This window comes from Urocitellus parryii, chromosome 6 (assembly GCF_045843805.1).
Source record: "Urocitellus parryii isolate mUroPar1 chromosome 6, mUroPar1.hap1, whole genome shotgun sequence".
NCBI lineage: Eukaryota > Metazoa > Chordata > Mammalia > Rodentia > Sciuridae > Urocitellus > Urocitellus parryii.
Window position 1 is genome coordinate 184,848,601 of NC_135536.1, and position 287,290 is coordinate 185,135,890.

At 45.7% G+C, this 287,290-nt stretch overlaps 5 protein-coding genes across 13 annotated transcripts; 3 read left to right on the plus strand and 2 right to left on the minus strand.

Annotated features, from left to right (window-relative positions):
• Positions 1–30,214: 30,214 nt before the first annotated feature.
• Hnf4a (hepatocyte nuclear factor 4 alpha) lies at positions 30,215–55,330 on the plus strand. Its single transcript, XM_026383310.2, has 10 exons — positions 30,215–30,352; positions 34,259–34,433; positions 35,379–35,473; positions 40,029–40,135; positions 40,747–40,902; positions 44,460–44,547; positions 45,628–45,783; positions 48,263–48,499; positions 51,263–51,385; positions 52,357–55,330. The coding sequence occupies exons 1-10, from the start codon at positions 30,238–30,240 to the stop codon at positions 52,497–52,499; spliced, it is 1,395 nt and encodes a 464-aa protein (XP_026239095.1). The 5' UTR covers positions 30,215–30,237; the 3' UTR covers positions 52,500–55,330.
• Positions 55,331–82,838: 27,508 nt separating this feature from the next.
• Positions 82,839–97,379, plus strand: Ttpal (alpha tocopherol transfer protein like). The gene is made up of 5 exons (XM_026383351.2): positions 82,839–82,927; positions 86,706–87,165; positions 90,372–90,565; positions 92,268–92,378; positions 94,251–97,379. Exons 2-5 carry the CDS (start codon positions 86,721–86,723, stop codon positions 94,527–94,529), a joined length of 1,029 nt encoding a protein of 342 aa, XP_026239136.1. The 5' UTR covers positions 82,839–82,927; positions 86,706–86,720; the 3' UTR covers positions 94,530–97,379.
• Positions 97,380–99,780: 2,401 nt separating this feature from the next.
• Serinc3 (serine incorporator 3) lies at positions 99,781–122,640 on the minus strand. The gene is made up of 10 exons (XM_026383172.2): positions 122,486–122,640; positions 115,803–115,964; positions 114,826–115,019; positions 113,501–113,580; positions 112,729–112,866; positions 109,542–109,711; positions 108,171–108,261; positions 107,128–107,308; positions 103,069–103,296; positions 99,781–102,421 (listed from the first exon to the last, which is right to left on the minus strand). Exons 1-10 carry the CDS (start codon positions 122,522–122,524, stop codon positions 102,283–102,285), a joined length of 1,422 nt encoding a protein of 473 aa, XP_026238957.2. The 5' UTR covers positions 122,525–122,640; the 3' UTR covers positions 99,781–102,282.
• Positions 122,641–130,275: 7,635 nt separating this feature from the next.
• Pkig (cAMP-dependent protein kinase inhibitor gamma) lies at positions 130,276–219,344 on the plus strand. Of its 7 annotated transcripts, XM_026383230.2 has the most exons (5): positions 130,294–130,371; positions 181,601–181,722; positions 191,027–191,096; positions 214,126–214,299; positions 218,593–219,344. In XM_026383230.2, the coding sequence occupies exons 4-5, from the start codon at positions 214,149–214,151 to the stop codon at positions 218,670–218,672; spliced, it is 231 nt and encodes a 76-aa protein (XP_026239015.1). In that variant the 5' UTR covers positions 130,294–130,371; positions 181,601–181,722; positions 191,027–191,096; positions 214,126–214,148; the 3' UTR covers positions 218,673–219,344. The 7 variants fall into 7 exon arrangements, with proteins under 7 accessions (XP_077655908.1, XP_077655907.1, XP_026239014.1 ...); XM_077799782.1 differs by lacking the exon at positions 181,601–181,722 and having other exon boundaries at positions 130,276–130,371; positions 218,596–219,344; XM_077799781.1 differs by lacking the exon at positions 181,601–181,722 and having other exon boundaries at positions 130,277–130,371; positions 214,065–214,299.
• Positions 219,345–219,778: 434 nt separating this feature from the next.
• LOC113178976 (adenosine deaminase) lies at positions 219,779–242,708 on the minus strand. Of its 3 annotated transcripts, none has more exons than XM_077799748.1 (12): positions 242,575–242,708; positions 232,571–232,632; positions 229,491–229,613; positions 225,986–226,129; positions 225,245–225,360; positions 223,934–224,061; positions 223,307–223,378; positions 223,119–223,220; positions 222,622–222,686; positions 221,129–221,258; positions 220,472–220,571; positions 219,779–220,049 (listed from the first exon to the last, which is right to left on the minus strand). In XM_077799748.1, the coding sequence occupies exons 1-12, from the start codon at positions 242,605–242,607 to the stop codon at positions 220,036–220,038; spliced, it is 1,089 nt and encodes a 362-aa protein (XP_077655874.1). In that variant the 5' UTR covers positions 242,608–242,708; the 3' UTR covers positions 219,779–220,035. The 3 variants fall into 3 exon arrangements, with proteins under 3 accessions (XP_077655874.1, XP_077655873.1, XP_077655872.1); XM_077799747.1 differs by having other exon boundaries at positions 219,779–220,052; XM_077799746.1 differs by having other exon boundaries at positions 219,779–220,571.
• Between the last annotated feature and the right edge of the window lie 44,582 nt (positions 242,709–287,290).

Sequence of the window (287,290 nt, forward strand, 5' to 3'; positions counted from 1 at the left end):
GGGAGCCCAAGGGTTGTCTCCTAGCAATTCTCTGCACCCGCCCTGAGACACCAAGAGCACCTTCTCAGGCTCAACTCCTCATCTCCATGTCTAGTGAGGCAGGGCAGGGCCTGTGTGCAGCCCCCAGCACCCAGCAAGACACATTAAACTCAGCGCTTCCCTCTTCTCTCCTCTCCCTCAGCCTCCCCCTCTCCTGCATCACGCCACGCCCACAGTTTGGAGCCATAAAACTCCACCCAATCTGGACTCTCACCTCAGGGCCCTCTTGCCCAGTTCCTTCCCTCAAGTTGAGGACTGACCCCCTTACTTCTGGCCCCAGGAGCTCCTACCCCCAGAGTGCAGGTCTGGGGCCTGAGTGGACCTCAGGTCTGGCCAGGTCGCCGTTGCCATGGTGATAGCGACAGTCCCCAGCCACAGGTTCCCTAAGTGACTGGTTACTCTTTAACGTATCCACCCACCTTGGGTGATTAGAAGAATCAATAAGATAACCGGGTGGTAGCAGCTGGCTGTGCTCACTGCCTTCCTGGTGGACGGGCGCCTGGTGACCGCGCTGCTGCTGCCGTGTGGGGGTATCCCCGCTCCTCCATGCCCCCCGAGTATCCAGCTGGCTGCACTAGGTCATGGTCAGTGTGAATACGCCCCTCGGGGCTCCCGTGGACAGCACTTATGGTGAGTGGGGCCAGTGGCTGGGGCTGGGGAGGACTGGACAGGGTGGGACTGTGATAAGGTTTTGAAGGCCGTAGATCAGCCTCCGATGTGTTTCTGACAAAGTGAAGGTCCTCCTAGGGCTCTTCTAGAGTGGCAGGAGCCACGGAGTTGGCGCGTGGCTTGCTTCCCTAGGGTCTCCAACAGGGGCATGGCCTGTGTGCGGTGGGAAGAGCTCGGTGGGGCGGCTGGAGCTCTGGGCTTGGGTTTGGTTCATGCTGCCTAGGAATACATCGAGGGGGCCCAAGACGCCACAGAATGACCCAGACCAATAACACTAGCTCACAGAGAACTGTGGCTGGGCCCAGCTCAAGTTGCCACGCGTGGTCTCGAGTGGCAATGATCCCAAGGGAGGGTCAGCTTGGTTCCTCCCTATCTCTGTTGGTGCTGGAGAGAACCCAAGGGAAAGAGACATCAAGCCCTGCCCAACGTGGGGTGTCAGGAGCTGAGGATGTTCTCGTGCCTCAAGGAGTGTCACTGTGTTGCAACCAACAGTGGGATCTAGACTAGAGGTGCCCGAATGTCCTCAGTAGACGGAGTAGAGGTTCGTCTAAGATGGAATGCCATCCCATCCTTGAAGGAAAAAGAGCAGATCTGTGTGCAGATGGGGAAGGACCTCCAAATTCCAATAAGTGGAAAGAGCCAGCTGAAGACCGGGGTGTCATTTCTGATTACAAAGCGCATATTGATGTATATGTGTGCACATGTGTTTGTATTTGCACAGAAAATTCCATGGGAAGACACACAAAAACTAGTGACAATTTTATTTATTTATTTATTTATTTTTTGAAAGAGAGAGAGAGAGAGAGAGAGAGAGAGAGAGAGAGAGAATTTTAATGTTTATTTATTTTTATTTTTCGGCGGACACAACATCTTTGTTGGTATGTGGTGCTGAGGATGGAACCCGGGCCACACGCATGCCAGGCGAGCGCGTTACCGCTTGAGCCACATCCCCAGCCCCAACAATTTTATTTCTGTGAAGGGAAATTCAAGAGAATGTTTTTCCTTTGGGGGGCATGTTTTGAAGTTTAAAAAACTAGGTGCATTTTATACACCTAGTTGTCCCCGCAACCTCATACATAGAGCTTGGCCCTTGGAATGCAAAAGAAAGCCATTCTAGTTGTATGATGGAGGTCAAATCGCTCAGCACCTCTATGCTTCCATTGATCTCTCTGGAGCGGGGACAATACTGAAGTCCTTGACTCTTTTCATCACACAGGGAGGTTGTAAAACCTGGACACCACCCTCCTTAGAAGGAATGATTTAATGTCATCATTAACTGATGACAGAGGCACTGAGGGACTAACTCAGGGGACTTGTCTCTTCACCAGCCTTGGCTGAAGGACTGAATAGCCTGCGGCCAGCCAAGACCTGCAGCAGCCATGACCTTGGGAAAGTTACTTCCCCTCTCTGAACCTATTTCCTCTTTTGTAAAATGAGATAATTCATGTATTTCATGGGAGGAGGGGGATTAGAAGAGATAGCATGGTCAGAGGGCTGGGCTTTCATTGTGAGTGGTGTGTGTGTGTGTGTGTGTGTATGTGTGTGTTGCTAAGAATCGAACCCAAGGCCTCATGCATGCTAGGCAAGTGCTGTGTCTCACAAAGCCACATTCCCAGCCTAGCTCTGCATTACTTAATACGTAAATGTCAGACTTGATGGAACCCAAGACCAGGGGAATATTCAATTTGTTACCAAAGGTAAAGGAGAGTCAGCTCCAGGAAAGGACAGTCCAGGCCATTAGCCTAGGCTAGGGGTGAATAGAGGGCCTCCAGAGTCCCTCCCAAAGGGTAATTCAATAGCATCATAACCGATAACCTCTCACTGTCTCATCTATCTACTTTGGAGGACGTCCACATGTCCTCTTATCCTGGCCCCTGTCAGTGATCACCAAAGAGGCAGAATTTAATGGACAGTTGTTGGAGTGCTTGGATGGATGGATGAATAATGATGGATGGATGATGAACGGATGGTGGATGGATAGATGGATACATAGATGGATGGATAATGGATGGATGATGGACAGATGGATGGATGATGGATGCATTGATGGATGGATGATGAATGGATGATGGATGGGTGGATGGATGGAAGATGGATGGATAGATATATGGATGAATGATGGATGGATGATGGATGGATGGGTTGATGATGGATGCATAGATGGATGCATAATGGATGGACAATGGATGATGAATGGATGGATGAACAATGATGGACCTTAGTACGCTCAGCTTGCGTCATTCTTTATTCATCCTGGGGACAGTCCTGTGCATGGTAGGTGTCAAGCATCATCCCTGTCCTTGTTCACCAGAGGCCAATCATGTCTATCCCCGTCAGTTGTGCCAACTGAAAATCTATCTAGCTGGCCAAATATTCCCCAGAACGTGTGACAGCTGGGAGTTACACAGGAGCAAGAGTAGTGGCTGTGTTGTCTGCTACCATTGAGCACCCTGGGGCTCACGTGTGGTGACTTTGCTTTGGGTGCCAGGGTCTATCCCAGAATCAGGTCTGGGGCTTCCCTGAGCAGCTGTGAGGAGAAGATGCTGGGTGGTGCTTTCTGCATACTAGCCTTATTCCTGGGCATATTATTTTCTTGCCCTTGTTTTCCTTGCTTATTTCTTTTGGTCCTTTGGTAGATTATCATTTCTGTAAGTGCCTCCAATCTCCGTGAGAACAAAATCCATAGTTGTCTTTTTGTCACAGGTTTCTATAGGTTCTGGCCTCAAGTAGCCTTTGGTGGAGGTTAACTGAGTGGATGAATGAGGAAAAGGATGGATGATGTGTTAGTCAGCTTTTCGTTGCTGTTGGCAAATACCTGAGAAAAATAACATAGAGGAGGAAAGATTTATTTTGGCTCACGGTTCCAAAGATTTCAGTTCACCATCAGCTGGCTCTGTTGCTTTGGTCCTGAGGTGAGGTGGGCTCTCATGGTGGAAAGGCATGATGAGGAAGGTTGGTCAGCTCATGGCAGCCCAGAAGCAGAGAAAGAAAGAGAAGGGAACAGGACCAAATACACCCTTCCAGGGAAGGTCCCTGTGACCTCCTTCCTCCCATGAGGCCCCTTCTTCTACAGTCTTCACCATCTCCAAGGAATCTATTTAAATTATTAATCCATCAAGTAGATTAACCTACCCATGAGGTCTGAGGCCTCATAATCTAATTATTATGAGTCCTACCTCTGACACATGAAACTCTGGGGACATCCCAGATCCAAGCCATAACTGATGAATAAATGAATAGATGCTGAGGGGGAGGGATGGGGGGTTGATGAGTGGAGTGAGGGCTGGGTGGGTAGATGGATGGGCAGAAGAGGTGGGGAGTTAGGTCGACAGGACAAAGGAATGAGTAATTGGGAAGATGAAGGGGTAGGTAGATGGGCAGGCACCTACGAGTAGTTAGGTAGGTGGGTGATTATGGACGGATGGGACAGGTGGAGAGATTTGGACACATGTGATAAGTGAAAGAATAGGTAGCTGAATAGATGGTGGTTAGGGGATGGATGATTGGCTGAATGATGTAATGAGCTGGTGGTAGGTGAAAAGAAGGATAGATGGATGGATGGATGGATGGATGGATGGATGGATGGATGATTGAGCTGAGATAGCCTGGAACAGAAGGACTATCAAGAGCTCAGGACAGGACAAGTGAGGAGACAGAATGATTTGGCCACAGGGCAATAATCCTTTGTCAAGAAAGTTCATTCTACTTTTCCTTTATCTTTCTTTCTTGTGTGTGTGCGGAGGGGAACTAGGGATTGAATCCCGGGGTGCTCTACCACTGAGCTACATCCCCAACTCTTTTATTTTATTTCAAGACAGACTCTCACTAAAGTTGCACAGCCTGGCCTCAAACTTGCAATCCTCCTGCAACAGCCTCCCAAGTTGTGGGGATTACAGGGGTGCAACACCATGCCTGGCAGGAGTTTATCTCTTTGTAAGTGCCAGAGGAGGCTGGTTTTCTGAGGTGTAAAGGCCTAGTCCCTTCGCTCTACACCATTTGACTTCAGGCCAGAGCAGAGGTTCTTGTCATAGGCCATCTGGTCAGTGACTCTCTGATTTACAGCTATGTGATGGTGGGTTCTTTGAGTCACATTTCCGTTTCCCAATTTTTTCATCTTGTTTGTTATGAGGATTCCATGAGCTAATGAGGGAGAGTGAGTATTACTACAGCCTGCTTCGTCCCTGCAAAGGGTGGTAGGCCTGGAATTGAAAAGGACCACAGGTGCTGGCCAGCTATGGGACCATATCCCATCTCAGGCCATGGATGTTCCAACCCTTCATTGCTAAAGCACCCTCTCCCCCTTCTTCCCCATGTCCCTCTCCACACATCTTCCCATCCCACCCACTCAGCCTTCAGTGGTTCACAAACCTAGTTGCTCTTGGGAAACATTCTTAAGCCAACCTATGCTGGGGGCTCCATTCAGACCTGGCGAATCAGAATTCCTGGGATTTCTAAACATCTGTAATTTTGTGTTGCATTCCACCTGTGATTTGGGGTATTCAGGTCAGCTGCAATAGGGAAATGGTTGGCTCTCTTTGTAGAGTGAGGAATGGACACCCAAAGTATATCCTGCTGCACCCAGAAGCCTCCCACGTTGATTAACTCATTATTCGCTTGTTCACTTCGTCGACTGTCCACTGGGACGGTCATCCGCAAGACGTTCTGGAAGGCACGGGGGCAGCATAGAAGAACAAAGTTTGCCTTGGAATCTGGGACTGTGCTCAATTTGGTGGGATCACAGACAAACCAGCAACCACCAAGACAGAGGACCCTGAGAGGGACAGATAGGGCACTGTGGGAACAAAGGGAACTTGAGGAGGAGAAAGGACAGAGACCTCTTGTCCCCGGAGGAGCAGACGGATCTCTAAGCTGAAATCTGAAGGTTTAGCAGGAGTCATCCAGGAAAAGAGAGGAAGGGCAAGAGTGTCCCCAGCTGGAGGAACAGCGGTTGCAAAGGCTGCCCGGCCACACTGCATGGATTTTACTGATAACTGAATGCAATTAATTCCACCATCTATGGAAAGCATTGCGGTTGTTTCATGATTGAGTTACCTTGTCCTAGAAACATCCTGAGATGCTCCAGTGCAGGAACCATGCTGCCCATTTTATCCGATGCACAGGCCCCTGGCATAAGGATGAGCTTGCAGAGAGGAGAGAAGTGTGTTTCCATGGGAACCCTTTCCATATAACACCATGATGTCAGCGAATTTAAATGCTTTGTCCATCAAGGTGGGAAGTCTTATCCCCATTATACACACAAGAAAATCGAGACTCAGAGTTGCAAAGTGAGTTTCCCTGCATCACACAGCAAAAGGCTGATTAAAATCTAGTGCGACCCAATCGTCATTCTTCCAGCTACACATCTACCCCTCATAATGGCACCCGAGGGACTGTGTGACTCAGTGCTGCACCTTAGAGCCTGGCGTCGGCTGGGTCACCTCCTACCTGTGTGGCTGTGAGTGGGTTCCTTAGTCTTCTGTGCCTTGTGCTCTTCACGTGCTGACTTGGGGGATATGGCCAACATCTCTTTCGTAGGGTACCGGCAAGGACAATATGGTTCATATCTGGGAAGTGCTGAGTGTCTGCACATAGAAAGTGCCATGAACACCAGGCATACCTGTCATCCCATAGAAAGTGCCACTCCCAACTACTTAGGAGCCAACCGGGGAATGTAGTAAGACTCTGCCTCAAAATAAAATTTAATTAGGAGCTGGGGATGTAGCTCAGTGCTTGCCTAGCTTGTGTACGACCCTGGGTTTGATTCATAGTATTGCAAGAAGAAAGTGCCATGTATATTTGAACTTCTGCATTAGTATTACCTCCACAGAGTGTGCACCTGCTGTGTGCAAGGTATTGCGTGACTATTGTATGCAAGCATCTTTCTAGGTGTTGTGGAGCAAACAGATCTGAAGGAGGGACAGGCAACTGACTCTAGGATGCAACTGTCCATCTGCAGAGTCAGGGCAAGGCCTCTCTCCAAGCCTTCAGATGCTGTGTGACATGTGCAAATTTTAGATGAAGTGCTTTAATAAAAATAGTATATAGGTAGTGACAAGGCTATAGAACACTGCCAATTGGTGAATTTAGGTGAAAGGATACATAAGTGCTCACTATACTAATCTTTCAACCTTTAGTAGGATTGCAAGTTCAAGGCCAGCCTGGGCAATGAAGTGAGACTCTGCCTCAAAATACCTTACTCTTATTCCTTTCAAAGTAAATTTGTTTTTTTTTTTTTTTTTTTTTTTTTTTGTCGCTCCAATTTTTTATTAGATAATTGCGATCTTCCCTCCACCTTAGACCATTTTTACAGCAGTTTCCAAAATAACACAAGATAAAAATAATCAAACTTCAACAGGAAAGTTTCCAGTATCAGATGCAGATCTTTAAAATGCTGTATGCATTTTGCAGTTTTGCTAGTCAGTCACTTTAGTATACTCCTCTCAAAGTGTGCCAAATAAATATGGCAAAGCTTTGCTCTTCACCTTGGTTGGATCACATTTCTGATCTTCCTGTCTGGCTGCTGGGGTCTCTACCTGGTGAAGGCGTTCTTGCACCCGTTGTCTGACAGGGTCACAGCGTGGGGGATGCTGTGGCAAGGCCGCACCATCTTTTAGGTCCCCTTTTTCCTCCGGGGAGAAGTCTTTTCTGCTGTCCTTTAATAGAGCTTCTGCTTTCCACTGGTTTCAGAAGTCTCAGTCCATGGTTGATTGGCTTTCTTACTTTTGGGCCTATGTCAAGGCAGCATATCATGGCAGTGAGCATGACGGGGAGTGGCTGTTCACCTCACTTTTGGGATTGGCCTTTTTCACTCAGTGTAATTCCATGGAGATTCAAGCCGAGTGGATCCACAGCTCATTCCTTTTTATTGCTAAGCAGCATGTTACAGATCCTCCATTGTTTTAACCTGGATACACACCAGGCTTGCAAGAGGAGGGCTCCTCCATGGCTCAGTCAGTAAATTTGTTTTGGAAGATGAAACTGTTCAAAGTTGTTAGACCTGAGTTGGTCACAGTGGTACATGCCTGTAATCCCAGCTACTCAGGAGGCTAAAGCAGGAGGTTCACAAGTTCAAGGCCAGCCTCAGCCTTTTGAGAGAAGACCCTCTCTCAAAATAAATTATTATTATTTTTTTTTTTTTAGAGAAAGGGATGCAATTCAGGGGTAAAGCACTTGCCTCACATGCAGGAAGCTCTGGGTTCCCTACTGAGCACAACAACAAACAATAAAAGGAAAAAAAAAAGACAGACATAAAAATGGAATAAAATAAGACAAAGCTAGAAGATTTAACTTAACAGTAAGGTCTTTGGATTGTAACTCTAACACAGAGGTTGGCAAACTTTCTCTAAAAGACCAGACAGTAAATATTTTAGATTTTGCCGGCCAGAGGGATCTGTGGCAAATATTCAGCTCTGAGTTGTAGCACAAAAGCAGCCACACACAATAAGTAGATGAATGAGTGTGGCTATGTGCCAATAAAACTTTATTTATAAAGCAGGCAGTGTGCCACATTTGGCCCAGAGGTTATACTTTGCTGGTTCTTGCTTTAATATATTGAATATTATTTACTGAAAGGCCCTTGAAGTACAGTTTTGTCTTTAAGTAGATATATTATTCCTAGAGTATAATTCAGCATTAGAAATTGGGGATCTGTTACCATACAGCCCTCCAAAACCTTAATATGCTGGACAAAATCATTTTGGCCTAGTTGCTGTTCACATGATTTACTGACTTGTTTTATTTCTTTAAAAAGTACCATTCTTAACCTCCAAAGCAGAAAACGTGTGTGAATCATAAATGCATATAGCTGTATGAAATTGCACAAAGGTGACAACTTTAAAAAAAAAAAAAAGATGTAAAATAAAATATATTGTGGGCATCCCATGTAGTAAAAGTAAGGTAAGAATAAGGGGTGGGTGTGTGTGTGTGTGTGTGTGTGTGTGTGTGTGTGTGTGTAAAACTTGTGTTTCATCCGTACATGTCTGTGGGTATGCATGTGCTTATGGTTGTGATAATAGCAAAAACCTGTAGACTCCCTACAGGGGCTTTATGTGAACCAATTCCTAATTTTCAGAATGACCCTGTGAGGGAAGTGCTGCGGTCTTCCCTGTTGTACAAATAAAGAAATGGAGCACAAGGAGGAGGTCCTGCAGTCAAAGTGATGTGGGCTTACCCAGGTGCCCGCACAGGCAAGTGGGTCCCAGGGACTCACTGTGCGGCCACCCTTTACCGCCACGGTATCTGAAGTCTGGGAAGCAGAGTGTGTTTCATCCTGAGGGTCATGGTCAAAAGGCTTAACAGTCACTGGACAGAATGTTCCCCAAGGTTCGTTTCAAATTTAAAAATAGCATACCCTCCAGTACGTGTACCCACAGGGTACAGGGGCTGATTCTAAGTAGTAAGTGCACAAATGCTTTTAAATCTTCACGAATTCCTTTTGTAGTATGTTAGAAAAAATTCATGACTAGCCTTTGAAGGCATTAGTATGAAATATCCTTCAAAAATTAACAAATGTCTTCAAGGAAAGAAAAATACCAAGTCAATAGTTACTGGTGAATAGAATACAGGCACAGCCTCTCTGAGCAGAATCATGATGAGGAGAGCAGAGCTAGACCCAGGGCCAGAGCCTGAAATTGGCACCCAGCTCCTGGCTCAACCATTCTCCAGCTTTTGGGGTTTGTTTGTTTAATTGTTTTGTGTACATGTGTTTTCCTCTTCCTTTCATTTCTCACTTTTTAAAAATCACTTATATAGTTCTCCAGCACTTACTCTGGCCAACCACTGTTCTCAACACCTTATAAACATTAACTCTTCCAGGCCTCACCATGGCTCATGGAAGGAGTCATCATACCATTTCTCAGGAGAGAAAACAGGCTCAGAGAGGTTAAGTAGCTTACCCCAAACCACACAGCCTACTCAAGGCAGAGCTAGATCTCAAGCCTGGGCACTGTCCTAGGAAGGGTGACACTAACTGCTTTAACAGACACACCACGAGCTGCAAGATGAACACTTCTTTCCTCCCCACAGACTACCAGGGCTCCAGCACCTTCCTGCCTAGCTAGGAGGTGGATTTTGTTTTAGGCTCCACACCACACTATGATTTTAGGTGGAATTTTCTTTACAGTTCTGGGCTCTGTTTCCTTTCTCTGAAAATGGGGTAAACCTTGCCAGTTCGGCTCACCCCTTGGGACAGCTCTGTGATGAGGGGATGGAGTTGGAGTCTTCCGCAGACCGCTAAGAGGCACACTGGACGCCAAGCCAAGCGTGGGAAGCACTCTGACTTAGACGTAGTGAGGATTAATTGAGGTGATGTGTGGGAAGACCTTGCCTCAAAGCAGATGGTGACAGCTGCCGAAAGGGTGAGGATAAGGACATGGACAGGCAATTGACGATAAGGAACGCTGATTCATCACAAATTGGGATATACTTATCCAAGATCCTTCCTAATAGCAAGCTAATGCATGCTCCCTAAAGCCAAAAACCAGGAAGCAGCCGGACAGCCATGACCTTTAGAGATGAGAGGAAGATACAGGGGAAAGAGCCCCGAGCGCTGGCCCTGGGTGACGCGGGCTCAGGAGACCGCAGGTGCGCGCTTGCTGTTAGAAGCCTGGGAGGATTCTCTTTCCCAGTTGTGACCATCCAAAGGTCAGAATGAAACTGTATTTCAAACACCTGGGACTGTACCTGGAAATAAGAGCCCGGACAGGAAGCCATGGAGGGAGGGCAGAGTTGGAGGACTTGAGGGCCTAACTGTTCCCAGCCCCTGCAGAAGACGCTTGGGCTGTGCCACACTCCAAATAAGTCCCCAGCTCTTTTCTTCCACCCAAAGGGCCCCCTGGGCTCTCTGTTGTTCTCCCTGTTATTTCCTCCCTTCAGACACCCTCACCCGCTCCCCGGCTCTTCCCAGGGATGATTTCTTCTCATCCTTTGGGTCTTAGTTCAGATGTCCCCCTCTCAGAGGCCACCCACAACCAAGCCTGCCCGCTCCAGCCCATTGTCAACAACCCCATCATCCTGCAGCTTTGAACATTTCCATTCCACCCTCTGCTCACCCTCTTGGACTCTTTCACTCTAACTCAGCAAGGGATCAGGCTGTCTTGTTCCCTGCTGCGTTCCCAGCGTGGACAACAGGCTTGGCACACAGTAGGCGCTCCATAAATATTTGTGAGGGGACAGTTGAGTCAGGCTGCTGCCCAGCTGGATGGCCAGTGGTCTGGGAAGGAAGCGACAGCAGCCTCTGCCTGGGCCCTGCCCTGGGTAAACAGGCCTCCCTCCACCCAGACAGCCTCTGTTTGACAACTGTCTGCCGTGGGACTGGCCAAGCCTGGCCACAGGGCCAAGGCCCCAGGATTCCCTGGGACAAGCAGCAGAGGCAGCCACACCTCAGGGAGGGCTTGTGAAGGCACAGGTCGCAAAGTTATCCAAACAGGCCTGAGGAAGGGTGGAGGAGGAGGTGAGACGCCAGGGAGCTGTACCCCAGCAGCTGCAGGAGGCCGTGGACCTGCTGCCTGTGGGCTCAGCCCCAGGAGCTGGGAGCCCCAGGTTTAAAGGACAGTTGTGTTGTTTTATTTTTCATTGTTTAAATCAAATTTAAATTGACTGTTAACTTCTAAAAATCCCAACTTCCAGTTTCTTTCAAAAACTGGAAGCTCTACTACACTGATTCCCCATACCCATGCGATAATGGTCTATGGAACTAATTTCAATTAGGTGTTCTCTCTCTCTCTCTCTCTCTCTCTCTCTCTCTCTCTCTCTCTCTCTCTCTCTCTCTCTCTCTTACTAGGGGTTGAATCCAGGAGTTCTTAACCCCTGAGCCATATCCCCAGCCCTTTTTATTTTTATTTTGAGACAGGAAATTCCCTCTCAGTCTCCTTATCTCTAAAGGCTAAGTTCCCAGGGCCTCACTAAGTTAGTTGCCCTGGGTGGCTTTGAACTCATGATCCTCCTGTCTCACAGCCTCCTAAACCGCTGGGATTACAGGCAGGGCCACCACACATGCCCAGTGGATGCAATCTCCTGCTTCAGGGAGCCGCTAATTTTTTTTTTTTTAATGTGACTACTAGAACATTTAAAGCTACATTTGTGGCTCTCTGTTTCTGCTGGATGGCTCTGGTCTAGTCCCTTGGATTCCAAGGCAGTGACCACTGACCTGCACTTACTTCTTCCATTCTTGAATGGACCAGTCCCAGCCAAACCCCTGGGGCCTGTGTCTCCAGCTGGGTCTCCCCTCCCCACACTTATCTCTAGCGTCCCCTCCCTTATTGCCTGACCACCTATTATCTATCCTCCGGAGGATCCAGGTCCCAGAACTCCAGGCTTGCCTTCTAGAATTCTCCACGGTAGGGAGTCTGTCCCAGCCTCCTTTGTGATCTCCTTATCGGATATTCACAAAACAATGGTCAATCTGAAACTTAATTGCACATCCATTCTGTCTCCAGCCTGCCCCAGGTCCCAGATCCAGGGACTGAGGGTGGAGTTGGGGTGGAGAGAGGATTATTTAAGGTTTTCTGTTTACAGGAAAGACCTGTCTTAGCTCCTCTGAGGAGAGGGCTTAGGAAAGAGGGAGGGGGAGGAATCTTGGGAGTGGTGGGACCACTTCCAAGGAGAAGGCCCTGGGAGGGGCTGAGAGCTTGTGCTGCAGGGTTCGGAAGAACTCGTTTAGAGAACTGCAGAGGTGACTTGACCTTTCTGACCCTCAGTCTCCTTATCTGTAAAGGCTGCTTCTCTGAATTTTTAGAATTCTTCTGTCATGAACCTGCTTTAGTTAAGTGACAAAAAAATATAGTTCTGGGGCTGCAGCTTGGTAGTAGAGCATTTGCCCAGCATGTGGGAGTCCCTAAGTTCAGTTCCTAGCAAATAACAATAATAAATAGCAAAACAGTTATTTTTTTAAATTTATGTAAGGAGGAATAAAATTAAATGGATATGGCATCTCATATTGATTATATTTGTATTGTTTTATGACTAAGCAAAGAATTCCCAGTCCCCCTCCTCCCTACCAGTGCTGGGGATCCAACCCAGGGCCACAGATGAGCTAGTCAAGTGTCTGCTATTAAGCTACCCCCCAGCCCTGGTTTATTTTTTTTGGAGGGTACTGAGTTTTGAACTCAAGGACGCTCAACTACTGGGACACATCCTCAGCCCTATTTGTATTTTATGTAGAGACAGGGTCTCACTGAGTTGCTCAGCATCTCAACTTTGTTGAGGCTGGATTTGAACTCAAGATCCTTCTGCCTCAGCCTACTAAGTCACTGGGTGTAATACCAGTAATGGAGTGCACTACCACTTAGTAATTAAAAAAAAAATATTTATTTATTTATTTTGGCACTGAGGATGGAACCAAGGGCCTCGTGGATGCTAGGCACGTTCTCTGAGCTACATCCCCAGATCCTGGACTTGGCATCTTAGTGTTGGGCTGCAACCTGGGGACTTAGAGGTGAAAACAGGTGAGGATTCTGGCGGTGTCCTCTTTGCATGCCCATTTAAACTGAGGCTCCAGGAAGAAAGGTGATCCGCAAAACCAGACCGCAAGTGGGTGGCAGAGCCAAGACTAGGAAGGTAGGTTTTTCCCAAGTGACTCGCTCAGACGGAAGGAATTCTTTTTTATTATTATTATTATTTTTAGTTTTTAGTTTTTGGTGGACACAACATCTTTATTTTATTTTTATGTGGTGCTGAGGATCAAACCCAGCACCCCGCGCATGCCAGGCAAGCGTGTTACCGCTTAAGCCACATCCTCAGCCCGACAGAAGGAATTCTATTGTGAGTTGCTTGAGTTACACAAAATGGCCAGAACCTTTCTGACACAGAACTTTTCAGAGCCCGGAACTCATGACCAGGCCTTGGTCAATGCAGGAGAGCCCCCCCCAAACCCTCCTTCCCCACAGTCCAAAGCATTAACTCCTGATAAAGCTCTTCCTGCCTCAAACGGAGAAATGTTTTCTCTTCCATATATTCCTGGTTATTTATTTTATTTTTTTTTAGGTTGTCTAGATATTTAAAATCATAGGATTACTGAATGGTATGTTGCTGGTACTCGGTTCTGTCAAATCCTCCTGGAGGGTCACACTTTCTTTGGTTTTATTTTTGTTTGTCTAAATGAGAAATGATAGGTGACACAGAATGGAACCCCTGTCCCCACTCGATCCCGTCACCCCTGCCACTCAGCTCAGAGGCGACCACTGTCAAGGTCTGGTGATTGTCATTATAACCAGACACGTTTTTGGACTTTGACTCTACATGCTGTACAACATGAGCAATAAAAGGAGCACTTTGCATGCTTGGGAAATTTATTCAAACGGTGTGTTGCAGGCAGCCTTCAGCAATGCCCTGTGATTCACCCCACATAATGGCTTTTGGATCTTCCTCTACTGATCCACATAATGCAGTCGCTCACTTAAAATGCCTTGTATGTTTATTTCATTTTGTGACAATGGGGTTGTTTCCATTTAGTCACTTTTTTTTTTCTTTTTTAAACTGAGGATTGAACCCAGGAGCTCTTACCCACTGAACCACATCTCCAGCCCTTATCTATATTTTATTTAGAGACAGGGTCTTGCTGAGTTGCTTAGGGCCTCCCTAAGTTTCTTAGGCTGGCTTTGAACTTGCCATTCTCCTCGGAGGCATGTGCCACCAGGCCCAGCCAGTTTGTCACCATCTTAAAGCCACGAACAACATTCTTATGTCTGTGAATGAGAGTTTCTCTAGGGCACCGCACAGTAGTGGGGCCTCTGAGTCTCAGGCAGCGAGCCTCTTCCTTCCCAGGAGATCTTGATACAAGGTCTCTTGTCCACCCCACACCTGTCAGCAGAGTTGGGGGTTCTCCTTGCTCCACATCCTCGAAAGCAAGCTGACAAAGGGAAAATGATGCTTCACTTTTCCATTTGCATTTCATCTATTGCTAGAGAGGGAGGGAGGGGTTCTCTCTGTCTTGGGGTTTCCTCCCCTTCCGAGATTGTCTTTATCTTTTCCTGCTTTCTTATTACATTATTTGCCTTATCAATTTGTAGGAGTTATTACTTTTATTATTTTGTCTACTGGGGATTGAACCCCAGAAGTGCTTTACCGATGAGCTACATCCCCAGTTCTTTTATTTTTTTATTACAAGATAAGATCTCACTAAGTTGCTGATGTTGGCCTCCAGCTCGCGGTCCTCCTGCCTCAGCCTCCTAAGTCACTGGGATTACAGGCCTGCGGCACCACAGTCTGGCAAGAAAGACCTTTTATACATATGTTGTTTTTTTTTTTTTTTTAATATTTATTTATTTATTTATTTTTAGTATTTGGCGGACACAACATCTTTGTTGGTATGTGGTGCTGAGGATCGAACCCAGGCCACATGCATGCCAGGCGAGCGTGCTACCGCTTGAGCCACATCCCCAGCCCTACACATATGTTTTTAAATAGCACACTACAGATAATTCAGTATGGCCGACACACCGTTCCCAGAAATAACATTGTTCTCAACGTAGTGAGAACATAGTTCTCTTTTTTTAAAAAAAATTTCGTAGTTGTAAATGGTCAACCTGCCTTTATTTTATTTATTTATTTTTACATGGTGCTGAGGATTGAATCCAGTGCCTCACACGTGCTAGGCAAGCGCTCTACCACTGAGCTACAGCCCCAGCCCTGAGTTATTCACTCTTGATACTAATCCTTTTTTAGTTATATTAATGGCAAGTACCATTGAACATCTGTAGTTAATCTTTCCACTCCATTTATTTATTCACTTATTTATTAATGTACCATACAGGATACTGAACCCAGGGGCACTTAACTCGTGAGCTATACCCCAAGTCCTTTTTTATTTATTATTTTGAGAAAGGGTCTTTCTAAATAGATGAGGTTGGACTCAAACTTGCAATCCTCCTGCCTCAGCCTCCTGAGTGACTGAGATTACAGGCGTGCAGCACTGAGCCTGGCTAGATGCTTAGAGTTTTAATGTAGTTATATTTTAGCTAATCTATAAAGTCATTAAATATAGTATTTTCCTGTATGGTTTGTGCTTTTTGTATCTTGTCCACTCACTATTCCAGTGCCCTGAGAGCAAGAAGATATTACCCTAAATATTTTCTATAGGTATGTAAACTTTCATTTTCATAATTAGGTCTTTATTCCGTAGGGATTGGGTTTTGTGTGTGGCACGAAAAGAGAATATTAGCTTACTCAATTTTCTGTTGCTATAACAAAATACCCAAGACTGAGTAATTTATAAAGCACAGAAGTTTAGTTGGCTCAGAGTCCTGTAAGCTGGGAAATCTAAGGGCATGGCCAGCATCTTTTCAGTATCTGGTGGGGGCCTCCTGGCTGTGTCACCACATGGAGGGGCAGAGCAAGTATGCTTGTGGGAGCCTCTCTTGCCCTTAGAAAGCCATGAACACCCACCTGCATGAGCTCATTTAATCCTAAAGGCCTCACATCTACATGCCCTCAGCCTGTGCATTGCTACACATGAACTCCTGAAGGATACATCCAAACCAGAGCAGAGGACATTTTTTTGTTATTTGAAAAGCCACTTGGTCCTGTACCCTTTACTGAATAGGGCATCTTAATTGCCTGGTATGCAGTACCTACCACCACTTCTGTCTTCCGTTTTCCAATATGTATAGACCTTCTGGGTTCTCCACGCTGCTCTATTTATCTATTTCCAGCAACTATATTTAAACGATTTTTAAAAGTGAGTGAATCTACAAGTACACCAAAATGAAGTTTCATTTTAAAAGAATGAAAAAACAGTTGAAATTAATTTGGGGGAGGTGGGTAGTGGATATTGAACTCAGTAGCATTCAACCACTGAGCCACATCCCCAGCTCTGTGTCTGTATTTTATTTAGAGACAGGGTCTCACTGAGTTGCTTAGTACCTTGCGGTTGCTGAGGCTGCCTTTGAACTCGTGATCCTCCTGCTCCACTTTGCGGTTGCTGAGGCTGGCTTTGAACTCATGATCCTCCTGCCTCAGCCTCCCAAGCCGCCGGGATTACAGGCCTGTGCCACCTTGCCCTGCTTATATTTTATTTTGACACAGGATTTCACTAAATTGCTCAGGGCCTCACTAAATTGCTGAGGCTGCCTTTGAACTCCTGATCTTCCTGCCCTCAGCCTCCTGAGCTGCTGGGATTACAGGCCTGGGGCAATGCGCCTGACAAGAGCTTCTAATTTTAGTCAGGTCCAACAGCTCTGTCAACGGTGCCATTGCTATATTTTAATGGCAATGCCTTGGCCCTCTCTGCTACACTGTGTCTCCCCTCTTCCCCAGGATCCAGGCCACATGGCCTTTAGCTCTCTGATTGTTTCCCCCCCTTGCCCCATCCTAGGAAAATTTTATGTGTCTAATTATAAAATCAGAACCAGGTGCAGCTGTCCCTTTCTGGTCCTTTCTGGGTAGAATGCAGGGGGCCTCAGCTCTGGTGACCCCAGCACTATGTCCTTGTCACTGACACCTGAGTCTAGGTTTGGGCAGCGGTTTCCAGGTGCAGCCTCTTACCTGCTGCTAGGGCAGCTCTCCCCGCCACACTGTCAGGTGGTTTATTTTTGACCACTGCGGAGTGTTTCTTGTGCCCCTCCATCAAGTTCAAACACTTCTCCTGAGTCACTTGGCTCTCCACGCTGCCTGCTCTCTATAGCAGTCACTGTGCCGGGCCAGTTCTGAGCCCTTCCTGTACATTAACACCTATACCACTCACACTCCCAGTCACATGCTCATTGTCACTCCTATTTTGAAAATAAGAACAAACACACGGAACTGGAGGTCTAGCTCACGGAATAGCTCACTCTGCGCGCTTAGCATGTGGGAGACTCTGGTTTCCATCCCCAGTGCCCCAGGGTCTTTCCACAGGTGGCTTCCACTGAACTGTGGTCAGTTGGTATGTCTGCTTGGAAGGGAGATGAGGCAGTGTGGGCTTGGCTGATTCAGGTTCTGTGTCTCCTTGGGAAAGTCATCCAGGGAAGGGTGGCTGGAAAGAAGAGGAAGTAAAGGCAGGATCCGTGTGGGCGGGGGCCTCCCACAGTGCCTGCTTATCAGGTTATCCGGAGGATTCTTGGCAGAGTTTTTAGAGTGGGGTCTGAGAGCATCCTGCACCAGAAGCATCTGGAAGCTCACGAAACATCTGCTACCTGGGCCCACTGTTGAGCCTAGAGCCTGAAGGTAGGACCCCAGGGATTCGGATTTTCAATAATGGCCCCAGATGATTTGTTTGGACACTGAAATTTGAGAAGCTCTGAATTACTGGGAGAAAATTTTCTTGTACATCTAAGAGGTCTAGCACCATAGTTCTCCATCAGGGGAAATTTTGACCCCCAAGGGATGTTTTTAAATATCTGGAGAATTTTTGGGGGGAGAGGTTTCACATTTTGGGGGAGGGGCAAGGTGCGACCAGCATCTAATGAATTGAGGCCAAAGATGCTGCCAAGCAGCCTGCAAGCCCAGGAGAGCTCCTCCATGCACCCATGCATGAAGCTGACAGCACCAAAGTCAGGAAACTCTGGTGGACAAGCAAGTGCTTCTCACTTCTTGAGCCCTCCTACGTGTAGAAGCATCTATGATTTCAATCCCCACCTTCCAGAACGTCTATAAGCATGAACTCCTTTCTGTTGATTGCCTACTGTTTACCAAGGACGTCAGCATATGATTAGTAGTCTCTCCTTAAAAATCTTTTTTTTTTTTTTTTTTTTTTTGAGGGCTGGGGCTGAAGCACAGTGGCAGAGCGCTTGCCTAGCATGTGTGAGACACTGGGTTGGATCCTTAGCACCATATACACATAAAATAAAGGCATTCTGTCCTGACCTGGAAATAGTTAACACACAAATAACCAAACATTTGTGCCATTTCAAATCAATATAAAGTGCTAAGGGGAAATAATAGGTACAGAGACAGAGAATAAAGAGGCGAAGGATGCAGAGACCCTGCATAAACATATAGGAAATTCCTCCCAGATACAATAAAAATTAAGTCCACATCTGAAGGATATTTTTTTCACCCAACAGGCATGCAAAGGACCCAGGAATCATATTCCAGGCAGAGGGCAAAGAATGTGCAAAGGCCCTGAGACAGGAAGGGAAAAAAAGGTGGGGGTGCAGGAGCGGGATGGAATAAGGTTGGAGAGGTAGAGAGGTTAAAAAGGAGGCTGTGCCCTGCTCTAGTCTCTGGCAGGGGTTTTATGAGCTTTATTATAAATGCAAAGGAAGTTGTAAAGGTGTAAGTAGAGGAGGATCTGATCCAATGTAGGCGTGTACAAGATCACCCCTGTCCCAGGCTGAGGAGTGGGTGGCAGGGGAGCCCGAGTGGAAAACAGATGTCCAGAGATGATGGGCGTTTCTGCCACCGCTGGTTCAGTTGGAGATGGAAAGATGATGAAAATTCTAGGTGGAAAGAACTGGGTTTTCTGATGAAGGGAGAGATAGCAGGTGAGGCGGGACACAAAGATAGTGACTCCTAGTATTTGCCCTTGAATTGTTGATGGGGAAGGGTGACAGGTATTTCGTGTAGATATTAATATTGTTCTCGTAACAGCTGAGGAAATGGAAGCAAATCTCCCTCTGCACAAAGCTTCAGTGTGTCTGACTCCAAGGTCCAGTTTTTCCACTGCCCATACCCTCCAATTTCCATAATGGAGGGGTGACATTTAATGACAGCGATGTCATTAAATATGCCTCTGAATGCAAACGTGGGCTTCCGCGAGGAGGAGCCAGCACAAAGCCTGGGACCTTCCTCCAAAGCGCCTGCGCACTGGCACCAGGTGCTGGGAACTGAGGCTTCAGGAACCCTGGAAGGGCAGCGCGGAGGCGGCCTGGGGAACCGGTTTTTACGTCTTGCGTCCTGATTGGTGCAGTAGCGACGAGCTGTCATTGGTGATTGTGTCGAGCTGGCTTCCGCGGGTTTGGAGAGATGTAGACCGACTGGTCCTGTGATTGGTGGGCCTGTGGCGCGGCTCCGCTGTGGTCGGTCGGTAAAGGCTCTGTGACAGCTACCAGCTACCTAATCCTGAGCGCCAGTTGCCGCGCGGGCCACTAGAGGGAGCCCGGGGAGTGCCAAGCGCGGCAGAGGTGCGTCGCTGTCGCCTCCTCCAGGACGCCCTCCGGCTCGGGGCTCGCAGCAGGTTCTGCTGCGCCGGGGGTGGGGCGGGCCAGGGAGGGGAAAGTGTGTCAGGGCTCCCAGCTCTGGCCAGGTGGCCACGCTTCTCTGCACAGCTCCTTTGGCCTCTTCCCCTGGCTCCCAGCCCCGTCGAGGACATTGGCTGACCCGAGGGGTGGGTCTGCGGGTTCGCGCAGGTTTGCGAAGGCCCAGGTCCAAGCTGCAGACCGCGGAGTCTTTCGAGTGAGATTCAGCAGCCCCTTTCCCCGGCTGGCACCCTCTGCCCGCCTCGGAGTCTCCCTCGTGCCCTTTAAGATCCTCAAAGGGCTTTTCCTAAGCAACACTGGGATTAAGAGTGGTGCAGGTGAAATCTTGCTGTCAGATCCAAAGACGCCCCCTACCTGTCCCTGTGTGCTGTCGCATCGTGCTGTGTCATTGTTTAACCACTATTTGAATGTACTTGGTTGTTTATTTACTTGATTTCGGTCACCACCCCGCCTTTCCACCACGACCCAGGGGAGGGGGGGGGGGAATAGAGCTTCCAGAAACAATCCACGACTCTCATTTGGGTTTGAGATAAACCACAAACTTTTAAAGTATGAGTATGCCCCCTGCATTCTTTGGGACCTACTTTAGAAAAGCATTCCGTTTTTCTGGACTTGCAGTTTGCCTGGGCAGCCTTGACCTGGCTTGCTGGTTGCAGCCCTGTGAGACAGGGCTCTTGCCCAGGATCTTCGCTGTGGGATCTCCTGGGATCGCACACGGGGCAGGTGCTGAATCAGTGGTGAACGCTGGGGCCGACGATTCCTTGGTTCTTTCGCTCTTTCATTCAACCCACCGGTTATATTAAGCGCCACCTGGGTCCTGGGAATGCAGTGGTAAGGGGACCCTGCTAGAGGAGGAGGCAGACGAGCACCACCTGATTAAACTGTGATGATGAAAAGCTCTGGGGCTGTGGGAGGATGGTTGGCAGGACTTGCCAGAGGAAAATGACCAAGATGGGACTTGGAGGAGGGACAGGGAGGCGGAGAGAGATGTGACAGCTCTCTGCCAGGGACCAGGGTAAGGCGCGGTGATTGGGGAAGGGCAGCAGGTGATTGGGGAAGGGCAGCAGAAAGAGGTGAAGACACTTACATTCACTGAGTGTCACTACCCACTACACAGACCCAAGAGTGACACCAGGGTGGCATTATGGTGCCCATCCTAAAGATGAGGAAACTGAGGCTCAGAGAAGCGAAGTGCTTGGCCCGAGGCAGTCTGAGATGGAAAAGCTGAGCATCAGATTCAGGTCTAACAGATTCCCAAAGTGGCACTCTTCGAGAAAAGCTGACTGAGGCCCAGAACCCCAAATGGAGGATAAAGAATCTGGCTCAGAAAGGTGACGCAGGCTCCCGTGAATGCGTCTCACCTGTTCAGCAAAAGAACACAGAGAGCAGGAGGGCCAGACCCAGGCCTGCAGGCCCGGTGTCTCCCACTGTTTGGGTTGGGTCTCTAGGGGCCCCTTGCAGAGGCCTGGGGCTAATTCCTTGCGTGGGTCCTGGACAGGTCTTCAGTCTCCATGGAGACCGCCTCCCACCATCCCTGAAATCTCATTGTGACCAGTATTAAGGGATTAACTCTGCCCAGCAGTCCCCACAGGGTCTTGGGTGCCAGGGTGGCAGCAGGGGCTGACTCAAGGATGAAGAGGTTGCCCACTGTGCGGGACCCCATAGCACCAGGAGGAGGATGTCGGACGGGGGCCAGGGCTTCCCCCAGGACCCACCAGGTATGGTCCTGCCTCTGCATTTGCCTGGAAGGAATATGGGGTGGCAGGAGGGAGACACCGAACTGGGGGGGAGGAGGCTGGACTTTGAAGCAGTGTGGAGACTTTTATCCCCAGCCCCCATCCAGAAAGGCCAAGGGCCCTGATAGGTGAATGATATTCTGGTAAAAACAGGATTCAGATTCCCTCAACAAGGAGAGGGAGCCCCCAAAGATGCCTTTAGGGGGGCTTCAAGGCTGCCCAAAGACCAGCTGTCTAATCTTCATTTTGCAGCCGAGGCGCAGAGAGGGAGCTTGACTTGCCCAGTCAGTGCTCTGAGCAGGTCAAGGATCCAGGGGGACCCTGAGTTCGCCTGCACAGAAAATGTGGGCTAAGCTCTCCTCACCACTTCTGTCTTGAATTCCAAATCCTGCCCTCCAGGAATGGGTCCCCCAGGGCTCTGCATTGGCCGTCCCATTGGCCAGGCTTCCCTTCCTCCCTGCCCCTCCTCCTTTGGACCTTGCTGCTGCCAGCACACTCTGAGCTTACAGGTTCTACAGTGCTGGATGGCAGGGCCACCAGGCCATGACGTCCCATCCAGGGGACACCCCCCACTGGGTCCCTATTTGGATGACTTATTCCATACTTTAGCCTGTCTTTGGGTCTTCAGGGCCCAGAAACAGGAGGGGCCCTAACAGCCCACCCCACCCCACCCCACCTTCCCGTGTCCCCGGGAAGGCCAGGTCTGTGCTGCACCAATTTATGTCTGGCTCCCAAACTCCTGAGGCCCGGATTCTTGGAAGGCCACTTCAGTTCAGGGGACAGACACGGGCTCTGGAGCCAGGGAGAGAGAGTTCAAACACGACTGACTTGGCTTCCTGGGAAAACAACGCTCCCTCCCAGAGCCTGTTTCCTCCCCGTCAAAGCTGGCTCTCAACTGCTATGGGAAAATCTGCAGGCCACCATGGTCAAGGAAACAGGCAGGAGGCAGACAGTGTGGGAGGTAGGGCTGACCACCTGTGATCTTATAGGTTCTTGTACTTCTGTGAAAGACTTTCAAGAAAGATCCATGAGAAAGTACGAAAATGAGGAAGGGTGGTAAAGAGGTGGAGAGCTCAGGCAGCAGCGGGCAGAGCGGACCGGGCTTCTCAACAGGGTACCTTTTTCACATCTGATTCTGAGCCATGTGAAGGTCATTAATGATTCAGAAATAAATGTGCAATGTCTAACAAATCAGATCATCATCATCATCATCATCACCACCACACACACTTCAATAATAGGACAGGTGTGCAGAGAAGATGGGCATCCAAGGGAAAGAGAAAGCCTGGCTCCATGTCCCTGAACTCTTGGCCTGGAAGGGCCTTTTACTTGATGCCAATATTTTATTGATAGTAACAGTAACAGCCATTGGCACCAAGAATCAGGGACCATCTCGGGATGTCATCCGATGACTCAGCATTCTGACATTGTGAGGGAGTTGTGGGTCCGTTTTACAGATGGGGAAACCGATCCTCCCTGAAGTTCTGAATAGTAAAGTTGTACTTAGTTGGAAAACTTGGACCTGTGTCAAGGTCTTTCCACTTCAAAATGTCAAGCCTTCTATGATGGGCCTGAATCATCCTGGATGATCAGAATCATCCAGGGATTTCAAAAAATACTGAAGCCCAGTCAGTGCTCTGAGCAGGTCAAGGATCTGCTACTCTAAGATTTGATCCCTGGTGTATCACCCAGCCTGGGCCTCAGTGTTTTGCTTTAGGGCTGAGAATGGAACAACATCCCCTCTGCTCTGAGCTACCACTGAGCTACCCGAGCAGCTGAGCATCTATCTATATATTTTTAAGATCCCAAGTGATTCTGTTTCACTATCTAGATTGAATCTCTGCTTTATGCTAGACACAACTTCCCAAACAGGAATCCAAGGCCAGGGAGGGATGGGGCTTTGTCCGAGGTCACACAGTGGCTGAAAACAGAGCTGGGGCAGAGCTCGCAGTAGCTTACATGGATTCTTTGTGCAAATAAGAAAAAGGCATCCCCCTCCAGGCAGGCAAAGTTCATGGGCTTTGGAGCAAGGGCTGGATTTCTACCCCCATTCAACCATCTTGGCTAGAGAACGTGTGTGTGTGTGTGGGGGGAACAGCTTGTACAACTGTACACAATGATCCTGGCCTAAGTCTCAGGACTTGCAAATCACAGTGACCTCCAGACAAATCCCTGAAGCCCCTCAGGAGGCATCCAGAGAGGCGAAGGGTGACTTTTATCCCTAAGACAAGGGCCTGGACTGAGCAGGAACTTCCCATCACCCTTCAGGCCCCATGAGGGCAGGCTAGGCCCCATCTAATTCCCCAAGGTCACCCCTGCAGATAAAGTCAGGAACATAAACAGAAGAGGTGAACATAAACAGGAGAACAGGAACGCCCCCCTGGCAGCAGGCAGGCAACCCACAGGGCGGCTCCGCCCACACAGACTGGGTCCTGGCTTTCCTCCTGATGGCTCAGCCTCTGGCCATCCTCTCTACCTCAAAGTCAGCAGCTCCCGCAATGCCCTGATCTCTGACCAGAGGGACTTCCATGCCCCTCCACTGACCAGCTTTCCTTGAGCCCTTACTACGTACATTCCTGGAAAGACAGGGTAGCTTTAGGGTTAGGAGCACAGATTCTGCAATCAGTTTGGACTTGAATCCTACAGCTGAGAGGGCTTGAGCGCATGACTCAATCATTCTGTGCCCATGCTCCATAAAATGGTGATAAAAACACTGTCTGTGTTAGGGTGGTGTAAGAATTCATGAGCTAACACACGGATGGATAGCCCCCCCCCCGCCCCAAACAGCTGCATGCACATTGGCCCTCATTATCAATGAATGCTTTTTACTCCATTCACCCTCCTGACAACCCTAGGAGTTAGGTAGGTATTGTTCCCAGTTTACAGGGAGAGAAACTGAGGTTCGGAGGGATCAAGAGTCAGGGCAGGGTTTGGCCAAGAGGAGCTGTGACAGAGTCTGGTTTGCAGCTCATGCTGCTGGTCCTGCTCCTCAGAGGACCACAGAACACACTACAGGTGAAGTCCCCTGCCATGGGATCTTCCAGGACTCTCAGGACACCTCTCTGCTTACTTCTGCCCTCTGAGGAGAGGAGGATGGCAGGGGAAGATGTGCATACAGCCACCTTGTTCCCTGATGTCCTTCAACATGTCATTCAGGCCCAGAGAGAACCTGTTATCCCTGTCTGGGCTGGAGACCCAGGATACCTGGGTGGCCTGTGTTCTTGTCTGAGGCACCCACCACTCCCCTGGCCTCTTTTCCCATCTGCACACTGAGGGGTTGAGGCTGCACCTGTGGTCTCCCTTCTCTCAATGGGAACATTAAAAAAGATCACACCTAAGAGGGCATCAATCCGTGGGCTCCTGGGAACACCAGGAGCTGCTTTGAAAAGTCAAATAAAAATAAAAAGCCCCAGCCCACATCCTCCAAAAGGTTCTCTTGGCTCTGATGCTGCAGGATTCTAGAAACCCAAGCTCAAAGCCACTGCTTCACATCCCCATTTGGAAATTTCCCCCCACCCCCATTCCGCAGTGTTTTTATCTCTCTTTGGTAACAGAGCAAATTTGCTCAGGACCCGGCAGGGGGACAGGCAGACTGTTGACTCTTGAGCAAAACTCCCCTTTGGAGGATGGCAGAGGAGGCCGCGGGATGCGCGTGGGGAGGCCAGCGGCCTCTTGCATAACCCAGGAGGCCTCCTGCCCACCCAGGCCTTTTCAGGGTTAGGGGTGAGGCAAACCGCAAACTCATGCCCAGTTAATTTTTTAAGGCAAAATCAACAGTCTCAGCAATGATTAGCAGGCAGGTAAGTTCATCTTAATCATGCTGAGGAGAGGGAGGGAGGAAAGAGGCCTGTGGAGGCCCGGGGATGGGACCCAGTTATCAGTTAACCATGTGAATAGTGTTTCCTTCCAAACCCACTGGCCTTCAGCCCCAGCTCCCTCGTCTTCCTCTCGGAAATGCTCTTAGGGCAACCTGGTGGCCATCAGTCACTGAGTGAACAGACACACGGGGCCATCCACGGTCTGTAGGAGAGGAAGCGCAGGGGACTGACCTCCTTGTTCAGTCCAAGCTTACCTGCCACCACTGAGTGGCCTGGAGCAATTCCCAAGTCCCTTCCAGCCTCTGGGGCTCAGGGAGGGGGCCCCTGGTCTCTGGCCAGCTCCACTCTTCAAACGGCAGCAGCTTCCCTTTGCCAACAGCCTCAGTGTCTCCATGTGCCAAAGGAGGGGGTCAGGGACACAGCCTGTCCAGTGCTGTGGGGTCCCTTGGGGATTCAGCCATGGCAGTGTGAGCAGGTGGTCCGTCGGGGGCTCCAGGAGGAGCCCAGAGGCCCAGACAGCCAGGGTGCCTACCTGGCATCTGCTGTTGAGACCAGCAAGCATCAGATCCCAACTCTGGGCAGGAAGCTGTCGTCTCAGGTGGGAGGTGGGGGTCCTTGGCGGACCCCAGCTGCCCTTGGCCTCCTACCCCAGATCTTGGGAGCTGTCAGGAAGCAGCCAGACCAGGCCAGCCTGGGGCCAGGTGGCGGCTAGACTGGAGTTTGGTCAGCAGTTGGGAACCTATATTGTGAGATAGTTAGGACTTTGTCCACAAACTGGAATTTGAAATTTCAAAGGGGCAAAACTGAAGGGCCCTACCCCACAGGGGAGATGGCTCTTGGCTTCTCTCCCCCACGACTTTTGTTCTTTGTCTCCATAAAATCCTGGTTTTCCCTGCCCCACGCCTTGCGTGGCGGGTGGAAAAGAAAGAGTAGGAGTTGCTGGAGTGGTGAGTCCCCAGGAGAGGACAGGCACCAGGCGGCCCTGGGGTGGCTGGGCACCTGGAGGATGCCTCTCAACCTCCATGTGTCTGGGGACCGGATTGTGACTCCTCAGGCCCTTGGGTGCCCTGGCTGTGTCTGAAACCAGCCCTGAGCTCCAGAATTCTGAAGTTCTTCTGGAGACTCCAGGAGTGGGGCAACAGGGGAGCTCTAGAGCCAGGCGGTCCAAACGGCAGCCCCTCTGCTGCACTCTGTGGCCTCGGGACAGTCATTTCACCTCTCTGAATCTCAGTTTTGCCATCTATCAGATAAAATGTTGAGTTTGGTTCTCAGCACCAGGCCTAGCACATCTCTATAAACATTAGCCATTAGTGTCATTTAAAAGAAAACTCTGCCTCCTATAGTGGTTCGCCCTTACCTGTGCATGGCCGAGGCATGTGATTCGGGCCCACGGGTGGCAGCCTCTCCTTCCCTTCTTAAACTCCTCTCCTGGACCTTCAAGCGAGCTCTGCCGTCCTGTCAGCTCCTGGGAGCTGCTGCCCTTTGGAGCTGGGTCCTGACAGCTCCAGAGGAAGGGGAAGAATCGATGGCTTCAAGTCCAGGGCTCATTCAGGGCCGGGCAGGCCACACCTGGGAGCTTTCCAGAGATAGGGTCCCAATTCCCAACGATCCTGTGGCCAGCAGCTCAAGGAGTCCAGCACCAACAACAGTGACCCCTGCTATTTTGCCCTTCAAGGGATTGGTTCCAGGACGCTCTCCAAGGCCCAAATCAGTGTTTCAAGTCCTTACTATAAATTGCTTAATATAATTTGCACACGACCTACAGACATCCTCAATCATTACGAGATACACTACCGAATACATTGTGAATGCTCTGTAAATAGTGGTTATACTGTATTGTGTAGGCAAAGAAATAATGGCAAGGAAAAATCTTCTGTGCTATAGCCAGGTGTGGTCCCAGGTCTTTGGGAAGCTAAGGCTGGAGGATCGCTGGAGGCCAGGCCTTGAGTTCAAGGCCAGCCTGGACAACATAGCGAGACCCGTCTCAAAAACAAACATCCTGCACACACGTTCAGTTGTGACACAAATTTTTCCGTCTGAGGTTGGTTAAATCCTCTGATTCAGAAACTCTGGTTCCAGAGGGCCTATATGTGGCCATTCAATGCCTACTCCATCCCCTGAAGAGGAGATCAGCCCCATTTTTCTGATGCTGAAAGTAAAGCCAAGAGAAGTCGAACCTGAGATCCCAGAGTTTGGTCAATTACAGCACCTGAATTTTGACCCACATCTGTCTGACTTTCAAGCTTTATGGTTTATGCCCCTAAAGGGAAATGGTGGGGTAGAAAAACTGCGGACCATATAGTATTTTCTCATTTAATCTTTTTTTAAAAATCCCTATAAGTTAGGCCCATTGTTTGGAAGGAGAATCCAGTGATTCAGAATAACTCACCTGAGGTGCAGAGCCAGGGGATCTCACAGGCAAAGGGTCATTTATGGGAGGAAAGTAGATGTGCAAGACACTGTTCCACGTTGGCTGAAGGTGGGGTGAATTGTGTATATGCTAGAAGATGCAATTTGTAGTTGACAAACAGGTAGATTTACTTCTGGAGTAGATCTCATGGGGTAGGACAGGGATCTGGCCTGAGCCTCGTGGGCTGCATGCCACGCCGTGGGTAAGTCACATCCACTGTGGTTGGTGCACCTCAGAGCTCCCGGTGTCCACCTGGAGTTCTTGTGTGTGGCATGGTGTGGCCTAGCTGACCCTGCTTGATCCTAGATCTTATGTCATTGCATCTCAGCCATCATCTCTGGGAAGATGCATGGTTGTTTGGTTGCCTAGTTAAACTCTGACTTGCCAATGATCGCACTCCAGTTTTGGAAATCTGGAAGTGCACCTCTTATCGTTGATGAATCACGGGACATACAGGACGAGTATCACTGGACTGTGTAAGGGGAAGTTGTGCATGGGTTGTCACAGGTGGCAGATAGGTGGCAGGGGCCTGGGTGCCCCCACTGGCCCCTCCCTGAGCAGCTGTGCATCTCTCCTGTGTTTATCCTCTAGCTGGGTCTTCCCAAGTCCAGTGTTGCCCTGAAGGCCACCGGAGCTGGCTCCAGATGTTCCGTGCTGGAGCACAGGAGGAACCCGCCGGCATCTGAATCCCAGGTGTGGGTTGGGCTAATCAGAAACAACTGGACCAGGATTGTCTTCTCATTTTACAGATGAGGAGATTGAAGCCCTGGGACAAGATGTGATGGAAACACAGCCATCCGAATAGTGACAGGGTTGGTTTCTAAACTCCGGTCTCCTGGCAGCCAATCCTGCCTCTGTTCTCCCCCTCTTCTTATGCACCTCCTCCCGCACCCCCACCTCCTCACCTCCAGGGATAGAGGGGGAAGGGGGAGAATAAAGCTAACCAGGGCAAAGGAAGGGCTTCTGGTGGTTGAAGAACATGGAGAGGGCGCACCTCCTGCCTTTGCCCCTCTTCCATTCCCCTGCCCATGCACTCACCCCTAGCTCCCTCACGCTTCACCCACCAGGGCTCCTGGGCTGGCCCTCCCCCTCTTTCCCTGGGTTTTTACCACATCCCCCCCCTCCGCCCTGGACCTCCCTTCTGACCAGCAGAGCAGGACAGGCCCAGGCCTCCTAAGTCTCTGCATTGCAATGCCATCTTCCTGGCTGGCATTGGAGCCTTTGAACGCGTCTGTAGAGAAGGCACAGAGGGTTGCAGGGCTTGAGAAGGACCAGCAGAGCCGAGAGCTGAAGACAGTCCGGGCACGCTGCAGAATTTTGAGAGCCCAGTCCCAAATGAAAGTGCAGGGTGCCTTGTTCAGACATCACAAAAGATGTCAAGAGCAACAGCACAGCACTGACCGCGCGCAGGGCCCTTCTGAAGGTGACTGCACCGCAGGTACATCCATGAAGCCCCACTGCATGGAGGAACTGTGTGCAGAGTGACAGGGAGACAGGAACGGGGGTGTTTTCTTCTGCCATCTCATTACTAAACTGCCTTTGAGGTTGATTGTACCTTTTACAGAGAAGGAAACTGAGGCTCAGCGAGGAGAATCATTTACCCAGAGTGATGATTAGGGGGCGGCAGGCGCCTGAGTGCTAACCCAGCCCTGCCGGGCTGCAAACCTTGTCCCAGCCTGTGTCTGGGAGTGGGCGGGGGCCGAGGGAAGCCAAAGATGAGTCCAGGAATCAGTGGAGCTATGTGGCTAGTGGTAGCCATCGGGGAGTCATAGAAAGCCAGGGAGGAACCTAGAGTTGAGCCCCATCCTCCCAACCCTTCCAGTCCATTCTGTTCCCATGGCAAGTGGGAAAATGGAAGGGAACTGGAAGGGAGCTCCCAGGATCCACAGGACTCCTGCTTGGGCCTGGGATTAGGTTTCCATTCATGGTCCACAGGGAGATTTATCTCTGCAGGAGCACTGAGGGGTGAAGTGAATGATTTAGGAAGTGACTGAGTTAGGGCGTCCTGGAGATAGACTGTCACTGCCTGAGCATCCAGTCTGAATGTCCCACTCAGGGTGACAGTGACTGTGGAGTGGCCGAGTCAGGGGTCTAATGAATGCCAGCACATTCAGCACCTGCCTTGCAGATAACTGAATACTGGTGAGGGCCCCGGCCTTGTAATTAGCCCCCCAGGTGTCAGTCAGAAACCCACAAACAACCAAATCCCTGGCCCCGCCCAGCCTATCCACCAGCGGGGGACGATTAACCATTAACCCCCAGCCCTCCCCGGCACAGCCTCCACCCCTTCACAGGAGCTAGGCCCAGACTCCAGGCTGAGCCTCCCAGAGGACAGTTTGAAAGGAAGGAAGGCAGAGAAGGGACCTGGGGGAGATAGGGGGAGGGTGGAGGGCAGCGGCTGGGAGTGGGCATCCTGGGTAGGGCGGGTGGCTGAGGCGTGGAGGTAGGGGAGAATGCGCCTCTCCAAAACTCTCGTCGACATGGATATGGCTGACTACAGTGCCGCCCTGGACCCGGCCTACACCACCCTGGAATTTGAGAATGTGCAGGTGTTGAGCATGGGCAATGGTAGGTGGGGCAGGTGTGCCCAGGTATGGGAGCCGATCGTGGTGCTTGGTTTCGGGGTAGGAGGAGAATTGTAGAATATGGTAGGTGGGTCCTGTGGGCTGCACAGATGTTGCCAGGTGAAGCCCAGGTACCACAGCCAGAGGCATTCTGGGTGAGGGGAGCCTGGCCAGGGCAGATTTTCAGCAAAAATGGATCCCAGTATCCCCCTATTCCAGGCCCTCCCACAGTCCCTGTGACCTCAGAGCTGTCCTGCTGGGCCTGCCGCTGGCAACGGAGATGTAAAGAGGAGCTCCTTTTCAGTGTCCAGTTCCAATAATTCAAACCAACATGCCCCCCTGGAGGCCCTTGGCCTAGGTCAGAGAGATGGAAAGGTGCCTGTCCCTGGAGACAGTAGCTGGAGGCACAGCTGCATTTCAGAGTGTCCTTGGGACTTTCCCCGGGGAGCTGGAGTGTAGAAAGGGAGCTCTCGGGCAAGATTAGCTGGCGCAGAGGCCGCCTCGGCTGTGTGCTGTGTGTGTGTTTCTGTGTGTGATTCTGTGAGTTTCTGTGTAGTGTCTGGGAGGGGCAGACGCGTACCTTTGGAAGTACATTGGCCTGTTTGTGTTTAGGCCTGTGTGTGTTCTGCATCTGTTCCTGTTGGTATTTGTTCCTCGAGTAGGTCTGTCTGTGTCCCAGGGCTGTCTGTGTGTCTTGTTTACGTAACATAAGCAGCCTGAGTGTGTGTGCAGGTCTGTGGATGTCTGTTCACAAGTGCCATGTTAGCTGGCTACATTGGTGGAGGTGGGCACACGTTTTTTGTGCCCCGTGCTTTCTGCCTGTGTGTCCTGCGAGCCGTTCTGCGGGGCACCCATGTCTGCACCTGCTGTGTGTCTGTGCATATCCCCTGTGGGGGGGGTCAGTGTGTGACCTTGCAAAGCCTTTTGTGTGATCTCTGCTGTAGCCATTCACCAAATGAGCTTCACACCAGCCTCATCTCCATCTGCCTCTCAGCAGGTATTGTCACCTGTGTGTGACTTTCCAGGTTGGTTCTTACTTCACTAATGATGCATCTGCAGGCGCTGGGCGGTTCTCCGGTTCTCTGCAGGAGGTGGGAGGAAGCAGAAGGCCTGGACGCAGGAAGACCCTGGAGGCAAAGGGCCCTAGCGGGTCCCAGGCCAGCCTCAGAGCAGAGATGGCAGCTGGTCGAGGTCAGCCTTCCGCTGCTTCCTCCCACAGCTCTGAGCCCCTTGGTGACAGGCTCTGGCGGAGGGCTGGAAAGTGCTGGTTCACGCATCTAGAAAGAGGAGGTGGCAGCTGCGTCAGTCTCATTGGTGCTCACCCACCCCTGCCATCCACCATTGTGTGACCTTGGGCATGTCACCTCCTCTCTTAGCCTCTGCATCTTCTATGAAATGGGCTTCTCCACCCCAGGAGAAACCCATCTGGCTTCTAGGAGGATCTGGAGCTCCAGGGGGAAATGCTCTGGAAACAGCAGACCTGTTTCTGTTGCACGAGACAGGGTGTCTTGTGACCTCACAGGGACAGTAGGTGCTGTCACACTCCTGGCCTCTGCACAGCTCCATCCAGAGCCCAGGATTCATGTGCTCCTGAGGCAAAGGTTGACTGGGTGTCCCTAAGACACAACACCTCCAACTCTGGAGCCCAAAGGATTGGAGCTCAAATCTGACCCCGTGGGAACCCAGCAAGCTACTTTCCTCCCTGAGCCTCAGTTTTCTTATCTATAGAACGGGGATAGTAGTATCGCCTGCCTCCCAGGGCTAACCAGAGGATAAATAAGATAAGGTTCCTGAGTGCTTAGCCCTGGCCCCAACACGGTCATCTCAAGGACCCTGGGCATCTGTAAGCAGGGTCTGACTCCTCCACTGGCGCTTGCAGTGGTCTGGGAGTTGGGGTTACGTGACATTGTCCTCTAAAGATTTGGGGGTATATCCTGAGCTGGTTGCTCAAAGGCTCCAAGGATAGACACCCATCCCCCACCCCAATTCAGAAGCAGCAGCAGGAGGGGTCCATGTTTCTTTCTTTTTTTTCTTTTTGCAGTACTAGAGATGAAGCCTAGGGGTGCTCTACCACTGAGCTATATCCTCAGCCCGTTATTTTTTAAATTTTGAGATAGGGTCTCTTTAAGTTGCTGAGCCTGGCCTCCAACTTGCAGTCCTCCTGCCTCAGCCTCCCCGGTCACTGGGATTTCCGGTGTGCGCCACCACACCAACTGGGGTCCTTGTTTCTTGAGACTCCAACAGACACCCCGGCATAGGCAGTGCGGTGGAGCAGTGCAGCACACTCACATCATAAAATGGCCTCTCTACTTAGCCTCAGTGTTATGACACTGGGCACGTCACTTGTCCCTTCTGCGCCTCGGTGTCCTCACCTGGAGAATGGGTGTGGCCAGCTGACTTCAGGGGGAAGATGATCTTCCTGATGGTACCCAGCCCATCTTACCCAGAAGGGGGGCCCCTTCCAGTCTCTGCCTGAATGTCAGGGAGTTTCGGAGTCAGCTCTCCCTGGGGGCCCAGGGAGGAGAGCTGAGGGAGAAAGGGCACCAGACGCAGCTTAACAATTATCCCTGTCTCCAGGAATAATTCACCAGGTGGAGGGGCCACACTCCTGCGCACACTCGGGAGTCCTAGGAGACGTTCAGCCAGGCGACGTCAGAGCTGAGATGTGGTCTGCTTGGCCATGCGGGCTCAGGTCATCTGCGGCAAGAGCCCCCTTCTGCAGAGACACTTTTATTTCACGGTCGCTGATACAGAGCTTTCTGTGGGCCCAGCACTCCACATGTATCAATATGGGAATCCTCAGAACGACTCCAGGGGATCTTATTATGCTCCCTGGTTTACAAGTGAGGAGACAAGGCAGCCAGCGTCACGTGACCAAGTGGGCAAATTGGGATCTGATCCTGGACCACACGGTTTCAGAGCCTATGCCCTAACTCCAGCACTACGTCCCTCTCCAGGACTTAACCCATAGTCCCTTTAGGAGTCCAAGAGCAGATTCAGAGTTTCTGTGGAAACAGTCATGCACTTCTGAGGGAGGATGGTCTTGGGTTTTATTATCTTCTCTGAAGGCTTTATTCTTGGTGGAAGATTTGCTTACAAAAAAGGGGGCTCAAGGGCTGAGATTTTTTTGAAATCTGAAAAGATCTGGACGAGTTGAACAACGCCCTTTTGTAGTTGGGGAAACTGAGGCTAGGGGAGATTAAAGCAGGAAAAGGAACTTGGCCAAGGCCAGCCTTAGCATGAGCCGTGACCCTGACACCACCTAAGCCCGAGGCTCCCTCCCCTGCAGCCTCCAACCTCCCCTGTAGCCTCCAACCTCCCCTGCAGCCTCCAACCTCCCCTGCAGCCTCCAACCTCCCCTGCTTTCAAACATGTGTGGTGCCTTTTGCCTCTGGGACAGGAAGTATTTGAGAGGTGCCTAGACCTTGCCATGACCCTCCCAGGAGGCAAAGGAGTGAATGTTTCTCTTGCTCCCCGGGGAGTCTGCAGGGCTCATGGGCACCAAGCTGAGATGCACCCAGCCCTGGTCACTGCCGAGGAAGAGGGACAGGACCTGGATCTGGGGAGAAGCTGGGAGAATACTTGTCCCTTCCACATCCCTTCTGCCCAACTAGGAGTCTCTGGGGTCAAACTCACCTCTGGAGTGGCCAGGTTTCAGGGCTTCCTGGAAAACTGGACTAGAAGCCTCCTTGAGGGGACAGCAGCCCCTACCCCCAGATGACCCTGTGAAGTCAGAAGTCAACAGATGCAAAATGAGGCCACGTGACTTGCCCGAGGTCCATGACGGGTGTTAGGGTAGAAAGAGCCTCTAGTGGGGCCTAGGCCGAAGCCCTAGAAAGATCTCCACAAGGTCCTGGGGTTCCTGGCTCTCCAGCCCTCCTGAGGCCTCACTCCTTCTCTTCTGGTGCAGACACATCCCCATCAGAAGGCACCAACCTCGCCGCGCCCAACAGCCTGGGGGTCAGTGCCCTGTGTGCCATCTGCGGAGACCGGGCCACAGGCAAACATTACGGTGCCTCGAGCTGCGACGGCTGCAAAGGCTTCTTCCGGAGGAGCGTGAGGAAGAACCACATGTATTCCTGCAGGTGAGGAGCCCCTCGGCCTCTGTGTCTCCAGCTGGGAAATGGGCACACTTGGGCTCATGCTCCCCAGGGTCTAGCTCCTTCCCAAGTGGGTCCCAGAGGCCTCTGCCCTTGAAGGCCCTCAAGACACTTCTGGTTTCTGGGGCTTTGTGGATCTAGGTGGGAGCCTCTGTTCTACCAATCCAGCTTATTAACCATAGAGAGAAGAGACCCATCCTCCAAGACGACACTGTTTCTAAGACAAATGTGAGATTGGCCCATGGCCTTTCTGCTTCCTGAGGGTTTGGAGATCTCTCCTTTGAAAACATATCTCCTTTTGGAAAACAACAATGATAGAATCACAGCCATGAGCAGATCCTGTGCCAGGCCTCATTCAGGTTTCAGCTCACTGTCCCCTGCCGACAGATACCCCTCTGAGGTGGTTACTATTATTTTTCCCATTTGATCTATGAGGAAGCTGTGGTTTGGAGGATTCAGAATTTGCCCAAGATCAGCCAGCTGGAATCAGTGATGGCACCCTGGTTGACCCTCAGGTCCTCACCCATAACTCCCGTGTGGCCTCACCCCTACCTCAGACCCTCCCCCCCAGAGATTGGACCAAGTATCGGCTGAGCCCTCACTGGGAGCCTGCTGTGGGCTCTGGGCTCTCACAAGATAGGGAGATGGCACTCAAGAGACGAACGTTCCCACTCAGCTTATCTCCAACCAGCTGGGTGACCAGGCCCCATGTTGCCCCTCTGAGCCTCGGTTTCTCCATGTTTGGCAGGATAGGTGGTACTCTCAGAAAATCCACACGATCCCTCCATGTCCTGATGGGATATCATGAGAATTCCTGGGGTGCAGAGATAGAGCAAGGCTGTTGGGGTGGCCATATGGTCGGGGTCCCCGTTCTGTCCTAAGTTGGGGAAGTCGTGCCTTTTCCATCCAACCATCCCAAGTCCTCTCCAGATTCAGCCGACAGTGTGTGGTGGACAAAGACAAGAGGAACCAATGTCGCTACTGCAGGCTCAAGAAGTGCTTCCGGGCTGGCATGAAGAAGGAAGGTGAGCCTCGGCCCTCCCCTACCCACCACCGCCCCACCTGTGCCCATGGCTCCCTGACCGTCATTTACAACTGTAGCCACACTTTATGGCTCGGTGACAGGCCCCAGGGTGACTGGCTAATGGCTGAGAGGAGGGAGGGCCTGGAAATCTGACCATAGGGAGCGGCTGGGCTTGGTCTTGAGAAAGATTCAGAGATAAGCTCCCGCTCAGAAACCTGGGCTCCCAGCAACTGCCACCCCTGCCCTCCTGTCCCACCACGAGGGAGCCGAGCTGGGTGTTCCTTCTCAGTGTCATATCTCAAACTTTACAAAAAGCATGGAGTGTAATACCATAAGCATCTAAGGACCCACCACCCAGACTAATGGGCTCACTATTCCTGGGCTTCCTGTTCAGGGGACAAGTGTCCCAATTCCCTCGGCCCTCATTCTTGGGTATCGGGTGATCTCTAAAGTTTTCCCATTCTAGACAAAGGGAGCAGGATGCCAGCCTCCTCCTGGATGGAGGAGGAGGGGAGGAACAGGGCACGGCATCCCTGATGGTCTCCCCAGGCTTCCTCACAAGCCAACACCAGTCACTAGGCTGACTTTTCCCACAATCCACAGCTCGTTCGTTCATTCTCGTGCCCACTCTGGCCCACTCTTTTCCTGAAACCAAGGTGCCCAGTGGGGAAGCACTTGTTGGAGGCCCCACAGCTGGTCAGTGATAAGCCCAGCTTTGTACCTCAGCTTTGTGCTGTTTGGACAACACCTCAATGCTGCTGCCCCTCTAGACCTCTAGGCCCAAGGGATGTTTAAAAGGGATTCCCATTTCAAAGTAACTGGAGTCATTTTCCAATCTTTTTGTTTCCTTCTTCTCCCGACTCACCTTTTGCAGCTCTGGGACTAACCTCAGGCCTTCACTTCCAGTCCTGTACAGTCCAGGTCTGGTCCCGTTCACACACACACACACACACACACACACACACACACACATCATCCAGCAGCAGAAACCTGGGACCCAGACTGCCCCAGGTCAACTAGGAAGGAGGTGAAGCTCAGCCTTGGTAGCCTCCTGTCCCCTGTCTCTGCCCCTGAGAGCCTGGCTCATCCCTACAGGGCCTTAGGATCAACTTGGAATTTCCACTGGAAAATCTGGGCCTATCGTTACTGCTCCAGACACCACGATTCTAACACTTAGTGGTTCTCCAACGCAGTAGGGGTTTTGCAAACTGCCAACATCCCCTCTTCACACCACCACCCCAGTTTTCCTGGGGAGTAAGCCCTCTGACCCTCTGTCACCTTCAAGTTGAGGAGCATCTGATGGATTGGGGATATTAGGAGTGGGGATGTGGTACATGTGTGAGTTTTGGAGATGAGACTGAACTACCGGCTGAGGGCCTCACATTCCATGGTTCCAGGGAACGGTGATTCTGTGACCCCAGAGGCCTAAGATTTGAGGCTCTATGATGGTCCAGAGGTGATATCCCAAAGACATTGTGTTTGAGAGAAGGAGTCTCATGTAGAACTATCATCTGGTGGGAGAGGGCCGTCAGCTCCCTCAGCTGAGGCCACCTGCCTAGGCTATCTGTGTCCCGGTCCTATCTATGGTCAGTCTTTATATATGTCACTTGTTAACAACCAAAGTAATTTTCACCTGTGCAACTTTAGGGACATTCCCACCTCTTCTGGGCTCCTGTTTTCCATTTATAAAGCAAAGGAGCTGAACTGTCATCCACAGAGCCAGCAACCCCATATGTCAGCTCCCGGGAGGAGAGTGGGCCCCAGGCTGTTCAGCTTTAGCTCAGGTTTGAGGATGGCTGCCTGCTTCTTGGACCAGGAAAGCAGATATTTTCCAGGAGAACAGATTTGTGGATGGCCAGTGAGGGTGGGCCAGTAAATGCGGCTGCTTATCTGCCTGCCTGGGTTATGTGGAAGACCATGGCGTGTGCTTGGTTGCTTTGAGAAGGGGACAGGGAAGCAGCTGTGGTCAAGGCCTTGGAAGTTAGGGTGTTGCTATCTCTCTCTAAGTCTTTTAGCCCATGACATCCCTTCTCAGGCTGATGAGAAATTCCCAAAGCCAAGTGGAAGTCAGTGGAAACTCAATGTCCAGGAGAGTTGGGGGCAGTTTTCTTTCTCTTGATGTCTACAGGAAGATTAGGGGACTGAAAACCAAGAGTAGTCCTGGAAGACCAACAGTAGGAGCTGGAAATGGAGGGTGTCTGGACTAGGTGGGTCTAGAAGGCATCAAATCTATCACTCTGCCCTTCATAGGTGGGGAAACTGAGGTGAGGGAGTCTGGCTTAGAACTCAGGCTCCTTGGCATGAGCAGGCACCAAGCTCCAGGGATTGAAATTATAGTGACGTGTTTGGGAGGCATGTTCTGGCCTGGACTCCGAAACTTCCTCTGGACCACAGGGAAGAGCTGGAGATCACACAGGCCTGTGAGTCTTGGTCAGAAGATAATTCCACAGTGTCTAGAAAGGGGTTCCCTGGGGGTACAAAGACTTGGACGGGGGTCTGGGGAGAAGCCTGAGGATCAGTGAGCCCCATAGCAGCAGAGAATGGGGAGCAGCCACCTGGGCAGGGGAGAGGGACCCAGACGCCTGGCTCAGGCCTCGCCCCAGCGTTCTGTAGGAAGATGGGCTCATCTCCTCGCTGCCTCTGCCCTGGCCGGTTAATATTCAATGGAAGTTACATTAGGTCCCCGACCCCTGCTAATACTGAGCAAACATTTGGAAAACATCATTCCGTGACTGAGCTCGCGCCGGGCACTGATAAGGCCAGCTTAACCTTGAGGAGCCCTGTCCGCAGCTGCTGACGGCAGCCCTTTCATTGCACCCGCCTCCCCATGGCGCCCTGTTGGGTGCCGGCTGCCAGGGGAGGGGTGAGGCGCCTGGGTGAGCACCCACAGGACAGGGATGTGGGCTAGAGGAGCTCACCTACCTCAGGATCTCTGCTGCACCCCACTGACTCCTGGGCTCGATTTAGACTGTTTGACTTTTATTCTCCACACTGTGAAATCAAGAGGAAGTGAAATAGTCTGGATTGTCCGTGTTCCATGGAGAAACAGGGTGTTAGTAAGAATGAGAGCCATCTCTCCAACACCCTCTTCCACTCACTAACAAATATTTATTGAGCACCTACTGTGTGCCAGGCGTTCCCGGTGTTGGGGAGACAACAGAGAAGAAGAAGGCTAACGTTCTGGTCTTCTGGAACTTTCCATCTACTAGGGAGGTGGATAATAAAGAAGTTGAAAAATAATTCTATAATAATTGCCTTAAAGAAAAATCAAGTAGGGTGAGAGGACAGGGCCTGAGGGAGGGGATGCCACATTGAACAGGGGATTGGAGGGGGAAGGTGATACTATTATGGAGACCTGAATGAAGCGAGGAAGTCACTAAGCCCTGGGGGAAAGGGGATTCCAGGCAGTGGGGCAGCAGTGGCGGCCCTAAGGACGAGGCTGGTGTGTCTGGGTGGCGAGGGGTGCTGCAGATTTGGTAGGAACTTGAGGGGCAAGGCCTGCACCAGCCCAGAGGGGAGATAGGGGGCCGCTGTGGACCTAGGGATTGCTGACAGCAGGGCAGGGTGAGTCAGTCTGGGGTGGTGTGAGAGAAGTTCAGGACGACTCCCAGGGTTTGGCCTGAAGGGCTGGGAGAATCCACCTGCGGCTTCCTGAGATGGGAGGACATGCAGGGGGCAGGCTGAGGGGCAGAGCTGTGGGTGGGGACAGAGAGGCCAGGAGTGGGGATGCCGTTCCTACCAGCAGAGAGTGAGAGGGATTCCAGACACGAGTCCAGGTCTTTGCAGCCTCATTTTCCCGCTTCAGCAAAGCCTCGTTATACAGGGAGGCCTCTGGGACTCCAAGGGATGTGCCTGGGACAGTGGCAGGTCAGTCTGATATCTTAGGCCAGACTGACTCGGGTGGTGGTGGGCACAGGCCTGGATCCCCGGTTCTGGAGGGCAGCCAGCATGGGCAGGAGGGAGGCAGCCTTGCCCTGCCAACTCTGAGGTCAGCCCAGGCTCAGGGGTTCCTGCTGGTGGGTGAGCCACCAGGGCAGGTGGGTCCCTGGAGGACCTGCCCAGGGCTAGGGCTTCAGCCTGGTCTTCAGGAATCCCTGGCCATCTCTGGATCACCTGGTTCAACTCGTTTTACTTGTTTTACACACTTTTCATTTGGAGAGAAAGGCTCCCTCTTCTAAACCACTTGAAAACCTGTGATCTCTAAGCTCCCCTCCTCAGTGCCCCAGGCCCATCTTCAGGCCTGGTCCAGTCTCCAGTGTCTCATATGCCCCTGGGGATGGGCCATCACTCCTGCAGCCTCCCTACTGTGTGGGGGAAGTTCTGGAAAGTTCTCCTGCAGGCTGATTTAGAACCTGCCTCCCTCATTCCCACATGCAGAGCTGGGCTGTGTCCTCTGCATGTCCCACCACCGCTGGCCCTCTCACCCCCGGCTGCGCTTCCTTCTCCCTGGGGGCAGCCCTGAGTTGAACTCTCTCCTCTTGCACCACTCCTCAGGGTCATGGGACATCCACCCCGACCCTCTCTGCCCTCTCCTCACCTCTCCTGCCTCCTCACAGCCGTCCAAAATGAGCGGGACCGGATCAGCACTCGGAGGTCCAGCTACGAGGACAGCAGCCTGCCCTCCATCAATGCGCTCCTGCAGGCCGAGGTCCTGTCCCAGCAGGTACAGGGGTGACACCTGGCGCGTCTCACACTATACAGTAGCCTTACTTCCTCCACCTCTGTCCTCCCCAGCCAGGCTCTGGAATATCAGATATCACAGACGGGAAACTGAGTCCCATGTCACATGGCCCGGTTCATAGCAAAGACAGAATTCGGTATTGACCTGATGCTGCGGGGCACTGTGTACTTCATCCCACGTTCCGTAGGCCAAGCAGAGTCTGTGCTCTCAACTGAGGGCTTGACATCAGTCCCAAGAGAACAGAGGGGCGGACCACTAGACTGAGGTGTCAAACTGGGGCTCAGGTAACCCCTTGCTGTGTGGCCTCAAGCAAATCACAGCTCTTCTCTGGGCCATGGCAGCTCCCTCTATGAGATGAGGTGATGAATTTTTCCCAACTTCTCCTCTAGGGCTGAGGGATTCCTGGGGCTCTAAGGAGCTGGAGGAGGAGCAGGCAAGCACCAGGCAAAGGTCCAGAGAGAGCCCTCTCCCTCCTCTTTTCCCCAGAGCTTCTGAGCTGGAAGGCACCCATTGGGCCAGTCCCCTCCAGGCAGGGAAGGGTTCTGGGAAGCAGGCTCTGTACAAGTGCTCAGCACTTCCTTCCTCTCCCCTAGATCACCTCTCCCGTCTCGGGGATCAACGGTGACATCCGTGCCAAAAAGATTGCCAACATTGCCGACGTCTGCGAGTCCATGAAGGAGCAGCTACTGGTGCTGGTGGAGTGGGCCAAGTACATCCCAGCTTTCTGCGAGCTCCTCCTGGATGACCAGGTGAGGGCAGAGTCCTGCGGGTCCCCCTGTGAAAGAGCCTTAAACGGATTCGATTTTTTTTTTTTTTTTTTTTTTTTTTTTTTTTTTTTTTTTTTATTTTATTTTTTTTTATTGGTCGTTCATAACACTACATGGTTCTTAATACATCATATTACACGGTTTGATTCAAGTGGATTATGAACTCCCGCTTTTACCCCATATACAGATTGCTGTATCACACCAGTTTCCCTTCCATTAATTGACATATTGCCTTTCTAGTGCCTGATGTATTCTGCTGTCTGTCCTATTCTCTACTGTTATGAAACAAAACACGTAGTGCTCAAGGGTTCAAGTCACTTTACAAAGAGTAACTCATTGAATCCCTCCAACGACTATAGGTAGGTACTGTGAGTCTTCCCACCTTCTAGGTGAGGAAAGGGGGGCACGGGAAGGTTAAGTTACTTGCTCAAGGTCACACAGATGGTCTCCTGCACAACTGGGATTAGAACCAGCCAGGGAAGCTCCAAAGTTCAGGCTCCTAACCACCACAGTACACAGCTCTTCCAGGGGGTGGTGACAGGGACTCAGTGACAGAAGTCAGGAGGTTTGGGCTTAGGACCAGTTCCCTGGGTGATCCTAGATCAATCACTTCTTTCTGACCCTCAGTTTTGTTATCTGTCAAATGGGAATTCTTCCCACCAGAGCACTGTCAAGAGGACCGAGGAGGTACTGTCTGATAGGGGCAGGATGGCCTACAGCTGGACCACAGCAGGCCTCCCCACCATCAGGTTCTTTCTTGTTTTCAACAAGATGGGTTTCCCTTAGCATTTAATTTCCCAAAGTTCCCACTTCCGAACACTGAAAATCTCCCATGGGCGAAGAGGGCCGGGGAAGGTAGTGTGTGACTGAGAACAAATGGCTTTCTAAGGTGCTGCATGTGACAGAGCCCCCCCTCCCTACCCCACCAACTGCATGGGCCTCACAGACGACTCCTAGGAGAAGGGACGTGGACTGAGCCGCCGTCACAGTGTTGGAGGAAGCATCTGGTGCCTTTGCACAAGACAAGCCTTGCAGCCAGGCTGGTCTTTCTCAAAGAAACTTCCCAAACTTCTTTGGCCCCTGGGCTCTAGGGAACCGCTGTAAGACGGCCCCATGGGTGCTCTATGAAAACCCTGATCTGGCTCTGCTGCAGCCTTTCCAGGGGCTGGACCAGAAGCCCTCTTCCCTGGATTCCTCCCACCCTTAGGAGAATCGACAGGCAGGGATCTTGTCCAAGCTGCCCCCGACTTCTCCCCTAGCCCTTGTGCTCTGGCTGCAGTCCCTCTGCAGTCTTCCAGGGTGTCCGCATTAATGTTTAATCCCCCTGTTCCTTCCCAGGGGCTTAGCAGGGCAACAAGATACCCCGAAGCTGAGCAATTGTTAACCTCAATTTCCCACCCAAACCTCTCTGGCTGGGGCTCAGAGCATTCTCAGAGGGCAGTGATGGGTGGCCAATAACACCAGACAATCATTAACCCCCCCAGCTGCCCGCCCCCCAGCACAGCTGCCACATCAGGCCTGGACCTGGGAACCCATTCATGGTGTAAAAGGAGCCCATCTCGCCCAGCACACACAGGGCCCACCTGGGAGAGTTAAGGTCATTGTACCCCAAAGGACTTGGCATTCCTATTGACATTGCCCCAGGAACCAGCTTCTGAGTGCATGTGCTTCTTGGCTTATTTTGGACATTCTTTGCTGAGACCTGGAAGTGGCTGGGGATGAATGCACAAGGAGATTGAGGACAAGAGAAAGACAGTGAGTGGCCTAAAGCCACATAGCAAGCTGACCGCAGAGCTGGGATCTGAATCCAGGTTCCCTGCCTCACAGTTTGAGAGCCACCGTCTGATTGACACAAGGCCTGCTCGGTGCCTGGCCAACGGGCGGTGCCGGGTGACCAGCATCCTTTGCTTCCTTCTTACTGGTCATGGAAAGTGGATTCTCACCTCCAAGGTGTCCCATGTTTCCTCTTTTTCAGTCTTTCTTCTGGCCACAGGGGGACAAAAGGACAGAGGATGCCCAGGAGGGGTTAGATCTGGCGAGGAAGCTGTACGCACATGCCTTCATCCCTGAACCTGTTCCTTCCTTCCTTCCTTCCTTCCTTCCTTCCTTCCTTCCTTCCTTCCTTCCTTCCTTCCTTCCTTCAAATGTCTACGGGGAGCCTCCTATGTGCCAGGGACCTTCCAGGCCTCGCAGCACCTTACCTCCTTGGAGAGGCCCCCCCACCTCATCTTTTGATGCTCTACTCACCCCCTCGCCCTGACCACACAGCGCTCAGTTTCCTTCTCTCCCTTCCTATGAAGCCCTATGGCCCTCTGTCCCATTTCCTTGTCTTCTACTTTATTATCTGGCCCTCTACAGAGAGTTAGTTCTATGATCCTAGAGATCGTACCCTTAGATCTTACTCATCATCTAAGGGAGTGTCAGACACTTAGTAGGCACTTACCACTTCATAGCTGAGAGAAAGCAATGCAGCGGATGAGTGATGATAGCACTTCACCCTCCGGCGTGGCTTGCTACAGAGCCTCCAAAGCCCCAAGCCCCACTTTGAAGGCAAGATCCTCAAGACAGCCAGCCTGCCCCTGGATTTCAAGTCCATGTTTTGTCCTCATGCAAGGCAGATGACTTTGACAGGACAGACATACCCTGTGAGCCAGCTGGGCCCTGCACCAGACTTCATCCTTCACAGGCTCTGTCCTCCCTGCAGTAAGGGGCCTGCTAGCTGCCTCTACCACACCTTTGCCTTGGGTCAACCCTCTTCTGAGAACCAACATCCATCTCCAAGTTCTTGAAAAATTTCTCAGAATCCTAGACTTTTCTGATGTCAAGTGGACAGATGCCCTGGGATCTTCCAGACCAGTGATTTCGAAACTCAGCGGGGCTTCTGGATCCTCTGGGGAGCTTGTGTCATGCAGACCCCTGAGCCTGCTCCATATATAATCAGAATCACCGGAGTCGGGATCAGAATCTGCACTTCCATATAGCACCTTTCATAATTCTTGGCAACTGGTCCATGGGTAGGAATTTGGGATCCACAATTTTAGAACATTTGGGGCAATAGACTTTTGAAAATCTGCTCAAAGGGGGATGATGGCAGTGCGGGTCATAGGGAGAGAAGGGACTTGGTCCAATATCATTTTACAGTCAAACCCATTAATTTGTATAATTAATATGTGCCAATAATAATAATTTTTAAAAGAATACACATAGAATGCTACCTCCAGTTACCCCAGACACACAAATGAGGGGTGGGGAGAGCAGCTACTTGTTCAATGACAACAGCAGTTCAAGGGCAGAGTCAAGGAGAGGTCTCTCGGCTCTAAGGACCTGTTCTTTCTTCTTCTGAGTTTCTACCAAACCCTAACCAAGCCCCTCATTGATCCATTGTAGAAGGAAAACAGCAGTTTTTGATGCCCATTTCATAGTTCAGACAAGTTGAAGGCAGAGGGAACACTAAGCTGTCTTTCCCAGGGTCACTGTGTTGGCCAGGAGCAGCCTTACTGGGGGCTCAGACGCTAAATGCCATCCCTTCTCCCTTCCAGGTGGCCCTGCTCAGAGCGCATGCCGGGGAGCACCTGCTGCTTGGAGCCACCAAGAGATCCATGGTGTTCAAAGACGTGCTGCTCCTAGGTGAGAAGCTGCCTGCCCCAGCCAGCTCTGTGCAAAGGGCACACCCAAGCAACAGAGAGCTCGGTGGTGGGGCCCTCGGGGCAGGGCAACAGATCAACATGGCCAGGTTGTCTCCCAGGCTTGTGAGAGAGGGTTCCAGGACTCGGTTCTCTGCTAGATGCCCCACTCAGACACAAGGAAGTGTGGATGCAAACAAGGAAATCTCCCAGGTCTTGAAGATGGAGTCAGTCAGGGTTATCCCTGGAATTACCCTTGAATTCTGACGTTCTTTCTGGACTAGGAACAAGAAGAGGCTAGGAATGGCACAAACCCCCATCCGTGTTTTCTGTGCCTTCCTGACATATTTATTATTTTAAATGCTTTTAAAAGCACACTACCTATGCCATGGACTACACTGACTACTTCACCAACTTTATTTGTTTACTTATTTAGATACTGGGGAGTGAACCCAGGGAAGCTTTATCACTGAGCTATTTCCCCAGGACTTTATTTTTTATTTTGAGACAGGCTGTTGCTAAGTTGCCCAGGTTGGCCTTCAACTTGCCATCCTCCTGCCTCAGCCTCCTGAGTTACTAGGATTACAGGCATGGTGGCCCACGCCCAGCACGTAACCTCTTTTAATACAATATCCCTGAGAAGCTCTATTATCTATCCCTATTTTATAGATGAGAAAACTGAGTCACAGAGAAGTTAAGTGGCTTTTCTAAACACAGCTGACCCTAAGTGGCAGAACTGCTCAGCCAGGGCAGTGCAGCTCCAGAATCTGGTCCCTTATCCATGGACATTTTTATGCCTCCAGGTGGCCCTTGAATGGACTCAGTCTTAAGTCCCACTGGCAAAGGGAGCTTGGGTGATAGGAAAGGGGTCCTAAACATCCCAGTTCCAAGCTCAGCCTACTGACTTCCGGTACCTCGACCTCTTCCCCTTGGCCTCAGATCTTGCATCTGTGAAATGGGCATGACAGTCCCTGCAGGTCCTCCTCCCGGGTACCACTTGCATTGCCACCTACAAACCCCAGCTTCAGGAGAGGGCTCGACCCGAGGTGACTGCCCCATCCTCTCTCCCTCCCAAACCACCCAGGCAATGACTATATCGTCCCTCGGCACTGCCCGGAACTGGCGGAGATGAGCCGGGTGTCCATTCGCATCCTTGATGAGCTGGTGCTGCCCTTCCAGGAGTTGCAGATCGATGACAACGAGTACGCCTGCCTCAAAGCCATCATCTTCTTCGACCCAGGTACCACCCACACTTCCTAACCCATCCTTGATGCCCCAGATACCCTGTCAGACTTCTCCTGCTGGGTTCCTGACCTGTCATGAGAATCAGGAGAGATGCTCTCCATCAGCCCCATTCAATAGATGAGGCAAGTCAAGGTTCAAAGGGATAAAGGGACTTGGCAAGGCAAACCAACTCCATAAGACTGGGTTTTTCCTTTCTCTCTCTTCCTTTCTTCCCCTCCTCCTCTTTCTCCTGATTTCCTGTCTTCCTTCTTTTCTTTGCTTCTTGAAAAAAATTTTTTTAAAAGAGAGAGAGAGAGAGAGAGAATTTTATTATTTATTTTTTTTTTAGTTTTCGGTGGACACAACATCTTTGTATGTGATGCTGAGGATCGAACCCAGGCCGCACGCATGCCAGGCGAGCGTGCTACTGCTTGAGCCACATCTCCAGCCCCCCCAAAATTTTTTGAGATAATATCTACATGTACTGAAAATGCAAATAATCTACCCCCTCAGACCTCACTTTTCCATAGCCCACTCTCCAAGAAAGGCATTTCTGATTCTTTTAACTGATCCGCGCGGCAGTCATCTCAACAGTCTAAAATAAACCATGAAGCCTTATATTTCCGATTTGGGTTTTGGTTCTTCGCAGTCCTGGGAATGGAATCCTGGTTCTTGTGCGTTCTAGGCAAGCACTCTCTCCCGAGCTACATTCCTAGCCCCATATTTCTTGCTTTATGCATTTTAGATCATAGTTCTCCTCCCATCCTGGCTAAGGATGCTGCTCTTCTCCACCGCTGTTCCCATTTTTCTCCCCCGTCTTCCCTATATATTTTTATTGCTGTGTTCCTGTGTCTATTCATTGCCTTTGGAGCTTTTGGTTGTGTCTCTCTCACCTTTATTTATTGTCCTATCAACTGTCCACAGAATCTTCTGACCCTTCACTTAGCAGGATGTGCCCACTTTGGCTCTTTACTCCTCTCTCCATTCCATCTGTTGACTTTTGCACATGCATTTTTACATCTGTGAGCAAGGCACCTTGACATTGTGAAGGTGCCTCAGCCCAGAGACTTGCTTGCATCCCTCCTCTCTTCCATGTTAGAGAATTCCTAGAGGGTGCTGGATCTATCTGCAGAGGTCACCTCTAATCATCACCGCAATGAAGGGGAAAATGACCTCCATTTATTGAATGCTTACAGAAGCACAGTTTTAAACACTTTATGCACATCATCTTATAGCACGGTGTTTGCGAGGTAGGAATTATTATTGCCCTCATTTGCAAATAAGGAAACTGAGTCACCAAGATCAAATGATTTGACCAGTCAATCATTTGATTGGTCACATAACCAGGAATTGGCTGATTTGAACTTTAGGCTATCTGTCAACCTCTGTCTCTCAAGCCCGTGTTTTTATCTTCCACATGCTATTCCCCTTTCTGGAGGGTGAGAATTTTAATTCTGGTTTTTGTCTAGGGCCTAGCCGGGGCTAGACCTAGGCTGGGCAGGTGACATTTACTGGGAAACACAACTGGGTGACTGGTGCCGAGTCAGAGTCAGCAGCCTGATTCAGAGGGCAGGAGCTGCTCCATGAAAGTTTGTCAACAGAATAAGAGAATTCACAATCTTGGGGCAGTGGAGACAGCCCACTGGAAATGTGGGCAAACTCTTTCTGCCACTTCCTTTGTTCATGAGAGAGGAAGTAAATGTATTACTTCCATGAAGGCTGAGATGAAAGTATTGATGACTTACCTCTGCTTCTAGGATAAGGATCTAGAATTTAATCAAGGATTTTTTTTCATTCATCCTTTCCTCCATCCATCCATCCCTTCATTCAGTTACCTACTCAACAAAGATTGCCTACACATGGTAGTGGCTACTGTGATGGGGGGTTAACATGGCAATGAAGACATATGCTTGCCCACCTGGAGCTCAGGGTCTAGTGGAAGAGATGGTAACATCCTATGTGGGCAGTAGTGATGGAGGAGCCACAGAACCTTGGGAACATGATGGACACACAATGTAGTCCTAGGAAACCAAGATGGAGGAGACTTCCTGGAGGAGATGAAACCTTGGCTGAGTCCCCAGGTGGCAGCAGGCAGGGAAGGGGAGACTGTCTTAATGTAGCAGGAGCAGTATGTAGCAGGGTCCAGGTGGCGGGTCTTCACCTGTGGGTCAGGAGCCCAAGTCCACATCATGGCTGGTTGCATGACCTGGGCCAAGTCCTTTCCTTGCTTGATGCCTCAGTTTCTCCATGTCAAGATGAGGAGATGGCCCAAGGTCTCCTATTGGGCCTGTTCCTGCAGTCCCATGCTCTGTCCCCTATTCCCCATTCCCACAGTTTGCTCTCTTAGGAAATGTACCCTGGTTGTAGAAAACCCCAAATCTTTGACCTAAAACTGTTACAGAGTCCCTGTGTGATGTTGGGTGGCTAAGCCCAATTTGGGCCCCACAAGTCAGGGAATGTCTGCTGCCCACCCTGACCACCCCTTTCCATTGCAGATGCCAAGGGCCTGAGCGACCCAGGCAAGATCAAGCGGCTGCGTTCCCAGGTGCAGGTGAGCCTGGAGGACTACATCAACGACCGCCAGTACGACTCACGCGGACGCTTCGGGGAGCTGCTGCTGCTGCTGCCCACGCTGCAGAGCATCACCTGGCAGATGATCGAGCAGATCCAGTTCATCAAGCTCTTTGGCATGGCCAAGATTGATAACCTGCTGCAGGAGATGCTGCTGGGAGGTCCGTGCCGGGCCCAGGAGAGGGGTACTGGGGGCACCTTTCTGGGAGACAGCCTCAGATAGACCTGAGCTCAACTCTGGGCTCCATTATTGATTCAATTGGCTTTGAGCAAGTTGCTTAAACTGCCTGGGCCTCAGTTTCCTCATCAGAAAAATGAGAAGAGACAGAGATCCATTTGTTCAGGCGCTGGGAGCCTGGCCTTTGTCAATGTTTGAAGTGCTGGAGACTCAACAAAGAGCAAGATCTCTGCCCTCCTGGAGGATGTGCGTGTGTGTGTGTGTGTGTGTGTGTGTGTGTGTGTGTGTGTGTATGTGAGAGAGAGAGCAAGAGAGCGCTCAGTGAGTGGCCATTTACTACTTGTATGCACACAGCTGTGTGTGTACAAAGGCTCAGGGGGACAGGAAATGACCAAGTATGTAATAAAGAAAGTAACTATAGATTTCGAAATCAACAGATATATGATAAAGCTTAACTGAAAAGATGCTTTGTAGATGGGTTTGGTCAAGGGTGACCTCACTGAAGTGTGATTTCTGTGATGTAAAAGCTACGGGAACATTCCAGGCAGAAGCTGCCCTTGAGGCAGAAGAGGTTTGTGTGTTTGAGAAGGAAGGGCAAGACTGTGACTGGGGAACTGTATGAGATGCAGATGGAGATATAAACCAAGTCATAAACACATGGTTGTAGACAAGTCAGAAATTTAGATTTAACTCTCCTTGCACCTATTGTAAGTAGACTGAAAATCAGACTGATGTTGAGAAACACTCTGACTATTGGGTAGAGAGTAAATTTGGTGGTGGGGGCGGTGAGGTGGAAGCAAGAGACCCCTGAGAACGTTAGTCTCTGCAGTCATGTGAGGGACAGAGGAGGCCTGGACTGTGGCAGCCACAATCCAGGGGGGGGGTGGGAGGAAACAAGGAGAGTTCCAGAATCCAAGAGAAGAGTGTCTTTTCAGGAAGGAAGACAGGATATTTAATAGTGTAAAATTCTACCCTGGGTTTGTGGGGGGAGGGAGAAAAAGGGAGGAGGGGCAGCATCCACCAGATGGCAATGTGAGGGCTCTTGACTCTTATGCTTAAAGCAATGCTAAGCATTAGTCTGAGAATGGAATCCACTTGGAGGGGTGGGTGAGGAAGTGGGCACCGGGTGGAGAGATTTTGAAAATGCTTTATTCTGAAGGGGAGCTCTGAGGGGGTTGGGGATAATTAAGAAGGAGTGATTGTAATGATGGACCATGGATCTTGGCTGGACTGGAAGAAAAATGGGGTTGTAGATACGAGACTGGGAGTCAACCAATGAATAGCCTCCGTAGGGCTGAAATGTTTCAGAGATGGTACCCCATGGAATGAACTAGAAGGATGGGAGGCCAAATCCAAATGAGAGTGCCCGCGCGGGAGGTTTGGGAGATGGTGATAACGTGCTATGGGAGAGGTTTCTCAACCTCAGCACCACCATGTTTGGAATTGGATAGTTCTATGCCATGAAAGGCTGCCCTATGCAGGGTTGAGCTGCATCTCTAGCCTCTACCCATGAGATGCCAGTGGCACTTCTCCAGTGGTGGCTACCAGAAGCATCTTTAGATATTGTCGAATGTCTCCTGAGTGGATAAAAATCATTCCAAGTTGAGAACCACTGTCAAATGGTAGCTCATTCCATTCTCACACTGATCCTGTGGGTGTGGGGTTATTATGAAGCACGGGTTACCAAGATCAGCATCAGGAGCTTGTGGTCTGTTGTGTTGGGTAAAATAATCCCTCTGGCTGCTGTTTTCTCATCTGTAGAATGGGAAGTGATGGTATCCAAACTCCAGGTTTGTTGTGAGCAATTAATTATGTAAAACATGAGAAGTGCTTTAAACTAGTACCAGGCACAGGATAGGTGCTCAATAATTATTAATTATAGATCAGATATGCCTTGAAATCCAACATCAGTCACATTAATGATTATGGCCTATTATGCCACCATACTTTATATTTTATTACTCCTCCACTCATTGTTTGAAGCAGTTACTGTGTTCCTGAAACTTCACTAGGCCCTCAGAGAAAAAAAAGTAAAGAAATATATACCTATAATTGTAATGCCCATAGACAGAAGAAGTGGTTTTTCCCAAAAGTTGAGTTATAGATAAATTACTGTGGATTTGGATTGCTCCCAAATTGAGTAGCAGATAAATTACAGTTAAGGAGAAAAAGAAGAGTGGGGAGATTCAGGAGAATCTTCCCAAAGGAGGAAATACCTGAGCTGGGGTTTGGACTTATGGAACTTGGGTGGAGAAGGCATCCCAGATGGAAGACACAATGTGAGAGAAAGCTCAGAGATAGGAAAACATGGGGGACACACAGATACTCCAAGTAGGTCAGCTTGGCTGAAGCAGAGTTGGAAGATGAGGCTGACAGGTGAGTTGGGATCAAATGGTTGAAGGACTTGCAGGACAAGGAGCTTTGAGAGCCTTTGATTAAACCCATTCTATGACTATGCAACCAACACCCTCACTATATTTAAGTGATCTCAGAGTTCCTTATATGCTCTTATATGCTCTTCTTTCAAGTCACTTTTACTCTCTTGGTATTTTGGGTCTTCTCAATCGCATATGAAGCCTGTGGACAGGAATGGTGAGCCCTGGTTTACTAACCCTGGAATACTCAATAGGTACCATCATTGTTGGATGGGCAGGTCGATTGACCACACCTGAGGAGGACGGTGTTTCGAGGCCTGTGGTTCTTATCCCAGTTTCTCCCACCTGATTGATACCCTCTCTACTTGCAGGGTCCTCCAGTGATGCACCCCATGCCCACCACCCCCTGCACCCTCACCTGATGCAGGAGCACATGGGCACCAACGTCATTGTTGCCAACACGATGCCCACTCACCTCAGCAACGGACAGATGTGTGAGTGGCCCCGACCCAGGGGACAGGCAGGTGGGCAACCTGGGCTCTACCCAAGGATGGGGCTAGAAAGGAAGCAGAAGTTTGAGTCTAGAAGGTGAAACTGGGATACAACTGTTCTCTGTGTTCCAGAGTGGAGAATGAGGGGTGAGGTTGTCCATTTATTGAAGCTGTTTAGTCAATGAGGTGATTGACAACTTCTGCCAAATGAAACTGTCCTGGGAATGAGGCAATTCATTGGATGAGGTTACCACTGGGTGAGATTTCCATAAGATAACGTTGTTCACTGAAATATGGCTGCCCAGTTGGGTAAGGCTACCATTACACAATTGGAAGAGACAGTCCATGGGTTAGGGATGTCCTCTGGGATAGACCATTATCCGAGGTGAGTTTGTCATTGGGTAAAGCTCTCCAAAAAATTAAATTATCAACAGAATGAAGTGGTTCATGGCAATTAAATGGCATTTAATTGAAATTGTTCTTTGGGAAAGTTGTCCATTGAGTAAAGCTAGCCACTTGGTCAAGTTATTCTCCAACCTGTGATGGAAATGGGGCTAATTAGTTTCTGTTACCCATCTCCTAAATACGGGTGGTAGTTTTTGAGCCATTTATCCCTGGGTCCCATTGACTGCTGCTTTCTCTAAGAAAGAGTACCCTTACCACATATCTCATTTTCCTGTCAGGACAGTCAGACCTAGTCCCCCATTTGGGAGAAGCAGCTCAACCCTCCACGTCATTTGGTGGAGGAGATGGGTGGAAGGACCTTCCAGATGTCATAGAATGTGGATTTTATAGTCTGGAATCCATAGAAGGGTTGAGTCATCAGACCTCAGGGATCATCTAGTTTCATTCTCTCATTTTATAGAAGAGGAAATTAAGCCTCGAAGTGAGGGAAGAACTTTCCCAGAGCTCTTCTCTTACTCACAAAGGACTGGAATTTTGAGCAGCTTCTGTCTGTTTCTTTGTCCCTTCAGCTACCCCTGAGACTCCACAGCCCTCACCGCCCGGTGGCTCAGGGTCTGAGCCCTACAAGCTCCTGCCAGGAGCCATCAGCACGATTGTCAAGCCCCCCTCTGCCATCCCCCAGCCTACCATCACCAAGCAAGAAGTCATCTAGCAAGCCACTGGGAGTCAGGGCTTCTGCTGGCTCACCCCAACCCCCTCAGAGAGTCCCTGGCGACCACTTGATCACAGCAATGGAAGGCGTGACAACAGGGCCAGTCCCAGAGCAGCAATGGGAAGAGCAAAGGACTGAGAATGTGGGCTGAGGGCCACACTCATTGCCACCTTTGACCCAATGCTCTGGCCCACAGAGCTTTAACCTAGAGAGACCCCAGCTGGGAAGTCCTCTGCTGACTTGGATGACATTTCTCATGCTGAAGCCAAACTTCCTTCTCCTTCATCCATATCTACCCCCAAAGAATACTGTCTGAAGACAAGATGGGACCTTGCTTAAACACAGCTCCCCTCCCCCCAGCTGGGACTTCTTCTCCCCTGGGCCTGGTCATGGCGCCCAGACATGGAGCCCTGGAAGTCCTCCTCCCTCTTCTGCTGCCCTCACCTCAAATGCCCCTCTCTGCCCTCTGCTGTCACCTTCCTTAGCTATCCCATCTTCTCCAAAGCCACTCTCCAGAGGTGGAGGGAAACTTGAAACCCCTCCCCCAGCCACTCCAGGAACATCTGGAGGCATTGACTGGGGCTAGGCAGAGGGCAGGAGACGATGGAGCAGGAAGATACCATGCTTCTCCCCTGACCCCACTGCACTTCCCTTCTCCAGAGACTGGCATGGGTGTTCGGAGCCATGGTCCCTATAGGTCTTCAACAATGAGAGGACAGTCCAAGATAAGAACTGCCACAGGAACTTGTGGGGAGGGGGCAAGTGGCCAGAGAAAGCATCCAGCAAGAGGCAGATGGGCTATGCACTCGGCCATTGCAGAAGGGCAGGGTTCTGGCTGGTAGAGCAGGGGAGACAGGATGTTCCCAGAGAGGCCCGGAGACAGGGAGGGCGGTGTGGGAGAGAGGCACCAAGGTGACGGGGCTCTCTGAGCCAAGAGGGTGCGTTGGGGAGCATGGGACCTTGAACGCCAGACTGAGGGAGTAGCCTGGAGGGATGGGAGAACTGGGCTGTCAGGAGATGAACACAGTCTCTTAGCTAGAAGGTGAGGAGGGAGCAGGGAGGTTAGACAGGAGCCCACCATGCAATCCAGGTGAGTGCTGAGGCCTCAGATGGAGAGGAAGGGGCAGGAGAAGCCTCAGGTCAGGGTCTGTGGAGGAGCAAGTACCCTCACTCAGGGCCTAACGCAGGCTCTCCTTACTCCCAGGCCCTGTCCTAAGGCATGGGACATCCATCCTCTCATGGAATCCTCCCTAGGACCTAGAGACTGTTACAGAAGACAAAATTGAGTTCTAAGAAGTTAAGGGATGTTTTTTTTTTCCCCCTGAAACTCACACAGCTAGTCAGTAACTAGGTCAAGATCCAAGTCCCTCTGGATCAGACTAGGAACCCCCTGCCTTCACTATGATCAAACCGAGAGAACCCCAAGGCTCATTCCAGAAGCTCTTCCTATTCCCAGGATTCAGGTTGATTGGAGAATGAACTGAAATCCAGCTAGGGCCCAGAATCCTGTTTGCTGATAAATATTAAGGAGAATTCATGACTCCTGACCCCTTTTTGCTCTTTGCTCCCTAAGCTGGGGGACAGACAAACCTGTCTTCGGTCTAGGGGTGGATAGTTTGGGTGAGGAAGAGGGGAGGGATAAGAAACCCCGGGTTTCAGATTTTTCTCTGAGGAACGTCATTCGAGATACATTCTGGAAACCTTAAATCCCAGGATGGAGCAACCAGCACTCTCAGAATCTTTATGGCTTTGGGAAGATTCTGGAAAATGCCATTGACTGGTGGGAATAACAGGGATGTTGTCCTGGGGCCCAAAGTGTGATTAGCTAGGAGAGCAAACTATTTGATGGAGCCCACCTTCCACCCAAGACTGACCCTTCTGAGTGGATGGGGAGGATACTCCCACACCCAGGAGTTCCACCATATGTGCTTGTTCCTGTTTGCTAGAGAACATGGAGAAGTATTGGAGCCATATGTTTAAGAGCAATCTCCACACCTCTGGGGCTGTCAGAAGCCAAGTCCAGATCAGGAGGGACCATCTCTTGCTCAGAGCTCTCATGTCTTCCTCAGTCACCCTCACTCCAGTGCCTCAGAACCCCCAGCCAGCTGGCCCCAATAGGTCTGCACAGGGCAGTGAAGCTGGGATCATTCTGGTCATCTCGGTCATTCCCACTCTGTTCCTCCCCGCCCGCCATGTTGCTTAGCTTCTATCTTGGGATAAGAAGTTCCCATGGAATGGAGTGGGGTCATGGTAGTCTTTAATGGTAGCAATTTGTGGGGAGGGGGTGGGCAGGAGACCCATCCTTGGCCCCCCCATCCACACTTTTTAAAGGAGAAATCCATTCCACATGACTAACTTTATTGCATTGCAGGAAACACAAAATAAAGACACATTTACTTATTTTAAGATGAGGACAGTACATTGGAATTCGTTTTTCTGAGTTGTGGTCCTGAAACATAAAGTCTGATGGACTCGAGAAGGGTTCATAGGGGGCAAATGTGGGCACTATAAATTCTCCTCCAAAATCTCTCTTTCAGGAGGTTCTCAGGAGCTTCTAGAATCCACACAGCTTTTCTGAGAGCAGACCCAGGAGTGGAGAGAGTTGAAATGGAGGCTCCCCAATTTCTTGCAATGACCAAGCCAGTTCTTTGCTAGATGTTCCTGTGATCTGCCCCAATTAAGATAAATTGTGAAGTTCACATCTAGCAATTCTGGAAGTGGGCTGGGTCCCATCGGAGTGATCTGCATCTTCCTGTAGGTGTGTGAATGTCCTTAGGTCCTACACTGATCCCCAAGTCCCTGTCACTGCTGCCTGATGGGGCAAAGAAGCAAAAAAAACATTTCTTACTCTTGTGTGTTTTAACAAAAGTTTATAAAACAAAATAAATGGCACATATGTTTTCTAAGCCCTTGTGTGGGCGTCTTTTTATTTTTTTCTTCTTCAGGTGTTTGAAATAAGAATAAGGACAGTCCTAGAATCCTTTACATGGACAAAATGCTTTGATATCCATTATTTTGTTTTCATATCAAGATGTAAGCACATTAGACCTTATGATGTATAAATGAGCAAACTGAAACTCAGGGAAGTACTTTTCCTTTAAGAGGCAGAGGTGGAAATCCTACCTGGGTCTCCTGAACCCAAATATTTAGTATACGGAGAATGAAAGTTGACCCCTCTCCTGAAGAGGAGAGGGATAAGAGAGAGGGTGATGGAAAGATCTGGAAAAATAACAAGAGGGTCTGACATCTGCCCTGTCATTAGGGTCCAAGATGGAGTCCTTCTCTGGGTCACCTCCATCTGCTGGCCATAGGAGATACATAGACATGGGGACATTTCATAAAAGCAAAACTTGTTTTGGAAAAATAATAAGATGAAGGAACATACCCAAGACTCTCCAGCCCTGTCCGTGACCACTTTGGTCCTTTTCCATTGGGAGATGACTTTGTGTCTTGGCCATCACAGGAAGTGCTGGAACCAGCTTATGAGAGCCAATTGTTGGCTTGTCCCTAACTCTGTGTTGACAACATGAAATCAGCCACAGCAGAAGGCTTCACACCATAACTGGCAAATGGCACAAACCAAGGCTTTTTTTTTTTTTTTCCTTAGAGGACCTGTTGTTCTGGCACAGCATAGTGGCACACAGTGATGACTGAACTGTGGGATGTCTGGCTATGGTGACACAGAGGGTAAAGTAGAGGGACCCTCCGTTCTTCCCAAAGGAAGGGGACAGCTGTTCCGGTCTGGGAATCACTGGTCAGTGTAACTTGGGCAGGTCTCTCCACTTCTCCGAGCCTCATCTGTAAAATGGGAATGAAATCTCTCTTTAGGGATGTTGCTGGACTTTGACCGAATGAGCTAACTCTAAGAGCTACTGTGATGACCAGCACACGTGAACTTCACGCAGCCATTTTCTGGTGAGAGGCTAACCATGAAGCTCCCCAGCCTCAAGAGCACCCAGAATCTGCTTGCTTGATCCCTAGGACCACTTCTGCCTTCTCTGTCCCTTCTCTCCACTCGTCAGCACCAGGAAACATTTTCCATGATGCAATGAAGGCTCTGTCTGTGCCCTGCCAGGATGGCCATGGGGGTGGGGACCAGAGGAGGCTATTTCAGTCCTAAATTGTGCTTAATAAATCCATATCAAAACCATAAACCCTGGGCTGCCATAAATTCCCCTGACCTTGGCTCTTCCACCTCATCAGCCCTTTGCCCCAGTTAATCACAAATCTTGGCGCAGGGCGTCCCATTTAGTTTCCATTTCAGTTGCTGAACGTCAGCTTTAGTGGCAAACAGAAAAATCCCCATTTTTAAAGATGATGAAATCTAGACTAGAAAGATGAGGGAACTTGTCCAAAGCCACACAGCCAGGAGACATTGGGCCAGGACTTGATCCCACGCCTCGCTACCAGCCCTCAGGGGCTAGTTGAGAATTGGGCTTCCAGGAAGGCTCCTCCTTTCAGCTCTTTTCCACAAGCTGATTCCATGCTTCTAGAAGCTTCTTCTCCCATCATCCCCAGGAGACAGCCCCAGTGCTCAGAGTGGGAGCCAAAGGTAGAGGGGATCCCAGGTGACATGTTGCTGGAAGGGTCAAAGACTGTTCCATGCAGCGTGAATGATCTGTCATCCCAAATTGGTGAGGTCTCCCTGCTTCCTCATTGGAGAAGCCAGGTCACCTTTGATCCGTAGTTCTCAAATCAGTATGTCATATGTAAATCCCAAGAGGTGATCTAAGAGATCTGAGTCCCAGGATCCCGCTCAGGTGTAGGGTCATGAAACTGAACACTGAATCATGAAGCCAAGGACTGTTTATGAAGCTCTTCCTCTTTCCCAAACACGGCTTGCCTCAATTTACACCCACAACAGCCTTCTGAGGCAGTTATTCTTGTTCTGTGTTACAAACAAGGAAACCTGCCTCAGTAGGAGGAAGGGACTTGCCCAAGGTCCTTCGCTCGTATGACAGCTGATCAGATGCTCACTGTCTGACTCCAGAGGCCACCCCAAGGGGATTGAAGAGGACCCTGATGATTCAGGCGCTGTGTGATGGGCACAGCAGCAAACACAGGGGAAAGTCCATCCTTCAAGAAAGTTGCTGGGCACAGTCCTGAGAGGAGGCGCCTGGGATTACAAAGAAGCAATACCACGAGGTGCTTATGGTTTTTACACATGAAGGGGGAAGTAGCAAGCAGTTGCACCTTAAGAACTAAGGGGGGAAGAGTGACGCCCAGCGAGCTGTCGGAAGGGAGTGGCGTGCACTTGGAAGGCACGTACATATGTACACGTGCTCTTGCTACTGAGGCCCTCTGGGCAAATTAAATCATAAATGTGAGAGGGATTCTACGTGAGGGAGAATCTCTGTCACTGGCTTTGAAGACGAAGGAGGCCTAGGCAAGAATGTGCCTATAAGCCGAGAGTGACCTGTGGCTGATAACTAGCAAGGATTTTTGAGCTTCACCCTCCAGCCATAAGAACTTGGATTCTTCCCTAGATCTTTGAGAAGGACATAGGCTGACTGACACCTGGATTTAAGACTGTGCTGAGAACCCAACCATGCTGTGTCCAAGCTTCTGACCCACAGAATTTCAAGATGACCAGTGGTTCTCCTAAACCACTGTGTATGTGGTCATTTGCAATAGACCACAATATTAGGTAGTGGTAGTAAGAAGTGCTCCCAAATGGGATACTTTAGGAGTAGAACTGCCAAGGAAGTGCTAACGAGTATAGAAAAAAGAAAAATAACCATGGGGTGAGTGGGACCAATTGTCAAGGTGGGGAAGACCCACCGGAGTGAGAACGTGAAGAGTTCTGTTTGGGATGTGTTGCTTGAGAGGCCAAGGAGATATCTGAAGAAGCCTTGGCTATGGAAAGCTGGAGCTCAGGGAAAAGTAGCTGGGGCTGGAGAGGAAAAGTCCAAGTCGTGGCAGAGATGAGAAACTCGAAAGTCAGGTGGGACCCCTGCCCGGCAACAGACAGGGGCCAACCACTGATATGAGCACCAGGGCTCTCAAGTGCTGTGTGCCGAGTGAAGAAGGCAGACTTGGAAGCTACCTCCGTATGAGAACATCCATCAGATATTTTGCGTGTACGGGGGATTGAACCCAGGGGTTCTCTACCACTGAGCCACATTCCCTAGCCCTTTTTTTTTTTTTTTTTTAAATTTTGAGACAGGGTCTCACTTAGTTGCCCGAATGGCAATCCTTCTGCCTCAACCTCCCAAGTTGCTGGGTTTATAGGCATGCGCCATGCCTGGTTATAAGTTACTCTAGAAAAGACAAAACCATAGGGATAGAGCTGCAGTTACCAGAGGTGAGGGGGCAGGGCAGGGGGGTATGAACAGGAAGGGCACCGAGGAGAGACCTTGGTGGTGATGCAAACGTCCTGTGAAATCTCCACCGTCATGTGGTTACCTGACTGTATGTACTTGCCAAAACTTGCAGAAGCACGCACTAAAAAGGGTGAATTTTAGTGTGGAGATACATAACAAAAAGAAAGAAAGAAAGAAAGAAAGAAAGAAAGAAAGAAAGAAAGAAAGAAAGAAAGAAAGAAAGGAAAGGAAGGAAGGAAGGAAGGAAGGAAGGAAGGAAGGAAGGAAGGAAGGAAGGAAGGAAGGAAGGAAGGAAGGAAGGAAGAAGGAAGGAAAAGTCATCAATTAGTTGCTTGAGGACATTTAAAGAGAGGGTGTGGAGAGCGAACTGGTTAGAGGGGAGGACTCTGCTCTGGGCCAAACCACCATCAGGGCTGGAAAGAAGGGGAGGAGCCAGCAAACAGTGAGGAGGATGAAGGAAGGTGGTGGAAAAAGAGCACCAAGCCCCTTCGATGAGGGCCTACTATGTGCTGGGTGTGCTGGCGTCCTCACAGTCAGTCACCCCAGTGAGGCTGTGGTGGGTCAAAGGAACTCTCCTTTTTTTACGCCTGGGGAAAGGGACTTGCCTTGGGTTCACAGTTCACAGGAGGCATAATGATGGCGCGGTGAGAAGGTCCACACTGGTGCGTCCCTCACACATTCCCTATTCACTGAATGAGTGAGTGTCATCAAGCTCCAGGTGCCGAGGCTTCACCTGCAGAGTCAAGCTGAGGATATGAGAACGTGGCATTTTTAGAGAAATTGGGGCCATAAAACTTGTTCCAGTCCCCAACTCGTACAACGCCCAGCACCCCCACACCCCACACCCCCCCCACCCACCCGCTGTGCTGAGATTGCTCCTGGCCTTGGGAAGGGCTCCCTCAGCTTATCTCAGGGAGAGTGAAACCATAAAATGTTTTTATGACTTTGAGATCATGTCTGGCAGGGGCAGCGTTGTCGCCATAAACCTGAGCCTGCTCTGCAACAAGGGCGATGCCCTGGCTGAAAGGAATCAGGGGACAGTTGAGTAATGTCAAGGGAGTGGCCACCACTGGGCTGGGCACTGGGGGCCTGTGGGCCCATCACAGACTTATTTTCATTTCATCCTCACATAAATCCTGAGACAGAAAAAGAGAGAGAGAGAGAGAGAAAGAGAGAGAGAGAGAGAGAGAGAGAGAGAGAGAGAGAGAGAGAGAAGTTATCATGATATTTTAAAAACTCTACCATGTGCCCTTTTCTACATCATGGTGTCTCTGAAATTAGGATGTACGTGTCTCTAAGGTCAAGGGCATCCCGCGTTCCCCGTTGGTGGGATCAGGTGGTGGCCATAACCTTGTGGATTCTGGTCATGATTCCTGGTGGCCTAACTGAACAACTTCTCTTTCTGGGTTTCATCATGAACAACTTAATGACCCTTTGAGGAAGGGGCATGAGCCCTGGTTGTTTCCTGAAACTTCCTGTTGACATCTTCTGATAAGAGCAAGAAATGAGCTGTGGAGTAGGAGGAGTGGGTTGGTAGAAAGTAGGTTGGAGATGGAGCATTCTTTCAAGAAATGCTGCAAGATGGAAAGGTTCAATGTAAGGAGGCTGATGTGGCATGAAAAATATGGACAATGAGTTGGGCCTGGTGGCCCACACCTGTAATCCCAGCTACTCAGGTGTGCTGCCGTCCTCATGGTCAGTCACCTCCGTGAGGCTGTGGTGGATCAAAGGAACTCTCCTTGTTTTACGCCTGGGGAAAGGGACTTGCCCTGGGTTTACAGTTCACAGGAGGCATAATAATGGCAGAAGTATCGAAAGTGTCAACAATTTAGCAAGACCCTCTCTCTCAAAATAGAAAATTTTAAAAAGGGCTGGGGATGTAGCTCAGTGGTAGAGTGCCCCTGGGTTCAATCCCCAATACCCCTTCCAAAATCTAAAACTATAGAGAATGAAGATTCTAAGAGGAAAAGTGATCTAGCTGGGCTGAACCTAAACAGAGAAGGAGTTTGGGGATTCTTTAATGAATTTATTTCACTTGTATTTTCCTGTTTATGCATGCACAAGAGTGATGACAAATGATTTTTAAAATCTAAAAGTAAAGCTCTGGGTTCAATCCCTACTTAAAAAAAAACCCACCTAAAGTAGTCTAAGGAATTGTTTTATCAAATATAAAACAAAAATTCTATGTGACAAGAAAGTATTAGGTCATCATGTAACTGGCAGAGTTTTCTCTTGTGTGATACGTCAATGGCTACTCTCTCCTGTGACCAAAGCTTCTTAGCTTAGGTTCCCCATTTCAGAGTTGAGAAAGCAGAGGACACAGAGGGCAAAGGATAAGCAGGTCATGGAGCTGGGGCTCCCCCTGACTGCAAAGTGTGTGTTCTTTCCAACCAGCTCTGGGACAGCTGCACTTAGGGGCCAGCAGAGATACCATCTTGCTCAGAAAAAGGAGGCCCAACTACATGAGGCATGGCCACCATCCCCATCAGACCACTCCCCTCACTGCTGAAACCTCCCAGCGGCTTCCCAGCATGCTTGGAAGGAACTCAGACCCCTCACCCGGGTTCCAAGACCCTCCATAACTGGGCCCTCATCACTTCTCCAACATGTCTCCTCACACTTGGTCATCTCCCAGTGGTCACCCACACCAGCCCGTTGGCCTCCCCGCTGTTCCGAAGCATGCTGGAGCTGAACATCCTTTCCTCGATGCTCTTCCCATGACTATTTCCTTCTAACTGTCCTGGTGTCTGCTCAGATGTGGCCTCTTGGAGAGGACTTCTCGAAAACTAGCTAAATATATGAGGTTTTGGCTAAACAGTTTCTGTTGCAACTACTTAAATCTGCCCTAACTGCATGGAAGCTCCGTATGCAGTGTATAAGGGAAAGGGCGTGGCTGAGCTTCAACTAACTTCATTTGCAAAAGCAGGCAGCAGGTGGTCTTGGTCATGATCTTAGTAGTCAACACCCTCTTAACTGATTGTCCTATTTGATTTTCTTCTTTGCACTTAAAACTTCCAAAATCATCTCTGTACTTGTTTATCCATCTATTGTCTTCCCTGCCCTTCCCTCCGCTCTGTCAGAGCGAGTACTGAGGTGTTAGTCCTGTTCAATGCTGCTATGATAGCCAGTTTGCAAGATGGTAACCAAGGATCCCCATCTCCTGGTATTCACACCACAGGAAGTCTCCCAAAACTGAATAGAGCTGTCTTGTGTGATTTCGAGAATGCTCTGGAACTGATGGTGCGTGACCTTTGGGGCTCGGTCATAAAAGGCACTGTGGCTTCCATCTTTGCTCTGGGGAATCCAGCAGCCACTTAGTAAGGACACTCAGTGGATCCATGAAGACTTGCTGAGGCTTCCTGGCAGCCTCCAGTCACTCAAATGAGTCATATCAGAAGAGGATGGTCTAGACCCAGTCAAGCCATCAGGTAACTGTGGTCCCAACTGATATTCTGACTATATCCTATGGGTGACATAAGCTAGAACCATCCAGCTGAGCCCTTCCTAAAGCCCTACCACAGGAAAAACTAGGGGATCATGTTTGTTATTTCAAACTAAGGTAATTAGTTATGCAGACACAGATAATTAACACAGTCTGATATTAATTAATATCGGTCAATATACACAATAAATATTGGTTAAAAATAACTTGTTCAGTAAATCTAAAAAACATATAATAAAACTAAAAGTTGAAAGATAAATATAACATTTATGTAAATAAATGTTAATTAAATAACATGGCAGGGTAACTGGGACCCTAACTCAGTGATAGAGCGCTTGCCTAGCCCTGGATTCAATCTCTCCTACTGCAAAAAAAGAAAGAGCCCAATGACGACTTTCCTAACCCAGTAGGAGCCCTTGGACAATGTGTCTGTACAAGAATTCTTCCAACCATGGTATCCTGAGCTTCAGGGATTCTCAGTCTCTGTGTTCCTCAGGCTAAGTCTCTGTGTGACTTGAGATTTCAGGCTTCTGTTTCACACATCTGTCATTCTACAGTTTTATGATTCTGACATCTTATGACTCATTTATCAGCACCTATCTGCCCAGCAACTCTTCTCTGCCCTGCACAGTGCTGGGAGCCAGGGATTCAGAAAAGAAAGACAATTGCAGCTTGTGTCCTCGTGTGGCTCCAGAGTGGATGGAGGCACAGGGAAATGTCCGGATGCTCTTGAGCTCCGTCCGGGGATGTGGTGCGGGCATGGAGCAGGGAGAGGCGCCAACGGAGACCAGCTGGGCAGACATGACTTCCCAGAGGAAACAGGAAAGGAGGGTGCTGTTCTAGAGAAGCAATGCTGGTGGAACCAGGTTCTGATGAAGGGAGTGGCCCAGGGGCAAGCGAGAGCTAGAGCCGCGGGCGTCCTGCTGAGCCAGAACCCACGCCGGGTAAATGGGTGGAGAGTTGCAGGAGAGTGAAGAGTGGAAAGGGACCGTGGCCCACGACAGAGGACCGGGAAAGGCCTGTCAAGGAGTTTGAACCTTATCCTGAGGGCAAAGGGGAGCCAGTGAAGGGTTTAAGGGGAAGAGCCACACGGTCTGCTGGGCAGTTTGGAAAGATGCCTCTGGCTGCAGGTTTGGAAGGAACAGAGACGAGAGGGAGGCTGGAATGGACCCAGGTAAGAGAAGAGGCCTGAGCGGATGGGAAATGGGCCCAGAGACATTTCATCCATGGCGAGGTGAACAGGTTAAGGCAGTGTCAGGGGCGGGTATGCTGGACCTGCGAGTCCAGGACCCCTGGATTTCAGGACTCTCTCTTTTTTTTTTCTTTTTTTTTTTTAATATTTATTTTTCAGTTCTCGGCGGACACAACATCTTTGTTGGTATGTGGTGCTGAGGATCGAACCCGGGCCGCACGCATGCCAGGCCAGCGCGCTACCGCTTGAGCCACATCCCCAGCCCGATTTCAGGACTCTCTGATCCTCTGTTCCATACTGCACAATTCTCTGATACAAAATACTTGTTGATATCACTTTATGTTATGACCCCCCCAACCCCACACAGCCTGTCCTCCTTCCTTTGCAAGACTTGGTTTCCCCTGTTTGCAACTGGGGATCAGCAGCACTTTTCCTGCAGAGTAGCCACAAGGGCGAGACCTGGGGTGTGGTCAGCACAGCACAGAAAGGGTCCACTGCGATGCCCGTTTGCCCTGAGTGCACAACATGTGGCCTTGCCAGAGGAGGTCCTCTGGGTCTTGAGAGACCAGAGGAGAGAAGGGAGGAAGAGCTCCATCTCTGTCCACTCTTGGTCACCAACTGCTTTGGCCTCTGGGCTTCTGCCCGGCAACTGGTGCCCAGATTTGCTTGTTTGCCTTCGCATTGGTGATTGTAGGATCGGGCTGGGGTTTTTCTGCTGTCACCTCCTCTCCTGGTCTTAACTTCCCCCCAGGGACTTCAGACACTAGCTGGGGACAGCCAGGCAGGACCTGGTCTTCCCTGGGGCAGGTCTGAGCTGAGTCAAGTCCATCAAATTGCCACCTGCAACTAGCCCGCACCCCTCCAGGCCAGGCTGCGGGGCATTCCCTCCTTAGGCAACTGGCCCTCAGCTCCACCAAGAGCTGGTCTTTGGAGACAGAAAGTCCTTAGTCTCCCCCAAACAACAACATGTCATCTTCCAAACCGCATGTTTGGTTTCCCACGTTACAACGGCTTCTTGCAGGTGATTCAGTTTTAATTCCGTTCAATCCACAAAATATCAATTGACTAACATAACTGTGGGCAAACCCGAGAGCTGGTGAGACCCTTGCAGACCTACTCATCATGGGCAGGAGACAAAGGGGAGACCAGAGGGGTGTGGAGGAGTGGAGGTAGTGGAGGAGTCGGGTCAGGGTCCAATACTGGATTCTGGACCCTTTGCCCATTTCTTGGCACACAGTGGAGGGCTCCAAAAATATCAGTAGGATCAAGTCAAATTAGGAGTTGAAGTGAGACAGGCCACATACCTATACTGGCTGGCATGTACATGGAGTTCTGAAAGGTTATGAGAGACGGGGAGAAGAAGGTCTTTGGGAAGGAAGAGTGGGCAGCCAGGTGACCAGAGGACCTACTTTCCATTTTATGCCCTTTTGGACCTTTTCTTAGTTTACCTTTCACCAAGTGCACACAGCAGAGTCAATCAATGGAACAAACAATTACAATTATTAAACTATTTAGTGAGTCAGGTTCTTTGGTAACTCCATGCCTTTGGCACGTGCTGTTCCCTCTGGTGAAATAACCTTTCCTGGTATCTAAAGTACTTTCGCTATAACAAAATACCTGCAACTGGGTGATTTGTAAAGGAAAGAGGTTTGTTTAGCTCATGGTTCTGGATGAATCCTAACACGGAGGATCACATGGCGAGACAGAACAAGTGTGCCAAAGAGAGCTTGTTCCCCTAACAAAGTCACGGCAGCAATCGCCCTGAATTAAAGTCCTCAAATGGGTCACCTCCATTCAGTCAATTCCCAAAAAGCCCACCTCTCAACACTGCTTCCAGGGGGATCAGATTCCCAACACATGAAACTTGGGAGACACATTGGCTTTCTCCCTCTGGAGAACCACGCATCCTCCAAGAGGCCCTCAGTTGTCCTGTCCCCTGGAGCCTGCCCCTGCCTCCCTGTGATGCTCTCTATTCATCCTCCACCTCTACCAGTGCACCATCTGGTCTCTACCTCGTCTGTCCCACCCTGGGCCCCAGGAGGCCTCTGTGCTGACTTCTATTTGACCAAAGTGGATCAGCAGGAGAGTAGGGCAGGGTGGGGGGAGAGGCCACATTCCTCTGTGCCTCAACTCCTATCTTGGCCTCATTTTTAGGCCTTTGGATGGCAGAAGCTACATTCCTCTGTGGCCTCAACTCCTGTTTTGGCCTCACTCCCAGGCCTCTAGCTCTGTCTGGTCCAGGGTCACTGATCTCTTTCGCACCCCCTCAGGTCTTGGAGTGCTATCAGCTCCCACTGTTGTCAGTCCTTGGGTACCCCACCATTCCTGGGCATCTCCCTCAGCTTCCCATACCCCTGGAAACACTCTCTTCCTTAAACTCACTTCATTTATGCTTGTGGCTCCCAGGCTGGGGCAACTTTACCCTACAGGGGATATTTGGCAATGTCCGGAGACTTTTTTTTTTCTGGCACTGGGGATGGAACCCAGGGTCTGCTACATGCCAAGCAAGCTCTCTGTCACTGAGCTCCATCCCTAGCCCTTGAAGACTCTCTGTTGACAGGTCAGGGGAGTGGGTGTACTGGCACTTAATGGGTGAAGGCTGGAAATGATAAACACCCTACCATGCGCAGGACAGTGCCCAAGCAGCCCCAATGTCAGCCGTGCCACGGTTGAGAAACTCTACTGAAGTTCACTGCCTGGATCCTTGCAGGTCAAGGCAAGGGCTCTGGACTCCTGTTGCCCTCTGTGCTATGACCTGCTGGTTTACACAGCTGCCATTGGGCTCCTCTTACTGGCACAGAGATGAATAGATCTACTCTGTGTCCTTGAGCCACCCACAGAGCAGCAAGGAGAGACCTTGGTGGGCGTGGTCTCCCCCCACAATTGAGTCCTTGAGGGCAGGGTCTCAGTGTCGTTCACCATGTAGCCCCTGTGGTAGGAGCTACATGCCAGCAAACATTTGCTAACTGGGCAAATTGTCTTCCAAAATATCTTTAAACAGCTGGGCATGGTGGTGCACACCTCAATCCCAGAGACTCAGGGGGCTGACCCAGAAGAAAGGCAAGTTGGAGGCCAGTGTAGGCAACTCAGTGAGAGGCTGTCTCAAAATAAAATTTAAAAGGCTGGGGATGTAGCACATGGTAGAGCACTTGTCTAGCACATTCAGTGTACTAAGCTCAATCCCCAGGACTAATAATAATAATAATAATAATAAAATTAAAAATCACGATGTGAAACTTGATATATTCACACCGTGGCACACTGTACAGCAATGAGACTGAATGAATGAATTATGGACATGAAAAAGTGGGATGGGTTCAGTTAGTGACTCCAATTTTTTTAATTCACCTGTACCATAGTATTCGAACCCTCTGATTGAAAATAAACATAAAACCGTTCATAAAAGAAAAAATTGAGATATTAAACCTTATCAAAATTAAATCCCATGCTCAGCAAAAGACTCTGGAAAAGGGATTATTTTAAAAGTTACAGAGAGAAAATATTTGCACACTACGTATATAACACAGGATGATAATCTGGAATACACAAATACATTCAAAGCTCAACCAGAAAATAACAAATTAGAAAAAACTGGTATAGCTCTAAACCATAGGTGACATGATTTATAGAAACACTGGAGATGATTAATGTGAATACAGATGATGCTACGAGATGAAAGCAATTTGAAAGTGGAAAATAAATGAAAAAGACAGAAAATAATTCTTTCATGGTGTTTTATTTGCTAGAGTGAGTTTTACATAAAAATGACTCAAACATATTTATGAAAAAATAAAATGAGGAAGAGTAGAAATTGCAAATAAAAATGTCCCACTGCATTCCAGGAAAGATAATGAATAAGAATTCAAAGATTAAGAGATTTTTTTTAAACATCTAGATACATAAAATTGGATCATTACAGTTGAAGACATGGCTGAGCTCTTTCTCAAAAGGAGTACACAATACTACAAGATAACAGAACAATTCGAACAAAGCTTGGTCATAGAGGGGGGAGAAAAGCATTGGAATGGATCTCAGAAAAGTAATCCAGGCACATAAGAACCTCTGTTATTCCATTTTTAAGTCTTTTCACATCAGACCAAATTCATCTCTGATGTTTTTAAGGCAGGATGTAGTTGCCCTGTCAAGGGGTGGGTGGTGGGGGATTAGAAGAGCAGAAGGAGGGCTTCTGGGGAGTCTATTCTCTCTTCTCCATCCAGCCCAGCACTACAGTGGCATTCTTTTTATGATAACTCATGGAGCTGTACACTTGAACTTTGAGCATTTTTTTAATGTATATTATACTTCAAAACTTATATAAAAAATCCAAAACAAACTATTACCATTTGGAAATAGTTCTCTAGATGAAACAGGACTGTGTTCAGGTGCAAAGGGGAAAAATGCTGAAATAATGGAATTCTGAGTGCAGGAAGCTGATGACTTTGTTGAGTGAATAAAAAGAATGCAATGGTCAGCTAGGCTCCCATTTAAAATTGTGGTGTGTAACAAAACAGCCCCACTTTTCTCCATAGTTGCTTTATCTAACATCAATATTAAGAATTGTGTCTGTTTTGCTCTCCTCTTTTGTTCAAACTTATAAACGATGTAACTTTCTCCATGTATTTTGTATATTAAGCTTTCATGGGTAAAGTGTTCCCTCAGCGAAGAAACAATGAGAACCTGAAGATTCTCAGTCCTGCCTACCAGAAGCAAACTGCAAATGGCCTTTGCTTGGGTGCCTCTTCTCCAATTATCTTGCTGCTTCCCATGATGCAAGTGTCCCTGACTCCCAAGAAACTGACAACATAGAGGTTGTGTTGCAAAACTGGGGACAGGGGACATAGTAGGGAAGAAGTGATTCAATCGTGTGACATTGTTCACTGCTCGAATTGTGTACCATGAGTATATTCAAATAAATTATCAATTCCACCAAAAGTGTCTCTTTGGAGAGGCCTTTTGTGATGGTTTGCATCTCAAATGTCACCCAAAGGCCCAGAGCTGAAAGCTTGGTCTCCAGCCTAGGGAGTTGGTGGGAGCTGGTGGGTCCTTTAGGAGGCGGGGCCTACTGGGAGGAAGTTAGGTCACTAGGGGCGGGTCCTTGAAGGGGGTGTTGGGATCCTGGCCCCTTTCTCTCCCTCTTTGCTTTCAGCCACCATGAAGTGAGCAACCTCCTCTGTCATGATGTACTGCTTTAGGCCCAAAATGACAGAGCCAAGTGACCAGGGTTGAAATCTCTGAAACTGTGAACCAAAATCAATCTTTTATCTTTTGTGTTTGATTTATCTCAGGTATTTTGTCACAGTGTGGGAAAGTTGACCAGCACCTTTCCCCAGTTCCTTCCTTTCTCAGTGCTGCAATTTCCCCCATGCATTGCCGTGACAGTTGGTAATAGCCTTGTTGGCTGGGTATTCCCCCTTGCTTTAGTTTATTTTCTATCTCTTCATGAGGAGAAGGACTTTGCCTGTTTTATCTACCACCGGGCACACAGTAGGTGCTCGGAAAGATTTATTAAATAAGAAAGAGAGGAGGAGGAGGAGGGAAAGAAGGGCGCCTGAGTTGGTAATTGTTGGTCAACCAGGAAATGGTGGGGTGGGAGGATTGGGCTTAGTTCCAGTCACATGAGAACTGGAAGAAGCTGATGGTCCCAGAAGACAGGAGAGCCAGGGTATAAAGCAGGCAAGATTGCCCATTTTACAGATGAGGAATCTGAGGCTCAGAGATGGCAAGGGACTTGACCAAGTCATTCAATGGGACAAGTCTGAGTTTAGAATCCAGGTCCTAACCCTAGATTCAACAGACTGTCAGCTATTGAACACCTACATGTACTAACTCATGAGGCGAGTTCTGTTATTCCTTCCTCATTGACTGATGAAAATGTTGAGGCACAGAGAGGTTGAATGATTTACCCAAGGTCACCCAGTTAGGAAGTAACCAAGCCGCGGGTCTTTCCCTGGTTCAGATGGCTATTCTCCACCTTCCAATTCTTCTGCACCCTCCCGCCTCACACCAAGCCCTAACTTTGACCACAGAGGGGACTGTGAGTTCAAACTGTGACTTCTCCAGAGCTTTGGGCAAAACCAGGAAATTCCCTGAAACCCCCCAAAGTCCGGGTTCCCCCAAGTTTAACTAAAAGAGAGCATAGTATCTCTGCTTGCAAAGTTGCTGTGAGAAAAATGTGATAAAAATAATTACATGATAAAAATAATTATAGGGTTCCTGGCAAATAGCCTGAGCCCTAGAGATACTGAGTAATGATAGCAGGAATTTATGGCCCTCTGGGCCCAGCCTTTTGGAGGCTCGGGTGATAGCAGCTGAGTTCACAAGTGGGGTCACAGAAAGAAAACTCTTTTCCTGGGGAGAGGCCTGCCTGTCTCTCCTTCATGGCCTGGGCAGTGATTTCAGGGCCAGCAGAAGGCCACGCCCCCAGCCCAGTGGGCCAACATCTGGTCAGGCATTGAGCTCTTGCCGCTTTTCTTTCTAAACACCTGAAAGCAATTAGCACTTTCCAGTGACTTGGTTCATTCATGAATCCTTGGGGCCCCAAGGGAAGGCAGGGAACAGATGCTGGCAGTAGAGGAGATGTGACAGACCCAGAGGGGACAGGATTCATTCTTCCTGTATCAGGTTGAAGTTTGCAGAGGGAACTGGGCCTGGGATGCCAGGGATTAACCTGGAATCACGGAGAGCCCTAGGCTGGGGGAAATCAGCCTTGGACCTTGGGTCCCCAACTCCAAGGATGGTAGTTAGTCTCATCACCACAAATAGAGCTGAGAGAGGCTTGTCCCTTTGGCCACCCATGCTCTCTGAGGATGCTAGACCTCCCTGCAGTGTTCACAGCTAATTTTTACACATTAGAAGTCCACCTTAGAGCCCTAGTATTGCTTTTATAAAAACGGAACCTACTTATCACAATAGTGGGTGCAATTCATACCTAAAAGAAGAGAAAGAAAACTCAAATTCGAACAACATAGAGATGCACAAAGGGGAAAGTTCAAAATGCCAAAGGTTTATTCCCTAAAGAATCACCCTTAGGGCTGGGGATGTGGCTCAAGCGGTAGCGCGCTCGCCTGGCATGCGTGTGCCCGGGTTCCATCCTCAGCACCACATACAAACAAAGATGTTGTGTCCGCCGAAAACTAAAAAATAAATATTAAAATTCTCTCTCTCTCTCTCACTCTCTCTTAAAAAAAAATAAAAAAAAATAAAAGAATCCCCCTTAGAAAAGGAGGCAGAGCTACGTGATCACAAGCACAGCCTCCCAGGCCCACACTCCTGGTCCCCAGGCCGCTTGCACCCTGGCATTCACCAAACTTGTAATTATTATAATTTTACTTGTAATAATATTTGTGAATTATCATTCCACAATTTTTTTTTTAATTTCAAAGAGCAACATACCCTAGGCATAAAATCTTTAGCTCTGATGGGATGTTTTGCAAAGCTAAAATGAGGAATAGGTTATGACACTCAACACATTTTAGGATCTCATAGTAAGGATTCCCTGAGTGGAAGCCCTTGCTGCGATCACATTATCATTATGATTATCACATCCTTATGTCTTTCTCTATTGCTGATTGGTTGGAGCGCCCCCGTGTGTCTGCACTGTGTCACAGCACCCCAGTCACTGCCCAAAGCACCCTTTATCCCAGTTTGGAGTCTCAATTCCGAAAGGCATTGTTTTTCTTATCTTTCACTTCAAGACCACATTAAAAAAAAAAGTACCCAAATCTACATCAGGCCAACGGACCCTAACTCCGATCCAAGCCTTGCCATGACGATCCTGAAGGGCATCAGAAGGAAGGCCGAAGGGAACTTGCCCTCTGCCTCACCTGGACTCCAGGGCAACTGCGAACGTGATCCGGCTTCCCAGGAAGTGCCATGATAATACTGGAGAGTGGCATGGCACAGGCTAAAAAAAAATGCTTTCACATTAGTCATCATCACGGCTAGCTCTGAGCGACCACTTCCTGCGTGCCAGGCCCCATGTTAAGACTTAGATGATCACTTTTTCCTTTAATCCTTAAATGACCTATAGGCATATGTTGTTTTCTAGCCTGTTCCTGCCCCCACCCCCGCCCCAACAGTAAGCTTTGGGCATCTTTCCATGTCAGTAAATATAGCTGGGTCGGTAAGTACTTGATTCAAAGGCTGAGAAACTTAAACAGTCAGCAGCCACTGCCCAGGTGAAGATCAATAATAGTTAACATTTATTGAGTGCTTTATTACACAGCAGGGCCTATGCTAATTGTTTAATGGGAATTATCTCTCATTTGATTCCTGAGGCAATTCCAAGGGAGCTTCTACGAACCTGTAGCTTTTAAGAGGCAGAGAAGCCCATCTAAAGTCAGGCAGCTGGTGTAAATGGATCAAACCCTCCATCAGCCAGCATATTTGAAGGACATATAGAGGAAGACACAGCGAAAGGCTTTCCAAGTGTTCTAAGAATCCACTGACTATGTCTGAAGGCAAGCAGGAGGGTTGGGGGGGTGGGTAAGATGAATTTCTGAAAAGTCATGGTCCTCCATGGAAGGGCCAGGAAGGCTTCCTGGAGGTGGTGTCATTCGGACTGATTCTTTTTCTTCTCCAGACAAGAAAGGAGGCCTTATAATTTTACCCATGTCTCCTATCTTCACCCCCACCACACCCTCTTGCTCCTGTAACCACTATTATATTTTCTACCACTGTTTTGTGTTTTTTGTTTGTTTTTTACTCTTCCACATATAAGTGAGATCATGCAGTATTTTTGTCTTTCTGGGTCTGGCTTATTGCACTTAGAGTAATGTTCTCCAGGTCCATCTATGTTGCCGCAAATGGCAGGGTCTCCTTTTTTAAGGCCGAATAATATTTCACCATGTTTATATACCACATCTACCAGTAGACACCTGAGCTGCTTCCACCCCTTGGCTTTTGTGAATGAGGCTGCAATGTAGCTTGGGGTTACAGACATCTTTACAACGTGGTGGGCCCTACAATAACTTACCAGTTCCTTAGCTGTTTCACATCAGACACACCTGGGCTCCAATCTTAATTATGGCACTCTATTTCTTTTCCCTAAATGGCATTTCTGAGATATAACTGATGTACAAGACATTACACATATTTAAATTGCAAAATTTGATAAGTCTTAATGAAGCCAAGCCCTTGTCCTGGAGTGGGGGAGCAGAGGCCCAGGTGGGCTGGAGTGCATGTGGCCAGCACAGGCCGTGGCTGCACAAAGCCCACCCTACCAGTGTGGGCCGGAGGTGGCCAGCCAGGGTCTAGGCGAGCCAGCGTGTAACCGACCTGTCACCTGGTGGCAGCCTAGCCTGTTCCTGGTGCAGATGCCCACTCTGTGCAGCACCACAGCTCTGAATCCCCTACCCCTGCATCCACCAGCCAACAACCTCAACCTCCCGCTTCCACACAAGCAGCGGGAAAATGGAATCAGGGCAGACCCAAATGGGCTGCAGGGATAACCAATAGCATTGGTATCGATGCTGATCAGAAGAAAGTTTGGACCAATAGCATTGACCCTAGTGCTCTATAAACCCCTAGACTAGCACACTCCAGTGGCAGCCCCCTAGGGGGACCCCTCTGTGAGAGTTCTGTTTCTGTTCTTAACCCTTGAGTAAATCCTCCTCCTTTCCCTCTTGCCTTCTGTTGTCCTTGAATTTCAGTCTTCAGGTCTGTGAGACAAGAACCTGGGAAGAAGCTGGCCGGAGCTGCTGGAGTCCGCTCCAACACGGGGGACATGGCCCCCATTTAGAGCCACGACATGCCACTTGCCACTCAGTGGTGATGGAGGAGAATCAGCTTTGCTGGCTGAGACCCTCAAGGCTGAAGCTGGTAGGCATCTCCTGCTGTGTAGCTGCGGACACTGAAGCAGGCTTTCAGCTTGCACAGCAGAAGCAGAGAATCCAGTTTGGTCTCAAACTCTGGTTTCGTTAACATATTTCAGCACCCCAGGAACCAGCACCACAATGAAGGTGACAGATGTTCCACTGCCCCCATAGTTTTCTCCTGCTCCTTTACGTCACCTTCCCCTCACCACCCCCAACCCCCAGGCAGCTTGGTCACTACTAATTATTTCCTTTCACTGTAGATGACTGTATTTTCTGGACATTCATAGAAATGAAATCATACAATTTGTACTCGTTTGCTGTGGCTTTCTTCAGGAATCTTGTTTTCAGGTATGTGTTGTTTGTTCCCTTTTATTGCAAAGTCGTGTCAACACATACAAATGGCTCCTGACTTAGGTTTGATTCATGATCTTTTTGGCTCTCTGACAACATCGACTTCAATATGAATCATATAAGACATTCAATGCTTTATTATAAAACAGGCTTTGTGTTATGTGACTTTTCCCACCTGCAGGCTGATGTATCCTGAGCACCTTTAAGGTAGGCTGGGCGAAGCCACCATATATAGTAGGTTCGGTTATTAAACACACTTTCAATTTAAGACATTTTCAACTTACGTCGGGTTCATCAGGACATAACCCCACAGTAACTGAGATGCATCTGCATATATGTCTCAGTTTGTGGACCCATGCCCCTGAGGATAGCCATTTCCTCCCAGCCCCCAGTTTTTGACTACTACAAATAAAGCTGCCAAGAACATTCATTGTATGTGTCTTTGACTAGACAAATAATTTCATTTAACTTGCCTGAATAACAAGGTGTGAAACTATTGGATCATATAAATATATGTTTAATTATATAAGTGTATGTTGTCTTTTTAATCACATTAGTGTATGTTTTAAAGAAAAAAAAAACACCTGTTTTTCAAAATAGTTTTACCATTCGGCATTCCTGCCAGCAGAGTGTGGGTGCCCCGTTACTGGGGCCAGTCATTAGACTATAGCGATTCTGGATGTACTCAGTGTTTCGGACATTCCAAGCCTTGGTTTTCCCATGTGTAAAATGGGGCAATCACAACAGTATTAAAAGGTAGTGAAGACAGTGAACTAGAGTGCGTGTAAGACTGTGGTATAGGACTAGCCACCTATATGGTGGCTCTTTTTTTTTTTTTTTTGAGAGAGAGAGAGAGAGAGAGAGAGAGAATTTCAATATTATTTTTCAGTTTTCGGCGGACACAACATCTTTGTTGGTATGTGGTGCTGAGGATCGAACCCGGGCCGCACGTGTGCCAAGCGAGCGCGCTACCGCTTGAGCCACATCCCCAGCCCAATGGTGGCTCTTTTATCACAACTGAACCCCAGCCATCCCCTGATCTGGTGAGTGACCCCAAGACATGGCATCCTCATCTAGAGAGTAAAGAGCTGATTCCTTTTCTTGCTAGTCTCGGGGTGCTGGGGACTGGAGAAGTAACAGTGACCCTATCGAATGTGCAGCTACTGTGCTAGGTGCTTGGGTAGATTTAACTTCTCAAAGGCTTCTGAGCTGGGTGGTTGTCTCCTTCCATGTTCCAGATGAGAAAACTGAGGGGCTTTGACCAGTGATGAGCCGAGATCACCTGCAGTTAAGTGATGGTTCTGGGGTTTGGTTCTGTGTAAGTTTGATTTGGCCCCTGAGGTCTCTCTCATGGAGCACTTGGCTCCTGTCTGGCAAAGCAGCCCAGACACAAAAGCGCAGGCCGTGTTGTCTTCCGTTTCTGAGATGCAGAGCCTGAGGCAGGGATTCAGTGCCTGTGATTTAGGAAGTGGGGAACCTGTAGGGGATGGAGGGAAGAAAAATAGGAGGGAATGAACCAGGACGTGGCCTCAGGTAAAGCCCGGCAAGAAGGCTGGCCTTTTGTTCTCCGTAACAATTGGTGTTGCTATAAGCCACCCTGTGGGTGAGGGGACAACCGGCTGGCACAGGTGGCTCCTGAGGGGACACTTCTCAGGAGAAGGGGAAATAGTAAGCCAAGGATTGAAGCTTCCAGCAGGTGGGTGTGCTGGCCCCATACAGGGCTCAAGAAGTTCTCAGAGGCACCCACACTGCTCAACTGCCTAATGAACCAAATTCTAGGACATTCTGGAACACTCATGTCCCAGGCTTGTTTTGAAGAATTCTCCCACTCGCTGAGACCAGCATGTTGAAAACCCCTGACCTCCATGACATAATCAAAGCACGTCTTTATTTTTGCCTCCCAGTGTCCCTTTCAAAATGTGCTTGGTAGAAATTACGACGTGGAGTCAAGCTACTAAGGAAACCCCAAATTTGATTTGGGTTCAAACCTTCTCTGCTCACCCAGCTGGAGCCTGCTGCAGGGAGGTGATGTGGGTGGCTGCTCCTCTGTTCCCTCCAGTCCTCCACAGTGGAGCCGGGGTCCTGATGGAGATGAGGAGAACAGAAGGGCCTTGCTTGGACTGTCACCAGCCTGACTGGCTTCAAACTCTCTGGACCCAGAGGACATTTAAAGTTACCCCTTTATCTAGTGAAACAAGAGTGTGGGCTCCCTGAGGATGGCTGTCCCCACAGGACTTCTCTCACCCCTGACCTTGGGGGATTCATCTCTCTTCCTGGGGGTCCCTTGTAACTCCTTTCTCAACACTGCCACCACCCTCCTCCCTTGTAGAAGACCCCCAGGGACAGGGCCCGAGCTGACTTCTTGTGGGTGCTCTCTGCCCTTGGCTGGTCTATGGGAAATGCTCAAGCAGCCTTTCCGTGAGATCGCTGGAGTGTGGGCTAGCCTCGGCACCTCCACATTCTGTGGCTTCTTCACCAGTGTGGCCGGGCAGCCTGAGTTCCAGTCTCTAGATGTCCCTGCCCACATCATCCAACTGCCCCTCTGCACAGGAGTCACACTTGAGCTCTCCAACCAGTGCTTCCCTCCCATGGAGAGCCCCAACTCCTGCAGTCCACCTTCCCCGAGAGATGGCCACCAAAGAAGCCTCTGCTCCCCCCTCCCCATCATGGGAGAGCTGGGAGGACATAGGGGTGATAACCAATGAGGGGGTTTTGAGTGCTTGTGGCTAAATGCTAGCAGTTGTCAGTGTTAGACTGTGCTCTAAAAATGATCACTGGTGTCTCAGCAGGGACCACCTGTCAACACGGTACAGGTCCCATCCACTCCCTGGCCTCAGTTTCCCAACATCCTTGACGGGGATGACAACAGCTACCTGCTGGGATGGTTGCGATGTAGTGAGAGACACAGTGACTTCACAGAGCATCACTGGGTCTGACGTGCTAGGGTTCCACAGTCACAGACCTGTCATTCCTCCTTTGGGTGACCATCTGTAAGTGATTTTTACTTCTTTGTGTCTGTTTCCTCATCTAGTAGTCAAAGAACTCCTACTCTGTAGCATCACTGTGGGGATAGTCAAGAGGATAGATATCAGATGCTGGCACCGTGCCAGGCCTGTGCTAGGCACCCTCTCCAGGCTGCGTGTTGTTAATATGACCAAAGGGGGGCTGAGCTCTTAGGCTGTACCAATGGAGCAGGGGCTCTGGGGTCTCCACCCCACCCCATCTCCTCACCATGTCAGTCCCTGTTTGGGGAAATCTCCAGGCTGCTGGGATCCCGAGAGGACATCCTGTCCCTCCAACTGGCCGTGCTGACTCAGGCAGGGAAATCAATGTGTGACCACAAAAACACAGCAGGGTTCTTGCCTCTTCTGGGAAATCCACACGGTCAATCCCTGGACACATCTTTACCCCAGCTCAGAGCTGGCTGGCTCTGCTGTAGGTCCTGGTTCTGGGGCTTGTAAGCCAAACCTCAGCACACTGAGAAATTGGAGCCCCTGGCACACTAAGGCACATCAGGCCTGAGGGTCACAGGTTTCACACGACCCTCGGATTGAGGTCAGGCATCAGGGATCAGGCTTGGCTCTTGCCAATCCTCTGACTTCCCCCACCCTGCCCTGGACACTTGTCCAGCCAAGACAAGCTCCAGACCACTGGTTGGGCAAGCTGTGACCTCAAATGGGTCAGACCTGCCGGGTAAGCATGTTTAAAAGTATAGGACATTTTGTACTTTAGAATCCCAAGAACCAGAGTGTGAACCCTCCCCACCTCCCAGGCAAACCCCTCCCTTGCCCCTCAGTGCCACTTATTTCGTAACTTCAGGCAAGTTCCTTCACCTCTCTGGGTTCCAGGTTTGCCATTTGTCAAATGCAGACTGACAGGTGTACCCACCTCCCGGGGTTAGAGTAAGACTCGGGTCCTCAGTGTCAAGGCATTGGCACCCACGTGGCAGACACTCAGGAGGGGGACTTATTGCTAACAGGGGCGCTGGACATCGAAGGAAAAACATGCATGAGGGCCTGGATTCAATCCCCAGCATGAAGAAAACCAAAATCTAAAACCAGGATGGGATACACACTACAGTGAATTGGAGCACAGACTGCCTGGGTTCAGATCCAAACTGCTCTACCACCTCGTGTGTGGCCACAGGGAACCTCTGTGAGTCTCAGTTTTATTCTTGTAAAATGGGAATAACCATAAGAGGGTTTCAAGCATTCAATTAGATTAGATCCATTGGGAACTGTGCCTGGCAGGTAGAAATCAGATATGATTTCACTATTCCTAATTAGTCAAACAAGTTTCTAAGGTTAGCAATGGTGCTGAAATTACACAGATAAGTTTTGTTTTGTGGTCCTAGAGACTAAACCCAGAGACTCGTCCATGAGCTAAATCTCATTCATTTTCAAAATTTTCTTTTTGAGACAGGCCTTTGCTAACTTGTGATCCTCCTGTCTTAGCCTCCCCAGTAGCTGGGACTACAGGTACAGAATTTTCCCCCCTTTTCTTCTTTTTTGTAGGGCTGGGGATTGAACCCAGGGTGTAGCACATGCAAGGCAAGCCCTCTACCAACTGAGTCATACCCCTAGCCCGTACACACAGGGCCTTTTTAAATCTATAGTTTCCCTTCCAACCGTTTCTTTTCATTGCAGTTCATCAGTTGAAGAATTCGGGCTGTTTAATCAGTAGTTTCTCAAAGTCTGCATTTTGTCTTCTGCATCCTCATAGTACAATACAAGATTTCTGGGCAGATGAGCAATTGGATGAGAGCCAGGCTCTATTCTTTTGGCATGATTAGAGGTTATGCTGTTTTTTTTCCAAGAAGCTCATACATGGTTGAGTTTGTTATTTCTTTCTTTTCTTTTCTTCTTCTTTTTTTTTTTTTAATTGCTGTTAGCTGCCAGGGTGTGCAGTGGCTAGATGTTTAGCTCACTGCAGATCTCAAATGGCAATATTGTATCACTTTGTTTTCACCTACTAGTTGTAATAATTTTATAGGACAATGCTTCACTTAATCTATTGTTTGGTTACCAACTGCTACTGTGTATCTAGGAAAGATGGAATAAATATGGGATTCTTTCTTTATATTTACTCAGTCCTCAATAATTTCTTTCTTTCTTTTTTTTTTAAGTTGTTGGTGGAACTTTATTTTATTAGTTTATCTGGGTGCTGATAATTGAACCCAGTGCCTCACAGATGCTAGGCAAAGGCCACAACCCCAGCCCCATCAGTTCTCAATAATATTTCATGCCACCTTTAGAAGGTGATCAATTAGTGTTTCTGATGACTGTCACTACAAACTCAGGGACTTAAACATATTTGATGAATTTTGATCAACTGCCATTTTTGCAATTGCAATTATCAAATATTATCAATAATAGATATATAGTAATATATCTCTAATATTTGATAATAGCGATAGCGACTGCAATTATCTTACTTGCAGATGAAATTGTCTCATCTGTGAGTTGACTTTTTTTTTTTAATGCACCCTTAGTAATAATTTCCTGTTGCCTGGTGTGACAAGATATTCCAGGATCATCTAATATATTTCCTGCTACAATTCTGGAATCTACCATTTCTTCAAGAAATTATTTTTTAGTTGAAAATCACATTTCAAAACTACTATATCTGGGTGCAAGGTATGCTTGTTGCTACTAGATTGGTCATTGTTTTCCATCCTCTTTACTAGATATTAGGTATTAGGGGTGTGTGTGTGTGTGTGTGTGTGTGTGTGTGTGTGTGTAGTGTGTTTCCATGCATATAATTTCTCTTTAAAAATAATCTCGAGTTCATACTGATACTTTCAAAGCAAATACCTCCTTACAGAACTTTTACTTTAACTTCTTCTTGTTTCATTGGTTGCTCATTTTTTCCACATTGAAGTGTTTGATTCTCATGTATATGGGGGTTAATAAAATGAAAAGATTCTATACTTACTGATTTGCTTGAGTCCATTTTACAGAAACAACAGTCTCAGAAGAATAGCAACAAAACTACTACCACTAGTCCCAGCTACTCAGGAACCTGAGGTAGGAGAGTCACTTGAGTCCAGGAGTTTGCGGCTAGCATGGTTAATGTAGCAAGACCCTGTTGCAAACTAAAACAAAAACCTGGTTAAAAGAAATTGAGCTCAGAGTCAAACGCCCTGAAAACAGACAGTTCAGACATTTCTGGCCACCTCCAGCACACACTTAATGCCATAATCTCTGTCTTCAGACACTGGATGATGCTAGGAGAGCACGATGCTCAGAGCCTTCTGAACCAAGATACAGGACAAGCTGCCCTCTGGTGATCTGTTTGCTCCGGAGTTGGGTGAACATAATCAACAGACAGTTCATGACATGATGTACCAGAACTTTACACAAGCCATTTTACTGATTGGTCCCAAGGAGTCCCTAAAGGGATACATCCCCACTTTACACATAAAGAAATGGGTCCTTTCAAGGGGTTGTTCTGAGTCTGCTACTTCAGAGTGCCCAAAGCAGAAGTTGTTCAAATCCCTGTTCAGCCATTTAACTGTCCTGTGACTATGGGGAATTTCTTGTCTGTCTCTGCACCTGTTTCCTAACCCACAGAAACACGGAGACAAGCTGCCCACGTGACCTTTACAGCAAAGCAAAACCTGGGCCTGTGGTACCAAACAAATTTCAGTTTAAATCAGGCTCTTTCACAGATCCTCTTGGGCCCTTAGACAAGCGATTTCCTCTTTTTGGATCTTAGTGTTCTCTTCAGTAAGGGAAACTCTCCCCTGGCCCTTTGTTCATGGGGGTTGTTCTAAGGCATAATTGAGATCATACAAGTACAATGCTCAGTTATTTTTTTTTAAGAGAGAGAGGAGAGAGAGAAGAGAGAGAGAGAATTTTTTAATATTTATTTTTAGTTCTCGGCGGACACAACATCTTTGTTTGTATGTGGTGCTGAGGATCGAACCCGGGCTGCACGCATGCCAGGCGAGCGCGCTACCGCTTGAGCCACATCCCCAGCCCCAATGCTCAGTTATATGATTGCTCAAAAGGCAGAAAATTTATTGTCATTTTTCTGAGACCTTTTCCAATTCTGAGACAAATTGGTTCTCTAAAATGTATTACTAAGGGGGGAGCAAGAAATAATGATCTTAAGACCAACTTTTCTTCCTGCTGTCAGCATCTAGCATGGAAGTCTGGTTCCATGAACCTCCAATAGGTCCTGAGTCTGGGTTGAGGAGGGGTGTCATCCCAAGACCTAGGACAGCATGGTTTGAACAGGGCCATCCCTTGCCTTTTGCTCTAAGAGTTTCCATTTATTAAACACCTACTGTTTGTCTAGTATAAGCAAAAAGTTTCCTCTAATGAGCCCACTTAATTACACTTTTGCCCATGAGAAACTAGAGGCTTTGGGAGTTTAAGTGACTTGGCCAAGGTTACAACTTGCGGAAGGTTATCAGATATTCTTATCCTAATTTCTAAAGTTTGTGGCTATCCTGCTTTACATGGTAAAAAGTATGCTGTAGATGTGATTAAATTAAGGATTTTGAGATTGGGAGATTATCCTGGATGATTATAATGGCAACTTTGAGATAATTTGAATTTCTTTTCTTTTTTCTTTTTTTTTTTTTTGTACCTGGGATTGAACCCAGGGGCACTCAACCACTGAGCCACATCTCCAGCCCCTCCCCCTTTTAAATATCTTATTTAGAGACAATGTCTCCCTGATTTGCTTAGGGTCTCACTAAATTGCTGGGGCTGACTTTGAACTCACAATCCTCCTGCCTCGCCTCCCAAGCCGCTGGGATTACAGGAGTGTACCACAGCACCCAGTGATAATTTCAATTTCTAATAATCATTATAAAAACATAAGCATATCCCAAATGTTGTTTAAGACATACTTAAAAAGAAATCATTTGGGGCTGGGGATGTGGCTCAAGCGGTAGCGCGCTCGCCTGGCATGCGTGCGGCCCGGGTTCGATCCTCAGCACCACATACCAACAAAGATGTTGTGTCCGCCGAGAACTAAAAAATAAATATTAAAAATTCTCTCTCTCTCTGTCTCTCTCCCCTCTCTCACTCTCTCTTAAAAAAAAAAAAAATAGAAAGGCAGAATCTTAGTGAGCAGGTCCAATGCTTTATTTAAATGCCAGGATGCTGGTTACCAAAAGCTGAGAACACTCTCAGCTGAAAAGGTCTGAGGCTATAAAAAAAAAAAAAAAAAAAAAAAAAAAGAAATCATTTATCTGAAATTCAAACTTAACTGAATGTTCTATATTTTATTTGGGAACCCTAGAAATGGTGAACGAGAGAGCAGAAAGTCAAAAGTCAAGATTCTCAGGCAGCTCCCACTCCCGCCACCTGCCATCCCCACCAACACACACACAGTCGGGCATCTGGAAGAAACATTTTCTTGGGGATCTCCTGGGTCACTTCCCTCTGGGACTTCCCTTGCCTTGAGGCAGAGAGAGGAAAAGATTATTTAAGGTCATCCCTTTGGATCTGAAGTTCTTCTGGATCACCAGAATTTCTCCCTAGAAATGGTTTATCGTCTTGACTCTGCCTGAGATTTCTCTCAAAATTGCAGTTGCACAAAACATGAATATATGCTGGGGAGGGGGGTTAATGGACTAGATGTGGTGGTAATAAATCCTTTTTCACATTACCATTATCTGGTGGGCACTTCGTGAACCCTAAAGCAAGAAAGTTAATTATCAAATCAGGATCAGATGAAGAAACCGAGGCCAATGAAGAATAGGGGCTTGTCCAAGTTCATGCTGCTAATGACGATCCAAGATTGTATGGAAGTCTCCCTCTAAGAAGCAGCCAGTCCTGATGGGAGATGCTGTGGGAGGAATTCTGGAATGCTAATCCTGAGGTCTGGGTTTTAATCTCTTTACTGCAATGGATTGCCACTTTCCTTTTCATGAAACAGGGGAATTGCACAAACTCAAGAATTTAATGAGGCATGGAGGAAGACACCAGGAACGCGGTGGTACGTTGGAGGAAAAGGGCAGTTTCTTTCCTTCCTTCTCTGCTTTGGACCCCGTTCCCCATTCACACGGAGGGCCGGACAAGTTGCTCACGATCCCACTTACTATCAGCGAGCAGAGGGCCCGCAATGCACAGTCGCGACCGCCAGGTGGAGGCAAAGCTCCGGCAACACGGAGAGAAATCGCACATGCGCACTCCCAAGCGGCGCCCCGCCTTCCCACGCCCTGTGCACGTCACTTCCGGCGAGAGGGGCCGGACCGGCCGGGCGAGGAGTGCGGGTCGTTTCTGTGCGCGTTGCCAGACGAGGCTCCCGCCGCCGATTGACCCGCGCTCCGCCCCGCAGCCGGGCCGGTGAGTGCCCGCGAGCCCATGCGTACGTCCCAGGGGCCGAGAAAAGGTGCCCCGAAAGGGAGGGATAACCGGAAGTGGGAGCCGAGGGAGCGAGAGACCCCAGGAAATGGGGACACCTGGGGAGGGGGCGACGACCGGAAGTTGGGGGCCTGGGAAGGTTGTCTAGGGGAGATGGGATCCCTGGGGCCCAAGAGAAATGGCTTCTTGGCCTCTCGCTGTCGGAGGGGTGGGGTGGCGAGGAAGGTGATGCTCCACAAAATGATGGGCCCCAGGTGGGGAAGATTCCTGCTTCATCTCAGCAGCTGGTGTTTGCATCCCATCCCTACGTCCATCCATCATTTAGCAGACTTACTGAGCCACTGTCGAGGCCCTGGAGATTAAAACCGAAGCACCCAGTGGAGGGTAGGGATGAGAGACCAGGGTGGGGCTTGACACTTCCTCCTGCCACCCTTGGGCACATCACTTAGCATCTGTCTTCCCCTGATGTTTACCGAGCTCTGACATGTACCCAGCAAAGGGGATAGCGGTGATCATGGCAGGCAGGTTCTCTGCCATCGTGGATTCTTGGGGACAGTCTGTAAAATAGGAACAGTAATAATGTACATAACAAATATTGTGAGGAGTAAATAAAAGGCTGGGGATGTAACCCAGTGATGCATACCCAGCACTGGAAAAATAAATAAATAAATTGAGAAAACAAGTGCCAAACATAGTGCTTGAAATAGGGTAAAACACAAAAGAATTTTAGTGTTTGTTGCTGTGTACCTAGCACAGTGCCTGACACATATGATAGGTAATCAGTAATTGTTTGATAATGCATAGTGAAACAGACTCAGGAATTTCATGTAAACACTTGTGACATTGGACTGCAGTGCTGTGGAAAACTCAGGATTCACCCTGAGGAAGTCAGGGAAGGCTTCACAGAGGTCTTGATGTTGCAGCTGGGCTTCAAAGGTGATGAGTTGTGATTGGGAACAGATAAGGAGAGGAAATTCCGGGGGGGGGGGGATATCAGTGCATCAAAGTGTGAAGAATTGTAGGTCAGTAGTTTGTTTTGAGTGGCAGGGAAGAGGTGGGAGGTGAGGCTGGAGAGGGCTTTGGGTCTGTAGCCTGTGAGCACTACAGTGTGCCTCTCAGGTATGCCCTGGATTGGGTTTGCAGACAATATTGGAACCCCAAGTGGGTTTTGCACAGCTGGAACTGTTCATTTCTTGCTCAGCATACCTCTGCCAAGCACATTCAACTCATTCAACAAATATTTATGGAGTGCAGACTCTCTCATACCATGTTAAGTGTTGTGTTTATAGTGATGAACAAGACAGACATGATACCAACCACAAATTGCCTACAGACAATGACAACAGAGTGAGAAGTCATTTAGTGCTGTGCCAAAGAGCTCCTGCAGGGGGCACCCAACCTGGCCTGGGGTCAGTGAAGGCTGATTGGTTAAAGCCACAATCTTCACCCAACTGGATATTTCAGTAGCCTTTCTGGTCTGTTTCTATCCTCACCCTCTACATTCTTAAAACAGTAGAGTAACCCCTTTAAACTATAAAACAGATCACAACACTCAAAGACCTCCATCCCCCCCTTCACTCAGAATGGAAGAGTTCTTACAGTTCTACAAAGCCTTGGCCCCTGGGGCCCAGTAAGCCCCTGAATTCATCTGCTAGTGTTCCTCACCTTGCTTATTTGCTGTTGCTCAAAAGAGCCAGGCAGATTCCTGCCTCCAGCTACACAGTTGTCCCCCCCTTCCCCCAGATATGCATGGCTTGCTCCTTCACCTCCTCCATCAGCTAGATGAGGCCTTCCCTGACTACCCTATTCAAAATTGCAGGTGCCCCAAGATACATGTAGCCAACTTCCCTGCTTTGTTTTCTTCACAACATTCATCACAATGTATAGACTGTATGATTGGTTATGCTCATAGTCTTCTCTATCTTCTCTAGAATCTAAGCTCAGCAGAGCAGAATTCTTTCTTCATTTACTTCTATATGCCTGTAAGAGGGTCTGGTACATCATAAATGCTTGTCATCTAATTGAGACTTAAGGGTGAATGGATGTGGGTCAGATGAGGAACCGGAGCAAGAGCATGCCAGTGCGAGGGATCAGGGTATGCACGGGCTGGAACATACCTTTGTAGAGGAGTGAAAGAAGCTGGAGAATACAAGACATGGAGTGGCATATCTCAGTTTTGGAGGGAGTGACCTGCTTGGTCACTCTGGCTGTAGTGGACTGGAGGGAGTCCAGCCAGGTACAGTCAGGACCTTAGGGGTATGTGGAGGAACCTGTGAGGTTCCCTGATTTCCTTGTCGAGCTTGCATTGGAGGATCAATGGTGGCCTATGGACAAGAGTTGAACTTTAACTGGTCAGACTTGTGTTTACCTTATTCCCATAATATTTCAGTCTGCTTTTTTTTTCTTTCATGTGATAATGTGTTAATTCAGATTTTCTGAGAAGCAGACATTAGAGTCTAGAGATGGGACATGCAGTGCATGTCCAGTTGGAAGCAAAGACTATGGCAGATAAAGGATTCCATGTGTCACTCAATCACAGTTGAGGGTGGTCTGTGGGAAGTGTGGCATCCAGTGTGGCTGATGGATCCAGAGGGACAGCACCTGGAGCCATTTGACAAGTATATTTCCCCAGCAGTAGATCTACCAGCCCATATCACAGTCTCCACAATGTGTTAAAGGAGTATATATTTTTTTTAAAAAGTAAACAGTACAGTAAACGTTCTCATCCTAATTGTCCAGTTGTCCAGATCTCTTCCCTCAAAGTAACCATTGGTAACACAATTTTTTATATCCTTCCAGAAAATTTCTGTGCATTTACAAGTGTATATGGGTATATATTTTAAAGACATAATGTGATTATTTTTTGCATACTGTTCTCAGCCTCCTTTTTCCATAATATGTCAGTTCATGAACATCTGATAATTCCTTTTCATGACTGAATAGTATTTTATTTTTTATTTAATCTAGCTCCTGATGTTCAGTAAAGATATTTACAGTCATCTGTCATTTTAATCAATACTTAAAATAGACATGTGAATGCATTATTTTACACATATATATGCATTCCAGAAATGGAATTGCTGAGCTATATGTGGTTTTAAATTTAATAGATACTAATAAACTGCCCTTTAAAGGGACTACATCAGTTTACACTCCTGCCAGTATTCCAAAGTACCTGTTGTTTATTTTTGCCAGTGTGGATCGTAATGTTTTTGCTTTACTTTTTATTTTTGGTGTATGCATGTGTGTGTGTGGGGGGTGGTACTGGGGATTGAACCCAGGGTTGTACTATCACTGAACTACATCCTGAGCCCTTTTTAGTTTTTTTAAATTATGAGATAATGTCTCACTAAGTTGCCCAAGCTGACCTCAAATTTGCCATTCTACTGCCTCAAGATGGTGAGATTACAGGTGTGCACCACTGTGCTTGGCTCCAATTTGTTTTAACTTACTTTTATGTAAGATGAGTGTGGTTCAGCACCTGTTCACACACTGACACAGAAGTCCGTGGTATGTGGGGAGGAGTGCGTGTATTCAGCCACAGCTGCCAGGGTGCCTGCGAGGAGACTCTGACTGCATGGGTCTGGGTTGGACCTAGGCCCATGATTTAGGTCAGTTTCTTTCCTCTTTGAGAACCACTGCCCCTGAGGTTATTGGGCTCTGAAAAAAAAAAAAATACTATTCCCACATCCTGCTTCCTGGGCTTCGAAATGAGCAGTGCTGAGCTTTCCTAACTTTGCTTGGGCTTCTGTGTCAGCAGGGACCTTGGTAGCTAATGTCAGAAGAAAGTGACTCTCTGAGAACCAGCCCTTCTGTGGCCTCGCTCTCTGAAAATGAACTGCCACCACCACCCGAGCCCCCCGGCTACGTGTGCTCACTGACGGAAGAATTGGTCACCAAAGCCCGGGAAGAGCTGCAGGAGAAGCCGGAGTGGAGACTTCGGGATGTGCAGGCCCTCCGGGACATGGTGCGGAAGGAATACCCCAACCTGAGCACATCCCTTGAGGATGCCTTCCTGCTGCGCTTCCTCCGAGCCCGCAAGTTTGACTACGACCGGGCCCTGCAGCTCCTGGTCAACTACCACAGCTGCCGCAGGAGCTGGCCCGAAGTCTTCAGTAACCTGAAGCCATCGGCCCTAAAAGATGTGCTCAGTTCTGGGTTTCTTACTGTGCTGCCCCACACTGACCCCAGGGGCTGCCACGTCCTCTGTATCCGTCCAGGTATTTCCCCAGACTGCCATGGGACATGGGTGTGGTTGCTGAGCTTGCCCTGCACCCTGCCTTCTCCTAGTCCCTTTTCCCCTCTGTTAGTTGAGCCTCTTTTGATTTTGATTGCAGATAATAAAAACCTACTCTAACTAAAGACAGAAGGGAGGACTTGGTCAAGGGAGTCGTGGGTCTCACCTAGATAGAGGGCATGAGGTGCATAAGCTCTCACCAGGTCCTACAGTAAGAGCCAGTCTAAGATGACCCACCTCTGCCTGCATATCCCCTGGCCACATGTTTCTGCTACCTCTGGCATATCCTCTTTACCTTTCTTTTCTGTAGACCAGCGCTTGCTGCCTTTGTGCACAAGGCTAACTGACATCTCTCAGCAATGAGGATCACCTGGCCACCCAGTTCACACCCCTCAGTGCAAATTCTAGATTTCCAGTGGGGGAGAATATGCTGGGTTGAGGGGTCTGCCTCTGGTCAGAGGATACGAGCAGAGCTGCCAGGAGCCCCTGCCACTCCTCTTTGAGTGGCCAAGGCACAGATATCATTGAGGGGTTGAGGAGCGGGCAGACTCGTGAAAAGGAGCCTTCCCCATCCCTCGTCCTCCCTCCTTTCCTCTGCTTTATGAAGCCTTGACAAGATTCACTTTATTTTTATTTTTGCAGTGATGGAGATGGAGCATAGTGCCTCATGCATGCTAGACCAGTGCTGTGCCCATGCTAGACCGCAACAAAGCCCCAAGAGTCATTTTTTTTTAAATCTTAGCACTTCATAGTAATCATCAGGGTACATTACTTTTTTAAAAGTTCATTTTCTTTGACATCGTACAAAAAAATGTATGAATAGAACCAAAAGTAGACAAACATTATCCTTTGTTGGCACTATTGTCTAGTTCTCCATATTAACTTTACTATTCAAACAGTTAGGCAGCAATTTATAGATTGGGAAAGAGAGAAAACCAAAAAACTTTTCTGTCCATTTTTATTCTTATTTCATTGGCACAGAAGTTAGCAGTTGGGGGCAGTTCCCTGCCAACTTCCTGAAGAGGGATTTGGAACATTCCGAGCTTTGGACACAGTGACTAGGGGGTGCTAGAACTCCAGCCTTCTAATCCTTAATCCTGTTCTCTCCTATGATGCCAAATGCACTGTCATGGAGGCGTGTTCCCCACCCCACCCACAGCCTCAACATTTTCCATCAGAGCACTGCTCAGAAAAAAAGGGAAAGATAGATTGCAGTGTTCTTCCCGAGTGAGCCAGGAAGTGCAAACAGACTGGCAGCCCGGTGTGTACAAACGCCTCTTCAAGGGACATCTGATGAGAGCAGCACCTCCCTGTGCTTCCTCTGCCGTTAAGCCCCACTTCTCTGTTCCCTTCATCATTTACCAAAATCTCTCTGAAACTAGATCTTTCTTTTTGGCCCTTACTATGAACCAGGCACGTGTTAATGGCTGTACCTGCACTGGTAGGCACTTTCCGAAATTAGAGGGGTTTATTTTAAAATAAGCAATGCAGTGCAGATTTCAGGGCACCAGGAGACCTAGAAACCAGCCAGTAGGCTTTTCTGCTGCTCCTCTGTGCTCAATGGGTAAGGATATTACAAAATGGCAGATATTACCACACTGGTTGCACCTTGCCACAGTGGTTCCTGCCCTTTGCTGGTGAGATGAATACCTTCCCCATGTGGGTGGAGCAGGTCTGGACCCCTCCCTACTGACCCAGCTTCTCAGGAGGTAGCAGAGACACAAAGTTCTCTTCTCAGCTGGGTTTTGGCTTTGCCTTTTTATAAGCTCTTTGGGGACATATGTGATTGAAAAGATGGCATCCGGAAATGCAGAGGCAGGTTTAATTGGCAGCAACACTAAACAGCACACTGGCACGGTTTTTATACAAAAAATTTCTTAAGAATTTTGCACATCTTACATGTCTCATTGGTGGTAAACGTGAAGTTTTATCATTCTAAGAAAGGGGCACACAGGTTTTGGTGGAATTTTCTTGAGAATAGTGGTTAATAATCACAAATACTGTCATTTTTATCTTTTTCCCGAAGGGAAGAAAGAATTGTTGAATATATGGGAAGTATTAAAGAAACATCTGCCCTGGGGAGGGGACTTGGATGCAGGGTCTTCTGCAACACAGCATCATTTCCCATCCCCACAACACCTCCTGAAGGTGGTACAGAAGTTAGGACTCACTTTTTGGGTGGCAAGTGACAGAAAGCCATCTTAGGTCAGCTAAAACAAACAAAACAAAACTCATTTTCTCAGATAACTGACATTAGGGCACAGCTGGGTCAAACAGCAGCACTGGAAATCTGTCTCCATCTCCACTGACCTCAGCGTGGACTTCATTCTCAGGCCAGCTCTGGCCTCATGGGACTCCTGCATCTTGAGCTCACAGCCAGAGTACTGTAAGAGGGAGGAAAGAGTATCCCCTTCCCAAGGGTCAAGGTGCTGGAATTGAGACTCCCCGGGATTTGTGTGACCTGGTTTTGACCACACTGTGGCCAGGAGGATCTAACGCCAGATGGCAGATCAATGCCCAGGCACTTTTTCACCTCTAGAGTCAGGGGTCACAGCAGTTCTATGCAAGTTGCATGACAAAAGTGGAAAGAGGTGTCTCCCCAAGGAAAATCAGGATGGTGTTATGAAGATAAGGGGAAATACCTGATGGTGAGAAGCATAGGTGTCCATGAAGGTGATGTCATTGTTCTCTTTTACTTGGAGAAGGCAGAGAGGCTGGGGGAAGAAGGCAGCCTGCTCGAGGCCACACAGCCGGTCAGGTTCCGATCCCCATGTGGTGAGACTTCAGAGGGCATGCTGTTAACCTTAATGCTCAACTGCATTTCCATTTCTGAATGTACCACTGGGTTTGGAGTAAGAAATATTAGCTGCTCAGTCTGACGTGGCTCGGTGGTAGAGCGCATGCCTAGCATGTGCGAGGCACTCGGTTCTAGTCTCGGCACCACATGTAAAATAAATGACTAAAATAAAGGTTCATCAATATTTAAAAGAAATATTTAAAAAAAAAGAAATATCAGCTACTGCATAAAGCCCGCTTATAACCTAAGTAGCATCATGGCCACACAAATCTCTTTCTTTCTTTCCATTTTGAGACAGCAGTTTTTTTTTATCGACAGAGATAAATCTTTTCTCATCACTTGTTCGTGTTCATTTCTATAACCTGCTGTTCCTTATTCTCTTATAACCTCAGACAGATGGATACCGAGCAACTATCCAATTACAGAAAACATCCGAGCCATATACCTGACGTTAGAAAAACTCATTCAGTCTGAAGAAACCCAGGTGAATGGAATTGTAATTCTTGCAGACTACAAAGGAGTGAGCTTATCAAAAGCATCTCATTTTGGCCCTTTTATAGCCAAAAAAGTGATTGGCATCCTCCAGGTATGGCCCATTTGCTGTGTGCCCCTTCTGTGGTTGCTTTGACTTTCCCCAGGGCCCTTCATGCAGGTCTCTTGGGATTCACAAACCCCACTTCCCACCTGCAGTGGGAAGTCACCAGCCATTTACCATGGCTTCCTCAGGGTCTCGAGTCATTTGAGGAGAAGGAAGGTACCTTCTATCTAGACAAGATCACAGTTTGGGCAAGAATCAAAAACGGGCAGCTGCTTTCTGCCTTTGTGTGTGCATACGTGCACATATGTGTGCAAATGGCAAAGAAGGAATTTTCCTAAAACATAAAATAAATTGTCCTGCCTTAGGGGCTGGAGCCTCTCCATTCCTCTGTGGAACTGGGACCTGGGGTTCTGTGGGACTGTGTTTTGATCAGAGGTCTCACACTTCAGGCTTCACATTTTGGAACCTAAATTGCTAGGGCCTGGAAGGTCCCTTCCATACATGTTTAACAGTTCACAAAGGGCTGTTACCACCCATTCAGTCCTTTGAGGAATCTTCTGTATTAGTCAAGAATTCTTTTTCCTTTTTTGATAGATGGGGAAACTGAGACCTATAGAGGATAGAGTCTGGCCAGAGGGTCACAACTGGGACAGATTTGGATTCCTTGTTCATTCTGACCCAAGTCCTGAAGTGCTGCAGATGCTGCCCCTGAGAACTGTGGGCACCAGTGGTCACAGCATCACCTCTCACCGAATTCACAAGTGTGTTTAAGACCACTTTTTGACATAATTGTAAATCTTATTTCTAGCTTTGAGCCAGTACTCTGGCTTTTCTTTGCTTCCACTCTGTTTCTATTTTTTGCTTTTGTAGTGCTTAGACAGAACCAAGGTCTTTGCACATGCCAGGCAAGCACAGAACCACAAGCCACACCCCAGCCCTCTGCTCTGTTCCCATGTCTACTACATTCAGTGTCAGAGTAGAGTGGATCAGTGTTTTCCTGGTATTTTAAACTCCTCCAGCCTGGTGTGGTGGTGCACGCCTATAATCCCAGCTACTAGGAGGCTAAGGCAGGAGGATCATGAGTTTTGAGGCCAGCCTGGGCAACTTAAGACAAAGTCAAATAAAAAGGGCTGAGGGTGTCGCTTAGTGGTAGAGTGCTTGGTCAGTTTTGCAAGGCCCTGGGTTTCATCTCCAGTACCACAAAAACAAAAATCTTCCAGAGCGGACAGAAGTCCCAGGGCTAAACAGGTTTGGTAATGTGGAATAGCACATCCCTCTCTTATGAATTTCACCACCAACATCTCTGTATTAAAGGCTGAGCAGGGAACTGTGGTCACAGAAACCTGTCTATGTCTAGTCTACTGACTTACCAGACTCACTTGCCATGGAATCCTTTTCTGTATCTAATGCTCCCTGAGAAATATGCTTAGGGCAGCTCTGACCCAGGACTCTTGATGTGTGCCAGCTCCATCTGTGTAGATGCAGATCTTTGCTGCCCACAAGAGGAGCCACTCTGCCTGTTTGTCTCTTTTCTGACCCAATCTTGGCTTCCAAGAGAGACTTTCACAAAGGCTTGTCCTTCCTATTTAGCAACCCTCTCCCCCACGCCCTTCTGTCTTTGCAGAGACCCTGAGAATGTAACCAGACTGATGTGGGCTGAACGTAGAGGTTGAATCAGGGAGTGTGGCTGTGGAAGGGACAGTTTACAGTCACTGCAGATGTTCTAACACTCTTTTCCCTCCCCCAACAGGATGGGTTTCCCATTCGGATAAAAGCAGTCCATGTAGTAAATGAACCTCGGATATTTAAAGGCATTTTTGCCATCATAAAACCATTCCTGAAGGAGAAAATAGCAAACAGAGTAAGTGACAATCCTTGTGGCTTTTGATGCCTTCATCTTTTTCCTCCCTGGATTTGCTTGTGACAGCTAGTACTTAATTCTTTTTGCTTTGGAACTAACTTGGAAAGTCTGAGAGTACGGATGAATATAAATGAACAGTCTTTTTTATAAGGGAAAGATGAAATTATAAGATGATAATATTTGCCAGAAAAGAGCAGAAGTCAGAATTTTTACCATAAGTGTCCTCTCTGCTATGTAAACCCTTAGCCTTTTGATCTCCTGTCTTAGACATGGTAAGCCAATGTTGCATTTTATACGTGAGAGGATGTGGAAAGGGAGGAGCCAAAGAGAGTAACTGGGCAGATTGAGATAGGGTCTCATTATGACCTCAGATTTGCAACCCTCCTGCCTTGTTCTCCTGAGTAAACTGAGATCGTGGTCTGGCTGGGATAAATGTTACTTGAGATGCTGAGGCAGGAGGATCACAAGTTCAAGATCAACCTGGGCAATGTAGCATGACCCTGTATTAAAATAAAAGGAACTGGGGATGCAGCTCAGTGGTTGAGCACTTGCAGAGTGTATGCAATGGCCCGAGTTTAATCCTCAATGGAACAAAAAAATAAAAGATAAACTAAAGGACGAGAGTCTTCCTTTCTGACCCTGAAGAGCCCTTTTTCTCTTCACCTTTCCCAGGACCACTGATTGAAATGGCCTGGACCTAGGAACGTGGTGGTCACTCTAGAGACTAGGTCCTCAATTTTATACTCTTTTTCAAAAAGAAAGCTTATACAGATGGAGAACCCCAGGGTTGCAAGAGACGGAATTTAAACTCCAGATCTAGCTCTTTCCCTATTTTATCAGCTCAGGGGTAAAGCCCAGGGATATGGGTTTTTAAATTTCCCTAGGTAATCCTGATGCACAGCTAGTGGAGCTACTGATTTAGTGGCCTCCTTGCATGGGCACAAACCTGTGTTGGTTCCCGAAGATTCTGTTTGTAACCTGAACCTACATAGCCTTCACACAGGTCTTTTATGTCTATGAAATGCTCTTATTTGTGGCACATGATGTTGTTTTTTCTCCCTTGTGTATTCACTTATTCATTCATTCAAAACTATTTATCAATCAACTACTCTGTGCAGAATGAACAAAATGACCCAAATCCCTTCCCCTAAGAAGCTCACACTTGAAAGAGATGCCCAGATAATGGATCACATATGTTACCCAGTGTTCGAATGGGAGAAGTGCTTCAGACAAAAGTAGACCACGGAAAGGAGGTAGTAAGTGTGAAGGGGGATCGCAGTGTCCAATAGGGTATTGGAGGTGGCCACATAGAGGAGATGGCCACATTGAGAAGTCGATGTTTGAGCAAAGACTTGACAGGTGAGGCGTCAGCCTTTCAGACAAGCAGGTGGTCAGCATAGCTGGAGGAGCAGCTTGGAGGCTGGTGTGACTGGGGCTGAGGAATTATCAGAGGAGGAGTTGGAGAAGTAATAGGCCAGGTCATGAGGGGCCTCTGACTGGTCCGAGAGGGAGTGACGGAAGGGTGTGGAGGAGTGACATGTCAGCCCACACTGAAATCCTGTGTTCTATGGGGACAAGAGTGAGAGCAGAGAGATAGGTAGGAGGCTACTGTGGGACTCCAGGGAGAGGTGCTGAAGGCCTGGAACCACTGAGGATGTAGCCAAGTGGTTGGACCCTGGATGGATCTGGAAGGCCTACCAACAGGGTGTGTGGTATACAGAGAAGAGAATTAGGGGTACTCCAGGCTTCTTGGCTGAGGAACTGAGTAAAGTTGCAATTAATCTTTCTTCATTCAACACATAGTATTTGAGCACCTACCACGAAAGGGATTGCTGCATTACTGATTGACCTTTTAATTTCATTCCCTGTTAGTTCTTCCTCCATGGGTCTGACCTGAACTCTCTTCACACAAACCTCCCAAGAAACATCCTCCCCAAGGAGTACGGGGGCACAGCCGGGGAGCTGGACACTGCCAGCTGGAGTGCCGTGCTCCTGGCCTCAGAGGACGACTTCGTGAAAGAGTTTTGCCAACCTGTCCCCACCTGCGACAGCATCCTGGGCCAGGCACTGCTGTCCGAAGGACTGGCCTCAGATATGCAGTGCGACGACTCCATGCGGGCAGTGAAGTCACAGCTGTACTCCTGCTACTAGTCAGTCCCGGGGAGTGTCGCCATGTTTAAATCTTTTCCCTTCGTCTTTAGAACTTACAGTCTGAGGCCTCAGTCTTGCTCCTTATAATGAAAGAGCAGCATGAGGAACTGTCTGGAGACCTTTGAGGGTGAGCCCAGCTTGGGGTGAGCCTTTGGTTACTTGGATTATTCCAGAGATGACAGGGAAAGTTTCCCCAGTGACCCCCACACATTCACACTTGAAGTTTTATCTAGTTCTTAGGCATCCCGGAAGTAAGAAAAAGTCACTTTGATCCCAATTCCAGGAAAGACAACAAGTGGCCAGTCAGCACTACTCTTCTGAAACAACTTGGCTGAACCTTCAAGGAGGCCATGCAAAGCTTTGGGAGTCTGCCTTTCACAAGAACTCTCGCTGTAAACCCGCCGCCAATCAGGAAACTTCCCATTCCAGGTCCAGTTCCCCAGTGGCTGTCACTGGGTTTGGAAAGCACCTTGCCTGCACCAGGGGAGCACCAGGATCTAGGCACTTCTTCCTGATCAAATTGAGAAGCCAGAGACTTCAAAGCCTCCCTGGGATTCACTGGTTGAATCTTGCAATAGAAACATCTCCCAAACCTATAAAGCCTTAGCCCTGGTTCTCAGTTGAGTCAGACCAGGTCTTAAAAGTATATGATCTTGCTCAGTGTAAAACACTGGATTCTAGGCTTGTGAAGCTAAAGAATTTTGGACTAGGAATCAAGAGACCTGGGCTCCAGGTATGTGACTGTGTGACTGTACACAAGACTCAGGCCCCCGTGGGTCTCAGCTTTCTCATTTACGAGGCTGGATGAAATCATGTCAAAGGGCCCTTTGGCACTGAGGTTCTGGTATTTGGTTTAGCTACTGGTAGGTTATCTTCCTGGAGAGATGGCTATCAGATAGTGGTGGTCACATCCTGGTTTTTATCAATACGCACAGACCTTTCCATGGAGAATTAGCGCCATCTGGTCCTGTCTTTAAAGAAGCTAGTATGTGCATTCCTAGGACTCAGTGACCCAACTTCCTTTTTGTAGTGATGGTTAAAAGGATGGCTTGTGTGAGGTGGCCTGAATGTTGTAGGAATTCCTTCCATCCTGAAATCTGGGTAGGATATTGTAAACTCAGCTACAGTGGTTTTAGTACTTGGATTTCTTAAATCTCATCCCTGAAAACATACACACATGGGCAGGTTGTTGCTGGGTCACCAATGGAGCCTCTGCCCTCCCAGGCCCACTGTAGATTGTCTTTCTGGTGTGGGAGGACCAGTTGCCCTGAATGGCAGTTCTGAATTTCAGCATTTTAGAACCTTCCTGTCAAGACTTCGGCCTAGCCCAGCCATCAAATTAGGTGGTTCATCTGATGGTTTCTGACCTGTTTCCTTTCACATGTGATCAAGATGTCAAGTAGTGATAAGTACTATTTGTTGTGCCTGTACCTTCTCTGTACATTTATTAGAATAAGCAGGCAAAGCAGACAGTTTCCTGAGGGAGAGAAACAGCCTCTGAAATTCCAAGGTCTTCTATTACTAAGCTATTCAAGTTTACAGCACTTTCAGAAATGCATAAGTTGGTGGAAATTAATTTACTTACCTCATTAATGCCAATTCCATGGAAAGTTCTTTCCACCATAGACACTAACCCTGAATCCTCTAAGGTCCTGGCTGAGCTGGAAGTGCCAAAACGTACACCACTGGCTACCAGTGGGTGAAAGCGATGTGACCAGCATTGCTGAAAGACCTAGGCTTCAGTGGAATGGCTGAAGGGCACGGTTCAGAATGCAGAGGCCCAGGTGGGAAGTTGGCTAGACTCCCTTGGGTTCCAGAGAGAAGAGAATGTGTGTGAAGTGGGGGACGCACACAGAAACAGCTAGACGGAGGGACGGATGAACACTTGCCCCTGCATCATGTTCCTGACCAGTGGCCCTTGTCTACATGACTAAACGCTGGATGGCCAGGCTCACCTGGAGAAATAGTTCAGAGGCAGGAAGGGATGTTGCCTGTTTTCCCAGCATTTCCCCTCAGGGGAGAGGCATTGACCTAGTTCTGCCTGCCTCCTGGAGCTGCTGGGCATCCTGCTGGCTCCAGAAAGATCAAATGGTCTTGGCACCTCAGGGAATGGGAAGCAAGCTGTAAATCCAGGACCTCCCTGGTGAAAAGCAAGGCAGAGCAGGCGGGCGACCAGCCGGGCACAGCAGGCCTGGCTTTGTGGTGGAGACACCTGAGGTCTGAGGCAAGAGCCTTCCTTCAGGGAACTTTGGTTCAAACACCAGGCATGAACTTTCCCCTGGTTACAGGTAGGGAGATATCAGGGAGGGACAGGGATAGAAATTAGGAGGATCGAGTTCCAGCTACATCTTGCCACGTATGTGTCCTTGAACAAGCCATTGAACACCCCTGAATCATCATGACCCAGGAGACCTCTACTCTGAATGCCAAACCTGTGTTTCTGGCATCTGGCAGGCTTCACTGCCACAGTGACAACCCGCTTTTACTGCCATCTGGGTTTTTTGGAAATTTGGGTCTGAATGTACTGATAAAGCTTCCAAAACAAATTTGTTAGCTTGGGCCAATGGGAGTTTTCTCTTCCCCCATTCCCCATTCTTCCTAGAAACAGTCTACCTTTATGGAGAGAAACAGATGAAATCTCTGGAAACAGCCAAAAATGCAACCCTGGCTTCGCACACTGGCTTTCCTGCGTGGAACTACAGAAGGGGCTATGGATCCTTCCACTTCATCCTGCTGGTGTGGTAGGAGGCATTTCCCCTGAATTCAAGTCTTATTGACTGGGCAGTGTTTATAAATGCTATTTTCAGATCAGTCATGGGTTTGTTTTTTTTTTTCATTTGGCAGCCATTGTGGCATTATTACAATACCTCATTTTAAAGATGTCAGCTTTCCAGGTTTTCCTATGAAACCTCCATTCATTCAGGAAGGGACATGTCAACTAATGTGTGGCCTTCCTGCGGCCGTGACAGCTTGGAGATGCTCAGGAAGACTGTCAACCTGTTAGCACCCCTGAGCATTGGCAGCTGTTAACTTTGAAAATCTAAATTCCTTTCTGCTCTCTTGACTCAGAAATGGTTTGCTTGAAATGCAAGAAACAAACATCATCAAATATTCCCACTTAGCAGGAGCTTGCTTCACGGGAAGGTCCGGTATGACTCGTGGATGGAGATGATTGGGATGCATTTACTGGTTTTCAGTTTAGCTTGTTTTCAAGAGAACTCTCAAGAAGGCAGCCTGTGTAGTCAGGTAGTAAGTTCTGGGCTCTTGTGGATATGCCTCTGATACCACTCTGTTGGGAGCTGGGTTAATTTCCTAACTAGGTTGGACTATCATTTTAGCCACTGGTTGCATTCTTTGCTTCAACCTGAAATTCAGTGTAGCTTTGAGTGTGGAGACACATGGTGGTGGCTTCATCTACTTCAGTGTTTGTTTTGACCAAAAGTTTATTTTTCTAGTGCATTTTTCTAAGTCAAAGTGGTATAAAAAATATGTAATTTTAGTATGCATGACTGGGTCTTAATAAAAATCCCTGTAAGGATGAGTGTGCATAGAGTTTGTTTTTTTGTTTTTTTTTTTGGTGTTGCTGGGGATTGAACCCAGGGCTTTGTGATTGCGAGACAGGCACTCTACCAACTGAGCTATATCCCCAGCCCCCGTAGAGTTTGGATAAAGATTCTTAGGTTTCCTACTCACAGGCATGGCCAAAGCCTCCCTCCTCCAGGAGAGCCTGGGAGGGGTACTGTGGCAAATGTTGAGCTGGCTGCCCCCAAAGACCAGGTGCACCTAGACTGCATCATGTACCAAGGGGAGAGGATGTAATCATACATGGTGGTCACCCTCAGCAACTTACAAAAAATAAAAAGGGCTGGGGATATAGCTCAGAGGTAGACTGCATGCTCAGCATGCAGAAGGCTCAGGGTTTGGTCCCCAAACCAAATAATGATAAAGGTGGAGAGTCAGAAGATCAGTTATGGTATCACTTTCCTTGGGGGGAAGTTTTAACCAAGTGTTCATGCTCTTACCTGACTAGGTGCTAGCAACTTAGCAATAGTGACCTAGTAAAATAGTGACTGCTGTCAGGTGGTCACTAACTTTCCTGAAAATGATGGGCAGTGTCGTGAGCCAGCTTACTCCCCTCCATTGTCTCCAAGCAGTCTCTAGTATAACCTTCTGGATCCAGACAAAGGGTGTTTTGAGAAAAGAACTTAGAAGTCAAGCCCCAGGTTTGACTCCCTGCTTCTTCACCTCTTCCTGGGCAACAGGAAGTCTGACTACTTTCCAAGCCTCAGTTTGATTTAAGGGCAGGGGGGTGTGGGGACTCAGCACCTCACAGGGGTGTACACATTATCTATTCACGGCCTGGCACATGTAGCTGTTTATGTGGTATCTATTATTATTCTTCACCTGAGGAAAGAGGCAACGTGTGGCTTGGTCACCCAGCAGTCATCAGGACATCACCGAGGAGGAGGACTGATTTGGGTGCCTGGGTAACAGGATGGATAGGTCAACACAAAGGGAGAAAGATGACCAGCAGCTCCCGTGAAGAAACATAAGCCTGGTACCTACTACTAATTTCCAGAAATCAAATGCACATCATCATCTAAATACTCACATTCAACAGGTAAAAAGAAAAATATAGTCAAGCAAAGACTTTTATGATTGACAAAAAAAGGCTGTCCTGCTCTAAATTAGACCTGAGTTATGGTTTGGTCTGGAACACCAAGTTATCCTTTTAACCAGGTCTATGGTCATTCTTTGGCAGTTATCTTTGGCTATCAAGAGAAAGTTTTATTCCCCACTGAGTTTAAGGCCAACCTAAAAGGTAAACCAACACTTAACAGTTCTCTCCCAGCTCTAATGAGGTCAAAGTAGCAGCTGCTGCTTTAATTAACTCCTAGAACATGCTACTGACCACAAAGCCAAGGCCTTGACCTAAGAGGCCGTCCCAACCTGTTCTTACTGATGAAACACCAGGTGATTCATCTAGAATGAGATGAAACCATGGGATCTGATGATTCATAACACCACCCTGCTTTGAAGCATGATCTTCGCTTACTCAAAATGTTGGTATTATTAACATTTATGTATAATTCAGCATTCACGTGTATAATTCTTGAATGTCAATGACTGAGTTTCCTATTCACAGACAGACTTCATTCATTCTTAGGGGATGACCAACAGAAGGGACATTATCCCCAAACTTTAAAAGAGAGTTTGTTATTTCAAATTAATATCAAACTATCATCATGAGAAAAAAAAATAAAAACCTTTATTGGACTTTGTTACATTATTTTACAGTTTAGTATTGCTTTTATATTGAATTACATAATGCGGAAGAGGGGGGCACTGTAATGTTTTTGAAGTTTAGAACCTATAGAATTCTTTCTGGCTCCCCTGCTATTAAGGAACGGGAATCTGCTTTACTCTGGCAAGACCAAGGGCCAAACTCATTCACCCTCAAATCCTTTGCACTTTACTTCCACATACAAGCCTGACATACACGGCTGGTTTGAAGGACAGCAGTTCCAACCATTTGTTTCAAGCTTTGCTTCCCTCTCTCCACCTCTATGTTCATCTGGTTAATTCTATAAGAATACCTCAAATCCAGCCTCTACCAGATTCTGAACATCTGTGACCCTTGAATCTCATCCAGTCTCACTTTAACCCATAATGAGATTAGCAGCTCCTATCAAGAGTGCTTTAAGTGTGTTAAGCATTCTTCAAACCATCTAAGTACATCAGTACACAGGTTCTAGGTACCAATACTGAAGTTCAGAGAGGTAAAGTCATTTGCCCTAAGTCATAAAATGTGGTATGTACTCAGTAAATATTGGGCTGACCAGTTTGGCAACTGAAAAATGGAGAAGCTGCCAAGCATGGTAGTAGCCCAGGCCTGTGATCCCAGCAACATAGGAGGCTGAGGCAAGAGGACCAGAAGTGTGAGGCCAGCCTGGGCAACTTGGACCCTGTCTTAAAATAAAAAAACACTGGGGATATAGCTCAGTGGTAACATGCTCCTGGGTTCAATCCCCAATTTGGGGATGGGGAGCAAAGTTGGGGTGCAAACCTAAAAGCTTACTCCCAAGACTGTACTCATTCTGAAGGGACCACCTCTAATTTCCAGTGTTAAAATTTACCAAGTAGCCCTCACTCTCCTTCCCCCCATGTCCCCTTCTACTACTTTATTTCAAATTTCCTATGAACTGCTTCTGGTATCATCTCTCTATATCCATCCTCTCTGTATCAGCCCAAGTGACCAAAGACACAGTTTGCGCATGTTGCTCTGAAGATGCGCTCTGTTGCCCTCAACATTACAGTCCAAACTCTCATGAGGGTCTATAAAGCACTTCAGAACTCAGTCCCCATAGTCTCTCCCCGTCCATTCCGACTTCACTGAATATTTTTTCCCATCTCCCTGCTTTTAAGTGTAGTTCTGCCCATCCTCAGCAATGTTCTCCACTATCCCATGTCTCTCTAGCTTACTCCTAACAGCACTTCTCTAGGAAGTCCATTGTGACACCCTCTACCCCAGGTACCCGTCCTCCTGATTCCTGCAATCCCAAAATCACAGCACTAACTCACATCAGAACCACCCATCAGCTCATTTTCACACTCCTCTACACTGTCCAAGAAGGAAGAGCCTGTGGTCTGTCATATTTAAAGCTGTGTTCCAGGGCCTGCTGTGGAATAGACACCCAGTAAATCTTTGCTAAAAGAACTGCTTTATTCTACCTCCTTGTATGATGCCTCTCTGAATTATATTTCTTGACAGTGCCTTAACTATTCCTCATCTACCAAAGTCTTACCCAGAGAAGATAATCGGGATAATTTTTGAATGAGTTCAAGACTCAGAAGGAACAGGGGCATCCTGATGTGATGCTAGATAAACCTGTGACTGTCCAAAAATTAATGCATGGCTATTAACTCAGAAAGCTGTTAAAGAAAGGGCCTTAAAAGTTTAATGTCTTTCTATTATAATCAAATACCTTTATAGTGCAAATATATAACTTACATGCATTTTACTTTTACATACTCATGACAAGATCATTACATAGACATTGTGGTATTTCCCCAAATGAATCTTCATTTTAATCAAACCTACAAAGCATTTATTGAAATTAACATATCTGGCAAAGCCACAGACTTGTATCAAGCTGCATCAATGCTGTAGTATTAAAAAAGTAAATAAACTCAAGCTGTAGAAGCAGCAGCCTCATCAGCAATCACGCTTCTGGAGAAGGACCCACATACATGATCCTTACCCAAGAATGATGATGCAACACATCTCCAAAGAGTTTACGCACTGAACAATGTGCTTAAATCACACAATAAAGACTTTCATGGAGGGAAATGTCATATAAATGCATTTTTTCTTTTTAAGGAGAATGCAATAGAAATATATTAATGATAGCTTCAAATATCCAATATTCTTCTATCTTATATTTTAAACGAGATTTGTAGAACCCTACATATCTTTATAAAGAACTCTCTTCACAGCACAGCTGTAGTTCTCTTTAAAAACGCAAAAATGTTCTCTTGTGCTATATCCTTACAAATAAAAATACATAAAAACGAAAAGTTCAGATTCCGCATCAAGCATTTTCAATCTTGCTTTTTGATATAAACCAGAATATAGTCAAATTTGCAAAGCGTTCACTTAATAGTTTAGTCGAAGCAAACTTAAAAGGGATATGAGTTTTCAGCAAAGGTGAGACCTTTAGGAACTTCAGCAGTGTCCTTGGCACTCAGAAGTTCAGCTGAAATCCCGACTGGTGAGGACTAATGGAGCCACAAGGGTCCAGACATAAAGGAGGAGGCACACCCAGCTGGAGGTGATCTTGACCCACACAGCAGGCCACTTGCTGGTCACATTCTGGAACTTGGCATCAGGGCTAAGAAAACAAAAAGAGTCAGGTAAAGGAACCTGGTACCAGCATCCTGCAGACCCTAGTTAAGGCAAGAAAGTCCCCTGTGAAACCTTGCTGGCATTAGTACCCCAGTACATTTCTAGGGGAAAGTTAAAGAGGAAGCTATTTTTAGTTGTTATGAGGAAATATTTGGCCTCTCAAAATAGCATTTTTCCTCCTGTCAGCATGAAAGACTTCAGCTATTCTTTGGGTAAAATGCTTCAGGACCACTTGGCTGTTCTAATTATTGGTAAAAGTCTAGGTTAAAATGGGCCTCCCTGAAACGTTCCTTCCTTAGCACATTATTACTCTGACCAAAATATTTTGATATGGCCTTCTCTATGTACAGAGAAAACTTGTCTACAAAGATGGGTTAAGCTCCTATAAAATATCGTGATTTTTCTCTCTCAAATAAATCAAGTCTAGAAAAACTCCCAAAGTATTTTCACCGCAAAGAATTCCAAAAGGGTTTTAAATGCAGAGGGGAGAAAGTCCAAAGTCTTTCAGAGAGAGCACCGAGCAGAGCTTATTACAGGAGTAAAATAAGGGGTGATACGGTCAGGACAATAGATAAAGAATCACAGGCGGTCCAAGGGGCTAAGTGGTCTTCCACCTTTTTGTCTATGCCTCACCTGTACCAGCTGGTCAGTGTCATCATGATGTACAAGGAAGCCAAGCAGAGCATCAGATGGAAAAACGAGTAGCTATACTGCACTCCCTCTTTCTCATTGTCCACAGCCCGCCGAGGCTGTCCATCTTCTTCATCGTTGGCTCCGCTGGCATTGGTATCACCAAGGATCACGCTGTCACTCCCTGAGAGGGTCAGCTTGTTTACTTGGCTGTTGCTGGAAGTTCGGATGCTGGAAAGTAAGGAAGACAAATCAGAAAGGGGCCATGAAATGAACTGATGCCTTTGGCCTGCAAACATTATATTGTAGCTGCTCCAACTTTGGAGACTAAGGTCTCTGCTTAAAATTCTGAACTGCTGCCTGTCATCATAGGGCTGACCATACTTGCATCAGTTACGACCCCATGGCCCAACTCCCAAAGCACACTATGTTCCTATTACTTCAAAGGGCCTCTTCTATGCTTGGATGTACCACCCACCAACCTTTTCCCAGCTAACTTACTCATCCCTCACTTCTCTGACTCAGTGCCATGTCCTCTGGAAAGACTTCCCTGACATCAGCCCTCACTAGGCTGAGTTAGAGGCTTCCTCCCACCTCCCAATGCTCCCTAGGGCATCCTTCTGCCTCAGCACTTTTCGTTCCTGCCTTGTTCTTTGCTTACTAGGCAAAAGAACTCCCTAACAAGATGCAGAGTCATCTATGTGTCTCTAGCACTGCAGATGCTTACTACAAGCAGGAGTTAAATGACTGAATTAAAAAATACACATGAATGAATGACAAAAACTACATGACCATTTCAACAGACAGAAAAAACATCTGACAAAACCCAATGACCTTTCAAGATAAAAATACTCAAAGTAGGAATACACAACTTTCTCCAACTGATAAAATACATCAGTGAAAACCGAACCGCAGTGCTAACAGCATACTTAATGGTGAAAAACTAAAAGGTTCCTCCTAAGATCAAGAACAAGAGAAGAATCCCACTCTTCACTTGGCTATTTAATGCTATACCAGAAGATCTGGCCAGAATAATGAAGCAAAAGAAATGAAAGGTATCCAACTAGAAAGGAAGTAAAACCAACTCTATTAGCAGATAACTTGATCTTGTATGTAGAAAATCCTATGGAATAAACACACATAAACCTTTAGAACCAATGAATGAGCTCAGCAAGTTAGCTGAATACAAGATCAACACACAAAAATGAACTACGGGGCTGGGGATGTGGCTCAAGCGGTAGCGTGCTCGCCTGACGTGTGGGCGGGGCGCTGGGTTCGATTCTCAGCACCACATAAAAAAAAATAAAGATGTTGTGTCCACTGGAAACTAAAAAATAAGTATTAAAAAATTCTCTCTCTCAAAAAATAAATCAACTATGTTTCCATACTTGAGAAATGAGCAATCCCAAAGTTGAACAACTGTATCTACAATACCCTCAAATCAAATAAAACATTTAGAAATTTACAAAATATGTTTAAGATCTGTACACTAGTTAACTATAATCCACTGAAAGAAATTAAAGAACTAAATAAGTGGTCTAAATAAAAAAGATATAAATATTTCACACTCATAGACTGAAAGCCTTAATACTGTTAAAATAATAATATCCTCCCAAACTGATCTACAGAACCAATGTAAACCCTATCAAAATCTCAACTACCTTTTCTTTCTGGTACTAAGGATTGATCCCAGGGGCACTTCACCAATAAACTATTTCCCCAGCTCTTTTTATGTTTTATTTATTTTTTTCTTTTTTTTTTTTAAGAGAGAGAGAGAAAGAGAGAGAGAGAGAGAGAGAGAGAGAGAGAATCTTAATATTTATTTTTTAGTTTTCAGCAGACACAACATCTTTGTTTGTATGTGGTGCTGAGGATCGAACCCGGGCCGCATGCATGCCAGGCAAGCCACGCTACCACTTGAGCCACATCCCCAGCCCTTTATGTTTTATTTTGAGAGGGTTTCAGTAAGACGTCCAGGGTGGTCTCAATATTTATGACCCTTATTCTTCAGGCTCCTGAGTAGCTGGGATCACAGGTACTCAGGAGCCTGGCTCTGATTATCTATTTTTACAGAAACTGACAAGCTCATCCTAAAATTCACATAAAAATACAAATGACCCAAAACAATCTTAAAAAAGAACAATTTAGAGAATTCCAACTTCCCAATTTCAAAACTTACTGCAAAGCTATAGTAATCAAAACAGTTTGGTACTGGCCTAAGGTAAAACATACAAACCAATGAAACAAAACCACAGGCCTAGAAATAAAACTATTACATTTGTGGTCAACTGATTTTTGATAAAGATGCCAAGACAATTCAATGGGAGAAAGGAGAATTTCTTCAACAAATGGTCTGGGACAACTGAATAATCACAAGGGGAAGAACTGGAACCTCTACCTCAAGCCATATATAAAAACAATAAAAAGACAACCTAATTAAAAAACAAGTAAAAGCCTTAAATAGAAAATTAAAGAAGCTCTACCAATAAGCACATGAATAAGATGCCTACCATTAGTTAGAGAAACACAAATCAAAATCACAACAAAATGCTACTCCACTCACTCTAGTATGGTTACAATTTAAAAGGTAGACAATTACAGTATAATGATTAGGATATGGTCAAATTGGAAATTTTGTTGGGGGAACATAACATGATGCAGCCACTACATGGAGAATACTTTGGCAGTTCCTTAAGAAGTTAAATTGTTACCAAATAACTGAGAAATTCCACTCCTACCTATGTTCAAGAGAGCTAAAAACATACATCCACACAAAACACTTGTACACAAACATTAACAGCTGCATTTTTCAAAACAGTCACATAAGGGAAATAACCCAAATGTCCACCAATTGATTAACAACAACTGTGTTACAGCTACACAATGGGATCCAATATTTTCTTTTTTTTTTTTAAAGAGAGAGAGAGAGGTAGAGAGAGAGAGAGAATTTTTAATATTTATTATTTAGTTATCAGCTGGTACAACATCTTTGTTTGTATGTGGTGCTGAGGATCGAACCCCGGCCGCACGCACGACAGGCAAGCGCGCTACCGCTTGAGCCACATCCCCAGCCCAAGGGATTCCAATATTTTCTATTAAAAAAAGGAATAATTACTGATATAAGTTACTACAAGGATTAACCTCAAAACTATTCAGCAAAAGCTGTCAGACCTCACATTACTGCATTTAGTCAAGTGCCATACTATGTTTCAGTTGATGACAGGACTGCACATGACAGTGGTTCTATAAGATCACAGAACCTAATGACACTGGTGCCATCTCAGTTTATGTAATAAGCACACACTACGATGTTCGAACAATTAAATCATCTAACAACGCATTTCTCAGAGTATCCTTGTATACTCAGGACTATACATGAAATCTATGTATTTTACACACGTGCACATGTGTGTATGTGTATATAAATATATAAAAGTATTTATACAGTGTGAGCCATGACTACATATGGAACGTTTGAGTAGGCAAATCTACAGACACATGAAGTAGATTAGTAGTTGCCAGAAGCAGAAAGGAGGGTGATTGGGGAGTGACTGCTAACGGGTACAGGATTTTTGTACGAATGAAAATGCTTTCCTTTTGTGTTATTTTGTTGTGGTGCTAGGAATCAAACCCAGGACCTCCACATGTCAGACAAGTATTCTACCACTGACCTACACCCCTAGCCCCAAGATTTTTTTTTCTAAAAAGATAATCCATCCAGTTTTGAAAGCCACTATTGTATTCTCATTTCTTTCTAAGACTTTGAGGAATTATCTGGTGAGATGATATTCTGGACTTTAAGAAATACAGATCCCCCCTAGGAGCTGGGGATGTCACTAGGTGGTAGAGTGCTTGCCTAGCATGCTCAAGGCTCTGGGTTCAATCCTCAGTATCAAAAAAAAGAAAGAAACACACATAGCTGGGTAACTGAGGTGCATAAAGAACTTCTCATTAAAGAGAACTGTTTTTTCCATTCCTCAAAATAGTTTTAAAAGAAAAATACCTTCTTCATTCTATTATTATCTTTCATGAGACCCTTAGACTAACCACCTTTTAACTTACCTAGAATACAAAAGACAGAAAACAAAGACTGCAAGCCCTAGAAGATTTTCTGCATCCAGAAAGTGCGCCTTCTTCGATGGTGGAGCAGAGGTAGGGACTACAACAGTGGAATTTGCAGGAGTCATGGTTGGTGAAGCGATGTGTGTAATGATGCTCAGTAGGGTGGGGTTGCAGGATCGATCTGAAAATGGGAAATTTTTATTATCCATAGTTTCAGCTCATCTTGTTCCAAGAAAGAATTAAGAGATTGCCTATATATCATTCAGTGCTGATGTGAAACATGAGAATACTTCATCCAGCTGGAAACTCAGAAGTCAGTAATGTATATGTGCTGAAATTAGTGATTTAGTTTCAGAAAACAAGAAACGACAGTATCTGTCAAATTCGTAAACATCAAGCATGATTTTCCTGGCTTTATAGTTTACCTGAAAGATCTTTTTAGTTATATAGTACCAAGGCTTTATGCACACAAGTTTATCCTAAGCTTTAACATAGTTATTTAATAAAAATTAAGTTACTGAGCTGGGGTTGTGGCTCAGTGGTAGAGTGCTTGCCTAGCATGTGTGAGGCACTGGGCTTAATTCTCAGCACTGCATATGAATAAAAAATAAAGGTATTTTGTCCATCTACAACTAAAAATTTAAAAAAATATATCATGAGAGGGGGGCTACAATAATTGTTTACCTTTATAGAGTCCACAGAATGACCTATTGAGAACAATCCTATAATAGCTGTAAAAGGAGATTTTCTTACAGCTATTTCTGCCATGTCTATGACAACAAAGTAAAATAACCTTACAAAGGACCAAAACAAGGTCACTCTTGTGAAGAGCTCTTACTAGTGTCAAAAGGTCTTCCTAGGTCTTACATATGGGGAATAAAACATAAAAGGTAAATATCTGTAAATCTACAGTGACCACTGTTCAATTACAACATTTAAAATGTTGTTGTCTGTTTCATATTTGCTCTACCTCTAGTTTTTACACCCACCAAAGAGTTACTTTCCTATTTTCATCCTATGAAAGTGTTACTGACATTCCTTACCAGGTTCATTTGTCATGGCTGACCACGTGAGGTACAGGGTGTAGAGCGTGATGACAGAGGACTGTAGGAGGCCAGAACGAGGCTGATGTTCCTAGGGAATAAAAAGGAAAACTGCCAAAGGGATTGCAAAGTCTCTCTTTCTAAAAGCCAATGTGCTTCACTGCGATTTGCTGAATTGTTAGTAGCTGAGAACCTATTGATTTTGCTTGACAGTTGAAAGTGGACAAGTAACCTGTCAATCTAAGTTTGTTTGCAAAAGAATTAAGAAATATAAAACATCTACTGACTCTCAAGGCATTCTTTGATCCTGAAAATTCCTGTACATCACACAACAGTTTTGATTGTTTAGTCCCTTGTTGTAATAGGAAGAGTCTCAGCTCAGCTCTGTTACTAATCAGTGAGGTAATCCATCGCTTCTTTCACTGAGCTATATCCCAAGCCTTTTTGTTTTTTATTTTGAGGCAGGGTCTCACTAAGTTGCCCAGGCTGGCCTTGAACTTATGATCTTCTGCCTCCCAGGTTACAGTTCTCTCACTTTTAACCCAGAAGTGAAAACTAGATGTCTTTTAATATCTAAAACCGCAATGATTTTTTTTTTTTTTTTTTTTATCATGATGCTGGGGAAGGAACTCAGGGCTCTGTGCATATGAGGCAAGCATTCTACCAACTGAGCTACATCCCCAGCACAGCACGGTCTTAATGTTTTCCCATCAGAATAAGCACAATGTCTCTACATTTAGTTATTCTAAGGTATGGCCAATCTTCACGACCACTGAGGTACATATTAACCCTGTATAATGTTTAAAAAATGACCCTCAAGAGCATAAATCTTTGTTTTTAATATTAAAGTTAACTATTTCTCCTAAAATGTTAACTAATGACTCAATGATTCCCAAGACTTACATAGTTTTAGAAGATCTAAAAATTCTCAAGTTCCTCAGCTTTTTTTTAAATGAAAGGGAAATTAATCATGACAGAGGCACTCAATAACATAATATATGCTTATTAACTTGTAACTATGAAGACTGTAACATAATATGGAAAAATATTTAAAAGGGTAACTCAGACATAAATTCACTAAAGGGTTACTAAGTTTTTGAAATTAGTGTTAATTAAAAACTGTTCACAGGGCCAGGCATGGTGAAATCCCAGCAGCTCAGGAGCTGAGACAGACAGGAGGATTTTAAGTTCAAGGCCAGCCTCAACAACTTGGAGAGACCCTATGAAACTCACTGAGACTCTGTCTCAAAATAAAAATTAAAAAAGGGATGTAGATGTGGCTCAGTGGTTAAGCCCCACTGGGTTCCATCCTTGATATACAAACACAAAAACAATCTTTTCACAGCAGGAAGAAGCAGAAAACAACCATACCTGAATTTTTGGGTGGATCGATATAATGGAAACTACAATGCAGAGAATCAGATTAATACTGATGAAGAACTTGTTTTCTGTGCAGCCATCTGGTTTTGTGTAGTATGTGTAGAATAACCCAACAACGATGATTGACATGACATTAAAAAAGGTTGTAACAGAGAGCAAAGCTGGAAAAAGAGAAACAAATATAAATATCCACAATTCTCAGAAAACTTCTACAATGAAGACCTATTTCTTTTTTATACTATATAAAAATGAAGATGCATTAAATTACCCACCCTCATGGTGGTCAAGAATTTATAACAAAATTTCAGAAGCCCCAAGGTTAGTTTCGGGTTGTGTTGGCTCAACGTTAATTTCTAAAACCCAAGAAGCAAGTGAATTCACTTCCTGGATTATCTAATTTGGTTTCATTGCCTAGATTACCAGATATTTGGTCATTCCAGTTGGAGTAAACTGCTAATTTGACTGTTAAATAAGGAGTTCCAGAAGCTTTATATAGCTTAGATGATTCCTGGGCCCTCAAAATGGCACAATTCATAGGAAGCAATATGCCAGGAGGTGAGAGGGGTAAATAAAACAGGCATCTTTTTATAATAGTTTTTCTTCTGTGGCCACTGGCTACCCAAACTGTTTCCGATCACAATGAGAAAGTAGATCATTTGCTATTTCCAAATATCTACATGAATGCTTCTTTCTAGTCATAAGGTTAACCAAAAATTAATTACTTAATTCTGAAATTAAGAAACAGGAAGAGACTGTACAGTACACCAAGTAAACCTGTGTTCAATTTGAAGCAAAGACTTACGAGAGAAAATTGGTTTCTACTTATCTGGATGGATTTCACACGTTTAAAATTAAACTTTCTACATTAGGTCACCAGCACAGTTCTTAATGTTTTTCCATCAGAATAGAGATAAATTTCTCTATACTTAGCTACTCTTAAGGTAGGTACAGTCAATCTTCAACTCATAAAATTCTTCTAGAGTTATATGATCCAAAATGAATTATATAAAAATTTTCTAAATTAAAAAAAAAAAGTATAGCTGGGTATGGTGGCACACACCTGTAATCACAGTTACTCAGAAGGCTGGGTCAGGAAGGACTATAAGTTTGAGGCCAGTCTGAGAAACTCAGAGAGAACCTGTCTCAAAAAATATAAAAGGGTGCATAGAGGGGCTTGCCTAGCATGTACAAAGGCCTGGGTTCAATCCCCACTACTGCCCCACCCTCTCCAAAGGAAGGAATTATAGAAAACACAATAGATAAAAAAATAAAATTTTACTAGAATGAAGTAAAGAAGTTTAGGAGTTCCCAGCCCAACATGATGAATGATACAGAAAAATTTTTAAATCTTTTTCTTAAAAAAAAATAGTACTTCAAGTGACTAAGAATAGGGTAAATAAATAAATAAATTTTGGTATACTTTGCCATGGAATACCAAAGAATTACATGGATATTATTCCATGCAGCTATTAAATAAATACTATACATATATAGCATACATAATCCTGTTTATATTTAAACACAAAAATGTATGTTGCATTAATATATAACTGTTAGATAATAGTGGCTACATCTAGAATAGAAAATGGATTGCAGACAAGCAGGGAATTGCATGTTTTGTCCTTTATAAATATTTTTTTCTTTCTCTTTTGCAGTGCTAAGGATTGAGCCTGGGGCATGCAAGAAGGCACTCTACCACTGAGCTATATCCCTACTCTTGCTCTTTATCAATTTCTATCACTTGTGTTTATGGTGAATACAGTATTACTTTCCTTTACACACACACACACACACACACACACACAAAATTTGTGAGTGTATGTGTGTGTAAATACTTCTAAAATAAGCCAAATAAGTGAAATGAAAAACTGAGCAATTTGTATATGCACTAAAAGCATTTAAAACTCTTATGCACTTTGATCCTTCTCCTCCTGGAAATTTAGCCTAAGGTAACAATCAGAAATGTAATCAAACATATTAGGTATTTACTTCTGTACCATAAGCCAAAATAAGTTCACAAGCTATTTCTAAGTTCAAAAAAGCCAAATTATAAACCATTTACATGCACAATACATTAAGAAAATAAACAAAACCATGTTACACACATTTGAATTTCATACACAAAAAATATGCATGTACATGTAAAAAAAAAGACTAATATGTTAACAGTGAATAATTATTATTAGATAGTTGGACTACGGGAAATTTGTTTTCTCTTTCAGTGCTGGTGATTAACCGAGGACCTTACACGTCGTAAGCACATACTTCTCCTCTGAGCTACACTCCCACACCTTGAGAATTTTTCTTTTCTTTTCACCCTTATTTGTTTTTATATAATGCTGAGGATCGAACCCAGTGCCTCACACGTGGTAGGCAAGTGCTCTACCACTGAGCCACAACCACAGCCCCGAGAGTTTTTCTTTTGTGACAGATCTCTGTTTTCCAAGTTCTTGACACAGCATCTATTATTTATAATGGGGGATGGGACTGGGAATGAGAAGTCTCAACTGTTATTTTAAAAATGCAATAAAGCCTAATAAACAGAAGGCTACAAAGCCCCTCCCCATTATTAAATAGGCTTTAAATTCTATTCCCTACCTAGAAATGTGAAGTGTTCTTTTCCCACCAGAAAGCTTTCACAAGAGGTGTGGGGTCACACTCTGAATAAAGCAGTTACCCCTATCCACTTGAGGTATATGGGCAGCTGTCCCAAATGTAGAACCTACCTGATTTCCCTGTCCATTGAAACAGGTTTGCCCAAACCAGGAGTATGTCACTAAATATTTTCCTTATCTAAACACAGGTAGTTATATTATAAATCTCAAAATAAATTGGCTCAGAGAATCTATTGATTTAAAATATCTTTGCTGTTCCCTTCTGGAAACCCATTGGAAAATTTTAGTTTTTTTAAAAAGCAGCTCTAGGGCTGGGGATGTGGCTCAAGCGGTAGCGCGCCCGTCTAGCATGCACGCGGCCCGGGTTCGATCCTCAGCACCACATACCAACAAAGATGTTGTGTTTGCCGAAAACTAAGAAATAAAAAAATGTTAAAATTCAAAAAAAAAAAAAAAAAAAAGCAGCTCTATATTGGAGTTTATACATTTAATCACTGGAGATTTTATTGAACACTCTGTTTAATGCAGCAGCATGGCTGTCAGAGGTGAGTTTAGCTACTTACCGGCATACCAGACCCTTGGGTTTCCTTCTTCCATACGACTCACCCATGATTCATTCCAAGAGTGGGCAAAGTCTACCAAGAGTACCAGCTGGATGAGGATGAAGAAAGCAGCCCCCACCATGCCGACGGCAAACCAGACTACAAACCAAAGGAATGGAGTTATTCTTTCCCACAGGAGGAACATTTCAGAATTACTTTCAACATTCTGAACAGATTTCAATAGACATAGTTAAGACATTCTGGCCCCAGCAGTATAGCAAGACTACTACAATTCCAAACTCAAATAGCATTCTCTGAGCAGTGTTCTATTAGGTTTCAGACCTTTTAAAACTTGTTTTAGCTTGTGCCAAGGGAGCCAAGGGTCTGACATTCCAACTGGTTCTATATAAGTCCTTTCCTTTACTTTTATGGGTGGGAGATTGCAACAGAAATCCTCAAATGTTACTTGATGCCATGTTAAGGAAGCAGATTACAAATGAGATAATGGAATAGAAGAGTTACAAGTCCTCACATTGACAAGGTTTCTGATTAACTTTATTTTGCCAAGTAAGACGATATGCAATCAAAATATTACCAAAAGATTAGCATATGGTTCCCAAAAAGCTGAGAACAGGCTGAATGCCTCCTGGATTTAATCAATCACTGTTGTAATATTAGTATATCATCTCAGTTAATGGTTGGTTCTGCAAAATCATTAAGGAAAGTGTAGCTCTAAGTCAATCATCTATAAAACTGTACATCTTATAACTAACCCAACAGTAGTGAACCATACCTGAAGTGAAAGAGCCCCCAGGGATGTAGAAAGATCCAACCATGATACCAACAATGGCAGCAATTTTGAAAAACCAAAACCTATTAAAAACAAAAATGCATTTATGTAATATTATAATTTGAGTTCTTACACTGAGCAACATAAATTTCTAAATGCAAAAATAAAGCCTTAATAGCATTACCAAAATGAATGACTGGCTTATTCATTTGATATGAGGCTACTTCATTCAATATTTCATATAAAGGACATCAGCAGCACAGAAACAATGCAAATGTAAGAATCCACTTTTAGCACTTAAAGTAAGGGCTTTTCTAGAATTATGGGTTTTAATAGGGTTAGTACATACAGATCCATTAACTACTAGGTTTGTGAGAAAATTTATTACCAAATCCTCCATTTATAACACAGGACATAAAAACCTTGCCCACAATCACACAGCTTATTACTAGCAAAGCTAGGGCCAAATCTGACTTTCAGTGTATCATCTTTTTTTCAATATATACATCTTTTAGTTGTTGATAGACCTTTATTTTACTTATTTATATACAGTGCTGAGACTTGAACCCAGTGCCTCACACATGTCAGGCAAGTGTGCTACCACTGAGCCACAGTCACAGCCCCTCAGTGTATCATCTTTAATAATTGTCTTGCATGGCAGAAGAGAAATCACTGGCTGAAAGATCTCAGGCAAAATATATTTAACCTCTGAAATTCAATTACTGCACCTATAAAAAGGGAGATTACAAGAATTTACAAAACTGTTTTCAGTTTTCAAATGAGAAATATTATATGTGTGTGTGTGTGTGTGTGTGTGTGTGTGTGTGTATGGGAAATTGGTGATCAGGAGTAGGAAGCATTAAAATATGTAAATCAGCAGTCCATATATATATTCACTATCTTTTTTATACACTGCTTAAATGTGTCAAGTACATGTTTCTGTTTAAATATTTAAACAGCAGAAAGGAAAATGTGCGTTGTGTGTAGGGCTTAGCATAGTGTTTGACCTGTTCAAAAGTGTTCAACAGGGACAAGGATGTGGCTTGGTGGTAGAGTGCTTGCCTAATATGTGAGAAACCCTGGGTTTAATCCCTGGCACTGCAAAAAAAAAAAAGAGGGCAATAAGATAACTTCCTATCCCCTCCATGTTGTAGGGCTCCAGCTGAAAATGACATTAACAATTTCATGTGTATTATAATATAATAAAATCAAAAATACATCCAGCCTACTGATTGACATATTCTACTGCTTTCATCAGAATGGGCGCATTACCTGCTGAAGGACAGGAAAGGCCACACCATAATACAATGACAAACAGACTTACATACCCATTGTGTACTGCTGCTCTGGGATCTTTACTTGTTTTTACTTTTAACATGAGCAAAAAGAAGGCAAAGAAAAAGATGGCCAAGGCAAAGTTGATCCGATATACAGCTTTAAAACCGACCAGCACATCACAATCTTTATCTGCCTTTATATCAGCCACACTGATTTTAAATCCCCCTTCGCAGAATCCAGGAATCTGAGGGGGAAAAAAAAATTCCAAAGTTATGGAAATGTTCATGTTAATCAGAGATTCTATTTCACCATAGGAAAGCCTGGATTTATAAAACTGACCACTTCAGCAACTGCAAGGCTGGCTGTGGGATTTTTTTTTTTTTAAATATTTATCTTTTTTTAGTTGTAGTTGGACACATTACCTTTATTTTATTTATTTTAATGTGGTGCTGAGGATTGAACCCAGGGCTTCACACATGCTAGGCGAGCACTCTACCGCTGAGCTACAACCCCAGCTCCAGCTGTGGGATTTTTGTCTTTTATTTCCCACCGACCAACAATATGGTTTCCAAAGAGTATAAACAACTTGCACTCAAAAACAAAAGTGCTCTCTTATTTGCTAATAAGGTCATCTCAATTTTCCCATGAGATTTTCCAACTATCAAAGATTCCTTCCAAAGGAGAAGGACTAATCCTGCTTAAAGTTTAAATCTACAAGGAAAAAAAAAAAAAGGCTTAGGATCCCTTTTAAATTCTGTTTTCTCTGGGTTTTGAAACCAGAGCCTGAATCTGTTCATTCTGACAACCTTTATATCTGAAAAAGGACTAATGTCCTAACAACCAAGTCTTGGCTACACTTAAAAATAATTTAAATACATAAAATTAAAATTACAATGATCTTGACTGAATATAACAGTAAAAACAATTAAACTGAAAATAAAATTTAAAAGGTATCTTATCCATCTACTACAAAAAAAAAAATTTTAAAAAAAGTCAGCATGTTAAGGGTACTGTTATTTCTACTTACCTTCTTCAGCTGAGTTTCCATCCCTTCTGTCAGCATGATACAGGACACAGCAGTTCCCAAGAGGAGAATAAAAGCATAGATGAGTCGAGTCACAGTGGAATTTTTAGTGTTGGGGCAGCAACTACACAACAAGCATGATGCGCCACTGCAGAGGCAGGGGACCTGCAGAGAGAACATCACAAGCAGTCTGAGATCTCCTTCAGTGTTCTGGAGTCAATGTTATCTCTGCCACTTTACCTCAGCAAGTTACATAATCTAGTTCTATTTCTCCATCTGTAAAATGGATCTAACAACAGAATTTTCCTCTCTTCCACTTTGCCGAATTAAAAATGAGCATTTAACATAGTGTCTAAAACAAAGAGCCCAATAATTATATCCAGAGAGCATATTTTTTTGTGTTGTAACAATGTAAGAAAGATATAAACTTAACTCCATTTGCTGTTTCCTGAGAATCCCTAGTTGCCAAAGTTGTTTCAGCAACCTCTTAAAAAATAATGATAGAGAGCTAGGGTTGTGGCTCAGTGGTGAGTGCCTAGCACGTGTGAGGTACTGGGTTCAATCCTCAGCACACATAAAAATAAATAAATAAATAAAGGTTCAAAATAATGATAGAGGAAGAATGCTTGCCTAGCATGCACGAGGCCCTGGGTTTAATCCTCAGTACTGAAAAATAATAAAAACAACAGTCATTTAGCTCCATTCAAGAATAACAAAGAGATTTCTCAAAAAGTTAAATATGTATGGTGATACATACCTATAATTCCAACCCTGGGGAGTTGGGGGTCACAGAATTACAAGTTTAAGGCCAGGCTGGAAAACTTAGGGAACACTGTCTCAAAATAAAATAAAATGGTCTGGGGCTATAGCACAGCAATAGAGTGCTTACTTAGCATGCACAAGGTCCTAAGTTCAATCCCCAGTACCAAAAAAAAAAAAAAAAATCAAAACACAGAATTACCATCTGATCAAGTTTTTCCATACCTCAGTATAAACACTCAAAGAAAATGAAATACTTATTTATACAAAAAGATAAATGTTCCCAGGAGCACTATTCACAATCAACAAAAGTAGAAACAACCCAAATATTCATTAACTGCCAAGTAAATAAGGTATAAGTAAAATGTGGCATACCCATACAATGCATTATTCAGGTGTATAAAGGAATAAAGTACTCATACATAGTACAATATGGTGTGTGCGTGTGTGACAAACATGACATTAGTTAGTAAAAGAAGCAGACATAAAGGGTCACATACTCACTGTATTATTCCTAAAGAATATGGAAAATAACATCACCCAAGAAAAGAGAAATGCAGTCCCCAGGGAGAAAAAGAGGACAGTATGATCTGGGAGGGGAGAGGGGAAGGCAAACATTAGGCCCTGGGCTATGGTCTTTCATCCTTTCCCAAGGACAATGGGTCCAGAGAGAAAAAGTAAACAAAGGGGCTCTGGGCTGTGGATTTTTAACCCAGTAACAATGAGTTTCAAGCTTTTACAGCTGTTTTCCTGAGTTAGATTTTTAACCTGCACAACTAGTTTCCTGACTGCCCAGGAAGTCCCAAGTCTCTAATGATTAAGTCACACTAAACATTCTGCTATGATTAACTTTCATTAAGACCTATAAAAAGCAGACCCCTCTTATAACCAGTTACCATTTTCTCCCATGTAAATGTGCCATGTGTCATTCGATGCAGCCTACTAAAGTCAGCTTGCAGATCGTGAGGTCTGGTTTCTTTTTGGGTTATTTTTGCTTACAATTCCATTTATATGAAATATTCAGAAACATAAAGACTAGGAGTTGAGGAAAAGGGGAATAGGGAAATGTAGATGTTCTGGAATTAGATGTGAAGGCAAGACAATACTAAAACCACTAAATACCACTGGATGATACACTTTAAGAGAGTTTAAGATTAGCCAGGTGTGGTGGCACACACCTGTAATCTCAGTGACTAGAGAGACTGAGGCAAGAGGATCACAAACTTGAGGCCAGCCTCAGCAACTTAGTAAGACCCAGAGCAACTTAGCAAGATCCTGTCTCAAGGTAATAAGCTTGGGGATGTAGTTCAGTGGTAAAGCATCTCTGGAACTCAATCTCCAATACCAAAAAATAAATAAACAAATAAGAGTCAATATTATGCTATGTGACTTTTACTTCTGATAAAAAAAAAAAATCAGCTCAAACAAGCAACCCAGGGGAAAGGATATAATTTGAAACATTTATATACATACTTGATTAGGAAATTGCTTGACTGGCTTTTGACAGGTGAGGTTATGAAGTCACTTGACACAAGTCAGGCTAATTCAGAATTAGCAGAAGTAGATGTAAACAATGGATCACTTTGGTTTTACAATATGGTCCCAATAATAATTTTTTGTTTTTAACAGATGATACCTTGTGTGAACTTCACCAGGATTTTGTAAGGTTTGGAGCAAGCTGCTAAACTTAATAGCCTAGTTTTCTCATCTGTAAAAAAGAATATAATACCACCTACCTGAACAGGGTTACTATGTGAAAAATATGACGACGTCCAGAATATAAATATACATTGAGTCCCTTCTATATATTTATTGTGTAATTCCAATAGCTAGTAAGAAACAGACCAAGCCAGTCTCAGGCCCAAACACCAAAATGAAGTCTGTATCTGGTAACAGAAATACAGAAATTTTGACCCAGCATAATGGTACATACTATAATCCCAGTAACTGGAGGGAAGGAGCAAGACCCTCCCTCAAAAGTTAAAAAGAGCTGAGGGTGTAAGTGCAATGGTAGAGCACTTGGCTAGCATGTATGAGGCCCTGGATTAAACCGCCAGTGCTGCAAATAAATAAATAAACAGGCAAAAACTGGCACTAATTCTTCAGGCTTATTTTATCTATACTCACACACTATCTCCCTTTAGCTATGTTTTGCCTGACAAATTCAAACAATTTCACAGTAATCACCTACTGTCTGTTATGAGTTGATCTGTGCTCTCTCTAATGGTGAATTCCTAATTCCCAGTATCTCAGATTGTGACCAATTTGGAAACACGGTCCCTGCAGATGTAGTAAGATAAGGCCATATTGGTGTATAGTGGGCACAAAACCCAATATGACTACTGTCAGTCATAAAAAGGAGAAATGTGGACACAGATTTGCAACACAGGGTTGCGATGTGAAGATGAAGACAGAGCTTAACAGTCCAAAGGATATCAAAGACCACCAGCAAACCCAAGAGAAGATATGGCAGGGAAAAGATTCTCCCAAATTCAGAAGGAATCAACCTTGTTGACAACCTTAACCATTCTGTCCCATTGTCCCAGATGTGGAAGACTTACAAAAACTTAAAATGAACAACAAATATACTGCTTATGGCAACTGAAATATTTGACTATTATTTTTGCAGAACTGAAAATTTGGACTTAATGAGTTAATCTTGGACTTCCAACCTCCAAGAATTGAGACAATAAATTGCCTTTGTTTAATACCTTATTATACAGTCCTAGCAAACTAATACATCCATTTATTTACCAACTATCATACCTGTAACTAACCACCTTTAGTGTTCTATCTCCTGCACCTTTACATAGTAAAAATGAGTAAATGTGCAACAAACCTGTCCTATGTGTTATACCATTTCCCTTTTCCATTGAAAGACAACTTTACTTTTTCAGGTGTTGGGGCCCAAAACCCAATCATCCTGGATGTCTTTTCATTTTCCAAAATCCTCAACCAGTTTGTCAGCGCATCAGCACCATCGTCAAAGTATAACCAGGATGTGACTTCCTTCATAGCATCCTTCACCATCACCTTGGTTCAAGCTACAGCTATCGACTCTCATCTGGATTATGTATAAACTCAATCTCACTGCTGTAGGGACCCAGTGGGGCCCCTGAAGTGGTATAAAGATTACTTTAAGCTGAAGACACTGGATAGTCAATAAATGCAGGGAGGAAAAGGCCCTTCTCAGAACTTTCCTCAACTGACTAGAAGCAGCAACTCCTGGAAAAACACCTAGGCTGCCATATATTCCTGTTCCAGGGGAGTTTAAAGAAGTACCTTTCACCTCTGTAAACAAGCATTATTACAAATCTTATCTGCCATTTACCCTCCTAAAAACTCTGTCTTTCCTAGGGGAATAAAAACAAAACAAAAAAACAACTATTTGTTCTTCCTATAGAAGCCTCTTTATGTCCCCTATAAAGTCAGGGATATAAGCTCCTTTGAATTACTCACTAACTATTCCAGTGTGTATGTCTGCTACAAATTATAAACTCTTTTTAGAAAACCCAAAAACAGGGCTGGGGATGTGGTTCAAGCGGTAGCGCGTTTGCCTGGCATGCGTGAGATCCAGGTTCGACCCTCAGCACCACATACAAAGATGTTGTGTCCGCCGAAAACTAAAAAATAAATATTAAAAAAACTCTCTCTCTCTCTCTCTTAAAAAAAAAAAGAAAAGAAAACCCAAAGACAAATGGGATGCAGTGGTACACAATGTAATCCCAGCTATTTGGGAGACTGAGACAGGAGAACTTCAAGTTTTAAGGCCAGTCTCCACAATTTAGTGAGATACTCTCAAAATAAAAAGATCTGGGATGTAGCCAAGTGGTGAGTACCCCTGGATTCAATCCCCAGCACCACAATAAGTAAATAAATAAATAAGACCCTGTGTCAAAATAAAAATTTTAAGAAAAGGCTGAGATGTATCTCTGAGGTACAGCACTGCTGGGTTCAATCTCCAGTATTATGGGGAAAAAAACATTAAACATCTATATTTTTTTCCCTCTTGCTAATCTCTCTTTTGTGAGTTTAGGAGGGAGTTTTTCCTTCCCTATATTGTTTTATCCTTACGTTGCCACTATCTATTCCCCACACAGCAACTAGAACCAATCTTGTTAAAACACATGTCAGATTATGTCAATCCTCTTTTCAAACTCTGCAATGGCTTCCCTTATCACTTAAAAGTAAAAGCCAAAGTCCTTAAACTCTGTAAGACTGGGCTGGGAATGTAGTTCTGTGGTTCAGGGAACATGTCTTTAGCATGTCCAAGGTCCTGAGTTCAAAAGAGACAAAACAAAACACAACCCAGTAAGACCATATAATGGATATCCATGTGATTTCCATTTGTTTTTGTTTCTGTTTTTGTTTTCTCTTGCTGGGGATGGAACCCAGGACCTCCAGCATGCTAAGACAAACACTCTACGGCTGAGTGAGTCCCCTCCCCCCAGTGCTGCCTTTCTTACTTAATTTCCTGTTATTCTTCGAACTTACTCCACTCTGGTATAATAAACTCCTTGACATTCCTACTGAATAAAAGGACTGATAAATATAAAAGCCATTTCTAGATATAGCATCAATTAAAATCCTTGTTTGAACTCAAAGCCAAAATGTTTTTCAGGTTATCAAGATAGGAAAGACATTTTGTTTCAAAATACCAATCAATTCACTCCTTAGTATCAATATTGTCAAGTATACATTTTAACTATTTTGTAAATAGATTTACTTCATTAGTGACTGTAAAAATCAACTAGTGAGGGCTAGTAGCTCAGTGATAGTGTTTGTGTAGCATGTGTGAGGTACTGGGTTTGATCATCAGCACCACATAAAAATAAAGGTATTGTATTTATGTACAACTAAAAAATTATTTTAAATCAACTGGTAAAGATTTTTCGGTTTAATGTAATAGAAAATAAAAAAAACTGTAAAGTTAAGAACTACTTCGTAAAACTTGGGGTGTACTGGATGAACTACGTAAAGTGAATTTAGCATTAGATGAACTACATAAAGTGTATTTAAGTCAAGATCAAAAAACTGCTCAAGAAACCCCTAAATGGCCTAACTTCTTTTTTCTCTTAAGATAAACAACCTTAAAAGATAGAAAATATTTTCTGTCCCTAAGAAACAATAGTAGAATGTGCTGAGACCGAATCTTTGGTCAATTGCATCATTTAGGGAATTAAGAAACAATTAGGAAATGATTCAAGGAACCATGCTCCTCTGAAGCAGAAATAAGGAAATTCAACATATTCTCTTTCAAAAATCCTAACATCTTCTTTTCAAAATGTTTACCGTTTACAAAGTGATTCACTTTGTCACTTTATCTGCACAACAGTTCTCGATGTGAGGAATAACAGTGTTTTTCCTCACAGAAAAATAACCTGTACAGGTCCCAAAATGTTAAAGGCCACAGCCTCCAGTTTTGGTGAGCCACCCTTGCACCAGAACCGCAGGCAGGCTTTGGTTAAAATCCCAATCCTGCTACGTACTCCGTAGCTTTGGCAAATCCCGTGTTATGGAATAAAAACATGATTCAAACCGCCCAAAATTAAAGGACGGCACCTTAAGAAGAGCTTCCAAATGAACCCACGGCCCCCCGCGGCGGAGCTCCCATTCCTTGGTACCACTCCAGCGCCCAAGGAACCTAGAGTCCAGAAGGTTCGCGGGGGCGGGGCAATCGGAATTGTAAACAATGGCAGTTAGGCCTCCCACGTTCCTCCGTGAATGCGGAAGGCGAACCGAGCAGCTCCAAGCCCACCTGGGGGAATCGTAGACTGTGGCCTAGACCCTCGAGACCTCCGCAGCCCCGGGCCTAGCTCCTTCTCCCGCGGGCACCTGGGGCCGTAGCCCGTTCGGATCTGGGATAGGGACCATTGCCATTCCCTGAATACCACAGGTCCGTCGAGGACACAGGACTCCGAACTCACCCAGCTGGCGAGGGAGAAAACGCCCAGCACAGCCCCCATGGTGATGCTGTGATGGAGGTGGCCGGTCCGGATGGAGGTGCTCACACGATGTTAACTGCCAGCTGAGGCGTCGCCCCAGAAACGCGACGGTATCTCGGGCCGGAAGTACAGCCCACCCCCGCCCAAGACGCGCGGTTTGCGTCATTGCGTGGTCCCGCCCACTATCCTCCGCAGTAGCTGCCTAGAGGGCACCTGTGATTGGCAGGAGATGGGAGAGGCGTGGCTAAATCTGCCTTAGGGGGCAAGACCTGCAAAAGCTGCTTTCCTATGTATATTGTATTACTGGGAGGCTGATCTGAAGATCTGGGGTGGCGGGAAGTGCATAGATGCGCACAAAGAGACACGCTGTCTACCCTCGTAGAACTTGTGACCTAGGTTGAGGAGACTGACGATAAACATAAATGCATCAAGCCATAGTGTGATGAATACTGTGAAGAAGTAGTATAGGGAATATTTTTTCAATAAAAGAATAGCTTAGTGGTAGAGTACTCTGGGTTGGATACACAGCACCGGGGAGAAAATGCATAATTATATATATTATATTTGTATATAAGTTGTATGTATTTTATAAAATTATATGTATAATTAAATATATATTTAAGTGCCCACTTTATAAGGGAAATATAGATTAGTTGGGAAGTAGTCATAGAAGTCTTTTCTGAGTAATTTATATTTGACTTGTGAACAGAAGAATGGATCCAAGAAATGTTTCCTATGTCAAAGGACAATTCTGGGTTCAGTTCAGTACTGGGGAAAAAAATAACGTCATTATGTTTTTTGGTGGTCATAAACTGAACTTTCTATGAAGGGTAAAGACAGATGGCAGAAGTTGGAGCTGTTAGAAAACATGCCTTCTTGTGGGTTCTGAGATTATGGTTCAATGTTTTCTTCTGGAAGGGCCAAGTGAAGTTAATGAAGCTACAAATGATCAATCCTGGTAAACAGTGAAAACTGGCAAGCTTTGTAGGGTTTCAGAGGTTGAGTCCATAGTGAAATACACCCGAGATGAAGCAGAATATAATGATAGAAGGGCACAGCACAGGAAAGCAGCCACATGGCAACTAGGAATCATCACTAATCCGATAAATAAACATGTTTCAAGCAAATTGAGATTTCCCCCTTCTAGGAACACAGGCTTAACAGATAAGCATCCTACAAAGCAAGTAGAGATAACCCTCCTGAGCAGCTGCAACTCCTGGGCACCAAAAGGAGAGTCCCCTCAGTGGCAACCTCCTTGCCACTTGACAAAGCTCTGTGTACTGTACAAACTCCTCAACTTTCACCTTTATTCTTTTCCCCCTTTGATCCCAAGCCTGTTGCAACACCCAATGCCCTTAAATCTGTCTTCCAGGTGTGACATACTGGAATTAATGGTTCCTTTTCCTGCTTCACCATCAACTTCTCCACCTTTTTTTCTGGGGGTTTGAGTGGCCAGACCAAGTTATCAGGGATCCTGGAGTTCAGCTTCTATCTGGGACCCTGGTAACAATTACACAGGTATCTGCTGAGTGCAAGTTCAGTACCAAGCAGTACATTACTAGGCTATGCATGATTAATTGCTAGGGCAATTGTAACAGAGTCTTAGAAGCGGCTTTTGCTACAAAGCACTGACTCTTCAGTTGGGCCTGCAAATGTAACTAAGAGCAGGATTAAGCCTGGTATCTCCACCTTCATTTTGTATCTTCCTGCCTTGCTACCTTAAACTTTGGGTCAGATTACTGCTCAGCTCTGAGCATGTAGGCAGGTTAATCACTTAAGTCTGTCTAAAAATTGGTATTTCTAGGTTTGTGACCCCTATATTTACATAACCTATCTAGTCCCCCTTCAAGACTGAAGACATCAAGATAAGAATAAGGCATTTTTATTTTTAAGAGAGAGTGAGAGACAGAGAGAGAGAGAGAGAGAGAGAGAGAGAGAGAGAGAGAGAATTTTTTAATATTTATTTATTTATTTTTTTTAGTTTTCGGCAGGCACAACATCTTTCTTTGTATGTGGTGCTGAGGATCGAACCCGGGCCGCACGCATGCCAGGCGAGCGCGCTACCTCTTGAGCCACATCCCCAGCCCAAGAATAAGGCATTTTTAAGATTTGCAAGGACATTCAGCAATCAGCTTTTACAAGGTCCTGTCCAGTCCCTCTGGAGAGGTGCCCAGAGGTCTTCAGTCATTACCCTAAACTTACTCAGTCACACTGGATTCCAGGAACAGCAGAGCCTTGTAAGCAGATCACCCCATGATAAGATCACCTCCCCAAGGGGGAGCAATTACCCCATGACAGGAATTTAGGCTGCTCTCCTAAGCAGGAAGAGTCATCTCACAAGAACTGGATTGTCCCTTAAAACAATAAAGACTTCTCCTGGAGTCACCTTGCAGAACAAAAAACTGAGATAATGATCAGCAGGACCAAGACTGCTTAATTATGCACACTTCTCACTCCCTGCCCCAGTTCTTCCTCTATTTAAACTTAAAGCTCATGTCAGCACCCCCAAAGACATGACTATAGACTCCTGTTCTCTCTGGTCTTCTCAATGTAGCTAGATTGATTAAATTCTTTCCTATTTCATCATTATTTTTGTTTGTGTGTGTGTTTTGGGGAGGGGGGAAGTGGCAAGACCAAATTTGTTGGGACTACCAGAGTCAGGCCTCTGGCCTAGGACTCCAGTGACACTATCTGTTATGGGAACAAAGCTGTAGTCAAAACTAATTAGCTTTACTGGACTGAAGGTATAGCTCAGTGGTAGAGTGCTTTCCACACACGTGCAAGGCCCTGAATTGGATTCTGACACTTCTCCCCCGAATTAGGTTCATTGAGCTTATTCAGCAAGAAAGAACACACACCAGAGACACTAGGAGATGTCTTGGTAAGATGTAAGTGGGAGGAGTTTATTTTAGGACTTGTGTTTATGCAGCTAATGCTAAGGAAATAGGGATCTGTTTTGCACTGGACACGGTCAAGTAGGTGGGGCAGTTCAGGACTAGGAATCTAATCATTTTTATCCAGGAGGTAGGAGGATTAAAAGTTGGAAAAGCAGGGGGCTGGGGATGTGGCTCAAGCGGTAGCGCGCTCGCCTGGCATGCGTGCGGCCCGGGTTCGATCCTCAGCACCACATACCAACAAAGATGTTGTGTCCGCCGAGAACTAAAAAATAAATATTAAAAATTCTCTCTCTCTCTCCTCTCTCACTCTCTCTTAAAAAAAAAAAGTTGGAAAAGCAGCAGAACCCAGTCATGTTACAAGAGGAGATATATAGTTATATTTATGGGGCCAGAATGGTCTTGGCTCTAGTTTCGACCATAGAGTAACCTTATCTGGCATTTGTTTATATTTTGTGATCACTGTTTATGTTCAGTTAGGACATTGGGCCTAGCTGCCAGCAGAATAGTTTTTTTAATTTGTTTTGTTTTTGACTTTTTGCAGTGGTGGGGATGGAAGTCAGAGCCTCATGCACATTAGGCAAGCGCTCCACCACTGACCTATAGCCCCAGCCTTCATTTTTCATTTTCTTTCTTTTTTGTTATGTTTACATATTCTTTTTACATTTACATATTTTTTTACATAAATAAAATACATTTTATTTATTTATTTTTATATGGTGTTGAGGATTTAAACCAGGGCCTCACACATGCTAGGCAAGCACTGTAAGGGGGGGTCCGGCAGAGCGTCGGAGGGAGAGACCACACAAGAGACTTACTCCATGCAATTGGCAAAAGAGGATTTATTGGGGATCCATTCCAGCGCGCTGGGGCTCTGTGCTTACTCAAGAAGGGAGAGCAGCCCAGAGCCCAGAGCAAAGGTCAAGCAGAGCTTAAGTATACTTTTTGGGGAGGGCGGGAGTCTTTGCATACATCAGAACAAATCATCATGAGGCGCGGGGAAATTGAACAACAACTCTGAGACGTGATTGGCACATTCATTGGCGGGCTAGGGTGATTGGTCATTCATAAGCGGGTTACACATTCAAACTGATTGGTTCGGGGGCCCGGTGACGAACTGCACAGGGCCCTAGGCTAAATGGCCAGTAGGGTGTTGTCTTAACTATCTCAGGAATCTGGGTGTAACAGAGGAACTTAATAATACCTAATCTTTTACATTCAAGCTTTCCAGCTTAGAAACTTTACCCTTTCAGCGCTATACCACTGAACTACAGGCCCAGCCCTCATTTTTCATTTTCTTAACTGCAAGTGTTTATACTTCCATATATGTGATACCATCCATCTCTTTAGTGCTTCTGGTCTGTAGATAGTTGTGGGCCTACTCTAGTTGTCAAAAATCTGAAGGGCAGATCTTTGAGATCATCTACTTCAATTTACCACCTCGTGCAGGACCCCCTCAACATCCCTTATAGGATATAGGATTCACTGACAACCAAGGAAGCTCCTTTGCCAAATGCCAATGTCTCGGCTTGGCACAGAATCACGAGCCACCACACAGCTCTGTAGGTTCAAACAGCAATTCTTCATTCCCGATCTCACACCAGCCTCCACACACGTTCAGGGGCAATCCCAATCTCCAGCACAATTCATGTCCTAAATACTTTCTCTCCAGGAGAACTCAGCGAGAACTCAGGCAGCAGGCACGCCCTACTCCCAGCAGGAATAATCTTCAACCTCCAACTTCCCTAAAACTCCTATTGTCACGCCCTAAACCCAAGGACGGGATACTTCCTGCAGGATACACCCTAATCCTGGATCCACCCTGGTCATTGAGCAGGGTCACCTTTCTCAAACACACAAGCAAGGTCGCAGCAAATCTCCAAGGCAAGTCCATTTAACATGGGGTACGCTGGCAAGGATTACGATGCGTCATTCCTACTTGGCAATGGCTCTCAGCACTCCTTACATTTTTTTTAAACTGCATAAAAGAGTATACAGTGAAATAAAGTGTCCTTCCCATCTTCCCACTCCCAATCTTCCAGATCTCCTTCCAAAGTTTGTGTATAATTATGCTAGCATTATCTACTACACCTTTTTAGACATGGTACTATTCCAAATACATGGTGCTGTACATTGCTTTTATTCACTTAACTTATTAATTCAATAAATATTTACCAAGGGCTGGGGATGTGGCTCAAGTGGTAGCGCGCTCGCCTGGCATGCGTGCGGCCCGGGTTCGATCCTCAGCACCACATACCAACAAAGATGTTGTGTCTGCCGAGAACTAAAAAAAAAAAAAAAAAAAAAAAAAAATTAAAAATTCTCTCTCTCTCTCTCCTCTCTCACTCTCTCTTTAAAATAAATAAATAAATAAATAAATAAATAAATAAATAAATATTTACCAAGCTCTTACTATGTATCAGGCACCATTTCCAGTGATAAGAAAACAGTAAGGAACAAAACAAAGTACTTCATGGGCTGGGATTGTGGCTCAGCAGTAGAGCGCTTGCCTAGTAAGTGTAAGGCACTGGGTTTGATTCTCAGCACTGCATGTAAATAAATAAATAAAATTATAGGTCCATCAAGAACTCATAAAAATATTTTTTTAAAAAGTACCTAACCTTAAAACAAACTTAACCCTAGTGAAGAGATAAGTAATAAAGAAACAACCATCAGACGTTAACAAGATTAGTGAAGAAAGAAAAGAAGAAAAAGAATTCAGATTTGTGGGGATCTACTGATTTTTTTTCCTTTGAGCCTGGATCTTGCTGTGTTGTACAGGCTAGACTTTAACCAGAAGCCCTCTTGCCTTAGCCTCACTGAGTGGCTGAGACTACAGGCATGTGCTACCATACCTGGCTCATTAGTTTACTAGTTTAAAGAGAGGTCAGGGGCTGAGATTATAGCATAGTGGTAAAATTCTTGCATCACATACACAAATTCCTAGTACTGCAAAATAAATAAAGAGGAGGCAGGACATGCCTTTTGGGGGATGGGATGGGATGGGAGCAGAGACATGAAGGAAGAGAGGACACATTCGATAGGGCTATGTGGAGGAATGCTGGTCCCAGTGTGTACCAGCAAAAGCCAAGCTATCAAAACCCACAAAAACAAGACAAGACCATAGAAAAACACAAGGCTAGTGTGCTGCAGCATGGACAGGCAGGAAAATGGTGAGAGGTGAGGTTGGGCGAGTGTTCAGGGGATAATTCACTTAAAGGGATTGTTGATTACAACAAATCTAGATTTTATTATAAAGGTGATGCAAAGCCGTTAAGAGGCTTTAAACAGAACATCATGGAAACCAGATTTAAAGATAGGTAGTTAGTGTAATTAGGTAAATTGGGTCTAATATCGAGAGTAAGATACAAAATGGAGACCATTATAGAAAACGGAGTCCAGGAAACCAGAGCAGCACTTGGGGAAATTGAAATGTTAATGTCCCCAAGGCCTGGAATTCACCCTAAGGAACTATTAATGAAGCAGCTCCCAGCAAACAGGGAGGTGCTAATCAAACCACCCCAGGCCCTTCCTGCCCAGATTACTCCTTCAGCCCACCTATCTCCCACCTTTAGGGCCTTCCCACCTGCATTCTATTACTGCAAGACAAAGGGAAACAAAGGACAGGAGCGTGGGAAAGCTAAAAGAAGACCTTAGCTATAAAAAAGGGAAGACGTCCCCCTTCTAGGGATTCCACCTTTTGGGTCCCCTTCTTCCTCCTCCTCCTGGGGGGTGGAGGAAGGCTTTTCTGCTGTCCTTTATAAAGCTTCTGGTTTCCACTCCAAACTTACATGGGCATGCTTCTCTGGTGTTATACTTCAGCATTCGGGGAAGCAAGGACTGGTCACCTGTAAACAGTGGTAACATCATGATCCTATTTACACTTTAAAAGGATCATTTCTGGACACTGGTTGGAGTACAGATCACATAATTCCTCTTCCTTGTAATTGTTTTCTTGGTCAGTTCAAGAATTCACTTTCCCAGCAGATAGTAGTCTAATACACATATAGACTCTGGTCCCCTCCATTTTGATGCCCTTTAAAAGTTATCTTTTATCATGTATTTCTTCTGTATTTTACAGCACACAACCGGCTAAGTCAGTTCGAAAATTACACAGGGAAGGAGGATGTCTAAGAGTAGAAGCAGGACTAGTTAACAAGATAGGTCTATTATCTAAACTGTATCTCCAGCTGTCACTTTCCCTGGACCCTTTAAATTCTTGCAAGAGTCATCTATTTTAGGAATGTTCCGGAATCTATTTACTCAAACCTCCTATTGATGGACACTTAGGTCGGTTTCAATCCTTTTGCTTTTACAATAAAGAAAGGAACATTCTTTGTGTTCAGGTTCCAGTATTCTGCAGCATTGCTCCAGGAAATGTAATCCGACCATAAGTTAAAATATATTATTTCCCATATTGAAATTGACTCTGGTGAGTAAATTCTCAGCCAAAGAAATAAGTTTATTTACTCCTTGCTCCCAACTTCAGAGATTATAACAGACAGGAGTCCACCATTCCTCCCAAATTAATTTTCCAGTCTTTTTTAAAAACATTCTCTGTCCGGCAAGCTTGTGCCTGAGGGTCCCTCTCTTTCCCAAACGGTCCCCTTATCGGGTTACAGAGAGATTAACAGATAAAAGCCGCTCCAGAACCAGAAGTTCCAGCCCCTGGCCTCTGTGTCCCTCTTCTCGCATCTTCCCGGGGACCAAGTTCCGGGCTGACAAACCTAACCAGGTGGTTGGAGACTCCGGATCCCGATCCCCACCCTCTTCTCCCTCTTCCGCCCGCACCGCGGCTGCGGAAAGCGACGCGAATCCTCCAGGTCCCATCCGAGCCGCCGTAGCGCGAGCCCCGCTGGAGTTCTCAGCCCCGGTCGCCAAGGCAACGGCTCCGCTGCGGGCTGCGGGCGCCTGGCCGCCCCGGGGAGGCGCTGCGCGCCGGCGGTCCCACACGGCGAGGCGGCGAGACAGCAGGTGAGCGGGGACCAGCGGGCAGTCGCGGCCCTAACGCCCCCAGCCAGGCGTGAAGTGAACTCGTCGCTGTGGGCGAGGTGCTGGGCCGCCGGGGACCGCGGGGAAGGACGCAGGGGCCAGACTTTTGTCCCCCTCAACCGCGCCGGGAGTGGCGCCTTCTATGCCCTTTGACCCCGTCCCGCGTTCGGGTGGAGTGAGCTTTGGGCGGTTGGCTATATTTTTGTGCATTGCTTGACCGCTTTGGAAAGAAAGTTTCTTTCTTTCTTTCTTTTTTTTTAAAAGACCCTTATTATTTTGGGAACCAGGGAATAATTCAAAACTGCAGAAAATGTACGCGTGTGTGACTCTTAAGGGGCCAGAGAGGTTTGACTTCTTCATTAGTTTTCTTACCTGCAAAATGGGAATAATGATAGCACCTGTCTTATAAGGTTATTGCAGAGTAAATTTATGTTTAAAATCCTTGCAGGTAACTCCTTAATACTCGGGAGCTTTTATTGTCACTACTACTACAAGGAGCATCATTGAGCATTTATTGTGAGCCAGGGCCTGGGCTGATCGCCAGGGTTAAAAAAATGAATGAGAAATCTTGTCCTCAGGGAACTCTGCAGTTTCACAGAGACAGACTCATAAACAGGAACTCATTGTGGTTTGAGCTGTGATTTTGGACATACTGAGAACTGAATGCACAGGAAAGGCAGTGGATCTAGATTTTTCAGAGATGATGATGGTCAAAGGTTCTAAAAGAAGGGGACTTCCAGAATAGACCTGAAGGCCGCCTTGGTATAGGTCAGAAGATGAGGCTGGAAAGGTGCAGTGTAGTGTGTAGGCAGGGCAGCCAGTGCAGAGCCCCAGGGAGAGAGTGCAGCCTTCTTGGGAATCTGCAGGGATTTCATGCTGCCTAGAGACAAGATTCTGAGAGTGGAGGTGGTCTAGCTAGTTGATGTTTGAGAGATAAGAAGTTGCCCCTTTTGTAAGACTTTCTTTACCAGTTTGAAGAGTTGGACTTTATTTGGGGGGAGAGGAAGTCATCAAAGGGTTTTAATAGGGGTGTGTGTGTGTGTGTGTGTGTGTGTTTGCATGTACATGTAGGTACATGCTCCTTCAGAGGTATGGTTTCAGAAAAATCAGGTTTTTTGTTTGTTTGTTTTTAGTCTTGTCACTCCTCATTTATTTTTCCACTTCACAGCTATTCATTTATGGTGGTTCAAAAACTAGTTATTGAATATTGTCTTAGACCATATTTTCACCTAAAGCTGGGTAATTTTATAAAGAAAGTTTATTTAGCTCACAGTTCTGGAAGTTCTAGGCAATGACCTTCTATGGGAAAGGGTAACTGGATATTGAACCCAGGAAAACACTGCCATTGAGCTATATTCCTCTTTTAATTTTTTTTTTTTTTATTTTGAGATAGAGTTTTGCCAAGTTGCCTATGTTAATCTTTTTTTTTTTTTTAGAGAGAGAGAGAGAGAGAGAGAGAGAGAGAGAATTTTTTTTTTTTAAAGAGAGAGAGAGAGAGACAGAGAGAGAGAATTTTTATTTATTTTTTTAAGCTTTCGGTGGACACAACATCTTTGTTTGTATGTGGTGCTGAGGATCGAACCCGGGCCTCACGCATGCGAGGCGAGCGCGCTACCGCTTGAGCCACATCCCCAGCCCGAGAGAGAGAATTTTTAATATTTTTTTAGTTATTGGCAGAGACAACATCTTTGTATGTGGTGGTGAGGATCGAACCCAGGCTGCACGCATGCCAGGCCAGCGCGCTACCGCTTGAGCCACATCCCCAGCCCCAGCCTATGTTAATCTTGAACTTGCAGTTCTCCTGCCTCAGTCTCCTTACCAGCTTGGATTATAGGCATGCACTACTATGCCTAACTTGACAATGGCCTTACTGGCAGAATCAGGGGGTAGCTCAAGGCACCATGTGGCAGGAGACAGAGAGCAGAGTTATGTCTTCTGGTCTGTCTCCCTCTCTGCTACCATTATGCAGTCATGGGAGCTGCACCCTGACAATTTTATCTAATCTAATCATCCCAAAGGCCCCACTTCTGAACTATACCCTCTTAATATCTCACAGTGGAGATTCAGTTTCATCATATGAACCGTTGGGTAACTCATGCACACCATATCCAAACCACAGCAAGTGTCTTATTATGTGCCAGGCACTGTGTAGGTGGTAAGGAAACTGATCTCTGCTCTCATGGAGATCACAGACTGGTGAGGAAAATATGCGTCAGGTGGTTTTAAGTGTAGTGAGGGTTATGAAATGGGGCTTGTGTTAAGGTGAATCCAACCTAGTTTGAAGGTTCAGGGAGGGTCTTGATAAAAGACCTGAGGGAGTAGTGTGAGTTAGATATATGTGGGGGGATGTAAAAGAATAGTATTCCAAACATGTTCAAAAGAACATTCATGGAAATGAAACCAGTCTGCTCCAGCAGGAACTTAAAAATCAATTATGAAAGAAATCCATCAAGAGAGATTAAAGAGAGGAAACGGCTAGATCATTCAGAGCTACTGCACTGCACACTCTGGGAAGAACCTGTTCAGTTAGGCTACACTGAGGAGAACAGGTTGGAGAAGTAGGAGGGAAAGCAGGAGATGTAGTAACGAAGGCCAGAGGAAGAGTCAGCTTTGCTAGTGGCTGCTAGATGTCAAGTAAGATGAGGCAAAAATTAAAATGTGTTCTGTAAATAAATAAGTAGCAGAGGTCACTAGGGACCTCATTGAGCAGATTTGGTGAAATGGTGGAGGCAGAATCTATAATAGCCACAGCTTTCAAAGGTTCAGTGTAATGTATCAGTGGGATGAGGTCAGAGTGGGATGTGAGAAAAAAGACAAAGTGTAGGCAGCTCAAAAACGTTCGGCTGAGCAGGGAGGAGGAGAAGGCTGGAGAGTGATTGAGGAATAAGGTGAAGTTTTTTTTTTTTTTTTAAGCATGAGAGAGAGCTTAAATGCTGTTGGCAACAAGCCAGTAGGAGGGACAGGCTGAGGAGATGCAGAAGCCAAAGAGAAAAACTGAGAGCACAACTTTGCTGAGAAGGTGGGAGTAGGAGCTCCATAGCAGCGGTCCTTGCTAATTATCTCATGGTTTACTCTTTTGGGAGAATTGGGGAGAGAGTTCATTGCCAACAGAAGTGCACCAGTGTCATGCAACAAAAATATATGAATAAAAAATATTACCGTGGAAAGAAAGTCACATTTTTGTAATTGGTAGGCAGCAGGTATTTATTGAACTAATATTGTGTTAAATACTTTTCATACACTAATTTCAGCAATTTCATCCCTCCTTCCCTGTGCTAGGGATTGAACCCAGGGGCATTTTTCCGTTGAGCTCCATCCCCAGCCCATTTTATTTTTTATTTTGAGACAGGGTTTCACTAAATTACCCAGGTTGGCCTTGAACTTGTGATCTTCCCCCTGCCTCAACCTCTGGAGTAGCTGGGATTATAGGTATGTGTTGCCACGCCCAGCTCAATAACATGATTTTTACAGTAATCCTGTGAGATAGGCCCTATTTTGATCTCCAGTTTATGGATGAGGAAACTAAGGTAAAATGCTTACCCATAGTCAGACTGTATTTGAATCCTATATTTTACTCTGCCTGAGCCTAGAGCTTTTACTCTTAATCACTATTTATGTGATATAATTCTCTACCTGTGATATGATTATATGCTAAGAAAATTAAGTTAAAAATACTTAGATATAATAAGGTTGAATGAACAAGCAGCTACAAGACAGAGAACCAGTGATGGCTTTTTCTTTCTTTTCTTATTTTTATTTATTTATTTTTTGGGTGCTGGGGCTGTAACCCAGGGTTTCAAGCATGCTAAGTGCATGTTCTACCACTGAGCTATACCCCCCCCACCCTAAAAAACAATAGCTTTATGCAAGCAATAAGAATTAGAAGATGTAATTATAGAATAAATGACAATAGGAACAGGAAAAAAACATGAATAAACTTACAAATAGGTGCCACATAGAATAGTAGTTGGCTGGAGGTGGGGTGGGAGGATAGGAAGGATATTAGGGTGAAGAGGAGTTAGTTTTCCAGTGGGGAAATTAAGACTATTAATATCAGAAAAGGGGCAGGTAAATAGGGATCTGTAATAGACCATTATGAAAAAGTATGCAAAGATTTTGCCAGTGATGTATTTATAATATTGAAAAACTGAAAGCAGACTGGTTGAATTATGGTGCAGTCATTCGATGGTTGCTTCAGCCATTAAAAAAGCATTAGGTGGGAGCTATATATAGTAAGATATATATAGAAAGATGTTTATGGTTATGTTTCCTATGCATAGAAAGATCTTTGCATCGTATGGTTAGGTGTAAAAAGTAGATTACAGTACAGTATGTTCCCATTTTTTAGAATATATATATATATATATATATGTATGTTCATATATACATACATATATATGTATGAAAAATGTCTGGAAGTATTAGTTACTTTAAAATTTTTTAAGGGGCTGGGGTTGTGGCTCAGTGGTAGAGCGCTTGCCTAGCATGTGCAAGGCACTGGGTTCGAGCCTCAGTACCACATAAAAATAAATAAGTAAGAAAATTTTTAAATGTTTAAATGTGGTAAAGTACATATGAAATTTACCATTTTAACCATTTTTAAATGTCCAGTAGAGTAGTATTACATATATTCACATTGTTGTGCAACAAGTCTCCAGAACTTTTTCATCTTACAAAACTGAAATTCTGTTCTTAAGCAATTCCCAGCTCCTGGCAGCCCCCACTCTCTTTCTCTGAATTTGCTCTAGTCCCCTCGTGTAAGTGGAACGGTTCAGTGTTCTGTTTTTTGTGAATGATTTATTTCACTTATCGCAGTGTCCTCAAGGCTCATCCTTATAGCATGTGTCAGAATTTTCTTCATTTTTCAAGCTGAATAATAATTCTGTTGCATGCTTTTACCACATTTTAAAATAAATTTTTGTAGTTGTAGATGGACAGCATGCCTTTATTTAATTTATTTTTTTATGTGGTGCTAAGGCTCGAGCCCAGTGCCCCACTTATGTTAGGCAAGTGCTCTGCCACTGAGCTCCAGCTCCAGCCCCTTTCACCACATGTTGATTTTCTGTCTGTCCATTGCTGGGCACTTGGTTGCATTCATCACCTGGCTATTATGAATATTGCTGCTGTGAAAAACAAGAGTGTTTGAAAGATAAGCTCTTGGGGCTGGGGATATGGCTCAAGTGGGGGGCACTGGGTTCGATCCTCAGCACCACATAAAAATAAAATAAAGATGTTGTGTCCACCAAAAACTAAAAAAAAAAAAAAATTAAAAAAATTTTCTCTCTCTCTCTCTTTAAAAAAAAAAAAGATAAGCTCTTTACATCTGTTAGTGAGATCATGGGGGAAATGCTTATTCCTTTCCTCATTGCCTTATTTTTTTATGAGCATGAATCACTTTTATTTATTTATTTATTTATTTTTAGAGAGAGAGAGAGAATTTTTAAATATTTTTAGTTTTTGGTGGACACAACATCTTAATATTTTTTATTTTTATGTGGTGCTGAGGATTGAACCCAGCACTCCGCTCATGCCAGGCGAGCGCGTTACTGCTTGAGCCACCTCCCCAGCCCTCTTTATTTTATTTTTTTATGACCACAAATTGCTTTCATAATCAGAAAGCAGTCAGGATATATGCTCTTCAGAGGGATGGGGGAGTAGAAAAAGGGGCAGTAGCAGCCAGAATAGGATGGAGAGGGTGTCTTTGAGAGAACCTCAGAATCAGCAGGACATGAAGATTAAGAGGTAAGGGGGAGAGAGGTGGGAGAGAATGCTAGTCCTGATGGGCTGGACTAGGGGAGGAAACAACCTGAGCCTTTGTTCAGTAGTTTGAACTTTTTCTAAAAGGCTCTTCTCCTTCCAAAGAGAAGCCATTGAAAGGAAAGGAAATAAATGGATCTGGGGCCTGAACACTCACCTAAGCACTGTGAGGCCCTGAAAAACAAAAACAAAACACAGGGAAATGACAAGATCAGATTTGCATAAGATTACCTACCAGCTAGGCAGGGCAGTGGGGCAAGCCTGTATTCCAGCTACTTTGGAGGCTGAGGCAGGAGGATGACAAATTGGAGGCCAGCCTGGGAAACCTAGTGAGACTCTTCTAAAAAAAAAAAAAAAATTAAAAATGACTTGAGTTTGGATTGGTAGAATGCCGCTGGGTTCAATCCCTTGTGTTTCCATCCCCCTACCCTCCCAAAAGAAAAAGGTTACTTGACAGAAGATTGAAACTTGACCTCTTTCTCTCACATGTACAGAAATCAACTCAAATTGGATCAAAAAGGACTTTAGTGTAAGACCTGAAATGAAACTTCTAGAGGAAAATATAGGGAAAGCTCTTCAAGATACTTGTATAGGCAATGATTTTTTTTAGCTAGGACTTCAAAACTACAGGAAACAAAAGCCAAAATTGACAAATGGAGCTGGGCACAGTGGTACAAACTTGTAATTCTAACTACTCTGGAGGCTGAGGTAGGAGGATCAAAGTTTGAGGCCAGCATGGGCAACTTAGCAAGACCCTATCTTAAAAAAAAAAAAAAAAAAGCAGCTCAGGATGTAGCTCAGTGATAGAGCATTTGCATACCTAGCATATGTGAGGCCCTGGGTTCCATCCCTAGTACCACCAAAAAAAGAAAAAAAATTGACAAATGGACCCACATCCCACTACCTCTGCACACCAAGGGCAGCAATCATAGAATGAAGAGACAATCATTATGGGAGAAAATGTTTGCCAGCTACTTATCTGACAAAGGGTTAATATCCAGAATATATAAAGAACTAAAAAAAACCCTTAAGGACAGAAGCACAAGTAATCCAACTTAAAGGTGGGCAAATGATCTGAATAGACCTTTCTCAGAAGAAGAAATAAAAATGGCCAATAAATATGTGAAAAAATGCTAAATATCATTAGCTGTCAGGGAAATGAAAATCAAAACTACAAGATACCATCCAACCCAGTTAGAAGGGCTATTATCAAAAAGAAAACAACAGGGCTGGGGATAGAGCTCAGATGGTAGAGAGCTTGCCTCCCATGCGCAAGGCCTGGGTTCAGTCCCCAGCACCACAAAAAAAAAAAAAAAATCTTGGGTATCACTGTATCCAAGAGATGGAATCAGCCTAGGTGTCTATTGACAGATGGATGGGTAAAGAAAATATGGTACATACTCACAATGGAGTATTATTCAACCATAAAGAATGAAATTTTCTCATTTTCAGGGAGATGGATGGAACTGGAGGATATCACATTAAGTGAAATAAGCAGACACAGAACTATAAGCTTTGCATGTTTTCTCCCATATGTGGAGACTTAAAAAAAAAAAAAAAAAGTAAACCTAAAAGTAAAAGAACGATTAAGGACTAGGAAGGTGGGGCTGGGGATGTGGCTCAAGCGGCAGCGCTCTCGCCTGGCATGCGTGCGGCCCAGGTTCGATCCTCAGCACCACATACCAACAAAGATGTTGTGTCCGCTGAGAACTAAAAAAAAAAAAAAATATTAAAATTCTTAAAAAAAAAAAAAGGACTAGGAATGTGATGTGTATGGGGGCTGGGGCAGAGGGAGGAGGAGGAAAGGGTAGAAGATGGGTGGAGGAACATGATCTCTGCAATATGTATGCATGTATGGAAATATCAGTGAATCCCATTAATTTGTACAATTATTGTGTTGATTATGTTAGAAATCTATAAATATTAGAAGATAAAAGAAATTACCCAGTTCCCTTCAGCCCATTCTGCAAACCAGATAGTGCCAAATATTTATTACTTAGACTTGAACTTCTGTTAATTTCCTTTTATTTGAGATGAAATGTTAGTACTGAAATGCCTGTTGTATTTTAAAGAAAGTCCTGTTTGTCTTCAGTTGTGTCTCAACAATGTCATCTCCTGTCATCTATCTTTACTAAGGAAATGTGAATAATTGGGAAAGTAAACAGGAAGTAAAAATAATTCAAGTTAGAAAATACCAATTAATTGAGAATATCTTTGACATCTTCTTTTTGAGAGAAAAGGGCCAGTATAAAGTACACTATTATATTAAGGAATTGTTATAAAACAAAAATTCTCAGGCCTGGATGATTTTGGCCCATCACCTCTCTCTGTTCCCACAAATATGTAATCTCCCTCTGCTTCCAGGTCATTACCAAGAGAGAGAGAAAGAGTGAGAGAATATTGTGCTAGCATTTGTAGATAGCTCTGCGCATCATAAGAGCTGGATTTCTAAAAGATACAAATCCTCCATCTCATTTCGGTCCTCCCGACAATTCTGTGAGTTAGGGATTATCATTCCCATTTTCAGATGAGAAAATTAAAGATCAGAGTGTTCAAGAGACTCCTCCCAGATGCTGTATCTGATAAATCCTGGAGTTTAAATTTAGATTTTCTTTTCTTTTTTTTTAAAGAGAGAGAGAGAGAGAGAATTTTAATATTTATTTTTTAGTTCTCGGCGGACACAACATCTTTGTTGGTATGTGGTGCTGAGGATTGAACCCGGGCCGCACGCATGCCAGGCGAGCACGCTACCGCTTGAGCCACATCCCCAGCCCCCAGATTTTCTTACTTTCTATATTAGCTTTATTTTTTTTATTTATTTTTTGATGCTAGGGATTGAACCCAGGGCCTCACACATACTAGGTAAATGCTCTACCATTGAGGCACATGCCCAATCCTAAACCTATTTTATTAAGAAGTGATTAGCAGTCTCCTGTGTTAGAGATTAGCACCTGGTTGGGGTGGCTCTGGAAATGATGAGTTTAGGGAAGACATACAGTAGTGCTGGGGACCCAACTTGGGGCCTTTCACATGCAATGCAAGGGCTTTACCACTGAGCCATATTCCTAACCCTCAAAACAGGGTCTTGCTAAGTTGTCAGTGCTGACCTTAAACTTGTGGTCTTCCTGTCTCAGCCTCCCAAATAGCTGGGATGTACATGTGTACCACCATGCCCAGAGGCAGTGTGCTTTCATTTGAATATTTGCCCTAAAGCTTAGCGTTCTCCTGCGTACTGATTGTTTTTACTACTTAATATACATGTATTGTTTAAAATTAGTTTGAAATATAATATCTATTTCTTTGTGGTTTATAAATTAAAAGCTGAGACACTGGATCTTCCATTGTATGTTGTTTCCTTATGGTTAATATTTCAGGTAGCATAACTGAAAGTTTAGCAAAAGCTTACTTAAAATTATATATATTAGCATAGCTTTCCTATAGCTTCTGGGTCATTGTTCTATGTTAGTCAATCCTTGGAAGGTGTTAGAATAAAACTCAGAGGAATGCAGAATTACATTAAGGGAAGAATGTGAACTTGGGTTTCAGGCAGAAGCAGATCAGGGTAACCTTGGGCAAGGTCTCTGAATCTAGGTTCCCTCATCTATAAAATGACTCATGAGGGCCAGGTGTACTGGTGCACACCTGTAAACCCAGTGTAATCCTCCAGACAGGAGGATTGCAAATTCAAGGCCAGCCTCAGCTGGAGATGTAGCTCAGTGAGTGGCTGCATTGGGTTCAATCCCCAGTACTGCCCACCACTACCAAAAATAGTCTCAAAGAGTCTGATGAAAGTCATTTGAAAGTTAGCCATTATATAACTTGGCCACTAAGTTTTATAGGATCAAACCCAGTGCTTTACACATGCAAGATAAACATTCTACCACTGAACTACAGTCCTAGCCCTCTTATAGTCCTCATTCTGTAAACCTGCCTATTCTATTGTACTTATCACCAAAAAGAAAACCTTTTTTTTTTTTTTTTTGGTACCAGGGATGAACCCAGGGGCATTTAACCACTGAGTCACATCCCCAGCCCTTTTTTTCTTTCTTTTTTTTTATTAGAGACAGGGTCTTGCTGAGTTGCTTAGGACCTCGCTAAGTTGCTGAGGCTGAGTTTGAACTCACCATTCTCCTGCCTCAGCCTGCTGAGTTGCTGGGATTACAGGCACCACCACGTGTGGCCAAAAGAAAACTCTTAAAAACAAAAAAAAAGACAGGTGGGCTAATCCTAATCGTCAATGTCAATTAAACAATATAATTCTTTTGCTGTCCACATGCATAAGGTTTAACTTTCAGTGTTGTTTTTATGATCTCAGCTGTTATATGTGTTACATATTAAATGTACTGACTATATTTTCTAAAAGTATTGGGACTTGTGGTGTGATGAGTACAGTACCCTTAGAGGATCCAGGGAACAGAATATTTTGAAGTAGGTGGTGAAGCCCCAGAGAAATAAATTATAGATGTGCTTTAATTTATATGTAAAAAAGAAGTACAAGGTTATGGTTAAAGGAAGACTTGAATTCTCATCTTGACCTAGAACTACTGCTTTCATGCACAAGCTACATTTATTTTTCTAAGCATCAGAGTTTAGTTTGCTCCTTGAAAATGTAGGTAATGAGACTTCCTTGTTTTTTTGTGAGGATTGCATGAAATAAAGGGCTTAGCATAGTCTTGGGAGGGTAGAAGTATTTGAAGTATGAATGTTAACTGCTGTGTTTATTATGAGTCTTTTGAAATATGTACATCTATTTATTAATATGTTTTGTGGAAGCCTGTACAAATAGCTCCTGTAACTCAGTGTTTGGGAACTTACCGTATAATAACTTCTTTATGGAAAAGACAGCAAAATTTTGAAGACCCCATGCCCAGCCTTGAATACGCACTAGGAAGACCTGACTTCCTTGCCTTCCCAAAGTATTTGAATAACCCTTACCACCTATTCTGCTGCTTCTAATATGATCTTTCCTATGTGGATATTTTTTGGCTTATGGAAATTATACTTATCCTAGAGGTAGGATAAAAGGTAGGGTGGGCTTACAGTTAGCTTAATCCATCGCACAGGCTGTGTTCTCTAAGCTTCTCAGAGTATTGGTTTCCTCCTGAGGCTCCTGGTGAAATTCTAGCCTTAGCAGTTTTAGGCCCCCAATGCATTATATGGCACCTGCCAAGGAAATGGAAACATTATGTTCTATTTCCTTTGTTCTCCTAAGAGTGAGAATTTTTCTTAGAAGAACCCAGAAAAGTAAGAATCTGATTGGCCTGAAGTGAGTCATGTGCCCATTCCTGAACCAATTCCTGTCAACAGGGCAGTACCATACCCTGCTTGGCTTAGGCCTGGTTCTTGAGCAAGTCATTTACAAGTGGGCACAATTATCTTTAGGCCAATCAGAAACAGAATTGTATTTCTGTTAGAGAGGATGAGGTGGGAGAACAGTGTGCTGAGTAGATTGGTCAATTAGGAATTGTGTTGGTTGCTGATAACAATGCTTTAAATAAGTCCAAAGCAAACAATCTGTCAGTGTCACAGTGGCATCAAGCAGTCCAGAGTTTTCTCTTTGCTTCATCATCCCTATTACACAGCTTGCACTCTTACTGTCACTTTGTAGCCACAAAGTGGCTTTGTAGCCAGGCTTCTTTGTAGCCAGGCTTTCTAGCTAAAGGTTCTTTGTTTGTTTTGAGTCAGTCTCTCTTCATTGCCCAGGCTGGCCTCAAACTCATAGTAGTCCTGCCTTGGCCTCCCAAGTAGCTGGGATTAAAAGCATGCACCATTGTACCCAGCTCTAACCGAACAGTTCTTGAGGTAGGAAGAAGCAGGAAAGAGGAAGGCAAAGGAAACCCTTTAAAGTTTCTTAACCCCCAACCACTGCATTCAGTTTAGATTTCACTGCCCACTCCTTCCATGAAGGAGGCTGGGAAATGGAATTTCTTTTTTCGAGGGGGTTGGGGGCTTCTGGGGATTGAACTCAGGAGCATTCAACCACTGAGCCACATCCCCAGCCCTATTTTGTGTTTTATTTAGAGACAGGGTTTCACTGAGTTGCTTAGAACCTCGCCTTTGCTGAGTCTGGCTTTGAACTTGCAATCCTCCTGTCTCAGCCTCTGGAGCCACTGGGATTACAGGCATGAACCACAGTGCCTGGCTGGGAAATGAAAGTTCTGTTGGATACATTGCCTTTCCCAATGATCCAGGCATTCTGATGCTGTGGAAGAAAAGGAAAATGAACATAGGCCTAGCAGTGTACAGTACCTGCAACAGAAGGCTGCTAGCAATGTCCCCTAAGCCCTTCAGTTGAGAAAAGCAAGTGTTTATATGCTTACAGTTTCTCCGTTTTTTTTTTTTTTCCCATCTTCTACTGGTGATTGAATCCAGAGCCTCACACATGTTCGGCAAGTGCTCTACCACTGAGCTACATCCCCAGCTGGTTTACTGTCTTTCTAGGTGTGATTTTTTAACCAAAAAATTGGGCTGGGGAATGTGGCTCAAGCGGTAGCGCTCTCGCCTTGCATGCGTGCGGCCCGGGTTCGATCCTCAGCACCACATACAAACAAAGATGTTGTGTCCTCTGAAAACTAAAAAATAAATATTAAAATTAAAAAATGGGATCATACTGTACATAATGTTTCTTAATTCATATGTCTCATTTAACTACATGAATTGTTTTTACACGTGGGTTAACACACAGTAGAAGCTTCTTAACCAATCTCCATTTAATAAATGCTAGATAAACAGATCCTCTCTATTCTCACTCTAAAACTTAGTGTTTAATTCCCATGCCCTCTGAGTGTTCTCTGCTAGTGGACTCTGTTCTACCATCCTGTCCAGGGCAATAGCTACCAGGGCAATGGCTGCTTAAATTTAAATTAATTAAAATTAAATTAAACATCCAGTTTCTCAGTCTCATGAGCCATGTGTTACCAGTGGTTACCGAATCGAGCAGCTCACATGTAGAACATTTCCATTGTTGTGGAAACTTCTGTGGGCATGCTCTGCTGTAGCACATCAAGGTGCTATAGCTCCCACCTGTTCCAGCTCCCTAAAGCTGAGTAAAGTCACCACCTTGGAACTGGACCACTTAGGATTTTCTTACTCTGCCATTTACTTGTGTGTGGTCTCAGGAAAGCTCTTTGACCTCACTGAGCCTCTGTTTCCATATGTGTAAATTGGTGATCAGAGTGGTATGTAGACTGTAAGGATTAAAGGACCTAATATCCACAGAGTGTTTAGAACAGGACCTGGCAGATACAAACACATAGTAAGTGTTTGCCATGATGTTGATGATGATGAGCAACAGTTAATTTGGGTTTGTTCCCAAGCCTGTTTATTTGAATTTACTTGTTATTATAATTGCATCATTAAAGATTGCATTAACTAACAAAATATGAAGATAAAAAGGAAAAAAGACATTGCTTTTGTGAAAAATAAGTTGAATGTGTTGGAAAGTTCTGAAAAAGGCAAATGGCTAAAAAAAAGTTATGGTCAGATTAGAGGTGGAAGAAGCCTCTGGAAATATTGAAGAAAAAGTTATCAAAATTTAGAACTCTGCTTTCAGGATGTTTTATGAGTATCTTTCCAATTTGAACTGGAAATCATAGACATGATTTGTGGACATGGTTCATGCAGAAACTCTTAATTACTAGAACCTATTTTATTTTTTCAAATTAATTAATTAATTAATTATTTTTTTTTATGTAGTGGTGAGGATGGAACCCAGTGCCTCACACATGCTACGCAAGCACTCTATCATGTAAAGGTATGTGTTAGAATATGTAAAGGTCCTTCATGGGACCTTTACATATTCTAACACATAATGGGTGCTCAATTTTTGTTCTGAGCCCCAGCCCAGGCTCCTAGAACCTATTTTTAAAGAAAAGGTGTTGGGGGGCTGGGGATGTGGCTCAAACGGTAGTGCGCTTGCCTGGCATGTGTACGGCCCAGGTTCGATCCTCAGCACCACATACAAACAAAGATGTTGTGTCCGCCGAGAACTAAAAAATAAATATTAAAATTCTCTCTCTCTCTCTCTGTGTCTCACTCTTAAAAAAAAAAAAAAAAGAAAAGTTGTTGGTCCCTCATGAAGTATTCAGCAAATTTATACATATATATATATATATATATATATAAAATTTAATGGTATTTTTACATATTAATTATAGTTACTGGGTGTAATTCCAGCTACTTTAGAGGTTGAGGCAAGAGGACAGCAAAGTCAAAGTTTAAGACCAGCCTCAGGAACTTAGTGAGACCCTATTTCAAAAAAATGCTATTATTATTATTCCCATTTTTCAGATGAAGAAACTGAAACTATTTCAAAAAAGAGAAAAAGAAAATAAAGAAAAGGTGGGATAGAGTGCCCTGAATTCAATCCCCAGTATTGCAAAAAACAAAAAACAAAAAGCCACCACTATTAGTCCTGATCCCATCATCATTTAAAAAATAGAGAGCCTCTATTTTTTAAATGATGATATATGGTTTACAAATGAATAACATTACTATGCTCTATTGTAGAACATTTATGTTGTTTTTCAGTTTTAAGTATTATAAATAGTGCTCTGGCAAGTTTCTTTCCAGCTGAATCTTTTCTAATCAGTATGTTTTGATCCAAGGACTTGAGAGGAATTCTTGGTCTCCTTACTGGGGGGGCCTGGGTTTCAGTCTGGGAACCATTATAATACCATAAAAGAGAGCATGTAGCATTTCAGACCTAATTTTGTTTTTGGATTTAGCTCTCTGTCTTCTGTGGCCACTTGTTGATTTTAAATAATGTTTAGTATATCAGAAAGTTTGGACCATCCCAAAGAGTTCTGTGTAATGGAATTTGTTCTAAGTTGACTTTTTTTTCCAACTCACATAGCACTTTGTTGGAACTTTTCTTTTTATAGCGTTTCTCATAAATAGTCCTCCTCATAATTACTTTTGCATTTGCTTTGTGTACACTACCAAACTCTTAGATCAGTGAGGACAAGAGTCCTTCATGGGACCTTTACATGTTCTAACACATAATGGGTGCTCAATTTTTGTTCATGGACTTAGTGAATGAATCAGTGTTACTCTTCTTTTGTCATTATTAGGCACCTGTCGTAACACTTTCTCTGAATTCATTGTTATTGGAGGCTAGTCTTCTAGTCACTTCAACAGGTCAGATTCCATGTTAGAGCTAAAAATGTTTATATTGCAAATATTAAATTATAAGATAATTTTAAACATTAATAAAGATAGAGAAATAGTATAAAATTCTTATTCCTTGTCATTCAGCTCCAGTAATTGTCAACTTTTAATTTTTATTAATTTTTTTGCAGTACTAGGAATTGAACCCACAGCTTCATGCATATAGGCAAACACTGTACCATTCCCAAACCTTTTTTTTAATATTTATTTTTTTAGTGTGGTTGGACACAATACCTTTATTTCACTTATTTATTTTTTTATGTTGTACTGAGGATCGAACCCAGGGCCTTGCACATGCTAGGCGAGCGCTCTACCTACTGCTGAGCTACACCCCAGCCCACCACTCCAAACCTTTTACAATTTTTTATTTGGAGACAGAGTTTCCCTGAGTTGCCCAGGCCAGCCTCAAACTTGGGATTCTTTTGCCTCAGCCTCTGGAGTAGCTGGGATTACAGGCATGTGCTACTGTACCTGGCAATTATCAACATTTTAGAACAGATATTTTATTTGGGATAGAGTAGAGGGGACCTGAGGACCGTGGAGCACCCATTCTGATTTCCAAGGAGAGAAGTAGAGCATGTAGAGTGGGCAGGATAGAGAATGAGGCGGCTGGTGGCCTGTAGACAAACCTGCCTACATTTACTCTAAGGTAATTGTAAGGATCATGTGAGTTGACATATGAAAGTGCAGAGAACAATGCCCAATGCATGGTGAGTATGTGGTGTCGCTGCTGCTGCTGCTGCTGCCGCCGGTGCCATTGATGTCTTCACTGCATAGTTTAGGAGAACTGACTGGTAGCTTTAACACCAACTTGGTGACCTTGAACACCAATCTTTCTTAGCTGTGAAAAATGGAAATAATAGCATCTTATACAACACAGAGCTGTGAAATAATACACGTAAATGTGTTCTGGATTAATTACCAAAAGTTATAATATTCCAGTGTTGTTCTGGTCTAGAGGAACCATATTCCTGGAGTTTTTGAGAGTCAAGGCAATTCCTTGGTGTGCTTTTCATTCTGAGACTTCATGATATTCCAGAGTTATTTGTCAGACTAGCAAATAAACATTATAGCATAATAAGCTTTGTTTCTATTTGCAAAATGTTTGTTATGGAGAACAAAATTACCAAATTATGCTTTCTCTCTCTCTTTCTCTCTCTCTCTCTCTCTCTCTCTCTCTCTCTCTATATATATATATATATATATATATATATATATCACAATGAATCCAAATGTGTACATATCATATAATAAGGCATGAAAACAATTTCCCTTTATATAGCTTTTCCATATATGAACTGGAGCTGAAATACTTACCAACCAAGTTGATAAAGGGATAAAAATAGTTTTCCTAAAGAGTCCTTGGCTGAGGATTACTGTTGGAAATATTTTTTAGCAGAATCTTTACCATCTTTGAAACATAAACAGTATCTTTATTTATTTAGATTTTTATCACAATTTGTTCAACTCCTAATTAAAGATAGTGCTTTAATCTACATTATTTAGCCACTTTCCCAAAGTCAGAATTTCTCTAGAAAATCAGTTTTCTTTTCTTTTAAATGAAGACTATGAAGACTTAAGTTTTAAACATTTTTGCCTTATCCTCAGGACTGCAAAGAATTCTAAGTATGTGGACCATTCATCCAAACCATGTACAGACTTATCTGTCTGAGATAAGAATTAGATCTGTGAGAAGAGAAATGGAGTATCCCTGATAGCTATAATAAACTTTTGCAGTGTTTGTTCAGGCGGGACAGTCAGCTCTCACGTCCCCTGGGTTTGAGTTACATAAACCCAGGTCAAAAAGCCAATGCCCTAGACTTAAATTCTCAGGAAATTTTAAAACTTTAAAAAATTTCTCTGTAAAACCACCTCTTGCCATTTAGGTTTGACTTTTAAACATTTGATTTTTTTGTTTTAGATAGTAAAAATCTGTCTTCCTAATAATCATGATTTAGAGCATCTTGTACTTTTATAAACTTCTTCAAACAAGCTAAACCCCAACTTTGTTCCCCCATATAGCACAACAAGTTTAAAGTAAGTTTTATCTCAAAAAGACCAATGTCCTAATGCTGCCATTTAGCACCAATGACATGTGAACTCTTAATTTTTTTCCCATAGACTGTTCTATTTAAATATTTTATTATGTAGTCTCTCTCCTTTTAAAATTATTTTTCATTAATTTCACTAGATTTTTGTTGTTAATTTCTTTTTAAAGGATTTGGCACAAATCATCTCTAATAGTCATCTAGCCAGTGATGTATTAGATGATGTGTTACTTCTAATTTAAACTTTCATTTGAAAAGGTTGCCAGGAAAACTTTGAAAAACATTTTTTTTTTTTTTTTTGGTACTAGAGATTGAACCCAGGGCCACTCTAACACTGAGCTTCATCTCCGAACACTAAGCTACATTTCCAGCCACTTTTTTATTTATTTACTTATCTGACTTGTAGATGGATAGAATGCCTTTATTTTATTTATTTTTATGTGGTGCTAAGGTTTGAACCGTGTGCCTCACACATGCCAGGCAAGCCCCAGTCCTCCAGCCACTTTTTTAAAAAAAAATTTGAGACAGGATCTTGTTGAGTTTCTGAGGCTGGCCTGGACTTGCAATCTTTCTGCCTCAGCCTCCCAAATTGGTGGGATTATAGGCATGCACCACTGGGCCTGGCAACTCTGAATTTTCATAGTTATGGGAGGCTTGTACTTTTCTCTGATACATTGTATGCCTCTTTCAGTGATAAAGAAGTTAAAGGGGGTCCAAATGTACTCCTGATGTCCCTCATTTATCACTGGGAAGTGGAATTGAGAAGTAGTTTTAGTTTCTAGAGGTGAAGCAGGAGGATTGCAAGTTCAAGGCAAACCTCAGCAACACAGGGAGACTGTGCCAAAAAAGTTTTTAGAAAGTGTTCAAATAAATAAAGAGGTAAATAAACAAATACTGAGCATCAGTGTGCTTAGCATTATATTGTGTGTTTGACATACATGAGTTAATTTACTTCTCACAAGAACTTTGTTAGGTAAGATATGATTACCCAGTTGTTTTAAGCTAAAAAACTCAATTTTACCCTTAATCTCTCTCCTATCAACATTCAGTCCAGTTGATGACATTGTCTTAGCAGCAAAACAAATCCTGTGCTGACTGGCCAGATATCAGATAGTGGTAGCAGCCTCCTCACTGACCTCCTGATCCTCTTTGTTGCCTTCCTTTTAAGATTTACATATAGACACATATACAGACAGGTCATTATGTGCATATATGTCTGTTCTCATAGAAGTGAGGGTGACTTTTTAAAAATGTATGTTTGAAAAAAATCTATTTGAGGTAATTGTTTTTAATTCAGTTTAACTTAATTTTAGTACTAGAGGACTGAACCCACGGACTTTTTACCAATACGCTATATCGCTAGCCCTTTTAATTTTTCATTTTGAGAGAGGGTCTCTAAGTTGCTGAGGTTACTGGCCTCAAACAGTAACCCTGAGTTGCTGAGTCACTACCATGACTGACCACATGCAGTTTTAAGAAATCATACTGGAAGAACCTGGGTATCCTTTACTTAGTTTCCCTTAATAATATCATCTTGTAAAGCTATAATCCAGTTTTCACAAGCAGGATTTTGAAATTTTCCATAAGATAATGTGTGAAAAACCAATTGGATCATGCCATTCCAGTTTAAAGCACTTCAGTGGCTTTCCATTGCATGTGGATTAAAATCCAAATTTCACCTGGCTCTCTCAGCCCTGTGGGACCACCTCCCACCTGTCTCTGGGCTGCGTTGCTCTCCTTGCTCACTAGCTTCCAGCCAGCCCCCAGTCCTTCTCCCAGAACCTCCACCCTGGCTTGAGCCTCAGGGCAGTTGAGCTCCTTTCTGTCTGCCTGGGAACGCTGCCTAGCATTTCACCTGCTGCTGTCTTCTTCTTCTTCTTCTTCTTCTTCTTTTTTTTTTTTTTTTTTAATATTTTTTAAGTTGTAGATGGACACAATATCTTTATTTTTATTTGCTTTTGTGGTGCTGAGGATAGAACCCAGGGCCTCACATATGTGAGGCAAACGCTGTACCACTGAGCTACAACTCCAGCCCTTAAATATCACCTTTTGAAAGCAGCCTCTGGCCACTCTAAGGCAGCTCCCTACCCCCTTTAATTCACTTGTCTGTTACTCTGTTATGTTTCTTCACAAAGCTTGCTACTTATTTATTCGCTCAATTGCTCTTTGTCCAGTGGAAGGTAAGCTGAAGAGTGGATACCTTGTCTGGGTGGGCATTGATGTATCTCCAGTGTCTAGAGCAGGACATGGCATGTACTGGATAAATATTTCCTTAATGAATGAATGAGTGAGGAAGCTGAGCTTCCAAGTGATTCACTCACAGGTCTCATGACTGGTAAGTCTCAGAGCCACAGCTGAATACCCGAGGCACAAAGGTCCTAAGGTAGTTAAATTTGACCTTTTCAGAGAACAGAGAGGTCCATGAGGTAGGGAACAGACTATGAGAGGGAAAATGGCATGATTCAGACTAAAGACATGGTCAATGCTTGCGTTGCATTAGGCCTTGCAGTCCTTGATGAGGAGTGCGGGCCTCGTTCTAGGCACAGTGGGTAGGATTGGCAGGCTGTAAGCATGGGGATGCCGTGAACAACGTGGACCTGCTGACCTCTCTGAGACTCTCCTTTGGTGCTGGGGCCAAAATCTCAGTCTGGAACAATGCTTTTCTTTTCCTTCGTGTATATGTGTGTGTGTGTGTGTGTGTGTGTGTGTGTGTGTGTGTGTGTGTGTTGCTGGTGTGGAACCCAGGGCCTCACACATGCTAGGCAAATGCTCTACCACTGAGCTACACCCTCAGCCCTCTGTATACATTTCATGTGGAAACTATTTCAGGCAAAGGATGCTGGTTCTGTTACTTTCAAAACACATACATAAGATCACATCACATTAGTCCTTCTAAAAGGAAATTTAGGAAGAATGATGGATTTGCTGGGAGGGAAAGGAAGATATAGCATGTGCTGACCTGTGGATATGTTTGGGAGAAGCACAATGAGGATCAGTCAGTCCTTCTGCATGCCCTGGCTTCTGGCGATCATGTAGCATATGCAGCTGGGAATTCGTTGGGACTGAAGCACTGTGTTGGGGGCAAAGCCTTTGGATCAGATTTTATCTGAGGGAGCATTAAAAACACAAGCAACTTCTTTAGAGAGCATATGCAGCAGCCTAGATCAGAGAAAAATTTCTTTATCTTTTGTGAGAGGCCATCAGAAGTCTAGGGAAATATACAACAAGACCACAGCCCTTGTCCTCAGAGTTTAAAGTCTGCTTAAGAAGTTCTACAAATTGGACAGTAATTGACACTTGGAGGCAGTCCTGGGTCAAGTTCCCAGGAGAAGGGCTCCAGAAGAGCGTAGCCAACTGATGGCTGAGTCTGGCAAAGCTCACAGAGGAACTGGTGCTCGGCCAGCATCCTGAAGGATGAATAAGAATTAGGAGCGGGGCTGGGGATGTGGCTCAAGCGGTAGCGTGCTTGCCTGGTGTGCGTGCGGCCCGGGTTCGATCCTCAGCACCACATAACAACAAAGATGTTGTGTCCGCGAAAAAATAAATAAATATTAAAAAAAACTGCACCATCATTTAAAAAAAAAAAAAGAATGAGGAGCAATGGAGAAGGAGAGGTGTTCTAGTGGGATGGGGAGAGACGGTCATGAGCTATTGGAGGGGGAAAAAAGAAAGATGCACCTAGTGTTGGAGGTATTAGCTAAGATCTCTCCAGCTGGAGCATAGTCAAAAAAGGAGGACAACTGGAAAGGATCTTTTTGGAAGGAAACTGTGAAATGCCTCCTGACCCATAATTTCCAACCTTTCTACTTGTACAGATAACTAAGTGGGAAGAGGGGCAGGGGTGTGAGTTACTATTTACTGAGATCTGATGAGAGCAGCTATGACTTCAGTAGTGCCTTGTCTGTGCCAGGCTGTGCTCTAAGCAGCTTCAATTTATCACTTATATCAGTTTCTTGGTATTTGAGAATTAAGCAGGGTAGGAACAATTTTTGTTTCCCTAAATCTGCCCTACACGTTGCTGAATGTTCAACCTCCTGGTCCTCACCTACTCAGTGCCCATTTGACTGAGGAGGCAATCAAATATCATAACAACCAAAAATTCCCTCCTGAAGCCAGGTGTTAGCTTGTAATCCCAGCAATTTGGGAGGCCGAGATAGGAGGATGACAAGTTTGAGACTAGCCTCAGCAATTTAGACCCTGCCTCAAAATAAAAAAATAAAAAGGGCTATGGAGGTAGCTCAGTGGGAAAGCATCCCTGGGTTCAATCTCCAGTACCAAAACCAACAATTATCCTTTTCCTCCATGTTTCCAGAAAACCCTCTAGTAGACTGTACCTGTTGGGTGCCATTGACTTAATAAATCCCCTCAATAAGGAGCTATAGGCTAAAATAGAAGAAATGCTCACAGAAACCTTAGTATAATGATTTGTATTGAGGTAATGAAGGTGGTAGAACTTACCTGTAATGCTTCTTTTGTTACACAACCACATATGTTTTAGATTTGATTATATACATTATTTATTTCATTACACCCAATCACTACCTGCTGTATGGCAGATCTTGATCCACATAACCATTAAATGTGGCTTCCATGTATCCGAACTGACTAGGAAATGTTTTATAATTCCTATGCTTTCATGTAAAGGGACTTGAAGCCGACTCAGGGCTCACAGTATTGACTTGTTTTCTCTCCCTGGTTTGCTAGGGTACTGAAAGTTTTGTCCCAACTGTGCTGCTCCCTGTATTCCACTGATCCCTTTATTTTTCACTATTGCCTATCAAAATGCATTTGTCAAATTTAGCTCTAATGCCAGCTGTTCGTGAACTTTCCCCAGAGGCTCCTCAGTACATTGTCTCTTGTGAATGTAACCCGAGACTACCCTGGGTTTCTTTTGATTGTGTGTTTCTCTGCCACATATATTTCAGTAATCATTTCCCAGGCAGTTCCATGTGATATGCCTTGTTCAAGGGGGGAAATAGATGGATCTCTCCTAAATCGTCTAATTATCTTCTTATTTTCTTGATGATTAGAATGACCTCTTCTTGTATCCCCTGTGGTTCTGGGTACGCTGCCTTGCATGTGGTATATCCAAATTCAGTTGGAATAGAGTGAAACAAGCATTTCCATATCAGATCAGAGTTCAGATGCTGGCACCACCACCAGACAGCCTTGGAAAATCACTTAGCCTTGTGAGCTCCAGGTTCCTTCTCTATGAAATGTTCCCAATAACACACATCTTACAGAATTTTTGTGACGTTTAGAGAGGAATTGTATGAAGTGTGTTGTGGAGTTATTGTCACATGACCAGGGCTCATGAAGTGGTAGTTAACAGAAAGGAGGCTCAGTCATTCCTTCAGGTCACTTGAGAGCGCAGTGGGAGCACTGAGGGTCTTAATTGTTTTAAAGGAAACATTTATTTGGTTTTGAGGCTGCTCCAAGAAGAGAAGGCTCTGGGGAAGGTCTGGCCCAAGGCTGATTAACTGTTCCCTTCTTTAGAGTCAGTGATCCGACTCTGTTTTGGAACTACTTATATAATGTATACCACCTGTTATTTGTGTATTTTTAGAGCGGGAGTCGGGTAATCCTAATCCTGTCTGCAAAAGAGCAAAGTGTTTACCAGAAGCGGAGCTTTTTTCTTCACACTGACTCACACTGACTCATCTTCTCATTTTCCTTCCCACCGCCTCATAGCAACCTTGCAAGGGAAAAAAATCAGGGGAAATTCATTTGGCTTGCTTACTTTTTTTTTTTTTTTTAACTTTCCAAAGTTGAAAGCTTGAAGGTGTCACAGCATTGATTTAATCTCAGGAGAGGCTTAAGTTGGTACTGCCGTAGAGTGGCCAGTATGACCAGTGCCATGAGCTGAACATCGCACATAGAACTTTCAGCCGCACCAGTTCTGTTGGCTGAGAGGTCAGACAGGAGCCTATAGAATACATGTTAAGAGTAAACCTGTCTTGCTCTTTGAAACTTGTTGTTTCCTAAAACTCTTGAACCTTGATGATTTCTTCTGAGATAGGAAACTCAAGCGGAATCCAAGCCAGGGCTGTGAGGCCTTTGCAGGTGGAGTTGAGGTGGCAGACACAGAACCCCACAGTGTACAAGATTCAGCAAAATGGGAAGGCTTATTAGATCAGAATGACTAATACCTGTGCCTTCATTTGTCATTTATTAAATGAGTATCTTCAGATCATCTTTATACCAACAATAAGAGAAATGTGGTGCCTGTGATCAGGGACTTATAAGCTAAGGTGTGTTTTTGTAAGTGCTAAGGGTAGGTAGAGGTGCCTTAGTCTGCACATTCGAGCATGTGCTTTTGCAGTTGATTGAGGGGAGGAAGGAAGGCTTCCTGGAGGAAAAGGCACACAAGTTGAGGCTAGTGGAGTGAGTAGGGTTAACTAGGAGAGAGGGGTTAGGGTTGAGCAGGGTTGGCTGAAGAGTGTTCAAGGCTGAAAAAGCCTTGATTTTGGTGACCTTGAGGTGGGGAAAGAGCTTTTTCTTGGAGGAACTGAAAGAATACCGGTGTGACCAAAGGACAGTGGGGAGTAAATCAGGATCAAGATACATTGGAGAAGCTAGCAGGGCCAGATCATGCAGAGCATTGTAGACCAGCTCACTATTTAAACAAAATTTTATTAACCCAGGTAGATTTTACATTGAATGAAATGCTCATGACAAATGTACACATCCATGTAATCACATTCTAGTGAGAATAAGGACTTTTAACTTGATTCTAGAAGCAACAGGAGGGAGGGATTCAGATTCAGTACTAATTGTTAGCCACAAACTGGGAGTGGGGGCATTAGGAGGGACAGGGCTGGAATAGGTATGGTTCACTGGTGGGTAGGGCCACCCAGCTTAAGAATACACCAGGGTCTTGGTGTCCTATGATGTTTCCAGGACAAACCCCTAAATGCTTTGTAGGATCCTGAGTACCTAGTAGAGCACTGTAGACTGGTTTCTCAAGCTCTCCATGGGAAGACTTCCAGGCTGCCTGCATTTTAGAGTCTCCCAAACAGCGGGTGGTGAGAGAACTACAGAAACAGGACTTCTTCCAATTTAATTGATGAAACAGAACAAGAATCACTGATTTATTTTTGTCACCTACATCACATGCAGCTTTTTTCCTTTTCTATGAATAGGGTATTAAAAATATTGTTGCAGGCTAGGTGTGGTGACATATACCTGCAATCCCAGTTCAGACAGGGATTGGGGGTGCTGAGGCAGGAGGATTGAAAATTCGAAGGCAGCTTGGGCAATTTAGTGAGACCCTGCCTTAAAATAATGTAAAAAGGACTGGGCATGTAGCTTGGTGGTAGAACGCTGGCCTAGCATTCATGAGGCCCTGCATTTAATCCCCAGATAACCAGGGCAGAGGATGGAGTATATGCAATAGAGAGAGTTGCAATTGGGGTTTTAGGGATTTACTCAAATTTAGTATCACTTAAGTGTTCTATTTTAATATCTGGATTTTTGATGTGGTTCAGAAATCATAATGTTTTTATTGACATTGTTATTCTCAAAGAAAGGTTGAAAGAAAAGGTATTATAGGTAGAATTATCCTCAGTGTTTCACTGGGCACCGTGGCATATGCCTATAATCCCAGTGATTTGGGAGGCAGGAGGATTACAACTTTGAAGCTAGCCTTAGCGACTTAGTGAAGCCCTAAGCAACTTAGTGAGACTTTGTTTCAAAATAAAAAAGAATTGGGGGGTTGATGTTGTGGCTTAGTGGTAGAGCGCTTGCCTAGCATGTGTGAGGCACTGGGTTTGATCCTTAGCACCACATAAAAAAAAAAAATAAACAAATAAAGATATTGTGTCCATCTACAACTAAAAATATTTTAAAAAAAGAATTGGGGGTGTGGCTCAGTGTTTAAGTGTCTCTGGGTTCAATCCCCAGTATTAAAAAAAAAAAAAGAATTATTCTTGGTGTTTTTAACTAGGAAATATTTTAATTTCTGTTTTAAAAACAAATAAGCAAATGTAAAAATGTATTGCGAGATCTAGGACTAATTTTTTTTTTTTTTTTTTTTTTTGCTGGGATTGAATCCAGGGTCTCACACATGCTAGGTAAGTGCTCTACCACTGAGTTACATCCCCAAGCCCTTTGATATTTTTGAGACGGGGTCTTGCTAAATTGTTCAGGCTGGCCTCCAACTTGAGATACTCCTGTCTTAGCCTTCTGAGTAGCTGAAATTATAGCCTTCACTATAGCTTTCAGTTCTTTTCTTCCTTTAAAAAAAGAACTTTAAAGAATAGTGTTTAAAAGTAGTTTCCTGCCAAAACACTCTGAAATATATTTACAAAAAGTTCATTTCTCAGCAGATTTATTTATGTTTGTTTCCCAAAGTTTGCCAAGCTCCATAGGTTTTATATAAGTATATAAATATTTTTGTACACGTTGGCCTCAAACTAAATCTAACTATCCAAACTGCCTTGTATCTTTCTGCATTTAAGTTCAGAGATACCATCCTGTTGGTTTTAGATAAATTATGGAGTAGTTTAAGCCCATGTGATTTAAGCTCAGCCACAATTCTTCAGTGATACTTGAGGATTTCATCTGAAAATATTCTGTTTATACTCTGAAAATATTTCTTTCATTTTCGTACTCCCACCCATTGTGTGAGTACATGTAGATGTTATTATTCTTATGTTTTTTTCTAACTAGGAAATACTTGTTGCATGATAAAGTCATAGAACGCAAGAGTTGGAAGGTATATTGGAGACTTTTAATTATAAAGTTTATTGCCAGTTTATTACTGTGAATAACCAAAGCATTAAAAAAATATGTTTTGCTTATGTATCTCTGTTGATAATGCTTTGTAAGGGTGCGGCTAAGCATCGGAGGGAGAGACCACACAAGAGACTGGCTTCATGCAGTTGCAGAAGGGGATTTATTGGGGATCCATTCCAGCGCGCTGGGGCTCCATGCTCACTCAAGAAGGGAGAGCAGGGCTGGGGATGTGGCTCAAGCGGTAGCGCGCTCGCCTGGTATGCGTGCGGCCCGGGTTCGATCCTCAGCACCACATACAAACAAAGATGTTGTGTCCGCCAATAACTAAAAAATAAATATTAAAATTCTCTCTCTCTCCCTCTCTCACTCTCTTTAAAAAAAAAAAAAAAGAATAAAGCAGGGAGAGCAGCCCAGAGCCCCGAGCAGAGGTCAAGCAGAGCTTAAGTACACTTTTTGGGGAGGGAGGGGGGGGCTTTGCATACATCAGAACAAATCATCATGAGGCGCGGGAAAATTGAACAACAACTCTGAGACATGATTAGCACATTCATTGGCGGGAACAGGTTGGGCAGGGGTGATTGGTCACTCCTAAGCGGAGTACACATTCAAATTCAGGAATTTCAGGTTCTGGGTATAGCAGAAGAACTTAACAATACCTAGTCTTTTACATTTTAATTCAGGTTTTGCAGCTTAGAAACTTTACCTTTTTAGCTTTATCTCCCATATGTCACACTGAAACTTAATTGCTAGCCATCGTAATGTCTTTTGGCTAATGTTACGGATTAGATTTTTTTTTTTCCTTCTGTGGTTCTGGGGATCAGACCTAGGCCCTTGTGTAGGCTAGGCAAGTACTCTACCACTGAGCTTCATCCCCAGCCCCGCAACCCCCAGACTTTCTTTTTGGTGGTGCTGATGGATTGAACCCAGGGCCTCAAGCATATGAAGCATGAGCTGTACCCCACACCCTACAGTTGTGGTCTTGGCCCATGTGGTAAGGGCTTGACCCCCAACTTGGCACTGTTGGGAAGTTTGGGAACCATTAAGAGGTGGAGCCATTAAGGTCATTGCAGGTGTGCCCTTGAATGGGATCCAGGGAACCCAGACCTTCCTTCTCTTTCCTTTGCTTGCTGGCCTGCAGTTTTGCTCTGTCACATGTTCCTGCCATGATGTGCCACCACAAGCCCAAAGCAACCAGGTCAACTGATCATGGACTAAAACCACTATAACTGTGAGCCAAAATAAACCTTTTGTTTTATAAGTTGATTGCCGCAGTCTGGGCACAAAATAACCGAGCCACCACAAAGCCTTGTAGATTCAAACAGCAACTCTTTATTCCCGAACTCTCACCGACACTCTACCCACACTTCCCGTGAACACCCGTGAACACCCTGCCTCCGACACTCTACCCACGCTTCCCGTGAACACCCTGCCTCCGACACTCTACCCACACTTCCCGTGAACACCCGTGAACACCTCCACCTGCCTCCACCTGGCTCCGCACACCAATTCTCAGAACCGGGCGCCTGAGGCAGCAGGATACGCCCTAATCCCAGCAGGATCCGCCCTAAACCAGAGCCACCCTAATCCCTGAGCAGGGTCACCTTTCAACCCAAAATGCCATGCCTCATTCCTACTTGGCTATGGCTCTCAGCAGTTGATTATCTTGGATATTTGTTATAGTGACAGAAAACTAACAAGTAACAATAATACTAAGTTTATGAAGACCTGTACTAAATTTGGATTTCAAGTAAATCATTTTTATTTATAGCAGAGCAGAGACTTCAGAGGTACTTGTTTGTTTTTTACTAGTTTTCATAATTAGTGTATGAAATCATACTAGATGTGTGGTTTAAGACTCCTGGGTATGGTTTCCTTTTTGCTAAGTCTTTGGAATATGCCCTACTTTATGCTCATTATTTATATAATAGTGGAATCAAAGTATCCAATTTGGCAATCTCATTCTTCTTTAAGCCTTCCAGAATTGTTTGCAGTTCCAGAATAACCGCTGGGTTGTATATATCTTGCACGATGAATGCTTCATTAAAATTAAGGAGGAGACCGTGATTCTTCACTTGCACTGTTAAGGTCAAATGATTTTATTGGAACTCTCAGTATATTTAGAGTAATCTATACTTAGTGAAAGGGACTGGCACTTTTCATTTCTTTATACTATTTTACCAATCAATTCCACACCCTTTCCCCAATAATATGTGTTTGAAAGAAGCTCTATTAAAAGAGCCAGGAATGATGGTACACACCTGTAATCCCAGCTAACTCAGAAGGCTGAGGTAGGAAGATTGCAAGTTCAAGATCAACTTGGACAATTTAAAGAGACCTTGTCTCAAATAAAAAGGATTAGAGATGTAGTTCAGTGGTGGAGCACCACTGGGATTCAATTCCTAGTACCATCACACACACAAAAAGGAAAACTCTACCCTAAAACTATATAAAAGATCTATGATGGCACATGGGGTACAAACATGAGATGTGGTGTTCTTTTAGATTCCAAAGACCTTTCCAAGATGGAGAACTCAGGAAGGAGTCACTGCACAGCAGAAGGATGTTTTCCCAAAGTTAACTGCAAGGTCACTCCTGTAAACTAATGAGCCATTAGGAGCAAAGCTGCCATTTCTTAAATGACCACAATATTCTAATATAGGAGAATAAAAATATATACTTTTTGCTACCACTTCCCATAAACTGTGTTTCTGAAAATAGACTACTTAAGATATTACTTGATTCTTTTTGCAATACATTTCATTGTAGTAATAGTATATTATCATGGTAGTATAATATATATATATATATATATATATATATATATATATATATATATATATATATAAATGATAGTACCATTAGTAATTAACATTTAAAAAATTTTTTTCAATACATCTTGTTTTCAGTGCTGAGAATTGAACCCAGTGCCTTACACATTGCTAAGTAAGCACTCCACCACTGAGCCACAAACCCAACCCCAGAATTAACATTTACAAGAGACTTAGTTTTTTGTTGTTTTGCAGCCTTCATGTATACAAACAAAGCAAGCACTCTACCACTGAGCAATACAGTAAGACCCCTTTTAAAAATAAATTGTTTTTAAAAAGAAAAATATTTTTTTAAAATAAAGAATATTGTAAGTAAACTTTATTCTCCCATTTCCTCATCCTCACTTTATAGAAGTAACTATTACTAACTATTTCCTAGATTATTCTATAAAAATTATACATATTTGAACATAAGCATAAGAACTATTGGTTACTTTAAAATATAAGTGTGGTCGTATTATACATTCTGTTGTGCCACTGACGTTCATTTAGATCCATTTTATTCTTTTAAATGATTTCATTGTTGTATCATTTAGAAACCTCTTGGCTTCAAGTAACAGAAGCAGGACTTGGGAAACATTGAGAACAAAGCAGGCTCAGAGAACCATGAGCAGTTTTAGCTGAAGCAGCCAGGCCAGTGTGTAACCATCATTGCTGTAGAACGTTGTCAGAAATAAATTCTGTCCCTTGGTCTTTGCATCATTGCTTAAGATTCAGAATCCCATTTGAGATATGCCCAGTGGGAGAAGTACTTTCAAAAAGAGTCTGGAAAGCTTGAAAAATGATAAATTTTCATGATGGTGGTATTCTGTTGTATAATTATGCCATAATTTATTGACTAGTCACCTCTTGGTAGATATTTAGGTTGTAGTATTCAGTTTTCCCCCAGAATAAACACTCTTGAATGCAGTGGCCACTGATCCCAGCTACTTGGGAAGCTAGAGGAGGAAGATCACAAGTTTGAGGCCAGCCTGGGCAAGTTAGCAAAATTGCATCTGAAAATAATTTTAAAAAAATATATTTTTTTAGTTATAGTTGGACACAGTACCTTTATTTTATTTATTTATTTTCATGTGGTGCTGAGGATCGAACCCAGCACCTCGCATGTGCTAGGTAAATACTCTACCACTGAGCCACAACCTAGCTTCTGAAAATAAAAATTTTAAAGGATGTAGCTCAGTGATAGAGTGCTTGCCTAGCATATGTAAAGCTCTGGGTTTGATCTCTAGCATTGAAAAAAAAAGTTGGAAAGAAATTATGTATGTCTCTGTGAATTTTTGTAAGCATGTCTGTGGGACTGATTCCTAGAAGACTGTGCTGGCTCGAAGAGTATATACATTTAAAAATTTGATGGAAGCCAGGCAGAGTGGTATATGCCTATAATCCCAACTACTCAGAAGATTGAGGCATGAGAATTGCAAGTTTAAGGCTAGTTTAGGGGCTGGGGATGTGGCTCAAGCGGTGGCGCGCTCGCCTGGCGTGCGTGCGGCCCGGGTTCGATCCTCAGCACCACATGCCAACAAAGATGTTGTGTCCGCTGAGAACTAAAAAATAAATATTAAAAAAAAAAAAAGGCTAGTTTAGGCAATTTAATGAGATTACTTCTCAAAATAAAATGGGGGCTAAGAATGGAGCTCAGTAGAACCTGGGTTCAGTCCCTAAGTACTGCAAAAAATGTGATGGATGTTGCCATTTTTCTTCAAAAGTTTGCCTAATTTACATTCCCATTTATAGAGTGAACTTTCTTTAACTCAAGATATAAACTTTTTTATGGCCAGATATTAAACAAAAGCCACAAAGTGTCACACCAGGTAGAAACCTTAATCCAAGTGAACGGGTGTAGAGTTTCAACATTTATTAGGTAATAGTGTATTAAGAGAAGATTGTTTGGTTTGTTTGTAGTTATTGCTCAAAACAGTGAAAGAAAGTGGCCCTGGCTTCAAATTTAAAAATTCCTTTACTTTCATATAAACTCCATCCACTGATTCCCTTCACTGCAGACACACCTAGGGGAATATACCTTTCCTCTTGCTGTCCCTGACGAGGATCTACCACTGAGCTAAGTACCCAGCCCCCCTTTTTTTGAGATGGAGTCTAAGTTGCTGAGGCTGACTTCGAACTTGCCATCCGACTGCTTCAGCCTCCTAAGTAGCTGGAATTACAGCCACATTGTGCCTGGCTTTTAGTCCTTTCTTTGGAAGCCCAACTGGCCCCATCTGGGCATATTTTAGACCACACCCTTGTGAAAAATGCCTTAGAACAAAAATGGCTTTGGGACCTAGGCATACCTCTCTTGACTTTTATATTCTTCCAGATGTCAGCATGGCAGTACTTCAATATCTTATGAACTTTTTGAATCTCTTATGAAAACGTCTTTGTCTTTAGCATAATGACTGACTCAGGCTACCTAGTCCACCATCACTGGAACTAGAATTCTACCATATACCATTTAGCAATTTTGTGAATTTTGTACCATGGAGTGGTATGACCTGTTCAAATAAATACATCACATTTTGAAGAGATAAGTAGTAGAATGGTGAAGAGATACAGTATTGAGGAAAATAGAGATATAGTAAGGAGAAAGAAAGAAATGGGAAATTGATTTACCTTTTATATCTCATAGAACATCTATAGGAAACATCTTTGAGTATTGATGAACACATTGGTTTCTTTATGGAAAAATGTAATTAGCTAATCAAATCCTTCTCTTAAAAGTTGAAACGTCTTTATCAGTGCTTAGGAACAGGCCTTTCTGCTTGGAGAAATCTTTAGTTGGGTGGGTCAGAGTGATCAGAGCACTCTGCACTTTTCTCTTAAACAGAAAGAAAGTGATAGAACTTGCACAAAGTACTATCAGTCAGCAAGTGAGAATTCTCTCTGGAGGAAGAGGTTACATCCTGGGCATCAAAATAATCTTCTAAGGGTCTTTTTTTTTTTTGTTTACTTTGTTTGTTTGTATTGGATACTGAACCCAGAGGTCCTCTGCCAGTGAGAGCCATATCCACAGCCCTCATTTAATTTTTTATTTTGAGCAGGGTCTTGCTATGTTGCTGAAGTTGGTTTCAAACTTATGATCCTCTGTCTCAGCCTCCTGAGCTGGGATTACAGATGTGGGCCATTGTGCTTGTCTTCTGAGTATTTTTTTTTCTCCTTTTTTTTTAAATAGGAAAAAAAAGGTTTACAAGGAAATAAAACACTATGAAAAGAATTAGCACAAACAATACATAACAAAAGCATTCTTAAAGTCATGAGACTTGGGAATTTTAGACTATAAAACAACTACATTTATTTTCAAGAAACAATAGAAGCCAAACCAGGTGTGTTGGTGCATGCCTATAATCCTAGTGACTGGGAGGCTGAGGCAGGAGGATCACAAATTCGAGACCGTCCAGGGATTCAATCGCCAGTACTGCCAGACAAGAAAGAAAGAAATGGGAGCTAAGATTATTTTTTATTTTGAAAGAAAAGTAGATACTGTCAAAAGTGACATTTTAAAAATGACAAAAATACAGATTCTAGAAAAGTAACCACAACATAACTAAGAATGAGAACACAGTGGAAGGTTTAAAAGCAGATTTTATAGCTGAAGAAAGAAATAGTAAACAAAAGATAAGATTAGAAGAAAATTATTTAGATTATACTACCAGGAGATTAAAATGTGTAAAATGCAGAAACAATGGTAAGAGAAGTAAGAGGACCCCGTGAGAAGGTCTAATCTGTGTATAATGGAATTATAGGAGGAGAGGAGCAAGAATGGCACAGAAGGGCTGGGGATGTGGCTCAAGCGGTAGCGCGCTCGCCTGGCATGCGTGCAGCCTGGGTTCGATCCTCAGCACCACATACAAACAAAGATGTTGTGTCCGCCGAAAACTAAAAAATAAATATTAAAAAAAAAAAGAATGGCACAGAAGCAATGTGTGCAGAGTGATCGCTCAAGATTTCCCAGAACAGTTGAAAGACATGAATTCACAAATTCAAATATGTATAGCCTCAGTTAAATGCATATATTAGAAAAGAAGGAAGACTAAGAACTGAACAAGCACTCATCTTAAGAAGTCTAAAAAAGCTCAACAAAATACTTCTAAAGAAAATAAAGGGAAAGTAATAAGAAGAGTAGTAATTAGTGAAGTATTAATATAAATAAAACGAATGTAAAATACAGAATATTGGTGAAGCCAATGGTTTGTTCTTGGAAAAATAACAAAAATGGTAATTCTCTGATGGTGTTGATCAAAAAAAAGGAAAGAAGAAAAGGAGGAACATGGATGACTTATATCAAGGGTGAGAAGGCCAGACGCACTGGTGCACACCTGTAATCTAATCTATTTGGAAGCCTGAGGCAGGAGGAAGTTTGAGGCCATTCTCCACAATTTATTGAGACCCTGTATCAAAATAAAAAATAAAAAAGAGCTGGGGATGTAGTTCAGTGAAAGGGCACCCCTGGGTTCGATCCCCATTATCTCTCTCTCTCTCTCTCTCTCTCTCTCTCTCACACACACACACACACACACACACACACACACACAGAGTGAAAAAGAGTACATAGTCATTAACAAAATAATAAGATTAATAAGATAATGTGAATGATTTTAAACCAAAATTTTTGAAAATTTAGGTGAATAGATAAATTTGTTAGTAATACAATTATTAACAAAAATTTAATCAGCAGTTAAAATCTTCCCTTAGGGAAGAAAAGTCTAGACCAAGTGGCTTCATTAGAAAGTTATACCAAGCTTTTATTTTATATTATGTTTTTTTTTTTTTTTTATTGGTCGTTCATAACATTACATAGTTCTTAATACATCATATTACACGGTTTGATTCAAGTGGATTATGAACTCCCGCTTTTACCCCGTATACAAATTGCTGTATCACATCAGTTACCCTTCCATTGATTGACATATTGCCTTTCTAGTGTCTGATGTATTCTGCTGTCCGTCCTATTGTCTACTATCCCCCCTCCCCTCCCCTCCCCTCCCCTCCCCTCCCCTTTTCTCTCTCTACCCCTTCTACTGTAAATCATGTCTTCCATTTGTATTCTCTTGACTTACCCCTCCTTACCTCTTATATGACATTTTGTATAACCCTGAGGATCGCCTTCCATTTCCATGCAATTTCCCTTCTCACTCCCTTTCCCTCCCACCTCTCATCCCTGTTTACTGTAAATATTCTTCTCAAGCTCTTCGTCCCTACCCTGTCCTTGTTTACACCCCTTATATCAAAGGAGTCATTTGGTATTTGTTTTTTAAAGATTGACTAGCTTCACTTAGCATAATCTGCTCTAATGCCATCCATTTCCCTCCAAATTCTATAATTTTGTCATTTTTTAATGCAGAGTAATACTCCATAGTGTATAAATGCCACATTTTTTTTATCCATTCATCTATTGAAGGGCATCTAGGCTGGTTCCACAGTCTTGCTATCGTGAATTGAGCTGCTATGAACATCGATGTAGCAGTGTCCCTGTAGCATGCTCTTGTTAGGGCTTTAGGGAATAGACCGAGAAGGGGAATAGCTGGGTCAAATGGTGGTTCCATTCCCAGCTTTCCGAGAAATCTCCATACTGCTTTCATATTATGTTAATATTATGATTTTTTTGTGTGGTATGGAGATTGAATCCAGGGTCTTACACATGCTAGACAAGTTCTCTTATCAAAGCTACATCCCCAGCCCTATACCAGGCATTTAAAAGAGAAAGAATTAATATTACACATACTTCCTGAGAACAGAAAAAGAGGTAGCAAAATTTTAGTATTCAGCAGTGACTTTATGAGGAAGAAAAATTCACAGGCACCATTTTACTTATGAGTATGAAAAATTCTAAATTATGTATTAGCAATGCAATATCCAATATTCTACTTACTATAGTAGAATAAACCAAGATTTTGTGGCTTAAAACAGCCATTTTTAATTCCAGGAGTTCTGTGGGTTGGGAATTTGGACCAGGCACAATGAGAATGGCTCCTCTGTTCCAGTGTTGTCTGTGCTGCCAGCTGGGGTGACTCATAGAGGGCTTGGAATCAAGCTTTTTGATTGTGGGTCTTCATCAATTTCTCAGAAGTTCTTTATAGATTAAGGAAGTAAGCTATTTGTTGAGACAGAATACAATTTTCCCCAGGTTAACTTTTGATTTTTACTTCCCTGATCATGATTTTTGCTTTGCAGAATATTTTTAATTATATGTGATTGACTTTGTCAATATTTTCTCTCATACTTGGAAAGGCTTTCTCCGTTGTGTGGTTATAAAGTGTGCTGTGTGTTTTTCTGGTACTTACATGGTTTCATATTTGTGCATTTAAGTCTGTAGATAGAGTCACCTGCAGCTATTTTTGATGTGAGGTGTAAGCCTGTATTTGTTAACTTGCCCTGTCTCAAAACAAAAAATAAAAAGGACTGGGGATATAGCTCAGTGCCACTGGGTTCGATTCCCAGTACCAAATGAATAAATAAATAAATAAATTCAAGAGAGAAAGGAAGGAAGGAATCCAGTAAGCTCTTAGCCATGCATGTGGATAATCTTGGAATATGGCCAGAAACTAATGGATACTGAAAGATCACAGCCTTCTCTGTAAGTTGAGTCAACAAAATTGGAATTATCCAGCTAATATTTGTAAATATAGAATTTGTAGTTGGGCACTAAAAATTGTAGGCACCATAATTCGGGCAGAACTTTATTCCTCTTCTCTTCTTGGAACATGGGCAACATATCCAGCCCACACAGAAGTCTTCTCGTTGTTATTCCCCTCCTACAAGCTTCTCCTCTGAGGGCATGTGCAGGAAGAAGTTACTGTCCCATCTGATTTCCTTCTTTGAAGCCGCTATTAATGAATGTTCTGGTAGCTTCTCCTAAGTGGAGTGATCCAGCTGCCCCTGCTGTTTCTTATTTGTGCAGTTAAATTTATCTTCAAGTGTATCATCTTTTCTTTTTGCTTTCCTTTTGGGGACTTTTTAAGATTTTGACTTAAGTATCTGTGGGGTCTTCTTATCTCTGGGCCAGCAGGTTTTGTTCTCTGCAAGGGGAAGGGGAGGGTCCCTTTTATCTTTTGCCAGTCTGATTCTTTAAACAGACATCCCTGCTTCAGGCTTGGAGTTTTTCCTGGCTCTGGGTTTTCATCTGTGGACACAGTAGCCTCTTGGCAGTTTTTCAGTAAATGATCTCTGTTGTAAATCACAGTATTGGTAACATTTAGCTCCAAGTTACCTTTATTTTTTTTCATGGACTGATAGCCTTGTTTTCCAAGTTTTATTTCGTGGTACTGAAATCCACTGGGTATATAGGAGCAATACACTTAGTAGCAGGAAATGAAAAGAAAATTCTGGGGTTTCTCCAGTTCTGTGATTGTCTCATCAGAGCTTTCAGAAGGAGAGTTCTTCTGGCTCAGGAGCTCAGAGGCTGCTCAGGGAATTTCCTGCTTACAGAATCCTGTCTCACGCTCTCTACCATCTGCATCTTGCTTTTCTAAAATTCATAACTTTTTCTTCTTTCTGTTTTCTTTTTCTTTTCTTCTTGCAGGATCTACTTTGCTCCTTTCCCTTCCTTGGTCCTCATGCCTGTCTTGGTCATTCCTGCCATCAAGAAGCTTGCCTCAGGGCTGAGGTACCTGAGCAGAGGTCAGAGCTCATTTCCTCCCATTTTTAGATGCAGCTTCAAGGGCTTCCCGTCCACTCCCTTGGAGGTCTTTGTCCAGTGTGTGCTGCTTGTGCACCTTCCCAAGTCAGGCACGTGTGGGGGCAGCGACAGCACACCTCTGGGCCGGCCCTGAAGACTGGGAGAGGAGCAGGACCCTGGAAACCTTCTTGCCTGATGGGCCAGGCAATGTGTTTGATTTTTCATTTGTTTTCATTTTTTTTTTCTCGATTATAAATAGTTCTGCTATAAATGTCTCCCTCATATACAAGTCAGAGTGTCCACATATTTGTAGTGCTTGATGTGTATTGTCCAAGAACTTAAAAATAACTTTTGATATTTTTTTCCTTTTGTAGAAGTAAATACTACACTATAAAAATAATGCTTTGTGGGTCTGGGATTGAGCTCAGTGGTGGAGCACGTGTGAGGCACTGGGTTTGATCCTTAGCACCATATAAAAAATAAATAAAATAAAGGTATTGTGCCTATCTACAACTGAAAAAAATCTTAATAATGCTTTGTAACAAAATTTGAGGTATCAATAAGAAAATGAAAAATAATTAAGAGTGTGATCACTCTAGAGATTCTTCCATTCTTCCACTGACTGATTCTTCCATTCTCTTATATATGCAAAATTAACAGGAGCCAGCCTGGTGTAGTGGTAAGCACCTGTAATCCCAGTGATTCAGGAGCCTGAGGCAGGAGTATCACAACTTCAAGGCCATCTTTGGCAATTTAGTGAGACCTTGTCTCAAAACAAAAAAATAAAAAGGGCTTGGGATGTAGCTCAGTGGTAATGCACCCCTCTGTGTTTCAATGGCCTAACTAGACTTAAACTGTGCCTCAGTTTGCCCATCTCTAAAATGGGATGGCAGCTGGGCACAGTGGTACACACCTGTAATATCAGCAACTCAGGAGGCATAGGCAGGAAGATCGCTCTCGAGGCCAACCTTGGCAATTTAGTGAGACCCTGTCTCTCAAAATACATTTTAAAATGGCTGGGGGTGTAGCTTAATGGTAGAGTACCCCTGAGTTCAGTCAATCCCCAGTACCAATGAAAAATGAAACGAAATGGGATGATAACAGAAACCTGGTGTGGCCACAAGGATTAAATGAGATGATGCATGCAGCCTCCTTGGCTAGTGTCTAGTACCTAGGAAGAACACCAAACTCCTTACAGAACTGACATTTTAATATGGAATAGGGAGGTAGTGGTGAGATACTGGCAGTAAATGAATGAACAAGAAAACTGGCAGTGTTACTCCGACAAAGTGATGTGACAGGTGGCTGGGTGCTCATCTTAGTTTAGGTGGGCTGAGGAAGTCCTTCTGAAGAATTGACATTTTAGCTAAGGTCTGAATGATGAGGATATTCTTGTATTCCTAGAATTTCTGGAAATAGAATCATGAGATCAAACATTCCATACTGGGCTGGGGATGTAGCTCAGGGCTGAGCATTTGCGACCATGTGTGAGGCCCTGGGTTCCTTCCTCAGGACCAAATGAGATAATAATTTTGGTCACTGGGAAATATAGTTCACCGGGTTATAGTCAGGGTGTCGAGTTGGGGTCCAGGTCCTTGGTGTCCTAACAAAGAATTCAGCAAGATACATAAAAGCCACAGGCAGAGTATAGATTTCTTGAGGTTGAAGGTGAAAGTAGCACTCTGTGTGTGTGTGTGGGGGGTAGGGCGCTCAAGGACTCCACGTCTGGAAATTAGTGTTTTCTATGGACTCGGAGCCTGGAGGGCATTCTCTTCCCTAAACAGACTGATCAGGGATCTTACCCCATTGGCTCCCATGCTGATTAGAATAGTGTCCAATCTCCCCCCATTTGTTACTCTAGGAACTTAATTAGAATACTGTCCACTTTATCCCATTGGTTATTTCAGAAAACTGAACCTGTTGAGAGAGTTATCATGGGCCAGGAGTCCTCAGTAGTGGGAGTTGTCATGGTAATGAGACTTTTTGTAAACAGGGACAGATGACTCATCTCCCTGTCTTGTCCTTAAGTGGCATGTTCTCTGCTTCTGCCATCTTGGGGACCCTGAATTCCTACCTAAAACATGGTAGACGGTGTGCCCAGTGTGTCCAAGGCCTTGGGTTCAATCCCCAGACTACCCCTCCTTTTATTTATTTATTTATTATTTATTTATTTTGGTCAGTATAGTAGAGGCAAATTGACCTGCAAAACATTTTTAAATCATTTCCTTTCCCTCTGTGTATGTGTAGACCTGCTGCTTTTCTTCATTCTCACTAGTACTATTCTTTAAAAAGGAAGGTGGTGGAAAGATTGTCTTAGGGACCTTTCCATTTGTCTTCATTATAATGTAAGGCGAAAGATCAGGAAGCAAGGAAGTGCTTCTGAGAAATCCTTCTGTTCCCTCTCCCTAAACGGTTGCCCAGCATCTCTGGCATCACCGTGACACTGTACACCTTTCTCCTCGCTCCCTGGCCTTGTTCTCTGTGCTATCCTATGCCTGCATTGTGTGCCAGGGCTGCAAGCCTCAACATTGTAGCCCACTGATGTGCTGGTTAACAACCACTTCTCTTCTTCAGAATTAGTACGTGCCTGAGTTGGCCTGATATTGCTTTGCTATAAAAACAAGACAGCTTTTAGAGGTAGGCTGGTTTTTCCAAAAAATTGATTGGCAAGATTCTACCACCTTTTGGGAATTAAAACCAAATAGACTCTGCCCATCTTTTGGTCCTCGTCCAGCTCTTCTGTGTGGCATACAGTGAGGGCACAGGACACTGTCCCACCCATGTACTCCAACTGCTTCTGCCCTGGAATTGGTGGGTGAATGTGTACGTAATTACATATTGTGTGTGGATCTCAATTTTGAGAGTCTTTTATCATACTGTGCCATGAGAAACGTTCTGAGTGTAGGTCCTGAGCAGGAACAGCAGTGTCACAGCTCAGTATATGTTGAATTCCAGACACCACTCAGGTACTATTTGGTTCATTTATGGAATAGTTGTATATTTTTAAGGAATATACATATATCAGAATTTAATTTCTGGTTGAAATCTTAAAATAATATATAGTTCAAACTCATAGGTAAATGGATTGAAAGTCACATGTTTTTAAAATGTGATTTCTTTTTATAATCTTTTAAAACTCAGCAGCTTAAATAAAACATCCCGAGGGCAACATGTGTTAGCAAGGGGCCTGGGGGTGGCGTGGGGAGGGAATGTGTTCAGTGAAATTGTCCAGGAGCAAAGCACGGCTCACTTGAAGCCCAGAGATTTGTCATCCAAATATGTGCAGATTGCTGGTGCTATAAATAGTTTGAACTCAAGTAAACAGCCTCTTCCCCTGGCTGCTGCTTGGCTGTGCACATGCAGAACAGGCTGGAGCAGCATCCCACACCAGACCAAGGTGCTTGTGCCCAAATCTTGGGCCGATTCTCTTCCCGGCAGAGCAGCCAGCTAGCTAGGACTTGAGTTGACGGGGGTCAGGTGTTCACCCTTTATTTCCCATTTTTGGCTCCCCCTCCTGCCCAGCCTGTTGTAGAGCTTCATGTATTTGCCTCTGAGCTGAGCAGTACTGAGCTGAGCAGTACCGAGCTGAGATTCCTGGCAACCATTAAAAGCCTGGGGCCACATGGCTGTTGACTAAAGTAGATTCAGGAGGCACAGACGTTGTCTTTTCAGGGCAGAAGCACGCATGGCTCGTTTCTTTCTTTTGAAGCCAAAAAGAGCGGTACTGGTTGTGGGAACTGCTGCGGGCTGCCTGTGCCAACAGCTGATGAGCTGGATGCCAGGCGGCCGGCTGCTGGCATTTCCAGAGCCCCTTTGAGCACTCGGGCAACATGCTGATGGAGCAACTGAGGACATTACATGGTTTATTATTGGATTTCCTTTGGAAAAAATAACTCTCAATGTGTGTGAGTGTGTGGTCCCCCCCCCCCCCCCCCGCCATTCCTGCTTCAACTTTATTCATTTATAGTGACTCTTGTGTCAAAGGTCTGAAGGAGGCAGTGAATGATTGGATATTATGTTGTTAAGGGGACAGATGCTGAGGGACAGTAGACGGAATACTGGATTGAGGATCAGGAAGCCTGGATTGGGCAAGTTACCTGACTTTTCTTTGGTTTCTTTATTTGTCAAGTGAGCATAGTCCTATTTCTCCTGTTTCATGGGATTGATGAGAAAATTTAAAAGTACTTTGTGGATTACACCAAGCTAGTGGCATGTGAAGGAGAAGTGGTAGTGGAAAGGGCTTTCGAGCTGGTCTCTGGGCCTGGCCGCCTACTCTGTAAAGTAAACACATGCTGATGTCCCTCAACCTCAGTCTTTATATCTGTAAAGTGGGAATATCATATACTGGCTCTGCAAGAGTGTTAACAAAGGACTAGAAATAACATATGTAAATACTGATAGGACACACAACAGTTAAATGGCAGTAGCAGCAATTACTAAACTTAACGTGGAGATACTCACTTAGGATGATGTAGGATTCTGAAGAAACATTCAGATTACAAATGTTGGAATAGCAAAAAAGGCCTTCTAAAAGCTGATTGCAATACCTGATAATAATAGGAAAACTTTAAAAATCCAAGAAATACATGGACATGATTTCTAATCAAAACTTAAAAAAAAGTTGGTTCCAACTCCAGGCATGAGTCTCCTTACCCTCCCGGCCCCGAGGCCATGGGTTTGTGTGTCTGCTTTTACTTCTTCCGTGGTTCTTCCCTTTCTCTATACTGTATTACCTCCTTTTGTTTGCAGTGCTGCGGATAGCACCCCGGGCCTCACTTGTGGCAGACCAGTGCTACAACCCAATTTCCCCCCAATTTTTTTTTCTTTACATTAACTATACTACTGTCATCACATATAAGATAATTAAAAATTCTTTATTATGGGCTGGGGATGTGGCTCAAGTGGTAGCGCGCTTGCCTGGCATGCACAGGGCGCTGGGTTCGATCCTCAGCACCACATAAAAATAAAATAAAGATGTTGTGTCCACCGAAAACTGAAGAATAAATATTAAAAAATTCTCTCTCCCTCTCTCTCTCTTTTTCTTTCTTTCTAAAAAAAAAATTCTTTATTATTAGCAAAGATCTCCGATTAACCTAAATATTGTTTTGTTCCAGTTAGAGGCAATCAAAGCTACAAATTTCTGTATTCGTTTTTCTTTCTGTTTTCTTCTCTCACTCTTTTTTTTTTTGTTGTTGTTGTTGTTTGTTTTTTGAGACAGGGTCTCACTAAATTGCCCAAGCTGGCCTCAAACTGTGCCCCTCCTGCCTCAGCCTCCAGAGTAGCTGGGTTAAAACAGGCGTGTGCCATCAGACCTGGTGATATTGCTCTTTCTTCACTTGTCAGTTTCAGGTGTCACCTGTGACATGTGAGGCTTTAGCTTTTCTATAAACTACAGCCACACTCACTGTGCTTTTCCTTCCCCTTTTCTCCCAATTTCACAGTTTCAGGTTGAACTAGGAGGCAGTGTTTTCCGTGTTATGACATCGCAACTATTGTTTACTGTGCACTCAGTACACACTAGTTATTTTTCGGTTTTCTGTGCCTGTTTTCTTGGCCTTCACAGTGCTTATTCTGACAAGCGTGGCTTTCTTTCTCCCTGCTGCTCAGTCTGTTCACTCTTTCTCTTAGACTTTCCATAGTGTTTTCATCAAACCTGGGAGAGAGAGTCAGTCAGTTCTTCCTCCTGGAGCCTTCTTGTCCTCCTGCTCCAGTTACCATGGTGCTTTCCAGGCCTGTCGCGCAGCTCAGCCCCTAGAGCCGTTCTGCACTCCCTGCATTCCCTCCATCTCCCTCTGGTCGCACCCTTGTTTTTTCAGTCCTGCCTTCTGAGACTGAACCCTGAGAGAACAGTGCCTGGCACGTCCAAAATGTCTTTATCTTGCCTAGTTGAGTGTAGAATTCTTTTTTTTTTTTTTCTTGGTACCGAGGATTGAACCTGGGGCACTTAACCACTGAACCACATACTCAGCACCTTTTTATATTTTGTTTTGGGTCAGGATCTTACAGTTTCTGAGGTTGACTTTGAACTTGCAATCTTCTTGCGTCAGCCTCCCAAACCACTGGGCATACAGGTATGTGTTACCACGCCTGCTTAGTATAGAATTCTGAGTTCCACACATTTTCTTTTGAGCTTTCCTCATGGAAAGAAAGCATTACTCCATGGTCTTCAGGGACCAGTATTGCTAGGAAGAAGTTGACCATTCTGATTTTTTACTTTTGAAACAATCTGTTTGCCTCTCTGGAAATTTAGGATTTTTTTTTCCCTTTTGAAATCTGCATGGTTAGGAGATAATATCTTCAGAATTTCTAAAGACATGAGATGTTTTTAAGCTTCTCATTTGTCCAAATTTTCTTTTCCTTTATAGAGTTTGTATTCTCTTATTTCAGTCTTTGCCATGCTGTTGGTTTTTTCAGATGCCCCGTGGTACATTCTTCTGGCCACTCATAACCAATAATGAAAGAGTTACTAATGATAGACTTGGTTTCCTCTGGAATTGGTTGTCTACCCCACAGGCCTCTGCCCTGGAAAGCTGCTGGAAACTCTCTATACCCAACGGTAGTGGATGTGAGCAGGACCAGCAGTTAGACTGAGGGTCCTTCAGATGTCACAGTAAGGAGGCCTGTCTCTCCCTGGAAGCCTCAGCTCACCCCAAGCTCCTCATTCAGTTTATTTAAGAGCCTTCTGCCTTTACCTGTGGTTCAGTACAGCAGTCAGCCTTTTGTGAGCTATAGGCCGAGTGGGGAGGAGCTGGCTGGCACAGGACCTTCTGTGGATGCCTTGATTTTCACCCTGGTTCTCAATCCTCTTCTCCATTTCCGCCATCTCCTGGCTCAGAGTCTCCCCAGGTTTCCACACAGCTGCTTCTTTCCCATTTCCAGTGGTGCTTTCTTTCTTTCTTTTTTTTAATATTTATTTATTTTTTTAGTTTTCGGCAGACACAACATCTTTGTTTGTATTTGGTGCTGAGGATCGAACCTGGGCCGCACGCATGCCAGGCGAGCGCGCTACCGCTTGAGCCACATCCCCAGCCCCCAGTGGTGCTTTCTTGACCCAGTGCTAAGCACCTCAGCTTCCATCATCATGCTGCTATGAACTTCTTCTATTTTTTAGAAAATTATTTGAAATGAAATCCCTTCTCTAATGATCATCCCCTAGAGGGAAGACCTGATTTGTATTTAGAAGAAGTGGTGCTTTTTTTTTTTTCTTAAATATACTATTATTTTACCTCAAGCTTGGACTTCTAGGATGTCTGCGTGTGCCAAGTGTATGCATGTTTAGAAGATAATTATTGAGATTCCTATTCTGTGCCAGGCATTATTCTAGGCACTTAGACTAGACATATCAGAGGACAGGGAGAAAGACTGACCTTGTGGAGCTCATGTCTGGTGAGCTCGTACCTATAGTAACCTGCTGAGGTTGTAAGAGGAGACCCAGAAGGTGCCAGGAGACCAGAAGAGCATGGGGAACTAACGAGGATCAGAGAGGCCTCACTAAGTGACACCTGATCTGAGATCTGAGTAACCAAAACAAGAGGGAAGGGCTGATCAGATTAGAATTCCAAAGTGCAGTGGCAAATGAGAACCTCAAACCAATAGAACTGCTTCCAACTCTTATGGGACCAGGCTGTGTAGCATCAGGAAAGTCCCTTGCTTTCTGGGCTGTCATTCCTCACTCTAAAAGGAGACTACATGCTCTTTTAGTTGTACAAATCAATGACTCTCACATTGTGAAGAATTAGCTCAAGTGGCAGTCTGTCTCTCCAGTAATTGCCCCAGTCTGAAACCTGTCTCTAGCTGGAGGGAAGCAGTTCCACCGAAGGCTAAGAGGGGCTGGGTGGGAGCAGTGTGGAATCTATTTTCTAAGAGCATGCTCACTGGGTCAGGCTTCCCTTCTCCTTCCAGCTGTCCCTCCTACTTACCTCATCTGCTACCATTTGGACACACTGCATTAGCAGTCCAGAGTGGGCCAGGAAGTGGAGCCTTAGAACATCAAACCCCAAAGAAAAAACAGCCACATAAACTCTAAAAACCCAAACAAACATATTAAACGTGTCTTTGTTATCTTTGGTGGGGTAAACTGCCTCCCTCCCCACTCCAAATGACTTTAAGTTTCTGATTTCAAAACAATATTTTGAGTGTAAGTGTGGGTCCTTCTCTGGGGCTGCACACTAGGAGGTGCCCCGATTTATGTGGGTGGTAAAATGATGGATGATTTTTCTCCCTTTTTTTACTATTCTTCTGTAGTTTCCTTTTTTTTTTAACAATCAGAAATTATGATTGCAAATGGAAAAATAATCAGAAAAGATAACAATCTACTTTTATTTATAAATATCAACATGGTTCTCAATTGTCTAGGAAAAGCATGGGCTTCCAGGCTTTCTGGCGTAGTGGCTAGAGAGTTTGAAATGTCACAACAACTATAACTTGCCTTTGATAGCGAGAAGAGCTGACTGCGTTTTACAGAGGCTGTGTGGACTAGGAGAGTGGGGAGCTGTAGCTAGAACTCACTCATCCATTCCTTTCAAGAGATTGCACCAGTTCCTAGCTGACCAGGTGATCTAGCTGATCTGTGCCTGGACTAACCATGGGATCTCTCTTAGGGGAGCTTGTGGAGATTAAAGTGAGGTGATTTATATAAGGCAGTAGGACAGTTACCTGGTGTGTGGTAAGCATTCAGTAAAAGGTTTTTATTTTCATTTATGTATTTCCTTACTAAGTGCCTCATGTACAAATGTGACTAAATTTAGGCACAGATCCTTTCCTTAAGAAGCTCAGTCTAGTGTAGGAATAAGACCTGCCCAGGAGTAAACATGTTTTCTACAATAAACATATACTGTTGGATTGAAATGTTATTCTTCATTTTTAAAAAATATTTCACATATATATTCCTTTATATGTTTATATATATTCGTATATGTATATGAATATTCATATATGTATATGAATATACCCCTAACACAACCAAATTCCTACTCATACATTTTCAAATATATCAGTTACATAATCATAAACTATAACTAAAACAAAATGTAAATATACTCATTTCCATAGGCATAACCCAGATTTCACACGTAATATAACAATATTGCTTACCTTAAAAATATCCATAGATAAAAGTGTATATATGTTTTGATATATAATATTACCTCTATATTTATATTCATATATATTGATATATATGTTCCAAAGGTAACCCGTTTCTATATTTTGTTTATTTTTATGTGGTGCTGAGGATCAAACTCAGGTCTCACATGTGCGAGGCGAGCGCTTTACCACTGAGCCAGCCCTGTGGTAACCTGTTTCTAAACCAAAACCGTGACTCAGAACTACACCTAACCCTGTCCATAATTGTGAGCCTTTTAAATAAGAATTATAAATATTATCTTGAATATCTATATATATTTTCCCATATATATTTCATATATATTTGTATACATTCATATATATGTATGTATCCTAATGGCAACCAAAATCCTACCCATAAATTTTCATATGTATTCAGTTACATAATTGTATCCTATATCTTACCAAAATTATAAATATCTATCTCAGAATAAAAATAACTATATACAAATCCATATCCATTTAAATATTTTCATGTATAGTTTTACATATATATTCACATTTGTATTCATATATGTGGATAAAAATGTTTAAGCCCAGTGTTATTGTGTTGTGGTCTATTTGATTCTTGAAGATGAGAAGGGTGTGTTTGATGTACATAGATACTCTGTTGTTTGGGGCATAAGTATTTGTGATTGTTATGTCTTGTTGATGTACAATTCCCTTAGGCGACATGAAATGTCCTTCTTTTGTTTCTTCTGGTTAACTTTGGCTTGAAGTCCACTTTATCTGATGTGAGGATAGAAACCCCTACTTGTTTATGCAGTCCATGTGAGTGATATGTTTTTTCCCATCCTTCTACCTTTATTATGTGAATGCTTTGCCTACGAGGTAAGTCTTGGAGATAGCATATTGTTGGGTCTTATTTCTTAATCCAGTCTGTGTTTTGATTGATGATTTTAGGACATTAATGTTCAAGGTTAATATTGAGGTATGATTTGTGTTCCCAGTCATTTTGGTTTAGTTTTTAATTTGAATTAGTTTCTCCTTTAATTGATTATTCCTTTAGTGTAGTTCCTCCTTTCTCTGATTTTCACTTTATCTTCATGTAATATTTTGTTGAATATTATGAAGTGCAACCTTTCTGGTAGCAAATTCTTTTAATTTTTGTTTATCATGGAAGGTTTTTATTTCATCTTCAAATCTGAAGCTTAATTTTGCTGGATATTGGATTCTTGGTTGGCATCCATTGTCTTTCAGAATTCGGAATATGTTATTCCAGGACCTCCTAGCTTTAAGGACCTGGGTTGAGAAATCAGCTGAGATCCATATTTGTTTCCCTCTATATGTAATCTGATGTTTTTATCTTGCAGCCTTTAAAATTCTATTCTTATTCTGTATGCTAAGCATTTTCATTATAATGTGCCTTGATGTGGTTCTGTTGTATTTTTGCACAACTGGGGTCCTGTAGGCCTCTTGTATTTGATTTCCCATTTCATTTGTTAGATTTGGGAGATTTTCTGATATTATTTCATTGAAAAGATTGTGTAGTTCTTTGATTTCTATATCTGGGCCTTCATCTATCCTGATAAATCCTAAATTTGGTAGTTTCATGTTATCCCATAATTTTTAGAAAGTCTGTTCATGGTTTCTTAACATCTTCTCTCTGTGGTCAACTTTATTTTCAGGATTATATATTTTGTCTTCATTGCCTGAGGTTAGTCTTCCAAGTGATCTAGTCTGTTAGCGATGCATTCTGTTGAATTCCTAATTTAGTTTATTGTTTGCTTCATTTCAAGGATTTCTGTTTTGTTTCCCCCCCCCCCCCAGAATCTCTCTCTCTTTATTGAAGTGATCTTTTGCTACCTGTGTTTGCTCTCTTACACCCATCCTTTACTTTGCAGATCAATTTAACTATGTACATTCTAAACTCCTGCTCTGACATTTCTTCCAATGTGGTGTTGATGGATTCTGTTACTGGAGTTCCTTGGTTTGCTTGAGGCGATTTGTTCCCTTGCTTTTTCATGTTGTTTGTGTGTCTACCCATCTAATAGTTTAGATCTGAGGCAGTAGAGTTTATTCCCTATGGACTTATAGTGTCCCTGCAGGTTTTCAGTACCTCTCTGTTTAGGGGGAGACAAATAATAACAACTGCCAATGCAAACAATATACAGCATTAAACCAAATAGTTCCTACTATGACGCCTACAATGTTAATTATTGCAATAAACAGAAACAATATGATCAGTTATTGCCTATAATAAAAACAGAAAGTTTGCAAAAGGGTTTACATTTTCAATTGGTGGATATTTTTACTTATATATTTTACATATATATTCACATTTGTATTCATATATGTGGATAAAAATGGTGGAGAGAGAACAGAAGTGATATAGGAGGTGATGAATAGGAGGGAAGAGGAGAGAAGATAGAAGTAAAAGATTAACGGAAGACTGAAAGAGAACAATAGAGATTGGCTGTTAGAAAAAAAGAGAGAATCAAGGAGAAAAAATATATATAAAGTTAAAATTTAAATTAAAAAAATTAAAAATAAAGGAATATAAAACAAAACTAAAATACACTAATCAAACATCCTAGTTCCCAAAAAACTAATCCATGTAAAATAACTGGCTTCAAAAATGCTAGAGATGAGGAGAAAAAAAAAAAAAAGGAAACTATATAAATGTTCATGTACTATTGAAATCACAATTAAACAGTGAAAAGAATTTTTTAAAAAAAGTAATAAAAGAATCTTGATGAAAAGTTTAAAGAATTCTTTCCTAAGAGAGAAGCAGATACCAAGAAATTCAGAGGAGAAACTGAGGAAATTCAGAGGAGGGAGAGAGCTCTTTCAGACTAGGTGGGGGGTAGGTATGGGAATTTGTGGTGGAGGGGCTGTCTGAGCCCTCAGGCCAGTTCTGCACAGGTCAGCAGCCAAAGTTGCCTCCATTTCCTCCAGTTTTCAGATGGAGCCTACTGTGGAGCAATCCGGGTTTCCCTGCTGGGAAGCCCTGTAAGAGGTGCTACCCAGGGGAGTGGGGTTTCCAGGCCTGGCCCCAAACTGCCCTGAGTTGGAGTGCAGCCCTGCCACTATCCTGTGGGCTTTGCACAGCTCAGAAACATGCTCCCTGTATCTGTTGCCACTGCTGTTAAGATGTGAGTATCATTTATGCCTGTTGTACCTGATCGCCATGGGGATTACATGAAATGGCGTATGCAAAGGGCTGAGCAGAGGAAGGCTCCAGTGCATATACCGTATCCACTGTCTTCAATTGTGATACAAAATGACTGTGCCCATGGTTGTTAGTGGTGGATGAGGTGCTTAGGGCCCTCTCTTCATGGATTCTGACACAGATAGATATAGAGTTATTAGGCAAATATTGCAAAGTAGATGAAGAAATAATGGTGTTTTATGAATGAGCTCCTTACTATTATTTTTGCTCATCTAACAAAACATGATTCAAAGCACCGATGGTGATGTCAGCTAACTGACCCATCTGGAGAGCCCAGCTTCATTTCCTGACACCCACTCAGGCTTCTGGAATAAAGGCCCCAGCCTCCAGTCCTTCCAGGCTGAGTGTTGCTGCTGAGAACAGGCCTGACAGTTCTGAAGTAGGCTTTTGTTCATTACTCAGCCTGACATTCTGCAGAAATACAGGCCTTTTTTCTGACTTTCCAGCATCCTTGACTTTGTTATTGTGTCACATCATCATCAGGGCAGAGGATGGCAAAACTGAGTCAGAATTAGAAAATAATGTTTTACCAATAAGTTATTGTAGTTTATTTTTACAAGTGTTTTTGAACTTAAAGTATGTTCTGGGCACTTAACCCATTCAGAACCTTCAATGGTAAATGCTGTTATTCTCATCTTACATTGTCAGCCAAGACATAAAGACATTGAACTACTTGCCCAGCTAGAGGAGGTCCAGGGACTAGGAGGAACTCAGCTCTTTGGGGGCTGCTAACTGCTGCTCCCTGGGGTTTTGCAGGCTGGTGGTTTTGTTCCACCACAGTCCACCACCTTGTTCCAAAGCCTTCAGATTGGAAAGCACCCTCCTAATAGAGCCTGTTTGCTTGGACCTTTCCTGATAATCATCAAGGTTTTCTGGGAAATAATTAAAATTCTTATTAAGTTACAAAGTGCCATAGCCTTGCCCCTGCTGATAAAGAGCTGCTTTCCCAGTGGAGTTCAAGTCCTAACCCCTGCCCCCATCCAAATAGCATTAAGCCCGATCAGATCTGTCCCTTTGGGGTGAAGCAGTTGCAGCCAGACTTGCCTTAGGCCACTCATTGTTTTGGTAGCAAAACAAGTAAGCCCCAGGTCTGACCTGGTGGCCTGAAGTGTTTCCTTTACCAGGCTGGATAGAGTAGTTATTTGGAGAAATAGCATCGGCAGGTGTGGGGCAGGTGTGGGGCATGTGTTCGGACATAGCCAGGAATGAAGAATCTCCATTTTTAATGCCAACTTTTTGGTTTTGAGTTGTGCAACCTTGAGCATGTCATTTAGCTTCACTGTGTTTCATTTTCCTGTCCAGGAAACAGAGATGAATAATGCAGCCCCTGGGCCCCTAATTCTCCTGGGGGTGTTATGAGAATCAGATGAGATTATGTGCACAAATGAGAGCTAACATCGGTTTAATACTAAGTATGTACCAACTACTTTCATTTCCCTTTACATGTATTTTTTAATTCTCACAATCCTAGAATGGCAGCACAGTTAAGAGAACAGAAAATTTAGGGTGGTAAGTCACAAAGGACCCAGGTACACATCTCTGGCTCCCCTGAATAGTGCTCAGGATCATTGCTTCTCCTTCATCTGAGAAAGAGGGTTTACATATCTCCACTGTCCAGCACTTGGCAAATGCAAGGCATTATTGTTATCTCTATCCACTGCTGTTTCTTGTTGATCCCCAAGGACATTTGAGTTCCCTTACTTGTTCTTGTTTATCTTATCTAGTAGTTTATGCTGCCTCTTTTTATTTCCCCTGGGACTCATTCAGTGAATTCTTTTTTCCCTCCTCTTTGGTACTGGGGATTGAACCCAGGGGCGCTTTACCACCGAGCTATATCCCTAGTCCTTTTTAATTTTTTATTTTGAAACAAGGTCTTGCTGAATTTCCAAGGCTAGCCTAGAACTTGGAATACTTCTGCCCCAGCCTCCGGACTGGCTTCACTCAGTGACTTCTTTAGGCTTTCTCCTTGAGAAACCTGTCAACTTCGTCATGAGGGGCCTTAAAGGAGCCAGCAGAGCCAGGCAACTGGGCTGGTTAGCTTGTGGTTAAAATGCCTTGGGATGCATTTGTTGATAAGCTCAGCAGTCACTGGTTTTCAGTCATGGAATTTCAAAAGGGGAGGACACCCATGCCATCATTTTACTGATGAGGAAACTGAGGTCCAGATAGGGAGAGGATTTGCTTGAGGCCATTCACTTGAGCTGGGCCAAGACCCAAATGAGTTCCCCAGGCAAAACACCAGTGCTTTCCTAGAGACCTGTCATCTCGCTACAAAGGGACAAACACATACACTGTGCCCATTATGTACCCGGGAAACTCTGGAGAAATTCAGTGACTTGAAGAATTGAGCAGAGAGCTGTGGCATGGGTGAAGGCTTCCTCCCTGACACATTATACACCAAAGAAATGAATTAAAATACAACCCAGCAGACTAGATGGCCCCCAGTTGGCAGTGATTAACAAACAGAGGATTTACGCTAGGAGTCCCGGCTGAGTGAGTAGATAGGAAGCCTTTTGTCACTAGGGCCTCAGGGTTGAAAATTGAAGGAAGGATGTTAGGCCAATGTGACCAGCCTGGGATGCGGTTACAGCCCCCCAGTTCATTGTCCAGAGGAAATGGATCTCCCCCGTGGACTGAGAGGTGGAAACTGAGCAAGTGAGTGAAGTAGTTGACATCATCAGCCTGAGCATTGGATTACAGCAAATGGGGACTTAGTTGGCCGGAGATGTGGGAAACACCCACTGAAACCTCGAAGTGCTTTTTCATTTAGGGAGAGGGCCGAGAGACTTCTGCCTGAACCTTGGGTCTGGATTGCTCCTTCTCAAACCTGGTTTCTTAATTCCACCTTCACTTCTGACCGGGAACCTCTGCAGTTTGAGGAACTTTGCTCCTGTAAGTAGAGTTGTACTCCCTCCTCACCCCCACCTCCAGGGAGAAGCGGAGCTCTCTGGAGAGCTTGCTTTCTAGCTCATTGGTCACAAAGGGTCTATTTTTATGTTCTGATATATGTGAGCTTGCTCTGAAAATTGCAGCTTTCTCTGAAACTGCCTGGGGCTGGAGTCAGAGCCCGGAGCCTCCCAGGGCTCTGTTCAGATCCTGGTTTACTTTTTCACCCAAAGAACTTTTGACAGTATCCCTAGCTTTAAAAGCAGCAGTTTGCCCCAAATACAGGGGACAAAGTAAATCCTGAAACTAGTATTTGAAAACTTTATTTTTTTTTCTGATTACAAAGGTGTTACAAAACATTGTACACCTTCTAGAAATAAATGTCTCTGAAAGTGAAAATTCCCTAGACTCTTCCCCTCACAAATATAAAATTAATAAGTTAAATTTTATACACAGACATGTTAGATTTCTGAAGTCATCACTTACCGCAGAAACTTTTGGGGGCATGGGGAGACTCCCAAGATTGAAAGGAGGGGAAATCTTTAACTTTGGCTTTGTGATTTTTTAAAAATATTTTTTAGTTGTTGATAGATCTTTATGCTTTTATTTATTTATACGTGGTGCTGAGAATCGAACCCAGTGCCTCACGCATACAGGCAAGTGCACTACCGCTGTGCCCCAGCCCCAGCCCCCTTTGTGATCTTTTTATTGCTTCCTTTTTTAAATTTGCTGTTTATGTTTAGAAAATAAACAGAACATGTAAGCCCTTAGGCGTTCCATTTGTTGGTATCTGTTTTTAGGATTTTAAACTAAGCAAGCAACTCTGTGCAAAGAGGAAGGGAAGGAGCCTATAGCCCCAAGCTCCGTTCCTGAGCTGAGGGTTTTCAATCTGTCCACACTGGCCTCTGGCAGAGACCACAAAGGCCAGGTACTGTCCCTCAGGCATCACCTCCTCACCATGACCTGAGGAAGAAGGATGATTAGATTATTCAGTCTCAGGATCAATCCTAGGGAGCTGGGTGGCTTGAGATGGCTTATGGGGTGCTGTGGCCCCTCTCCCCTGTTATATTAAATATACTTAACAAGCTTGTACTTAAAGGGGAAGAATGTCAGCTTTGAATAATAAAAATAAGGGCTGTGGGCATAGGTTGGTGGTAGGGCAATTGCCTAGCATGAGCCAGGACCCTGGTTTGATCCCCATCACCATTAAAAAGAGGAGGGAGAGCAAGCAGGCAGGCAGGCACATATTAGAACTGTGTGACCTTGGGCAAGCATTTTGCACTCTCTGGACCTCTGTTTCCTCATGTGCCAAATGAGGGGACAGAACTAGATCTTGATATTTCCAAATGCAGCTTAGAATGAACCATCCATATTTCTTTCCCTTTGAGGCAGATCCTTATGGCCTTAGAAGCAAAGTGCCCTAGGTTTTCAGTAACTCAGAATGACTAAAATTGACACCTATAGGACAATTAGAGGACATGAAACAGGCGGTGTGAAGTTACTACTGAGTTTTGATGATTTTATTCAGGTTTGGGGTTCCCAAATAAAGAGGGGGAAAAGTTTCATTGGGGTGTGTGTGTGTGTGTGTGTGTGTGTGTGTGTGTGTGTGTGTTGTGTTGTGTGTGTGTTGGAAAAGCATACTTTAATAGCACTGACTTAAGACAGCATAAAACAAGAAACTAAGGCCACCCTCATCTGTCCACACCTGGCCTCTGGCAGAGACCACAAAGGCCAGGTACTGTCCTTCAGGCATCACCTCCTCACCATGACCTGAGGAAGAAGGATGACCAGATTATTCAGTCTCAAGATCAATCCCAGGGAGCTGGGTGGCTCCAGCCTCTGGCTACCCAGGACCATGGCTGGTTCCATGGTAGCAACAGTCTACCTTCAGTGGGCTTTGTTACTGGGGAAGACCACAGCTCTAAGATATGCCTGCCACAGGGCCATGAGCCCCCTCCTGCTAACCAAGACCTTATTGGAACAAATAGTTTCTAAATAACACATCCTCCCAAGAGTAGGGTCTGGGAAGGCCTTAAAGATAAAGAGCCCTGGCTTGGGAGTAGCTCAGTAGTTGAGTGCAGGCCCTGGGTTCCATCCCCAATACCACAAAACAAACAAATCAAAAAACCCAACAAGATAAGAGAGTCCTTAAATCCACAAGACCTGGAACTCGGAGAGTCAAAGCCCAAGACGACCTTTTGTTTGTCCTTCCCCAGCAGCATCAGGCATGTCTAGGTTAAAGGAGGGGACGAGGGCAAACCAAAGTTCTCCTTCTTCTCTCTTACCAAACTAAAATCTAGGATTAAGATCTAGGATTAAATCTAGGGTTAGATTAAAACTGAGCTGTGTCTCCTTTGCACCCATGTGCCAGGCTTTCTACTAGGCACTGGCGTCTTAGTGAGCAGTGAGTTTGGGGCATCTTGGGAGTGGAGACAGGTTGTAAAAGGGACCACTGTGTCCTGAGCTCTTACTTGACTTTTATACCTTTGTGAAAACTGTCACACACAAGACTGGGCATCTTGCATTTGCTGACTCCTTTAAATCTTAATAGTAGTGATGTGAGACAGAGATTGGCTCCATTTGACATGAAAAGAGGCGCACAGAGACGAAGCGCCCTGTCTACCGTCTGGCAGCTGATAGAGTTGGAGAACCAAATGAGAACTGGCTGTCCCTGCCACCCTTGAACTTTCCACCACACTGTGCTGCCTTGTCTCCATCAGCTCCCTGGATCTCAGCTTGTCTCTGTTATAGGAAGAAGGTTGAACTTGGTTTGGGTCTTATTTCAGCTGTCTCAGGCGGGTGTGTTCCCGGCTCATCACCTGTGTGTCATTCCCGCCTGGTCTGTTGTGCTGCCTGGCTTGCTGCGGGCCTCTGAACCCTGTGGGTCTTTGTGACCCTGGGATTGACTGGTGGCAAAATGTGTCAGTTTCTTCAATGGGGGTTCTCCTGGGTAGGAGAACAAGTAGAAGCTCTGTCCTCATCACCTCCTGCCTTACAGATCCTGGACAGCTCTGCTTGCCACACAGGACCTGCCTCTCTTGGTAAAGTCGGGGGGGTCACAGTCATACCTGCTCCAAAGTATACTGTGTGGATGAAATGGAATAAAGCTCACAAATTAGCACTTAGTCCTAAGGTACAAAACTTCATACTCTGAACTATTGTTTTACAACATTCAGAAAGAGTGCTAGCAGTGTACACATGCCTCTGTACTCAGAAGGTGGCATTTCTGTGAGGAACCTGTGGTTATCCCCGAACTCACCAATTCTAAAACCCCTGTGAGGGTGCCTGGAGCTGCTGTGTTGGCTCTTCATATCCAGCCTCTGGGCTGCTTACTGTCACCTACTCCGATGATGCTGAATTTCAAATCAGCCAGCCAGCGCAGAGGTCGAAAGCAGAAGTGGGTACTGTTCTCCTGGACCAGCGGGCCCTGGCCCAGCCACCTAAGGAAGAGGCTGGTAACAGGTGCTGTGAGTGGCAAGAAATTGAGTTCATGCAGTGAACCCCAAGTTGAGCTCACAGGAGGTCAGAAGTGATTCCTGAGTGCAGACAGTAGAAAATCTGGAGTTTTCTGGAAGCACTTTATTAACCCTGACCTGAGGCCCAGCTCACTGTCTCCTGCAGATCCCTCAGCAAGGCTTTCACTCCTTCAAGAAGGGGTGTCTTTGGAAGTTGCAGTCAGCTATGATTCTAAACTGCAGACTAGATAATCTGCTCTTACTGGAGGAAGCCAGATTTCCCAAACGTAAAAGCAGCCTTATTAATCTTCCAAGAAATGACTGGCTTCCACTCTGCTCTTCAGGACTGAATGATGGACCTTCAGGGCACAAAAGACATGAAGTATCTGGTGGTTAATGCAGTCTTATGTCCCAGGGTCTGGGGCTGGTTATGTTTAGTACTTCATAGGTGGTTGGTACTTCATAGGTGTGGTCTCCACTGTTCCATGAATGTGTCTTGAGGGCTTCCTAGTACTAAGCCCTGGGCTAGGGGAGCAAGGATTACAGATGCAGCCTCTCATCCGTGCATCAGGAAGACAGGTGGTGAGTGAACCCCAATGTGAAAAGTAGCACAGAAGAAATATGCAGAGGGGCTACAGAATGCCAGACAGTGGCTCACATCTGGCAGAGGCTGGTCTTAAGCTGGGTCATGGCTTCCACACTCCTCCAGTTCCTGGAGCTCGGAGATTTGCCCTTGTTTGCACTGGGAATGACTGCAAGCTACTGCAGCAGCAGAAAGTGCCAACTTCTAGCACCTTCCTGTCCCCCATGCTTCAGAGGAATGGAAGGAACTTTTCCTCAAAAAATGCAAGGCCCCCATCTGGGAGGGTCCTGAATTCAGAATGCCTAACCATGGCAAGGAAACATAGGAACGGGTGATTTTGGTAGTCTAAAATCCCTGCTGGGTTTTTTGTTGGTTTGTTTTTATAACACTTATTGTTGTTTTTCCTGATTATAAAATTAGAACATACTCAAGGAAGGAAAGCTAGACCGTACAGAAAAACATACTTAAAATAAATCACCACTCAGTAATTTCACTTCTCTGGTTTCTGAATAAGGGCCCGCCTCCCGTCCCCTCACCCACATACTACTGCTACATTTCAAGTTTAGCTCTAATTTTAATTTCTCCATGGGCAGAGTCTTATATGTATTTGCATATCCCCAAGGTGCTCATGTTCTGTGCTGCGGTCCACTGGGCAAGAAAAAAATGCCATCTGTGATTGGTTAGAGGCTGCAGCCTCCACTTGTACTTCCCTGCAGTGTGTGAGTTCATCTGCTGTTAAGAGGGGGGTGCAGCTTAATGGTAGCTACATGTAATGTAGCTTAATGCATTTGTCTAGCACGTACAAGGTCCTGGGTTCAGTCTCCAGAACTATAAAACAAACAAGAAACCTTGTGCTTTAGGGCTTACGCAAGGTGTGCATTATCAAGGTAAATAAGACTTCTAAGTTGCTCACAGTCTGATAGAAAAAAGAAGACTCTTAACACAAGTGATAATGTGCCCCAGTAGAGGCACTGAGAACTCGGAGAGCCTGCTAAAGCCGAGAAGCATCGCATTTGAGCCGGGCCTTCAGTTTACTTGACTAAATTTTTCATGTGGTCAGCCAGTATCAATTGAGTACCTGACATGTGCCAGGGTATGGGCAAGATGATAGGTGGATGGTGTGAAATAAAATAGGCCTGGTCCTTCATGACCCCTCCCTACGTGATGTTCACTAGGACCAAGGGCCATGTTAGGACCCATAAACAGGGTGACAGAGGACCCATAAATAGGGTGTGGCTAAGGGGCTTCCTGGAGGATGTGGTGCTTAAACATGTGGAGTAGGCAGTGGTGCCAGGAGCTAAGGTGGGAGGGGGTGTGTGGCATGAGGAAGAATGACACAGCAGGGAGAGGGAGGAAGGTGTGACGGGCTCAAGCCAGAGAGGGGAGGGGAGGGGAGCGAGGTGGATGAGGGTCGGGCAGGCTGAGGGTAGGCAAGGCCCTCAGACAGACATGGACATCTGCTGTTGAGAATGGATTGGAAGGCCAAGAGCGGAGCGGAGGAGGCGCCTGCTGCAAATATGCTTGTGAAAGAAGAAGGCCTGTAGAGATGGGGGGATTGTTATTATTTCAGTGAGACATTTGTTATCCATGAAATAAAAGTGAGATGCAAAGTGAGATGCAAAGCCGAGGTAACTAAAATGCCAGGTTCCACAGCCGTTCAGGAGCCTGCAGTGCATTCTGTTCTGCCTGTGCTGCTTCCTCCTCCTCTTCCTCCTCTTCCTCCTCCTCCTCCTCCTCCTCCTCCTCATCCTCTCTCCCCACCCCCACCTTATTTCATCATTTCCTTTCCTTTTTCTTTTCATCCAAATAATTTGCAAAACATCCCATTTCTCTTATCGGGGTTCCTGCCCCTGCCATAAAGCCAGAGCATCTGGTGTGCACACTCCTGTTCCAGCACACAGCCCTCCCAGGGTGGAGGAGGGGGGAACCTTACAGTTTAGATTTTCTTTTAGACATTAAAGGGGAAAATTCTTTTTCTTTTTTTTTTTTAAGTATAGAATTCTTTCCCCTTTTAAAGTCACAAATGCTTAGCAGTAAAGTATACTTTAACCTGGATTTTTTTTTTTTTAAATTTTGCTTCCAACTTTCAAAACAGCAGAAGATCTGTTCTATTTTGGCCAAAAAATAAAGTGACAATAAATGTAATTTACTGTCCTATATGAAGATAAACAGGTAATGATGATAGTTGGCCACTGTTCTTTCTCTGCTCTAACAGGTTTGTTTCTTTATTATTGTTTGTTTTTATTTCTTTATTTTCCTTCAAGTAATCTTTGTGTTTCTTGTCCCTCGATAAACAATTTGAAGATGTTCAAAGAAAAACTTACAAGCTCTCTTACCCCATTTCCATTTCCATTCATCTGCGATAGGCAGTGATGGTATTTTGTTTGGTATGTATCTTTCCATAACTTTCCCAAGCTCCTTTTTAAATAGACATAGGGTTTGAATGTATATGTGGCAATTTGTTTTGTCAGAAGTGGGATCATACTTTGTTCATTACTTTGTAACTTATTTTTCGCACTAAATAATAATCGTTCACTCTTTAAATAGCTTTAGGCTATAGAAGGAAGAGTACACTACAGTATATTCAACCGTTTCTTTTTTGACAGATATTTATGTACCTGGCTGCTGTGGTCTGGATGTGCTGTCTTGCCAGAACTCGTGTTGAAATCTGTTTGCCAGTGGAACCTTTCAGAGGAATTAATGTCTTTCCCCAGAGGCTGGGTTCTCATGGGAATGGATTAGTTCTTTCTAGAGCAGGTTGTAATAAAGCAGGTCAGCTCCTTTGTCCCCTCCTTGTCTTCTGCATATATCCTCTCCCCTTCTGCTCTCTACCATGAGGCCCTGACTAGAAACCAAGAAGACTCAGAACTGTGTGCCAAATCAAACCTCTTATCTTTATAAATTATTCAGTCTCAGGAATTCTGTTATAGCAGGAGAAAACAGACTAAGACACTGTTTTTGCCACTAAAAAATATTGTTGTATTAAATATCTTTTTTTCCTAAAGAATTTAATCATTATTTTATTTATTTAATTAATTTTTTATGTGGTGCTGAGGATTGAACCCAGGGCCTCATATGTGCTAGGCAAGTGCTCTACCACCGAGCCACAACCCCAGCCCTAAATATCTTTATATTCATATTGTACTTTATTGATAATATTATTTCTAAAGATTGCATTTTTTAAAACTAGTATTATTTGACATCAAATAGATAATACCATCCTACTTTGTAAAGAGTCATGGTAATTTATATTCTCTAGTATATGAGTACTTCCAGTTTCCTAAATCTTTACCAATGTTAAATGCTCTCTTCCTTCTTCCTTCTAGTTTCTTCCTTCTACTCTCTCTCCCTGTCTCTTATCTATCTCTGTTGTTTTATTTTATGGCAAGGCTGATGGGGGGAAATCGTGTCCCATAGTTGCTTATCGTCTAGTGAGGTTGTTTCACGTTAATTGACTGCTTCATCTTTCTTTTCTGTGAATTCCCTTCACCTGTTTGTATGAATTATTTGCATTTTTCTCAATAACTTGTAAAATTGCTTTATATATTTGTTCATTAATGATGATGCCATTGTGCCACAGATATTTTTTAACTTATCATTTGCATATTTTATTATAAAGGGTTGAATTTTTATTATAAAATATGTGAGCTTTATGTTTTTCTCTTCATGATATCTGCCTGTTTAGGAAAAACTTTTCAACCTCAAAGTTAAATAAGTATTATTCTCTGTATTCTAATGCCTTCATCATTATAATTAATTTAATCCAGAACTTTTAGTCTTTTTGGAATTTGTGTTTATATAGTAAGAGGAAGTGGTCCAGCTTGTTCTAGTTATGCCAGCACCATTTCTTAAATAAATCATCTTTTCTCTTTTGCATTAAAATTTCATGATTTTTATAAATAAGTTTCTTTATTGTATCTATTTCTGGACCTGTTTTTCTAGTTCACACATCTGTTTGTCTATACTTATGTTAATATATGATCTTGTATTCTAATGTCTTTATAATAAATTTTTACTGTCTCAGAAGACAAATCCTCCATTTTTCTTGACTATTTCTTGGCCAGTCTTCTGAGATCCTTATTTTTCCATATGAACTTTAATGTTACCCTCCCCAAAATGTATTGATATTCTGACTGAAATCTAATAAAAATGATGTAGTCATTTGGAAAAGATTGACATTTTTTTCATAATTAGTCTTTTCCATTTTTTCCTATTCTGGGCTCAAATCCAGGGCCTTGCACATGCTAGTAAGTGTTCTTCCACTAAGTCACATCTCTAGCCTGATAATTATCTTTTCTAGACAAGAACTTTCTACTGACTTGGCACCTATGCATTCTATTTCTGTTTTTTTTTGTTTTTATCTTTAAATTTTTAATATTTATTATTAGATTAATTTATCTAAAGTAAAATAATATTTCTATGTTTATCCTGAATCATTAGGAACTTTAAATCCCAGGGACTCAGGGATTAGAGGCATACACCACCATGCCTGGCTGTTTATTTTAAAAGTTAAATTTTTTTTTTTTTAGTTGTGATTGACCTTTATTTATTTACTTATATGTGGTGCTGAGAATCAAACCCAGTGTCTCACACATGCCAGGCAAGCACTCTACCAACTGAGCCACAACCCCATCCCCTATTTTAAAACTTAAAGTATAAAGTGTGTATACTTTTAAAAATGTGAATATACACAAATGCTTCACTTTTCCTAAACATAATAAATCATTTATATTTTTATTAAAAAGCAGTAATACATGCAATTTTATAATATACTTTTTTTAAATATTAATTTTTTTAGTTGGACACAATATCTTTATTCCATTCATTTATTTTTATGTGGTACTGAGGAACGAACCCAAGGCCCTGTGCGTGCTAGGCGAGTGCTCTACTGCTAAGCCACAATCCCAGTCCTTACAATATCTTTTCAACAATCAAGCATGAACATCTTTCCATGTCAATACAGTGAAATCTTTCTCCTTTGAAATAGCTGAATGGTTTCTTATTGTACTGCAATTAACTGCAATTTAACTTTCTTTATTAACAACTGTATAAGTCATTTCACCTGTTGTTTGCTACTACAAGTGTTTTGCTGAATTCCTTTAGAGTCTTCTGACTGTATCCATGGTATATCCTGGACATTTGCCTGTCTCAGAGGATGTGCATATTTAATATGTAAATCAATAATGCGAACTTGTCCTCCCAGAAAGATTATTTCAGTTTACAGCTCAGAGTGTGTCTGGATCTAATCTCTCCTTTTCTTCTGGTTCTTTAGAATTTTCACACTGATTAACCGAGAGTGGAACATCTGAAGAGATGCAAGCAAGAAAAAGAAATTAAACCAGGTGGGTAGTCATGCTGTTCATGCCACTCTACCATAGCTTCACAATTTTTGCCTGGATACCTTTATTCTTTTTCAAGAAAGAAAACAAATAGGTTTCAAATGAAATTAGAGAAGAATTTTGGTCTCACGAAGAAAAGGCAGGATGGCTCTTTTCAGAAGTTATATAACTTCATGCCGCAATTTCACAGGCATGGTTCCATTTACAGGCAGTTTCTTTATAGCATCAGAAAGACTACCTCTGGTGGCCTGATGGGTTTCTTCAGCCATGTACATGAGCAGATGGAGTCATACACAAGAGTTATGAGCAACTTTGGGTGTGACGCCAGATTTTTTCTCTACCTAATATTTGTTGTAAAGCTATTTTTACAAAGACCAGGACAAATAATAGGAATTTTCATTGTAAGGCTGTGTTAGAGAAACCAAAGCAACAAAACCCAGCCCAAAGAAATGAGCATGACCCAGCAGTATGGTGAGAAGGGATGGTGCAGGTCCTTTCCATGTGGAAACAGTTCCATCTGGAGCAGTTCATCCAGCCTGCCAGGAAGTATGGCCACCTTGGGTCAGTGTTCATAGTTTTATGCTATCTAAATGCTTCTGGCATAAGTTAGTAATTTTAAATCCAAGGTAACATGATAGCTAGCTTTTCATCTAAAGCACTTCTGTGAATCTGGTAAATCTCTGCCTTGTCATGTTGGGAGTACAGGGTCCAGGGTCCACGGAGGTCTTCTCACCCACCCAGGCATTCATGGATGTAACCATTAAGGACATCAGAACCAAAGGCCACACAGCTAGCGTACACCTGCCTGGGTCTTTTCCATAGCTAGAATCGTCGCAAATATGCCAGCAAGCCTGGGGAAGAGTTTTTCTCTGAAGAGCTTGTCAGCCCATTGCGCTTTTGTGCCTAAATTAAGGAGTGTGTGTGGAGAGTGGACTTGACGTTTTCTGTCTTCAGCACTGGGTCAGAACAGTGAAGCTCTGTCTGGTGTGCAGCTTGGTGTAGATTCCTGCTGTGGCCTAGAGAAGTGCTTCTCATTTGTGCATTTATTCAGCAGTGTTTATAGAGCATCTCCTGGGAACCGGACTCTGCAAACCAGAGCAAAGTGGCAGACACAGTCTTTACCCACGAAGCTAATGGTCAGTAGATGAGTGACAGTTGCCTAGGTGCAGAGGGGACTGAGACCAAAAGGCATGCTAGAGATGGCCTGGATTGGAATGGGCCAGAGCAAGGCTGCGGGCCTAGTGGCAGCATGGGAACAGCCTGGGGGCTGGAAAGGGCACACGCTCCCCAGGAACCACACGTGCTTCTCGGGGCTTCACAGTGCAGAACAGAGGCCATGGCTAGAGTTGAGTATTCAGGTGGCTACGAATGAGTCTGGGCTTTATCTTGTCAGCTCTAAGTGTGAAAGTCACTGGATATTTTTAGAGGAGAGAGGTGTGAGTGAGTAGGGCTTAGAAAGGAAACTCTCTGGGTAATAGGCTAAGTAGAGTCCCAGCCTCTTCCCTGACTACTCTCGTTACCTCTCTTCTCAGTGTCTCTGTCACTCCTTTTCTTGGACCTTCAAGAAGGCAAAGATCAGGGCCTGAGAGCAGATAGTGTCCTTGCAGATGAGCAAGGGGGTGATGGTAGGTGGGTGGGGAGAGGCATCCAATGTAAAGCAAAGATTACTGGTGGCCTTGGACAGTCATTTCACAGTGTGAGCATCATCTGTTGAAGAGCAGAGGAAGTATTACCTCCTCCTCTTGCCTTTTATAGTAGTTACTTTACATGTCCAACTGGGGCTTCCAGAGGAATCTCTCTGCCTTTCTTGCCATGAAATTATTTGTTGAAACTCTCAAGAAGATACTGGGGTCCTATAGCTGTAACTTTGTCCTGTGACAAGGTGAAGAGGAAGCCTTGGCCTTGAATCAGTACATAGCTCTTCCTCCCTACAGCCTGCAGTGATCAGACTGCAGGTGGGAGGAAGGAAACACTGACTGAGGATCAGGTATATACTCAGCCACACTCACAGGCAGAAGAGCTTCTAGAACTACTATTTGTTTAAACCATATGCCAAATATTATGATAAATACTTAAATACTTTAAAATCTCCTTTAGGACTGGGGATGTAGCTCAAGCGGTAGTGCGCTCGCCTGGCATGCATGCGGCCCGGGTTCGATCCTCAGCACCACATACAAACAAAGATGTTGTGTCCGCCGAAAACTAAAAAAATAAATAAATAAATATTAAAAAAATTCTCTTTCTCTCTAAAAAAAAAAACTCCTTTAGTTTAGTCTTATGAAGTACATATATATTATTTTATAGATGTATTTTATAGACAAGGAAACTGAGACTCAAAGACATGAGACCACTTGCTCATGGTGACACAGTTAGGAGGACGTGGAAGAGCTGGAGTCTGGATCCTGTGCTCTGACCCCTGTGCATAGAGCTTGCTATTCTGCTGGCCTCCTGCAGACCTTTCAGACATTGTGGAGGCCACAGAGAAATGGGGGACAGCTCCTCTGTTCTCTTCCAAAACTCGAAAATTCTGTGCAGGGCCACTGGCCACTACTGATCTGGAACAGTTATGGAGGCAGCATGTCCATGTAGCGTTTCTGCAGTCAGTCCTTTTCTCCAAGTGCATAAAGGATTCTACCTTCCCACCTGTGGGCTAACTGCCTGGCAGCAAGGAATGGGCTTGCTCATGTCCCTGGTCATTTTCCTTCTCACCTGAGCAGAGAGAGTAGGCCATGCATACAGGGGAAGCCTGTTGAGAGTCCCTCCCTGAGCCTGCTGCCACCTGTTCTAACCTGGCATGCACATGAGGGTGCTCCTCATCTCCCCGAGGAGCCAGGGCCATGAGGAGAGGGCTCCTTTGAGAGGAGCTAGTGAAACTAGCGGAGAGTGGAGGTGAGAACCTGCTGGACTGAACATTCTTCCCAGGCCCAGATCTTGAAAGGACTGAGACTGTGTTCACAGCAAGCCATTAAAGAATCTTCTCAGTAGAATCAATGTGATCAGAATGTCTGTGTTTACCCATGGCAGTCTACAGATTTAACGTAATCCCTATCAAAATTCCAGTGGCATTTTTTGCAGAAGTAGAAAAAATCCTAAAATTCATATGGAACCATAATAGACACTGAATAACAAAATAGTCTTGAGCAAGACGAGCAAAGTTGGAGGCATTCTGATTTTAAATTAGGGTGATAAGGAAACTAGTAATCAAAATAATGTGGTATCAGCATAAAAACAAACATACAATCCAATGGAACAGAATAGAAAGTTCAGAAATAAACTCATGCATGTACAATCAACGAAATATTTGACAAAGGTGCCAAAAATACACAATGGGAGGAAGGAAAGTCCCTTCAATAATTGAGAATACTGGATATCCACACACACAAAAAACCCACATTAAATCCTGATCTTACGCCATACACAAAAAATTAACTGAAAATGAATTAGAATTTTAAATTTAAGATCTGGAACCATTTTCCCCTATGTTTTCTCCAAATTCCTAGGAGAAAATATAGGGGAAATCTCCATGGCCTTGTTTTGACTATGATTTTTTGGACATGACACCAAAAGCACAGGAGAAAAAAAAAACCAAAACCAAAGCAAGTGTGACTCCACCAAACTGGAAAGTTTTTATGCAAGAAATGAAGGGCAACTGGACTGAGAAAAAAATATTTGCAAACACTATATCCAAATGTGTTTAATATCCAAATATATATAAGGAACTTATATAATTCAATAGCAAAAGTAACTCAGTTAAAAAATGGGAAAGGACTTAAGTAAATGTTTTTCTAAGGAAAATAGCAGGTATTTGAAGAGGCACTTGACATCACTAATCATTAGGGAAATGCTAACTAAAAGTACAGTGAGGTGTCGCCTCATACCTGCTAGAGACTGCTATCTTTAAAACATCAAAAGCTAGGCTATGGGTGAGTGGTGGTGCATGCCTATAATCCCAGCAGCTCAGGAGGCTGCTGAGGCAGGAGGATTGCAAATTCAAAGCCAGCCTTAGCAATTTAGCAAGGCCCTAAGTAACACAGTAAGACCCTGTCTCTAAATGAAATACAAATAAAAGAGCTGGGGAGGTGGCTCAGTGGTTGAGTGTTCCTGGGTTTAATCCCCATACCGCCCCCCCCCCCAAAAATCAAAAGCTAAATATTGAGGAGGAAAGAGGAAAGAGCACACATATACATTGTTGGTGGAAATGTAAATGAATACAGCCATCATGGAAAATAGGATTGAATTTCCTCGAAAAATTAAAATTTCAATCTGTGATTTACAAATTCTACTTCTAGGTATTTATCTAAAGGAAATAAAAATCACTGTCTTAAAGCCATATCACTGTGGATACAGCCCAGTGGTGGAGCACTTGCCCAGCATTTGTGAGACTCTGGGTTCAATCCCAGCACTACCACAAAGAAAAACAAAACAAAACACTGAAGAGACACCTGCACTCCCATTTCACTGCAGTGTCACTCACAATAATCAGAATGTGGAAACTACAACCTAAGTGTCCATCAACAGATGAATGGTCATAGAAAATGTTGTTTTAAAAAAGAAGGAAACCCTGCCATTTGTACCAACATGGATGGACATGGAGGGCATTATCCTAATGAAATAAGCTAGAAAGAGAAATACTGCATGATTTCATTTCTATATAGAATCTAAAGAAGACACTCATAGAAACAGAGGTAGGAGGGTAGTTCCAGGGGCTGGGTAAGGGTGACATGGATGATAGTGATCAAAATGTTAAACTTGGGGCCAGGGTTGTGGCTCAGTGGTAGAGTGCTTGCCTAGCATGCCTGAGGCACTGGGTTTGATCATGGCATCACATAAAAATAAACATATAAAGGTATTGTGTCCATCTACAACTAAAAAATTATTTTTAAAAAATGTTTAAATTTACAGTTATAAGATGAGTGAATTCTGGATACCTAATATACAGTGTGGTAACCATAGTTAATAATAATATATTGTGGGGCTGGGATTGCGGCTCAGTGGTAGAGTGCTCGCCTACCATACACGAGGCACTGGGTTCGATCCTCAGCACCACATAAATGTAAAATAAAGATGTTGTGTCCATCTAAAACTTAAGAATAAATATTTAAAAAATAATAATATATTGTGTACTTGATATTTGCTGAAAGTATAGATCTTAAGTATTCTCACATTTAAAAAAGGTAGATGTGAGATGATAGATATGGTAATTAACTTGATTGTGGTAATCATTTCACAGTGTGTACACATATCAAAACATCGTGCTTTGAATATATAAAATTTTTACTTGTAAATTATACTTTAATAAAGCTGAAAAAAATTTAAAAATCTGCCTGATTCACTGGAAGTCATTAATCAAACCCTGAGCTGTTGTGTCAGCCCAAAGGATACGGTTATTCTTTTAGCATGTAAATAAGTGCTAAGTGCTCTTATGCCAAACCCAGGGCTGGACTTTTATATGCAGTGTCTAAATAAGTAAAGTAGAAAAGGAAGGCTCTTGGAAATGACATCATTTGGCCAAACAAAGCTGGAAAGGGGCACAACCAAGTTTTCATTCTAGTCTTTTTTTTTTTTTTTTTAGCTCCACAACTTTTATTTTTTCAACAACACCCAAGGTACTTCTCAAGGTACTACCACCTTTTATTGTGCATCTTTTCTGAGCCAGGAGTTGTTGTTATTATTATTATTATTTTAACTGTAAATGAACACAGTATTTTATTTGCTTTTGTGTGGTGCTGAGGATTGAACCCAGTGCCTCACACATGGGAGGCAAGCACTCTGCCACTGAGCTACAACCCCAGCCCAGCGTTATGTATTCATTATTTCAAATTCTGTTACAACCTTGCATAGAATTATTCTTCCCATTCCACAGATGAAGAACTTGAAGTTCTGAGAACTTAGGAATGTCGCCTTAACTAAGTAATGAAGCCTGGATTTCCACTGTCTCATGAGACAAGAATGGGCTTTCAATTCTTCCTCTCTACTTCCTCTATTCCTTACCTCTCCAGGTTCTTAGAAGGAAATGTCTAAAAAAAAAAAAAAATGCAGTATTTTCTTCAATCTCACAAAAGCCCCTTGAGTTGGGGATTACTGGTAACTGTTTTACAAATGAAGAAACCAAGCCCCAGACAGGTTCAATGGTTTGCTCAGCATTACCCAATCAGTATCCGATGGAGCCGCGGTGCAGGCAGCCTCTGATTCACAGTTCACTGTGCTCCCACACCCTCTCAGCACCACCTCCTTGCAGTTGGGGTAGAATCTCCAGCCTTATTTCTCTCTCTAGTAGTCCCAGGATGTGGAAGGCATTTTCAGCTCTTGAATTTCCCTCTTCTGGTCTACCCTGCCTCCGGCCGGCCCCTCGGCTAAGATTCCTCTCCTCTGTTGGCAGAGCAAGGTCTCACTGGCAGGAAGCTGCCTTGAGGTTGGAACTCTCCTGCTGCTTATCAGTAAAGCCTTTGGGCCTTGCCCTATGGTAGCTTCCCAAGCCACCAGGCTCACATGCTGTTCTGACTCAGGGCCCCTGGGAATCCCCTGGATGCAGATGTTCACGGTGACTAGGATGCAGCCATCAGCTCTAGGACTGTTTTCCTGGCCAAGGCCAGTGTAGGAGGGCAAACCTGTTCCAGCTTCTGTGGGAGAGTGGGCCGGTCAAGTGTGGCCTAGAACTGGGGTTTTAAGCAGAGGTTTATGGGTAAGCATTAAGGATTCAAGGGCTCCCTGTAATTATGGGCACAGCTTTGTATGTACATATATATATACTTTCTAGGCAAAGTGTCCCTAACTTTTCTCAGAGTCTCCAATATGCCTGTAACCTCCGACTTTTCAGAATCAGAGAGAACCCAAGTGTCGTAGGCTACTATGTCCTCTTGCACACTAGCCTCCCATCCCAGAAGCCGGGCTCTTGGGAGACTACACAAGGCCTCTGGATCTTTCTGTTTAGTGGTGAACTGAGATAAATTACCTAATATTATTGAAGCTTACAGGAGTCCCATGGAATGTCCCAAAGTCCAGCCATGAAATTGCACCATGCAGCCCGTTTCATCTCCCTGAACATATGAGCTTTCTGGTTTTCTCCAGAGGGGCTGCCTCCTTCGCCAGCCCCTAAACCCCACTGGCCCCAGTCCTAGGCAGCAAGAGTGGTGCTGAGAGCTGCAAGCCAGCATGGCTTGCTTTGCCAGGCCCCACTCAGCACCCTGTGCATGCTGTCTCTTTTAATCCTCATGTGCCCCTGTATGCCTGAGGCCGTTATTTTACACATGGGGAAACTGAGGCATGGAGAGCTTGAGTGACTCTCCAGAGATCACACAGCCACTGAGTCATTCAGTGGTGTCTGGCTCAAGCACAGGAGCTTAACTTCCAAGCTTTGGGATGAAAGTCAAGGGCAATTTTAAGAAAAACTAAAGCAGAAAAAGTATGGAGTTGGCTGGTGTAGGGCATATAGCCCTGTATCGTGACATCAAGAGCATTGCCTGGTGTCACAGTTGGCACAAAAACTCATGTGGTGAAATCACTGAGGAGGGTTAGTGGGTAATACATTAACACACCCAGTGCAGGACATGAGAACAACGTTTCTCCATTGCCTCTCAGGGAAGCATTTCTTACAGCTTTATTGAGGTAGAACTCATGTTGCAGTTCAGTGGCTTCACTGTGTTCAGACGGTGCGGTCATTGCCACAGTTGACTTCAGCATGTTGTCCTCACCCACAAAGAAACCCGCCTTCTTCGCCAGCCCCTAAACCCCACCAGCCCCAGTCCTAGGCAGCCACCAGTCCACTGTCTGTCTCCAGATGAGGCTTTGATACCCACAGGAGTGATGGGTGGGAATCTTGGTGCTCAAGTGCCTCGTTCCCCAGGGCATAATTAGACAAATGGAATTTGACTCTAAAGTATTTTATAAATGGATTTATTAGCCAAGAAACTATAAGCGTGTCTCTGATATGCCTTAATTTGGGGTTGACACAGGCAGGAGGCAAGTTTTTTTCAGAGTAATTTCTACCTGTTAACGTCTCCCGTCAAGCTGGCTCTGCTCAGTGAGCAGCTGTAAGGTGATGCCAGTTTTGTGGGGCCACCTTTCTGCACTGGCATCAGAACCAGTGGTGGTTCAGCACAGGCTCTTCTTTCTGTCATCTGAATCCCTGGCTCAGGTTCTTGCCCTGTGTTGATGTGAAGGGCACCCGCCCAACATTCTTTGAAATTCAGGCAACAGCACAGGGAGGATCCTGTGAGGCACCTGGGGGACATGAAACTGCACCCTCTCTTGAGCCCTTTCACGTTGGCAGACTCACTGTATGTTCACCTGGCTCATCGATTTTTTTGTTCTTTTAGAAAACACTTCCTGGGCACTACACACCCAGCAGCGTGCGAGGTGCTCCAGAGGGGCTCTGAAAGGTCATCTTCCAGGCAGTTAAGGTCAGAATAGCCAAGATGAGAAAAGCCACAGCGGGAGGGATTTGGTAACAAGACAATCCTCTGACAAAGATGCGGCAGAGGCAGTGTCATCCACTTCAGGGCAAAGCCATTGCTAGAACACACCACCCTAAAGAATGGATAGTGAATTAGGATTGAGGAAATGCAAGTTCAAATCTTGATTCAAGCATTAACCAATTAGAGGATTGTGGGTGGTCCACACCACCTTCTGAGCCCTGGACTCTCCACTTTGAGGATTAAATAATGCAGTGCCTCTAAAAAAGTACCTTCAAGGTCATGGCTGAAATCAGTACCTACTTAGTAAAGTGGAAAGAATGACTGACAGAATGAAGGAAAAGTTTGTAATTTTCAGTGGTAGAGCATAACTCTAGCAGGCCAGCCTACTAGACCTTCTCTTTTTTTCCCCAGTCAGGACCTTCCTACCACTTCAGCCACTTTGAGCTCACCTTTTTCAAGGGCTTCCACTTCCTCTGATTGTACCAAGAGAGTATTGCCTTGGGGGCCTTGGGCCTAGTAGCCAGCCACTCCTTCACTTTGAATCTAGGTTCCAGTTCATTCTACCTAGGTATAAAGTGGGTCTAATTCTACAAGGCCACTGTGAAACTTAAATAAGGTGATACATGAAAAGCATTTGTCACCATATTAAGTGTATGTATATATATCATATAAATGAAGCCATTTCTACTTAATTTGTTTTTCTAAAATTTTAAATAATTTATAGTAATTATTTTATTACTGTCATTGCTATTTGTACGGTCAGGAGCCAGAACTCAGTTTTTTTTTTTTTTGGGGGGGGGGCGCACATGCGTGCGCTCGTGTGTGTATGTGTGTGTGTGTGTGTGTGTGTGTGTGTGTGTGTGTGTGTGTTTTGTTTTGTTGTAGTGCTGAGGATCAAACCCAGGGCCTCATTCATGTTAGGCAAATGCTCTACCACTGAGCTACACCCCTGGCCCTCAGATGGTTATTTTAGTCATTGAGAGAGTGCCATAGTTCTTAAATTCTTATTTTCTTGGCCAGTTTGTTATTCATTAATTCATTCATAGACTTATTTCTGTTGAACTAGGAGAACCGTTGCCTGGCAGTTCCATGAAGACTCAGTATCAGGAGGGTGGTGGCTGAACCAAGGACTCAGGAATCTTATGTAAACTGTGTTAACGTGGGCCAAAGGTGCAGGTGACATCTCTGGTCTGCTTGAGTAGTAACAGTTCTTGACTTGCAAACATTGCTATTCCAAAATCCAAGGGAGGTGATTATTTAATTATTTACTGATATGGTGTTTTTAGGATTCTGAACCTTACTTCTGCCTGGAAGTATAAAGAAAAGGAGAATTTGGGTTCTTCTTCAACTTAACAGAAAGATCCCAACCCTTTCTGGCATTGCCCTTGGGCACACAATGTTTGTGCCTATGAGACCCCCTCATTGCCTCTGAGGTGTCACGCACTTTACACTAGAGAGCAGCCTCTGAGAACTGGCAATGGAAGGAAGCATTGAAGGGTTCCGTTGGAAATGTCAGTGAGGGTAAATCAAAATGAGAGCAAAATCCGGAGTGTGCCCTTGTTCTCCAGGTCCCCAAAAGATCCCCAGCCATGGTCAGTCCTCTCACTCTCTCTCCTGCTCACTGCTCCCCAGTCCTGTGGCCTCCTTGTTCATCTTATGAATGCCAGGCATGCCCTGCATGGCTCCCCACTCACTTCCTTCAGGTCCCTGCACCAGTGTCACCATGATCTATTAGAGAGACTCTCTGTCCTCAGTGGAAAATCTCACTCTCCTGCCTTATCCTCTGTTTTAAGTCATCTTTTCATCACTCACCAAAAGACTTGACAAGAACAGTGCAGAAGTGGAGAAGTTTTTTTGCTCACTGTTTCAGAAGTCTCGGTCCATAGATGGCTGATAACTCCGGGCCTGAGGTGATGCAGAACATCGTGGCAGAAGGGCATGGTGAAGGAAAGCAGCTCAGGACATGGCAATCAGGAAGCAGTGAGAGAGCTCCACTCACCAGTGACAAAATAAACCCCCAAAGACATGCCTCCAGTGATCTAGCTCCTCTGGCCACACCCTACCTGCCTATAGTTACCACCTAATTAATCCTTGTTAGTGGATCAGTCCATTGATTAGGTTACAACTTTCATAATCTGATAATTTCACCTCTGAAAATTCTTGCTTTGTCTCATACATGAGCTTTCTGGGGAAACCACATATCCAAACCATAATATTCCACCCCTGCTCCCCGAAAGCTCATGCCTATCTCACAATTCAAAATACAAATCTCATTCATTTCCAGGAGTCCCCACAGTCTTTAACACTTCCAGTATAACCCAGAAGTCCAAGTGCAGAGTCTCTAAGGACTCAAGGCAAACTCTAAGCAATTAGAGTCCCTGTAAAAATCAAAAGCAAGTTACATGTATCCAATATATATTGGCACAGAGTAAACATTTCCATTCCACCAGTGTGGCCCCACCCCCATGTCCTTGCTGTTTGTAGCCCATGTGACCTCTCTCTTTGCTTGTTTCCTGCTCAATTTCTTGCAGTTTTCCTCAATTGACATCCGATGGTACTGGCATCTCTTAATTTGAGGGGTCTCCATTGCAGCTTCAGCTTCCTTTCACATGTATTACCCTCTCAGGTGCTGCCCACAGGGATTCCTACACTGCTCTACTTTGCCTGGCCTTCCAGGCCTTCCTTTGAAATCTCAGTGGAAGCCTCCATGATCACCTAAATCCAGCATTCTGCATTCCTGCAGGACCAGCATCATGTGGTTGGCACCAAGGTCTGCCACCATCTCAAGCAGTAGCCAAGCCTCCTGGAACCATGGCTGCAGCAGCCCCTGAATGCCTGGGCGGCTGGGCGTGGTGAGACAACTTCCCAGGCCCCCATGTGCAGGCAGGGTGCCCTGCTGTCTCTTCTCAAGTTACTTTTACATTCTTGAGCCTAAGATGGGTATGGTCTTGCCAATTCCTGAGATGCCCCTTTGCTTTCCTTTTTTCTTTAGTGGCTGAGATCTCTTTAACAACCACAGCTTTTTAGCCACAGTTTATACTGTTTTTGGAACCCAGGGATACTTTACCACTGAGCTAAATACCTAGCCCTTTTTATTTTATTTTTTTATCTTGAGATAAGGTCTCACTAATTTGCTTAGGGCCTTGCCAAGTTGCTGAGGCTTTTCTTGAACTTGTATTCCTCCTGCCTCAGCCTCCCGAGTTGCTGGGATTACAAATGTGTGCCACCGCTCCTGGCTTTACATGCGCTTTTTTGGCCAGACTGCAAGTTTTCAGATCTTTCTGCCCTGCTTTCTACTCTTGATTTTCACAGTAAACTTAGCTAAAAGCTCTGCCACTGTGTGAATTCTGTGCTGCCTTGAAATTTTTTTTTGCCAGAATAATTTCTCCATCACCTTTAAATTCAACCTCATATGAAGTCTCAGGACACAGACAAAATGTGGACAGTTTTTTTTTTTTTTTTTTTTTTTTTTGCTAGAATGTAATATGAAAAGCCGCTAGTCCAATTTCCAGTAGAAGTCCTCCTTCTCTTCTGAAACCTCATGAACTCAGTCTTCACTTCCACAGTTCTCTCAGCCTTCTGGTCTTCTGAGCTTCCACCAGAATCTCCTCTTAAACTCCACTGACAACATTCTACAGTTTTTCCAGCTTACATCTCTAAACTTTTCAAAATTCCTCCCCCAAATTACAAAAAGCTCCAAAAGCTTCTGAACCACATGGTCAATTTAGTAATAGCAACAATCTCATTTCTCAGTACCAGTTTCCGTTTTAGTCAGCTTTTTGTCGCTGTGATCAAAAGACCTGACAAGAATAGCATAGAAGAGAAACATTTAGTTTGGTTTACAGTTTCAGAGGTCTCAGTCCACAGACAGCCAACTCCATATCTCTGGGCACGAGGTGCTGCAGAACATCATGGCATAAGGGCATGGTGGAGAAAAGCAGCTCTGGACATAGCAATAAGGAAGCAGAGAGAGAACTTTGCTCAACAGATAACAAAAAATAAACCCCAATGGCATGCCCCCAGTGACCCAACTTCTCCAGCCTGCCATTACCACCAATTAATCCATATCAGTGTATTAATACATTGATTAGGTTAAAGCTCTCATAACCGATCATTTCACCTCTAAACTTTCTTGCATTGTCTCATACATGAACTTTTGGGGGGCACCTCATACCTAAACCATAATACCCTCCATAATACTCTTGCTGCCTAATATTTTGTTTATTGGTTGGTATGAGTCGCTCTGCCAGCATATGAACTTCATGAAGGTGGAGTATGTTTTGTTCACTGCCAAACAATTAATATAAAGGAAGAGAATTTTAATTCCTTAAAATTATATGAATGCCTGCACCCTGGAGCCCCCATGTATGTTGTGTAGATGGATTCAATACCTTTATTTTATTTATTTCTTTAATATGGTGCTGAGGATCGAACCCAGTGCCTCACATGTGCTAAGCAAGCACTCTACCACTGAGCTACAACCTCAGCCCTGATTTTTAAGTTTTTAAAGATTTATATACAGTATACTGAAGTGGTCTTTCTCATCAGCTCTGTGGGCTATTACTCTCCCTTTAGTAATAGGCTGACAAGAGCCGTGATCCTGAGCTAGTGTTACACACACACCCATCCCCACCTGTCATTGGGAGAATAACTGGAAGGAGTGTCCCATCACCACAACCTGTGAAGAGGTAAGGATTTTTGAGCTGATCTCCCTTGCTAGGCCGTGAACTTCTCTCAAGGACCTGGCTTTGTATCCATGGTGTTCTAAGCCTGATACTGATTGAGTGATCAGTAAAATTTTGTTGAATGAATTAATATTATAGAAATAGTATCTGATTTTCATTATCCACATTATATTTATGGGATGCTCTTTATAGAATTCTAGAAAAATTAGAGAGGAAGCCCTGAGACAGAAGTAAATAGAGGTTGCTCTAGTTATCCACTGCTGCATGACACATCACCCCCATGGTATAAAACAATAGCAGTAATTCATTCTCTCTCTGTGGATGAGGGGTTTGGCACAGATTGACTAGATAATTCTGGCTTCAATCTCTCATGCAGTTGCAGTTAGATAGCAGCCAGGGTTGGAGCAGTGAGGGGCCTGTGTAGCAAGGCTGGCCAGTCTCTCTCCATACCAGCTCAGGCCTTCTCCACGTGGTCACCTCAGGGGCTAGTTTGGGCTTCCTCACAGCATGGCAGCCTCAGATTTCCAACATGCAACTGAACCTTCAAAGGCAGGTGTCCCACCGAAGAACCAGGTGGAAACTTCATTTTAGAAGTCACACAGCATCTCTCACATTGCATTTTATTTGTTAGAAATTACTCAGAGTCTGCAGATACAGTTCAGGGGTAGAGTATTTTCCTAGCATGTTCAAAGCCCTGGGTCCAGTCCCTAGTACCCAAGGGAAAAAAAGAAGAAAAAGCTAGTTACCAAGTCTGGCTTGTTCAAAGAGATTCAAGTTAGTTTCCACTCTTTATTTATTTATTTATTTTTAAATTATAAATGGACACAGTGTCTTTATTTTTACTTTATGTGGCTCGAACCCAGTGCCTTACTCATGCTAGGCAAGTGCTCTACCTCTGAGCCACAACCCAGCCCTCCATTCTTTTTTTTTTTTTTTTTTTTTTTAATTTTTGTAGTTGTAGATGGACAGAATGCCTTTGTTTTCTTTATTTATTTTTATGTGGTGCTGAGGATTGAACCCAGTGTCTTTCACGTGCTAGGCAAGCACTCTGTCACTGAGCTACAGCCCCAGCCCAGTCTCCATTCTTTTGACAGAGAAGTAACAAAGAATTTATAGACATGTTTCAAAGCTATCACAGAAGTGGCAGTTTAACCCTTCATTCACACTTGAACCCCTGAGATTGAAGGGGAAGACCTGTGCCCTGTGGCACTCAGCCTGGCACCCGCTGAGTGGAGCTCAGCCTGCCCCTAGGCTTTTGGCAGGCCTATTTGGAAGTGATCTCACATTCCCTTCCTGCCCCTCCCTTCACAGTAGATGAAGGCTGCCACTCTCTGGGAACTCTGCTTTGTAGGTGAGTCCCTTAGGTAATGTGTAAAATGGCAGCAGGCCTGAGGAGACCCAGCGTGCCTGGCCACCAAGCAGTAGTCCAGTGGAACTGTTCTTTGTTCCCGAGACTCCACAGAAGCACATGCTGTCATGGATGAAAGTTTGCACCATGGTTCCAGTCCCCAGCCCTATATAAAACAATAATCTGTCCTGCCACAGGATATAGCTGGGGTGAGAGTTTTCACATGTGTACCTCAAAATAATTGTTTTTACTATTGCTGTGAAGTTTGATTCCAAAAATTTGTTGGCAGAATTCATAGGCTCAGCCCAGCATCACAAGGTTTTACTCCAGCTGCAAATCCAAAGCAGAATTTTGTATCAGTGGACAAAATGCATCTGAGTTTTGTTGTTGTTATTATTGTCTTTGTTTTGATTTTTCTTTTTGCCAACTTAGTAGAATGTTTTCTGGGGACTTCCTTGCTTTCTTGCCCTTTCTTCGTCTATGTCTTATGAGGCTGTGACTGAGGGGAAAGAAAGGCAGAAGAGGAATGTGCATGTTTAACAAACCCTTACTGGATGCCACACACATGCTAACTCAGTCCCATGCTTTGTCACATAAGAGGACAGGCTCAATCCTGCTTCACACTCTGGGTGTACAACCTCAAGCAAGCTTCTAAGCTCTCTGAGCCTCGGCTGCCTCTTCTGTAAAACAGCAATGATACTTTCTGTTTTGTTGTGTTAGTATAAAATTACAAGAGATAATGGCTGTAAGATGCTTGGCACAGCCTGGCATGGAGTAGCCCTCCCTAAAGGTGGGCTCTGATTAATCCCCACAGCCACATTTAAGGCAGCTGTCGGCCCCCGCCCCCACCCCTTCATAGAATTGTCATCAGTGCCGGGGGTTTCCCAGCAGCCGTGGGCTATGGGATAGAGGTTGGGACTCTAAAGCCCTTCCTGTGTCCACCTTATTTGCCTCCAGGTGTCTGAGCCTGGGCCTCCTTGGCCTGCAATAGTGGTAGGCAGAGGAACTCTGGAGACCTCAGGCCCTGCCAGTCCTAGAGCAGGAACATTTGAAAAATCCAAAGCCAGATTTCCACCTATGTACTCTGTGTCCACCAGACTCTGTAGAGAGCAGGGTGTAGAGAATGCTGGAGGCACGGGGGTTACTCTAGTGAAGGCCCTGAGGTCAGGAATTGAATTAGCCAGGTATGGTGCTGCACATTATAATCAGAGTAGCTCAGGAGTCTGAGGCAGGAGGTGAGCCTCCTGTTTGAGGCCAGCCTCAGCAAATAAGTGAGGCCCCAAGCAACTTAGTGAGACCTTTTTCCCTTTTTAAATATTTTTTATTGTAGATGGATATGACATCTTTATCTTTATTTGTTTATTTTTATGTGGTGCTGAGGTTCGAACCCAGGCCGCCCGCGTGCGAGGCAAGCGCTCTACCACTGAGCCACAACCCCAGCCCCAAGTCCGTTTTTCAAAATGAAGAATGAAAAGGGCTGGGAATGTGGCTCAGTGGTTTAGTATTCTTGGTTTCAGTCTATTTATTACCTACCTACTTAAATAAATAATAATGTTTGAGGAATTAAAGAGAGACCCATATGGCCAGATCAGAATGGGCCTAGAGAGGAAATGAGAGGAAAGAGTGCAAAGGGAGGTAGGGCCAGATCACTGTGGGACTTCCGGGGCTGGCTTAAGAGTTTGGAGTTTGCTCAGTATGGAATAGAAAAGCATCAGAGGTTGAATGAAGCACGGGTATCACGTGGCCCAGTTTCTATTTGAGAACATCGTTCTGGCACTGTGTAGGAATCCATCGGGGGCTGAGGGGGAGAGAAGCAGGACTGCAGTGAGGGGCTCTGCAGGGGTCCAGGTGAGAAGTCATGGGAGCCAGGTGGTGCCCGTGGAGGGGAAAGCTGGGCAGATCCAAGCTCTGTTTTCCAAGTAGGAATGACAGGACCTGGTGACAAACTGAATTGTATGTGGGTGGTGAAGGAGGAGGAGGATCAAGAACAGATCCAGGTTTCTAGCTCCAGCAGCCTGGGCGGCTGGCGGTGCCTTCACTGAGCTGGGGAGGCTGGAGGGGCGAAGGCTGGGGCTTGACAGGTGAAGCTTGCAGTGCTGATGACGTAGCCAAGTGCCACACAGAGGGGCCGTTAGTCACAAATGCAGAGTCTTAAGAGAGTCTGGAGTTCTCGGGGGTCACAATGTACACTATTTAAGGGATAGGCTAAGAACTACCCCAGGGACCACATGGAGAATAAGACTGTGGTCCTCGGGGAGGGGCTCTGACAGAAAGGTCCCCAGAGGAGGAGGCCACTGTGTAGTGGCCAGAGAGGTTGGAGGGAAGCCAGAGGGTGTGGTGTCTGGTGGCCCTCGAGGTCTGAGAAGAAGTCAGTCAGAAGAGGACAGACAGTTGACTTGGGGACTGGCAACATGGAAGTCACTGAGAGCTTTGACTGGCTCCAGCTCCCAGCCTCCCCTTCTCACCACGCCACCTCCCAAAGCAGCTGTCACTGCTACCTGCCCTGCTCTGCCTCTCTGCAGGGCTCTGGGCCTTCTAGGTGTGCAGGCCAGGGCCCAGCTGGCTGCCTCACCCATGGCCACTCTTTGAATGGGCAGCAGGCCCTGTGCTGGTGGAGCTGTGCTGATGTGTCCCTAGGGCACTAGAGAGAGCTTTGGTGCCAGCCGCCAGCGGGCTGAACATGGCAACAGCCAGCAGCCCTGCCCTGCCCTGGCTCCTCAGAACATGTGGCGCTTGGGCCCTGCCTCTTCTGCCCGTCCTAGTGCCTCTTTGGTTCTGGCCTCCCATCCCAGAGAGAAGCCGCTGCTCTCTTTGAATGTGGGGAAGCCTCAGGTGTCCACAGCCCGTTCTTCTCTCAGAGAAGCCTCACGGAGCGTTGGCCCATCCCAAGGAGGCCTCCGTCACAGCACCGAGTCGCCCTCCTGTGCTGTGTCCTCTGCAAAAGTCTGCTTGCTTTTTGTGTGTTTTTTGAAAATATTTAACTTAAAAAAAAACAGGAAATGACCTTTGAAGTATATTTGGAAAACAATTTGGAAGTGTCATGGAATCTGCCTGAGCAGTGGGGGCTACTAGCTCCGACTTGGAACACACCATGTAGCTCTTGGCAGAGTCCGGGTCTCTTCAGTTTACAAAGCTGGGGAGAATAGTAGGACCCAAGGGAACAGTGGCTTCCTGTGGAGAAACCTGACATGCCCGAGTGAGCACCTGCAGGACCCTAAGAGCCGGGGTACAGTGCATGGGTACCTTCCCTTCCATCCTGGACGTCCAAGGTCAGTCAGATGCCCCACCAGCATTCAGACCCCACAAAGGCCCCGCCTCCTAGGGATGAGGAAGAGGAGGCTTCTTTCCTTAGCAGCCCGGGAGGCTCAAGCTGAAGTGAGAGATGTCAGCCTCACTGACTCTGGGCTTTGCCTGGATTGGCTCCTGGCTCACTCTACCTTTTCTGTCATTTTAGCTCAAAGTCACCTCCTCAAGGAGGCCCTCCCTGACCATGCCACCTTTAACCAAACCATCCACACAGCAGAACACTCTCCTGTCCTTCTATCACACGTGCAAAATCTGCCACAATTGAGGAATTTACTTGTTCTTTACCTTCTTCTAGCAGCAGGCTATAAATGTCTTGTTTGGGCTCCGGTGTGTCCTACACCTGGCAAGGCATGAAGAGGATGTTAGTGGTCAGTGAATGAATGAGTTGGCAAGGCTGGGAGGGACTTAAAGCTCACATTTCAATTTTCCTTATTCAGATGTGGGGAAGGAAGCTGGGCAAGGGGAAGGGTCTCAGTGAGGCACTGAAGAAGGACCCATAGATTCTGGTCTCAATGGCACCTTTAAGCACAGAGGAAAAGCATCAGAAGGTCAGTTTCCCCAGTCTCTCCCCCCTCAAGTGGACCAGACTAATGTTCTATTAATCACGTGCTTCTTCCGCTCCCCCACCTGACCAGGCTCTGGAGCATCATTGTCTCCTAAATGTTGCTTTGTTCCCAGGTTGCTGAGGTGAGGGGAGCTGTCCAAAGTCTCCCAAGAACAGCCCAGACTACAGGAACCAGCTCCTGTTTGTCACCCTCATGTCATACAAAATGTCATGGATAGGGTACCCATGAAACAGAGCAGTGAAGGGAAAGCTGTGCTTTGCACCTGTCTGTTCACCTTCCAGGTGTTGCCCTGTGATCCTGTGGAGAGGCAGATAGGCCCTGAGGACCCCTCCTTGTGAGTGACTTAGATGCCCCTATAAAAGGCTTTCGGGGGCTGCCTCTTTTGTCACTTCTACCTCCCTCCTACATGTGAGGCACACGGTTCCTCCCCTCCGGAGGACACAACAATCAAGGCAGCATCTTGGAAGCAGACAGCAACCCTCACCTCAAAACCCCCAAATTGAGGATGCTCGCACCTCAGTCTTGGATTTCCCAGCCTTCAGAACTGAGAGAAAGAAATTCCTGTGCCTTATAAATTGTCCAGCCTCAGATATTTTGTTTTAGTGGCACAAAATGAACTAAGAGGAATTTTTCTTAAAAAGTCCATCAGTAGGAAAGAGATTAAATCATTCTACAGTAGAGAGACAACAAAATACCCTGTAGCCAATAGGAAGAACAATCTAGCTCTATAAGGACTTGGGATTTATTTCCAGTGTCTTGATACAGTCACACTACAGTGGTTTCAAGGTGATTGGAGATTGCTTCTTCTTTTTTTTTTTAATCTTTTTTTTTAAAGAGAGAGAGAGAGAGAGAGAGAGGGAGGGAGGGAGGGGAGAAAGAATTTTAATATTTATTTTTTAGTTTTCGGTGGACACAACATCTTTGTTTGTATGTGGTGCTGAGGATCGAACCCGGGCCGCACGCATGCCAGGCGGGCGCACTACCGCTTGAGCCACATCCCCAGCCCCTGGAGATTGTTTCTAAGACATATTTTTAATTGAAAAAAAGAATGATGGAAAATAAAATATTGTTTTCAATAAAAGAAAAGGGAAGGAAAGAAGGAGGGAATTTGGAGATGTCATAGACTGGAAGGATCTAAGAAAGGGCTTGCGTGGGGAAGGTGTCTGGGGTAGGCTGGGAGGATTCTGAATACTTGTGTCTTTCCTCTTGTACCCTTTGAGCTTTATGCCACTTTCACACATAGTCAAAAATTATTTGGGGGCCAAGGAGGTAGTTCAATGACAGCATGTGTGAGCTCCCAGGTTCAGTCTCCAGAACCACAATAATTAATTAATTAATTAATTAAAAATTATATGAGTAATTTATGTAAAAAAATTTTAATATAAAAGATTTAAAAATTACTCAATTTAAATATGTGATTATACAATTGAGGCTTTTTTTTTTCCACTTGACAATATATGTGAAGATTTCCTCATATCTTTATTTTTATTTATTTATTTATTTTTAAATATTTACTTATTTATTTTTTAGTTTTCGGCAGACACAACATCTCTGTTTGTAAGTGGTGCTGAGGATCGAACCCGGGCCGCATGCATGCCAGGCGAGCGTGCTACCACTTGAGCCACATCCCCAGCCCCCTCATATCTTTAAAAAATATTGCTGGGTATGGTGGCACACACCTGTAATCCCAGTAGCTTGAGAGGCTGAGGTAGGAGGATTGAAAGTTCAAGGCCTGCCTCAGCAACTTAGCAAGGCCCTAAGCAACTTAGTGAGACCCTGTCTCAAAATAAAAAATAAAAAAGACTGGGGATGTGGCTCAGTGGTTAAGTGCCCCTGTGTTTAATCCATGGTACCCCCCCCAAAATTCACAAACATCATAATACCTGAATGATACTTCATTTGAATATAAATTAGCATATTTATATATTTCTCCATTTTACAGTTGGTTGTTCTGGAATTTTAAATATTACTGCAATGAACATCTTTGTACATTTATTTTCATGTACAACTGGGATTATTTTCTTATAATAAATTATTATAAACTGACTTAATGGCTCAAGGATATTAAGAAAGTTGAGGTTTCTTGTTTCCTATTGTTAAGCCATTTTTAAAGAAGTCCTTGGTAGTTTACACTCTCAATGACAGGATTTGAGAAGAACCATTTTCTTTGTGTGACGCCCTGAGTTTCAACCCCAGCAACAAACAACAAAACAAAACCCCTAAAATGAGAGTGACCATTTGCTGGCACAAAATTCCACTCTGAGGATTCTTTCTTTTATTTTCCCATTTGCTTTTAACTTTCAAGAGCAGAATATGAGCACATACGAGCACAAATGTGTAAGAGAAATGAGAATCTGATACACTGGTGCTTTGGAACAGAGGGCTCCCAGGGCCCTGCAGGGATGGGGAGGGGGCAGCTGAGTGAGCTCCAGATGGCTTGGTGGGTGTGTTCCAGGACTGGGCTTTGAGCTTGTCAGAGTGCCCTCTCTGTGCCAGGATGGGCAGCTTTCTGTCCTGGGAAGCTTGTAGGGTCAGGCAGGGCAAAGCCCCAGGGTGTCTGTCTCGGAGTGAGGCTAGCCTTTTAGATGAGCTTGTAACTCCATCCCAAGGTATTCTCCTGGAGATACCAGACAAGAAGAGCAGCACTCTGCAGGATTCAGGCCTTTCCCAGGTCCTGAGGTGGAGACAGTTCATCATCCCTAGAGAGGTGGTGGCAGAGGGGCTGGATGGATGCCTGGATGGATAGACAGATGAAATGTGATCCTGGGAGCGGTTACAGAGCAGCTGCTCTCCCCCAGGTGCTGCTCGGAGTGTGCAGGGATGGAGCAGCCAGATCACAGCTGCTGGGACTGGTCCTGTCTGTTTGCATGGTGAGAAGCTTCCTGTTTTCATGGAGCTGACTTTAACCAGAGAACAAGAGCTGAAGAAACCGAGGCTTCAGGGGACAGAGTGGCTTGACAGGGTCAGACCCTTCCCATGAGCAGCAGGTACAAGGGGAGCAGAGCCTAGGCCTAGGACCCAGAGGGTCTGCTGAGGCCCTTCCCATTCAGGCTTGTAAACTTAGCTCAGATGCTGTGCCAGCCATTAAGTGAAGTATACAAAGCATAAATTCCTGGTCACACTACCTTTGCTATTATTAGCATTGTCCTCATAATTTGGACTGGTGGTCATGCTATTGTTACCATTATTACAGCAGCCCATTCTCCTGATATGAAGACTTGAGCACTTTCCCCGTAGGGAGAGGGTTGAAGTGAAACTGTGACCTACAGAAGGAACTGCCTCTGGGAATTCCTTTAGCTGAGGAGGAGCCTGAACCCCCACCCCTCAGGCAGCAAAGAAAGATATGCAAGGTGCGCCATCTTCTGGATAGAAGGGGAAATCGCCTTACACAGAATTTTGGCCCTGCTTTTGTTTTACAGATGGGGAACTAGAGGCTCAGAGAGAGTCAGGTCTTTGTTCCAAAGAATAGGCTATAAAACACAATGTGTAGTATGATCCCCAGATAATTTTTTGGGGGGTGTGTTTCAAGCCCAGGGCCATATGCTTCTTAACGTATATGGCTCTTCTTTACAGCTGTGGCTGTCTTCTTCTCACTCCTAGGCTGTTGCTCAACCACGAGGGCTGTTAGTCCCCATCTCAATAGTAATGATTTCTTCTTTCATCTCTTTCCTCCCTTTATATCCCATCTTTCTTCTGAGCGCCAGCCCCTTTGGTCCCTGTATCTACTCCCCCTGTCCTCTGGGAGGGCTCACAGGCCATACAAGGTTGGCATCATTAACTAGAACTCTTAACTTCACTCCCAGAACTCGCCTTCACTCCCCAGATACTCTGCTGACATTTCCTGTTGAGGAAGCCACACTGCTGTCCACCTATTTATTCAAGCGCAACCTAAGTTCCCCATCAAACAATAACTATTATGGATTTGTCCTCCAAATTACATCTCAAGTCGGCCTTGCCACCGCCTTGCTCCACCACTGTCTTCTTGTACCGGAGCGGAAGTCTCCCGATTTCCTTCCTTCCAGGCCCAGCTCCAGCTAGAACCCTGAGTCATCTTTGAAATGCACAGCTAATCATTCATAACCTGGCCTGACACCCCTCAGAGTCCAAGTTTCAGATGTGGTCTGACCCCTGCCCACCTCAGCACTGTCCCCAGTGTCCCTGCCCCACCATTCTCCAGCCTGCTGGCTCTTTTGCTTTTCAGCCCACCATACCCTCCCTCCTCAGAGTCTTCACAGGTGCATCACAGAGAAGATGTTCCTTCTCTGTGATGCTCTTCCTCTCACTCTTCATCTAAATGTCTGTTCATGTCACTTTGCCAACTCCAGCCTTGGTCAGGTCCTGCCAGTCACTTCAGCACCCTGCATTCTCCCTCACAGGGCTGCGCACTGTGGTTCTGATGTAGGTGCTGGGTAGTTGGATGCCGCCTCTGGTAGATCATAAGCCCTGTGAGAGCAGGGACCATGGCCAACTTGTTTGCTGCTACATCTATAGCACCTAGCCAGTGCCTGGCACATGATACTGATAAGTGTGTCAATGTTTCCTTAGAATAAAGGCTGTGTTCTTTGAGATGGTGGTGGTGGTTGGCTGTGTCGGGGGTTACAGGTGGCTGATTTTGTTCTTTGTGTTTTCTGTGCTTTCTGCTTTGTCTGCAGTGAAAAAGGCAGTAGCTGTCATTCTGCCTCACCTCTGCCCTCCTGCCCCCTGTCCCCACAGGCCCGAGGAGCGATGCAACAAGCATGATGGAGGTCGAGTCCTCCTACTCGGACTTCATCTCCTGTGACCGAACGGGCCGTCGGAATGCCGTCCCTGACATCCAGGGTGACTCAGAGGCTGTGAGCGTGCGGAAGCTGGCTGCAGACATGGGCGAGCTGGCACTTGAGGGGGCAGGTCAGATCCAGTGGTCCTGGCAGGGGAGAGGCTGGAACCCTCGTCCCAGATTACCTCTCTTCCTCAGAGAAGCAGCTGCACTCCAGTCAGGCCTGCTGATAGTCAGTGAGAGACCAGCCAGTCTCTAGGTTGGCAGTACCAGCATCTCAGGCCCCAGAGACTCCCTGGCCAGGCATCCAGGGCACTTCCCTTCCCTCTCCCCAGTCCACTCACCCGCCCTGTCATTCTCCTCCAGGATACATCCAGCTCCCTCCACTGGGTGCTGGCCACTACCCACCTTCCTGGCCTCCCTGTACCCACTCCCCCACTCTCCAGCCCACCCCTTCAGCCAGCAGGGTCCCTTCTACCCATCTTCAGCTTAGAACATCTCCCTCCCTCTCCTGGAGCTGGGGCTGCTGTCCTCTTGTCCTTGGTCCCAAGCTCAGAGGGCAGATGCTCTGAAAGGCGCCCCTAACAGCTAAAGCCTCCTCCCCAGCCATGTGACTCTCCTCACCCTCAGACAAGGTCTCATTTGTTGTAGCAGCTCCGAAATAGAAGGGGCCTGTTCTGCCTGGCACACAGCAGGTGCTTGATGACCACAGGCCAAGAAAGGCCCAGAGGAAAGGTCACATGCACCATTCAAGTATTGTCTGGGACACTCCACTTCCTCTGTGTCTCCCTCCATCCTCCCAGAAAACCCTGCTGGGCTCAGGTCCAACCTGTCTGCTCTGGGCTCTTCTGGGAAGCCTTCCCTGGCTCCTGCCCTGGCTAGGGCCTTTTCCTCTGAGAAAGCCTTCCATAGCACCTCCAAGGCCAAGGTCATCACTATCCCATCACTTCCCACAGGGCATTGGAGCTTTGGGCTATCTGCACCCACCTCTCCAGGGCAATACTTATAGGATGGTTAGAAGGAACTCTGCTGGCTACAGTAACAAGCTGGGGGAGGGGTGGGAGTGGGTGCAAGGAGGCCAGGAGGAAGCCATAGTCTTGCCTTGCTCTGTAGAGCCCCAGCCTAGAGTTCTTGGTCCTTGCTGCCCAGAAATGATCTACAGGGACAAAACAGAAGACTTCAGAACCTAACTCATGTTATAGGTGGACAAACTGAGGCCCAGAGAACTATATTAACTTGCTGGGTGGCCTGCTCAGGGTCATCCCGATAGTCTTTATACCTTGATAAAGAACCCCTGACCCCTGCTGCAGGAACCCCACGCACCCACACCTCCTGTTTGAAGGTCTGCAGGCTCTCCCTGGTGATGTGGCCCAAGTGCCTTACCCAGGTGTGGACGCCACCTCAGCTGCCATCCTGCTCTGCTCTCCAGCCTCAGTTCTCACTTCCTCCCTAACCAGCCAGAGGAAAGTACTTCTTGTTTTCAAAACTGCCCTGTCAGCTCCTCTGTCTGGTTCTTCCTTCCTCCCCTGCCTGGCTGCTTCTCACTTGTGAAGACACCTGCTCTGCTGAGAGGCCTTGCCTGACCACATCCCCCTCAGAGAGAGGCCCCCTTGTGTGGGCAACCTCCTTAGACCCCTTACCACAGCTGCTCCCCCACCCCTTCACCAAGCTGCTCCAGTGTGCTCGCGGTGCCTGGCAGTGGTCAGCACATGGAAGATGCTTACTCAATGGCTGCTCCCTGCCAGCTGAACGGACAGCATGCTCAACTGTCATGCTGGGCACATTGGACACATCTGTGTCCTCCCCCTCAGCTCTGGTAAACTTTGTCTGCCCCCCATTCCAGCCCTTGTGGCTGCTCTGCCATGCACCCAGGTCCTTCTAACATGGTCTGTACTGTCTGACTCAGAATCCTTGAAGTGTCTGGGTCCTTAAGTATATGACATTTGTCTGCCAGAGTGACTGACCTTTGGGAAGGAGACACGAGGACAGAACATTGTAAGAATGTGAAGCACTCACAGTGGAGTCCAGGCAGGAGTGACTGTCCAAGATCCCTCACAGGAGGCCTCAGTGAACAGCGTCATCAGGCCGGTCTGGACTGAGCTAAGTCCCAGGACTCACTGAGTCAGAGCCTCCAAGCACTACTCCAGAGGTCCTGACCCAACAGACCCATGCTGGGACCCAGAGCAGCCTCTCCTGCTTAAAGCTTCCAGGAAACTAATATGCAGCCAGGGCTGGGAAGGAGCTCTAGGACGGCTGCCCGGCCTCCCCAAGTCTGGGGCCTGCTCATGTATGTTAGCCCAGGCAGCAGCTGTGCACAAACCTTCCATCTTTCTTGGTATTTTCTATGTAGAGAGCACAGATGTTTCCTTATTTTGCCTAATAATGAGAGAAGCAGCAGGCCAGGCATGGAGAAGCCAATGCTTGCCCTCCATGGTCAGCATTCCTGATCCCACTCTGCAGCTGCTCCTGAGGGAGGCCAGGGGTGCTAGTGCAACAGGAAGTGCTGGAGAGCCTTCTCTTGGCCAGGGACCCCAGGCTGGCACAGATGAAGCCACCAATGGTTGAGCCTATTCCACTCCCACATGCCAGATGACTGTGGACGCCCCAGCCCCTGTGGTCTGAGTGGAGTGTCGCCATCCTGCTTTATAGCTCAGGAGGCAGAGCGTAAAGAGATCAAGTGACTTGTCTGAGGTCCCACAGCAGAGGAATAGCAGAGCAGAGAACAGGGGGGACCTGTTCGCCAGGGCAGGAAGCTCAGAGCCAAGTAAGGCGTCACATGGTAGAAATGTCACCTAAAGTGCCGTCTAGTTGGTCAGGCTTCTGGAGGCCAGAGGAGCCTTGAAGGGCCAGGCCCTTGTTAGATCCCATCACAGGATTCAAGGGAACCTAGGGACAGAGGTCAGAACTGGCTGGAGAGCCAGACAGCCACCTTCTGCCCACACAGTCACCACCTAACTAGCACTCCTGTCCGGAAGCTGCCTGAGGGCAGGGTGAGGTTATGCAGACCTTGGCCTTGGTGGACTGCAGAGCACTGTGCTCTTAGAGGGTGGATTTTACCAGCTCTGGCAGCACGCAGGTGTTCTCCACCCTGATCCAGGCAGGGCAGCTCACCTCTCTGAGCCACATTTTTTCACACACATCATAACCGCATCATAACTGCATCATAACCGTAATTGCACCTGCAGGTCGCCATGTGGATCGTGTGGGGAAGGGCCCATGGCCTGCAGAGCCCAAAACTTAGCATAGAGTTGGAGGGGGGGGGATCTCCTTAGTCACAGGTGGGGCTTAGGCTGAGAGCCCTAGATGGAAGTGTGTCCTATGGGACTATATTTGTGTGCAGGCCCTTAGTGAGCTTGGAGGGCACCTGGTGACTTTTCACAGTTCGTCACTGGGGCTGGAGGTAGAGCTAAGTAGTAGAGGACTCGCCTAACATGTGGAGGCCCTGGGTTCATTTGATATTGAAAAGAACAAACTGCACCACTGACTGAGCTTTGCATGCACACCAGCCCTGTGTGGGCCCCTGCTAGTGGGGACACAGAGACTGGGGGTACTGGGAGTGAATGGTACTTCACCTCCGCTGCTGGTGAAGGAGGTGCTGGCAGGGCCTTCCCCTCCCACTTTCCACAGTGGGACAAAAGCAGCTGGGAGTCAGGAGACCCAGCTCACACCCGCCTCATGGCACAAGTGGCTCCTTAGGCTGCTGCTGCCCTTATCCCCACCCAGCCCAGGTTTCTAGCTGGATGGGGTGAGGGAATCGGGGAGGTCACCAGCAGTGTGATGCACACCAGGATATGCCATCAGACCCCCCAATCCGTGATGCAGGCCATCCCTGGCACTCCTCAGCTGGCCTGGTTCAGTGCCTTCAGGACCAGCTCCCATTTGCTGAGCACCTGTACCAGCACATACTCCCTCTGGGAAACTGCGCAGGTGCATTGACCCTCAGTAGCCTTTTGTCTTGTGCTCTTAGCACTGGTGTACAATCCTGACCTCTAATTGACCTTTTCTTCTTCTTTTGGGAGCAGGGGTGGTACTAGGGATTGAACTCAGGGGCTATTGACCACTGAGCCACATCTCCAGCCCTATTTTGTATTTTATTTAGGGACAGGGTCTTACTGAGTTGCTTAGTGCCTCACCACTGCTGAGGCTGGCTTTGAACTCTCAATCCTCTTGTCTCAGCCTCCCAAGCCACTGGGTGCGCCACCACACACCTGGCTCGAATTGAATTTTAATTTCACTAGTGACACTGCATTTATGTGGTGAGATGTAAGATATTACAGTGCAGGCTGAAGTCCCCTTTGGCCACCATCATCCTCATCCTACTCCACCGGGCTAGCCGCCATTATCAGCTTGCCAGCCGTTCCCTTCTGTGCTTTCCATGTGTGTAAAAGTGCCTGAGAAAATGCACTCTTCCTTCTCTCCTCCAGAAGGTCAGGCAGAGGCCAGCACCGCAGACAAGGAGGCCGGCAAGCCACCTGAAAGCAGCGATGGGACCGCTTCACCTTGAGTCCAGCCTCATCCATGGAGGCTGGAGAAAGCCTGCTGTCCCCTATGGAATGAACCCTGGCATTGGCCCAACCTCTTCTCTGAGCCCATGTCCCAGGCCAGACAGGCTAGCCTGTGAGGCCCCTCAGAGGCCTCCGCTGCCCCTATTCTGGACAAGCCCTCTGCCCACACCCCTGGGCTCCAACCTGTCCCCCTCCTTCGCACTGAGCCCAGGCACATCTGGAGACACTGTACCCATGGGGTGTTATTTATTCAGCTGGCACTGGGCATGGGCCAGATCCTGCCTACCTGGGAACAGCCGACATGGGCACACTTCTTTCAGGGGGGCCTGGACAGGGGACCATATCCTACCCAGCACCCCTCCTTTCCAACCCCAGCCTTCTCAGGCAAGACCTTCTTATCCCTTTTTTAAAAAATACTTTTAAACTTTTTAAAAACTTCAAACCTTTTTCAGGAGAGAGAAAGGGAGCCGACAATCATTGCACATTTTCTGGAAGCCATCTTAAGCTCAATTGACAATCTGTGTTGCTCTGGGCTTTCCCACACGGAGCTTCGCAGATCCGGTGTTAGAGAAATTTGGGCTCAAAACTAAATGAGCAATTCTGTGCCCTTTTTACCAAGATAAGTGAAAATTAGGCCCCAGGAAATAAATAATGATTTGTGTGACTTGTTTCAGGTACTCTCTTTTTTAAACAGCAAAGCAGGAGCAAGCTTTGGTTTCCAGGGTTTGCAGTCAGCTGGGCTCCCTTGCCACCCAGGCTCCCAGTGAGCTACTGAGAAGATGTGGCTGCCAGCACACTCCTAGGTGGTGACCTCTGTTGAGTCCTCCTCTGCCTCACCCTCTTTCACCCCATTCACGGCTTCAAGAACCTGAAAGCATGGTTCCCCTTGAATCCTAGAGTAGAGTGGGAGTGTGGGGGAAGAACCTGGGCTCCTGCACTGGACGCCCCAGCTTCCCATTTGAGGCCTCCATGAGGCTCTTGGGCCCTGCTGCTTGTCCCAGGAATTTCTTTCATTCCTACCATCAGGTCACCAGCCCGAGACCACAGCAGCACACACCATAGGCTGCGTGATATCAGACACCAGCTGCTTTATTGAGCACCAGATTTTCAGGAAGTATTGCCTTAGGGGGAGGGTTTCAGAATCATCCATGCCATCGGCAAGGGCCCTGGTCCCTGGCCAGGGCACATAATCAGAAGAGAGATGCAGCCATCCCGAGTTCTGTGATTATACAGGCTTGAGAGCATCAGTAGCTCTTAAAATCAGTCTTCCTGGAAGGAATACAGGTAAGAATGTTGCTTGATCCCAGAGTTGTGAAGACTCCATCCACAGGGTGAGGGCTTGGAGAGGGGGCCATGCTGTCTTCAGGGGTTCTGCCCTGCTGGTCAGGTCAGAGAAGCAGAAAGATCAGGCCAACACTCACAGTCCCTGGATACTGTAAAACTCAGAACTCCAAAACCAGGAAGGAGCTCCCTTCTTTAGATGGCAAGGAGAATAAGATCCCTTTCCAAGGCCACAGGAAGGAGGGAGCAGAATGAGCCAGGATCTGGTCCAAAACTCTTGGGCTTTGGCTTTAGACAGCCTTAGAGATGCCTGGAGTTTGGGACTGGCCTTCACAAGTCTGCCCTTGGGCTGGCTCTACAGAAATAAACCCATCGGTTGAAGCTGTCACCAACCCTGGCCCAGGAGCCAGGCACTCATTGCCCATTCTTGTTATTGCCTGAGAGAAGAAGGGTTCTTAATAGAAGTCCCAGAAAGTTGTAGAGCCAGGGTAAGGCAGTTGCCCAGATAGGAGCATACCAGAGGCAGCTGGCAGCATCTTGTAGGCTCTGTAGAGCTGGTCAAGGAGCTCCTTCTTCTCATCCTCTGGGAGGAAACTGGACTTTGCTGCGTTGATGTTCTAGAAGGGCCAGGGTGACAGACCACATAGAACCAGACAGCAAGGAAGGGAGCCCTTGGCAACCTACTGGTAGTCCATCCTCCTTAGAGCACGGGCAGGGAAGCTCAGGGGAAGGACTTGTCCCGGGTCACATGGCAGCAAGTGCCAGAGCAGAGTGTTCTTAAAGTGGCACTACATGATACGGGATGTGCGGAGAATGTTGGAGACTTGGAGATTCTTGGAAGTGTGGGGCCAGAGACCCTTGCAGGGAGTAATGGCATCATGTCCCCAGGATCCCGGGCTCAGCCTGGGATCTAAGAACACATTTTTACAGCTAGGCACACCATTCTGGGGAAGGGAGTCTTTGAAGATGCTCTGCCCAAGCAGAGGCTAAACCCAAGACTCCACCACTAAGGTGTCCCCTCAGCAAAAGGCAGCTGGCAGTAAGCTTGGCTTATGGTGGACTCCCATCAACAAATCCACTCCCACCCACTGGGGGGTCCCAAGCCCTGGACATGACTGCAGGCCTTACAAAACACTGAGGCCCAGGGCAAGAGTGACAGCTCACAACCACTCACCAGTCGCTTAAAATCCTCCTCGGTGAAGCCCATGTCCTGTTTGGTCATGTGGTAGTCAGTGTCCAGGGTGGACTTGAAGATGAGCGGGTCATCTGAGTTGAGTGAGTAGTTGGCCTGGTCGTTCTTGAACCTGGGGTGAGGGAGGGAGAAGAGCCTCCTCACTCTCCTGTGAATGGTCCCTGCATGTTGGTTCCCAGCCCCCACGGATGGTCACAGCCTTAGACCTGAAGGAGCATATTCTGGTAGAGTAGGAAACACATCACAGAGCTCAGGGGACTTTGTCCAAAGCCACCTAACTAGCAACTTAAGACCCTAATGTATCCCATCAGTCCAGAGCCAGGCAGAGGAGGGGCCTGATGGGAGAGCAGGGGCTGGGGCGCTGAGAAAGCAGTGGCCCTCCAGCCACCATCCTCCTGCCCATGCTCAGGGACGGTGCTCCACACCCTTCCCCAACCAGTCCTCAGTCCCCTCCCTCCACTCCCCTCTTGGCAGCATCCCTGACCTGACCCCTGTCTTATTAAATGTAATGGAGTTTTCCTAGCTGTTCCCTTGTTTGACTTTTTTTTTTTTAATTTTTAGTTTTTTAATACCTTTGTTTTATTTATTTTTTTATGTGGTGCTGGGGATCGACCCTCGCAGGTACTAGGCGAGTGCCGTACTGCTGAGCCACAATCCAGACCCTCTTTCGTGGCAGAATTTGACACTACTTGAAGTGCTTTCCCTAGATTTTTGTTGACACTTTTGGTTTTCCATCTACCTATGTCTTCTTCCTGTCCCTTGAATGTTCCTGGCCTCCTGGAACATAGCCTCTGGCCCACGATCTCCTGGTGTCTTTGCTTCCCCTTTAGGCACCATGACTGTGCAGATGGCTCCTGAGCCTTCATAGCCCGAGGGCTGTCTGCCCACATGCCCCGGAAAGCCCCCACTGGGGCACCTCGACTCCAGATTCCCAAGGCCAGCTGGGGACCCTCGCCATCACACACTCCTTCCCTTCACTAAGCGTGGCAGGCAGGCCAGCACTGGCCACCATAGTCACTCTGAGTTATGGCTGTCCTCATCCTCCTCAGGGGAAGGCAGCTTGGCTCTCCCAGAGTCTGACACCACGTCCCAGCACTCAGTCACAGGACAGAAGGGCTTTGGCCTGAGAGCCGGGAAAGTGGAACCAAGAGCACCCCGAGGCCCCAGGAGCAGCGTACACAGGCAAGACTGACCTTGCAGGCCCAGGAAGAAGAGAATGGAAGTTTTCCTCCAGGTTGTGCGTTTTCTGCCATGACTGGGGGAGCTATGGGCCCCAGCTCTGCCAGAGGGTAGGTGGGTGACCTCAGCCAAATTCTAGCACATCTGAGCTCCAGGTTCCCCGTGTGGAAGGTGAGGACAGCTAAGCTGCTTCCCAAAGGGATCCCACAGCGTGGGCCAGTCCCCAGCCCTGCACTGCCTTCCCATCCTTGGTTTCCCAGGAACAAAATCAAATGGATCCCGGGACCAGACCTCACCGAATGACAGCGTGCTCCGTGTTTGGATTCCAGGCGCCTGTGAGGTAGCTAGACCAGGGGCACACCTGCAAGAGCAGGTTCGTGGCTGGCAGGCAGCCCCAGGCTGTGCCACCCTGTCCCTGCACCCTGGGGTGGCCAGGGTCACCATTCTTGCTGGCCTCCATGTGGCTGAGCCCTACAAACCCTCCATGCCTAGCACTGGAACACCCACTGGCCGCTCCTGCCGGCTAGTCTGCTCCTCAGCTCTTGGGACCCTCCTGGCTTTCTTTCTTTTTCTTTTTTGTTTTGCGTTTTTTTTTTTAAAGAACTTTATTTTATTTAAATTAATTTTTTTTTTAATGTGGTGCTAAGGATCGAACCCAGTGCCCCACACATGCTAGGCAAGCATTCTACCACTGAGCCACAACCCCAGACCCACTCTCCTGGCTTTCTATTGCTCTGTCCAGGAGGGGATGGGACAGCCAAGACCAGCTCCCCCTACCTGTTGGCCCCCTCACCTCAAAGTGCATGTTTTCCTGCAGCAGCCTGTTGTAGAGGGCCTCGTCCTCCAGGGTGTGGTAGCCATGTCCCACCCTCTCAGTCTTGAGTGTGTCCACAGCCTGTGGAGCAGCAGATGGGGCTGAGTAGGGAGAGAGGGTGGAGGGAGGCAGGGAACAAGGGCCACTCCAGGGCCAGTGGCTCTCACCTCTCGGACCACCTCTGCAGAGCCCACCTCTCCGGCATGGACAGTGCGGTGGATGCCGCTCCTTACCGCCTCCTGGAAGGGGAAGAGCCAGTCAGGACCAACAGGCCCAGCCTTTCCTGCACTTTGGGTTTGAGTATGGGCAGGTTGAACTGTCCCACCACCAGGCTTGGCTGCTTCTACAGCACTGGGCAGCCTGGTCTTGACTCCCCCAATCACCATCTAAGTGCTCGTGGCTCTCAGTTCTTCCACAGTTACCATGTGTCGGGAACTGTTTGAAATGGTTTGTGTACACCATCTGAGAGTCATAGTATTATAACACCCATCTTACCGAGGGAAACAAGCTCAGAAGAGCTAAGTAGCAGGACAGAGGCCAACCAGCAAGTGTGGAACCAAGGAAACAGTGACTCAGAGAAGAGACAGTCTTGCCCCAAAGTCACACAGCAAATCATAGGCAGATGCAGGTTTAAACAGGACTTCAGTGCTACATAGGACTTTCCTTTATACCCAATCCCAAGCCCTCAGCCCAGCCAAGACACATTCAGGGATGTAGCAGGCCCTACACTCCCCATCTGTGTGAGTTCTTCCTAGAAGCTCACCCAGGGCCAGCCTCCCCTTCCACAGGCCCACCTCATAGGCCTCCACATGCCCCGGGAAGTAGCTGCTTCCTTTGATGGTCTCATCACCAGCCAGGTCGATGGCCACCACAGTATGATGCTGGTACTTCTTACACAGCTCCACCACTTCCAGGGACCAGTCTGTGGTGAGACGCCCACCAGGGCTCCATCAGCAGCATGGTGGAGCGGGATCCCTCAGCCCTCCTACCTGCTGTCCTATGCACCCATTGGAGGCCAGCACAGGACAAAGATCCCAGTGTTTTTTCTCAAATCCTGGCTGCTGAGTCAACCACATGGCCTTTGTCAAATTACACTGCTCCGCGCCTCTCACTCCTCCCTTCCCAGAGAGAACCCACTACCTCTACACAGGGATCTGGTGAGGCTTTGCAGAGGCCATGTATAAAGTACCAAGGACAGAGTCTGAGCTGTTCCCTCACTCAGTGCCAATCAGTCCCCCCAATTAAAGGGGATGACACAGAGCTTAACATTGTATCTCCAATGCAACTCACACTGGTATTGCCAGCCATACCACGAATGCATGTGGTACCCTCAGCTGTCGTCATTATGATGTGTTTACAAAGAATCCATGAACACAAGCTTCAGAACCACACAGTTCTGGATTTAACTCGGGGCTTTGTGCCTTCCTGAGGGGACAAGAGCCTTCGCCTTTCTCTGCCTCGGTTTCCCATCTGTCAGATGGGAATAAACCACGTAGTCCCACCTCAGAGCTGCTGCAAGGGCTAGAGACAAGGCATGTGAATCGCTGCCCAGGGTGGGCCCTGCAGGTTGGCACTGACCCTTGGCTTTGTTCCCACAGATTCTTAGGGTGGAGGGATGAGACGAGCACGATCCTCTTGTGATAACATGTCACTGAGGCCCAGGGAGGTGACGTGACCTGCCTGTCCAAGGTCACACGATGGGGCTCTGCTTCAGATTTGATCAGGTTCAGGGACAAGGACGTCCTCTCAGCAATCCCAGAAATCAGGCCCAGGCAAGGGTTCTGTGGCCTGGGCAGGATGAGGTTGGGCCCACAGGGTCTCATGGGAGAACTATGGGCTATTTATCAACTGTTCAGGCTCCTCTGGTTTTGAGCTTTCTGCAGGTCATGTAGTTAGTTGTCAAGGACTGGTTTTCTCAGGGAGGACAGTGTCACCAGGAAGTTTGGAGCCAGCCTAGGAGGCCTCTGGTGACTTTGGGAGCTCCAGGACCCTGCTGATGTGCTCAGGGGATACCATGGGGAGGAGGCCACGTACGGCCCCATGGCCAGGCAGAAGATTGGGGCCAGGGTCAGGTGGGCAGCTGGGCAGGCACTGATGGTACTCACTGGGCTGGTGGCGCATGCAGCACAGGATGGATCGCACTTTGATCCCGAAGGCTTGTTCCCCCTCCTTCAGGCCCTGGCCCACTATGTCCACCACTTCATCTGGGGTGAGGTCCCCTCTATGTGGAGAGGAGTAGTGATAGCCTGGGGCAGAGGGAAGGCCTGGGATAGCCCCCACTGCCCACTGCCTCTGAGGAAAGACAGAGAGGACCCCGAGCCCCAGCACCCCCTGCCAGCTTTCTTGGAGCAGTCTGGGCACTTCTAGATCCCGGTGTGGGGGTGTAGGCCACCCCTCCCCACCTCTGGGTGGAGAGAGAGCATGACGAAGCTCAGCCTGGGGATTACTGCCTTCCACGGGGATCAGAATCGAGGCTCTGAAGGTGGGGCAAGTGGGTTCAGGATGTCACTCTAAATCCACGGGGGCCCAGTGAGGGGGAAGAACAGGCCAGACTCATTCCTACCAGGGGATTGAGCAGGACCCTTAGAGCTGCTGGCTAAGTGACAGCAGGCCTGCATCCAGAGCCATGGGCGTGAGACACAGCCAACAATTTTGTCCAGGGTAAATCATGAACCTCCAGCTGAGGGAGGGGGACCATATCTCTATGGCCAAGTTAAGCCCATCTTCATGAGGCCATGGATCAAGACCAAGATCAAGTTCAGGAGCTCCCAGTGGTCCTGCCCTCTGACCTCAGATTGGTGGCACAGACCCCCTCATCCCAGCTCCTCTCCAGGGCTGTCACTCACTCAGCCTGGTTCCAGGGAATCGGTTCCACTTTGGAGTTGGCCAGCAGGTGTGGGCTGTAGCGCACCTCCACATACACCACGCCCTCTTTGGCCTTCATCTCCACAAACTCATAGGCAATTCTTTTGATGGCTTCTCTGGAGCCTCTGGGAAGGGAAGAACAGGGTTGGGACCAGCCCGCTGGGAGCTCCAGGAACAAATGAGGCTGACCCCAACCTTTTCTGGCCCCCAATCCCTCATTCCCCAGTCGCAAGCTCTGGGCATCTGCTGGGTAGGATCCCAGACCTGCAGCTCTACTTCCAGGCCACGCCTACCCTGGTTTCACCCGTGGCCGCTGGCTGGCCTGTCTCCATGCTTACCTGGCACCCCACTCTCCACACAGCCTCTGGAGCAAGCTTTTGAAAATGGAGCCGGGGCTGGGGTGCAGCTCAGGGGTGGTATACCTGCCTACCTTCCCCCAGGCCCTAGGTCCATTCCCAGCACCACAAAGACAAAAAGGGGATCAAAGAATATTGCTCCTCTCCTCCAGCCGGAAGGAGTGAACTTCAAATTCACGCCCAGCCCACAGGCACGATTGGCTCTCGCCAGGCTTCCCAGCGTCTTGCTTCTCACCCATTCTCTGAGGCCACCAGATCTTCTTTCTGGCCAAGGGCAGTCAAACTTGGTCATTTCCACTTCAGGCCTTTGGGTAGCAGCCCCCTCCACCAGAGGGCAAGTCCCCTGCCCTGGCCCATCCTGAAATTTTTCCTTCCTTTTACAGTATCCTGGCCTGAGTGGCCTTCCCTGACCACCTGCTTATAGGAGGGTCCTCTGTCAATCTTCACCCCTCCTCTGGGCTTCATTTTTCTCCACGGCCCTTATCACACTTGAGATTATTTATCACATGGCTTTTAGAAGCCACTCCTGTCTCCCCTACTAGAATCTAGTCTCCATAAGCTGCGGAAGCCTGAGAATCGGTCATGGACTTATCTGCTGTGTGACTCTGGTTATTCACCCTCTCTGACACATCAAAAGTTATCATGAAGCCAGATGAGCTCAATATCAGTATCCTACCTAGGCCAGTGCTTGGAGCAGAGCCCACAATGCTAAAAGTATTTTGGCCTGAGAGCCCAGGTGGGAAGGTGTGCCCTGCCTGGGAGGAGGGGTCCTGAAGGCAGAGGAGGCAGGAAGCTGGCTCCTCCGGGGACAGGCCAGGGCCCTGGGCCTCAGACCTGCCCTAGGGAGGAGGCTGCTCACTTGCCCCCACACACCTGGCCACTGCCCCTCCCCACAGCTGTCACTCATTCGTTCCCCAAGAGGGTGTTGAGTCCCAGCACTGTGGCCACATGGTCCTAGGCACTGGGTGTGCTGTGGGCAGGAGGGGAGGTCCCTGTCCCGTAGAGGCCGCTATCCAGCAAGAGGCCGGCCAGCAAGTGTGTGATGCACAGTAGGCCCCACGACACCAAGAAAGCAGAAAAGGCCACTGTGACTCTCAAGACTGTAGTCAGGGAAGGCCTCACTGAGAAAGGGACATCAGAGCTGAGATGTGAAGAAGGTGAGTTCCAGGCAGAGGGATCAGCAAGGGCAGAAGTCCCAGGTCACAGTGTGCCTGGTGTCCAAGGACAGGGGAGGAGTGAGCAGGGGACGTGGTGGGGTGAGGGTCAGGAGGTAAGGACCCAGAGCACACAGGCTGTGCCCTTGACAGGGGGCCCTTGGCTTTTACTCCAAAGGACACAGAAGACAGGGAACTGGGGCAGGGAAGGGGCTTAGATGTGAAAGGGTCAATGAGACTTCTCTGGCACTGTCCCATGCCCACCTCTGGACACTTTTCATGGCTTAATAATGTCCCCACCCACTCATTGAGTCAAGACAGGCAAAAAAGAGCCTCAAACCCCTCCCCGAACCCAGGCCCCGGAAGCCAGCCTCCGCCTCACAACACAAGGCCCTGAACTGAGGGAGAGAGCCCTGGATTCATGGCATGCTGGCCTTTGACCCCATGTCTTCTCTGGACCTGTTTCCCTGGGTCTAGATAGGGTGCAGATGGGGCTCCCTGTCTGTCATCTGTGGTGGTGGCATGGGGGCAGGGAGGACAGACTTTCATGGACCACGCAGCTCTGGTCAGATGGTATCTAATGGTCTGCCCAACTCAGGCCACCAGGTACTTGGGCCTCTTCTGCCTAGTGAGATGGGAGCTGCCCAGTGGCATGGGAGATGGTGGCCTCATGAGGCACCACAGTGTGGGCCGGAGCTCCACTTGTGCACCTGTGTGGTCGGCATAGGGGTATTGTGGGGAGAAGAGACACTTGTCCCTGCATGTCTGCTCACCAGGCCATGGGCAAGGGCAGAGGTACCTTCAACACTGAGCCCAGAGGTTTCCAGCAAGGAGTCAGCAGCTTGGGCCCACCTCGTCCTTCCCCGGATTCTGCGCTCTCTCTTGTCTCTCAGCAGCCCGTCTGGGTCACCTCACACACCCTCCTCTCTGGCCCATCTTGCAACATTTTCCTCAAATCTAGCATGATGTCCCACACCTCTGTCCCTCACAACAGGCCACCCTTCCACCTCTAGGAAGCCTCCCCAGACCACCCCACCCTGTCTCTTGTCTCCTGAGTCTACAGGACTGAGTGCTAAGGCAGATCCTTGCCTGCTGTGGGGCCCTCTCCTTGGGCCAGGAGGTCTGAGACATGACCAGAATGAGGATCGAGGCATGACTAGGGTGAGAATTGTAGCTTCTCCCTGGCCAGTTCTGTGGTCCTGACAAGCTCCTTCACCACCCAGAGCCTCTGCAAATGAGGGCCATGTTTACCTTGCAGGACTACTGACAACTCACAAACCCAAATCCAATTCTGTAAGCTGTACATGTATTATACTCTTCTTTGCCTAAGAGATTTCTGCTGTTAAGAATGGAAGTCAGGCACAGTGGCACACGCCTGTGGTCCCAGCTACGCAGGAGACTGAGGCAGGAAAATCACAAGTTCAAGATCAGCCTGGGCAATTCAGTGACATCCTGACTCAAAATTTAAAAAAGGTTGGGAATGTAGCTCAGTGGTAGAGTGCCTCTGGGTTCTACCACTAGTTCTGCAAAAACAAAAACAAAAAAGGAAGCAATGAGAGCTACACTACACAGGCCCCAGTGCCTGGTGTCTACAGAGGGAGTAATTATCTTCCAATTTTCCAAGTGAGAAGGATTTGCTGAGGACAGTGCTGGGTCCCTTCCAAATTCCAGGCCTATTATACAGATGGGAAAACTGAGGCCCAAAGAAGGTAACTGCCCCGTGTTGCTGTTACTCCACCCCAGAGTCTGAGATTAGCATCAGCGTTCTTAATTCCCATGTTCTGCCACATTTTTGTAGACATGGCATGCATTTCCATTCATCACATCCACTTTTCAGAAGGGACAACCAAGGCCCAAAGACATTGGAAAGACGTGTCCAAAAGGCCCCTCTGTGGTTCCCAGAGGCTGAGGCCTAGACCTGGTGCTAGGCACAGAGATGCACCCTGCCCTGGGTCCCGTAGGTTGGGCTCACTCACGCGATAGCAGGCATGTAGTAGTCAAACTTGCTCAAGAACTCGGGCAGAGACAGGGGCTTGTCCATGCCAATGATGTTCTTCAGCTCCTCTGCCGTGTTAGCTGGGAGGGCGATCCCTCGCTTCCTGAGAAGAAGACAGTGAGGGTGGAGGATCCAGCCAGGCCAGACGGGGTGGGATGGAAGTCTCCACTTGGAGCCTAGCAGGAAACCCAGGGACTCTCCATCCAACTCCTTCCCTCAGATGGATGGGAAAACTGAGGTCCAGTCCCTATAGAATCAGGACTGGAATTCTTCCCAGACCTTCTGGCCCTAAGCCAGGGGAAGTCAGCAGATCTCAAGAGTGACAAGCAGGGGTTGAAGTCTCCATGTCACATACCTTCCTCGTCCCTGCTGGGCCAGCATCTGCAAGTGCCAGGACCAGCACAGGACTTCTTCCCAAGGCCCAGGAGTGACTAGAGCCAGCTGGTCCTGTGCCCAGGCAGGGGTTATCAGGGGCAATAACTGCAGCCTCACAATGCCTGAGGCAGAAATTGGGGCAGGACTTCCCCTTCCACCCTCCTCTGGCACATCAGAGTGGCCTGCCTGGTCTAGCACACTAGGAGGGGGTGCGTGGCAGCTCCTGAGGTGGGAGGGCTCAATGAGCTGGCCATCCAGCGTAGAGCCCTGTCCCCTCCTTTCCCCAGCTCCTGGCACAGGCTGGATCTTGGCAACCTGCTGAGAATACCCCTGTTGCTCAGAGCCCCCCTTACCCACTGGTGTCCCTGTCCCCCTGTGGCTATGGGAAAGTGGTGCCAGCTCAGGGCCACCTCCTTCTGCAAGTGCTCCTGCCTCCTTCTCCTGTCCCACCCAGACCCTGGCACACAGGCCTCAGTTTCCCCACTTTTAAGATAAAAGGAAAAAGAGAGAGAGAGAGAGAGAGAGAGAGAGAGAGAGAGAGAGAGAGAGAGAGAAAGAGAAAAGTGACAACCAAGGAAATGCTTCCAACATGAGAGACGAAACAAGAGCAGATAATAGTCACTCAGGGAACAAAGCAGGGAAGAGGACATACAAAAAAATCTAGAGGGAACATCCTTAAGGAGTTGAGAAGATGCTGCATCCTTGAAGTAAGATTTTTTTTTAAGGGACCTCAAGGGGCTGGGGAGGTGGCTCGGTGCTAGAGTGCTTGCCTATCACATTTGCGTCCCCAGCACTGAAGATGAACTTTTTAAAGTGTTTTCATATGTAACTGCCTATTCCCCAAGCCCCTGTGAATATGCCCCTTCCTATCTGGTAGACTTAGTTCCCTATGGGGACCCACTAGGCACCACCCAGGTCATGTGGGTGCCCACCAGCCTGCCAGTCAGCCGTCTATGGCTGTTTACTGTAGGGGACAAGGTGACCCTGTGTGGTCCTGGTATATAGAGGACATATGCCTGGCACCCTATGATAACCCCCAGTGTCCAGTCTCCCACTGCTGGCCAGCTTGCCCCAAGGTCACCTCCATAGGTCCATGTCCAGTCACTGGACCCTGCAGAGCCTGTGGGCAAACGAGCCATCAGACTGTGTGAAGACAATGACTTTGATGGTGGCCCTGATCAGGAGATGGGGAGGCCAGAGTGGACACTGGAGTCATCTGTGCACATGGGGAGGTCATTCTCAGGGCCAAGGGAGGGAGTCAGAGCAGGACACCAACAGGAGGAGAGAGTGGCCAGGTTCGGAGTGTGCTTTGGAGAAAGCTGACAGGTCGTGAAGGAGACTGAGAAGAGGTGAAAGAGGCCCCTGGAGAAGGCGGAAGGAGTCCCGGAGCTGAAGGAAGAAGAAAGGGTGAGAAGAGAGTCACCGAGACAGGAGACGCCTTGGGTTGGATCTTCAGGCCACAGGCCCGTGGCTCCCCCTCCGAACTCCACACCCATGTCCAGGCCCCTGTCTGCTGACTCCAGGCCAAACTCCAGCTGGCACCTGCCCACCCTCTCTCCAGGGTCCACAGAGGTGGCAGGAGACACGGGACATCAGACCAGGGGCCATACTGACTCCTCCCTCCGTTTCCCCACCACCCTGCCCCTGCGCTCTGGCCTTCATGCTTTCGCTAATGAGCGCTCTCTGACCCCTTCGCAGTGGTGAGTAGATTCAACCCCATTGTCTCACCCCGAGGACCCCGCTGGGGCTCTGTGGCAATAGTGGGCAGCACCAAGTTGGCAAAGGGCAGGCAGAAATAAGCCCAAGATGCACTCCATTCGCTGGAGCCATGAGGTGCTGATTGATAACACAATCGTCCTGAGCTGTGTATGGGCGGGAGGCCCTGAGCTAAGTGGGTTTTCCTGCGCTACCTCTCCAAAACCTCCAGCTGCATGTGTAATGGTGGAGGACATGGACTGGGGTCCGCCTCCTGCTCAAACCTCTGCCCTGAGTTTACCAGGCAAGCTATTGCATCTGCCATGGCTCTGTGTCCTCACCTATGAAGTGGGGCACCAGAGTACCCACCTCTCGAGAGCATGAGGCAGAGTGCTGAGGAGTGGGTGGAGCACCAGCAGTGCCAGTGTGCCCGTGTTACACAGCTAAGGAAATCACACCAGCAGCCTCCAGGGCAAAGGGTCACCGGAAGAGCACCAAGGTGGAGGGAGCGGCTTACCAGAACAGTCTTGGGGAGGTGGAAGAGGTGCTCCCGAGTCAGGGACAAACTCTCAAGGGCCACTAGTTCTTTCCTGAGGGGCAGGTGCCTGGACACCTGAGAGGATTCTAGTTTACAGGATAGAACATTCAAGTTTAGATCCAGAGCTGAACTTTTGAAGATCATGGGGGAGAACTGAGTCCTTCCAGCTCCAAACAGTGAGTCGGCAGCAAACAGATGAAGGATGCAGAGAGGAGCGGCGGGGTGGGGGCATCTCCCAGACAGCCCCAGAAGAGGCCCTAGCTGACCTCAACCCATAGAGGCCAAGTGCACAGAGAGAAAATGTCTCCACAGACCACCTTCTTCTGCCCATGGGCTGGCTTGATTCCCACAAGGATCCATAAAAAACAATGACCCTGGACTTTTCTAGGAAATTTTGAGGAGCCGTGGACTCCCTCAACCTCTGGGGAGGCAGCTCCTGGCTATGGACTTACCTGCCGTAGTATAAGATGGTTTCAGGCTTGATGGCTCCATCCAGGTGGACATGCAGTTCTACCTGCAAGGGGCAGAGGGAAGAGAGAGGGGACACCCATGGGTGCATGAAGAAACTTTCAGGGGTTGTTAACGTCAACCATGAGGACCACGGGCCACCACTGCCTGGACACTGACCACATGCTTTGATTTAACCCTCACCATGGGGTGGGCTCAGCTGCTATCTCTCTTTCACAATTGAGGACACTGAGGTTCCGAGAGGTTAAATTTCTTGTCCGAGGCCATGGAGCAAGCAATGTCAACAGGAACCCGACCCAGGGCCCTGCTCCTAATCCCAGCCAGGCAATGGCAGAGCCAATTCCCAAGATTGTGCTCTTAACTACAAGGCCAGCCAGGGTCCCCTGGGAACCCTTGAGCCCCAGCCACCTCTCAGATAGCTCCTCCTCTCAGCCACCTGCAAATCCAAGTTCAGCAGAGAGGACTAAGGACTACAGATACCACAGTGAGAACCTGCAACATTTAAAAGTTCAGGCTCCACGTTGGGGGAATTGATATTCAGCAGCACGAGGTCTTTCTAGTACTCTAGGTAGGGTACTGGATACTTGGTGGTCTTGGCGATCACTCCCCATGGACTCAGTCTCATCTCACATCTTGTACACAAAGCCAAGACTACCAGCAGGGGCTTGGAGACCACCCATCTGGCTTTACTCTAGTGCTGCTCCTTCTCTGGCTGTGGGACCTCAGACAAGGTGCTTGATATCTCCTAAGCCTCAGTTTCCTCAATTCAAAAACAATGGGACTTTACACCGCCTTGTCTAAGAAAAATTGTAAGGATTTATAAAAGACACTGTGGCGCTCAGGTATGGCCCCAGGGGAACAGCCCCTGCCTTTCAACCAGGGCATTCACTGTGAGCTGGTAAGAGGCACGGCAGGTGCCGGGAGACCGTGGGCTAAGGGACTTTGCCTATTCCAGGTCAGAGAGGAAACTTCCCAGGCCAGGGAATAATTAAAAAAAAAAATCCCCACTGACAACTCCACCAGAAAAGGACCACCTCTAGAACTTGGAGGCCCAGATAAGAAAGTGAGGTGCCTTGGTGAGGAAGAGCAGCAACTAGGGAGCTGGCCCTTACAGAGGAGACTTGGCTGGGGCCCACAGGACTGGCAAGGACCAGAGATGCCAAGCCTCCCACAGGCAGGACTCAGGGTGTCCAGATCTCTCCTGAGTCTTCCACCTGGTGAGGAACAGCAGTCCTCACACCCAGACTTGGGGTCAAGTTAGCTGTTGGGTCCCTGACCAACTAATTTAATTCCCACCCCTGGCTAAAGCACACTCAGCATTAGGACCCTGTAGCCCAGAGATCTGTCAAGCAGCTGTGTGACCTAGAGCAAGTATCCTCCCCTCTCTGAATCTCTACTTTCTTATCCTTAACCCTCATAAGGCTATGGGGAAGATATAACAGAGGGAGTTATACTATTCTGAGAGCATCACGCAGTGACAGATGGCATCCTGGCTTCTCCGTTCACTTCCCGTGTGACCTGAAGAAAGTCACCACTCTCTGTGTCTCCATAACCTCACCTGTCAAATGGGAAGAACAATATGCCTTCCTCCTAAGGCTTCATGAGGTCAACCACATTAATGCACCTGGAGCACCTGACACACAGCGACACACAGCAAAAGGTAAACACGAGTCCACCGCCAACCTTTCACTAAAAAACAATGCCAGGTTAGATGGCCCACACCTGGAGTCCCAACAACTCAGGAGGCTGAGGCAAGAGGATCACAGGTCCCAGGCCATCCTGGGCAACGGAGAAAGACCCTGTCTCAAAATAAAATAAAAAAAATTAAAAAGGGCTGGGAATGCAGCTGGGTTGTAGAGCACCCCAGAACAGAAAAATCAATCAATTAATAAAAATTATGTAGCACTGCTGGGTGCTAGGGGTGCAGACCAAAGCAAAAGGGATGAAGTCTTGTTCCTGTGTCACATGCGGTCCAGCAAGGGACAGAGGTATCAAACCAATGTCATGTGGATAAATGTGCAGTCTCAAACCAAGAAGGCCCCTCAGGAAACACAAGCATAAATCCTGCAAGAGTAACAAACCAAAGAGCCGAGCCCACGGAGGAGCTAACTAGGCAAGAGTCAGGAGGAAGGCAGGAAGAACATTCTGGGCAGAAAGAACAAGAGAAAATGGGATGTATGGAGGAACTGAAGGTCAGGTTCAGAGAAGGAGGTCCTGGGAGAGGGGCACTGCAGGGCAGGACCAGCCAGGCAGGCTCTGCAGCCACAGGGAGCTGGGCTTTCTCCTGAGGCCATGGAGAAGCCATGCAGGGCTCAAAGCTGGCCAGAGGGAGAGGGTGACAGGGTCACGAGGTAGACAGGGGAAAATGGGGACAGAAAGCTGTCAAAGGAAACAAACCCTTCAGAGTAGGCCTGGGTGGGTGGTGATTCCCACAGGCTAAGGCAGAGATCCTGGAAGACAGCCAGATCCTAAGGATGGGGACTGGGATGTAAAGAGAGTGGCATGGCTGGCTTGGTGCAGCCGGAGCCACCTTTGAGACATTTGAGAAAGTAGAGGCTCAGGGAAGGGAGGTCACCTTCTCTGTCAACTGTCTCACAGACAGAGTGATACCAGGGTCAGGAGGCGCTCTGAGACCCAGGCAGGAGATGGCACCTACAGCTGCAGTCAGAGACAGCACGTTAAGGAAGGAGAGGCTTAGGCCTAGGCCCAGGCCTTGATAGGCCAGCACTCCAGGGCTGAGCCAGGGAGGCAGAAGTAGGAGGCACAGAGTTGCCTGATGAGCAGCAGGGCCTGGCCATGGGACATCAAGGGGGAGCAGTGCCCACCAGGTCAGCATAGTGGGATCTTGATGCTGACTCCCCTAAAGCTGTCTATAGCCCAATCCCCAGAACCTGTAAAATATGACCTTATATGGCAGAATATGGGACTCTCAAAAATCTTGAGAGAAAGTACTTTCTCTGGACAACCTGGTGGGCCTTGATGAAACCTTGTGTCCTTATCACAGAGACAGAGATAGGCACCCCACAGGAAGTAGCACTGTGATCACCAAGCCAGAGACCAGTGCTCCTGAGGCTAGAAAAGACAGAATGGGACCCCCTTCCCCAAGTCCTCAGAGGGTGAATAGTCCTGCTACTACCCTGATTTTGGACTTCTGGCCTCCAGAACTATAAGGGAATAAATTTCTGTGGTTTTAGGCTTCCTGGTATGTGGTAATTTGTTACAGGAAACACATACAGCCAGGCCTCCCCAGAAGTCAAGGGTAGGCGGGCAGGAAAACACCCCTTGGTTTAAGAATGTAGACACTGGAGACCCTGGAGTCGTTCTCAACCCATTAGGAGCACCAGGGGACCTTCAGAAAGTCACAAATGCTCGGGCCCTAGATCACTCACATCACAATCCTGGGGGTGGGCTCAGGCCTAGTGTGTGTGTGTGTGTGTGTGTGTGTGTGTGTGTGTGTGTACAAAAGGCTCAGCTGCAGACTGAACCCAGGGCTCCTCCACCTGCTAGGTGAAGTGCTGTACCTTTGAGCTACACCCCAGCCCTACTGTCTTTAAAGATCTACTCTTTTTTTTTTTTTTAACATGCAGTCAAGTTGAGAATAAGTGCCCTAGAGAGGCCTAAGCAAGGGCCGAATCCATACTGAATAGGGAGGGGGGGGGGTGAGTAAGAAAATGGAGAAATTTTTGACTATTTCATAAATTTTATAACTGAATGGGAAACAAATGGCCTGTGAGAGGGCAGGAAGTGGATGTGGGTTCAAGAGAAGTTTGTTTTCTTTGAATTTGGTCCTAAACCTTGGAGGGGATGATGGAGGCTGAGAGATGAGAGCTGTTAAGAGGCTACTGAGAAATGAGGCTGGGGGAGGGGATCCCATGGCACATGCCGTCTAGTACAGGGGACAGGGGTCAGGCAAATGTCACATGGATAAATGTACAGGCTCAAACCAAGATGGCCCTCAGGAAATACAAACAGAGCCCTAAATGGAGAGCAACAGGCCAAAGACCTGAGCCCAGCTGGAGGCCAGTGGTGGCCTCCCAGGAAAGCAGGCCTCCAGCAGCAGTATGCTGAAGGATGAAGAGGAGCCAGTGAGGCAGCGCAGGAGAGGGAGGGGCAGGAAGAGCATTCCAGGCACAGGGAACAGCACTGCAAACTCCACGCAGCAAGAGAAAATGGGGCAGATAGAGGAACTGAAGCTCAGGTTCAGAGAAGGGGGTCATGGGACAGGGGATGTTGCCAGGCAGGACCACCCAGATGGGGCTCCTGCCACCACAGGGAGTTGGGCTACTTCCTTAGAGCCTCTGAGAGCAGGGAACTCAGGCAGTGAACAGGAAAGGGGACATGAAGGATCTGTGAGATGACTTCTGGGAAAAGTGTTTAAATGCTAATGCAAGAGAGAGCCAGAGCTCTCTTCAAATGGGTACAGCAACTGACAATGTTCAGCCTGGTGATGGCCTAGCTCAGCTTGGAGACCACAGTGACCTTGCCAGGGTCACACTGATTGATGATGGTAGAGCAAGGTTGGAACCCAACTCCTCCCGCCTCTGAGCTAGAGTCTTGCCCACAGGCCTCAGTCCCTCCCTGGCCCTCCTGCTAAGCCTGTGCCTGGCCTCCTGACCTCTCTGGGGAGCAATCTCACCCTCCTTCCTTGTTCTCATCCGCTGACCTTTGGCTTATTTATATAACACATCTGTCTCCTTCCTCTGCACTCACCACAGCTGGCCCAGGAAACCTTCCCTGGGCTGAGGTGCAGCCTCAGCTCAGAGAGAAGCAGCCTCAGTTAGCAGCAGATGCTTACTATGTCTGTCTCAAGACATGCGAGCCAGCCAGGTGAGGCCCAGGGAGGAGCATTCCCACCCTGCATCACCCTATGCCACCAGTTGTCAATGGCAGAGCCAGAGTGAGGACCCAGGTCTTGGACCCCTTGCCCAGATACTCCCAGGTCTGACTCAGGCTCCTGACAACCACAGGGACAGCAGGACGGGCTGCAAACCAATCAGATGTCTTCTCCTTGGCTCTGAGCCCTCCCCCATCCCAAAACAACCCTGTCTTGTTCTTATCCGCTGACCTTTAGCTCATTTATATAACACATCTGTCTCCCCCCCCCGCCCCGCCTCCCCATGGCAGGGACCTTGTCTGTGTCGTCTTGCTGTACCCTCAGTGCTGGCACAGCACCTGGTACTACAAAACATGCTCAAATGACCCAGTGATTGCCATCTCCTCCCCTGCGCCACGTCTGCAATGCCGGGTCCTCTCTCTGCTGTAAGGAAGGGACTGACTTCCCACCTTGGGCCTGGTAAAGAATCCAGACAGGGCCTGACCAGCCCTGGGGGCCTCAGCACTGCAGCCAGAACCCAGATGAGCCCCAGGTGCCGACTGCCAGCTACAAGCCCTTCCTTCCCAACTCTGCTCTTGGCAGCAAGCTGGGTGGTGCCAGGGGTCAGTGCCTCATGCCCCCATGGTCTCTCAACTGAATTTTTTTGGGGGGTAGTTCAGGAGGCAGCAGCCCTGAGTCCACACACAGTTTCAGCCCTGCCTCCTCCAGGAAGCCCTTCATGCTCAGCCCACTCTGGGCTTCTGCAGCTGCTAGATACAGAGTAGAAGGTGCTGGCCGAGCAGTCCCTTGGCACCTGGCTGAGCTCTCTGTTGCTGCCGTGAGCCTCCCCAGAGGTTTCCCAGATGGCAAGATGTGCTTTCTGCTTAAGGGATACTATGTGGGGCCACAGCCTAGAAATGACCCAGTTACTCCCACTTTTTAGGTGACCAGACTGAGCCTCAGAGAGATCAACATAAGACTGATGAGTGTCAGAGACTAATGGATACCACGGCCAGAAATTGTTTTGACCCTAAATCCAAAAGTTTTCACTGCTGCAACAAGCCCCCGGCACCCTGTGAGGCCAGGGCTGGGTATACCATGGGAAGTCAAGCAGCACGACTCACAACTCACAACTAGGCTGCAGCTGCTGCTGCTGCTGCTCACTAACCAACAGCAGCTAGCCCTGGCGTCCATGCTGAGCCCAGGCTTGAGGTCTGTGAGATGCATGTGGGTAAAATTCCCATTTTACGGGGAAAACGGAGGCACAGTAAAGGAGTTTGTTCAAACTCCCTCACTAATAAATGGGAGATCAGGACTCAGACTTGGGCAACCCAGGCCCTGTCTAGGGCTCAAGATCAAATCCTTAGCTCTTCTACCTCCCTCAGCTCCTAAAGCCAGATTACAGGCACCAAAACCACAGTGGCTATCTGCCCCCACAGCTGCTCTGGGACCTTGGTGCACTTAGGGGTGAGGGTGAACCTCCCTCAGCACCATCAAACTTCACCTCGGGCTCCCCCATACCACTGTGGTCCAAGGTCAGAGCATACTGTCACCTTCCCCGACTTGTCCTCCCACCCAAGCATCCTGAGAGGGGCAAGATAGAAATCATCTCAGAATGCCTGGGCAGAAGGACAAGTCCTCCCAGCTCCCCCCACCACACCATGCTGAGGTTGGATGTGGAATCATGAGGCTGGCTGGCCTCCTTGCTCCCTGTGTACCCACGAGTCAATTCCCCTCTCCGGGGAATTGTCCTTTTCTGTCAAACAAAAGGTTTTAATGAAACCCCATCTCCTTCATTCATCCCCATAGTAGGCAGGCTGTCCTGGTGGCTCTGGTTACTAAAAGGCACTGAGAGCCAGGACAAGAGCCATCAGAGGCTTTGTCACAGGGATACAAAGGAGTGCCATTCTGTGGGTGGGGAGGCTTTCCAAAGACCCTACAGCTAGGACACACACACCCGAGGGCCTGCCAATCACTGCAGAAGAAACACTGGCACCTCAGTTTTCCCCGAGAACCCCAGGACATTGTGTTTTGGATTTTTTGTTTGTTTGCTTTTGTTGTTGTTTTGGTTTTGGTTTTTGGTACTGGGGTTCAACTAACTTGCCCAGGCTGGCCTCAAACTTGTGTTCCTCCTGCCTCAGCCTCCTAAAGCCAGATTACAGGTATGTGCTCCCAAGCCCAGAAAGACATTGGTATTTTTCAATCCACTTTATGGAAGAAGTAGCTGAGGTTCAGGACTTGCCTATCTGAGGATGTAATGGTGAGGCAGGTATTCAACCCTGGTGTATCTCAAGTGCAAGGCCAAGTTGCCACCCTGATTCTAATTTCTCTGCCCACACCCTCCTTCCTCCTTCCACCCCCCCACCCCCACGGACAAAGTGGAGATGACAATGTAGCAAAACAGAAAACGGTTTATAGCATTCACTTGAGTTTTAGGTCCATCTGGGTTCAAATCTAGCTTTGCTGCTTTCTGGCTGTGTGACTTTGGCAAGTTCCTTCCCCTCTCTGAGTCAGTTTCCTCATATGTAAGGCTATGTGAGCATGTAATGAGTTAACATATATGCAAAGCAGTTAGAACTGTGCCTGGTACAGAGTAGATATTTAAGTGTGTGAAAGAAAAAGCACACTGGTGCTTGGTCCCAATCCCTCTGCATGGGGAAGAGATAGCACAGCCCCTCCCCAGCCTGGGCGCTTCACATGCCAGTCTACAGCTTCAAGGTGCTCAGATTTTGTGTAGCATTGGGCAAGTTCCCTCACCTCTATAGGTCTCAGTTTCTTCATCTATAAATGGTGATGAAGACATCTGCCTTGTTGGGTCATCCAGAATTCTGAGGAAGAATTGCCAGAGGGTACCCAAGGCCACTCACAGGACAGCTATTGTTATAATTACAAAAATGGGTGTGTGGTCAGCCCTGCCCTCCAGGACAAATAACACCTGAGGACCACAGGATTTTCTAACCCTGCCTCCTGGGAACAAAGAGTGATAAGGGACATACATCTACCCCCTTGCCTCCTTCTCCAGTGCCCAGAAAGTTCTTGGGACACATTTGTTGGAATGATCATCAAATGGGATAGCCACATCCGAGGGCCTTGCTTCTTAAAGGTGTCTGTAGACCAGAGGCAGATGTCCCCAACCAAAGCCCAAATATTCAAACACTCAAAGCCAGTTGATTTGGGTGCACATGAAGTTTGAAAAGTACCACCCATGCTGCCCTCTTAAAGCTGGCCAGGTCCTGGGCCCCAGTGAGTGACAGGTTTGAGAAGCTAAAGAACCCAGCAAATGCCCGTCCCAGATGTCTGCACCTAGATACCAGCATCCCCATCCCCAAGGCTCCCACAAACGGAGCTCAGGAAAGGTGGTTAGGGGCTCAAAATTTCAAAGCCACCTTCCCTGGTCTCAGATCTCAACTCAGCTGTTTTGAACTCAGGCCTAGTTAAGTTCTCTGTGCCTGTTCTTCATCTCTAAATGGGGATGAGTCTGGCTGCTTCACAGGGTCATTGCCAGTATCCAATAAATTCTTGTAGTTACTGTGTTTAGGCTGGTGCCTGGCACAGAAAAACCAGCCCTCGGTAGGTGTCTCCTGTGATAACGGGTGGTCATACTTATTATCTGATCACCCACAGGAAGGCCCAGTCACAGCAGCTCTTCCCTGCCCTCTTGCCAGCTCAATGACACAAGATCTGTCATATCTCAGACATGGCAGGTGACATGCCATCTTTACTCTCAAAAGCATCCAGACACCCATGCAAGCAAATGGTGCCCTATTCCTCAGATGTGGAAACTGAGGCTCAGAGGGAAGAATGACCTGCCAGTAGGAATCAGATGAGGAGACTGGATGAGACCCCAGAATATGAACCACAGTATGAGGCCTCCCTATAGGACTGATAGAAAAGTATGACCAGAGTCAAACTGGTGCACATACCAAACACTATAGAAGTGTCACCTGTTATTGGCTCCATAATTTCCACTTCACACCCAATCGAGGGGCTTCACCCTTATTCCCTTAGATTCACATCAGGGGATGGTGGTTCGCAGCCCAAGGGCAGAGGGAATCTAAAGCATAAACATTTTAAAAATAAAAAATAAATGCCTTCAAAGGCAAAAGGCACTGATGAGCAGCAATGATGGGCAGGGGCTTCTAGACAAGACGCTATGGAGGCCTGGGTTGGGGCAGTAGGGCTGTCCAGACACTCCTTACTTCTGACAGGGTGTAGCGGAGCATTTTCTCTGTGGTGGGGGCATCAATAATGGGGTCCAGGCCTGCCTGCTCCTGTCTCCCCACCCTGTGCCCCATGATTCTCACTAAAATTTTTGTGATATCCACTGTCCTCTCTTGGATAAGTTGAGACCAGCTGCAGTTGACTAGGTCCCCAGGCCTCTCAGTCTCAACACCCTATTGGCTGATTCGCAGGACTTGGGGGACTCCTGGGACCCGCCCCTCCCCATACAGAATCTGTAGGGCTCCAAAGCAGGCCAAGTGGACCCATGCTGACTCTGCTGTTCCCAAGACGCCACAAAGACTCCACAACTGGCGGGCGGAAAGAGCAGGGGCTCTCCCTTGGGGCCAGGGGCCCTGTCCTGGCCCCAGTGAATCCTACTGCAGCCCGAAGCCCAGGTTCCTCAGTCCCTTGGCCCCAGCATAGGAAGGGGCGCGCCGCGCTCGCTTCCCTCCCCTTCCTGGCTTGACTCAGGGTTCATCCCATGGGGGCATCCACAAACCTGGGCTCCTAGGCGTGGGGAAAGCCATTATAAAGTTCACTGCTGCTTTGATCCTCAGTGCGCCCTGGCTCAAAGCTAGGTGCCTACAGATGTAGACCTCAGGACTAGGATACCGCTGAGATTCAGAGACGCCCAGCCCCTGCCTAGGTTCACACAGCTGCTCAGTGCTGCGACCCGAGGCGCGCATTTGGCAGACGGGGAGGCAGAGACCAGAGAACAAGTCAGGGGCAGAAGCAGAACCGCAGGCCGGCCAGGGACGCCCGCGGGTTCTGGACGCTCCCTGCCTCATTGCCGCCCACTGAACACCCGGAGGCGAGCCGAGACTTGATCCTAGGAAAGAAAGCGCCCGCAGGAGCTCCGGGGTGCTTCTGGGGTGAGCACGCCTGCAGCTGGGCCCCCTAAACCCCGACAGATCGGGAGCCAGACCCGAACCCGGAGCCCCGGCCCGCGCTCACTTTGGGCTTGTCGAAGGTGGGCCTCTGGGTCATGGTGCCAAGCGTGTGTCCCGACGCTGCTCCTTCCGCCGAAGGCCGGTGGGTTTCCTCTGGCTCAGTGGCAGGTCTCGTTCCCGGTGGCCCTCACAGCCGGCTCCCCGCCACGCTGCTCTTTACCGGGCTGGGCCCCGCCCCGCCCCGCCCCCCCGCTCCCAGGCCCCGCCCCCCGCTCCCAGGCCCCGCCCAGCCCCTCCCCGGAGCCCCAGCCTCGCGGCCTCCGGGCCCGCGCATTTCCTGGTGTTCCGGACTCCGCGTTCTGGTGGGCTGTCACCGACCCGAAAACTCGTGCAGAGCCACCTGTGGGCTCGGCCGCAGCCGCCTAGCCGGGCTCTGCCTCCTCCCCGGCGCTTCCAGCAATAAACCACGCTTCCACTGCTGCCTGGGCGCCTACTGTGTGCAGGCTGGAGCTAGAGGTGGCCAGGTTGCGGGGGGCGGGGGGGTCGGTGGGGTGAGGGGACCCGTGAGCTTCGGAAGCCTTGGAGGCTTGGGTCTACGTGCTAGATCCAAGCTCGCTGCAGAATCACTGGACAGAACTGTGTGATTAGAGAGCTCCAATGGATGGGTCACGGTGGAGAAGCCTCCAGGGCGCTGGGGAAGAAAGAAAACCCAGGGTGGCTGGAGACCCCCAGGGGACCAGGACACAGTAAGTCTGAGCAATTACCCGGATAAACCTGCCCAGAGACCTGAACCAAACGTTCACACCCTCACTGGCTGTAATGGAGGCACCCTAAGGCCCATTCACAGGAGGATGAGCAAATCAACTGAAATATCCACACCGTGGCCTCCTTTACAGCAGTGAAACTGAATGCATTTCAGCCACAGACCCCACCAGGGGCATCTGGTAGCTGGGTGTGGTTGAGCTCACCTATGACTCCAGTGAGTCTGGAGTCTGAGGCAGGAGGATTGCAAGTTGGAGGCTAGTCTAGGCAAATCCCTGTTTAAAAAACAAAACAAAAGCAAGAGAAAAACAGACATCTACTGATAGATAATGTGAGTTAAAAAAAAAATCCCGAAAACTACACACACTAATGTGCAATTTTTAGAATAAATAAAAGCAAAACCCATAATATGCATATTTAGATACACTCATCAGTAAGGAAAAATATAAAGCAAAGGAAAGATAAACATAAATATTAGAAGAACACTATCTCAGGAGTGGAGCACAAAGGGCTGCTCAAGTTATTGGTAGTGTTCCAGTCTGGGGTGGGATGCTGGTTTTGCTTCAAAATGATAGATAAATAAATTAACGAATTCATAAATAAGGGGGAAAGAGCGTGAGAGGGTAAGGACTACAGAGTCAGGTGCAAAATAGATCATGTGGGGCCTGTGGGACACAGTGAGGTTTCGTCTTTCCCCCGAGAGTGCTAGGGAATCCATGAAGGGTTTTAAGTGTTTGCAAGCCAGGACCAAGCTTTCATTTTGGGGTGTGGGGGGGGGGAATTCTCCAGCTGCTCAAAGTGTGGCCTGGGAACCATTAGCATCACCATCCCAGGGGAGCTGGGTAGAAAGGGACACTCTCAGAGTCAGGCATAGTTAGTGCGTGGGAAGGCTGAGGCAGGAGGATTGCAAATTGAAGGCCAGCTTCAGCAACTTAGATCCTGTCTCAAAATAAACAAATAAAAAGGGATTGGATACAACTCAGTGGTAGAGTGCTCCTGGGTTCAATCCCCAGTACTGGGGAAAAAAAGAAAAAGAAAAGAAAAGGACATTCTCAGACCCCATTCTAGATTTATGGAGCCACTATCAGGCATTCTGAGTCCACAGCACAGGTTGAGAAGACTGAGTGCCCTGCCATGAAGGGAAGAATTCATTGTTGGAGTTCAGCTAAGAGGCCAAGACCAGAAAGGAGCAACAGCTGTAGTCTGGGTGGAAGATGGTGGTGACAGTAGGGAAGATGGTGGTGACAGTAGGGAAGATGGGAGACTCAGATTCAAGCTACATATGTTCAAGCAAAATTAGCTGAGCCTGGGCCAAACTTGGTGGTGCAGACCTATAATTTCAGCGCCTTGGGAGGCTGAGGCAGGAGGATAGTGAGTTCAAAGCCAGCCTCGGCAAAAGTGCGGTGCTAAGCATCTCAGTGAGACCCTGTCTTTAAATAAAATACAAAATAGGGCTGGGGGTGTGGCTCAGTGGTCCAGTGCCCCTGAGTTCAATCTTCTGTACAAAAAAAAAAAAATTAGCTGGACCTGGGGCTGGATTGTATATGGGAATGAGAGAGAGAGAGTCGAAAGTAATCCTTTCTAGTATATTATCAAAGCTCCAGAGTCACTTTGTGAAGATCTCTTGGTATAATTCAGGATAAATATTTATGCTGCCATGCTGATAATGCCCTTGGCCCCAGTTCTTTATCCAAACCATCCCATTTAATCTGTCTAGATGCCCTGCAAAGCAGGAACTGTTTTCATTTTACAGGTAAGGACTCTGAGTCAGAGGGAACAACATGCCTGGCTCATACATTGTAAGTAGAATGCAGAACTGGGATTTGAATTTGAATTTAACTCTAGAATCTCCACCCAATCATCATCTCCTCATCCTGTCGTGACATTCAAGTATCTCTCCAAAATCAGTTCCAGCCCTTCCCGGCATGTTCCTAAAACCCTGGTCAACCTGGATGACTTGCAGTTAGTTAAGGGAGTTCTTTGCTGTTCCCCTCAGTGCGTACCCAGAAGTACCCAGAAGTAACAGAAGTACCCCGCCGAGCCCAGCCCCAACTCCTGGCCTACACAATTGTGGTAGCTAGAGAGAGGGTTGTTCTTTTGAGCTGGAATGTTGGGGGTGAGGGGGGCAATTTCAATTTCCCAGATTCTAGGCTACTGGAATTCTGCTCTCTGGGCAGACTAGAGACCCAGAAAAGCAGTCTGTGTGCTGATGTCCCCTGTGTGTCCTCCAGTCGCACTCTACCTTTTGCCACAGCTCTGTGCCCCAGCCTTGCACTGTGGGTAACACCACAGGCCCCCTTGCCTCTGGCTTCTGGTTTTATTTGGTCAATGATGGGCACAGGCAGATTGGGCGAGAGGGAGGCAGAAGCCACGTGTTTATTCTCTCTCCCTCCCTGCAGTCATGGGGGTGGTCATGGCTCTGCCTTGGCTCTGGCTGATGACTGGCCTTCCTCTCCATACAGTCCGCTCCCTCTCCAGGTCCCCTCCTGCCCTTTCTCCAAGGGTAAAGTTAGTTAGTTTGTTCCTTCCTTCCTTCCTTCCTTCCTTCCTTCCTTCCTTCCTTCCTTCCTTCCTTCCTAAACCAGCCCCCAGTTACTCTATGACCTGTTCTTTCCCTAAAGGCTGTTCTCTGGAGTAACATTTCCCCAGAAGCAGAGGCTGAAACAGTTTGGAATGCAAATAGTTGACCTGGGAAGAAATCCCAGGACACACAGGAGGGATAGAGTAGGAATGAGACAGGGAGCAGAGGAAGCCAGTGGGCAGGTTACTACCTCTGCTCCTGGAGCTCAAGGCCCCAGTCAGTCTGGGAGAGAACGGACAATGTGTCTGAGTTACCCCAACTGAGGGGCCAGGAGGCTGCGGGATTATCCACCCACTCTGGAATTTGCTTTGTATAGTGCTGGGGATTGAACCCAGGACCTCCACATGTTGGGCAAGGACTCCACCCTTGAGCTCCACCCCCAGGCCTGCTCTGTATTTCTAGGACTGTTCCAGGACACTAACTTCCTGGCACTTTCAGTGAGATCAGCATAACTGGCTAAGCTCACTCCCACAGCTGGTTAACACCTGAGGGGAGAGATAGATGATAGATAGATAGATAGATAGATAGATAGATAGATAGATAGATATAGATAGATAGATGATAGATATTGAGGCTGAGGGATTAGCATAAGTAGCCATTGCCATGTAGTAGTGATGCCAAGGGCACGAGAGCCTCTGGGTAGACACTGACTACCCACCACCCCTGGTCACACCTTTTTAAATAATTCCTTAAACTGTCCTTTTTTTTTTTTTTTTTTTCTGTTGTAGTGCTTCACCTGGCTCCTACCAGGACCCTGGGTGAGACAAGCTGACCCTGAGTTACTGAGTTCCGTCACCCACAGAGGGCACATGTCCACAGACAGCTGGAGGAGGGATGGAGACAGGCACCTTCCCCAGATGTGTTATGCTCACATCATGAGTTGATCTAAGAAGGCATCAGAGCCATGTTCTCACACATGCAAGAATTCTAACTCACATAGCCTTCCTGAAAAATCTAGTCTGAGATCTGACTCACTTTGACAGAACAAAACAAAGCAAAACAAAAACAAAACAGAAATAATGAATCCCAATGTGAAAGAATACAAGAACACCAGAAAACTGGTCAGGAGTTCTCTCCAGAGAAACCACGAACTCAGTTGCAAGGATAGCTTTGGTAACACAGTACCAAGACAGCAAATGAAACTGTTAAAAGTTTGAAGGGGAAAAGCTACATGAAAAAATTTTTTTTTTTTTTTTTTTACTTTCAAGGAAGATACATTAGTGAGGGTAACCCTAGCTCCTGTAGTACAGAGAATATTACAAATAACCCCCACATGATGCCCATAGAGTTCTTGCTCGGGTAACAATTCTGGGTGGGAGGCTGTGTCCTCTCAATCCTTCTGGGACCTCAGGCTGAGCCTGCAGCCTATTGCTCAAGGTCACCCTGTCTGTGATCTTTATTCCATGCAGTCAAGGGGGAGAGAGTATGAGGGCTTGGGGAGACCCAGACTTGGAAGCCTTAGGTTTCACTCCAGCCCACCACAGCTTGGGCACCTGGCCATGTGGAGTTGCAGGGGAGCCTGGGAAATGTATTCAGCACTCCCAGCAATCCCTGGGAGTGGGGGCACCTTTCCTGAGGAAGACTCTTGTTCCCTTCCCAAGAGACTTGCCATCACATTCCTTGCATCAAAATGTCACATGGCCTTGGCTAATCTTAATAGTCTAATCAAGATAGCTAATCTGTTCCTGTCCCCAATGCCAATTTTCTCTCCAGATCTGCTGCCCTAGTCTGGGGCCTGGTGGAGAGAAGAGTATTTGTGTGTTGGAGAAATAGCAGGATGTAAGTGGGCAGTTCAGACCATTGTCCTGGGGTGCAGCAGAAGCCCTCATGGGCAGCAGGACTCCTGCTGCCTGGGTTAAGGGAGGGCAAGTTGATGCCTAAGGGTGAGGATTTCCAGGTGTCTGCAGCCATGTCTCCCCACCACACACGTCCATACAAAAGATCACAATAGCTATTATTTATTGAGCACCTATTATGCTGGTCACCCTGAGAGGGGATCACATGTATGATCTCACCTTGTCTTCCCTGTGAGGTGGACACCATAATTAGCCCCATCACTGGGGGAAGAACCAAGACTCAAAGTGGGCACAGCTGGTGAGAAGTGCAACTGGGGTTGGGTGTGAATGTGCTAGATGTCAGAGCCAGTGTGCTTGTTTTCTGTCAGCATCAGAAGAAAGCAGGTTAGGTTGGACAAGAGTCTGGTGGCAGGAAGAGGCACGGGCAGGCAGGAGTCCTGGTTTGCATCCTGGCTCTGCTCTGGCTCCATGTGGCTGAGGGTGGGTCCCCTGTTTGTTCAGCTCACAGTCTCCTAGGCTGGCTCTGTTCCAGGCACTGACAATAGAGGGGAAACCCACTCTAGTTGCTCGTGGTGCAGCAGGGAACCAGCTCCCCAGTTTGACACAGTATGACTGTAGCTGAAAGCTCTGTCCCTGTCCCCAATGCCAATCAATGCCGATTTAATAATGAGGACACAGTTTTGAGAAAAAGGAAAAAGAAGGTTTATGGCTTTGCTAGCAAAGGAGAAACACAAGGGACTCCTGTCCCAAAGGCTGTGACTCTCCTATCAGGGGGCACAGAGGGGTTTTAAAGGAACCTTAAGGGTTACATTCCAGGTGTGCTCTGGTAGGGGGGTCCCAGGGCTCCCAGATGGTGTGATAGGATTCATTTGTGAATTTGGGAGATAGTCACTCCCCAGATCTCCAGCAGGCATCTCCTTCCTGAGAAGAGTGGTGTGTGGGAGGGCAGCTAACTAGGGGAGGAAAAGGTAACCCTGACTCCCTAATCTTGTTAGGGAGTGGAGAGGAGAGAAGAGAGAAAAAAGTATTTTTTTAAAAAATAAGCCTCAGAGCAATGAGGGCTAATTCAGAAAGTGAAAGGATCACTGTTCTGGGACAATGGTTGTAAATATTTCCTCCTCCTTGTCTCTAGTGTTTTCCTCTATGAAACTGAGCAGGGTTAGGAGGTCAAAGGTTGCAAACTCAAATGTTGACAGACAGGTATGGAATGCAGATGATCAGGAGTCTCAGCTCCCGCACTCACAGCTCTGTGGCTTTCAGCAAATCCTTCTAAACCTTGGTTTACTCATCTGGGGAGTGGGGATAGCACATACTCATGCTAGTTCATGGGATAAGCCATAGATGTCCCCAATTCATGAATAACCTGTGGACATCCCTGGTTCATAAGATAACACATAGACAACTCTCTAGCAAGACCCTAGCTCCAAATTTAAAAAAAATTTTTTTTTTTAAATGTTAAGGGATGTGGCTCAGTGGTTAAGTGCCCCTGGGTTCAATTCCAGAAAAACAAAAACAACAAAAATCTGTACACCAGATAGTCCTTGAACCTGTGGACTCCATACACTTAAGGTCCCTGCTGATTCTCATAGGATGTCTCAATGAAAAGAACAACAGAGAGATTGTCCTTCAACTCACATTTCAACTCACATCAGATAGAATTAGCACCACTGGCACACAAGAGAAACCCTCCAAAGGATAGTAGTAAAAACAAGATAGAAGTGTATTTCTCTGACATATTAAAGAAGTCCAGAGACAGCAACACAGGGCTGGTAGGGCAACCCCATGAAGATGGCACCTTCCGTTTCTCTGCTGTCATCCCTGTGTGCAGCCACTCTCCTCATTGTCCAGTATGGCTGCTGGAGCAGTGGCCATCACATTTGCTGTTCAGAGATCAGAGTGGAAGAAGAGGAGAAGCTGCTATGCCCCTTTGAAAGCTCCTGGTCCCTAGATTTCTTTACAACTTCTACTTGTAAAATCACATGGCCCAAATAATTGCAAAGAGACTGGGAAATGTCTTTCGGCCGGAAAGTAAGGTACCCCGATAAAAAGGGAGGCTCTGTTACTAAAGAAGAGAATAGTAGGTAGATACTGGAAGGCCACCTGCCATTTCTGCCACATTAAGTAACCCAGAGGGTGAGGAGGGATGTGTGGATAAGCGGAAGGCTGGTTAATAGGAAACCAGGTGCTACTCTCCATGTCACCTGTTCATGCTTAAGTCTCTGAGTCTCCTTGTGACCCAGAGGAGAAGAGTAAGAGAGCAAAACAGAAAAGGCCATCTGAGTGCCAAGGAGCTGAATGTGCCAGCCAGTCCTGAGCCCTGTGTGAACATTACCTCAGATTACCCTTCCAGACTCTCCAGCCAGCGGGTCCCTGCCATGGTGGAGAGGGGTTTCATCGTGTCTGTGCCAACTGGGGTAGGGGACCTAGATGTCCAGTTGCTCCCGGAGTGATAACCAACCAGCAGTTTGCAGTCCTGCCCGCACCTCAAGTCCTGGTCCCTCCAACCTCTGATCCTCTCGGAGGTTCTTCAAGCTGTCTTGGGTCCCGACGGCTCTCCTCACAGTCAGGGTCAACCTCCTCTGTCCCTTGCCAGTCCCCCCTTACCATCTGCTTCCTAGCATCCAGAATTTGGTTGCTTCCTCTTGTTGGGTGTTACGGGGTCACATGTCATCTTTGTCCTGGTAGATGAGCATTTCCAAACATCTGGATGTGTCATTTTCTTGGAGTTCCAGAGGAGAGTGCACATAGATAAATGTGTGCAATCTGCCACTTGGAACCAACAGCCTTTAGCCTGAGCCCTTGACTGGGGATCCCTCAGCCCCAGGATGGTGTCACAGTCCTCTCTCCCCGTACTTTCCTCACCTGGCTCTGGTAGCCCCTGGGGAACCCTCAGCACATAGGATTTTTTCTTCCCCTCTGAGACCAGGCATAGTTCTGCCCAGCTCCTGCCCATCCTGCTTCTCAAGGGCAGGGCCTTTATGGGACTGGGCAGGCCTCAGGCCGGTGGGTCTGAGTCCATGGCCTGGCTCACTCCTCAGATGTCAGTTTGGGCTTTAGTGAGTTCAAATTCAAAGCTGGACATGACAGTAATTTCTCAATTAGAATAACAGAGTTAATCTCCCTGCAAATGTATATTCCCACTGTAGTGAGATGGAGTCTGAGGTCAGTGCTCCAGGGGAGAGCCTGCAGGATTCCCACCTGTCCTTCAGAACCTCTTAGGAACTGCTGAGCAGGAGACAGATACCTGCCCTGGGGTGCACCAGCACAGCGGTCCTCCTCCGGAATTCCTCCCTGTGTCTTGGTTAAGGGCCTGCTGGAGACCTTCCTGTATGGGGTGAAAAACCTCGTTGTATGGGCAATATGGACTCCACAGTCTCCCCCAGTGGGTTTCTGATCCTCATGCTGCTAGTAGGTGAAGAGGTCAAGAACCAGGGTGAATAGTCCCAGCAAAACTGGAATGGTTGGTCACGCTTCAAAAACAACCTCACACACCCTCCTGGGTGTGTACAGGTGGCTCACAATGCTTATTCCCTGCTGCTGCCCACAGCCGTCCTCGCCCCACCCGACCTGGCACTTTTATGTAAGGCAGATGGTGGAGAGGTGCAGAAAGTGGGCTCCAGAACCAGGATGCCTGGTCCACTCCCAACTCCAACCCTCTCCAGCATGTCTTTGGGCAAGTCACATCACCTCTCTGCAAAATGGGAAGAATAATACCAAGTTCCACCTCTGAGAGTTATTAAAAGGAGTAAGTAACATGAAAAGCACTCAGAATGGGGTCTGTCATCCAGCAAGCTAGACAGACCATACCCCTTAACTTTGAAGACTTAAAAAAGATCTGCAATTTCCACCAGGTCTGGTAGACATGCGTTGTGGGACAGCAGTCACAGCCTCCAGGGTTCCAAAATCTCACGATCTAGTTAATTGACCTTTAACCATTTCAATCCAATTCCTTATAGAGATGCTAACATCATTGAAGTACAAATAATTTTAGGAATGCCTTGTTTCTGCTTAACTCTCTCACTTTTTTTTTTTTTAACCCAGGGGCACTCTACCACTGATCTATATCTCCAGCCCCTTTTGAATTTTTTTTTTCTCATTTTGAGACAGTTTCACAAAGTTGCTCACACTTGCCTCAATTCTTGCCTCAGAAGTTGTTGGGATTCCAGAATTGCACCACCAGAATGTTTACCATAAGTGAAAACAGCCTGTTGAGTGACGTATTCTCTTCTTGTTGACTGAAAGGACTTAACAAATAACTTGCTGTAGCCCTCGTGTTGTTCCACTGTTGTTGTTTGGATCTATAATATGAGCCCAAACTGACAGGTGCCATCTTGGAGCACTTATTCTGGGAAACTAGACTGTTTTCCCAGATGGCCATTCTCGTTCTTGGCTCAGAAGAAATCTTTCTTTTATTGACTTGTAGAAGATTTTGTGTTTCAAGGTAACATTGCTTGCAACCACAGTGGGATCTTGGAGCAAATCTTCCCCTCAACTTTGGCAGCCCACCTTGGACTCAGTTTTCAAAGTTTCCTTCCATGATAAGTTTTGCTGTGGCCTCTGGCAGCCAATCATGGAGGATGCACGGTAGAGCAAAACCACCCACTTCATGGCCAGAAAACAAAAGAGAGGAAGTCCTACTACCTCCTTCCAGGGCATGCCCCCAATGACCTGGAGACCTCCCATTAGGCCCCACCTCTAAATCCTTCCTTGCCTCTCAATAGCACATGGACCTCTGTGGGGACACAAGATCCTAACTATAGCAATGGGGTCCTAGAGGTGTGAGACATTATAGGGGTGAATTTCTCATGAAACCTGAGCCTCCAAAAATTTTTGGTGGCGGTTACACCATCATTAGACTCATGAGGCACTAAGTTCAGTCTCTATCTCTGCTGGGGGGATGGCCATTGCCTCCTTTCCCAGGATTAGGGTAACTTAAAATCCTAAAATAAGGCTTTTTTTTCTTGCCCATAGGGGTTCTTATGTGCACAGATAAGGTAATTAGAATTGTTTCAGTAATCTGTTTCATTAGACCTGTCTCTGGACAGTGACCAACCTATGCTCCTTGTCATCACCACACATGAGCCCTGCTGCAGAAAGGAACATTGCCCCTTCCACACCAAAAGTGTGTCCTAGATGACTAGAGCCCAGTGGAAGGGTTGAGGTGTTGGTCTGTGGCCTGCAGTGGTCTCATGGGTTCTGCCACCAGAAGAACATCTTTAGGAAACTTTCGGCTCTCCAGGAGGTGCATGTAGTGGCTGCTAACCTGGCACCTCAAGCACCACACATACCATAGGCAGTTGGATTCCTGTGACACATGAAGAGGTGTTAGGCTCTCCATGGTGATTCCTTGGGGAGCCATACCCACAAGCAACACCCTTGACCCAGAACAGGAACCAAAGTTACAGGAAGCCAATGTTCCACACTGGGTGTCTCTACTGGGGACTCTCCATTTGTGCCCCAGCTGGTCTCATGCATGACACTTAAGAAGCCTCATCTTGGTCTGGGGATGTGGCTCAAGCCGTAGCGCGCTCGCCTGGCATGTGTGTGCCCGGGTTCGATCCTCAGCACCACATACAAACAAAGATGTTGTGTGTGCCGAAAACTAAAAAATAAATAAATATTAAAATTCTCTCTCTCTTTAAAAAAAAAAAAAAAAAAGAAGAAGCCTCATCTTTCAGGTTCCTTGGAAAGTGGTCTAATCTGACTAAGGATGATCCTAAATTCCAATCAATCATTACTATCCAAAGTACATGTATGAAGATATAATTTGGTGTGAATATACTATGTGTACAACCAGAGATATGAAAAATTGTGCTCTATATATGTAATAAGAATTGTAATGCATTCTGCTGTCATATATAAATTTAAAAATTACGTAAAAATAAAAATATTTTAAAAAGAAATGGTTAAAAAAACAAAGCCTCCAATCACCAAAACAGGATCTTTTGAAATTCCAAAACTGGTTTGTTCATTTGCCAAAATCCAGTTTTGAAACCAAGAAAAAAAAAAAAAAAACAATACGAACAAAACAAAACAAAACAAAAAACAAAAAAAGAATGGGAGACTTGTTTTAAATGGTACATGGATACTTCTAAATGCAGCCTATAGCCTCCCTGCAAGTGGTAAATCAAAACGTTTTTCTCTGTGATGCTGGAGATGGAACCAAGAGTCTCCCACATGCTAGGCAAGGGCTGAACCACTGAGCTACATAAAAAAACCAACAGAGGCTGTCTCTGGATAAAACTCTTCCATTGCTGCTTCTTCCTCTACACCCTCTGCTCCCTCCATTGCCTCGCCTCATCTCTTCTCTTCCCTTCCAGCTCCACCAGCACTGCTGCCTTGTCATCACCAGTGCTCACAAGGTTTGATCTCTCTGTCATGGGAATTGATACATGTCAAGAGGGGCCTTCAACATTGTGCATCCCTTGGACTAAGGCTAAGTTAGGGACCATCACTAAAGGGTTCCCTGATCCAGTAGGGATAGCCAAGGAATTCATTATTTGAACATATAAGCCAGGCCACTCTCATCTTTATTAACTTGTATATGTGAGAAAACTGAAAGCTAAAATCTGGCTCAGTAAGGATAGATGGACAAATCAATAGAGGATTTAGTTTTTTTTTTAATTTCTTTTTTTTATTGGTTGTTCAAAACATTACAAAGCTCATGACATATCATCTTTCATACATTTGATTCAAGTGGGTTATGAACTCCCATTTTTACCCCAAATACAAATTGCAGAATCACATCGGTTACACATCCACGTTTTTACATAATGCCGTATTAGTGACTGTTGTATTCTGCTACCTTTCCTATCCCCTACTATACCCGCTCCCCTCCCCTCCCATCTTCCCTCTCTACCCCATCTGCTGTTATTCAATTCTCTCCCTTGTTTTTTTTCCCCTTTCCCCTCACAACCTCTTATATGTAATTTTGTGTAACAATGAGGGTCTTCTTCCATTTCCATGCAATTTCCCTTCTCTCTCTCTAGAGGATTTAGTTTTAATGAAACTAAATAAATAAATTAATTAAGATAGTTAAGAGCTAAAAGGGCACAAGAAACAGCTCAGGCTATTTCCCAAGTCTTCCCTAAAATTGTGGATTGGAAAAAGATTCAACAATGTCCCTCCAAAGCCCAGAGAACCATTCCTTGATTATTTCGGAAAGCTTGAAAAAAGAAACTCAAAACCTTTAAACAATACTCAAATATGGAAGATATAAATGTCCTGTTCCTTGGAGTGCTGAAGCTGTTCAAACAATAGGGTTTTTAATCATCTTATGATTCTTGACAAGTCCAACTACTCACATAATAATCATGCAGCCTGGCTGAACTCTCATCCAACTCCTAACTCTACTTATCTTTAAGAACAGGATGTTGTCTCTGCTTCCTGTTGGCCATGAGCTGAGCAGCTTTCCTCGGCTGTGATGTACAATCTCACCTTAAGTCCCAGCAATGAGGTCATCTGGCCATGGACCTCTGAAACCATGAGCCAAAATAAACTTTTCCTCCTCTAAATGGCTCTTGTCAGGTATTTTGGTCACAGTGCCGAAAAGCTGACTAATCCAGAAACTGGTACTGAGAAGTTGGGTTGGAGCTATGATTAACCTTGACCCTGTGATTCAGAAGTGTTTGGAGTTGGTTTGCTAAAGGAGTTTAGAAAAGTTTGGAAATTCAGCCTTAGAATATTGTAAGTGGAGCTTGATGGTCAATTCTGTTGGGAGCTCAGAAGACCAGAATGCTGATAGGAATGCAAACAGTAAAGACTGTGCTCATGAAGTTTCCGGAGGAAATAAGGACTGTATTAGAAATTGGACTAGAGGCCATTCATCTTGTATTCTGGCAAAGAACTTTTCTACATTTTTCCCATATTTTGAGATTTTTGTGTGAGGCCAAATTTAAAGGCGATGCACTAAATAATCCAGTGGAGGAAATTTCAAATCATCCCAGCATGGAGGTATGGATATTGCTATTGGTTCTTAGTCAGTTGTATTGTGCAAATCATGGGTGGAAAGCAGAGCAGAATGATTTTAAAAACTTGCAGTTTGGCCAGAAAGATAAGTGTAGAACTGAGGCTAAAAAAGAAGTGGTAATTGAAGAGATTACTACCACTAAAGAGAAAATACTTGCACAGAGACAATAGGGAAGATGACTTGAGAGCATCTTAGGAATTTGCAAGATCATACCCATTGCAGGACAAGGGTGTAGATTGGAAAATTCCTTTGAGAAGAGACCATGGGTGCATCCTGCTCCCTCAGGGTGCCTAGGAAGTTGTTTCCCCAGTATTCAATTCATGATGATCAGTCACCCAGGTACTCAAAGTCCACCGTTGCTGTGGTTCAAGTGGGTAGTGCTGGTTCTGCAGGAATGCAGAATGCTGGAGTTAGGGTTCATGGAGACTTTCACTCAGATTCAAAGGAAGGCCTGGAGTTCAGGCAAAGTATGATAGCATCAGAGTCCCTGTGGTCTGCCGCTGAGAAGATAATGCATGAAACTGTGAAGGTGAAGCTGAAGTTGGAGTGGAGACCCCAGGAATTAAGAGATGCCAATAATGTGGACTGTCTGCTGGGGAAAGCTGTTGCCTGCAACGAAAGCCAGCCTAAAACAGAGGCCACATGGGCTACAACTGGCAAGGCCATAGGGACAAGGCTTCCCATGCTCTTTGGAGATCACACCTCATCAGAATGTGCTCCAGATGCCAGACATGGAGCTACAGGATTTATTGCCCAGTTGGGTTTCAGTCCTGTTTTGGTCCCCTCCTTTCTTTCTATGCCCCTATTCCTGCCTTTTGGAATGGGGATGTTTATTATGTGCTGTTTATATTGGACTGATATAATTTGTTTTTTATCATTACAGGGTTCACAGTTAAGTGTTTGTCTCAAGTCTCTAATGAGACTTTGGACCTGGACTCTTGGGCAATGCTGGGACTATTAAGATTATGGGAACCCTTGGAAATGGACTGAATGCATTTTACATTGTGAGATGAGATTTGGGGGGATAGGGGTGGAATGTTATGGCTTTGATCTCCCAAATTTCTGTGTTAATGCAGGAATATTCAGATGAAATGATTAGATAAGAGAGCTATAACCTAATCAGTCCATCCTAGTTTGAATGGACTAACTCGTTGGTAACTGTAGGCAGGTGGGCTGCGGCTGGATGAGGTGGGTCATTAGGGGCATGCCCTGGAAGGGTGCAGCTTCCCTGGAGCCCCTCTCTCACTCTCTTTGCTTCCTAGCCACATGAGCTGGGTAGCTTTCCTCTGCTGTGCCCTCCACCATTTTGCTCTGCTTCACTTGGGCCTAGAGCAAGGGAGTCAGCTGACTGGGGACTGAAACTCTGAAATTGTGAGCCAAAATAAACATTTCCTCCTCTAAAAAAAAAAAAAAAAAAGAAAGAAAGAAAGAAAAGAAAAGAAAAGAAAAGAAAGAAAAGAAAGACATTTATAGGTTGAGAGTTCTTGGTGACCAGATCAGTTGACACTAATTAGATTCAAGATGGCCTCCTGAATGACCTCTAATAGACCAAAAGCCTCATTATAATCTCATCAACATGCTAAGTGCCAGGACAGTTGACAATTGCCTTGACAACACTCAGAAAGAACCATAAAAGGAAGAAAAAGAGGCGCTGCCTGAATTCCTAGAAAATCTCTGCTTATTCCAAGAAGACAGGAACATTCCTCCCCCTTCTTATTTCTCCCCTCCATTTCTTTTACCCTCCATTCACCCATGACTTCCCCATAAACAAGACTTCCACTTCTCACATCATTTGCCACTGAATTAACTTGCAGTGTTGGTCCTCAACCTCACCTTGGTCTTTGGCTTTGTGACATTGAATGAAAAAATATATCACTTTTGGAGTATCTGCTTAGAAGAAGGATTAACAAATTGCTGGTAACAATCCCAACCCATAACGCTTCCTGTGGAGCCTCTTCTCCACTCCCACTCCGTCCCCTTTACATTGATACATCTTCTCTGTAGGGATTTGTTAGAAACTCATGGTGCATACATTTCCTTCTTCAAAAAAAAAAAAAAGGAGAAAATTTTTTTAGATCTAGAGCAGACAGAGCAAATACAGCAACCAGGACACCCAGATTTAGACTTATGTTACGATCCATAGACTTTAAAATCCCTTCCCTACAAGATTTCCAAAATGGCTAAAACCTGGAATAAATTAAAACAAGAAAGCTTTGGAAAGCCCTGAAGAGGCTTTCACAAATACTCCTTCATGTTATCAGGCATCATTAGAGCTAGGTGCATCATTAGAGCTAGGTGCATCATTAGAGCTAGGTGCAGAAGCATGTGCTTGTAGTCCAAGCTACTTCAGAGGCTAAGGCAGGAGGATTGCGTGAGCCTGTCATGGGAGAGGAGGTGTCTCCAGAGAAGAGTTCCAAGGAGTTCCTGGAGAGAGGGGGAGACTCAACTGTTCAACTCCAAGGATGCAAATACCCCAAGCACACTGTTCTCCAATCCCAAAGAAAGAACGGAGATGACTCAAAGCAGAGGTTTTGAATATTTTATTACTCACATGTTCCTTGGGGCCACAAGTTGGAATAAAATAAGGGACACAAGCAGGGTATATAAGGGACAGGTTGCATGTCTGCTGTATTGACAGATTTCTTTAGATGTTGTATGAGCACAAGGAAAGTAGCCAGTTGTGCCTCTTCATTTTCCGTGTTAACACATTCATCAGAGTCGTTCTCATCTCCCTGCCTGGCACAACAAGCTCTCCTCAGCCTACTGGTGTTTATCCCAACACTCCACCCCTTCAGTGGCTCAGACACCCCTTAATGTCCCTCACAATCTTATACCACCCCATGTCCCTCATGAAGCTCTTGGGACAGGGCTCAGGGGGCACAGTGCATCCATATCACAGCAGTACAAAGAGCATGAACCTATCAGCAAGCGCATTAAAGTAGATAAGATAGCAAGTGCAGCTGGCCTCGTTGGGAAGTTGGACTACCCAGGAGAGTCCTTGTGACACCATCACAGGGAGTTCTGAGCAGATCCAACAGTAACTCTGAGTGCCATGATGTGTACTTCCCATTGTTCGGTTCAGGAATAGGTTTCTTGTCGCAAACCTATGGAGAATATGACAAATGTTCAACAGGCACCAATAATGTCAAACCAGCTCCATGAGGCAGTGAACAGGGTTCTGTGTGGTCTTGTGTTAGTAAAGCAGTCTGCATGGCAGACGTGCCTGGGCAGGTGTGTCGTACCCGTCTACCTGTCTGCACTTTAGGGGTCCACCTCTGGACTCTATAACTGCCATGGTCTGGGACAGCATTCCTGATGATGACACCTGAGGGTAACACCACCTTTACTTGTGAGAGCCACGTTCCCAACACAGTAGGCTTTACTTGTACATTTAGACATTCTCTCTCCCCTCAGTGGGTCTGTAAGACAAACCACTAAGGGCTTTCTTTTGCTGTTCATAGCCAATTAATGCTCCTGGTCTCCAGTGTGATGACTTGATAGTAAATTGTTATTTGTGCCCCATGCTGGCTGGAAAAAATGCTCAGTGATTGTGTTTTCTATCTGAAAATGGTGGCAGCCATGGGTGAGATAACATAGAAATGGCTACAGGCCTGATGTCTGGGTTTGTTGTTTTTGTACCAGTGATTGAACCCAGGTGGGGCTTCTTCACCATGGAGCCACATCCCTAGCCCTTTTTTATATTTTATTTAGAAACAGGGTCTCACTGAGTGTTGTGGGGCTGCCCTGAACAGGAGCAGTGCACAACCCCTTAGCCTATAATGGGGGGTGTGTAAGTGCAAGGCAGGTGGGCCTCACCTTTGCTCTGCAAGGGAATAGATGTCACCCAATGGGACTGGGCTACACCTCCATGTTTGCTGCAACACAATCTCCTTGCCTTATTTGGGTGGAATTTTCTATTGAATGTGTCCCTGCTAAATAAAAGCAGGGGTTCAGGGTGTGCTCACTTTCTCTGGCTTCTTGCCTCCCTTGTTCCTCTTGCCCTCCAGCATGGGAGCTGAGGCCTCAGAGCCATCCTTGAACCCCGAAAAAGGTATTTCTGTGTTTGTGTGGTCTTTCCGTTGCCAGCCAAATTCACGCAGAGTGACCCTGATTCCATCGCCCACACAGGACATGGATGATAACTGAGTTGCTCAGGGCTTTTTCTAAGTTGCTGAGGCTGGCTTTGAACCTGTGATCCTCCTGCCTCTGCCTCCTGAGCCCCTAGGATTACAGGCATGTGCCACCAAGCCTAGCTTCACAGTTGCCTTCTGATCAGCTTTTTGCTGAGGAAGATTTGAATCAGGCCTGTCCTGTAACTGTGTGAACACAAGTCAAAACATATTTGGCCTCTCTCTCTCTCTCTCTCTCTCTCTCTCTCTCTCTCTCTATATATATATATATATATATATATATATATATATATATATATATATATATATATATATCCTCTTCTGAGAATGAGAGAGGGCCAGGAGATTCTACCTGCCATGGCTAAAGATGGTCGTAATCTCTTTTGAGACACTTGTTGGTGGAATTCCGTTGCCATGGGTAGTGTTCAGAGTGGGCAAGGCAGTGCCGGCATGTACCACCTGCATTAGATACCTGTAGGGGCAGTCCCCAGCAGGTCATAGTGGCCCAGAGTCCTTGGTTCTGCATACTTTAATTGATGATGAAGCCAGTGGCCATTTCCTCTACTGACCCTCCTCCAGTCCTCTTTGCCCATTGTGCAGCAATGGCTGGTCCTCCCCTGGTGATGGGCTCTGGGCAAGGACAGGATAAGTGGCACATGGTTGTATTTCCACAGACTGTAATAATCCTCTGCCCTTCTATAACTGTGACCAATATCCACTGGGGAACTGCTGCCCTTCAATCTGCTGCCATAGCCCCATCCATGTTGTCTGGAGTGACATGGACGTAAGCTCAGCAGTTTCCACACGTCAGTGTCCCAGGGGCTTGTGCCCTTTCTACTGTTCATCTGGCCTGATTAAATGCCTCAGTATGCTGGTCCGTGGGTCCCATACTGTACGCCTGCTATGTAAATTATACAGGGGTCATTTAGCTGAGTCAGATGAGGGATGAGAGCCCTCCAATAATCAGATAGCCCCACAAATTCTTGCATTTGCTTTGCTGTGTTGGGAAGCGGAAACACCTGCATTTTATCACAGCCTGATATACAGGCTTTGTTTCACCCAACTAGACCATATTCAAAACTTCACCAAGAAGCCGGGGCTTGTACCTTGTCAGGGTTCACGATCCAACCTCTCCCTTTCAAATGAGTCAAAAGCATAGAAGGAGCCGTGGTAAGCAGTGAAAGAGAACCAGATGTGACCATGATGTAATGTGAACATTTTTACCTATAGAGGTCGGCAGCAGGTTCATTGCCATTCCATGACACCTGGTGGGGCAATGGAAACCTCCTTGAGTAAAATAGTGAAAGTCCCTTTTCCATGTGAAGGCAAATGAGTCAACCCTCAGGAGCTCTGCTCTGCTAATGAAGGCATCAGCAAAGTCTAGTACACAATGATATGTTCTCAATTGAGTGTTGAGTTCGTCTGCACTGGTGGCTATGTTGGGAAAGTCTGCATAAAGAGGAGGGGTCCGCTTATTTAATCTCCTATAATCCACTGTCATGCACCAAGTTCTATCCGGCTTTCCTACTGGCCATATAGGGAGGTTAAAAGCACTGTGGATTGGATGGATCATGTTTACTTTAGCCAATTTATGTACGGTCTCCGTTATCTCTCATGGCCATTGGGGAGCCAATATTGTCTGGTATTCACAATTTAACAGAATGCCAGCAAAACAACAGGAGGGTGTCTAGCACTCCCCCTTATTGCCAGCCAATACATGCTTAATTTCCTGGCAATGAAAACAGAACTCCCCTACAGTAGTTTGGTATTCAGCCCACACCTATAATGCGTTCAGGAAAGGGAGCTACGGACATGGGGCAGGGAGAAGGTGGCAGGCATCGAAGCCACAGTCCATGTTACAGCTCGGATTCTGTTTCTTCCCCAAACCCAGTGGCAGTTGACCTTTCTGAGAAGTTGACAGAAGTACTGTGTAACAGTGTACACTCAGCTCCTGGGTCCACTGGTGCTCTTACTCTCTGAAGATTTTTGAAGACCAGTGCGTTGACAATTATGCATATAGCCTCAGGTCCAGAAGCATGGCTGATCCCATAACCAAGACTCCAAGACTCCTCAGAGGGAGCCGTGGGTTCTGCTGCCACTACATCTCCTAGTAGGAGGGGTGTCTCTGTCTCCCTTTGGAGTAGAGGTCCATTCTACCTTTCTGTTTCCCTTCTTTTCCTTATTGAGAGGGAACGCAGGAAGCTTCCATCCTTTGGCAGTTGCTTCCATAACTGTACGGTGGGGCGGGGGGGGGGGCATTAGTTTGTTTATCTATTTTCCTTTCATCCACTCCTGCTGTTCTTGGTTCCACCCACATCTGTTTACAGGAGACTCACAGAGCTCCCTCCAGTTTCAGCTGGATATTATAGACTTGTGTTATCTGCCACAGTCTTTTGGTCTGCCTTAGATCTGCTATTCATTGTGCTACTTTCCCATACTATGGGAATAGTATGGATACCAGGGCACCCTAAATGGATAGAGGGGCCACGTGTAAGGAAGGCTGCATCCCTCACCCCAGCAAATCAAAGTTATACTGTCAGGTCCTGGCACAGATCACACATTTCATCCCCAAGTCCCACAAACAGGCTTGTTGTAATTCTTCCATTGAGGTCCAGGTGCTTCTGGCCTAGAAATATCTCTGGAATTTGGCCACATATTGCAAGCAGCAAGAAGCAGCCAAGCTAGTAACGGTGCCTCACTTTCATCAGCGGCACTGGAGTTAAAGGCACTGACACGAAGCAGGGTGGGGAGTTCCTGAAGCCACTTTCCACAATTTTACACCATTCAACATTATCCCATGTGCTCTGGGTCCCACAAGCAGAGCAGCCATGCAGGTACACTTTCTTTTGTTTTCTGCCTAAAGTTGGACCCCAGGTCCACCAGCTCTACCAGGGCATGAGGCCCAATGGTGGTATGGGCAGCAGGTCTGCACCCACCCCTCAGGCTGCTCCTGCTGAGCCTTTCCTTGTGGGCCACCACGGGTCTAGTTCCACTGTAGTTTCATCCACCACACCCACTTCCATGAATGACTGGAAATAGTGAACTCCCCGAGGGGGCCCCAAGTCTGAGGGTCCCAGTTTTCACTAGTCACCAATGCCCTGATCTGGGATCCAGGCTATGACATTCCCTTGATTTAGCACAATGGCTCTCCGTGACCTGTGGACATTTGTCTGCAAGTTCTAAGTACTGTGACAGCACATCCTTACTGTCAACCTGCACTAAAAGGGGTGTCTCTTTCTAGTTTTAATTATTTCCACCCTCTGTGGAGCTGAGCCTGAATAGCTACGTCCTGGGCTGTGGCTAACTCTGAGGCGCACAGGCTTCTTCTGCTGTGCCACTGCAGTCGCACTGGTTTCTTGTGCTTACTGCTTTGGGGGCTACTTCCCACTCTTATGGCACCCTGCTTTGCATTTTCAGGGTGTCTCCATACTCATGCAGTGGTCCCCACCCTTCCAATAGGGAACCTACCTTTAACCACATCAAGGCTATAGTCAGCCTGTGGTTTCCTCTGCAGACCCCATGTCCTTTGTTTTTGTTTTTGTTTTTTGAGTACCGGGGATTGAACTCAGGCGCACTCAACCACTGAGCCACATCCCCAGGCCTATTTACAGGCTCTCATTGAGTTGCTTAGCACCTTTCTTTTGCTGAGGCTGGCTTTGAACTCATGGTGCTCCTGCCTTAACCTCCTAAACTACTGGGATTACAAGCATGTGCCACCATGCCTAACCCCTGTTTTTTCCAATTTAGAATCAAGTCAACATGCTTCCTGTTGGGATCCTGCCAACTACACCATTGTGCAGTCCTAGGGCTGCAAACGCCCCAAGTATAGTGTTTGCTCATCCCAAATAAAGAACTTGGAGGACCTAACTAAGAGAAGAGATTTTGAAACTTTTATGATGCATTCCAGGGTGGCAGGCTGGTATACTATGAAGGCCTGCACCATGAGCATGAGCAGGGGAAATATTCAGTAGGTTCATGCCTGTGTGCAGGGGGAGTTCTTTAGACAGTTCTATGAGCACATTCTTTTACTTTGTAGCAAAGGTCTCTCTGCTTTGATACTCACCTAAAAACTGGAAACAAGGGAAGTGGCCAGTTTTCCCTCCCCATTTCCTGCATTATCACATTCTTTATCATTATCACATTCTCTCACTGCTTGGAACACCAAGTTTATCGTAACATCAAGGGCCAGCAGGGTCTTTGGCTTACATGACAGAAAAAAATTTCAGCATGGTCCAGTCAGAGCATAGACAGAGGTTTATTCAAGAAAGCAGATACACATTTAAGGGGGGATGTGGGCCATCTGAGAGTGAGAGACACATTTGGGGGGTTCCCAACTTCTCTTTTAGAGGAAACTTAGTGAGGGGTGGGTATGGGGAGGAAGTAGGGATGATATGAGTCTGATGAAATCAAGGAATTTTATGGTGGTCTGGCCATTCTTAGGATCCTTAGGCTGATATTGTCTCCATTATCTGATTGGTTGATAACCCTGAAAAGTCCTCTAGATTATAGGTTTCTTAAAATGTATCTCTCTTTGCTTAATCTAGTTATTAGGGGAGGGTTGTTAATCAATGATACACAAGAGAAATTTTACAGTTTCCCCAGGAAATTGAAATAGGCCTGAAAGAGGACTGGTTTGCGATGTGACCAACCTGGAACAGTATTCACAACTTCTGAATTAAAATTTTATTTCCCTGTCCTTTTTTTTTTTTTTTTTTAAATTTCTTCTCTCCTACTTCAAGCCAGGAGTTCAAGGCCAGCCTGGGAAACATAAGTTTGACTCTATCTCACAAACACAAAAACCAGGAAAAAAAATACTCCTTATACTATTTGTTAAAGGGTATTCCCTAAAATCAGTAATGAAATTAAAAACCAAGCTCTTGGGCTAGGGATATGGCTCAAGCGGTAGCACGCTCACCTGGCATGCATGCGGCCCGGGTTCCATCCTCAGCACCACATACAAACAAAGATGTTGTGTCTGCCGATAACTAAAAAATAAATATTAAAAAATTCTCTCTCTCTCTCTCTCTCTCTCTCTCTCACTCTTTCTTAAAAAAAAAAAAACAAAACACAAAAAACACAAAAAAACCAAGCTCTACATTCAAAGGATTTACATATACAACTAATTTGATTTTCAAAGCACAACTTTTTCTTTTTCTTCCTTCCTTCCTTCCTTCCTTTCCTTCTTCCTTCCTTCCTTCCCTCCCTCCCTCCCTCCCTCCCTTCCTTCCTTCCTTCCTTTCCTTCTTTCCTTCCTTTGGAGCTGAGGATCCAACCCAGCATATTAGCAAGCACTCTATCACTGAGCTTCACCCTCAATCCCACTTTGTGACATTTAAATTGTTTACTTTGAGACTCTCTTTATAAAGAAAATTTGCATCTCTAAAGGAAATTTCTATTTCTAAGCGCAGCTCCCTGCAGATTAACTCTTACAATAAGGAACGACCAGCTTAAGTCTGCACTCCAAGCCTCATCCTTGACCATTTTATCCTGTCTGGGCTTTTACCTATTACTTTTTGTTATTGAATAGTGGTCTGAGAAGGTCCCCAAAGACAGAAGGGAAGTTTAACTTGGCCCTTGCAGACTTTTGACATATTTTGAAGTAAAGAATTTCAGGACAAGTCAGAAAGAGTCAGAAGCAGAGACTTAATTAGGAGAGCAAGGAGTACACACTCAAGAGGGGTAGGGAGAGATGCTTTGGGGTCTCAGGGGTTTCCTTCAAAGGAAACTTGGTAAATAGTGAACACAAGAGGCATGTGGGAGTGGCATCAGCACAGTGAGCTCTGTCCTTTAATCACAGAGCACCAGGCCAGCCACAGTGGTCTGGTTCTTTTCAGGATCTCCAAGTTGATAATATCTAGTCAATAGACAGCATTTGGCCAGTCCCTCTATCACAGGTCTCTAATAATATTTTTCTCTTAGCTTTACTTAGTTTAAAGAAAAAGAGTTGTGCCAACCAGCAATATATGTAGGCATTAATTAGCTGGACTCACAATACCTAAAGATTTATGGGCCATTGAAAAATCTATGCTTGGAGGAAACCAGGCCTGAGGAACAAAGGTGAGGATGTTTGTGGAGCTTCTTTCATTGAAAGTTACAGTTTCTTTCCCTTTCCCTTCCCTTTCTGTTTAGGCTTTTTTCTTCTATCCTACCTCATGTTGTCTCGGCAAATAATGGTGTTCAGATATAAGTTCTTTTTCTCTATAATTTCAGTTTTCTATCTTGTCTCACAAGTCGAATCTTTGAAAGTACAAATTTAGCATTGCCTAGCTATGGAGATTGCTCAGATTTTTTTTGTTGTTGTTGTTGATGTTGGCAACAGAGTTGGATATTTTTTAAAAATCCAATCTACAAGTATTTTGATTGGAAAATAGCTAAAAATGAAAGTACCATATGGTATACCATTGCTCTGTATACATCTGAAAGCATTAAGGTCAGCATGCCATAGAGATACTAGCTACTCCTGTCTGCATAATTCTCAATACCCAAGTCATAGGATCAACTAGGTGCCTGTCAGCCAATGAACGGATAATGAAGATGTGGTATGTAGACACAATGGTGTATTATTCAGCCATAAAGGAGAAAAAAAATCATGTCCTGTTCAGGAACATGGATGGGACTAGAGATCATCACATTAAACAAAATAAGCCAGGCTCAGAAAGACAAGTGTCACATATTTTCTTTCCTATGTGGGATCTACAAAAAACAAAACAAAACAAAAATGACTTGAATGTAGAAGAAATAGTATTAGTGGGAAGGAAGGGGTCAGAAAGAGGGGGACAGGAGTGTGAGGTTGGGTAATGGTGTGGAAAGGATCAAATATCCACTAACATAACACTGTCTTGTATAATTAGTATGCTCTGACAAATAAGAACACCCTAAACACGGAAACACATTGCTGGGGGCAATAAAACAAGTAATCTGAAGATGGATAGTCTACAGGAAAGAAAAACAAGTTCAGTGGGCCAGCTCCATCTTCTTGGGACGAGTAGATAGAAAGAGGCTTGGCCCAGAACCCCAGCAGAGAAGTGCCCCATTCTCCAGCAGATGTGTATGCCCCGGACTCCTTCAAAGCCCCCACAAATACCACATATCCTGATAGAACACGTAGGAACCCCAATAAATTTCTTAAATTGAGCTTGAGTTTCTGAGCAAAGTTCTCGGGATTGAATCAAACCAGGGGTTTGTAACTAGTGGAGTCTGTACCTTGATTGGAACTCTGAAGGGTGTAGTTATTGAACAGGTCTTTTATGATTTCTGATAAAAGGAGCATGGAGTCCATGTTCCAAATATTGAGATTTGGGCATATCCAACAATGAGGACAGAAGCAGATAGAAGATTAAGAATGATATAAGTGGCCAGGCATGGTGGCTCACGTCTGTAATCCCAGTGGTTTGGGAAGCTGAGGCAGGAGGATCCAGAGTGCAAAGCCAGCCTCAGCAACAGTGAGACACTAAGCAGCTCAGTGAGACCCTGTCTCTAAATAAAATACAAAATAGGGCTGGGGATGGGGCTCAGTGGATGAGTGCCCCTGAGATCAATTCCTGGTACAAAAAAAAAAAAAAGAATGATATAAGCAAACAGCACAGCTAAGAGGGTAGGGCACTAAGGGTTTCCATGGGTTGGCTTTTCTTATCTGTTTGACTTGTTTCAGCTTTAGTGTGAGCCTCAGTCCAGGTTCACGGGTGTAGGCATTTGTAGACTCACTTGGCTCTCTTGGTTTCTCTACAGTGGCATGATGAATCCAGGAATTACACCTTGTGATTTAAGGACAGAGTGAGTCAATAGTAGGTTTAAATAAGGTCCTGTCCAAATCCAGTTACACTTGTCCTGAGGGGACCCTGACTTCCATGATTTTAAATATATTCAGCCCCTTGATTTATAAGGGTGGAGTCTTATCTCTGTAGAAGAAGGAAATCAGTTTGCATATGTATTAAGAACTGGCATCACCTGCCCTAGATTGATATGTTTTATTGCCATTCAATTTCCACATTAGGGCGTATTTCAGAACTAATTCCCCATGGAGACAACTTTACAGTCAGCATTGCAAAGGTGCTGAGCTTGAGCTTACCTTTGGGATTGGCTCTGATGTAAATCAGAGCAACAGGTGAAAGCTTTAACCAAGTTTCTCAAGCTTCTTGGCACGGTTTGGCCAAGGTCATCTGAAGCTCACGATTGGTTTAAGCTCCAGATGACTGGGGTCTCTGTGCCACACATAACCATCATATTCCAAGCACCTGGGAAGCCACATCCACTATCTTTGAAGTAAAAGCAGAACTGTTGTCACTTTGTATAGACCCAGGGAGACCAAACATGGGGATAATTTCTTTTAAAAGATCTTTTATAATTTTCCCTGCATTTTCTGTCCTTCAAGGGGAGCCATTTATCCACCCAGTAAAAGTAGACGAAAAAATGAAAAGAGATATTTAAATTCTCCTGGGGAGGCTGGAATGACTGTGAAATTCATTGCTGATCCTCCCAGACACTGTGACTCTGGGTTGTGCTGCCCTTTCTAATTGGGGCTTAGGTGGCTTCATCTGAAAGTTCAAGTCTCCAAGAGCCTTTCCCAGCAGATTTGCTGGCAATGCACTTTGCTTTGTTAGTTTAGCTATGATCTCTCTTTAGCCTAGGATTCAAGAAACCAGTGGTACAGGTCTTCTTTTCCATAATGATTTGAACTATGGGAAAATTGAATAATCTCTCAGGCCACATTCTCTGAAACCAGACCTTTCTCTGCTTGTGCTTAGCCACCCTCTGACACTGGATCCATTTGAAGCCCACCCTTTCTCTTTCCTCCATGTCCTCCTCCAAGTAGGAGAGAACAAATTCGTGGAGAGTCAGGGAGAGGATCTAAAGCTGCTGGAGAATCTCCCCAGTCAAAGTTGCATATTAAGGGACTTTTCAACAATTTTTTAATTGATAATCAATCATTGCTACTTTCAATGGAAAGATCTTGATCAAAAGGGGGAAATGAAGACACAAATAAAAAATGGGGATCTACGATTTCTTATCAGGTCTGATAGATGTGGGCTGTGGGGACAGCAGTCACGCCCTCCCGGACTCCAAAGTATAGTTAATTTTAATCTTGAACTTAGTTCCTTGTAGACACGCTGACACCATTTGAGAACTAATTTAGAGAATGACTTGTCCTCCTCATTCCTTATCTTACCTGAAACGTGTAGGAAGCAATCAACAGCCTACGCTATTCTTGCCACCAAAGCCATTGTCACAAACAACTTGCTGTAACCTCTGTTTTCTTTATCAGTAAGCCAAGACCCCTTGGATAGCATTTCAGAGAATGTACTCTGGGCAACTAGAATACATGTTTTCCTGGGGAGGGGGGAGCATCTCCACTCTTGACTCAGATACACTCCTCTTCCATATTTATGTGAGATTCTATGATTTGGATTGGTGACTGAAACCCTGATGTCTCAGGGCCCCAATGCATTGCCGCAGTCTGGCTGGGCACAAAATCAAGAGCCACTCACGCAGGAACAAACTTTACTTTTGAAACTGCCGCCAATGCCCCGTACGCGCCCGGGAAGTTTGCCGATACACACACACACACACACACACACACACACACACACACACACACACACACACACGGCGTTCTCCCGGAACCCCAGAGGAAGTTCTTCCCCCCGAATTCCCTCCTACTGCACTTCCCCAACCAATGGGAACTCTCCAGGAGTCCCTTAGCAGGCCTAGGTGAACAGCAGGAGTCCAATATCCATATGAATGCAAATCTTAACATAATCATATCATCTCAATGGCTAGCTGGCGTCACCTTTCAACCAAAAATGCCATGCATCATATTACTTGGCTGTGGCTCTTAGCAATGCATTTTGGGATTTGAAGTTTTGGGGGCTTTGCAAAAACATGATGGCTATTATATAACACATCAGTGGGCTCTGTACTAGTGTCTTGTAATTAAAGCATTAATATTCCTGCACAAATACATCTTCTCAAGTTGGGGTATGGCTACCAAGTGAGTTTTGATGCTAAACTTATTTTATCCAGAAATTTTTGCCTCTCAGAAGTGTGGAGAAGAGATCATAGACCTGTGGGGTTGGCCATGGCCATCATGCCATGTACATCTGATGCAACTGTTATATATTTGCTCCTCAGGACAACTTTGTGTCCACACCTCCCTGGGTTTTCTAGTAGGTCTTTTCTAAAAAACCTTTGAAGATCCAGGAGACACTCTCTTCTTTTCTCTTTTTTTCCAGACCCTCAATTCAGTGATGTCTCCCTGCTCCTTTCAACATGGGGTAGTGGCTGGTGGGGAGAGGTAGGATGAAAGTTCAAGTCGCCAAGGGCCTTTCCCAGGTTGAGTTGGGGGATCCAATGGTCCCCAGTGTGGGAGGGGTGGGTGTTGTCAGGAAGCGTCAACCAGCAGCATTTCTGGTGAATTTGCCTTAGGTTCCAGGCCATCGTCTGGTCAGGTGAGATAGCAGAGTCCAAGGGAGCTCTGTGGCCTCTCAGCAGCCCCTGGGCATCTACAGCTCTGGACAGGTCCTGGAGCAGAAGAGGAAGCTCCTTCTCTTGGAGTGTCTTGTCTGAGCAATGCTGGTTTCCATAGGCATAGGTACCTACTAGAGGAGGAATCCAGTCCAGCCCAGCACAGCCACTGCATGACCTATTTGCCATAGTGTTATATTTTTAAAAGAGCAAAATTCCTTGGCGGAGAAGAAGGGTTTTCTAAGGGGGAAATTCTGGTTGGCCTCAGTCTATACCTCTGTGAAACGGGAATAATGGCACCTGTCTCACAGGGCTGTTGGGAAACTAGAGAAAATGAACAATCTCCTGGCTCCCCAGCTGTCCTGGTGGGAGCCAGAGGAGGATTTGGTGCTTCTCCCTAATCCTCAGCCAGCATTTACTGTGACTTGGGTCAGGCCCTATGCTGGGGACATGTGGAGGGAGAGGCTTTGGCCCTTAAGAGGAACATACAATGCAGGGATGGCTGATTTCTGACCTCTGCAAATATGAGGCTGGCCCTCACCTTGCCTTGTGGGATCAACTCCCTTCAAAGCCAGAGGAGGGAGGATGGGAAGAATACGTGCTCATCATAGCATGACTTGACCATGACTAACTAACAGGTCCCTCTTCTTAGCTGACACCATAAAGAAGCATCGGTAGAAGTCTTGAAGTGACCCTAAGGGACTGGACAGGGATGGGAGCTTGAGATAGCTCGGCCTGCATAGGGAAGGGGCCTCTGCACAGACTGAGGTTCTCATTGATGAAGTTACCATTGATGACTTGGTTCCCAGGGCCAGAGCACTTCCTCTAATCTGATGCTGTCTACAACTTGTGTGTGTGAGAGGAAGTGTGGTCCCTAGACCCATTTAACAGATGAGGACACCGAGGCTCAGAGAGGCAAGGCCAACTTGTCCAAAGATTCATGGCTGGCAAGATTCAAACTCAGGGGCGGAGGCCGAAGCTCAGTGTAGAGTGTTTGCCTAGCATGCTCGAGGACTTGAGTTTCATCTCCAGCACAGGGGGGAAAAAAGACTAAAACCCAGGTCAAAGCACTTTTTCATGCCTCATGATATACAGGAAGAGTCTGCTACAGGGCTCAGCAGATCTTCCCCAGGCTTCCTCTTCAGCAATCCAGCACAGAGGGCAGGAAGCAGCCATGTAGGGCTCTCAGGGGTTCTGGGAAAGAGTGAAATTTCTTTATCTGAGCCCGAAAAGCTAGAGTTCATGTGTCCATTTGTTAATTCATTCATTTATTTATTCATTCTGGGTTGATTCCTCTGCCACTCACTATCTGGGTGACCCTGGCAAATCACATCAGCCTTCTGATCTAGGAGTCTACTATGGATTAAGCATCACTCGAAGTATGCTAAGGGTATGGAATGAACTAGACAGATGGGGCCTCCAGTCCCAGGGGACAGGTAATGTGCTCGGGCAGGCAATGGGTCTGGGGCATGGGCAGCTGATTGATTCTGGAGCTTCCTGGAAGAAGTGATGCTGAGCGGGCAAGATGAGGAGCTGTTGGCCACGTCCTTTAGGGTGGGACAGTAGGTATTTCACTCTGGGGAGAGGCAGAAGTAATTTACCAGATTTACTGGAAAGTCATGAAGCTTAAGCCTTAGAGCCTCTTGCTGGCCAGGCACCTTCTGGACCAAGGAGGGACCGAGCAGAGCATCCTGAGCATCACATGCCTTTGTGGAATTTGCCAAAGTCAGACATTTTAAGAGTAATTGACAGGGGAATGCTGCCTCTTTGCACCCCAACTTCCCGTCTGTCACACTTCCCCTCTTCCTGTGTATCGCTGGAGTGGTATGGCATTTTAGGGAACTAGCTAAGGGGAACTTGTCATGGACTACTGGCACTGATGAAAATAACAGGTCAAACATGTCATTACAAATATTGACAACCAACCGGTTACCCAGTGGCATGAGTTCAAAGAGGTTTAAAAATTAATAATATAGGAAGCGTGAAAAGTCTGTGGTCATCATTTTTTCTCAGTGCTGGGGCTCAACCTGGGAGCTGCATCCCATCCACATGAGACGTTGTGAAATCTTACAGCTTTTATTGATTTATGTGAATGTTTGTAGTGTTAGGGGTGGACCCAGGGCCTCACGCATGCTGAATCCAGCCTGACAACCACTGGCAGTTAACAATACACACACACACACAAACGTATATATTTTAGTTGTTGATGGACCTATGTTTTATTTATTTATATGCAGTGCTGAGAATAGAATCCAGTGCCTCACACATGCTAGGCAAGCACTCTAGCACTGAGACACAATCCCAGCCCTTCTTGTTTGTTTTTGAGACAGTCTTGTTATGTTGCCCAGGCTGCGTGGACTCAAGAGATCCTCCTGCCTCAGTCTTCACCACTAGCTGGGACAACAGACATGTGTCACCATACCTGGCTATTCATTTAGTTTTTTAAGTTGTTTTTGTTTTGTTTTGTGTTTGAGACAGGATCTTGCTATGTTGTCCAGGCTGGGTTCCAACTTGTGATCCTCCTGCAATAACCCCCAGAATATTTTTACAGCCTTTATATGAAAGAAACTTGATAAATGTTTTTCTAAATTTGATAATAATTCAAAAATTTTCAATAAGTCATGAAGCTGAAATAAATGTTTCTAAACTATCATTAATAAAAAAATTTTTGATCAACTGTGCTACAGAAAAGATGAAATTATCTTCTCTCTCTCTCTCTCTCTCATTTATTTATTTATTTATTTATTTTAGTACTGGGTATTGAACCCAGGGACTCTTTACTACTACGCTACATTCTCAGACCTTTTTTAATATTTTATTTTGAGACATGGCCTCACTAAATTGCTGAGGCTGGCCTCAAACTTCAGATCCTCCTGCCTCAGTTTCCTGAGTCACTTGGATTACAGGTGTCTGCTAGTACACAGGGCTGTGTGATTGGACTCTGTGACTTTAGGGCCCAGTGTGCTTATAATCACTCCACTCAATGGCTAGAAATAAGGAATTCTAGTCTGCATGGATGAGAATAACATCAATTTTATGTGTAATCGATGGAGGATAATTCATCAGGAAGCACCGGCAGTTACAATTATGTTTGTGCCTAATGACAAAAATTCAAAATATCCAAAGCGAGTCTTGATGACATGAGAGGGAGAAATAGAATCTGCAATAATAGTTGGGTTTACATATATATATATGTGTGTGTGTGTGTGTGTGTGTGTGTACTTTAAGTTTTTAGTTGTGGAAAAATACACACAATGCAGCATTTACCACCTTAACCACTGTCAAGAGTGAGGCTTGGGGTGTTAAGGTCATTATGTGCTCTCCACAATTCATTTTGTAGAACTGAAATTTTGTACCCAGCAAATTATAGCTCCTTAAATTCCCTCCACCTGCCCCCATTTTCTTCTCTCTGTGAAGATTCCTCTTCTAGGTGGACTCACACAGGATCTGTCCTTTGCCACTGGCTTGTTTCAATGAGTGTGTCTTCGGACTCCCTCCATTCTGGGCATGTGTCAGAATCTCCTTTATTTGTAAGTTTAAATATTAGTCTGTTATGTGAATGGATCCCCTGGAGAACATGCAGAAGTTTCAAGGGGGCCAGCAATGAGCGGAAATAGCAGCAGGAGTACCAGAGGATCCCACTACTCTCTGGGAGGGGAGCAGGTCAAGTCTATGTCAGACAGGGGCTCACAGAGAGACAGGCTCAGGTCTGCCGGCACCCCCCAGCTGGGCCCAGGTCCTCCCAGCTCAGGAAGGCTAGATAAGCAGTCACCAGAGGCCTGATCTCCCCAGAGGCCCTGCCTGGCCCCAGCTTGTCCCTGCCAAGTCTGGGCTGCACCTGCTGGCTGATCTCAGGGCAGGGTCCCCTAAACCTAGCCAGGTTCAGCCTGGGGCAAAGTGGAACAGCCAGCCTTTGTCTTCCCTCCTGTCCTGGGCCCTAACCTTCCTGGTCTACCAGGAAGCTGGATCTTGGGCTCTCAATGGCATTACAATAACAACCCATTCACATCTGCTCTGACCTGCACGGTTCACTAAACACGCTCCACCCAGGGCTTCCTGGGACCCTCACATGGGCTGCAAGGGAGGGTGGGGGAAGGGAAACCAGAGACTGAGTACATGGTCATTTTAGAGGTGAAGTACCAGGTCTAGAGGAGGACTCATGGAGGTGTCTGCTTTCCTTTATCCTATTAGAGAATCGCCTAGAAGGCCCACATGGCAGGGGCAGAGTGAGTGAGGATTACAGGAGATGAGCTGGAGAAGAGGGCACTCGCAAGACCATATGAAGCCTTGGAGACTGTGAGGAGGAGCCTGGCTTTTGTTTCTTAAATACATTGTAGTAGAAAAATTCTTATAATTCCCAGCATTGCAAAAATAAAAGAAAATAGAATTAAATTAAAAAAAAATAAAAATTCTTACTGACACAGGAAAATGTTCATGGTCTCTGAAAAGGGAAGAGCAAAGCCCTGCCAGCTCCTGCCCCCAGACACCCAGGCCAACCCCTGCCATCCTCTAGCCCTGTTAACCTCTTAGGGTCCCCTTCTCTGGTAGCCAAGGAGGTCACTGGGAGATGTCCCCTCTTAGAACACACACTGAGAAGAAGGGGCCAGCAACCCGGTCTGTTCTCTCTGGAGCCCATGGAGGAGGCAGAGTGTGGCTGTTGTCAGGATGGGGCCACCAGGCTGAGAAGCACAGGGGACCCACCCCAGGCTGTGGCCCCAGAGTGGTTCTCAGGGAAGAGGGTTCAGTGGAGATCTGGCGCTGAAGCCGTTGGCCGGGTTGAAGAAAGGCCAGGGAGCGTGTGGGACACAGGTTCCAGGAGAGGGGACAGCAAGTGGAAACACATGAAGAGAGAAAGCCTGGGGCACTGGAGGGCCTGGGGAGGTTTCGTCTGGTTGGATTGCAGGACACAAGCGGGAGCTGGCCTGGGAGTCCGTGGTCAGCAGTTGGCAGAGGTCAGCTCCTCTCACCTCACATACGGGACATTCCCCAGTCAGTAGTGTTAGATATGGAAAATGAAAAATGCCAAGGCAGTGTGTCCTGGGGAAAGGGAGTCAAAAAGAAAGACATACATTGGTAACTTTAATCTCTTTCAAGATAAACCCTTTTCCGATGCTGCCCACAGGTGGGGAGAGAGTGTTTCACAAACCTATAATGATAATCTCTGGGAAGATTTCATTTCTTTCAAGGTAAATTCTCTCCAGGTGCTACACCGACCCTCAACCCCAAAACCCCAATTCCTGAGCGCCCAAACTGACACACTCACCAAATCACCTCTCAGCATAACCTGTGTAAGCCCAAACTTCTCCTCTGGCCAGTGGCTCATATTGCACCAGGAGAGTGGGGCCACTGGAGGTGTCATCCCAATCCTGAATAAAAAGCAGAGGTGATTCATGAAATTTGCGTCTGGCTCAGTTCTTTTGTGCTAAGGCATTTTTCTCCCACAAGCTGTGTCCTATTATTGCTCTGTACATTCTAAGAGCATAGTGACCAGTCCCGAGTGTTAGGCTTTTAGGTTCCTTCCAGTTTTTCTTTTCTTTTTTTTTTTAATATTTATTTTTTATTTTGTAGGTGGACACAATATCTTTATTTTAGTTTCACATGGTGCTGAGGATCAAACCCAGTGCCTCATGCATGCTAGGCAAGCACTCTGCCTCCGAGCCACAACTCCAGCCCCTCCTAGTTTTTCTCTGTTATAAACAGTGATGTGATGAGCACCTTTGCCCAGACATCTCAGGGCACATATGATGATGTGGGGAGGTCCTGGGGGCTTCTGCCTTGAGGGGCTGAGCCTGTTGTTTGCAAACCAGTCCCAGCCCTTCTCCTTTAGGGGCCCAACACAGGGAGATAGGTGTTGGGAGAAGGTTCAAGGGAGAGATAAAGAGCCCTGACCATGCATTCTGGCTGCCCAGGCCAGATAATGGGCAGGAGAGAGAGGAGCTCCAGATGCTGGGCCCACAGGTCCTGATGGCTGTGTGTTTGTCTGTCCAGCCAGCCTGGTGCAAGAGCAGGACTTCAAATTGAGCATGGATCTGGGTTCCAATCACAGCTCTGCCAGTCCCTCAGTTGCTCAAGCTCAGTGTCCTCATCTGTAAAATGGGGAAATAACCTCATCTGGTATTGAAAAAGACGTGAGGAACAAGTACCTGGCTCATAGCCCAGGTTCCCAAGAAATTATGGTGCATATTTTCATTGTCCCATGGGCCTCCTTCCTTTTTATGCAATTATTGTAACAGATGTATTGAGATAAAATTCACATGCCATATCATTCACCCATTTAGTGTTCAGTTTAATAAATATTTTGTTCTATCATCCCCAAAGAGGATGATAGCCATTAGCAGGCTTGCCCAGACCCTCACTGACCTCTCCAGCCATTGAAGCCTGCCCTTGCCCTTCCTTCTCTGCACTCACCTATCCTGGACATTTTGTAGGAACAGAATCACATTATATATTGGTATTTGGGGCCTGGGCTTCTTTGAGTTAGCACACTGTTTTAAAAGCTCACCCATGTTGTGGAGTGAATTAGTACTTCTTCCTTTTATTGCTGAATAGTATTTCAATGTTATGGATAGGCCAGGTTTTATATTGCCATTCATCAGCTGGTGGATAATTGGGTTGTCTCCATCTTTTGGCTCTTATGAAGAATGCTGCTAACAACATCTGTGTGTGGACACCTGTTTTCATTTCTCTTGGGTAAGTTCTGAGGAGTGGAATAGTTGGGCCTCATGGTAACTCTGCTTTTAGGCTGGTGAAGAGCTGTCAGACGGCTTTTCAAAGCAGCCACACCATTCTACACTCCCACCCCAAGTGTATGAGTTCTGGTTTCTCACATTCTCTCCATTGACCATGGTCTTTAGTACAACTCTCCTGGTGGGTGTGTAGTTGTATCTTGGTTTTGTTTGGTTTGTGGTACTAGAAATTGAACCCAGGGTTACTTCACCATTGATGTACATTCCCTGACCCTTTTAACTATTTTATTTGGACACAGGCTTTCACTGAATTGCTGGGGGTTTCCCTACTTGCTGGGGCTGGCCTCGAACATGTGATTCTCCTGCCCCAGCCTCACCAGTTGCTGGGATTATGGAACACCTCACCTGCTCATTGTGGTTTTGGTTGGCATTTCCTTTGACTAATTGGCATCTTCTTCCAAGGAATCTCATTCATGTCCAGGCAGGTAAATCTAGGGATGCACCATTCCCAATCAGGAAACATAAGTCTGACCCCAAGAAAGAAAGAATTAAAGGAAAGAAGGAAAGAAGGAAAGAAGGAAGGAAGGAAGGAAGGAATGAAAAAAGAAAAAAAAGAAAGAAAAGAAAGAAACTTCTCCCTTGAGAGGGGAGTCCCCTCGGCCCTGGGTGCGAGGTATCCGAGCTCCCCCAGTACACAGGTTAGAGGGTCGCGTCCAAGGACAGAGGAATACCCTCTACCCGGGGTGCCAGGTATTCGAGCTACCCCTGACACCCAAGTTAGAGAGGTCTACCCCCTAGAGAGGTCTACCCCCTAGAGGAGGGAGTCCCCTGGACCCTGGTTTCAGTGGGAGCTCCCACCGACACCCAGGTTAGAGGGGTCTCCTCCCTAATGGGGGAAGTCCATTCTACTCTGGATTTGGTGGCAGCTTCCCGAGACACCCAGGTTAGTCTTCTCTACCCTGGGTGCAGTGGGGGAATCTCCCCCTGACACCCAAGTTAGAGGGGCCTTCCCCCGGATGGGGGATTCCCTTCTACCCTGGGTGCGATGGTATATAGAGCTCCCCCTGACACCCAGATTAGAGGGGTCTGCACTGTAGAGGGGGGAGTCCCCTTTACCCTGGATGTGATGGGGAGCTCCCCCGACACCCAGGTTAGTGGTGTCTAGCCCCTGGAGGTGGGAGTCCCCTCTACCCTGGGTTCAGTGAGCAGCCCCTTTCCCCGACACCCAGGGAAGAGGGGTCTCTCCCCACCCATACACCCAGGTTACTGGGGCCTCCCCCACCCTGGAAGAAGGAGTCCCCTTTACCCTGAGTGCGATGGTATACAGAGCTCCCACCGACACCCAGGTTAGAGGGTTCTCCCCCTGGAGGGCAGAGTCCCCTCTTCTCTGGGTGCAATGGTGTACAGAGCTTCCCTCACCACCCAGGTTACAGAGTACTCCCCCCTGGAGGGGGGAGTCCCCTTTACCCAGGGTGATAGGTGTACAGAGCTCCCTCAGCCATCCAGATTACAGGGTTCTCCCTCCTTGGTGGGGGGAGTCCCCTCTAACCAAGATGCATTTGTATACAGAGCTCCCCTTGCCACACAGGTTTCAGGGTTCTCCCTCCTGGAGGGGGGAGTCCTCTCTACCCTGATGCTATGGTGTAGAGGGCTCTCCCTGCCACCCAGGTTTCAGGGTTCTCCCACTGGAGGAGGAGTGCCCTCTACGCTGGGTGCCATGGTGTATAGAGCTCCACCTCCAGCTTACAGGGTTCTCCCCCCTAGAGGGGGGAGTCCCCTCTACCCTGGGTGTGATAGTGTACAGAGCATCCCCGGCCACCCAGGTTAGAGGGTTCTCCCCCAAGGAAGGGGAAGTCCCCTGTACCCTGGATGGGATGGTGTACAGAGCTCCCTCCACCACCCAAGTTAGAGGATTCTCCCAACTGGAGGGTGGAGTCCACTCTAACCTGGGTGCGATGGTGTACAGATCTCTCCCCGCCCCCTAGTTTACAGGCTTCTCCCCCTGGAGGGGTGAGTCCCCTCTTCCCTGGGTGTGGTGGTGTACAGAGCTTCCCCTGCCCCCCAGGTTACAGGGTTATCCCCAGTCGATGGGGGAGTCCCCTCTACTCGGGGTACTTGTTGTACAGAGCTCCCCATGCCTTTCAGGTTAGAGAGTTCTCCAACCCTGGAGGGGGGAGTCCCCGCTACCCTGAGTGCGAAGGTGTACAGAGTTCCCCCAGCATCCAGGTAAGAGGGTTCTCCAACCCTGAGGGAGAGTCCTTTCTATTCTGGTTGCGATGTTGTGCAGATTGCCCTCCGCCACCCAGGTTAGAGGGATCTTCAACCCTGGAGGGGGAGATCCCTTCTACCATGGGTGCGATGGTGTACAGAGCCCCCCCCCCCCACCCAGGTTAGAGGGTTCTCCAACTCTGGAGGGGGGAGTCTTCTTTACCCTGGGTGCGATGGTGTACAGAATTCCCCCCGCCAACCAGGTTAGAATGTTCTCCCCCCTGGAGGGGGGAGTCACCTCTACCTGGATGCGATGGTGTACAGAGCACCCCCCACCACCAGGTTACAGGGTTCTTTAACCATGGAGGGGGGGGTCTCTTCTTTCCTGGGTGCCATAGTGTACAGAGCTCCCCCTGCTACCCAGGATAGAGGGTGCTCCAACCCTGGAGGGGGGAGTCCCCTCTTCCCTGGGGCAATGGTGTACAGATCTCCCCCTGCCACCCAGGTTAGAGGGTTCTCCAACCCTTGAAGGAGAGTCCACTATACCTTAGGTGCGATGGTGTACAGAGCTTTCCCCGCCACCCAGGGTAGAGTCTTCACCAACTCTGGAGTGGGGAGTCCCCTCTACCCTGGGTGCCAATGTGTACAGAGCCCCCCCCCATCCAGGTTAGAAGATACTACCCTCTGGATGGGGGAGTCCCATCTACCCTGGGAGCAATGGTGCACAGAGCTCCCCCGGCCACCCAGGTTAGAGGTTTCTTCCCCCAGGAGGGGGGAGTCCCCTCTTCTCTGGATTTGATGGTGTACAGGTTTCCCCCGCCACCCAGGTTAGAGGGTTCTCCAACCCTAGAGAAGTCTAGCCTGTGACCCTCATGGGTTTGAATTGTGAGAAACAATAGGGAGTTTTAAATTAAAGAGACAAGACTTGCCATGACAGCCCAAGGGGCCCCAGCAAACTTTCAGACTGCCAGCTGATGATTGGCTCACAGTGGCCCCAGCAACATCTAGCTGATTGGCTCCTCTGCGGTGATGCTCATTGGGCTGTTTCCCTGCCCTTTCAGACCACGGAGCTGCTCATTGGGGGACTATTTTGGCTCCGCCCACACGACCCAGCCAATCAGCCTGAAGAGCAGGAGGATGGTGGGAGGTGGAGAGGCTTGTGGTTGGGAGAGAGGCTTGTGGGAAGCTGGTGGTGGCAGTTGGGCTCTGAGGGTTTTTCCTGAGGAGCTGTTTTGTTTGGCATGTGTGGTTCTAAAAATAAAGTTCGTGTCTTTTGACAAGTGGCCCCTGACTAAAGAAAAGATTCAAGTAAAAGAGAAGGTCTCTCGAACTAGTCAGACAGAGGAAGAAAGTTTAGAGCAGAAAAAGCAGCAAAAGGAGTGTTTGGAATTTCTCCCAATAAAATTATTACTCCATATACTATGAATCAAATTGATGAGTTAGCTAATGAGTTAAATACTTGGGCAATAATCATGTGCAAATCTAATGTTTCATTTGATAACCACTTACCATCTAATCCTTTATTGTCTTTTTGGTCTTTTTTACCTTTAAAACCAACTCCAGGACAGCTTCTCCTAGCTCCAGCCTCCAGCCACTTATTGTGGTAGCTGTAGTGAGGTTTACTGAAGAGGCTAGCTAAAGAGGCTAGCTGAAAAGGCTAGCGAGAGAGAACACACCAGGTAGTGGACTTTTATTGGGGAACAAAAAATTCTGGGGAAAATCCCATCCAATGAAAATTAAGAGGGCAGCATCCCAAGGTCAGCGGCAACAATTGGTCTTTGGGGCAGTGGTCAAACAGGCCTCTGCACAGGCAAGCCCTCGGACCTGGAAAAGGGTGGGGAAAGCTCTGACACAGCTGTGTCATAAGCGCCTCTCACTAAGCCAGGGAGGTAATTCAAATCACATGCGAAGATGGCCTCCCACATATTCCCCCATTTTTCTTTTAAAAAGCAGGCTCTCGCTCTGAAGACTCCCCATCCTATAATTACAACACAAAAAAGAATTAACAGCAAAGAGAACAATCCAATAATGTACCAGGCCAAGTGTTAAGAATGTTTCCAGGGTTAAATCCATTTAATTCCTTCAATATTTGATTAGCTAAAGAAGGATCCCCAAAATCAGCTCTATTATTTTGAATATTTGGATATGATGATGGAGTTACAAAAGATCCAAGCTATTATTACTATTTTGCCAAATACCTAATAAATGGTTTTTAACCTTCTCCCAATCCCAGAGAGAAGCATTGTACTTGGCAGCGGTAACACACACATATTTATAACTTGCGTGGCATTTAAGCCTTTCTTTAAACTTTAAAGCCGAAAGACCATTACCTATATTTATAACAGTTGCCTCTAAGGCATTTAACTTTTTTTTTATATATTATTTTAGTTGTAGATGGACACAATACCTTTATTTTATTTATTTTCATATGGTGCTGAGGATCGAACCCAGTGCCTCATACTTAACAAGGCAAGTGCTCTGCCACTGAGCCACAATCCCAGCCCAAGGCATTTAACTTAGTCTCAATCCTTTCCTCAATATTTACTTGATTGTGCAGAGCCTTGGAAGTATTTTGGGCTAAATTATTAAGAAATTTTGCATGTTGAATGTTTTGAGATAAAGTTATCGAAGCTGTGACTATGGATGCAATGAAAGAAACCAAGGCCATAACTCCCACAATTATAATTCCAATGACACGTCTAGGCCTCACTAGCTGAGTATGGATTTGCTGTAAGACTTGAAAACCAGCATCAGCTTACCATGGCTCTGAAATATTAGCAGACAATAAAACAAAAGAGGGCTGATGAAGTAACAGTACTCCTTTTTCTCTATTATATCTAGTGATACAATTGGTTAGGTTACATTTATTACATGTTACATCATATCTGTCATCTATCCATTTAACTTTTACATTTCCAATGATTTAAATGTAAGGAGATTGGACACAGGCTCGTAAGCCATAGCAAGATCCTTCCTTACAGCTCTTGCCAACAAATTTTGGTAAAGGCTTGTCTGTAAAATGTAAGAATTCTGAGGCAGCAATTAAGTGCCAAACATCTTTTTGAATACCACCTTCACTGTGGGTCAAAATATTGCTAACAAATCCTGCAGGTGTCATAGCAGAACTTTTTGGTAATTGTCTTTTATCAATTTTTGGAGACCAGTCTAAAATATACCCACTATCTTTAAACACCTTATGTTGTACTGGAAAGGTATTCACACAATCTATCCATCTAGGAAAGGTGCCAATTGAAATTGTAGAACTATTAGGACAATGAGGTATTCATGGAGGTTTTGCAGAAATTTTGATAGTAGGAGCAAATGTGACTCCATTTTGTTTTATGACTTCATCCTGTAAAACATCCATGCCAAGTAGAAGAGTCATGACTGGGGCAAAATGTTCTTTTCCTTTTGCTATAGAAACCTTTAAGAACACAAAACTACCTAATGGGGCATTGTTTCTGTAACTAGGGTAACGGGGCTCTGTTTCTGTAACTGGAGTGACTGGGCTAACTGTGATTGGTTAGGCTTCCCTCCACTTGACTGCACTGTCCCACTTCTGTAACCTGGCTTGCTTGCATTGGCTAGACCCCCTGAACATCCCTTTTGCAGTTTTCAGGCTTATAAGGAGTGCCCTTGCAATTGTTCTGGGATGATCAGGGGAACAGCTTTATGTTCTGGTCAGCTGCCAATGGTGTGCTTCAATAAAGACTTAATTCGATTATATGTGAGTGGTCTGGAAGTCAGTTTATGAAATCCCAGGACGAAGATTTAACTATAGCATCTGGGGGCTCACCATGGATCCATTTCTTCCCTCCCTCATGCCAAATTTGCCTCCAACTATGGTCCTTTGGACCTCGGCCCCGGAGTAGAGGGGAGCTCCTGAGAGACGTTCCTCAGCCTCACTCCAAGGATAACTCCAATCCATCCTAGGACGCTCTGAAAAGCCTCCTGCTGGCCTGTCAGTTCTGGTGAGTCAACTCTTCTGTGGGGAAAAAGGTCAGATTGGACGCAGTCGCTTACAACTTCCCCAGGACAGGATGAGACGTTGTCACTGTCTCCCTGGAGGTCTCCCTGTGTGACCTCATCTGTCTGTATCTGGGGCCCACTGGAGGCCTCCCTGGGAGGCCTCATCTGTCTGGAGGCAGGATGAGACGTGATCTCTGCCCCATTAGAGGTTTCCCTGTGTGACCTCAGCGATGGTTGCTTGTCTTGTGTCTGTTCTGCTGTTTGTCGTTTCTCCAGCGTCTTCTTGCTGTTTGTCATTTGTCCTGTGTCTGTTCGCCGGCCGTTTGTCTTGTGTTTATCTGTCCGAGTGTTGTGCATGGGCCCTTTTCTTGTTCTCATAACTGCTCTTCTTTCATCAGGACTCCTTCTCTCCACCAACATCATGGGTCAAGGAAGTGCTACAGAGATCTCCACCTGGACCCCTTTAACTTGTTTTCTTAACAATTTTCAGGGCTTTGTCTGTTGGTTTGTTTTTGTTTGTTCCCTATGTGTTCTGTGTTAATTTCTACCTCAGTTTGTTTCTAATAGAAAAAAATGGTTAAAACTGTTTATACTGTGCTCACTACAGCTTGCATTAAAATGTAAAGTGCTGCCAACAGAACCAAAACAATTGTCAAAAGTAAAAGCTAAAGGTAAAAAGAAAAAGGGCATTCTAGAGATTGTCTTCATTTAGGAACTGGGCCAGGTGGCCACCTGGGTAAATCATGTCAGTTCCTATAGAGGACAGATTAAAACTAAAGTGTTTTATAAAATTACTATTCCTAAATTGTATAACAAAAAGCATAATTTTGTCTAGAAAATTTGGCTTTTGTCTCTCAGTATTTGCAAGCATGAATAACTCCCAACTATTAAAAAATGGTCTAAAGATTTTTCAATGTCAGGCTAAAAGTTGGTGGCCGCTATCCAAGAAACCAGAAAAAACAGTTTAAAATAGGACCCCAACCTGGGGGACTCTCCCAAGGAGACCAATGAAGCTGCGTCTTTGGGAAGTTCCTCCAGGGAAAAATAAGCCCCCTTCATTGGTCTATGTTCCCTCAACTCTTTTCAGCTTTCATGAACAGGACCACCTCAGGAAAAAGGTCAGAAAACTTTTAAAATTTTATATTTGTTAAACTCATAATTTTGATCCAATATGCCTAGGTTAATATGTTTTTCTGATTACACTCTGCTTTATTCTAAGGCCAACTTACAAAGGCTAACTCTCAATCTAATAGGTTTTTTTAAAAAATAAGCTACAAAGTTTTTGTTTGTCTGTTTGCTTTGTGTGGGTGCACCAGTGTACTGTCTGTCTGAATGTATTGCCATGTCTACATATATTTGGTACAAAAAATTGACATATGAGCTTATAAATTAAAATTTAAAAAAAAATGTATCCAAATACTTTTGGTTAATATGATTTAAAAGATTCAATTCAAATTGGGAAAATAGATAAAAGTACAAATGTCTTTAAAGTTACTAATGCAGTTTTGTTTCTAGATGGTTAAATAGCTGTTAAAATGTTAATGTCTATAAAGTGTCTGATATCCATTGTCTCTAGGATTTTTATTCAACAACAACAACAACAAAAGATTACTAATACTATTAAATGCACTTGTCTGATACCTTGTTTTTTTTTAAAAAAATACGTAAATTACATCTAAACGTACATGAAATTAATCATGGATGTGTTTGTTAGAGACATCTAATTGGTTTACAAAGTTAAAAATGCTGACTGTTAAATATAATATCGAGTACTCTTAACTCCTTAAATTCCAGAAGGTAAAATATTTAAACAATGTTGGTGTTTTTATAAATTGGTAAACTAAAAAGGAAGTTTAAAATTATTTTGTGTTATTATAAAAACAAGGTTACTCTAAATTACAAAGTCCCAACAGGTATAATTCTACATACAAGGAGTCAAGAGGTTTCAACTGTATTTCAATTACAGTACTATAAATAACAAATATTTCATCTTATTAAAATGGATTAATTTATCTAAATTCATAAATTTCAAGGTACAAAAAAGATCAATGGATTAAAAAATTATTAAAAAGTTCTAAATATAAAAATATATTTAAAAAATGTTTCCAGATAAAAAGTCTTTATGTGATAAAGTATAATTATAATACCTCTAAGTAAAGAACAAAAGAGTCTAATTAAGTAATATAAAGGTCTATAAATAAAAGACAAATATTAAAAGGTTAATATGTAACTAAGTTGGTTATATATGTAATACAAATAGTTAAAACTATTCAAGGTTGTTCCCTAAGGACAAATAATAATGTACTGATATATTTATATGTTAAAATGACAAAAACTTCTAAAAATATTAATTACATTATGTCTGTTAAGTTTTATCCCCTAGAAGAAGTAATCTTGGAGAAATTAAGGTTTATACATCTGTGGCTATACAGCAACTTTTATTTTAAAGTATTGTCCTACATTACAAAGTATAGATTTTTCCTTTAAAAGCTAACCTTGGTTAATATAAAAACATCAATAAAAGTGTGGTACATTACTCTTCTTTACAGATTAAATGTGTTCATATCTTTCAGGTATACAAGTCTTTAAGGTAAAAGATTTAAAAAAATATTTTATCAAGCTGGTATTCTCCAAACTAAAATTTTCTGTAATGGTAATGTTAACTTATAAAGATAATAGATTTTATTGGAAATTTATTTATATTATTTGATGTCTTGTAACCAAATCTTATGTTACATTTTACACTAAATTTAAAAAGTAATAAGAGTCTAATCTATTTAAAGGTTAAATATTATAAAACATTTTGCCACTTTTCCACATAAAAAAAAATGTTAAGGGCTCCCAGCCTTTCCTTAATTCATGTTTCAGATGTATGTCTTATTGTGCTACTAGCGTTCATACAGAGTCAGAAAACAATATATGTAAACTTTATAAAATTATATCTAAAAGGAGAGACAAAGATCAACTTTAAAACTAAAACACTTGAAAGGGAGTGAGAAGGGAAATTGCATGGAAATGGAAGGCGATCCTCAGGGTTATACAAAATGTCATATAAGAGGAAAGGAGGGGTAAGACAAGAGAATACAAATGGAAGAAATGATTTACAGTAGAAGGGGTAGAGAGAGAAAAGGGGAGGGGAGGGGAGGGGAGGGGGGATAGTAGACAATAGGACAGACAGCAGAATACATCAGACACTAGAAAGGCAATATGTCAATCAATGGAAGGGTAACTGATGTGATACAGCAATTTGTATACGGGGTAAAAGCGGGAGTTCATAATCCACTTGAATCAAACCGTGTAATATGATGTATTAAGAACTATGTAATGTTATGAACGACCAATAAAAAAAAAAAAAAAAAAAAAAACTAAAACACTTTTCCTAAGATTGTGAAGAGCCCTGCCTTACCTGAGATAAGGCTATGCCTCCCACCTTACAGCATGTCAAAATAACTTCAAGTAGGACAGATTTCAGTTAATTTAAAGTTATATTCAAAAATTAACTTTATTAAAAAGATAACTATAATCTCAAATAAAAATATAATGTATAATTCAGGCAGGGTTCACAATTATATACAAGCTAAATATGTTTTTACTATTGTTAATTTCACTTTGTATTTTCATTATAACAAAAAAGTGACCACTACATTTAGAGCAACCAAGAGACCTTTACTGTGACAGGGTCTGATTAACACGGGAGAGAGAGAGAGAGAGAGAGAGAGAGAGAGAGAGAGAGAGGAAAGTGCAAAAGAGAGAGAGAAAGAGAAGGAAAAAGAGAGAGAAAAAAGTGAGAGGGAGAATGAGAGACAGGGAAAGTGAGAGAAAAAGGAGAAAGCAAGAGAGGAGGACCTGGCAAGAGAGAGTTTTTGTAACTAAAAATCAATGGGCTTTCTGGGTCTGCAAGCTGCCTTGTTGGTATACAGTGATGCTAAGGTGTCATCTTCTGCCTTCAGGCAAATCTTCAGCATTATGTAAATTAATAAATAAAATAAGGATATTATGTTATGTAAAAATTAACTGTAAAGTTATAAAGATTAAAGTTAAAGCCCAGTATACTTACTTTAAAACTGGTAAAACTGACTTGCTGGATGTCTAAGGCCAACTTTAAATATTAAGGTTAAAATAAAGGGGCCAAAAAACCAATATTTGGCTTTTGCCCTCTAAGTCAGCCTGAACCCAGGGGGAAAAAGCTTTGCAACTCTGGGCCACATAACCTCCCAA

Coding starts and splice junctions, on each gene's coding strand:
- Hnf4a (XM_026383310.2), top strand. CDS start 30,238: ATGCGCCTCTCCAAAACTCTCGTCGACATGGATATGGCTGACTACAGT. Junction 34,434..35,378: donor AACCACATGTATTCCTGCAG/GTGAGGAGCCCC, acceptor AGTCCTCTCCAG/ATTCAGCCGACAGTGTGTGG. Junction 44,548..45,627: donor CAAAGACGTGCTGCTCCTAG/GTGAGAAGCTGC, acceptor CAAACCACCCAG/GCAATGACTATATCGTCCCT.
- Ttpal (XM_026383351.2), top strand. CDS start 86,721: ATGTCAGAAGAAAGTGACTCTCTGAGAACCAGCCCTTCTGTGGCCTCG. Junction 90,566..92,267: donor AAGTGATTGGCATCCTCCAG/GTATGGCCCATT, acceptor CTCCCCCAACAG/GATGGGTTTCCCATTCGGAT. Junction 92,379..94,250: donor AGGAGAAAATAGCAAACAGA/GTAAGTGACAAT, acceptor ATTCCCTGTTAG/TTCTTCCTCCATGGGTCTGA.
- Serinc3 (XM_026383172.2), bottom strand. CDS start 122,524: ATGGGGGCTGTGCTGGGCGTTTTCTCCCTCGCCAGCTGG. Junction 108,262..109,541: donor CGATCCACCCAAAAATTCAG/GTATGGTTGTTT, acceptor TTTATTCCCTAG/GAACATCAGCCTCGTTCTGG. Junction 102,422..103,068: donor ACACTGACCAGCTGGTACAG/GTGAGGCATAGA, acceptor TTGTTTTCTTAG/CCCTGATGCCAAGTTCCAGA.
- Pkig (XM_077799781.1), top strand. CDS start 214,149: ATGATGGAGGTCGAGTCCTCCTACTCGGACTTCATCTCCTGTGACCGA. Junction 214,300..218,592: donor GCTGGCACTTGAGGGGGCAG/GTCAGATCCAGT, acceptor TCTCTCCTCCAG/AAGGTCAGGCAGAGGCCAGC.
- LOC113178976 (XM_077799746.1), bottom strand. CDS start 242,607: ATGACCCAGAGGCCCACCTTCGACAAGCCCAAA. Junction 229,614..232,570: donor ACCATCTTATACTACGGCAG/GTAAGTCCATAG, acceptor TCTTCTTCTCAG/GAAGCGAGGGATCGCCCTCC. Junction 222,687..223,118: donor AGGAAAACATGCACTTTGAG/GTGAGGGGGCCA, acceptor CTGCTCTTGCAG/GTGTGCCCCTGGTCTAGCTA.